A 288,358-nucleotide genomic window follows, 5' to 3' on the forward strand; every position below is an offset into this window, starting at 1 on the left:
CAGCTGTCTAAAGACTTGAGGAGCTTGATTAGCCTGCTGTTGACAGTAAATGCAAGGCAGAGACCAACTGTACACGACCTTATGGGCCACCCATGGCTTCAGAAAGGGGGAAAAACTCTTAAAATGCATTACAACAGGGACACCAGCTATCCAGACCCTAGAATCATGTCAGCCATGGGAAATATAGGGTTTGATATTCAGGAAATAAGAGAATCGTTAAAACACAAAAAGTTCAATGAAACCACAGCGGCATACCACCTACTGAGATGCCAGGCACGCCAGGAGGATGGCAGTAAGCTCCAAACAAAGCCAATGAACCCGTGTGTGGTGCCTTTCCCTTCCCTTGAAGACCCTGCCACTTTCCCTCTGCCCCCCAGGAGAAGGGCCAGTGAACCTTCCCTTCAGCTATTAGCCTCATCCACTGAAAAACACCATCGAAGGCAAAGGGCGGAGGAGATAAATGTCCCTATTCTGTCAGAGAAGATATCCACTCTGGGCAGAGGTCACAAACGGTCTATGACTGCCCCATGTATTTACATACCAAGTAACATTGGGATGGCTGTGGAAGACAGCAGCTTTTCCACTAGATCCCAGTCAGAAAAGGCCTTAAGTGTTCCGGAACGAAGTGGGACTTCAACATCAAGCACCCTGCAGCCCAGGGGCTGGGCAGGATGGAAAAGGAGAATTGGAAAATTCTTCCGGAGGCTCTGCTGCTGCTGTGTGTCACCCCACAAAGAACATACGAGGAAGGTGTGCCCCCAAAACTAAGGGGACACAATGCGATGACAAGAACTACAAGGCATGGTTCAGGTAAGTTTTTAAATTTTCTTGTAGCTGTGCTTTTCCTCCTGTCCTTGTGTATAGACAACTCATAATTAGGTTCTTGGAGTGCAATGAGTTTGGGGAATTGTATCTAGATACTGTGGGATGTGGCTCCCAAATAATCAGAAGCAAGTACAATGCTTTCTCATTCCAAGATTTAGGAACCAGGACACAATCACAGTCAAATAAAATCAAAACCAAAGGCCAGCAGTGTACAACTTGTGGCACAGGCCTCGGATTTTCTGGACTCCACAAGTCTTTGGGCCACTCCTCCTCTGTCCTCCTCTGGTGTCTAGAGTGCACACGTCTTGTCAGACCAGCTGGACTCTTGCCACCCCATCACTGATTTTTCCTTGTCATTTCACACTTCTGGCACCCCCAATATGCTGGATTCTACACTGCAAGGAGGCTACACCTTCAGCAAAGGCCTCTCCTGGCCTCTCACAGTGCCAAGCCTAGGCTGTTCTCCACATCCCCTTTGTCCCTTGAGCTTTCATGCAGCCAAACCCAGTACCACCTGGCAAATTCTCACACATGATCAAGTTCGCCTGCCACCATGATACGAAGGCGTTGCTACCACTAGAGCACAGCTTCTCTGTGAAGGCTCCAAGGAAATGATTTCTAGAAGATTCTGTCTCTGTGATGCCTGTGCCTTCTTAATCACAGCTGATGTCTCAACCAATGCTGTTGCCTCAGCTGTCCCAGGCAAGCAAGGTTTCACTTTAATGTTCTGCTCTCCTGTTCATCAAAGCTGATTCTTCAGCTCTGCTGGCTGAGACCATGGACTCTTAATTCAAAATATAGAATAAATAGCTCTGAGAGGCCTGGCCTGCTTCTCACACTTCACAGTCCAAGCCTCCATGCTATGCATTGCTCCCAGCATTCTTCTCTGCCATGCCCCAAAAATCCAGCCTGTCAAGCTGTGAGAGCAAGTGGTTTCTCAGTACAGGCTTCCAAACATTTCCACAACTCTCCCCAAGCCAAAGGGTTAGGTCTGTCACAGCAACCCCCCACAAGTCTGGAACAAAAATCTGTCTTAATTTCCTTCCTATTGCTGTAATAAAACATTGACCAAGAGCAATAAGGGTGTGGAAGGGGGTTTATTTGGCTTACATGTCCCAATCAGAGTCCATCATAGAGGGAATCCAAGGCAGGCGCTCAAATGCGGAAGTAGCCCAGGGGCAGGAACTGGAGCAGAGACCATGGAAGAGAATATATTTCACCTGGTTGAATCCCACAGTTATGTTCTGCTTCCTGCCTTATACCCTCCAGGACAACCTTGCCCAGTGGTGATACCACCCACCGTGACACTGCCCTCCAATCATTAATAACAAAATGCCCCACAGGCCATCTGGTATAGGCATCTTCTCAGGAGAGTTTTCCCTCTTCCCAGATGATCCTGGCTTATGTCATGCAAACAAACATCTAACCAGACCACCTCTGACATGTAGTGCTCCTAAACTTGAGAACCATGCATATTTGTTTCAAAGCGTCTTAAGGGACTCTGTGTTTGAGCTTGGACTGGTCCCTCAACTCCCAGAAAAGGGAGGAAAAGGGAGAAAAACAGCCCAAGAGTAAAATGATTGTCTCTGAGAACAGAAAGTCTATTTCTATTCCAACAGGCAGGCCTACTGTGTGATTTATACACATAATATAAAAATGCCTGTAGTGAGAACAAGATGCCGGAGTTTCTACCAGAGAAGCTCATTCAAGGGAAAGCTGAGTCGGATCCCAATGTGGCTGCCTCAAAAGTTGTCCGCGCATGACTTTTGCCTTCATGTTTGTGTGCTTCCTGATCTGATCCTGTGTTACATTTTGATTTTTCTCTCAATTGTGCTACCCATGCCATCTGTGGTAGGTGTTCTCAACGCCGAATTCGAGACAGTCCTAATCTATCTATTCCTTCATCTGATATATTTTTAAATCGTTTCTTCCTAGATACTGAAAAGATCTCATCAAAAACCAGAGGCACGATGATAATAGATCATTGTCCAGATTGTACCAAACCATCTTACTTTTTGAGAACCTAAAAAGTTGAATTAGCATTAGAGAGCAGAATGGCGTTTACTACAGAGTTAGGATGGAGGAAGGTAGATGTGAGGAGAGAGGTCCTGAGCATGATGGAGATGGAGTTAGTGGTGGGAGCAATGAAAGACGGTCAGAGGAGGTCACAAAGAACCAAGTTGCAGAGAAACCAGTTTGGGGAGCAACGAAGAGCAGGGCGGTCACAGTCACTACGAGTCCCAGCCTTGTGCCTCTTTCCGTTTAAAGTGGTCAGCCAGGGGACATTGAGATCCACTGTCCTATAGTCAGTGTGCTGTCATCCTTATGTGGACACACAGAGCTGCAGAAGGAAGAGTGTGGGAAATTCTGCCTGTTAGGAGCTTCTCTTTCCTGGCCTAGAATGTTCCTGGTGCTAGGAAGGGGGTGTCAAATAGTGGAGGGCTCTGCATGGGAGTTTCCCTGTCATCTATGGGGTTTCTCAGAGCATTCCAGCTGATGAGAGGAGGGCCAGGAGGCCAACAGCAACTGGAGATAAACAACAGCACCTACAACAAAAGGAACAACCCTCCTGGCTGCCTGACCAGGATGCAGGCAAATCCTCAGCTGCAGTCTGTGTACACAGTCCCCTGCCCCTCCTTCCCAGTGTCCTCTTCCACACAAAAGGGCCAGAGGGGCCAGAACTGTGGCTTTCATTGAAATCACCCCAGCACTCCTGTTTTAGCAGCCTTTGACTTTCTCTTTTCTGGATTTGACAGGCTTTCTCTTGATTGGCCTCTCTTCACCTCAGTGCATGCAGAAGTCCAGCTATGCAGCATACGTAAATCTTCACTTTCCCAGTCTGCCTCTCAATTGCCTCTTGCTTCTGGCTGCTGGCCTAGTATCCAGGCTACCTGACATCAGAGGAAGACCAAAGACTTCAGATTCAGACACATATGCTTGCTCGTCAGGAAGAAAGAGGACGTTACACTCAAGACCTTCCCGAAATGGGCCACCCCAGGCTTGATGCTCCAGCTCAGGCAGGGAGCACACTTCTGCTCCTCCCACTAAGACTCAACATATAGCTGCAGCAGAGGAACAGGCTCCTATGGAGGAAACTTATCTACACTTCTGCCCTCTGAGACCTGCTTCTCAAGGTAGCTGATCTCCACAAAGGACTGCTCTTCGTTGTCTTTGGGGGCCGCTTAGAGCTGACAGCTGTACCTTTCCAGTCTCTCTTGATTGGCACTCCACTGCCAACGAGGCTCTTAGGAATTCTGCTTTCTAGGTTGGTGTTAATATATTTCTTTGTATGAATTGTTGCTCCATGTTGCAAGTAAAACTGTCTTTTTGTCTCACTTCACTGTCTGTCTGCTCCAATCTTAGTAGTAAGTTAACCATCCAAGCTAAGTAGAACTGACTGTCTCACAGTGGGCAGGGAGCCAAGCAGTGGTTTCTCAGCAAGGATCCTAGTCAACAGACTCCAGCCAGTAGGGAACCAGTCATAGGAACTCTAGTCACAGGCAGCTCTGCTCAGCAGGGACTCCTATGACTCCAGCAAGCATGGGTCCTGGTCAGCAGGCATTGTAGTTTGTGGGGTCTTCAGTGAGTTGTCCCTACAGTCAGTGAGTATACCAGTGGAAGAGAACTTCAGTCAGCTGCAAATCCAGCAAGAGTGGCCCATAAGCCTCAGGGTCTCCATTCAGCAGCACTGAGCTGTGTAGAGACCAGAATCAGCAGGAATGCCTGACAGAGTGGACTCCAGAGAGGGTCCCACTATCTGGAACTCTTATCAATAACACTATCTTTTCCAGTACCTCTTTTGTGGATAGGTATTAGAAGGTTCTGGAGATTGTAGCTGTTATGCCTGCCTGGGTTGCACCTAAGTCCTGACATTAGACAAGTGAATTGGGAGGCTTGCTACCCTGTTAATGTTCAGCTGGAGAGAGTAGAGAAGCTAGTTGGCTCTTAGGACTCATAGAACATTAAAAATTAATCCAGATGTATTTGAAAGTCTTCTTGATAAATGTCCTGCCTCCTTCAACTGGATACAGCTGGCAGGATGTGGCCTTTCTTGTCCATAATTGTATTTTCAGCACTGTTATTTCACTAACGCAAATGACGCTTTATTTAACCGAAGCTAAAACTCTGAGTCTTTGTCTCATTTTGCTCTGCACACACAATAGATAAAATACACAGAATTTTTTTTAGAAAAGTAGTGCTGATATTTTTTCATTTGATAAGAGTAAGACATTTGTGAATACCTTTACAGAGATATTCATTAGTGACAGAGTCCCACTGGGCCTGAAAAAAAAAAACACACAAAAAACCACTGAAATCTCAAACAACAAAGCACATACACCCCACATGGTTAATTTATCATGAGAAAGAAGATGTACAGTTTACTTTTTGAAAGATTTCTAAGTGTTTCTTTTCCATTAAATTTCCAAAGTAGCCAAAAAAAAATTTTTATTAGTTGGAATTGTAGTAACTAGGAAGAAATAGATCCCACTTTTGTTTCTTCTGTGTTTATAGTCTAGTTTGGAGGACACCGTTAGAGCAGCAGTTTTCACCCTTTCTCATGCTGTGACCCTTTAATACAGTTCCTCAGGTTATGGTAACTCCACAACCATAAAATCATTTTTTACTGATACTTTATAAGTATAATTTTGCTACTATTATGAGTGGTAATGTAAATAGTTATTATGTGTGATATATGATATGTGACCCCTGGTGGAGGTGCTTCAACTCTCAAGGGAATTGAGACCTATAGGTTAAAAACTGATGATTCAGAGGGACACACATGAAAATAAATAGCCTGAGTTAGGTAGGTAGTTTGAGATTGGGTCTTGCTCTAGAGTCCAGGCTGACTGGAATACCCTATCCAGCCCAGGCTGGTCTCAGACTCTCAGATAATTGTTTCTCACCAACCTAAGTGCTAGAATTATACACTTGTGCCACTCAAGTTACAGAGTGTGTGTGTTTATGTACTTGGCAGTGTTTCAAGTAAGCCCACCACAGACCTTCATGTGAACATTCTTTTATTTATTTAAATTTATTAAAAAAAATTTATTCACTTTACATCCCAATAGTAGCCCTCTCCCTCATCTTCAGGTCCCACCCTCCCTCCCTCTTTCCCCCTATGCCCCTCCTCTAGTCCTCAGAAAAGGGGAGCCCTTTTCCCCTATTGACTGACGCCAGCCTACCAAGTTTCATCAGAACTGCCTGCATCCTCTTCATCTGTAGACTTGTAAGGCATCCTGCCAGGGGGAAGTGATCAAAGAGCAGGCAGCAGAGTTTATGGCAAGAACAGCATCTGCTCCCCTTAATAAGGGACCCACATGGAGACAGAGCTTCCTATCAGCTACTTCTGAGCAAGGGGCCAGGGTCCTCTCAACACATAGTCCTTGTTTGGTATATCAGTCTCCCTGCCCCACCCCCAGCCCAGATGGTTGACTCAGTTGGTCTTCTTCTGGAGCTCCTGTCCCCTCTGAGTCCTTTTATTGTCCCCACCTCTTATATAAGACTTCCTTCCCTCCGCCCTGGCTGTGAGACTAGGCTTCTCTTTGGATCCCCTGCTGGGTGGAGACCTTTCAGATGACCTCTAAGGTAGGCTCTTGTCCTGTTCCCTCTCTTCAACAGCTTCCAGTGTCTATTCTATTTGTTGTTCTGGATGAGAATTAAACATACAACCTAGGATCCTCCTGGTTACTTAGCTTCTTTAGGTCTGTAGACTGTAGTGTGATTATCTTGTATTACGTGGCTAATATCCACTTACAAGTGAGGATATACCATGCTTGTGCTTCTGGGTCTGGGTTACTTCATTCAGGATGATCTTTTCCAGCTCCATCCATTTGTCTGAAAATTTCATGATGTTCTTGCTTTTCATAGCTTTGTGTAGATATGCCACAGTTTTATTCTTCAGTTGAAGGGCATCTGGGTTGTTTCTAGATTCTGGCTATTCCAAATAGCGCCACTATGAACATAGTTAAGCAAATGTCCTTCTTGTATGGTGGAGCATTTTTTGGGTATATTCCCAGGAGTGGTATAGGTGTATCTTGAGGTAGAGCTGTTCCCAATTTTCAGAGAAAGTGCTAGATTGATTTCCAAAGTTGTTGTCCAAGTTTGTACTCCCACCAGCAATGGAGGAGTGTTCCCCTTTCTCTACATCCTCAGCAGCATGCACTGTCACTTGTGGGTTGTTGTTGTTTTTTCCTTAGCCATTCTGATAGGTATAAGATGGAATCTCAGACTTGTTTTGACTTGCATTTACCTGATGACTAAGGACACTGAGCATTTCTTTAAGTGCTTCTTAGTCATTCAATATTCCTTGGTTGAGAATTCTCTATTTAGCTCTGTACCCCATTTTTAAAATTAGATTATTTGGTGTTTCATTTCTTGAGTTCATTATATATTTTGCATAGCCCTTAGATAGATGTAGGGTTGGCTGTCGTTTTGTTCTGTTGACAGCGTCCTTTGCCTTACAGAAGCTTTTCAGTTTCACAAAGTCTCATTTATTAGTTGCTGATCTTAGAGCCTGAGCTGTTGGTGTTCTGTTCAAGTTGTCTCCGGTGCCAATGAGTTCAAGGCTTTTCCCTACTTTCTCTTCTAATAGATTTAATGTTTCTGGTTTTATTTTAAGATCCTTGGTCCACTTAGACTTGAGTTTTGTACAGGGTGATAAATATAGATATATTTGCATTTTTCTACATGTAGACATTCATTTAGACAGACACCATTTGTTAAAGATGCTATCTTTTTTCCATTGTATGGATTTGACTTCTTTGTCAATAATTAAGTGCCATTGGTGTGTTGGCTCCAATTCTTTAATGATTCTACTTTATTAGGGATTTATTAAAGGCATGTACCTCCCTTACAACCTGACTGTCCTAAATAGAAAGGAAAGGAAATTAAGGAGACCAAGAATGAAACCTTCTGGGTATCGGTTCTGCAGGGCAATTCCCTTGGCATAATTCTTAAGAGTCTAGCAGATCATCTATCTGACAGAAGAAGCTGCACCATCCATGAACTGAACCTGGAGGTCTCCACCGAGCTCACCACCACCACTGCCAAATCCTCTAACTCCCCGCGCTGTGAGCCAGAACCTTCCATTTCTCTCTCTGGTTCCCCAGTGTCCTTCTCCTCCCCCTCCTCTGCCCTCTCTCTTCCTCCTCCCAGCTTCCTCCTCCTAATTGCTGATCCTTTTGGCAATACACTATCCTGCCCAGAATCACCAGCCCCCGTCTTTTGTCTTGGGTTGATCCTTCATCTTTTCCTGGAGTCTATCTAAGAACTTTACCAGTTTGTAGAGACAAGTCTCAATAGAGTCAAGTGTCCCAAAACTATTTTCACCTTGGGCCCAGACTAAGACAAGGTTACATTTTCTTCATACTACCTGGAACCCAAACTCAGGTCCTCTTGAGTGTGCAGGAAGCTCTTGACAGCAGTTGCGATTTTGCTGACACCCTGAAACAGCATTTCAATATCCTTGAGATTTGAATCTTCCCTCTTACCATTAGAAATTACAGAACCCGTCGGGCCCCACATTAAGTGCCACTTGTTGGCTCCAATTCCTTAATGATTCTACTTTATTAGGGATTTATTAAAGGCATGTATCTCCCTTACAACCTGACTCCCCTAAATAGAAAGGAAAGGAGATTAAGGAGAACAAGAATGAGACCTTCTGAGTATCAGTTCTTTTTCTCTTGCAGCTCTTAATATTTTTTCTTTGTTCTGTACACTTAGTGTTTTGATTATTATGTTGTGGGAGAATTTTCTGGTCCAATCTACTTGGTGTTCTGTGGGCTCCTTGTATGCTTATAGGCATCTCTTTCTTTAGATTGCACACATTTTCTTCTGATTTTGTTGAAAACATAGTCTGAGCCATGGAGCCAGGAATCTTCTCTTTCTTCTATTCCTATTATTCTTAGGTTTTGTCTTTTTCCTCGTGTCTTTGATTTCTTGCATGTTTGTGTCAGGGATTTAATTTTTTTAAGACTTAACATTTTCTTTGGTGGATGCATCAATTTCTTTAATTGTATCTTCTACACCTGCGATTCTTTCTTCCATCTCTTGTATGCTGTTGATGATGCTTACCTCTGTAGTTCCTATTTTCTTCCTTAAGTTTCCCCTCTCCAGGGTTTCCTCAATTTGTGCTTTCTTTATTGTTTCCATTTCCATCTTCAGAGCTTGAACTTTTTAGTGTTTTCCTCACCTGTTTTTATTTTCCTGTATTTCTTTGAGTGATTTCCTCTTTAAAGCCCCACTCTGTTTGACTGTATCTTCCTGTATTTCTTTAAGGGCTTCTTTGTTAAAAGCCACTATCATTATTATTAGCATGGATTGGATGTCATTTTCTTGTGTTTTAATTGTGTTATAGTATCCAGGGCTTCTTGCCAGTGTAAAACTGGGTTATGGAGATCCCATATTTCTCTGGTTTTTGATGATTGTGTTTTTACATTGGCCTTTAGCCATCTGGCTGTCTCTGGCATTGGCTGGTAGATTTTGGTGGCCACTGGAGTTCTTGGGGGTGTAAGAAGATCTGTGGGCAAGAAGCTGAATGTTCCTGCAGGAGCCCTCTTCAGATTGGTGGGTATGGTCTCTGACTGGTGGGTGGTTCTCAGGGAGTTGCCTGCAGCTCTCCTCTGATTATGATCCTCAGGACTGACTGGGCTCTTCAGCAGCCTGGGGACACTCTTTTCATCAGGGAAAGTCCCAGCATCAGCTGGCCCTCTATTGACTTTCTTGCTCTGAGATGAATGAGCTCCAGCTGCCCAGACACTATGCTCAGACACTGTGCTCCTTGAGCTCAGAGGTCTGGTTATTCTTTTCTAGTAGACAGATTGTACTTTGGAGAAGCAGCTGGGGCTATTTTGGTGAATCCCGGGCATCAGGGGGCCAGAGGTTGGAGCCTCCACCTTGGTGCCCAAAGGTATCCACCCACAGGACAGTGGGAATATTCAGATGGCCAGAGGTTGAGGCTTCACTTAGGCAGAACCTAGGGACTTTCTCCAGGATTATCTGCATGACCTGAGGTTGGACCCACTGTTTCCCTCACCATGAAATTTCTTCTTGCCTGGAAAAAACAGATGCTGGAATTTTGGAGTCTACAGCCACTACCTGTTGGTTGTTCTTCAATCACTGCTGTTCTGTTGAACCAATACCATGTGCAATCTGCACTGCTATCTTGATCTCCCCCCATTTACATGAACATTCTTAAACTGAAAAGAAAGTTTTTGTTGCCATCAGGTGGCTGCATGGTGAACTTGTCCAAATCACAAAGACTTGAACCTTATAGCCCTTTGTCTTACACACACACACACACACACACACACACACACACACACACACTGGTGGTTACACTTTAGTTAGCAAGAATCAGAACTACAAAAGCCAAAAAGCAGGTTAGTACATTAAGAAGCTTTCCTGGAACCCTGGACTAGTTCTTTGATGGATTAGGTCATTGCTCCCATTTTGAAAGGTGTTGGGGAACTACATGCTGGTTTTTAAGGCCTTAATGGTGCCTCTAACGTGGTGTCAGTTGTGCTAAGGTCTTGGGGCCTGTTATAGTGGAGATGTGTTATGAATCAACTGGGAAAATAATTAAGTGTAAGGCAGATGCTAGGGACCGAATGTCTTTGTTGACCCTCTGAAAACAATTTGCATGTTGAAATATAATCCCTAATGGATACATGGTATCCAGGTGGAGCCCTTGGCATTGACTAGGGCATGAAAATAGAGCCCTTATTAGTTGGTTTAGGACTAGTTGGATTTTAAGAGAGAGATATGTGTCCTCCCCACTCTACCTCTTTATCTCCTATGTGAAGAGATAGCCATCTGTACATATATAAGAGTCTACACTGGATTGTCTAGAGGTTTGATTTTGGGATTCTCAGATTTCAAGACTGAGAAACAATTATTTGATTTTCTTTCAAGCTTTCCCAGCTTGTGGTGCATTAACAGAATAGCCCAGGCTGACCTCGAAGGTGTACTCATTTTCTACTGCTATGTAGCAAATCCCCACAAAGTTGACAACTTAAAAAATAACCCTCAGTCTGCAGATCTGTAACCCTGAAGTCAAGGCAGCCTTAGACAGCTACTTGAATTAGTCTCCTTTTAGGCTGACAGTACAGAATTTTCTTAGAATAATGACTTGTCCCAGTAATTAGCAATGCTTATCCAACTTCAAAAGTATGAGATATTAATCAAACGTGTTTATGATTTGAATGTGACATCTGAGCAGGACCGTTCACCCCGTGGCTGGGAAGAGAAACAGAGAAGGAAGCTGAGTCACACAATCATTCCAATAGATCACATCTCATAAAGGCTTCACTAGACACCTCCCGCCCCCACTGTACCCTCTGAAAAGCATATCATTTATTTCCACAGTACCACATGGAGCTTTAACACATGAACCTTATAGTACTCTAAAACCTCATCCTGTCTCTAGTGTGTACGTCAAGCGTCCCCCAATGATTTGCTAAAAAGACTTAGGAAGTTTTTAAGAAGTCTGCTGCACCCACTCTTGTAGTCTATGACAGCAAAGGAACACACATCAAAACCAGCAAAAGGCAAAGGTGCACAGAGGTGCAAGGAGGCCAGGCGCAGGCTCCCTGGTGCCTTTTGCAATACAGTCTCTCTCTCTCTCTCACACACACACACACACACACACACACACACACACACACACACACACACACGCTTCATTCTCAGAGCATTGTGTGACAACACATGCAAACTGTTAACCAAGCTGGACGTTCATCCAAGCCATGGTGCCCAGGGTTTTTGAAGGTCACTCACGTGAGTGTGCAATGCCTGTGAGGCTTTTATCTGCTTGGTCTCCAGTGCCCTCTACAGGTAAAATGTATATATAGCAGGACCCAAAGCCTCAAGCATCAAAATGCTTTCAGGATACTTTCTAAAAGTGGTCAAAGCCAAATCTCCAGAAAATAGTGGATTTGAGCATCGTGAGCCTGTTGGGTTAAGCCTCCATTGTGCAGTCCACAGTCCCATGTGTATTTACTTCTCACTGTCTCTGGCCTTTGAAGATAGTTCTATGAAATCATAAGTCCTTGTTTGGGTCGCCAGTGAACCCAAAAAAATAGTCATTTATTGAATGAGTAAGTAAACGAAACTTTGAATAACATTCAAATAAGCTCTTGTTGTCTCTGCTTCCTATAAGTTTTTTTTTAAAATTATAGGCAAACACCTTTAGAGCTTAGAAGGAATTTATAAAACATAGCATTTTAATAGAGTACATTCTTCAAAAGTTAAATTCTAATTAACATAAAATTTCAAGAATTTCTTTGAGCGGTTTTAAAATTTCATAATTATTTGACTTGGCATGAAAATTCTATCTAAATGTGTCAGAAATTTTGAAGAATAATTTTGGTATCAATATTATTACAAAGGTTGCCTTTCTCAAATTATAATAATAATTCTACTGCAATGTTTCCTGAAACATTGAGTCCCTTTAACTTATATTTATATAGTGTCCTAATCTTTTGAAATTCCTGATATGGAAATATCTTTTTATCTAATATCATAATTTCTTAAATGTATTCTAGCAGGGAGAAGAATCCTTTCATAAATGATATGTCTCAAATTCAGAACAATTTTGCTTTTAGGAGGTTATGGAGATGTTTAGTGATTATATTATCTAATGCTTAACTTGTGCCATCTGCTCTAGCCACCAATTATAAGTGACAGGGGAACAGCTCACAAATACATGGAAGATTAAAATGATTTAAAATTTCTATAATATTCTTTCCTTTAAAATATGGTCCTAGGAAGGCATTATTATTCATGACTCAGACACAAGTTATGAAGTAAACTGTTCCTACACAGCAGAACAATTTGTTTGCTGAGTTAAAGCTGTCATGAGGCTGCTGTGGTGCTAGTTGGGAATGGCTTCCATTGGGAAGCCCGCAGCATCCTCCACATTATAATCCTCTGAGAGGGGATTACTTAATGAATAGCAACTTTGGTCACTGGAAATAGTGTCAAGTGTATTTCCTTTGAGCAGGATTATGTTCTGAGATGAAAGGCACAGAGAGGGTGGGTGATATGTACAAGGTCTGCAGATCTGCATTATCAGAATAAGAACAAACGCCACTGCAGATGAACGAGCCATGCCGTAGACAATGAACTTGAGTACAACTACAGCCACAGTCTCAGCACGTTCATTCAATTCCTACTCAGTGGGGGGCGGGGGGACATCCTATATTTTTGGACAAGTCATTGCTTTGCCCTGGGAAGTCATATACCAATATAGCAGGTTCTGTGCCAACTCTACCCTTTGCTTATCCTTAAAATTCTTAACAAAATCCTTGAGTTCTTACTAAGAGTTTAGGTCTCTGAGCTCCATGCCTCCAGAATTGTTTCTATGGTGTGTGAGGGAACACATAAAATGTATCTTTCAAGTGACAAAATTTATTCAAGATTATGTCTAATTAAAAAAAACTCTAAGTTGGAATTTACTAGATGTAATGCCAAACAGAAATGAAAAACCGTGTATTTATGACCAAACCAATTATAACCATCAAGAATGTGAAAGGAGAGCCAGAGCATGAGAGAAAAATAGTATTAGTTTATACATTTGATGAGTAACATATAATCAGAATATATAAAGAACTCTTTATATATTTTGTATATATTCTTTATATATAAAGATCCCAAAAAAGTAGACAAACACCAAATATTAAAAACTGACAAAGGCTTTGTATAGCCATTTCTTTAAGGAAGATATACAAATGGCTAATAGTCCAGGAAATTCTGGGCAGCTTATTCATTTAGAAAATGCAAACCAAAAGCACAATAAGATGTCATTCTGCCATACTAAGATGGCTGTAATTATGAAAACAGAATGATGACAGCTGGTGCATATGTGGAGAGATTGGATCCCTTCTACAGTAATGAGTAGGATGTGAACTGGTGCAGCTACTTTGGAAAATACCCAAGCACCCCTTTATAGTATTCAACAAGGAGTTATCATTTGATCCAAGCTACATCTAAGTTTATACCCAAGAGAATGGAATACGTATTTGCATAAAAACCAGTATACTAAAGGTTTAAAGTAACATTACCAGAAATAGCCCAAGTTAAAAACAATCCTAAGGTCCATCAACTGATAATGAATTAATAAAGTCTGATATACTCTTGAAATGCTTATTTTACTGTTTTTATAAAAAGGACAAGATGCTCATACATGCTACAGAATAAATAAATCTTGAAAGCATTATACTGAGTGAAAGAAGTCTGTCACAAAAAGCCATATATTTTCTAATTCCTGCACATAGATTTCCTAAAAAGGAAAATCCACAGAATCGAACTAATAAAATGAGGCCGATAGAAATATTATCAAATTAATTTCAGTGATGATTCCAAAATTGTGTTTAGGAACTAAAACTGAAAAATTTTCCAGTTTAAAGGGAATTTCTACTATATAAATCATATCTCAATAAAGTTACTATGAAAAAGGAAACATGAACACATATTTATTTACAAAATTATATCAAACCAGGTATGGTAGTGCATGCCTTTAATTCCAGCACTCTGCTGGCAGAGGCAGCTGATCTCTGAGTTTGAGGCCAGCCTGGTCTACAGAGTGAGTTCCAGGGCAGCCAGGGCTATACAAGAAACCCTATCTTAAAAATAAAAACAAACGCATGAAATTATATCTATAGTTAAAAATACTTATTAAAAGAAAAGAGTGGTTGCAGCCAAGTACTTGGTAGTAGAGCAATGTCAACTTGACACTGCCTTTTCCAGAACAGAGAGAGGAACACTTTTTTTCTTTTCCACTTATTAATTTATTTACTTTACGTTCTATAACAGCTTCCTTTCCTTTGAGAGGAACGCTTCTTAATGCATTTGATAAAGCCACCGCTCCTCTGATACCAATCCAAAGAACACATAATATAAAACTTTAGGTCATTGCCACTTATGTATGGGGACATGAAAGTTCTTAAAATACTATCAATGTGATTACATATTCAAAGGATAGCAAAACATCATATTACACCTAGAGCCTATCTCTAGAGTGAAGAATTAGTTCAACACCTGAAAAAAATCAATCAATGTAATTCCCCATATTGATGCTAACAACAACAACAAAAATCAATCATTTCAATAGCTCCAGGAAGCACATTAGAAAATATACAATGTCTGTCTGTGCAGAGAACATATTAGTAAGAATAGAGGGGAAGTCCCTCGACCTTATGAAGGCCATCTACAAAAGACCCTTTTCACTATCATCATATTTGATGGAAAACAAACAAACAAAGAAAAGAAACCTAAGCCCACTCTTTCTATAATGAAGAGAAAGTCAAAGACATAGGTTCATATTCAACACAGTACTAGGGGTGTCATCTAGTTCAATAATGACTAATAAACACGCGGCATACATCTGGAAAGGAACGAGTAGATTGCAATGGCATAAACATATATATTTCAAAAACCTGGGACTGGTGAGATGGCTCAGTGGTTAAGAGTGCTGGCTGTCCAGAGGACCAGGATTCTATTCCCAATACCCACATGGTGGTTAAGAGACATCTGTAACTCTGGGCCCAGGGTATCTGACACCATCCTCTGGCCTCCTCAGGCACTGCATACATGGGATGAACAGACATGAATGCAAAATACCCACACATAAAATAAAAATTAAGGCAACCTGTAAGAAATACATTAAAACCTCAATGGTTAATAAATGAATGGTGTATATTTGTAGGCTACAAAAACAACCTATAAAATCAAGAGCATTTTTAAAGACTAACAACTTGCAATTGGAAATGAAAGATAATATAAGTGGTCTGGAGAGATAGCTCAGTGGGTCAGGATACTTGCTGTACAAGAGTGGGGAAGTGAGCTTGAATTGCCAGCACCCATGCAAATAGGCAGCTATAGCTATGTGTGCCTGTAACCCCAGTTCTGCGGGGGTAGAGACAGATAAATGCTGGGAGGTCATGGGTTGGCCAGCCTTGTCAAATAATGAGTTTCTGGTGCAATGAGAGATCCTGTCTTAAGGTAGTAAGGTAGAGAATGATAGAAGATACCTAACATCTGTCCTCCTCTGGCCTCTGCATGAGTATGCACAGACATGCACACCCTACACTTATAAGCACACAACACACACACACACACACACACATATATATATATATACACACACACACACACACACAAATATTATTTACAGGAGTATCAAAAAGATGAAGTGCATGCGACTACACTGAGTTATATATAATCCCAGGTACTAAAAATAATCACATTGCTAAGTAAAAAATCCACAGAGAAATATATTATGCTTATAGATCAGGGACTCAATACTGTTAGTGTAATTTTCCAAAACACAAAAATGTCTCTACAAATCCAAAACAACCCCAAATAAAATCCCTGTATGGCTTTTAGCTTCACATTGGCAAACTTACCTGTGCGCAGTGAGAGGTCTACAGTACATATTTGTAACATAAAGACAGAAGGTCCAGCTGTTGACGGTCATTGTAAGTTGTTAGTGTGGTTGAGGCCAGCCTGGGCTATGTGAGACCCTGTCTCAACCTCTCTATTAAACAGACTGTGAAAAAGCAATTCTAAGATATATATGGAAATGTAAATTTATGATAAAAGGACAAGCAGAACAATTTTTACTACCTTGTGGAGTTCAAAAAGTTGTAAAGGTCTACAGTAATCAACAGGTTTAGATAGGGAGTGGGCTCTGTTGTTTGTCAACATGAAGACAAATCTTGGTAATGGATTCATGCTTTATTTTTATTTTTGCCATGACTACCAGGCTGAACAAAGAGTTATAAATTCATGGCGGGGGTGGGGAATTAACAGCATATTCTCACTTTGTTAGGGTACAAGAGCAATTTGCATTAATATTAATATTGATCATACTGTTTGCTCTTTTCCTAGGCACATAACATATAGTACTGTCCTCTCAATGCTGCACCAGAGAAGGCAGATGCAACTCTCAGTGAACCCTATTTACGGGGAAAACAAGTGACATTGCAGTGTCCTATATTACTTTGTGAAGGTGCTTGGCTGGCTAGGTGTAATTAATGCATTTTCACCTTATGATATCTTCAACTTATGACGCATGTATTCAGATGTAACCAACTATATGTGAAGGACTATAAGTATATACTCACTCAAATTTATAACACAAATTTGTTATTTTTATTATATATAAACTTTGCCTCCGTCAAGCTGATTAGATTGTTTTGTTTTCATTTGTGTCAGGCTGTTTTGCCTGCATGTATGTCTGGGCACCACTTATGTGTCAGGTATCTTCAAAGGCCAGAAGTGGGTGTTAGATTCCCTGGAACTGGAGTTCCACATGATTGTGAATGGGGAATTAGACCTGGGTGTTATAAAATTGATAAAGGCCATGCTGCAGCATATCTGTTATAAAGAAGCTAATTTAGTGGGAGGGGAAGAGGGGAGGAATTAGTGCCGGGGGAAGGGGTAGAGGATTGAGCATGTGAACAGGCAGGCAGACAGACAGGGGCAGGGCCATGAGGGTAGAGAAAGAAGGAAATGGGGGGGTGGGGAGAGACAGAGAGAGAGAGAGACAGACAGACAGAGACAGACAGACAGAGACAGAGACAGACAGAGAGAGAGATTGGGAGAGAGCTAGAGAGAGTGGGACAGAGAGGGCGGGCAGGCAGGCGGGTTCTTCTATCCAGTGCACCTGAAATGTACCTGGCAATGGCAGTGGTGATGAAGTCAGAGATTCCTAGGCAACCTAGAAGCAGGCTGTTGGAATAACATTCCTCCCCTTTTGTTTAAAAAAAAAATTTTTTTTAATGAGGAACCAGGAAGGGGTAGAGAGGCAGGAATGAGGATCTTGGATTGCTTCTCATGCAAGGCAAGTTAAAGTGTATAAATGCGGGCTCACTGGACGGAGCTCTTGGCTGCCATGCAAGGGGGGTGGCGGGTGGGGAGAGAGAACAAAAATCAAAAGCCACAAAATGTCCAGATTGTATGAGGAAGCCCCTGCCCTGGAAAGTTCAGGGTAGAGAGGGCAGAGTATGCCAGTCATGCCCTGAAGCAGGTAAGCACTGAGGGATGCTGGGAGCACCTGAAGCTGTTGGTCCCAGGTCTGAGGCACAACATCCCAGCCTTCTCCTGATAATAAAGAATGGGTAAAGAAATCATCTTTGACTACTTCCTGCTGACATTGAGGCTTCCGTGGGGGTGGGGTGGGGAGAAGGTTGGAATATTGGCCAAGTCCAGGAAGAGCAGACTGTCCTGCTTGCTGTCTGTCCAGGATCTGAGAACATCTGTAACTAGGAGGAAAAGTGCAGGTCTAGCTGTCTGCAAGTCTGCAAGGTTAGACTGGAGCATCAGTGCTGTGCTGGATGGAGGAAACACCTGGACCTGACAGGCTAACAAGAGAGAGAGAGAGAGAGAGAGAGAGAGAGAGAGAGAGAGAGAGAGAGAGAGAGAGAGAGAGAGAGAGAGAGGAGAGAGGAGAGAGTCAGAAGGCAAAGTTAAGTAGGTAGGGAGAAAATTCTTTTTTAGGTGTACATTTAAAGTTTTGGACCCATGGTTTTGGTAGTTGGGAGAGGGGAATCGCAAAACCAGGGAAAGGGGGAAGAATCCCACCCTCTGAAATATGCAATGGGTGGGAAACAGGCTGTTGATTGGCAGTTCTTGTCTGGAGTCCATCTGACCTGAGAGGTGGATTCAGGTGGATTTCCCATAGCTTACAAGAATCCCTTTTAAGTTTACAAAGAACATAAGTTTTAAACATGTTAGCATCACCCTTGTTTGTACTCTGCAGTGAAATAGACGTTGTAGAAAAGGCAGTAGACAGACAGCTTTGTGGTATAGTACAGTAGAGGCTTGGGAAATGATTTTGGGTTAACAGCATGAATACTCTTTAAGGTGAGCTCAGGGAAGGCAGAAGCCTCCTGGGAAGCAGAAGGGGAAAAGCTCACTTCACCTTGAATTTCAGTCTGAACACACACCATGAAAGAGGGGCTTCTTCCCTCTGTCCAGAAGACTGGATGTATGTAAGTCTGGCACAATAGAGAAATATTTTAAGTTTATACTTAGAAGACAAACCAAAGAAAATTTAAAATCTTGAGCCTGGAACTATGATAGTAGATAATATTGTGGAATCTTTTTCCAGAGTTAGATTAATAAACCAGAGCTCCACTGGTTCATGTCAAAGTTGTGAACAGTCAATATAACAGTAGCATGGCAACAGGAAGAAACCCGAAGCATCACCTTCCTATAACAATCTAGGCTTTCATTTGTATTTTTTTAACCTTAAAGCACCTTCTTAGACCCTAAAATACTTTCTGTATCCTTAGGTCTTACAATAGCTTTAGGTCTTCCTTCATATCTAAGTAGTTGCCATGAGACACAGGTGAGATTACTGGGAGCAGTCACTGTCCTTTAACTAAAGGAATAGCAAAGTTATATCTGAGACCTGTACTTTTTTTTTTATGACATGAGGTCTGTGAGCAAGGCAAACCTGTTTGTTTTTTAAATAAGAGATCTAGTAGTTAGTAGTTTTGACTATCTAATTTGCTAATAAGCTAACATGGTGGATTCCCTTGGGTTAAGGAGCTAATTACCTGTTCTTTGGCTGTCAAGGTACCATTAGCTTAGCTGTCAATGTGATTAGAGGCCTGAGAAGGATAATTTGTTACCTAAATACATCTATGTATCAACCAAAATGACAGAGATGACTGGTCAGTCCATTGACCACTACCTAGACAGTGGTCCCAAGTTCCTGGGTCTCCATGTCAACATGGGCAGAGACAGTCTGGCCATCAGGTACAGAAAACAGGAGGCTTTTTCTGTGGAGGAAGAATATGGGAGAGATGGCCTCATATCATCAGCAGCAACATGAGACAATAACTCTTCAGGTGTCCAGTTTGTCCATGGTTCAGGCTGATCCCTAGCAGCTAGCGAGGCGTCGGGGGAAGTCTCACGCAGTGGTGTGTGTACCACAATCCAGGGTTCAAGTCATGGCCAAGTTATGGCCAAATCTTCTCAGAGACATTGGGAGTTACTGTTAGCGAGTCTTTGTCCATCATCATAAGCATAAACATATTTAATGCCATATTCAGCAGGCATATGACTAGGACTTTAGGTTTCATCTCTGTTGGGTTGGAGCCTTAAAAATTATAATCATAGTCCATAAAGAGGCTGGGAACTTTTTGACCTTTTTATGGTCAAAAGTGATGACTGAGTCTTCTCTCCAGTCCCCATGAATGATTATTTTTCAAGTGGTATAAATAGAACAGGCTTCAATAACTTCAGACAGATCTCCAAAAGTGAAGGGAATAGCTGGAGGCTTCTAACCCCTGGACCTTTGAGAATTCTGTATGGAAATGGATTTGTGCCCTTCTTGACCCTCCTCCTTCTGACCATGTTTGTGATCTTGCTGTTCGCACCCTGCTTTATTAACTTCTTTTCTACATTCCTCCAACACCAGATACAAAAGATCTCTAATCAAACCAAACCTTTAATCAGTTGCTTTTACAGGGTTATCAGCCCCTGGCTACAGAACCAGATGCTAAAGACAATCAAACTCACCCTGATGGTGAGGACCAGCCACACCAGCGTAGTGAGAGAGACTATGCCCCCCTGATCAGCCGGAAGTAGTGTGATGAGCAAAGCTCCACCCATATTCCCTCTCCTCACCATCATTCCCCTTCTGGTTCTTCTTCTTCTTCTTCTTCTTCTTCTTCTTCTTCTTCTTCTTCTTCTTCTTCTTCTTCTTCTTCTTCTTTTTTTAAATAACCGAAAGCGAGGAATGTTAGTAATTAGGCAATGGTACAGCCATCCCAAAAGCCCCGAAGACCATGGGAAACAGGAAACCTCACAGTTACCCCAAAAATATGTCACCACCAGCTACCAGGATTCAAGTCCCCTAAGTCACTTGCGTACTTTCTGAGCATGCGCCAGGTCGCTTTATATGAAGGACTCACGCCATCCCCTCTCTCTCGTGTCTCCCCAGAGACCATCTCTGTATACCCTTCCCCCCAGTAAAGCCCCCTACGTGAGTCTGCCACATAGTGGGATTTATATGTCTATCACATAGCTGCACCACGAACCCCAACACCACCCACCTGGTGGCTCACAAACACCCATAACTCCAGTACTAGGGTCTTCAACACTTCCTTCTGACCTCATCCAGCACTGAGCACAAGGTGATACACATATATACATGCAGGTGCACACACATACATATAAATAAAACTACAATTTTTTTCCAATAAAATTCTTAAGTAATAGGGAATGGGTATATGTATTTACCAGGTGACAGAAGTACTTTCTGCAAAGGCTATGGTCATTTTGCTGCTTATCTCCAGGAATGAGCTTCCTTGTGACTCTGTAGCTGCTACAATACCAGATATATCTACTTGAGGAAAAATAGGTGCAACAATAGGGTTAAGTAGCTATTTCCTCCAAATTTAAACATTCTTGGCTGGAGAGAGAAAGGAAGCTCTCCAGGCTCTTTCATAAGAATTACTAGCCTCAGTTTCTTTATCCATTCTTCCACTGAGGGACACTACTCAGCTACTAAAAACAAGGAATTCCCGAAATTTGTGGACAAATGGATTGAACTAGAAATGATTGTAGTGAGTTAACCCAGAAGCAGAAAGACTTAAATGGTATATACTCACTTGTAACTGGACACTAGCCCAAGGGACATGTCCCATGAAAGTCTTCACCTACCAGCAAAGTGGGATAGATGTGAGGACATCCTATTGGGACTCTAGGTGAGGAAAATATGGGAGAATGGGGAAATAGAAGGATCCAGAGGGTCCTACAAACCTATAAGAAGAACATTATGATGGTTAGATCTGGGCCCAGGGGTTCTACTCAAGGACTATCCGTGCAGTAAACATGGAACCCCTACTCAGATCTAGCCAATAGACAGGACATTCTCCACAGAAGAGTGAAGAGGGAGGACTGACTTTCACACAAAATCTGGTGCCCCATATTTGACCACATCCCCTTGATGGGGAGACCTGGTGGCACTCAGGGGAAGGATAGCAAGCTACCAAGAAGAGATTTGATACCCTATGATCATATAGAAGAGGAGGAGATCTCCCTCAGTCACAGTCATAGGGGAGGGGAATAGGGTGAAAGAGGGAAGGAGGGAGGAATGGGAGGATACAAGAGACGGGATAACAATTGAGATGTAATATGAATGACTTAATAAATAATTTAAAAAGTGAGAAAAAAAAAAAAAGAATTACTAACCTCACAAGCTCTGTAGAGCTTTAAGTCTCACAGGGCTCCCTTCCCAAGGTCAGAAAAGCAGTAAATAATTCTAAGACAGAGAAGACTTTCTTTGGTGAAGCTGCCTGAAACTTGCATAAAGAGCTATGCCAGCTATGCCAGAATGATCAGCCATACTTTTTTTAAAGTCACATAACTGCCTCCATCTTTTACCTCTTCTACACTGAGTTGTTTGTGTTTTCCTATTTGATTGGGGGAGGGGCCCTTTTAGACATTGGGCAAGAGGCTTTTTTGTCTGTTTATGTATTTCAATACCCTCTCCCAATTAATGGGTTTCTGAATTTCTTGAAAGAGAGAGAGAGAGAGAGAGAGAGAGAGAGAGAGACAGAGACAGAGAGAGACAGAGAGAGACAGAGAGACAGAGAGAGAGAGAGACAGAGAGACAGAGAGAGAGACAGAGAGAGACAGAGAGAGAGAGACAGAGAGAGAGAACACACATGTGTGTGTGCGTGAGTTCAGACATATGTGTGCCGCAACCCACCCATGGAGGTCAATGAACAACTTCCGGGAGTCAGTTCCTAACAACCACTTTATTGAGCTAGGGTCTTTCTTCATTCTGGAACTCTACTGTACATCCCAGCACTGCCAGCCCACACACTTTCTGGTGATTGTCTTGTCTCCCTATAGAAATGCTGGGATTAACATTTGGCTTTTCATGTTTGTTCTGGGGATCTAACTTGAGCTTGCAGACTTGCTCTGCTAGTCCTTTTACCTGCTGAACCATCTCCCTGGTCTTGAATGTTTTAATTTTAAAGAAATAAATTTTCATTATTTTTTCTGACTTTTGTGTCTGGGAAGAAATCCTTCCTCTGAGCTTACAGAAAAATATGCTCCTCTATTTCTGTTGTCTTTTTTTGCCTTCAAATTTAACACTTTAATTTTCAAGGAAATATTATCATTTCTTTTCTCTGACTATTTTTTATTTTTGGCATATACATTTATATTATTACACACATATACAATAAACTACATACAACAAGAAGAACCATGAAATAGTCAGGAATTATATTAATGCTACATTCATAGTGTTTTGCCTATTTGTATTTGGCAACCTTGGAAAAACATCTTTCCTGTCTTGGTGAGTCTAAAATTCTGAGTGTAAATCAATATCTATCATATTTCATCTATAACAACTTAAAACATCTATCTGGACCTAAAAGCATCTTAACCCCTAAACAACTAAGCTTAATTGTAAAACCAAACTATCTGGTCTTCAGCCCTATCAGAGACACGAGGAGGAATAAAATTGATTACCTTAGTATACCGGGAGTGCAGAAGATGCCGAAAGTAAAAGGATCTCCTTATGGAGATGGCTTCAAATGTGGCAAACAAGCCACTGAGGAAAATGTCCTTGTTTCTATCACAGAATTCTGCCTCAAAATGTGCAAGCTCGGATGCAGGCAGAGTTGATGGCCAAACTCTTAAAAGACAGGGTGAACAAGTCCTCAATAGCTCCTGCCTCACAAATCTGTCTGTCAGATATATTGGGCCAGAAGGCTGAAGATGATGCTCCACCATTATAGAGAGTTTCGAGTGACTCTTCAAGTAGCAAACTGTTTCTGTTGTCTTCTCATTTGGAAAGCTACTAACCTGCACTCCTGGTATATTCAGGTAATCACTTCTGTTGTCTTTTACAAAGCTTTACAGTGCTGAGGTTTTGGTTTCATTTTTTATTTCTTAGGTATGACATAGGAATCTATTTTAATATATATTCACATTCATGTTAGCTTTACTGATTAAAGATAAAATAGACTGAATGGAGTTATTAATATAATCCCAGCACTTAGGAGGCAGATGTAGTTTAGAACTAGTCTTGTCCAGGCCATAAGAGTTACATGGTGAGAACTTGCCTTTAAAAAAGGAAAACAGTCAAAAGAAAAGAAAGACTGATTAAGTGTCACCTTTTCCTCCTGGCCCAATGGCAACTTTTTCCTCTATCAGATTTCTACTTATGGTTGGAGTAAGCCTGTAGGTTCTAGATCCACACCCTAGATCTGCTGGCATATCTGATAAACTAGCCAGCCTCTATCTTAGGCTTGAAAGTTATCTTACAGTAAAGACAAACTAGATCCATTCCTGTTTAAGATTAAATCTGCTTTTCAAGGATTGGGCTTTGCTTCATCCATAACCTTAATTATAAATGGCTCTGTATTGCCTGTTCCCAAAAATGGCAACAGTGACTTTGTTTTAAAGATTATTATGACCACCTTGTTGTTATGACCACCTTACAATTATGTCTTCCTGTTCAGGAGGTTATTATGATCAAGTCATTATGCTTTTGTTCTGCTTCTGTAACCCTGCCTGTTTACCTGCCAAATCCCCCATCTGAAAGCCCCTTACACCTGAACTACGAAAACCCTCATCTTACTCACATCCAAAGCTAATCTCTCACACCTGGCCTCTAGAAAGAGACAGCCCATGTTCACAAATTTTAAAAAGCTTGCTTTAATTAATTGTCCATGATTTGTGTCAGTGGTATTTTTCCTCACAGTTGTGGATTAACAGAAACAAGAAGGATGCATTTCTTCAGAAATGGTTAAGCTTTGCTTGGCCTTTTGCAAGTGAATTTTGGTTTGTTTAGATGTTTTTGTGCACATCTCTATGGTTTTGTATTTATTAAAGCATCTAAGCACTCCCCTGTATAACATATAAATGTACTATAGAGAGTGAAAGGATTGATTCCCATAAGGAAAGTATGAATGAAGTTATATGAATTCGGGGATGGAATCCATGCTTTTGTATTATGAGAAACAATCATTTTGAGCTCACATTTTGTAAGTGGCACTTCACTAAAAGCTTGTCACTTAGAATTTATTCTAAGTTTTTTTTTTAAATGTAAGCATTTTTAATTAACTGAATTTGTAGTGACAGAAGAATAACACATTTTCCAAGATGCTAAATATTCTAACAACTATTAGAAAACGCCTTTGAAATGATTGCACGAAGAGAACATTACTAGTGAAGAAATTTTGAATGAATAAAATCAAACATATTAATTTTAAGTCTCAAATTCTAATTATTTCCAACACACACACACACACACACACACACACCAGCTTAAACTTCAATGGATGCTCTTGATAGTGATATTTGTATGAACCACAGCTGTAGAGAAGTTTCAAAAATGGGACAAAAGGGTTTAAAGATACACCACCATGGTTGTGCATGAAACAGTGTCTTTCTGCTCCTAGCCCAGAAAAAGTCAGGACAGGCCCACATGCCAACTGCAATGAATAAAGTAATAGTTAACAGCAACTCTGCCATAGTTAAAAACTTTACCTGGTGTGATAATGTGTTCTTATAATCCCAGCACTCTGGAAACTCAGTCAGGAAGATCATGAGTTCAAGATAAATCTATGCTATATCCTGACTCAAACAAAACCCAAATCAAACCTTTCTGTTTCTCTACTTTAAATTATTTCTACACATGTCTCTGTGCATACTGGATAGCAATGCGAAGAAACTTTTATACTGTGAGCTGTGGATCAAAGATAAAAATACGTATTTTCCTTCACAGTTACCACTGTTGAGAGGGTTGTTCAAACACATGATTCCACCTGTTCTTAAATCACTAGGACAGACACTGCCCACTCTATATTCCTGGGACAGATTTCTCTGTGATCCTATTTAGTTAATCCTCACCTGTGTCCTATTTGTCCTCTCTGTAGCTAATGATGCTACTGTTTGCTATTTTTACAGTCTTGTACCACCCTTTTTTTTTTTTTTTTACAAAAGTTAATGCATTTGATGAAAGGGAAACTTACCCATAAGCCACACTGAAGATTATCATTGCTATATATGTACACATTTTAAATTTTATGTGGATTCTCTATCAAATATATAAAGTATAAATACTTAAGTCAAGAAATATACAGAATTGCATAGTATTTCACAGTTAACTTTTGTTTTGTTTTGTTTTTGTTTTTGTTTTTCAAGACAGGGTTTCTCTTGTAGTCCTTGCTGTCCTGGACTGCTTTGTAGACTAGGCTGGCCTGGAGATGCGCCTGCTGGTACTGAAGGCTTTTGAGACATCTTTGGATTCAGGGTGTGTGGAATCCAATTCTTGTTGGCTTAGAAGTAGCTGAGGCCTGGTGTCCTTGCTTATATATGGGGCCATTAATTTCTAACATACAGGGCAACCCCACAGGTTGACTGCTGGGTTGTTTAAAGATTTTTAAGTTGTCAATTAAATCTTGATTTTTTTTTTTTCCCTTTTCAATTTCTGCTTTAGCTGGTTTGGTAGAAATCTCAATGTAGTCATTTTAATCTTCTTCTAAACCTTTCTATGGTTTAATTCTCACATCCAATTCTCTAATTATTAGAGAACTGTGTTAGAGTCTAATGTATGAGTCTAATACATTATTATGTAAGCTCCCCCAAAGCAGACATATGACACAATCCTTGCTGGATGGCTTCAGCCTGACACGGGGAGGGGACCGGTTGTTTTCTATTTACTGAACATATGACATTTGTGGTTCAAGAAGACTGAGTGTTCTCAGGGTGTGTGGGGATATGGCGGACCCAGAAAGTGAAAGGCACAAGCAGCCAGGCCACTCCCTGCCCTCTGCCCACAGCTCTCAGTGGATTCCTGGGGGGATGCAAGAGCTAAACCTAGTCTGCAACCAGCACTAGATCTCCACCTTTGAACGGAAGCTGGGTCCCCCTCCCAGGTCCTCCTGGGCGATAGGTGGGCAGCTACAGTCTTCCCAGTCCCCGGGTTGGGGAGTGAGTGCACCTGACCCAGCAGGCGTGGCAAACAGGCGTGGCGGCGGGGCTGACGTGGCTTGGAGCAGGCGTGATTCATCAGCGGCAGCGGAGCGAGATGGGGACGAGCACAGCCGCCGCCTAGGCGCGTCCCCCGCGCGATCTCCCGGTCCGTGGCCTGGCTCTCGGAAGGCCAAGATGGAAGAGACCCTGAGGAAGCTGCAGAGGGACGCCTCCGGGAGCAAATACAAAGCCATTAAGGAGAGCTGCACCTGGGCCCTGGGTAAGCAAGGCATATGCGCGGGAACAGAGGGGGGTGGGCACGGACACTTGCTCCTGCATCATAGGCTCGGCGCAGCCCCTGGGCAGGAGGGACTATCGCCGGTTATGGATGCTGTCGCGCACTTGCAATAATTGTCTCGGAAAACTGATGGCTGGAATGGAAATTTTGTCTCGGCGGCGTAGGCATCCAGCGGTCTCCATCTGGTCTCCTTACCTCCTCCCAAACCTCAACGGGAACCATTGCCTTTGGCATAAGGCATCCCCATCCCTGGCCCCCAGCGCCCTAGACATGGGTTCCCCATAGCTGAGTTAGGACTCCAGCTTGTGTGAAATCATGGCCCTGGTTCCCAAGCATATGGAAGGAAAAAGGAAGTTTATTATAGCAACAGCCTTCTTCTCAAACATTGTTGGGTGGAACAAGGAAGGAAGGGTTTTGTTTTGTTTTGTTTTAATTTGATTTTCCTGATAGAGGCCACCTTGCTAAGTATCTACTTTTACAGCTATCGTGCATGGAAAATAACAGGAGGAATTGTGTTATTCCTGCAGTTCTGTTATTGACTTGACAGGTGGGCTTTTAGTTGTGTGAGCTGTGCTAAAATTGAAATAAGTTCCCAGTAGCAAATGAGCATTTCCCATCATACAGGCTGCAGAATGACATATCAATTAGGCAAGACCAAGGCACTGAGGATGCTGAGGACGGAACTGCTGTAGACAGTCGGAGTATATTTCGGGTAACAGAGATGCTTTTTAAAAAGGAAAGACCTAAAGGAAGCAGGACAGCTCTGTAAACCCATTGCCTTACCAGAGCCTGCATATAACCAGTCAATTAAAAAACAGAACCTCTTCCCTTGAAAAAAAAAAAACAAAAACCAAAAAAACCAAGTAGTGCTTTTCATGATTCTGTGCTGTGTGCAATCTGATAAAAATACACAGAAATGCCATTAGTTGGCAGTCCACTAAAGAAATAATTCTGAGTGTTTTAAGTCTGATGGAAGGTCTTGATTCACGCGTGCGTGTGTGTGAGTGTGTGTGTGAGTGTGTGTGTGTGTGTGTGTGTGTGTGTGTGTGTGTGTGTGCAATCATAGCAACACCATCCTTTGTTTAATCTCTACATATCACTAAATTATCTCAATTATTGTCCAGGGAGTTTGTCTTGTAGTTTGGACTAGCACCTGGCCATTTTAGTTTAATGTTAGATGAAACACGGATTAGCTGTTTGAAAAGCAGCAAGGCTCTTAAAGCCAGGCCTTTGTCGTTCAGCAGTGATTCGGAGCTGGGTTCTGAAATGCCTCTCTAATGAAGAAGGGTCCACAGATGGCTGGGTAACATAATCAGGCAGGGCCTGACTGCGATGAAACACACCATTCCTAGTATTCATGATTAGTTTACTGTGAGTGAAACTGGTTGAGATAAAACTGAGGTGGAGAGTAATCCAGTGTTTTTTTTTTCACAAGTTGGGCATTTGATATTCGATATCTTCGGCTTAAACCATAGTGTTGTTGAAGCTGCTAGCAGAGCCAGAGCTGAGGGCAGGTAGCTTGTCTGGGTCAAGCTCAGAATTCACCCTGCCTGTAAGAATAGATGTGATCCCTTCTGTTGTTCAGTGATTCTTCAGTAATTAGCAAAGGAAGAGATAAAGCTGTGACAGTTAAATAACAGCACACGGGGGGGGGGGGGGGGGGGGGGGGGGGGGGCGGGCATTCCTTTGTACACTCAAATAACCAGAGCTGGAAAACAGGTCAAAGGACAGGGTCTGAATATGAGGGGAGGAGAAGAAAGGCAGATCTGGTAGATTTTACTTGAAGAGTCAGTGGATAAGCTTGGAGTTCTTTGTTTTTCTTTTCTTTGTTGTTTTTGTTTTTTGTTTTGTTTTGTTTTTTTGAGCAAACATTTCAGACCTTCCATATAGTGAAGAGTTCTTAAAACTGAAAGAGTTTGTTGAAGGGGAGGACGGTATGCAGTATAATAAATAGTATATAAACAAAGGAACCGGAGGTTGTTTGTTTGTTTGTTTGTTTGTTTGTTTTGCTGTCTTTCAACTTTCCTCCACTTCCCACTACCAAGTCAAGGTTTTGACTGGAAAACATTTGTCACTGCTCAGCCCTCATTTTTTTTTTTAAACAGATATGTACTTTTTTTTTTTTTTTTTATCAGAATGTACTTAAGAATCTAGACCAGTTCACTCTCTTACTGCCCCACCAAGAGTTCTGGGACCTGGTGGCAGTTAGCTGTGCCACTTTCTTGATGACACCCTGCACAGCAGTTATTTTCTTTTCTCCTGATACTTTTCCTGTCAGGGATTTCTTTTCCAGATCTTCCAAGGCCTTGCTTACAAAGGAAGTGTTCACTGCCTGCCTCGGTAGAACCATTTCCTCTGCTGACTTAGCCCTCCCTCCAGAGTCAGTTAGAGCACTTACTACTTTAGAGTTGGTGTGTGCATAGCTATAAGGGAAGAGGAATTGAGGAATATGTCGAGTGCAAAGGCAAGGCAAGTTACAGCTGGCCAGCACCACAATTTACTTGCTCCATCCATTGAATGTTCCTTAGAAGAATAGTGGGGTTTGGTTTGATGTGAAATTACACAGCTTTCAGGACCTTTTCTTTGTGAATTATCTGACGTGCTCTACATGGATCTGGGGTACTCATAAACTCAGACCATCTTGAAAGATTGGGGTCATCCCTCACTTAGACTGTTGTGGGAGATTGGTATCACCCCCTACTTAGGCTGCGTTAGGAGAGGGGAGTAATCGTTACTAAGAGTTTCATGGGGGAGCATGCTGTTGGAATTAGTTTCAGCTGTACCTTTGCCATAAACATAGTCACTTGGGGAGAAGGGGGCCTCAACTGAAAAATTACCTACATCAAACTGGCCTGTGACTATGTTCATGAGGCATTTTCTTAATTGCTAACTGATATGGCATGCTCTGAGCAATGCCATCCTTAGGCAGGTGGCACCTGAGCTGAATAGGAAAGGAAGCTGAGTATGAGCCTGCAATACTCTTCTTCAAACTCATATGAAGGTCTGTAACCTGTAAGTTGAAATAAACCCTTTCTTCTCCAAGCTGCTTCCGGTCATGGTGCTTATCATAGCAACAGAAACTATACTAGAACACACAGTCATCTTCTTTAGAATATGATGTGAAAGCAGTTGTCTCAAAAGAAAAAGGTTATACTAATAAGGTTAGCCAATTAGGTTTTTTTTGGGGGGGAGTGGAGGGAGGGGAAGCAAACTTTCTAGAAGCTGATGCAATCATAGAGCTATGTTACAGCAGGACAGGACATAATGTAACTGCTCAAACAGTAAAAACAAACAAAAACAAAATAAAACAAAACACCCCAGCTGGGACCACTATAGCTAACCCAGACCCTTGCTAACTGTCCTTTGCTTCACTGTAGTGGCACCTCGACTTCATTAGTCTGGCAGAATTGTCTGGTTCAATCTCAAAACTTCAGATAAGGACAGACAGTGGGAGTAAAGCCTATTCTTTGGGAAAGTCAGACCTTTGTCTCCTCATTCATGAATTATCCTTCCTTCATTAAGGCTTACCTATAAGTTCAGCTATCTAAAACTGAGAGATTGTCACTCAGACACCTTTACTCTCTGACTGCATAGAACTTCTTCCCAATTCCTTAGTTTGTGTCATCTCTAAATTCTTTCTCTGATGGTGACAAAGACCTGGAAAAATTAGTTTTTGCTATTTCTGAGACCTCCCCCAATCATCAATGGCAACACCTAGATCCTGTAAGGCACGGTTCTCAAGCTGAGGGCTGCGACCATCAGAAAACACAGATATTTACATTATGACTCCTAACGGTAGCAACATCACTGTTGGGAAGTATCAGTGAGGTAATTTTAAGGCTGTGAGTCACCACAACATGAGGAGCTATAATAAAGGGCTGCAGCATTCGGAAGGTTGAGAACCACTGGTCTCAGGAGAGAAGAGACACAGACCATTTGCATCTCTAGATAAAGGAATCATTCCTCATTAAACCAACTTTAGAAAGACAGGTCACCTCCACATTTAGACCACATGACTCTTCGGTCACATGTGTTGTCATTGGTTTCACAGATTCTCTGTGTCCTGGTGAGACATGTGACTATGCCTGACCCTATGTTCTACCCAAGAAAGGCACAGGGATAACTGGATTAGATTTATACCATGTAGACCATTGAATCCCAGGAGTAAAGAAAGATGCTTTCCTCAGAGCAAAGGTAGAGCGTTGCTGATAAAGTAGGAGAATGGATACTGGCCAATAATGATACTGGCCATCAGGGTAGTGGCCTCTGTGACCACAAGCATAGTGTGTTTGCAGTCTTGGTTTCTGTGCCTACAGTTGGAGGACACAGCTTTCAATGTGTAAATAAACCTTTAATAAGACCTATGGTTTCAAATATTACTCAACCTTAATTTGTAAGAGTCACATGTTAGTTTTAGAATATTGGAAAACATTAAACAGCATGAGGGAAAAAAAAGTAAAAATACTAGTTATCTCACCAACTGGTAACACTATGTTACATTAACCATGGTGGCACACACCTTTAATCCCAGCACTAGGGAGGCAGAGGCAGACGGATCACTGTGAGTTCGAGGCCAGCCTGGTCTACAAAGTGATGGTATTTAATTTCTTGAGTTCTTTATATATTTAGGATATTAGCCCTTTGTCAGATGTAGGGTTGGTGAAGATCTTTTCCCAGTCTGTAGGCTCTCATTTTGTTCTGTTGACAGTGTCCTTCACCTTACAGAAGCTTTTTGGTTTTAAGAGGTCCCATTTATTAATGATTGCCCTTAGGGTCTGAGCTGTTGGTGTTCTGTTCAGGAAGTTGTCTCCTGTGCCAATGAGCTCATGGCTCTTCCCCACTTTTTCTTCTAACAGATTTAGTGTGTCCGGTTTTATGTTGAGGTCTTTAATCCATTTGGAGGGTGATAGATATGGATCTATTTTCATTTTTCTACATGGAGCCATCCAGTTAGACCAACATCATTTGTTGAAGATGCTATTTTTTTTCCATTGTATGGATTTGGCTTCTTTGGCAAAAATCAAGTGTCCATAGGTATGTGGGTTTATTTCTAGGTCTTTGGTTTGATTCCATTGATCAACCAGAATATTTCTATGCCAGTACCATGCTGTTTTTAATTACTGTTGTTCTATAATTCAGCTTGAGATCAGGGATGGAGATTCTTCCTGAAGATCTTTTATTGTACAGAATCATTTTAGCTATTCTGGGGTTTTTGTTTTGTTTTGTTTTTTCATATGAAATTGAGAATTGATCTTTCAAGGTCGGTAAGAACTGTATGGGTATTTTGATGGGAATGCATTGAATCTGTAGATTGCTTTTGGTAAAATGGCCATTTTTACTATGTTGATTCTCCTAATCCACGAGCATGGGAGATCTTTCCATCTTCTGAAATCTTCTTTTTAATTCTTTATTCATCTATTTGAAGTTTTTTTCATACAAAGCTTTCACTTTCTTGCTTAGAGTTACACTAAGATACTTTATACTCTTTGTGTCTATTGTGAATGGTGTAATTTCCCTAACTTCTTTCTAAGCCTGTTTGTCATTTGTATATAGGACGGCTACTGAATTTTTTTTAGTTAATTTTGTATCCAGCCACTTTGCTGAAGGTGTTTATCAGCTGTAGAAGGTCCTTGATAGATTTTTTGGGGGTCACTTATGTATATTATCATATCATCTGCAAATAGTGATATGACTTCTTCTTTTCCTATTTGTATTCTCTTTTTTTAATTTTATTTTATTAATTTATTCATATTACATCTAGATTGTTAGCCCTTCCCCTGTTTCCTCCCATTCTTCCCTCCCTCCCATTTCTCCCCTTCTCCCCTCCCCTATGTCTGTGACTGAGGGAGACCTCCTCCCCCTATATATGCTCTCAGAATATCAAGTCTCTTCTTGGTAACTAGCTATCCTTCCTCTGAGTGCCACCAGGTCTCCCCATCCGGGGGACATGGTCAGAAAAGGGGCACCAGAGTTCGTGTGAGAGTCAGATCTCACTCTCCACTCATCGGAGGAGAGTCTCATGTTCATTGGCTAGGTCTTGGTAGGGGTTCGAAGCTTACTGCCTATATTCTCCTTGGCTGGTGCCTTAGTTTGAGGAGGACCCCAGGATCCAGATCTGCCTGTCATAAAGTTCTTCTTGTAGGTTTCCAGGACCCTGTGGGTCCTACTATTTCCTCTTTCTTCCATGCTACTCTCGCCTAAAGTCTCAATTGGATATCCTCTCCTCTGACCCACTTTCTTGGTAAGTAAAGATTTTCATGGTATGTATCCCTAGGACTAGTGTTTTGATATGAGTGAGTATATACCGTTTGTCTCTTTTTGCTTCTGGGTGAACTCACTCATTATGATAATTTCTAGATCAATCCATTTGTCCACAAATTTTGGGAATTTCTCGTTTTTAATAGCTGAGTAGTATTCCATTGTGTAAATATGCCACAGTTTCTTAGTCCATTCTTCTACTGAGGGACACTTAGGCTGTTTCCATGTTCTGGCTATTATGTATAGAGCAGCTATGAACATGGTTGAGCATATGTCCCTGTTATGTGGTAGGGCATTTTCTGGGTATATTCCAAGGAGTGGGATGGCTGGGTCTTGAGGAAGCCCTATTCCCATTTTTCTGAGAAAGCGCCAGATAGCTTTCCAGAGTGGTTGTACTAGTTTGCATTCCCACCAGCAATGAAGGAGTGTTCCTCTCTCTCCACATCCTCGCCAACATGTGGTGTCATTTGAGTTTTTGATCTTAGCCATTCTGATGGGTGTAAGATGGAATCTCAGTGTCGTTTTGATTTGCATTTCTCTGATGACTAACGAGGACGAGCATTTCTTTAAGTGTTTCTCGGCCATTTGATATTCCTCTGTTGAGAATTCTCTGTTAAGTTCCAAGCCCCATTTCGCAATTGGGTTGTTTGGTTTTGTGGTGTTTAATTTCTTGAGTTCTTTATATATTTTGGATATTAAACCTTTGTCAGATGAAGGGTTGGTGAAGATCTTTTCCCATTCTGTAGGCTGTCGCTTTGTTCTCTTGACAGTGTCTCCTGCCTTACAGAAGCTTCTCAGCCTCATGAGGTCCCATTTATTAATTGTTGACATTAAGGCCTGGGCTGTTGGTGTACTGTTCAGGAAGTTGTTTCCTGTGCCTATGTGTCCCAGGCTCTTCCCCACTTTTTCCTCTAACTGAATTAATGTCTCTGGTTTTAAGTTGAGGTCTTTAATCCACTTGGACTTGAGTTTTGTGCATGGTGACAAATAGGGGTCTAATTGCATTTTTCTACATGTAGACATCCAGTTAGACCAGCACCATTTGTTGAAGATGCTATCCTTTTTCCATTGAATAGATTTGGCTTCTTTGTCAAAAATCAAGTGAGCAAATGTGTGTGGATTCATCTCTGGGTCTTCGATTCGATTCCATTGATCCACCAGTCTATTGCTTTGCCAGTACCATGCTGTTTTAATTACTGTTGCTCTGTAGTACAGCTTGAGATCAGGTATGGAGATTCCTCCAGAGGATCTTTTGTTGTATAGGATTGTTTTTGCTATTCTAGGTTTTTTATTTCTCCATATGAATTTGAAAATTGATCTTTCAATATCTTCAAAGTATTTTGTAGGTATTTTGATAGGAATTGCGTTGAATCTGTAAATTGCTTTTGGTAAGATGGCCATTTTTACTATGTTGATTCTCCCGATCCACGAACAAGGTAAATCCCTCCATCTTCTCATGTCATCTTCAATCTCTTTCTTCAGAGGTTTGAAGTTTTTTTCGAATAAGTCCTTCACTTGCTTGGTAAGAGTTACTCCTAGATATTTTATATTGTTTGTGGCTATCGTGAAGGGAGTAGTTTTCCTAATTTCTTCCTCTGCCTGTTTGTCATTTGTATACAGGAAAGCTACTGACTTTATTGAGTTTGTTTTGTATCCTGCCAATTTGCTGAAGGTGTTTATCAGCTGTAGGAGTTCTCTGGTGGAATTTTGCGGGTCACTTATATACACTATTATATCATCTGCAAATAAGGATAATTTGACTTCTTCCTTTCCCATTTGGATCCCCTTGATCTCCTTTTGCTGTCTTATTGCTCTGGCTAGAACTTCAAGAACTATATTGAAGAGATAAGGGGACAGGGGGCAGCCTTGTCTGGTTCCCGATTTTAGAGGAATTTCCTTGAGTATCTCTCCATTTAATTTAATGTTGGCTGTTGGTTTGCTGTATATGGCCTTTATTATGTTTAGATAAGTGCCTTGTATTCCCGATCTCTCCAGAACTTTGAACATAAATGGGTGTTGGATTTTGTCAAATGCTTTTTCTGCATCTAAAGAGATGATTATGTGGTTTTTCTCTTTCAGTTTGTTTATATGGTGGATTACATTGATCGATTTTCGTATGTTAAACCATCCCTGCATGCCTGGAATGAAGCCTACCTGGTCATGGCGAATGATGTCTTTGATATGCTGTTCTATTCGCTTTGCGAGAATTTTGTTGAGTATTTTTGCATCAATGTTCATAAGAGAAATTGGTCTGAAATTCTCTTTTTTTGTTGGATCTTTGTGAGGTTTAGGAATCAATGTGACTGTGGCCTCATAGAAGGAATTTGGTAATATTCCGTCCATTTCTATCTTTTGGAATAGCTTGAATAGTATCGGTATTAGCTCCTCTTTGAAGGTCTGGTAGAATTCTGCACTAAAACCATCTGGCCCTGGGCTTTTTTTGGTTGGGAGACTATCTATGGTTGCTTCTATTTCTATAGGTGAAATAGGGCTATTTAATTTGTTTATCTGGACTTGGTTCAATTTCGGCAAATGGAATCGGTCGAGAAATTTGTCCATTTCCGTTAAATTTTCGAATTTTGTGGCATAAATGCCTTTAAAGCAGGTTCTTACGATTCTCTGTATTTCTTCGGTGTCTGTTGTTATGTCTCCCTTTTCATTTCTGATTTTGTTAATTTGGATAGTGTTTCTCTGTCTTTTAGTTAGATTGGCTAACGGTTTGTCTATCTTGTTAATTTTCTCAAAGAACCAGCTCTTGGTTTTGTTGATTCTTTGGATTGTTCTCTTTGTTTCTAATTTATTGATTTCAGCCCTGAGTTTGATTATTTCTAGGCAGCTACTCCTCTTGGGTGTTTCTGCTTCTTTTTTTTCTAGAGCTTCCAGATGTGTTGTTAGGTTGTTTATGTGGGATGATTCCTTTTTCTTTTTGAAGGCGCTTAGTGCTATGAATTTTCCTCTTAGCACTGCTTTCAATGTGTCCCACAAATTTGGGTATGTTGTTCCATCATTTTCATTGAATTTCAGGAAGTCTTTTATTTCTTCTCTTATTTATTCCATGACCCATGTGTCATTAAGTAGAAAGTTGTTTAGTTTCCACGTGTTAGTATGCTTTTTGTTTTTTCTGTTGTTGTTGAAGTCCAGCCTCAGACCATGGTGATCTGATAAGATACAGGTATTATTTCAATCTTCTTGTATCTATTGAGGTTTGCTTCATGACCAACTATGTGATCAATTTTAGAGAACGTTCCATGGGGTGCTGAGAAAAAGGTATAATCCTTTGCATTTGGGTGGAAAGTTCTGTAGATATCTGTTAGATCCATTTGATTCATGACATTGGTTAATGAGGTTATTTCCTGGCTTATTTTTTGATTCAAAGACCTATCCTTGAGTGAAAGAGGGGTGTTGAAGTCTCCTACTATTAATGTGTGGGTATCAATGAGTGGGGCAAGCTTTGTTAATAACTCTTTCACAAATGTGGGAGCCCTTGTATTTGGAGCATAGATGTTCAAAATTGTGATGTCTTCTTGGTTGACTTTACCTTTGACGAGTACGAAGTGACCATCCTCATCTCGTTTGATTAATTTTGGTTGAAAGTCTATTTTATTAGATATTAGAATGGCTATCCCAGCTTGCTTCTTGTGACCATTTGCTTGGAATATTTTTCCCCAACCTTTTACTCTGAGGCAATGTCTGTCCTTGTGGTTGAGGTGTGTTTCTTGAATGCAGAAGAATGTTGGGTCATGTTTATGCATCCATTCCGTTAGTCTGTGTCTTTTTATTGGAGAGTTGAGACCATTGACGTTGAGAGATATTAATGACCAGTGATTGGTAAGTCCCTTCATTTTTGGTATTTGTAACAGTTGAGATTTTGTGAGGTTGTGATTTTGCAATGGTATGTTTACCTATTTCCTATGTAGTTTTGGTTGTAGTTTGACCAGTTGGGGTGGAGTTTTCCTTCTAATAGCTTCTGTAAAGCCAGATTTGTGGCTAGGTACTGTTTGAAGTTGTTTTTGTCATGAAATAACTTGTCTTCTCCGTCTATGGTTATTGATAATTTTGCTGGATATAGTAGTCTTGCCTGGTATCTGTGTTCTCTTAGGGTTTGCAGCACCTCTGTCCAGGCCCTTCTGGCTTTCATGGTCTCTGCTGAGAAGTCAGGAGTAATTCTGATAGGTTTGCCTTCGTATGTTACTCGGCCTTTTTCTCTTGCCGCTTTCAATATTTTTTCCTTGTTCTGTATATTTTGTGTTGTTATTATTATGTGGCGGGAAGATTTTCTTTTCAGGTCTATTCTATTTGGTGTTCTGTAGGCTCTTGTATGCTCGTATGCATCTCTTTCTTCAGATTGGGAAAATTCTCCTCCATTATTTGATTAAAGATGTGTTCTGGGCTGTGGGGTCGGCTGTCCAGTTTCTCCTATTATTCACAAGTTTCGTCTTTTCATATGGTCTTTTAGTTCTTGAATGGTCTGTGTTAGGAACTTTTCAGATTTAGCATTTCCCTGAATGGTTGTTTCCAGTTCTGCAATTGTATCTTCAAGTCCTGATATTCGTTCTTCCATTTCTTGCAACCTGTTAGATAAGGCCACCTCTGAGATGCTTGCTTTCCTCTTTGCAGACTCTTGATCACGTTTTTCTTCTGTGTGTTCCTGCATCATAGCTTCCATTTTTATCTTCATGTCTTGGACTGTTTTAATGATTTCCATCATCTGGTTATTTATATTTTTCTGAAATTCTTCAAGTGCCTCTTTATATGACTCTTTTAACTCTTCAGCCCTCTTGTTTGCCTCCTCCTGCATTTGTTTACAGATTTTATTTGTTTCTTCCATTATCATCTTCTTTATTAAGGACTTGAGGTCATTTTCTTGCCTATCCATTGCTGTTAGGTTCTCTAGGTTGTTTTCATTGGGAATGTTGGAATCCGGAGATGCCAAACTGTTTCGGTTTTTGATAGGATTCTTACGCTGTCCTCTTGTCATTTTGATGGCTCTGGTGTTGGAAGGTATTTTGTAGTAACCTTCGCTGGTTGAGAGTGGTTAATTTAATTGATGACTGATTTTAGGTCAGGTGCTCTTGCCTGTGGGGATCAGGGGGTATTTTTGTGGAACAGGTAGGTGATCCGGTTTCACTCCTGGTGATTTTCGTCTGCCCCCTGGGCTCCAGGCTGAGCCAGCCAAAGTAGATACCTGTTTGGACTTTACTGCTGTAATTCAGATCAGCAGTCTTGGGACCTAGAATAAGGTCCGCACACAAACGTTCTGGCTGAGTAGGTTGATCCTAGCTGCCTGTCCTTCCTGTGGATTTGTAGTCAAGACCCCAGGTAGATCAGATCTTCTGGGGGTGTAGCTCTCTTTTAGCTCTGCCTCTATACCCTGTAGCAGTGCCCAACCTCTCCCAGTACTATATGCCTAGAGGGACCAAGGTCGTTCTTGGTCAGCAATTAGGCACTGCAAGCAAGACCCTCTTTTTGTCTCCCAATAAAGTGAGAGTGCCTGCCTTACTCGGGCCAGGATCTCCACTGGACACTCTCATTCAGGGAGCAGGGAGCGCTGTGCCAGGGCCTTGCGGCTGGGCAGTTAGTAAGACTGGCTCTGCAGAGCTCCGGCGGCCGCTCGCGGACCCAAATCTTCCCGCCGGGGTATGTGGGTCCCCTCCCACTCTGGGTCAGCAATTAGACACTGCAAACACGACCCGTCCACGTCTCGTCTCCCGATAATGTGAGAGTGCCTGCCTTGCTCGGGCCAGGATCTCCAGCTGGGCTCTCTCGTTCGGGGAGCGGGGAGCGGAGCGTAGGACCAGTGCCTTGTGGCTGGGTAGGAACAATAGGGTTGCAGAGCTCTGGCGAAAGCCCGCAGAACCAGGTCTTCCCGCAGGGCTAATAAGTTCAGCTATAGCTCTAGGCAAGACCCACGTCTCCCGATGGGTCTGTGGAAGCAGTTCAAGCTGATTTCTCACTGCCGCTGTTTGCAGGCTCAGTCTGCTGTGATTGGTGTTAAGTTTGGCCCCGGATGGCCAGCGAGCTGTAGTCCCACTATAACTGTCTCTGTTGGGTCCCGCTGCCTGTGTTTTCAGTCGGCCTAGGCGGGTGACCTCTGCAGTTTGGGGTGGTGTGGAAGGAGGAATCCTAGGGCAGATTCACCCTCTTCGCTGAGATTCCTCTGGCTGGGGACTCTGGAAAATCCCCTCCCCAAACAGCAAGTCTGTGCTTTATATACAGGCTGCAGTTTGCATGTGGATTCCGTCTCAGAGTTTGGGGAGTGCATTTAGCACCTCCGGGATGTTGCTTGGCCCAGGGGGGTAGGACCCCTGTTTGGTCTGCGGCCTTTGGGGCCCCACTCACCTACAGTTCTCAAAGTCCAGCAATCTGTTGCTCCTCTTATATCTCTGGTCTCCACGGAGTAGATCAGATACGTGGCTTAATGGTCGGCACCATCTTGGAATCCCCCCTATTTGTATTCTCTAGATCTCCTTTAGTTGTCTTATTGCTCTAGCTAAGACTTCGAGTACTATATTGAAGAGATGTGGAGAGAGTGGGCAGCCTTGTCTTGTCCCTGATTTCGGTGGAATTGATTTAAGGTTCTCTCCATTTAGCTTGATGTTGGCTATAGGCTTGCTGTATACTGCCTTTATTATGTTTAGGTATGTCCTTGTATCCCTGCTCTCTCCAGGACTTTTAACATGAATGAGTGTTGAAGTTTGTCAAATGCTTTTTCGGCATCTAAGGAGATGATCCTATGGAGTTTTTCTTTCATTTTGTTGACATGATGAATTACATTGATGGATTTTCATATATTGAACCACCCATGCATGTCTGGGATGAAGCCTACTTGGTCATGGTGAATGATAATTTTGATGTGTTCTTGAACTTAGTTTGCAAGTATTTTATTGATTATTTTAGCCTCAATGTTCATAAGAGTGCAAGGGTGCTTGCAAGGAACTTTCTGTGAATTGGCCCGGGGGCCTGAGGTCAGAAACACCTCTTTTATATGCTGTGGGGTCTTCTATGGTCCAGCAACCCCTGATGCTGGAGTTCCAGCAGTCTACAGCTGTCTCTGGGTCCTAGTGACCAGAAGGTGCACTCTTGTCAGGTAAGCCACGGCCAGTCCCTGGAGCATGGGCACGTGCCAACCCAGGTTTCTATGGCTTAACCTGGTGGCCTGAGGCATAGTCTGTACCTCTCTGACCTTGCACTGTTGTTCTGTATTTCTCAACTCAGTCTTTAGGTTGCTGTACAGTCACTGCTGCCCTGCCGATCAATTAAGGTGTGTGTTCAGCTCTGCCATCTTGGATCCACCTCTTTAATACATTTAACGTTTAGACATTTATTTTATTTATATGGGGTGGGTGCAAAATCATGCATGTGGATGTTAGACCTTCTATTTTGTGTCTTCGGGGAATTGAATTCACATTGTCAGGTTTGCTGGTAAGTGTGTTCACCCACTGAGTGATCTTACTAACTCCTTTGGTACAGTTTTTTTTTTAACTTTAACATTTTATTCTGCTTTGTCATAATACCTCTAAAAATTAATGTAGCAAGGATTAAGTATATACTTCCCCCCTTATTCTATGCATTCTAAATTTTTGTTTGCCAGTGATATGCTCTGAGTAAAACAGCATGAGTTTGTTGAGATGAGCTCAGGAAAGCCTGGGAGAACAGGGTTTTTCTTCATAATTGATAACTCCCAAGGCTGTGAATGGCACAGAAAATGACAAAGAGATGGCTGGGAAGTATATCTGTGAAACACCAAACCCTCATTTTAAAATTACTTTTACTGTTTACAGATAAGAGGGGACTTACGAGGGATGCATTTAGCATATAAAGGGAAAAGGAAATGAAATTAGAGATGGAAACACTAACCTGGCATAAGATCATCATCCTTTAACTTCTTTCCCTTCCAGTGACAGGTTTTCCCACATGTAGCCTTCCACTGTCGGACTCTTCGAGTGTCTATAGGGACTGTGCCCATGTCTTTACCTCCTACCATTCTACCCCAATCTTACTTGACTTCTACCAGAGACACCAGATGCCACTGGATGCTGTCTTTGCCTTGCTGCCACAGTCACTTCCTGTGACACTACGATTCTTGAGCTATATTGTGTCGACAGTCGAACTCATCCATTCCCACATTCCTCGTTCCTCACATCCCAGGCCCAATATAATGAATTATGTCAGTATCTCTTCTTGGGTGCTTAAAGTTAGTAAGACCCAAAGTGGTCCTGTGAATTTCCTGCCTCACCCTCAAATCTAGCTCCCTGCCTTCTGGTGCTTCTAGGTGTTCGGTGAATATTGTCACTTGTCCACTTGCTTAAGCCTGGAACAGAGGGTGGTCATGGATATGTTTCTGTAGTTTGTCATCTAGCCTGCTCTAAGTTCTGCTTCTGTTTACCTCTTAAGCTGTATCTCCAGTATGTCCGTGTCTGTCTACCTTATTGTCCATTCCGGTCACAGGTTCTTTCCAGCTACCCCTGGCCTGCAGCAGCTTCCTGTGTTCTCCCTCTTTGTTGCTTCTGGACTTTTCCAAGCTAACAGTCCAAACAGTTCCACTGGGGAACCCTAATCTGTTTGTTCCATGCCAAGTAAAAGAGCTGCATAGTACCCATTAGGGTGAAATAGAGCCCTCTGTGTGTGCTGTGAAGTCTCATGTGGCATGCCTCTCTGTCCGGCAGCCCTGTCCTGCACCACCATCCCTCTGACACTCTGAACTTCAGCCTTTTCTTTTAGTGACTGACTGACATATGCTAATCCTCCCTGTTATTTCATTGACGAAGCAAATACACATAGTGAGCACGTACAGAGTGTCAGATGCTGTTCTCAGTGCAGTTACTGTAGTGAGCAAAACAGACAAAAGGATGCAGTGCGCTGTTCATGGACTATTGCAGGCATGACAGCCAATGATCCTGGTAAGTAATAATACACATGCTAAGTCAGATAGTGACCAAATGTATTGGAAAACACTAAGTCGTAATTGAGATAGGAGGCCCTTGGAAGACAAATGGAATTGCCATCTCAATGTTGAGGAGAGGCTGTCTTGTAAGGGAGGTTGTAAGGAAGGAGGACGTCTGGTGACTTAGGGAAGTGCAGTCTTGGCTAGCCTATTCATCTGCCATATTGGGAAGAGAACGCAGGGTCGGGGCTGAGCCAGAGGCTGCGACAAAGAGAAGGCTACTGCAGTCACCAGGTATGAGAAGGTGAGAGCTAGGCCAGTGACCTCCAATTGGTGTAGTCTTTTCTTTTTTCAAAAAAATTTATTACATCTTTATTCATTTGTTTTGTCTAGGGTTCTGGGGATCAAATACAGGTTATCAGAGGTAGCAACAAGTACACTCATCTATTGCTGAGCTATCCACCTGGCCTTAATTTAAACCTTCTAAGCCTTCATTGAGTCTATTTGCTGGCATGTTTGCTAGGAGCTAGGAGTTCATTATGCTACCCAGGCTGGTCTCTAACTCTTGAGCCTAAGGGGTTCTGCTGCCTCTGTGTCCCAGGTGTCTGGAACTACAGATGTGTACTATGTTGAACTAAGATTTTATGTCTTTTGAACTCATTACACTCTCTTCTTGGAATACCTTCCTCTTGACTAATTGGCAGTCATGTTTAGTCTTAGTATTTCTCATGGGGAGCCCTGATGCTTGTCCATAGAAGGGCCTCCCGTTACACTCCTTGACAAATGCCCTACATTTCCCTTCCTGGCATTTGCCACAGTTTGAAACTAGAATGTATTTTCTCTGAATTCTCCAATAAACTCTATCTTTACCACTGGGTCTTTGAACCATTACATGGCCTGAAGTTCAGTGAGTCTGTCAAGGAGACAGGGGCTGTCACTGACATCTAAGCCAATATCAGACCTTTGATGACTGTGACTTCATTAGCTCTTCCTAATAATCCCATGGGACAGGTGCCAATGGCTTTCCTTTGCAGATTGGGAAGCTGGGTGTGTCGGTGGTTGAGTAATTACCTAGCTTGTATAAAGACCCTGGCTCAGTTCGGTACCAAAAGGAAAAAAGAAAGAGTGGAATATGGACACGAAAGGATGGAAACTTGGGCCTGTGTGACTTGTTTCATCCCACAAACTAGTATGGAACCAGAGAGACAAGATGGTTCTCTCTGCTGTTTTGTTGGTGTTTCTGTGGTATTCCTCTCTGAAGAGCTACTCAAGCCTATACTACAGAGTAGTACTGGAAAAAGACAGTTGTGCCTATTTCAGGCCTTGGTTTCTTGTCCCTTGAGCCATTATTGGCTTGAATTCTGCCCTGTCCCACTTACCTGGAGCAAGGGTCTCAGCTGATGGCAACTGTGTGACTGACCTTTTCCCTCCCTCTACCTTCTTCTCAAGTGCAGTGCTAAGGATTGAACCCAGAGGTTTCCCAGAGAGTGCTGGGTAAGCACTCCCCCACAGAGCAATTTCCTCTTTGTTCTGGGTCACTCAGCATTTGTAGGGTAGGCAGTGTTCCACCCTCGGCTGGAGGTACACTCGTGTCTCTAAAGAGAACACAGTGCTTGCTTATATGGTGTAAAATTTCTCCTTGACTAGCACCATTGACTTGCCCTCAGTACTCTCCTTGTCACACTAATTGCTGGGCTGCGCTAACCTGTGTGGTTCTTTGAGATAACCCCCAGAGCCTGCATTTCATGGCTTCCTTTTCTTGTCATCCTGTCTCATCCTCAGCTTTGGCCTCAGTCCTTTCCCTTCCTAGCTGAGCTTCATCTCTGAAGCTGCTCAGCTCTGCTATTTTTTGCTCTGTTGGCTACAGTCGTCTCCTGATTCTGTCCTGCTGTGTCCTGTTAGTCCTGAATCTGAGAGATGTATTTAGCTTCTTGTTCTCTCTGAAATCTTAGTGTGGTGGTGGTGGTGGTGGGGTGGGTGTTTGTCTTCTCCCAAGGGAAGCAATTCAAATTAACAAAGCTTGTTGACTCTAAGTGGTAGAGCTCATTGCCTGGAGACAAGTTGGAATGATTGAAGGAGAACAGTTTTGGAGGGGGCATAATAATTAGATTTTTATTGTCTATACAACTAGAGTCAGTACTAATATGCTTCATGCACAAACAGTGGCAAAGTATTGAGCATCAGGCTTAAGAAATGAGGTTCCAGGCTGAGCCTCCTCATCACAGCCCTTACCTGTCATGTGATTAAGCAGATGGTGCATGTGATTAGCATGGGAATCCCTACCAAGAGTCAGTCTGGAGCAGGCATGATAGGAGAAGAAATGGATTTGTTTTAAAGACAGAGACATAATTCAGTATTTCTTATAATATCAAAGGAAAACCCAGACAGGGCCTGGTACTTTAATCATAGGAAAACTGCTAAGTAAATGAACACTTGTCCTGTAAGGTGCCTTGTGAACTTGAAAGTCTTCACAAACTTTTTTTTTTTTTTTAACTGAGATATTAAAGTGCTTCAACCAAACAGCTCTTGTTTCTCTGATTGGGGTAGTGTAAGCATCTGGTTCAGTGGTAGGTACATTGTATTGGCATTCTGGTTTAGGTTAGGGATTTAGCTGTTCATTCATTGTCACTAATGGGAAAATGTGGCCTAGTTTTTAATCCTCTCTTTCCTAATAATGAAGTGAGGTCCATCGTGGGAAAAGAATTTTAAAATAAAGATGACTGAAAAGTGGGTAGTTTCTATTTTCCAAGAAGGAAGAAAGCCCATTAGCCATTGGTGACTTCAGAAAATACAGAGATTTTAATATTTAGATACTACCTTAAATAAATCTTTGAATATTTACTTGTAATTCCATAATCTTTTACAGAAACCCTAAGTGGCCTGGATACTGTTGTGAAGATTCCTCCCCACTTGTTGAGGTAAGAGAAAGCAAATGTAAATGTAGCAGGGGAAAAAAAAAGTCTCCTTCCATGTTTTTGTATCACCTTGTTGGATAACAGCATCTCATATGCTGAATAGTTTTCTTGTGTTGTTGTTTTGTTTGGTGTGGAGGAAATGGCCTATTTCATGAGGGGAGCAAGATGGGGCTTGATCAGCTTCCATCTGTGTGCAGAGTGAGTGAATGAACTCAGTGATCCTAAAATAATCTGTGAGCAGAAGGATGGAAGTGGGCAAGAAATGACCAAAGCTAAGGTGAGAGAGTGGACGTGCAACAAACCTTCCAGCAAGCACAGAAATTAGTGTGTTCTCTGGGAAATGCCGTTAGTCCTACCAGCTGGAGTGGGTTTAAACTCTCTCCCCAGCCTTTGCCGGACAACGTCTTGCTGGTAGCAGTCTGAAGTCACGTGCAACAGCTCTAAGACACAACCCTATTTCTACACTTTCCCCATCTTCCCCTCCTTTGTCCTCATTTTGAGATAAATAATGCATGTCCTATGTAGGAAATGGGAAAGGACAAAGGCATAAAAAAAAAAAAAAGACTATTTTCACAATCACACACCAAGGGATAATGACTAAAGTCAATTTAACAGATTTTCTCAAGTCCTTTTTACACATATATAGAACATACAAATGAATATGGAATTTTCCTTACAACTTAGTTTTTGGGTTGTTTTTTAAACTTAATATAATATGAAACATTTTAAAAATTCCAATGTGTTCTTTAAATTAAAATGCTGTATTTTTAATCACATTGCTATGGCCTAATATATTTAGCAGTTTTTCTATTATTAAAGCACTTGACTATTTCTCGTATTTGTGTGTATGTGTGAGAGAGAGAGAGATTCTGAGAAATGAACCTACAATCACTTGTAGAGTGTGTATATTGTCAGGACACAATGACTTAATAGGAATTTCCATTATGTGGATTGAACAGGAATTATCGTTCTGTCTTTAAAGCAATGTATTATTCCTCCCATCATATCTACTCCAGACGTACATACTATAGGGACTGCTATGGTAATCAAAGTTGTACAAAGTTTGCAACTGAACAGAGTGGCAGCAACACACATGACTAGCAGAGAGCTGTCCCAAAAGGCCATGTAACAACTACAAAAGCATGCTAGTTTGGGGAGCTCATTTCCTGTTTTATAACCCTGTATGTACCATTTCTTGAAACTAATTTTCTCAACACTGACTTTGTCATACCAGCTTTTCCATGTTACCTTTCACTGTCACTCTCCTGCTTAACAAAGGAAAGCAGAGCAGGTACCATCCTAGCCTACTCTGGTGACTTGTCCTAGGATATGAAACCATCATCCCACTACAAAGAACTGAAAGTATCAGTCCATGGGCACAATAAAAGATGAGAACCAAGAAAAACATCTTTGTGCAACTTGGGTAATTTTGTGTTCTTGAATTTTAGCAAACTTGAAGAAGACGTAACCCAGCTATGAGATGATAGATGAAAATCTTTTGATAAGACCCCTTCATTTCCTGTAACCATCTACAGACAGATTTTTATTGCTTACATCTATAAAATAACAATGATATAGATGGGTAATATTTGCCATAGATAAATAGAATAATTGAGGGACTCGATAAGCCCTAGCCACTTCATTAAAAATACATTTGTGAGAATATTGCTTTTTTCACTGTTAACAATATTAACATTCTTATAAATAATTGTTAGTGTTCTTTGGGTCAATCATGTGCATTAATAATGAAAGCTCAAACTGAATGGAAATCGAAAACTATTTAGTCCTATAGTCCCAGGAGATTTTTAAAAATATCATTTTATGTATACTTTGTTACAGGAAGCATAATATATAGACTCATAAAAGCCTTTCAAGCACTAAGTCATATATATATAGAAAAAATTCTGTGGGAGGAGTAGAATGGAAATGTGAGTTCAAGGAGAAAGAGAACAAGGCAGCATTTTTTTTTTTTTTTTTTTATTGTTAAGGACAAGTTTGTTCTCTTATTTTTGGTAGATTAAAGTAGTTTTCAGCTTGCTGTCATGTATAAAATTCATTAGATACATTTAAAAGATGATACATTTTTAAATGAAAATTTAAATAATTCGATTATACAACAAAGATACCCATTGCAATTTAAATTGTCCTGGAAAATTCTCAATTTTAAAATATGTGAAAACAGAATCTTAAATTTTTTCTTAATAACAATATAAGAAAAAAATAAAATAAAATCTTGACCACTGTTTTAAAGCTTTTTCTCAAAGCAAAGTATTATTAATCTGAAAATGAGGCTTACGTGGTTCTGGGTCTGTGGTAGGAGTTCAGCCTTCATGGTGAGAACAGCCAATCACAATAGCCATAGAGTAGAGGTCTAGTCTGCCCTGAAAACAGATAGCTGGGGAGCCCCTGAGATGCCTCGGTATATAAAGACACCTGCCTGAGGGCCTGAGTTGCATCTCCAAGATCCACATGTGGAAGGAGATAGCCAGCTTCACAAAGTTGCCCTCTGACCTCCACCTATCATGCATCAAGGCACATACATGTGCATATACACCACCACCATCAAACAACAAAGAAATTATAAGAAAAGTAATAAAAGGTAACCGCCATTTTTATCATGAGTTGGAGTGGGAGCACATGAGTTGAAAAGACACTATTTTATTGGTGCTAAGGACATTTCTTTGTCCAGTGGTGTTTACTTTCTTTTCTTAGCCAGCCAACCATCTTGCACAGTAGTAGGAGATGGTAACAGAATTTGTGGGAAGGGTTCCAAAGGGTGAATTGTGGATGGATATGTCTACAGAAGTCCTAACGTAAAACTATCGCTATTAGGGATATAATTCAAAGTATTTACCCTGATGACAGAGAGCTGCATCACCATCTTTTCATATAGCAGAATGTCCAATACTGTATTTTATGTGCACAGCAAAGTCCATCAACGTTGTTGTGCAGGACACTGAACCATATGAACATGGCATGTCAAATAGACTTTTTATTCTGTAAGAGGAGAAGAGGACAAACACGGCAACCCTGTTACATAAGATGAGTTTATTACAGACTTTCATACTTGCATAATGAGGCTTCAGGAGACCCGTGAGTCACAGTAGTGGGAGCCTTTCAAATCCTCTTATAGAACACAGGAAGAAACTATGATTACAGCAAAGAGGTGTTATGGAATCAACCACAGTGTGAATAACGATGTTGTATCATTATTGGGGAAGTGATACAATGACCTATAACAGCTGTTCATTAACTGTGGTTCCTTTATTGTGAGTCCATTCTTCTTTAATGTGTAGTTTGATTTATCTGCCAGGCACTGTGATGTTCTTTTTGTTGTTGTTTATTGTTGCTTTTATTGACTGACTCATTGATGACTGATTTTTGGTTTGTTTGTTTGTTTTTTGGTATACATATAATTTTATTGCTTATTTACAATGAATACAAATCTGCATGCTAATGAGTGGTTATGCCTGTTTATTTTTTTTTATTAATTTATTCTTGTTACATCTCAATGGTTATCCCATCCCTTGTATCTCCCATTCTTCCTTCCCTCCCACTTTCCCCTTATTCCCCTCCCCTATGACTGTGATGACTGATTTTTGAGACAGCATCTCTAAATACTTGTTTTGGATAAGGTTATAGGAAATCACTCAAATGACTGCTGGACTTTTTGGTTTTTTGTTGTTGTTGTTGTTGTTTTTGTTTTTCTCAGTTGATTGCTCTCATGTTAAATATATGAGCGTTCTAATAAATAATTACAAATATGGCTTTGATTACTTGTGCGCATCAGTAATGACAGCTTAAATCAGAACCCTTGAGAGGCCTGTGCTGTATTACCCTCCCCACCTGGAGCAATTGCTTTTAAAGACTTCTCATACAAGTCTGAACGCAAATTAATATGCATGATTTAAGTGACTGGTAAATACATAGTGTATTTTAGGGGAGGACCATCCTAGTGGTAATTATGGCATCGTTAGGAGTCACTGCCTATGCAGCAAAGTGCACTGAACTTGTCTGGATTATTTCTCAAATTTGTTAGTAGGTAATTATTTTCTTTTCTCCCTACTTGTTCCCTGGACTTCCAAATTCGTTAGTAGGTAATCACTTCAGTCTGCTTTGCTTTTGACCTTGGAGATGAGCATTCAGGGTCCTTAATTTGCCCCATCCATCCCTCATCTCCTTCTCCCCAGAAAAGGGGAGGCCTCCCATGGACATCAACCAGCCCTGGCATTGTCAAGCTGCAGCAAGATCAGGTGCATTCTACATTTCCCCTTTGTACAGGGCTCTGAAATAGTGGGACATACTAAGGCTGCTCTCTTCATCAAGACCGTCTGCTGTATATTGCCTACAGCCTTTCTTTCTTATTTTGTTGACCTTGAAGACTGCTGAGGTCCTTCTTCGCCCTGACAGGCAGAAATGCCCCCTCTCCTCTGGAGCCTCATTATGCTGTAGGTATAATTCTGCCATGGAGCTTATCTACCACACCAGAAGTTATTTAGGGGTGCAGTGCTCTGGTTCTATACTCAAGAAATCATTTGTGTTTGTGTCCCCCAGTTCACTGCCTAATGAACCTTTTGGGGATGTAAAAAGCCCCTCCAAATTTCTCCTCATTCATTCCAGGGACTGTATGGCTCATCTCCTGGATCCTTAAAAAAAACAAAAAAACAATATTTTGGAGGAAATCTCAAGTAGAATTTAATCTCAGCTCTGCTAATAGACCTTTTAATATCTTACTGACTAAGAATATTTCAAAGAATAGTTTCATGATCAATAGAGTGGGTGGGAGTGATAGTTGCCAAGACTCTGGTCCATATCCCGTGCCAAAGGACGGCAAATTTACTAAGCCTTCAGTTTTTAGTTGGTCTCAAAGATACATTCTTGGCCTCCTGAAGTTTTTTTTTTTTTTTCTTTTTTCTTTTTCTTTTTTTTTTTTTTTTAACATGGATTTTAAACAAAACACTTCTAGACAAATTGTTTTGGCCTCAGCAGCTTTGGTATGTAAAACGCGGGGCATCCATGTTAGGTATATTTTATTTTAATTTATGAGCGGCTGTGGCTGTAGAATGGAAGAGGAGGGCGAGGACCGGAAATAGCCTAACCTAACCCCCAGCATGAATTCCTAACCTAACCCCCAGCATGAATTCCTAACCTAACCCCCAGCATGAATTCCATGTGCAATATTTGTGATTTTTTAAAAAAAGAATAAAGGACTTCGACTCCTATCTTATTGAAATGCAAAAGTGTCTTTTCCTTATTGTCCAATGTACTTATAACATATTAGTCTACCTGATATAAGACTGTTGATAGAATCCTCAGGCTGTCCTGTTGAAAGGCAGCCACTGATAGCAGCCCTCTGGTTGGCATTATGCAGTGCCCCATTGGGAACAGTGCAGCCATTTCTCCAGCAGTAGCTCAGCTGCCATTTTATTTTCTTTCTCCATGATTCTTTGGAGCCAGTGTCACCTTAAGCATTCTCTCTCCTGACAGCTTTATTTCCAAAAAAGACTATAGACTTTCTTCCAATTTGTCATTGTGTTATCTTCCACCCTGCTTCCTCCTGCAGCCTTCTGCTTTAGTGTGCTTGTTAGGTTCAGCCTCGTCTTGCAGCTGATATGCTCACACATACGTTCCTCCTTATCTTGACTTAGGTACCTCTTCTCTTTTTTTATGTAGGTGAAAGAAAGTGTATTTGTTAGCATTTGTGCCTGGAAAGAACCTTATCCATCATAGCTCTCCATTCTTTTACCTTCCTTTGCACTATGTTGACCTACATGATTTTAATTCTATAGATTGAGCCCTGGAGATTGAGCTGCGGTGATGTATGAGAATTTTTGTTTTGTTTTGTTTTCAGTTTTGATTGAGAACACCTATCTGCATCAGCTAGCAAGGACTACATCGTGGACCTCCTGGAGTTGGACTGAAGTCCTTTTTAACTGACTCCACCACTTTCCATAGTGCTCTGGCTCTCCCACAATCAGGAGAGCCCTTGCTCAAAACTCCTGGCTTCTGGGTAGATGGATAGCTGCTTAGCAACCCAGGAGAAGAGCCCCTGTTTTTCTCAGGAATAATCTAGTAATTCTAGCCTGAACCTGGACATTGGGTCCTTCTGTGTTCCTGGGGAGGTAAACACTACCCAGTGTGGTTATTAGAATGGCAGTGAGTGAATGCCCCATGCACTTGAACAGGATTGTTTTCCCAGGTCATTTTGACCATGTTCATGTTCATCACCAGCTGGATTTCTGGTCATTTGGATCCTCCTGGGCTTGCCTTAGCCTTCTGAGAAAGGCCAGAACAGAGAGTGCTTTTGGTGCCTTCCTATAACAGTGATGTAAACTGTGTTGGGTTGCCCTGGTAACCTGAATCTGTGAAGCTGGCCGAGGAAGTGTAGAGTTAATGACTTCTGTGTCCACTTAGGAATTGCTCTCATTGAAATTAGGATACAAAAATGAATAGAAGGCCCATTTGCTTTGTACCTTGAAGAAGACACACCTTTCCTAAAGTAGAGGTGCCGACACAGTAGATTTTATCAGCAGGTGTAGTCAATCAGTAATTATTTTCACACACTTACATCATATGCTTTGATTTGCTCTACCAACTCCCCCCCCCCCACACACACACACACCATTAGTTTCTCAGGAATTGGAATTTATTGACAAATCCCTCTCTCCTCCAAGGAAATGTCTTCACCAGCCTTCAGGATCTGAACCAGCTTTTACTAGTTTTGTGGGTGTCTTTCTGTAAAGATGTAGAGCATTCACTGGTAAGACTGATGCTCACGGGTGTGTTGTGTTGGATCTCCGTGTCTCTGGCAGATCTGAATAGTGAGAATACAGGGATCAGTATAGATTTAACAAGCTCCTTCCTTCCATCCATCCATAACAATGAGGGTCAAAGGCCACCAGTCACATAGTTCCATTTTATTTTTACTTTTTAAATCCTGACTGAGGATTGTCATCAGGAAGCTGTCTCCATCTTCATTTCAGCAGCTGTTGGTCTTTTCTTATTTTACCAATAGAACACTAATTACTGCTGCTTTTTCTTTTTTCCATTGTGGTTTTTTTTCCTAAAATTTCTTTATTTATTGTATATGAGTACTTTATCTGCAGAAGAGGGCATAAGATCACGTTATAGACGGCTGTGAGTCACCATGTGGTTGCTGGGAATTGAACTCAGGACCTCTGGAAGAGCAGGCAGTGCTCTTAGCCACTGAGCCATCTCTCCAGCCCTTCCATTGAATTTTTAAAAATAAAGTATACTGAGGCCTGAGGAGACAGCTCTATTGCTAAAGTGCTTGCCAGACAAGCGTGAGGACCTGAACTCCATCCCTAGTATCTATATAGAAAGCCGGGCATAGAAGTAATTTTAGCACTGGGAGACAGAGAGGGACAGACCTCCGGAGCCTAGCCAGCCTAGCATGTTCATCAGCCTTGAGCCCAGTGACAGACTGTCTCAAAATCTAAGGTGGACGGCTCCTAAGGAATGAGACCTGCATGTGTGTGTGTGTGTGTGTGTGTGTGTGTGTGTGTGTGTGCGCGCGTGCACTCATAATACTTGCACAAGCACATGCGAATACAGAATATTGGCTATATTTGCTTTTCTTCCAACAGATGTCTGATGTAGGCAAAGTCCTGTAGTCATATAACGTTGGGTATCATTCTGAGTAGCATATAGGTGCTCATATAGTGCCCTTGGGATGGTTGTGCCTAAAGCAATCCACATTAAAAAAAAAAAAACCTTCAACTCTAAACACTGAATTTCTAATGAGAACTTCTTGTCTTGAAATCAAATAACAGCTTTTAACAGAGAACAGCAGCTATAACTTCAAAACGTTAAACGGTCTCAGTTTTGTCTTTAAGTTACTTATGAATTAATAGACCACATATATAAATGATACATGTATATATACATATATAAACAGGATACTTATATTAAAAAGTACTGTTGTTGGGGTGTGAACTAAGGATATTCTTGCTTTAGAGAGTGAAAAAATCCTGGAAAGCATAATTGACACCCAGTGTCATGTCACTTGAACTATGGGGAAGGTTTAATATATTCCCCACTGTACAGATGAGACTGGAGTTGGGAGAATAATTTGCCCAATGTTGATAAAATCTAAATACTACCCTTGATTATCAAATGTGAAAGCCACACCCCTTACAAAATAATGACCCTTACTAGCTGCCTTATTTCCTTCTAAGAATATAGAATGAAAACTAGGGTATGTGATTATATAGCCCTTTATAGCTTATATATGTGGAGAACATTTCCTAATGCTGTTAATTTTCTTTAAGAACATTTTAAAGGCCATTAAAATTTCATCAGATTAATGTACCAAAGAAGGGAGAAAGTCATTTAAATACTGGCCTTATCCTAGTTGATGTCTTAATAATTGGTTAAAAACTGGAATAAAATACTAGATAGCCCCTAATCTTTAGAGGGAAAGGTTTGGCTTTGTGAATTTCTGGAGCTGAACAAGGGGAAAACATGGTACAGGGAATATTTTACAAGGAGCCATGTCTAGTGACGTCAGGAAACATTCCCTTCTGATTACGAGAGTGCTGTTATAGTTACTATATAAGAATTGATGCAGAAAGTTTTTAATCAATAGAAAAAAGAAAAAGAAACCCATCTCTCAGTGACAGTGCCCGTTGTCAGCCTGAGCTAAGTAAGCTCTTTCTTAGGCAGAAGCTGAGCCCATACTAGCGCTAGGTCTCCTTTTGTACTCTTGGATCTTTTAATGTACATGTGAACATTTTATAAAAATGGTAGATAATACAACCTTAAATCCTAAGGTAAAAATATGAGCATAAGCATGTTATTTAGGATTTCTGTACTAGATTGAATCATCTAAAGTTGCCAATATTCAATCTTTCTGACTTAAGAGAAATGACAATTTCATGTGCTCAACTTAATAGTTGCAATAGGCTTGCTAAGAAATCTTGCAAGCTCATGGAAGAAAATGGATTTCATGTTGATCCAAGCTATGTCCCTAAGGGCTAACAGTTTCTGACAAGTGAATCTGATCTTTATTTTAAATATAAAAGGGAAGGGTTGACTGATTAAAAAAACAATTTCAATAAAATATAAATGAGAATAGAAATTAAATGGAAATGTTTTACTCGTGCTCTAGAGAAAGTACGTTAAGGAGCCAATTTAGTTCCAACTGGCTTTGTAGAACTGACTTGGATAAAAGCTTTATCAGTGGAAGTTCATCAATGTTAGTATGAGCTGCTTAAAGCATCTGTATTTATAAGCATGAAGACAGCATCATGAGCTTCACAACAGGAGTATGGAAAACCTGTGCTCAAATTAGGAAAAATCATGGCTCCTGGAAATGGTGGTGGCTGTGTCTTAACTCAGTAGGAATGTCCAAAGAATGAGTTGTTTTTCACTTACAAACAACTTATAACTTCTCACAATGCCATAGAGTATAACACACTGTTTTATGAACTCAAAAAAAAAAAAAAAAAAAAAAAAAAGGATAAAGACACAGGCCTGGGCAATGCTTGTCTCCATTTCTGGTGTGGTGGCCATTTGCATTGCCTTTTAAAAAATTGTTTGGGAATTTCAGATATCAGTATATTCTATTATGATCAAATCTACTCCAGCTCTCTTCCTTTTTAATTCCTTCTCCATCTCCACCATTGCTTTTCCCTCCCAACCTCTGGCTCTTACAGCCTTCCGACCTTCTATTCTTTGATGATCTCTAAGCCCCATTTAGAACTAAGCTGTCCATAGTCTCTTGTTCTTTTTGTGCGGTTCAGTCAGAAGTCTCTGTATTACCATCTACGGAGATAAGAAGGATCTCTGATGAAGGTTGAGAGAATCACTGAGTCGGTGGGTGTAGAGATAGGAAGTTAGGATGCAGTTTAATATTGTGTTTGGTTAGCTTAAGAAATAGGAAGCTCTTTCCTGGGATTATGGGTCCTTGGAGCAGTTGGTTTCATTTTCATGTTGTTGTTGTTGTTGTTGTTGACAATTAAATCTTGTCTTAGTCTGTTGTTGTTTTGTATTTCTTTTTTCTTGATATGACAGAATACTTGTAAGGGGCCAATTTATTTAAAAAGATGTTTGTTTAGTCTTATGGATCTGGAGGCTAGGAGGTTCAAAAATCATGAACCTGGCATCTTCTTGGCCTCTAGTGATGATATGCTACTTCCATCTTAGGGGATCATGGACAAATTGGTACCCACAGACAGAACACAAAGTTGTATTTACTTTATCACTACCTATTCTTAACTACAACTCATCTAGTTCCAATAAAGCAAGAACTTAGTCCTGAGAAGGAAAGGATTCATCTCTTTAGGATGGCTCTATCCCTGTGACCTGATACTTCCTACCCAGGCTTGACTCACAACGTTGCTGCTCTCAGGATCGAACTCCAACATGAGTTTTGGTGGCAACAAGCCATATTCAAAGCATAACAAATCTGAACTTTCAAAAGTTGTACTTCAAAAAAGATGAATTTTGTTTTTGTAATTAATTTTTATGTATTGTAGTCAAGGTAAACCTAAGGTTGTATAGCATGGTATATTTTATACAAAAGCCACCAATTTCAATAAGAGATACTGTATGGTCATATAGTGACTTAATATATAGCTTAAATCAGAGTCCTCACATTGTTGAGTGTTAGTCTACCTTGTAAATGTAAAGTGTCTTGTTGATGTGACACAGCACAGCAAAGAAGGATAACCCTAAACTTTGAAAAATATGTGGTTTCACTAGGGATTCTTATTTGTGCTCATGCTAGTAGGTAATTATTAGTAAGCTGTAATGTTCTCCCATTCTTTTAAAATTCCCCTTTGTCCTCTGTTGTCTTCCAGCCCAATAAAGCTGGTCTGTGATCTGTGACAGTTAAGGAGACCGGTTCAGTCTCCTTGACAGAATCAGACATTGTGTCACAGGACAATGTCTTTGGCATGAGAATGGCATACTGCTAATTGTTTTTCAAGAACTAATGGCATGGCAGGACATGAAACTGGAGTCTGCTGCCTTCGTTTAATTGGGCGAGAATGAATTTGCACATGCCTGTGCATAAAAAGTGGCCACTAAATGTGAATGAATGTTGGTTTCCCTACGCTTTTATCCCAGTGAGACAACATCTAGAAAGATCAAAAGATGATTTATCTGTGTTCTGAAAGTGCGAGGGGACTGAGTGTGTGCCACATTGCATCTTCATTATAAATTTCATCCTCAGCTGCAATTTACAGGCCTGTCATGCACTCTCATTAGTCACTTTACAAAAGGAAGGCAGGAGGGTTTTAGCGATAACATGGGCTAAGGGAGGAAATCAAATGTGCCCATGAGTTCTGTTGATTCCTGCATGTCTTCATTTCCAACTAAAGCCAGGATCTGAGACAGAGACTATGCTGGAGCTGTAGAATAAGAGGGGCTGGGGGTTGGGGGGTACGTGTAAGGGCAGTCAGCCATTCTGCTGAATCCTGTGTCCAGGGATCAGTTTAGAGTCTTGTTAGAGGCTATCTAGCTTAATCCTACACCCAGCCAAGTGAGCAAAGAAGTCTTGGCTCAGCACAGATCCTTAAGCTTCTACCATATTGATCAGAGTTCGTTCCCCTAAGTGCAGTGACTTGGGATCCCTGTGAGAGGGTAGAGCCAATGAGTCTCCTGGAAAATAATACACTCCTTCCTGTTGTGGTTTGCATGAGGTATCCCTATATTGCCAGGTATTTGAATACTTGGTCTCCAGTTACTGGTGCTGTTTGTGGGACCTTAGTAGGTATGCTGGGAACGGGTCATGGAGGGTGGCCTTAACGTCTAAAAATCTCCCACCGTCCCTAGTCCACATCTGCTGCCTTCCGCTTTCAGCTCCAGTTGCCATGGCTACCTGTAGCCATATTTTCCTGCACTGGTGGTGATGTACTCTCATTCCTATAGAACTATAAGCCCTAGGTAAACCCTTCCTTCTATAAGTTGCCTTGGTCATGGTACTTTATCACAGCAATTGAAAAGCAACTAATACAGCTTGTCTGGAAGAAAGCGTTTTCCCAGATTCACTTATTTACTTGTTAATTTTTAAATAAAGTATGTGTATGGTGGGTCTCTATATGTGTTTACATACATGTAGCCACATATGTGTAGGTGCTTGTGTGCATGTTCCTATAAAAGCCCCAAGTTGATGTTGAGGGTCTTCCTCAGTTGTTCTCCAATACATTTACTGAATTGGGGTCTCTGGTTAAATTCAGAGCTTGCCAATCTCAGTATCTAAGTGAGTTTTGACTGTCAGCGGACACAGCCTCGAGTTACCTGAGAAGGGATTCTCAATTAGGGAATGCTCAGAACAGATTGGTCTCTGGACATGTCTGTGGGGATTATCTTGATTGGTAATTGACACAGTTAAGAATTTTTACTGCTGCGATAAGCAACTTGGGGAGGCAAGGGTTTATTTCACTTATATTTCCACATCAAATCCATCATCAAAAGAAGCCAGGGTAGGAAATCAAGGCGGGAGCCTGGAGGCAGGAACTGATAGAGAGGCCATGGAAGAAGGCTGCCTGTTTCCTTATACCTCCAGCGTTACCATCCCTGGGGTAACACTACCCATAGTGAGCTGGGCTCTCCCATATCAATCAAGCAAATAAGCCACAGGTATGCCCAAGGGCCAACCCGGTGAAAGCGTTTACTCAATTGGAATCTCTCTCTTCCTAAAGGAAAGCTGGCTTGTGTCATGTTGACATAAAGCTAGCCAGTACAGGCCTTAGCCCCCTGTGTACCATTCCGTGGTTGAGAGGTCCTGGCTATATTTTTTTTAAAAGCTAGTGAAAGGACTAAAGAGCTTGTTCAGAGTTTGAGAGCATCTGATGCTCTTTTGAGGACCTAGAAGTTCATTTCCAGCACCCACATCAGGCAACTCGCAGTCGTCGATAACCCCAGTTTCATGAGATCCAACACCCTCTTCTGGCCTCTGCAAGCTGAAGCGTTCACAGGTGTACGTAAGAGTAAATAAATCTCTGGTGGCTGGAGGGGAGGGCACAGGAGCACTAGCTTTCCTTCATGGTGTCTGCTTCTAGTTCTTGCCTCAGCCCTGTCCCTGACTTCTCTCAATGATGAAGTGTAATCTGTAAGCTGAAGCCAACCCCTGAGTTTCCTCTGGTCAGAGTGCTTTACCACAGAAGCAGAAGGAAAGTAGAACACTCAGTTGCTTTAGCTAGTCAGTTCTTCCCGGGATCTTCTGTTTCTGTATTCCAAGGGCTTGCATTATGGATGGTTGCCATAGCTGCCCAGCTTTTACATGGCTTCTGAACTCTGGCCTCATGTTTGTGTGGCGAGCACTTTCTCCACTAAGCCATGTACCCCCTGCACCTAGCCACAAGTACCGTTTTTAATTGGCCTGTTTCATTGTACATGCTCCTGGATTTCACGAGGACATTTCCATCCATGTGTTTAATGGACTTTGAGCATACAGTTCCCCTGTGCCCTCCCCTTTTGTCCTGAGTTTTTTCATATCTGTGATCTAAAAGAGGTATTACCCTTTTAAATAGCTGTTGTAGATTTACTCTTTTAATACCAAGGGATCTTTGAACGAATTTGGTTTAAGGTGTCAGATAGAGTTGGATTTGAGTTGTCTCCAGTACATTTGAGTTGAGGGGCTTGGGCAGGTTGCAAGACTTCTCTGAACCCAAACTTTCTTTAATGTGACCCAAGGATAGGTAGGCTTATTTTAAAGTTACAAATAAAGCTAAGTATGGAAACAGTACATGCTGAGAACAATTATCTTCTTCTAGTTCATTCTGAATGTGAATAAACAAAGGCACCGACCCTCTCTGTCCTGTTCCTTGTTGGCTCATGCCCAGATCTGTATATGGTGTCTGGCCCGTTGTAGGCACCAAATGTTGGTTCAGTGGATGAACAGTTGACCTTGGTTTAGTGCCCCATGAGGTCTTTGCCTACGGTTATATTTCTTCAAAGCACTTATTTTTACATAGAGATTTTGACACTGTTTTTGGTTTTGGTAATGCCCTTCCAAGGCAGTTAGTCCCATGTCCTGTGAAAACCTGGGAACGGGTGAAGGCTCGATCTGCTTAGCCCTGTTCTAAGGCATGATCTGTGTCAGGGCTAGGCAGATTAGCATGTTGGTCAGATCTGGACCCTTGCCTGTTGTTTTGTTTTGTTTTGTTTTAATAGAGGTTTGTTGGAACCTGGCCATGCTCATTGATTTACTTACTATCTGTGGCCGCTTTTATATCTAGCAGAGTCAAGCACTTCTAATGGAGGCCATGTGAAACACACAGCTCTCATTGCCTGCCTGTGTTTTGAAAAATTCTGCTGCCCCCTTCTTTATAGTCTATACACACATACTTCAACTCCTTATGTTTGGCTTTTATTCTATCTTATTTTAGATAAGAGTCTCACTTACTTCAAAATCTGACCTGGCCTGGAACTCACTGTGTAGACCAGGGTGCCTTCTAACTTGCAGTGACACCATTGCCTCAACCTCCCAAGTTCTGGGGTTACAGGTATAAACCCTTGTGCCCAGATCAGTATTGGCCCTAAGATTAGCCTTTTTTTTTTTTTAATGGATGGGAGGCTAAGACCTAACATAATTACTATTTGGTTCAAGTATAAATGATTCCATAGCCCACAGCCTTCACACTAACCTTTTAACTCAACACAAACTTAGTTGGAACAATCTCACTCGGCCAGGCCTGCTTGACAACACGAGCAGACTAGTAAAGTGCTTCAGTCATGGTGCAGCCTGGTACTGCTGGCATTTGTCAGCCACCTAGTTCAAGTCAGTCACAGGGTAGGGTAAGGAATTTAGCGGTTACTTATGCAGAGAGTGGGTGGTGGGGATGTTTCAGTTGTGTATGAACATAGCATTGCTTCCCAAGGGGCATTTACAAAAGAATGCCTGCTGTTGCTGGATGCTCACACTGCCTTGATCTGTAATATGCAATGCATGTGCAATGCCAGCCTGCAACGACCTCATAGATTTTCTTCTGTCCCAGGCTATTCAGCTGCGAGGCATTAGGATGTCCTGGGTTGCTTCTTGGTGTTGTGCCCTCACTGTCAGATCTGACTCCAAATTGGAGAGGAAAGTTATTTCATAGTAAATTAATCCTGAGGATATTTGATTGTTTCAGGGTGCGCAGGTACAGTCCAGGGCTGCTTCTGCAGTTACCACATCAGTTCCTGATCCCTGCACCCCCATTTTCACCGTGCTAATTATTTTTACAAGCTTATGAACTGGTTATGACCTAACAAAAGAAACAAAATTGGAAGCCTCTTCTCATCTATAATCAACTGCTCAACAGTGCTTTTGCCTTGCCAGTCACTGGGAAGGGCTGATAATACTGATAACGATGACAAAGTTACAACCAGCCATCTGGAAGGAACATATTTGAGCAATTCATCTGTCTGCCCAAAGATGTCCCTACTATAAACTGGCAGCACTGTTCATCAGTTGTCCTGTAAAGTGGACATTGGATCATTGGGTTGGCAAGGGGAAAGGTGAAAAGGGTTGGGCACCGAGTCTTCTTCTTGTTGGCTTGATGTCAGCTGCTATCGCGGGGTGGGGGTGGGGTGGGATGGGGGTCAGAGACTCTCAGTCTGTGTGGAGAGCTGCTGGGAAAAGATTCCACAGGGAGGTTGTAGAGCTGTGAAGCAGTGAGGAAGGAATCAAGGCTATGGGCAACTTTCTCTTTCATTGTTTTCTATCGCAATGACCCTTATTCCTCCACAAATGAAAGCTTAGAGTCTAACCCTGTGGCTCAGTCTCTCATCTTTCTGACTTCTGTTGAAAATATAAATAGTTTTAAAAAGTGAGGATGCTTTGGTGTAGTGGAGGTCGGCAGGAAAAATGAAGTGACATTTGTTCTGTTGTACCACTGGAACCCATCGTTTTATTTACATTCTTGACCTATTGTTTAATTATTTAAAGTGAGTGATTCTAATACAAAACATTTTTTGTGTTTCTTGCTCTTTTGACTAATTCCTAACATACTTTAATTCTTTGTTTGTTTGTTTGTTTCTTTTAAGCTTTAGGCAGTATAAATAGCTCTCCATCTATCATGTTTGCTATTGATATGTGGTTATATTTCTTCCATTTCATAGGTAGGAAAAAGGTTCTGAGTGGGACATGAAAAATTGTGTAGATGCTGCTTCCTGGAGCTGTTCATACCTGGTGTATACTGGGTATGAGCAATCCATTCATCTGGGGGAAGGGTTCATAGAGCCACTGGACGGCAATTAGCATACCATATACCCATTAGAGGGAGTAATTTTACTTATTCTTTCTGCAGCCACATTAAGAAGGCAAACTCCTGATGTGTTGTCATTTCTGCACAACTTTGTTGCTCTTTAAGCCATGTGTAATTTCATGATGGTTTCTAGTTTTTTTTAATGTGTGATGGAGGTGGGGTTTGGGGCGGTAGTGATGGGGGCTGGGGTCAGGGGTAAGCATAAGGCTTACAGCACGTGACTGCTAGGTTTGCTGAACTCATATGTTGTACTTGTTTCTGCCAGAGAGAAATGCTTGCTGCCTCTCCAGTTGGCTTTGGAATCAAAGAATGTGAAGCTGGCCCAACATGCTTTGGCAGGGATGCAGGTATGACTTTGTCTGGATCTAGTCATGTGATAGAAGCTGATAGACTACTTCGGCACTGAAAGAGCAAATCACTAGCATTTTAAATGCTGGCTCTCTAAAAATTTTATTGAATTAAGATAACAGCCACAGAAGGGACAAGATCTGCTTATAGGCTCTACAATTTCTCTGGATGCAGTACTTGGTTGAGCCAATGTCGTCAAGCATTGATACATAGGGACCCAGCTAAGCCCACATTGGGATGAAATTTTTGTGGAGTCCAACTATGAAAGTTAGGGGTCCCAAGAAAAAAAGACTTCAAGAAGTTCATATCAATTTAAACCTCACCTGCACTTCACATCTGTGTTTTGGTGTAATCAGGGTTGATAGTAAACTGAAATGGTTTTATATGATTTTTCCACCAATTTCTCATTAAATTTTCATATAATTATATGTTATACATTGGGCAGACTGTCCGTATCCCCTGGCCTCCTGTTTCTCCCCTTCCCCACTCCCATTAGGCCTCTTTGTTTCCCTAGATTGAACCCTTCTATTTTCATGCCATGTATCCATACAGGATTTTCTTTTTGTATCTACATGACCCCTGCTAGCCACAAATGAGAGAAAACATACTTGCTTTTCTGAGACTGCCTGAATATGATAATCTCCATTGTATCAATTTTCCTATACATGACATGGCATTTTGATTGGCATATATTTATCATGCTTGGTAATGAGGTTTCATCAAAATATTTCATGCAAGCTATATAATATACTTTGATAGTATTCACCTTGCTCTCCCCCTCTCCTTTCCCCAGCCCTTCTATTTCCCTGCCTTTAGCCCCTCTGTTTCATTCTTTCTTCTAGACATCTTCCTTCTACTGACATATATGATTTTTATGTATCTCTGAAAAATAATAGCTCCAGGAATAAGAGAAATACATCATATTTGTCTTTCTGAATCTGACTTGTTTTGCTTTTTTACTTTACAATTAGGTTGGTGAATGAATTAATATATTTTGTTTCTAGAACAAAACTGGCAAGAAAAAAAATCCTTTGGTTTAATCCTAAAAGACCACTTGAAAGTTGGCATTTTATGCCAAACATAATGGCTTTGATCCCAACTGCAAAAAGATGATGGTTGTATAAGCACATTGATTTTATAAGGCATTTGACCTCTAAGACACATATTAAAGTTTAAGTCTACGGTGACATTTGTCCTTGTGCCTACATGCTAGCATGGGAAATTTCCCAGGTGTTTAGGCTCAGAGAGACCCTACTGCCTTCTAAGAGTGAAGCTATATGAAAAAGTCAGAAATCAACTCCCATTAGCCTCAATGTACTGGAAGTAGAAAAAATGTATTTTAACATTCAAAGGCTTGCTTTTGATTTCTGGAATTGGGCCACCTTGAGAAATAAATATGGGTTTGTTTTGACCTGCTGCACTTTCCCATTTTCTCTAGTATCATATAGATGGTGTTTTTCTTTTCCCAATTTGATTTTCTTTTCCAACTTTGTAACATTCAAAGTTGCTGTGCCATGTTTTCAAAGACTTGCTTAATTGTATTCATGTTAATGGTTAAAGGCCTAGTCTTCCTTTTATGAGTTTGTCCCTTGCTCCCTATGGTGTGGCAACTTTAGGCTCAAATGCAGAGAGCTTCCTAGCCTTCCTCACTGTAAAACAGCTTCTATATAAACTTCAATTCTGGACTTCTCTGGGGGATACTCTTGGTTTTAAAGAGATTCCTGCTGCAGCTAAATTACAATGGAAAAGAACAAATTAGGCCAAGAATAAAAATAAAGTTCAATACTGAATCTCAGTGGGGGAAAAAATACCCATTGAACCAATTCAGAATTGGGGAGAACAACTTAATTACTATCCTTGTGAGTGAGAACTGGGTGTTTCAGAGTGACACAGCATAGAATGTACCAAGACGGCCATCTAATTTCTTCTGACTTGAGAATGTGACTCAAGCTGTGTAGCACTCTGTAGTGTCAGGCCAGGCCAAAAGCCCCTTTTCTCATTCCCACAGAAAATTCTTCATGTGCTTTGGATACTTCATCTATGTGGCTCTAGAGAAGCTTGAGGGAGTAGACTTATAGGCTCATAAGCATAGAAGAATTTTTGGACAAATAAGCATTGTCCTGGGTAGCAAAAGGCTAACCCACCAGCTCCCCTGATGCCTTCATAGGAGTGAATGCCTTCGTCTTCTAGTGGGATACCTGTTAAGGTTTTTGACTTCAGCAATAATTTCTGAATAAATGATGACCCACCTTAGGTAATAAAAACATACATATCTGGAAAATTAGCTTATGCTCTCAAAACATTTTCCTTTCATGTTCAGAAAGGGTGTGCCTAGGGGGTGACTATTTTGTGGGGTTGGGTTCCTCTTAGCACACTCATCCTTTATTTCCTCTTCCTGAATAACCTAGGTGGCCAGCACATAGCATTTTACTGGCCGAAATATAGAGTGAATTACATAGTATTAGAAAGATATTTTTTCTAAAACCCATTTTCTAAAGGTTTTTTTTTTCCTTTAAATGGTATGTAGCATGAGTGCCTGGTGACCTCCAGCTAGATACTCCTGAGTAAGAAAAATGAGCATCATATGTAATAAGATACAATGGGAAAAGGCTGCAATCAGTGCCTTGTACCTCTTTACAGAAGCTCCTGTCAGAAGAGAGGTTTGTATCCATGGAGACAGACTCTGATGAGAAGCAGCTGCTCAATCAAATCCTGAATGCCGTGAAAGTGACGCCTTCACTCAATGAAGACCTGCAGGTGGAAGTGATGAAGGTTGGTTTGGCATGGAAACAATTGTGCATCATTGGGGAAAGGAGTACATTGTGATCCCAGCACTTACAATCTCAAAGCTGCCTTTCTGGCGTGACTACACCGTTGTGGTACAGTCATCTTATCTGGAATAGATGTCTATTATCCTTATTGTGGTCTTCCAGAAATCACCTTGACTGTGACAGGGTACAGTTTCAATAAGTAAGGCCTCTGCCCTGATCTGGTAGATCAAGTGTGTGTGGATTCATGTTGGGATCAACTTGATCATTCTGGGTATTATGTCTGCCCGTATATACTACACCAGAGCGAAGACCTAAGCATGTTTGCCACAGACTGAGATTTAACATGGCCAACTCGGCAGGAGGAAGGCTGCCCTTCTGAAGCATATTGGAATTATGATTTATTTTATTCTTCAGGTTATCTCAGCCAGACGTGAGGTGATAGCTCAGTAAGGAGAGTACTTGCTGGGCAAGTATTAGAACCCAGGCTCTATCCCTAATACCCTAATAGGTAAGATAGCATTCATCTATAACTCAGACACCAGTGATAGGGCAGAGACAGGTGAATTCCCCCTGGGCTTCCTGGACAATCAGTCCTAGGCAAAATGATGAGTTTCTGGGTTTAGCGAAAGAACCAAATATAGGTTGAAATAAATAGAGGTCAATTTCTGACTTCCATATACATATGTAGAGCAGAGCACACTCATGCCCCTGCCTCCCACAAGTGTGCAGATATGTACAACACACGTACACACTCACACACACACACACCCATGCATGCGCCTACGCAATACACATTATAGCACTCATATCGCCTTCTTGTCTGTTATCGCCTCCCTCTAGTGATGCTGCCTCTCCTGCCCATTCCTTACTCTGAAAAAAAAAAATCACCAAAATCAAGAATCCCTCATACTGATTGGTATGTGTCGTGATCCACAACTAAATGTTGGGTAGGAAAAGGTGGACTTTGCCCAAGAACACCACTGTGGCCACAGAAGCGCAGCATGAACTAACAGGATGGGTTTTAATACAGTCTGCTTTTTTTTTTTTTTTTTTTTCCCTGCCTAAGGGAACATTTTTAGAGTAATATTTAAGAACATTTGGTTCAAGCAGTGGTTGATTTTTTTTTTTCCTAAGCATGCACTGTAAGGATTTGTGTTAGACAAAGCATTTCAGCTTCCTCCACTAGAAGAGACTGACTTCAGTGCTGCTCCAGCTTGACCTAGCTGTGTTGGTGGGTAGTTGAGGTACTGACCAAAAGCACAGACTCTGAGTTCCACCTGTCTGGCTTGATCCTCCTCCTTCCATTCATAACAGAACATCCGGTGACAGAGCTCTGAACTGTTCCTTGTCTTGTCTTTCTCTCCTTTGATTTTGTTTGTTTTGTTCTGTTTGTTTGTTTGTTTCTGGGTTACAGAGTTTCGCTGTGTAGCCTTGACTATGCTGGGACTTGCTCTGTGAAGCAAGCTGGCCTTGAACTCGGGGACTTACTCTACTGACCCAGTAAAATTATTCTGAGTATAAAGCAAGGCAATGTTTACAAAAGACATGACACACTATTGGCCACAGAGCAAGTTCTATGAAAAGTTCTGTGTTCTCCATGCGCTGCTGCTGCCGCGCCGCTGCTTCCTGCTGCTTCTGAACGGGCCCCTCAGTGCTGGGTGTAGGATGTGCATTTTTTTTCCTAGGGTTCCAAATGAATCTTAGAAACAGCAGACACTGAGAAGGGCTGGCTAGTTTTTAAGGTCTTGTTTTTTGTTTAACCCTCTTTGCTTCTGCAACATGCAGTTTTGCCGTATTCTTTGATATATCCTGGCAGCTATGTGCTGGTTTTGCCAATGTTGCTATAGCATCAAAAGTCCTTTACTCACCTATTCTCCCAAAAGTTATCCTGAAAAGAAAATAGAGAGATTTAGTTGGGCTCAAGGAGAAAAGACTAGATTCCCATTACATCAGAAGAATGTATTTGGGTTTTTTTTGGTGTTTTTTTTTTTTAACATAATTCATTCTTTTTTTCAATTTTTTGGGTTTTTTACATGTTTAATTCTTTATTTCATTTTATTATTTTCTTTTTAACATATACATTTATATTATTACACATGAATAAAATAAACTACATACCACAGGAAGAACCATGAGACAATCATGAGTTATATGAATGTTACATTCATAGTGATTTGGCTATTTGTATTTGTCAAACGTGAAGTAAACATCTTTCCTATCTTGTTGGTTCTAAATTTCTGAATGAAAATCAACATCTATCATATCTCATCTCTGCTAACTTAATTCATCTATCTTGATCTAAAAAGATCTTATCCCCTAACCAATTAAACTTGATTGTAAGACTAAACTATCTGGTCTTCAACCCCCATCAGAGACTTGAGAAGGAATAAAATTTAAATGCCTGGGTGAACCGGTAGTGCATAATCCATTCTTATAAGAAATTATTTAAACAAGATATTTATATGAATGTTTTATAGGCACAGAACTGACTTGTTTTGAGGCAGGATTCCACTTTAGCTTTGGCTGATGTGGAACTCACTATGTAGCCTAGGTTTGCCAGAGAGCCTTTTAAATGAGACATGTTAAACGTTTTAAAATGTTGGTCTAGGCTTACTGTTCAAGAGAGATGCTTTTCTATTATGTCTGTCCACAATACACTTCTATAAAACATGCTAGGGATACACACTAAACATGAGTCCCCTTTTGTGTTCTGAGTCTCGTTAGTGAAGAAGTGGACTAAGAAAGAGGTCACAGTTCCATTTCATTAGAGTTTGAGATGAGAAGACGGCAGGTAAGCTGTGACTCTCAGCAGCTGTGGGGAGGGGGAAGGTGTAGTAGAGAAAGCAAATAGAAGACTATGTCTTTCAGAGTCATGGTCCAAGAAAGCCAGCATGTTCAGTGATGGAGGTTGACTAGCAGCTGTGTGGCCAAAAGGGAGGAAGCTTCAGAGAAAGAATTAAAGCCAAGAGTCTCAGGAAAAGCAGGCTTAGGCTTTGGCCAGTATCCAAAAGAAAAAGAAATAAAAAAATATGGAAAAGGGAAATCTATACTTTTTTTTTTTTTTTAGTTAAAACACTGAAAAAATAGGCAGGAGCAACAGTGTAAGGTGGCTCTGTAAGCAGCTGCAGTTGGGGACTTCTGAGGACTATAAGCACAGCATCTCATTAAGAGGATGATTATTCCTCCTATCTCTTTAGCACATCTTCCAGTGAGCCAGACTCCCTTTGGACAGTCTCCTGATCAGGTGATTAACAGGCCAAATCAGATTAATTCTTAAGGGAAAAATAGTAGCATTCTTATCTTTGTGGGAGATCAGAATGTCATGTCTGTACTTAGGGCCAGAGGTAGAATTCAGATTCCATTCTTTTATTCAGGAACAAGTAGCTTTCCCTTAATGGGCCTTGAGAAATCCTCCATAGCTCCACTATTTTATATTGCATTTTAAATTCTAAGGAGAGGCAGTTATGATGTTTACTTTTCTCACCTAAATTAGGGGCTGGGCTTTAATAGCCTGTACGTCTGCTAACTTTCTATGATGCTTTTTCTAAAAGTTTCTATCATGGGTTTTATTTACATACTTGGTGTTAGTGTTTATAAGCATGAAAAACTGAACCAAGTCACATTCCTAAGAATGTGTAACCAGAATGTTTCATTCCTGGAGAGAGAAATAACACAGTTTTTCTTTTAGAGATTTAAAAAAGATCAGACAGAAATTAGCTGATAATGAAAGCAAGGACTGCAGAGATAGCTGCTCATCTCATTTAGAAAGAATAGTCTAGACTTTCAGTCAAAGGATTAAAACAAATCAATGATGTGAGGTGCTAACAAATTAAATAGAAATGTAAAATGTAAATGTAAGCTCTCAGTGTTTACTGTGAATGTTCTAGAATCCTGAGTTCCTGGGAGATTGGAAGGACACTTAAATTATGCTAATCCGTTATTCAATAAATATTTTAGTAGTTTACGTATGTGCATGTAGTGTGTGTGTGTGCGTGCGCACGCGCACATGTGTGCACCAGGCATTGTACTGGACACAGGTGAATCTATAGCATGAAGAAAATGAAACCAAAGCCATGTAATGTTTTGAGGTTAAAGATTAAGGCAGAAGTCAATAAGATAGAAAACCCCTACATAAACCAAACTAAACACAATGACAAAATAGCCCAGGGATTAGAAGAACATTGTAAAAGGACCTGAAGGAGAGTATGAGCCAGAGCCAGGTAAGCAGGACAACTACACCTGAAGGGAAGCAGAAGACTGAAGTGCTAAGGTTCACGTCAGTCAAAACAAGAGAGAAGTTTACTTTTCTTTCCCTTAAATTTAGGCCAGTATTGGTTGAACAACTTCTGTTAGAAACCCTCATTTCTTGCTATTGTTTCTCTGTTTTCTACCACACCATGGCTCTCTAGCCCTAGCCAATATATCCAGTGTAGTGGTGAAGAAGATAGAGGAAGGGGAAGAAAACATTTCTGCTGGTCACAGGCCAATAGGCAGTTGTTGAGAATGCTGGGGAATGTAGCCCACCAAAATAAACAACAGATGGGACAAACCAACTTGTAATTACATGTGAGAATATGGGTTCAAAAATGAGAATATTTTATATTTGTAGTTTAGAATTGAAATAGCCTATCTTATCAGATCATTTCTGTAATTAAACTGGAATAATTCATTTCACTGCTGGCTTTAAACAGTCACTGGAGATGAAGGAACTCCTTTAGCCTTTTAGATTTCCTGGAAATGCTCTGTTGCTGGGCTGGGAGTTAACCTGGTCTTAAATGTATCATGTGTGAAAGGCAGAAAAGTCAACCAACCTTCCAAGTATTCAAACTAACTGCAGATCCAACAGTAGTTTAAATGATGAAACATAATGAAGAAATAGAAATCTCTCCCAATAGGGGAAGAATGTGCACACACACATATACATGCACACAAAAAAAATCATAAAAAAATAAATAAGAGAAATGTTTGGCTCAGGACATTTGATAGCTTTCATTTTTTGTTCTAGTTATTAGATAAGATTATATGAGGCATAATCAGAACATATATTCTTATAAACTCAAAATATGGAGCAGAGCATTGGAAATATTGTGCCTCATGAGTTTCTTCTGAATTTCTCTTTTTCATCTTGTAGCACTCAGGGATATATATATATATCTCCTCATATATATTTCTGATTCCTAAAGTACAAATTGTATTTACTGAATTATAGCTGCCTCACTTAAAAACAATAGTTTTGTAGATTGTTATGTACCAATTGCTCCATTAGGTCCAGTTGCACGGGCTGCAGAATCACTCCTTACCTAAATCACTGGGCTTTTCCCCCCTCCTAGATGGAATTTGGGCATTTTAGAATAGTTTTGCAATTATTAACCAGTTTGGCTCCAGCCCTTTGATAGCTATCCTGAGAAGCTTGCATGGAACATATTCAAATAAATCCTGAGATTATCAAAAGCCCCGAGTTCATAGAGGCAGAGATTATCTGAGGTAGTAGCCTCATCGTGAGGAGGGTCTCAAGAGGAAGGGGAAAGGGGAGGAGTTAAGTGTGTCAGTGCAGTTTGATTTCTTAAAATCCAGTGGAGAGATTAAGCCACAACAAGCTTATAGAACTAATATGTGTGTGTGTGAGTGTGTGTGTGTATCTTAAGGGACTTCTAAAATTCAATCTTTTTTCAACTTGTACTATTTTGCTCAGTGTATCAGTCAGCTTTCTTTCACAGTAACAAACTAGTTGAAAAAGTCAACCTTAGGAGGACCATGGTTGTCTGGTTCTGATGCTTTTTAGCCTCTTGCAAAGCAGAACATTGTAGTGGGCAACACATGGGGAAGCAAAGCTGATTACCCTGGTGTTCAGAAAAATAGAAGGGGAGAGGAATCGGGGGGGGGTGCCATTTAAGCACATTCCCCCAGTGGCCTAAGGTCCTCCATTCCTCTCTACCTCCTAAAAGCCTCACTATAGTCTCACAATGGGCACTGTAGGCTGGTTACCACAGCTTGAATACATTAACCTTTGGGAGACAATTGAACTCCCAGTCATGTTCAGCCTTGCACATTATAACACAGAGTTAGCATCTATAAACTTCATGCTTAGGAGTCATACAACTGAGTTACAAATCATCATCATCATCATCATCATCATCATCATCATCATCATCATCATCCAAAACCTTATAAAGTTTTAAGTAAGCTTTCTATTTTGCATTGGGCTGGATTCATAGCTATCATGACCTACATGTGGCATAACATAGAACTCAACAAGTAATATTGCTTTACCAACATGTATCAACTATGTGGAGTTAAAAGCAAAGTATTCAAAGCCTTGCCATGTAGTAAAAAAAAAAAAAGAGAGAGAGAGAGATAAATAGACACACAATTATCGTTATTCAACTTTTGTGGTTCAACCAGTGGGGTTGGAAATCCAACCAGAGGTTTGGAACCAAATATGCCTACATTCTTGTCCTTATTTCCTAAACAATATAGTATAACTATTTATATATTGTTTATGTTGAATCAGACATTGCATATAATCTAGAACTGATTTGAAAATTTAGCGGACGTTGGTAGATTATGTATAAACAATTTGAGCATTCACAGACTTTACCATCTGTGTGAAGCTCTGGAATTAGTATACCTTGGATACTGTGGGACAACTTTGTTCATTTCTGATGCTTTGAAAGTGAAATTAAGAGTTAAAACTTACACAGAGCTAAACAGAGAAGTCTCTGAGAATAACTAAGAAGCACTTAAAGAAATGCTTAATGTCCTTAGTCATCAGAGAAATGCAAATCAAAACAACTCTGTGATTCCATGTTACACCCATCAGAAAGGCCATGATCAAAACCTCAAGTGACAGCACATGCTGGTGAGGATGTGGAGAAAGGGGAACTCTCCTCCATTACTGATAAGAGCACAAATTTGTACAACCAACTTTGGAAATCAGTCTGTCACTTTCTCAGAAAATTGAGACTAGCTCTACCTCAAGGCCCAGCTATACTACTCCTGAGCATGTACCCAAAAGATGCTCCACCACACAACAAAGACACTTGCTTAACTATGTTCATAGCAGCTTTATTTGTAATAGCCAGAATCTGGAAACAACCCTGATGTCCCTCAGCTGAAGAATGGATAAACTGTAGTACATTTACATAATGGAATACTACTCAGTTATTAAATACAAAGAAAAAAAAAACAAAGAAATCTTGAAATTTTCCAGCATATTGATGGAACGAGAAAAAATCACCCTGGGTGAGGTGACCCAGACCCAGAAAGATACACATGGTATGTGCTCACTTACAAGTGGGTTTTATCCATATAGTACAGGATAAACATACTACAATGCACAGACCCAAAGAAGCTAAGTAACAAGGAGGACCCAAGGGAGGAAGCTTAAACCTCACTCAGAAGGGGAAACAGAATAGACAGAGGTAGAGGTGAAGAGAGAGAACAAGGTAGGAGAAGAAACACGGAGAGATATGTGGGTGGAGATCAGACCTGGGGAGAGTGGGGGCTGGAGAACAAAAGACCTGCAGAGAAAAGAGAAACTGTGGGTAGGGACATCTCTGTGACAAACTGGAGACCTAAGTCAGGGTAAGCTCCTGGGAGGATATGAGAGGGACTCTAGCAGAGACTCCTAGTAGCAGGGACCATAGAGACTGAAGAAGTCACCCTCTAACTACGCAAGTCTCCTAGTAGAGGGAGGGGAACACCAACCCACCCACAAAAACTTCGAATCAAAATTCACCCTGCCTACAAGATGTGCAGGGATAAAGATAGAGCAAAGGCTGAGGGAATGTCCAACCAAGGCCTGGCCCAACCCACGACCCACCCTGTGGGAGAGAACCAACCCCTGACACTATTAATGATATTCCGCTATGCTTACAGACAGGAGATATCCTCTGAGAGACTCCACCCAGCAGATGCTGAGACCCACAGCCAAACATTGAGCAAAGATTAGGAAGTCTAGTGGAAAAGTGGGGAGAAGGAAAAAGGGGCTTGGAGGTGAGAGGAGCTTCACAAGAAAACCAACAGAGCCAACTGACCAGGGCCCAAAGGAGCCTCCTGAAACTGGGGCACCAACCAAGGACCTTGCATGGACTGGACCTAGGCCCCCTACAAAAATGTATCAGATGGGTAGCTCAGGCTTCATGTGGGTCTTCTATTGAGGGAAGCGGGGGCTCTCTTGACAATTTTTTGATTACTTTAACCTGGCAGGGCTGCCTTACCAGAGTGCAGAGGAAGATGACATGTTCAGTCCTGATGCACAACTTGATGAGTTGGGGCCGACAGTTAGGGGGACTCCCATTTTCTGAGTTATAAGGGAGGATGAATTGGGGAGAGAGAGGGAGAGTAAAACTGAGAGGAGAGATGGGGCTACCACCAGGATGTAACGGAAAGAAGGAAAGAAAAGAAAGAAAGAAAGAATGAATGAATTAATTAAAATTTAGAGAAATGTAGTGTCTGAAAATAGATTTGTAAGCCTACTTGTTAGAAGTGGTAGTAATGGGGCATTTAGAAAGGGGAGGAAAACAGGAATGGATGCAAGTGGTTTAGTTGATTAAGTGAATCAGTAGCCTTATTATAATTAATATTTATATACTTTTCAAGAACATCACTAGCATAATATTTCCTAGAAGTAGGTAATTAGGGCCTGTGTAATGAATTATAAATATCTTATTACAAGTACAACAAATAAAGGCCACATATAACCTGGAACATAACCATAAACTAATTAAGTACTCTGAAATAAATTGCAAGTTGGATATTTAAGCACTCTATGACAATCTTGTATTGGCTCAAAACAACTCTAAACATCTCAGAATAGCCATGTCGTAGAACTAGGGCAAGCTGACCCAGGAAGAGAGTGTCCAATCACCTGCCATGCCAGCTTAATATTGGCAAATTTTTAGTATCATGAGATGAAATGGCATGATTGGGGTTATAGCCCAGCTCCCCATTTCTGTCTGCTACTCAGGGTCTGAACTGGTGAAGAATAAGTATCCCAAATATCCCTCTAGTCCTAATTCTAGATCTGCAAAGACAAAAATTTAGAGATATATTCACAAGATGTGGATGCAAATAGGTCAAAATAAGTGGCTTCCCTCTGGAGCAGTTTTGTCCATGTCTGGGAGACATTTTGGTTACTACATGTGGTGAGGAAGGAGGAACCACTGCCATTCATTGGATGGATACGTATAAAGCTACAAATTACCCATAGTGCACAGGATCCTTCCTCCAAAGAATTACTTAACCCACATTTTACATAGTGCTGAGATTGACCAAACCCTAACCCTGATAGATATAGGTAAGCATAGCTATCTTTGGCATCTACATTTTAAACTTTAAAAAAAAAAAATGTCCTCTGAAATTCTATATGCTTTTTTTTTTTTTCTTTTCGAGATTCCTTCTTTCTAAAAGCAGACAAGTTTACCAATTCAGTGCCTCCAGACAAGGAAGGCTGCTTTGCTTTTTATGCATGGGCCATGTGGGAAACACTGTCTCCAGCAGGGCTAAAGGAACATCACTGAATTTTCTATTCTTAAGAGGAAGAATTTTGCAATTTTTTTAAATTGTGAAAATTCAGGCCAGTGTACATGAGATGGCAAAATGTACAGCCAGGGTGAGGTTCTGAGATCTGCTGGGCATTCTGGCTTTCTCCACAGGGAGGGAGAGATGAGTGAGTGGCCTTCCCTGGACTGCATTCACTTTCTTAGTAACTCACTTAGTTTCTTATCTTTGTATTTTGAAAAATGAGACCATTGTTCCTTCAAGAAACACTCGTGCAAAAAATTTATTTTTAATAATTACAGAAAGAGAAAGATATTGCTGTATCCTTTATGTTTCCCCATGTCCCCCAGGAGCCTAGGGATCATACCCTTTATGCCTTCCTTGAATTTAACTAATCAATTATGTATGTTACCAGAGTTAAAATTAGAGTCAGAGCTTTACAACTTGGGCATTATGCAGTAAACCTGGATACCCTTTATTCACAGCGTTTCCCCAGGCAAGTGCTCTTCATAGCTTATTGTGATCATTTATTTTGTGAGCATCTTCATGTCAGACATTAGGTCTGGGGGATGGGGGAATCATGGCGTTTTGTTCACAGGTATGTGCCCAGCACCGAATCATGAACCTGACCTCTAGTCCACCTCAGTCAGTATTTTTTGCATGAATGAGTATATGAATGAATGAGAACCGAAATAATGCTGCCTACAAGTAGGTGTCAAGTGGAAATCGGTTGGTGCCCTGTAACTTCAGTGGTCACTTCTTCACTTCTGGGTGTCCTGGAAATGGTGTGGTTTCGTTTCATTCCAAATAGATTCATTTGGAACCCTTTAGAGAAGGTTTCCTTGGCTCAAACTTTAAAACAAGTCACCGTATATGTGAGTCACCATATAGGACAGTCTCAGAAGAGCAATATAGGAAGAGCTGGGTGGAGGGGTATTCCATGAGGGGTGTCCTTGGCTATAGTGATCCCCCCTCTCTTTTTTTAAAAAGCAAAGTGAGGTATTTCTTGCCAGGGTACTGAGCATCCTTAGTAGGGGCTTACCAAATCTTAATTGCCCAACTAGGCCACAGTATTGCAGTATTGCACAATAAAGACCACTTAATCCAAAATGCTTGGAACCAAAAGTGTTTCAAGCTCTCTGAATTTCTTAGGTTTGGGGAATATTTGTATAGACTTCACCAGTTGAAAATCTGTACCCCCAAGGCATCCTATTGGGACTCTAAATGAGAGACGCATGGGAGAATAGCAAAATAAAAGGATACAGAGGGTCCTAGAAATCTACAAGTAGAACAATATGATAGGCAGATTTGGGCCCAGGGGTCCCGCTCAAACTAAGGCACCAGCGAAGGACAATACAGGAGGTAAACTTTAAACCCCTTCCCAGATCTAGCCAATGGTCAGAATATTCTCCACAGTTGAGTGGAGAGTGTGATATGACTTTCTCATGTACTATGGTGCCTCACATTTGACCATGTCCCCTGGAGGGGGAGACCTTGTGGCACTCAGAGGAAGGACAGCAGGTGGCCAAGAAGAGACTTGATACCCTATGAGAATATACAGGGGGAGGTAATCCCCCTCAGGAACAGTCATAGGGGAGGGGAATAATGGGAAAATGGCGGGGGGGGAGGAATGGGAGGATACAAGGGATGGGATAAACATTGAGATGTAACAAGAATAAATTAATAAAAAAAAAGTAAAAAAAAAAAGAAAATCTGTACCCCCAAAATACAAACTCTGAAATATGCTAAAATCTAAAAACATTTATATTTGTGTGTATGTGTGTGTGTCTGTCTGTCTGTCTGTGTGTGCATGATTTAGAATCCATATATATCATATAAATGCATGTACACTCACACACATATGGACATACACACACATATGCATGGAGGTTAAAAAAATCTCTAGCCAATCACAGTGAGATTTTCAGAACAGTTCTTTATGTGCCCTTAGGCCTCCTAACTATCCTGTCCACCAACATTATAAGAACATAAACGCAAAGCCCCACTGAGCCTCTGTGAGGCTGATCACTCATACATGTAACACAGTGAAGATACTGGGCATGGACCAGGACCCACAGCAATTCCCAACAAGTACTGTAGCCAAGATGGGCACCAGAAAGGGAGATTTTACTACTGAGAAGCTTCTCAGTCAAGGGAAAGGGTACTGAAAGGGGTCACTGATAAAAAGCAGTATATGTAAACTGCCTGAAGAAAGTCGGTGAACTCAGATTTTTTTACTTCTTTCTGGGATCATGATAGCTATTGCAGTAAGGTTTTGTTATGCATTTTAAGAAACTTACCTATGCTCTACAAAGTATGTTACATTATCGCTCTCTAACAGAGTACTTAGAAAATATATGGAAATGTGGAATTGAGGGATTTCAGCTGGACTGACTAGAACAGTAAAGATGGAGTGGGCATGGCAATGGAAATAATGGGCATCCACTAGGAGTTTCCTCATCTCTTCCTCAAATGGATTTGAGCCAGTCCATCACTACTAGAGAGATTGGAATCTGTCTGCAGCTCTATCCTTCCTCTATTACTTTCCATCGTTGCTTTCTGTTTCAGTTTGTTGCTTTTACTTTTTCCAGGTAGCGCAGAGAATCTGTGAATACTGCTAGCTACACACTGGTGTGCAAAGCCCGCCTTCCCCACTGAGTGAACTGGGATTCTCTGGTGCCATGATTTCCTGACACATGAAGAAATAAGTTTCTTATATTTCCTGGGATGTTTTCTTTGAATACCTCCAATTTATAGTCCTCATTGCCTGGATCCCCACCCCAACCCCACCTCCAGATGCCTGATTCTCAGGCACGCTGTCTAAATGAAGCTATTGCTTCTGAAAACTGGGTCAAATATAAAGTTCTTTCCAAATCTACTTTTTGACACCTTGGGTGAATGCACAGGAAACTGGAAATCAGAAAACTGATTGGTGGCCCTTCAAGTAATGCTAATAGTTAACCAGTTCAGAAAGAAATGCCTTCAGCATCTTATAAAGTTACCCATTGCCAGACTTTATTGCCAATACTCTCAAACCCACTAGTCCAACTGGAACAAGAAACCAAAGAACATGACTGCCACCTCTACCCATTGTCTTCTTAACTTTCCTTCCCCCAGCCAGACACATGGTATAAAGAGAAGTAAAGGAGGCTTGGACTGTGGCAAAATATTAAAGTAAGAAAGCACCAGATGAATGTGTCCTAAGTACCCAGTGAGCGATAAAGACAAAGGGAAGAGTGTACACACAAGAATAAGCCAGTAACGTATGAGATGGGTATGTGTTCAGGATGTGACAGAGACCATGTGAAGGAGGGTATTGGTGGGAAGGGGGAGTCCAAGGTGGTGACACTTGAGTTATAGGCTGGAAGATGAGACCCAGAAGCAGCCCATGAAAGGAGCCTTAGAAGAGCAATAAAGGACAAGCCAATGACAGAGATTTAGGCAACACACTAGGCGTGTGTATTGTGGATACACAAAAGATGGAAACACCCTCTAAACACATACTGAGATGACCCCCTTGTCATCACCCTCTCCTGCCTACCAAACCCAGGCTCAAAATTGAAAATTATAAGACATTCATAGTCCATGGGGTCAAAGGACATATTCTTTTTTTCCTATCCATTATGACACAGAACCACCTTTTATCTGGAATCAACTATATGGATTAAAAAAAAAAAACTAGAGAGAAAACACACAAGTAACTTATGTAATTTGGTGATAGAACTTGGCAAAAAACAAAAACAAAACCCACTTTTTTTCCTTAGTTATACACAGCTTGCTCTCTGAAGAAGAGGCTGACCCTCACCCCCACCTCAGGGCTGGTTTAGCCAGCAGCTCAAACTGAGAAAGAGTTGTTTCTACACCAGGCAGTTGTGTCATTGGTTTTTGGTGTGGTGGTTAAGTACATTTCCTGTATGTATATATATTTGTGCTTCTGTGTTCCTTCATGAAATGAACCAGATGAGAAAGGCCCCAGAAGGTTGTCTCTGGCAGGCCACACTGCAAGCGGGCACAGCTGTTGGGTGTAGGGTCAGCAGGCTCCAGCACTTTCCTAAATGTTTTTCTCCAGCAAGAAGTCAAAATCCAAGGAGAGGTGAAAGTCTGGATTTCTATCAATAAAAGATAAAAGTGATTCTCAAGTGCCAGGGCTCTTAGTGCTTGGTTCCCTAATAGCTCCATTAGTAGAAAGAAGAGTATTTAATGAGTCTTAAAGGTCTTGTGAACGTCATCAACCATTTATCTATATATCTTAGGGAAGAAAGTGAATCCAGAGCCAGAAAGTAAAAAAATTCCATGCACCATCCTGGGGACAGTTACAAGAGAGGCAAAAGTAGCATAAAAGAATGTCTAATCCCATGTGGCTTGGGGAAGGGGTAAGAACAGATAGTCACAGTGACATTTCAGTCTAGCTACAGAAGATGAAGAAAGTACAGGCAATGTTGCACAGTGGGTCAGCATATGGGGTCACATTACTTAAATTCAAATCTCATCTCATTTATCCATGGCATCATAAGCATCCTATGTTATAGTTCTGAGGCTCATCTTTCTTATCAGTAAGACAGGCGCAATCCTTATAATATATGTCTAAAGTTAGCTGAAATCATTCATGAGGCATGACCTAGCATTTCCTGGACTGGTCATTTTTTCCTGATCTTTAGTATCCGTGTTGACTAGCATAATTGTTAGGCAGACCTCTTGAGGCTGTGGGGCGATGCTGTTTCTTGCCAGTCTTGTGCTGGTTCTTCCTTTGGCTGTGGTCCTCCTGTTCTGGGTGTAGCAGGAAACACTGCACAGACAGCCTATGACAACTGTGTTAGTTGGTATCCTGTTACTGTGAAGAGACACTATGACCAAGGGAAGTTTTGTAAAGCCTTTCATTGGAAGCTTGTTTACAGTTCAGAAGGTTAGTCCATGATCATCCTGGCAGGAAGCAGATAAGCATGGTGCTGGAGAACTAGCGGAGAGCTTTACCTCCTGATCCATAAACAGCAATGAGATGGGTGGGGGAAGGAAGGGAGGAAGGGAAGGAGAGAGGGAAAACGAGAGAGCTTAGTGCTAGGGCCTGGGCATGGGCTTTCGAAACCTCAAAGCTGACCCTCAGTGACCCTCCTCCTCCAACAGGGACACACCTCCTCCAACAGGGACACACCTCCAACAGGGACAGACATGTCCTAACCCTTTGAAACAGTTCATCAACTGGGAACTAAGCATGCAAATATATGACCCAATAGAGGCCATTCTCATACAAACCACGATATAAACCTATTTCTCTATTTTTAACCCTGTCTCTCCCTTCTTTCTTCACTTCCTGCTGGGTCTAGGTTTTACTGTGCATCACCTATACCCCAACATTTGACATGAATGGGAGCGCTGTGCTGAAGATCGCAGAAGTGAGTACCACCTGTCTGTGTACCCTGCTCACTGGTGATTTCCCTTTGACTGAGAGGAGTGCTCAACTAGATCTGAGCGCCATCAGATAGACTCTCCGACCACTTCTCTGCTGACTGTGGGGAGTCTCTGCTGGTGTGCCTTGTGGGAAACATGCTGTGTGGCTAGCCTTACTCCTAATGTCATGGATCTTAGGGCTCTTCATGCTTTGTTTTGCTTTGTTTGAGGCTTTACATATGAAAACAAAAGTACCAGGCTCCCACTCCATTGCACTCAGGAATATTCTTTCTCATTCTGTTTTTTTTTTTCTAATAATTGCAAAGCATTTTCTGTTTAAATTTACTTTCAAGAAACATTCTGAGGTCTAGAAACATGTTTACTGATCCAGCTCTATCCATCTCACAAGCCCTGAGAAATGCATCTTGTAACTTATCACATGCTCTTTCCAGCACATTTCAAAATGTGTCCAGAAAAAAACAAAAAACTTGCCTCCTTGAATGTCTAGCTTGTGTCTCAGCTTCTGGAAACATCGTCTTTGCAGATCTGAACTTTATTTTGCCTGGAAGTTTTCCTTTCACTCCTTGAAAAGAATATTTTTAATATTTGCTTGTTCTGATAGGAGTACATGTTCATACCACAAAGTGGCAATGCTTTTCTGTGTTCTGAAATCATGGAGAAGCATTCTCCCACTGAGCTACATTTCCAGTTCGGACCATGTGGAAAATGTTTACAGCCGTCAGAAGAAAAGCAGCAGTGAAATAGTTGGCCTTCAGTGTGCCATGAAGTAGTTTTCAATCATGGACTTACAGCGTTACGCAAACACTTTTCTTTGGGACCTGTATGTGTCTCAGTGTATATAAGCAATGCAATAGCATTGTTATCAGAATTATTTTCAACTGAATTTTAAGAGACATGGTGAGTGGTCTCATTATTTGGGTGTTCACTTGTCCATTTGTCATAAAATAGTAAAATTTCTAAAGTTAGCAAGAAGATGGATTAGTATTCAGGAGGTTGTTAGCCTTTTGTCATCTGAAGGAAGACAGAGAAGTGACCCTTGTCAATGGACGCCAGGAAGGGAGCAACAAGGAGAGGAGACTTCTCTCACTCCTCAGGGGTAGCTTTATGAGGCCACCTCACTCATCCTCATAGAAATCAGGTATTTATTGAGAGTTTCTGAAAGTCAGAAAAAGACCCAGCAGACATGTCCAGATAGAGTGATTCATTAAACACAGAGGGGTCCCTGACGAAATCAGAAACAACCAGAAGGAAAAAAGTGTAGACTAAAGGTGAAGGCCCTTGAGCTTAGCGGTAAGTGAATATTCTCAGGAGTCTCCATGTTTGGTGTGGGTCCTACCTGTCCCACCCAAGAGGGTTCCCTAAGCATCTCACTCTCCAGCCCCTGTGCACCACAATTACCCCCATTTCATAGCATGGACATTCCAGTAAGATTCAGTACCCAATTCCACACAAAGGGCTGTGGTAGGTCCAGTCCCACAGTGTACAGTATTTGCTATTGTCTTTAAAAGATGTTAGGAAAGCAGCTTAGGAAAAATAAGACAAGCTCAAGTCACATAAAACTCCTCTGGGGATGGTGGGAAAAAATCCAGCTGATCTTTCCCCTCCCATTGTGGTACACACTGATGATCATTCCTGATGGCGCCGACTCTGAAACCTGTTCGTCAGGAAATGAGATGTGTACGTAAGTATGAAAGATGAGATTATTTCCTGGAAGTACTGTTGAAACCATGAAAGGACCATTAAGCTTTCCAAATATAAATGTGAAGGCAACATTAGTTTGTGTCTAACACAAATTTGCTTAATTAACCTCTAGTCGGAAAAGTCTTCCGCAAGCATACTTTCTGTGTTATGAGAGGAATTAAAAACAAATCACCGTATTTGTTAAATGAGTGATTACAAACTAAGCAAACATTATTATTAGCTATGCAGTTTCAAGAACTGTCATTACTAGACCTCCACACGGGTACAGTCCTGAAGGGTCAGGGTTCAGCAATAGACTTCTCTTAGCATTATGCATAGTTTAGAAGACATGCTGAGTTTTCCAAAGATAGTCACTCCCTTAATATAAAGGAAAGCTGAGGGCATGGAAATTGACAAGGTCTTTTATAGCTGGACTTTCTTGATCCACCAGCAGATGAATAAAGACATGGGGACTTATTATTTATAAAAGCCTAGGTACTATATAGCTTGGCAGACTCTCTGGTATATAGTTTTATGTTTAACCCCAACTATCCTAGCCATGACCCTCCACGTGGCTGGTTACCTCTCTCTCACTCAGTCCCAGAAATTTTCTTCCCGTGTCATGCTTGGCAAATCCTTGCATCTGATTCTTTTCCTGAGCCTCTCTCTCAGCCTGGCAACCCCGCCTTTCCTCTCCTGCCTAGATACTGCCCAGAAGCTCTTTATTGAGCCAATCAGTGAGTGAAGAAGGTGTATGTTTACAAAATACTGAGGCAGGTGATATATCATAAGAATAACAGTACTGGGCTGGAGAGATGGCTCAGCGGTTAAGAGCACTGACTGCTCTTCCAGAGGTCCTGAGTTCAATTCCCAGCAACCACATGGTGGCTCACAACCATCTATAATGTGATCTGATACATACTGTATACATAATAAATAAATTAAAAAAAAAAAAAAGAATAACACTACTGTTGTGCTTGGTGCGGAAGCCGAGAAAACTCACTTCAGACACAGAAGATTTTTTGTTTTTTGTTTTTTGTTTGTTTGTTTGTTTGTTTTTTTCTGATCTTAGGGAGACAGCCAGTTCGGGATCTGAACTGCATCCCCAGGGGGAAGTTGTATTGCATATGTAAAGGATGAAAACCACAATTAGCTCATATGGGGGCTGGATAGTGGAACAGGGCGGTCAGCTCTGACTCAAGTTATTTTGCTAACAAGCAGTTCTAGCTAACCTTGAAAGTGTGCCTGGCAATGTTTAGGGTATCCAAAGTAAATCATAGATAGTAAGGCTGCAAATAGAGTGTTGTCTAATATAAGGTCAACTTGACCCTCTGGCAAGGAATTTTCCCAGGGTTGGTGGTCTTTGAGATGGAGTTAGGCTGTTTCTAATAAAATGGAATCTGACAGCTTTACATGATCTCTGCATTCCCCCCATTCTTATGTACCTGAGTCAAATCTTTGATACCATAGCTCCATCCTTTATATAAGGGTTGATATCATGTCATAAGTTTGACTATATTAATATGGTCTTAATATGAATATAATGTAAAATAATGTTTGCCATGCAGGGGGCAAAAAGCATAACCATGAGGAGCAGGGACTAAGAGCCCATTTGGGGTGTGTCAATTGGCATTATAGGAACCCATTTGTCCCCTATGCCAGGGAATTCCTTTTGACATAGCATTTCAGCCTGTAAGGTGGGACAGTGGGTGACATACTCTGGAACTACTTCCAACTGACATTAGGATGTTGTTATCAGAGGCCCAGGAAGGTTGAAATGTTAGTCAAAGGGCATTTATCAGAAGCATCTGATTAGTTGATCAGTTGAAAGAGAGGGCGCAATCACATCAGCTGGACTGGTTAGCATCGGCTTTCAGCACGTCCAGATCTCAGCAGCTTGCAGTCCACAGGTGATCCCTGGACAGAGTCTGTCAGCACAGTGAAAATCTGCTGAGGCAAATACAGTCCAGGGACAGAATTAAATCTTCCTAGTAATTGGGGAAGGCAAAGAATCCCAAGACCAGGGAAAAGTCCCGTTTTCAGGAACAGGTAGGTATATGTATCTGGAGTTTATTTGATCTGTGGCAGGTGGATCCAGTTCTTATGTCTTTCTTATTCCCTGAAGCTTATATGAACTTTAGTTTACAAAAGGAAGTATATTAATATTACCATTGTATTGAGATCTATATTTTAGAAAAAGCAGTTAACAGGAGACACGGGCACTTGTTTTCTGGGAGCAGTCATTTCAATGAAGGAATAGTAAAAAGTTACATTGAAATCTGTTTATCTTTTAATATGAATCCTGTGAGCAAGGCAAACCTATTGCCTTTTAAATAAGAGACCTAGTACCTAGTAGTTTTAACTAGCTAATGAATTGACTAATGAACTAACAGTGGATCCAATTGTCCTCTAGCTGTCAAGCTGCCATTAGCTTAGCTTTCAATGTGACCAGAGACCTGTGAAGGATTACCTAGATAAATTTTTATGTCAGTTAAAATGACAAAGATGACTAGTCAGTCCACCACCCAGACAGTTGTCTCATCCAGGCTCCTGTGCTTTTCATAGCACCATGGGCAGAGGCAGTCTGGGCATCAGGCACAGAAGAGGCTATTTCTGTGGAAAATGAACATGAGAGAGACTGACCTCACCTGTTTTGAGAGTTTGCTTTGCATCGTTAATCATCTCTGCTTTTCTTCTCATTGTGACTAGTATTTTATAAAGCTGGATGTTCACGTATGCTGGAATAATCCAAATGTGTTATGGCTCTCTTCACTGCCCTGCGTCTTCATGCCCTCCCTGGTGATCAGGGGCTTGTGGCTTTTCATAGGGTATTTTGCTTCTGCCCAGGGTACAGGCTCTAGGCTTTTCCAGCTTTAAGTAAGAGATGCAAAGGGAACGCTGAAGTGGCATGATGTTGGGAAAAGGAAGAAACCGACCTGGCTTTGGTTTGCTTAGGTTTTTTTTTTTTTTTTTTTTTTTTGACTTGGCATTCTCTTTACTAGTTTCCTCCCGCCCCCCCATGTACTCATTTTAGTACTGCCTTGTAGCAAAAAAGTTAAGCATTTGTGCACTTAAAAAAAAAAAAAAAACAAAAAAAAAAAACCTCTGCCCTCGGTCTTAGACCTAGGGGAGGGGAATAGGGTAAAAGCGGGAGGGAGGGAGGAACAGGAGGATACAAGTGATGGGATAACAATTGAGATGTAATCTGAATAAATTGATTAAACAAAAAAAAATAAAAATAAACAAAAAAAACTGTTGAATACAGTTTAAAATATAAACCTTAGTACCATTGGCTAACTAGTTTAACAGCTAAACACCATAGAAAGCCTAAGAAGCTATTTCTTTTTTAATTTTTGGCCATGTCATACATAAATACAATCCACTGTGGTTATAGTCACCATCATCCATACATTACCCTCTCAGAATAGCTGATAAAATAGTTCATTCTGAGCACCTAAAAATAGAGATGCCAGAGAAAAGTAATATTGTCTGTATTTAACAATACATCCATTTGTTATATTTGGTATTATATTCCAAAATTTGACAGGATAAGCTTCTTAGGTTAACACTTTTTTCCCACTAAGTGTGCCCACCGTTTTTCCTAGTGATATGTCTCTTGTGATAACTTATGGCCAATGCTAACCCTATACTATTAACAACTAAAAACAGGGCATAGCATTCACACTAAAAAAAAAAAAAATACATTTGGCATTTGCAAAGTTCTTTTCTATTTATAACATGGTACTATATAAAGTTTGGTTTTTCGTGGATGCTTTCTCTCACAGCTTCCAAGGGGTTGATATAATGTTTTAAGGAAGGTTGGCTAACGAGTATGGCTCAGAGTTCAGGAGAATTTAAGTGTATTGTTGAGCTTTGAAAAATGGCTGCTCTTTCAAGTGTGGTGCTTTTATGGATTAAGAGTCCTCTTTGAATATGTGTGAAGTCTTATTTTAAACATTAAAAGTTACAAAGATTTTCTGAAGATATAATATATGAAGAAAACCATTAAATTATGAAAGACACGTGGCATCACACACTTGATTAGACCACAGATACATTGGCTTTATCAAAGTGCAGCAATTAGAAGTACTTTACCAAGAAGAGACTTGATATTCTGAGAGCATGTATAGGGGGAGGAGGTCTCCCTAGGTCACGGACATAGGGGAGGGGAGAAGGGGAGAAATGGGAGGGAGGGAAGAATGGGAGGCAACAGGGGAAGGGCTAACAATTGAGATGTAATATGAATAAATTAATAAAAAAATCTAAAAAAAAAAAAAAAAAGAAGTACTTTCAGAGTTGTAAAGTTATTCCCTCACACCCCAGTGCATAAGCACTGGAGATTAGAACACCATCCTAAAAACATGTAAATTACTTTGTCTTTAAACACATTATATAATGTATAATGATTTGAGAAAATGGGCACACACCTTTAATACCAGCACCCGAGAGGCAAAGCTTTTTGAGTTTAAGGCCATCCTGGTCTACATTGTGAGTTCTAGACCCCTCAAAGCGATATAATGAGACCTGTCTCAAAAAACAAACAAACAGACAAAAAACAAATATACCAAATTTGTTTTTATTTTTTAATGGAAATCCTATCTAGAAGGAATCCATCTAGACCAACATCCAAATACGTATTAAGTTTCAAATGTCCCTTATGAAATATTAAACATTCTGTAGGGTATGAATTAAGCTTTAAAAATATTTATTTTGTAGAACTAGGGATTGTGGTAAATGTTAGAGCTCTGCTTGCCCAGCACATATAGAGCCTGAGTTCCATCCCAATACTGAAAAAATAATAATGAAAAGAAAACATTTGCATTTGGTTAATTTTATTAAATGATTATTATAGTGTGGCTTACCAAGCTCTCACACCCTGAGTACTAGCAACAACTTTCTCCCCCTCCTCTCTCCCTCCCTCCCCCTCCCTCCCTCCATACCTCTCTCACCCTCTCTTGCTCTCATCTCAGGTATCAGTCAACAAATTAAATTTTCCATTTAGGTGTGAACCTCTATTTTTAATAGAGCCTTTCAGGGGCTGTTCCTAAGGACAGATGGCTTATGGAGAGAAAAAAACGTAGGCAAATTTTAAGCATTGCTATGCCCATCCTTGCTTAGAGGCCACAAACCCACAAAAGCTATGACATGACATTCAGAGTAATTATAAAATAATAGATTCCCCACCCCCAACCCCTCCTCCAAATCTGGGATTTCTCCATAAGTAGCCACAAAACCTTTTTAAAGATCAACTACACATTCAGACTCGCAGATATAAATAAGGAGGGCTCGACTGGCATGTTCCTCATCAGAATATCAGACAGAAAACAGGCAGGATGGTGACACTGTGTGTCTTTCCTTCACAGCAGTCCAGGTGGCTCTGTGGCTCTCAGCTGGCAGTGTGGCACATGAGGCTGTTACCTCATAAGCACAGGGTCACCCTTGCTTCAGAGCTCCACATCCCCAGCAGAAGCCACTGTTTGTGAAAGAACTCTGTGTGTAAGGCTTGCTTCCTGAGAGGAGGACACATCCCGTGACAGGGTTTTCTGCATGCAGGGAAGCCCAAGCCTGTGTTTTCACACCTGATATTCTGAATTGAATCACAGTACGTCAGAGACAGGTGCACACTCCCCCCCCCGGCCCCGCCCCCACATGTCATTTTGCCTTTGTCCTTGTTCAGTGAATACAGCAACAGTTAACACATTTAAACTGGTTATAGCTCTGAGATTTCCCAAGTCCTGTGCTGAAACAAATGGCGTTGTCTCCAGCCACTTGAGTTTCTCTTAGAATTGTTTGTGTCACACAAACCTCACAGATGTGAAGTTCAGAAATATGTGATTATGAGAGTGGTACAATGAGGACAAGATTTCCATTAATGTTTAAAAGCAAATTTCCAGAGGTTTAAGATATGGCTAGTTACTTTTTTTTTTAAAATAATAAATAGTTCAAAGTCCAGAAGGATTTGGAAGCCAGAGCAACATGACCCCGAGTTCAAGGCCAACCACAGTTAAAAGAAAGCAAGAGCTTGTTTAAAAATATAAAAATAAGTTGGTATCCTCTCAGGCTAATGCCAAGGACTGTCTGTGATAAACAGATGTCTAGAGTGTGTACACTGCTCTTGTTTTCTTACCAGGTGTGCATCGAAACCTACACAGGCAGCTGTCACCAGCGCAGCATCAACACTGCCGTGCGTGCAACTCTCAGTCAGATGTTGAGTGACCTGACTTTACAGTTACGGCAGAGGCAGGAGAACACGGTGAGATTATTGTGCTGCATGTCTGGCAGTGGTTTGATGATGACACGTGTGTGTCACTGCATGCCATATGTCCCAGGCCCTGAGCCCCTTCTACCATGGCTACTTCTTATTGGAAACACTGGGAAATACTTTTGAATTTGAATGTTCATTTATGTAAGTTTAAATATATAGAAATGTGCCTACTTTACACCAAAGTATAGAACACCCATAGGGCTTTTGTAATAAAATTTGATCACTTAAAAAATTTTTACTTTTCTTTCTTAAACTCAGTTTTTGAAACTTTTTTCATTGGATTTTTTTGTTAAAAAATACTATGTATATGGGACTAGAGAGATGTCTTAACAGTTAGAAGCACTGGCTGCTTTTCTAGAGGACCTGGGTTCAATTTGCAGCAACCACATGACAGTTCACAGCTATCTATAACTCCAGTTCTGGGAGATCCAGTGACTTCTAGCCTCTTCAAGTACTAGGCACACATTTGCTGCAAAAATATGCAGACAAAACACCCATCATAAAATAATTTTTTAAAGTTTAAAACATATTATGGTAGCAGCTCACTATATGCTTTGAGTTTGGGTATGATTTCTTGTATTAACAAAAGTGATAGCAAATGTCCCCCCATCTGCTAGGGCCTGCAAGGTAAAACTGAGTATCTTCTGACCTCAAAGCCCACCAGAGCTTTCTGCTCTAAACTTGCACAGATTGCCTAACATGAACATACAGAGGACAGCTTTTTTGTATGTGTTTTCCTTCAGGAGTGTGAATAAGAGATGAGTCTGCAAAAGTAGTGTTTTGCTTTGCCTTTAAAAATCAGCCTCTATAATAGTAACTCATTAAAATGCCCATAAAAATCCAACAAGGTTCCCTCTGGGATTACTCATTATTTTTTTAAGATAGGAAATCTCAGTTGGACTTGAAAATAATACTGCAAACATTCATTTTGCAGAGATGGAATTTCAGCTGTTTGATTTCAAATATTTCACATTTTTTTACTTCAGTAGTTTTCTAATTTTTAAGAAAACCATGGACTTGAAGGGAACTTTAGAGATAGTCAAGTCAATTTTTTGCATTCCTTATTTTATGGAGGAGATGATACAGATGAACTATAAAGTTAATGAGCTATCCATGAAGGAAACAAAGTTAAGCCATGGGCTCTGGCTCACAGACCACATTCTCCATCCACCTGTGCTCTGGAAGCCAGTGTAGGCAAGCAGCAATAATTTGAAAAAAAAAAAAAAACAAATTGTTTTTTTTTTCCCTTTTGTATTTGCTATATCTAAAGCCCAAGTTTCTGATAAAAATTGTTACTCTGAGATATCACTGTTACTTTAGCTAACTCCTTGTTGAAAATGTTCTCATTTACTGTGACTTTGGATATGATGGATGTAAGAATGTTGGCTCGAAAGAATCTATAAGGATAAAACATATTAGGAAAAAAGAAGAAAATTAAGGTGTTAAAAATTCTAAAACATTGTTAGTTTTTTCACCTAAAACTTGGATTTTTTTTTTTCAAAAGCTACAAAAGAGGAGTGTCTATTAGAGTGATGAAGTTTGCTCTAAGGAAGCTGTGGGGTCTCCTGGGGGACACTCGGGATTACCTGGGAAGAATGTGTATATTCTGTAGCGTGGCTCATTACTGCAAAGACTTCCTAGACCAACGCAGAATTAGGAAGCCCTGGGTGCAGCAGAAAGACATGAAATAACATGGACTGCAAAGACATTAGCATAAAGAATGCCTTCCACACAATGTCTGCAGTATCCACTCCTTGCCCAGAGCAGGTCACAGTTCTAATTTTGTATCTTTGAAAACCCTGAGTTATCATCTCACTTTATTATTGAATTATTTAGATGACCAAATCATTGCTGAATTGTAAGATGCTGGTGGCTGGACTCTTTAACTATAATTCTGATAACTTCTCTTAGCTATTGTTTTGGAGACACTGAAGTAACATCTCACAAAGTTTGCTGTGGAAGTAGCTGAATTTGCAAATTTTGAGTACAAAACAGTATGTTTATGCACCTGTAATGAGTCTTAAAAATGCACCAGAGTGGGATTATTCACGTCTCTGGTAGCTAATTGGCATGACAGTGCCCCCATATCAAACAAATCCTGCTACAGAGAGGCAGGGAACCTGAGTCACCTCTTTTCCATTCTCAGCTCTAATCCCTGGGCTATGCCTGCCATGAAAAGATAAGATATCTTATGTACAAGCCTCCTTCACTTCCTGTTTTTCCTAGGTGACATCTCTGCTCTCACAGCCCTGTATCTACCTAGCAACTGCCAAAAGAAGCTGTTTGAGAGTCTCACGTTAATATGCTCTCCCATTAAACTGGAAGGTGGTGCTTTGAGCTATGTTCGTCTTTGAACCTGCAGTCCCAAGTCCCACAAGGATGATTCTTCTTACAGCTGAGTCCTAGATCTGTTAGGGCCAAGCATAGTGTACCTTGTCACCTTGAGATGAATTACTGTCTGTGCAAAGAAGATTAAGTCATTTCTTCAGGTAGACACGGCCCCAAGTTACAGCCCGGCAAAGAAAGTACACCATGGTGCTTAAAATTCCAAGAAATGTTTGAACTCTCGGATAGTTTATTTTTGGAGACAGACTCAGTCATAGTCTTTCTCATTAAGGTCATAAGGAGTGAAATGCTTCCAGCGTGCTTTGGTAAGACATCTGACCTCAGAGTATTCCTCGTGCCATTTTGTTTCCTAGAACTCTGCATTGTCCAAGAATTAGGACTTTTCTTGCCTAATTTTCCTAATTGTTTCTGTGTGTGTCTTTCTCACTAGATAATTGAAAACCCAGAAGCCCCACAGGAATTCAGGAGTCAAGGTATTAGGTTTAGTTTTTACTAGGGCCTTTTAAAATGGGTGGGGTGTAAGAACACCTACTTGGTGCACAGAATTAAAGGCATAAAGATGGCCCAAGCTTTGCTTGGCTTTGCCTGGCTTAGTATTACCTACCCAGCCGCTGTCTTCTTTCTGTTCCTATACCCTCCTGTGCCAAGTGTGTGAGGGAGATTATTACTTTACATCCCTTCCACTTGGAGGCCTTTTATTCTCTTTCCCCTCCCTTTTTTCTTTTTCTTTCTTCCTTCATTTCTTTCTTTCTTTTTCTTTCTTTCTCCCATTCTTCATAGCCTCAGGTTTAATTGCTAAAATGAGAATTCATCAGAGAGTAGCATGTAATATGTTCTTCTAGAATTATGTTATTAAATGCAACCTTATCATCTGGCTTTGCATTAACTGTGGAAGAACTTTATTTATGATGAGAAACAATCTTTTCTCCCTGGGCTATATTTTCTGTGTTTTGTATTAAAAAGGAGTGGCTCCGTTCCATTTTCCTCCTTCCTATGATTGTTCTGGTGGCCTCAAAGAGGCCTCGCCTCTAAAATTCATCAAAACCTATTTAAAGCACAGGCTGGGAAGGATATTGAGGGAAACTCCAAATGCCCCACCAGTATCTAATACTTATCAATGCCTCTGTTTTGAAGGCTCAACAGTAGAGGCCCTTTGTGATGACGTTGTCTCTGTCCTTGCTGTCCTGTGTGAGAAGCTACAAGCCTCCATAAAGTAAGTCCCCTTCCGTGCTTGCTGTTATCCAACAGTGGTTCATTTTGAAACAAGTCTGTCTATAGTGTCATTGACTGTACCACATATCTATCTGGACAGTGTTCCCTCCCACTGACAGTTCCCTGGCATTCCTGAGAAATATAAACAGACATCTCTGGCAATCCCAAGGTATCAGATGCCACTACCAGAGTGAATCATTGTCTGAAGTAAAACTGGGGGAACGATACTTAAAAAGAAGAGCAAGGCCCTTGAGCCCAGAGCTGAGTGGAGAGTTGGGCACTCAGACTTGGTAGATGTGAGAGTGGGTACTGTCACTGGCCTTTCTCGTGGGACCTGGCTGGACTTTTGTCCTCTGTTAATAACAAGGCTATATTACGTAGACGTTTTTCTTCTGGCATTCCCTATTATGGCCCTTAGCTTTTGACTATTGGGAAAGAATACAAGCATGCTAAGATTATGCTTTCTAGACAATAATTAATATATTGTTATTTATTATATCAGGTAAAATATTATATGCCATAGAAAATATTTCAATGTTATAGATATCTACAGAATATTTCACCCAAACACAAAAGAATATACATTCTTCTCAGCACCTCACAGGACCTTCTCCAAAATTGACCCTATACTTGGTCACAAAGCAATCCCCAACAGATACAAGAAAATTGAAATAACCCATTGTATCTTATCAGACCTCCACGGATTAAAGCTAGATGGGAAACTAGCATGGCTATTCTCTCAGAGGCTCCACCCAGCAACGGATTGAAACAGATACTGAGACTCACAGCCAGACATTGAGTGGAGCACAGGAAGCCTTGTGGAAGAGTAGGGAAAGTATATAAGGACCTAAAGGGAACAGGAACTCCACAAGAAGACCAACAGAACCAACTAAGCTGGGCCCAGGGGCTTATGGAGATTGAGTCACCAACCAAGGACCATGCACAGACTAAACCTAGGCCCCCTACACATATGTATCTGCTGGGCAGCTTGGTCTTCATATGTATCACCCTAGTAAGGCAAGCAGGGGATGTCTCTGGACTGGACTCTGTGCATGCTTTTTGATCACTTCCCCCTGGCAGGGCTGCCTTGCAAGACCACTGTAGAAGAAGATGAAGTCAGTCCTGATACAATTTATTGTGCTGGGGTTCATTAATAAGGGAAGGGCTCCCCTTTTCTCAGGGGTAGGGGACTGGGAAAGTGAGAAGAGGGAAGGAAAGTGGGATGTGAAAGAGAAGAGGGAAGAAGCTACAACTGGGTTGTAAAGAGAATAAATAAGATTTTTAAAAGACAATTTATTCCCACCCTCTAAGATTACCAGGAACACCCCCAGCTAACAAAATTAGACTTATTAACTTGTTATAGCGAGAAAGCATGCACTCCCTGGAAAACTAAGAGATACCCAGTAAAACTGGATTAGGAAAGACCATAATACAATTTTAGTTTGCCTTAAGTGATTTTACAGTAATGTAAAGTTATGTTCAAGGATTGAGTCTTGTCATGATGTATGGTGTCCTAATTTCTCTGTTGGTGGTTGAGTTGTCACTAGAGAAGTAAGCACTTCTCACAGGGGACAGGCATCTGGCCACTTTCCTCTATGCTCCCCCTCTGTTTCCCTTAACCATAGTTCAAGTGTGGTTGTCCATGGTTTCCAGCTTGCTTAATCACAGTCATGCAGAGGTCTTGTCTGCTCTTAACATTTGGTAATAAGATTGATATTCATCAGAAAGGTTCATCTGGCTAGTAACAACGAGGGAGCTGCCAGTATCAATGATGCATTATTCCCACTTACCCTCTCTAGGCCTTAGCACTGAAAAAATAAAACAAAGGACACTAAAACTTTGAAAAAATAGAAAGATTGTGATCATTACTGCAAAGAAATAAATGAAACTTTTAAACAGCTTTATAAGGGAAAACCCTCAAGTTATTACATTGTATAGAAGTAGAAGTCTCTTGTTTATAATCATGGTGATTTATAATTAAAATATTGCCATCAAGATAAGTCAGAATGGACCTAAATGTCTATATATGGTAGGCTTAAAGTGAATACTTTTCACTGATAGAAAAAGATCTTCAATTGGGTCCTATAAGTGTCTGGCACCAAGTTTATGATTCTTTGTATGTTGGTGGCTCCAACATAAGCCACATATTGATTGGTTATTAATATTTAATATTGATATATTGTTTTAATAAATCAATGGTTATGCCTTAGCCAGATTTATACTCAAGTAATCACACAGAGAGACTTGGATCTATATAATCAGCCTAGAGCACAATGCTGCACAATAATTACTCCATCCTAAACCTCCAAGCTAAAATAGTTTCCTCCCATTCAGATTTCCCACATTATACTTGTTTTTACGCATATCTTAGGTTCAGCTCATTCCTCCTCGTGTTTTCCAGCCCTCTCCACATTTATCCTTCCTGTTCTCCCTTCTCTTTCTTCACCCCTTACTGGACAGGGATGTCCCACCCTATTCTCTGTATTGCTCAGCATTGGCCAGTTGGCTTTTATTGACAATACAGAGAACAAATGGTGACATGTTTACACAAACTTGAGACAGGAGATACTTAAACATCACAATATAAAGTTGGATTGGAACCAGGTATTGGGGTAGAGAAATCAGCATTTGAGTGAACATGGGTAAACTGTACACAGCCCACAAGAACATTATGTCAACAGCCACAAAGGCCTGGAAGGTGATCATATAACTTGGCTTATCCAGGTCATGCAGGGTTTTTCTTCATATATAAGTATTACAGGCACTTAGTTTTGATAACTTTAAGGAAGTACTATTATGTGTGGAGTCTTTTAAACTGTGTGGTGATTGGTGAGTAGTAAATATTTGCTGTTTGGTTGTAAAACTAGTTTGTGTGCTTTGAGAATTGTTGACACTAACTTTACTTTACGATGCAGTTGGACATTGAAAATTTTAATGACAAAAATTTGCCTGTAATTTTTATGAAAGTGCCAAGCACAGGCCTACATTGCAAATATACACAGACACACACACACGCACACACACATGCACACACACACACACACACACACACACAAAAGAGGGGCAGAAGTTCTCATTAGTCACTGAAGATATTTCTTACCTCTGTGATCTGAGAATAGGCTTTAAGTAGGAAAGCAATTACTGTAGCCTATAATACATTTTTTCATTGAGTCAGAGTTGATTTTAGGCATACTGGTCATTCTTGGTTTTGATAGGATGTGCTTGGCCTTGGGTTTTTGATGGAATTCCCCTGGCCATAGTCCTACCTCTGCAGTTTGTTTCCATGAGGTCTCTGCCAATAATTTCAGTACCTTAAGGTGAAGGAGATGGAGTTGCTAAAGATGTTGGAGCGCTGTATGCTTAGAGTAGCTCAGACACCCTGTTTGCCGCTATTGGCTCTCTAGTGTCCATACATTCCTTCTTAAGAGGTGCTCGTGTGTGTGTGTGTGTGTGTGTGTGTGTGTGTGTGTGTGTGTGTGTGTGTTTTCTCTGATTCATCTTCTTTTCTATTAGCTAAACCAGGCACTTTCTCTGTCTTTTAAGTAGCTTTTTTTCTCTGAAATTCCAATGGACGGTATTTCTCTTTTCAATCATTTTCAAAATCAGCCCCCATGTACCTCCCAGGGATTAGACACGTGTTTGTGATTTACTCAGTCTCTCTGGGATATTCTTGAAATATATTGAGGTATTCAGTACAACTCACCCACAGGCCTTGGAGATGAGCTATTAATAGAGTTCTATATTAGACAAGCTGAGTTGCATAGTCTCTTTTCAGCTTAAGAGTTTTTCAGAAAGTAATTGGGCACAGAGTGATATGTGTGTGATTCATTCTCAGTCGGCCATCTCTCATTCTGTCCCAGTCTTCCTCTCCAAAGACGGTCAGACAGCAGTCTGAACCAGAGAAGGCTTGGACTCAGTAAGGTCAGCCAGAGTGGCCATATCAAGTCATCTCATTCTATATATGATTGCTTGCTTCCTTCTCTTATTTTTCTTTTTTTTTAATTTTATTAATTTATTCATATTACATCTCGATTGTTAGCCCTTCTCCTGTTTCCTCCCATTCTTCCCTCCCTCCCATTTCTCCCTTCTCCCCTCCCCTATGTCTGTGACTGAGGGAGACCTCCTCCCCCCATATATGCTCTTAGAATATCAAGTCTCTTCTTGGTAACTTGCTATCCTTCCTCTGAGTGCCACCAGGTCTCCCCATCCAGGGGACATGGTCAGAAAAGGGGCACCAGAGTTCGTGTGAGAGTCAAATCTCACTCTCTACTCAACGGTGGAGAATATCGTGTTCGTCAGCTAGGTCTTGGTAGGGGTTCGAAGCTTACTGCCTATATTCTCCTTGGCTGGTGCCTTAGTTTGAGGAGGACCCCAGGATCCAGATCTGCCTGTCATAAAGTTCTTCTTGTAGGTTTCCAGGACCCCGTGGGTCCTACTATTTCCCCTTTCTTCCATGCTACTCTTGCCTAAAGTCTCAATTGGATATCCTCTCCTCTAATTAAATTAAAATCTGAACCAAATGGTAGCAAACATTTAGAGAGAAAAATTTAAAACCCAACACTGCGAGAATTAGAGATCTTGAAAATCCTGTTAATTATCTTCCCAGGAGGTAACCTTCCTGGCTGGGTGGCTACTCAGCCTGTAATGGTTCCACTATCCACTGCCGAGAACTATACCTGAAAAGAACTCAGCAATGAGACAACCAGCAGATAATCTGCCAACTATGAAATGCTCTAACAAAAGACCAGGAAGAGTGGTTCTCAGCCCTACTAAGTAGGCCGCTCCCTCTCCATGTATTTTGGAAAAGTTAGCTAGGTGTTCTAGGCTCTTCCCCAACTCCATGCATCCAAGTGTTTGCCTGTCTGCAAGCTTGCATACGCTGCACACGTCCAGAGGTGTATAAGTGTGGAGCGTGTGCGGAATATCCTTGGATTTTCAATGGCTTCATTTAATAGCATGACTCAAACAAGACCATAAACACCCAACTTGCAGACTACTGCAGCCCACATTTAAGCTATCCTACTATCTCCAAGGAGACTCTAGAGCCAGTGTACTCAGCATTTCATTCTTGTCAACAAGGCGGATGCCCAGGGCCTGCAGTGTCCCCGGCAGGCTTTGCAGGTGTTCATCACAGCCCTGACTGCTCATCATTTCTCTACTAGACTATTTCTCATGACTTCAGATGCTGAGAATCTTTATGTTCCGTTTACTTTAGTTTTATGATGCTAGACTAATGGTTTGAGAAAGATGTTTTTGCACTGGGATGTTGAATCTTCTTAAAAACAAGCCAAGTTCATTGTCAGAAAGATTAACCTAAGACACGATAAAGGTGATCTTTCCAGAATTGACTTTTCAGTGAAGCTTGTAAGTGACAGTGTGGCTCTGCTGTCTAGCCCTCTCCAGTCTATTCAAGCAAAATCACTGCTCAGACAGGTAGAATAATCTATAGGACCCATCCTTTTCTGGAATCTCCATCTCTCTAATTCACACTACTTTATTTTTTGAAAAAGGATTTCATGTAGGCCCGACTGACCCTAAACCTTATATACATCTGAAATGACCTTGAACTCCTGATCCACCTGCTTCAACTCCCCAAGTGCTGGGATTACAGACATGCACCACTGTGTCTGGCTTCCAGCTCCAATCTTGAAGACACAATTGTCACGTCGTGTGCTTCACCTGAAAACCTCCCAGTCCAAACGGCTTTCTCCTCTGCCCTGCATTTGCCCACACCCTCTCCACAGCTCCACAGTGTCGGACAGCTGCTTGGAATTCAGGACTCTGCAAAGGCAGCATTTCCTATCACATTCCTCCTGGGCCTTTGGGAAGGGATGCATCTTTTTTTTTTAATGTATTCATATTACATCTCAATGGTTATCCCCTCCCTTGTATCCTTCCAATCCTCCCTCCCTCCCATTTTCCCCTTACTCCCCTCCCCTTATGACTGTGACTGACGGGGACCTCCTCCCCCTGTATATGTTCATAGGGTATCAAGTCTCTTCTTGGTAGCCTGCATCTCTTACACAGTATCATGGAAACTTACATTCCGTGATTCATTTACAGCACTTGACATCAGCACTTGATCTATGTGCTTCTCTCAGCCTCATCCCACAATGTGGAGCATGCTGTTTTCAGAGCGGTACAGAGACAGAGGAAGCTTGGAGGATGGAGAAACTAGAAGTGTACAGTCTTTACGTGGTGACAAAGGGGTGAATATGTCTTGCCCTTTTCATTTTTTACAAAGTAATACAAAAATAGTCATCACTGCCTTCTTTTTGCCACAGGGTCAGCGTGGCAGGAGGATGGACTTCTCGCCTCTAGAACAGATGGGTGTCTTCCTTTTCCCTCTTCCTGGCTTCTTACCTTCCAGTAATTTTCTTTCACAGCCTGGCCTTTCCCTCCTTCCTCCTGTGTTAGGGAGTTATTTAACTGTTGGAAACAATAGGCTTATTTTCTGGCATTTATTTTAAAATAGGAAAAAGCAGGAGTAACCGAATACTATGTTTATTGATAGATATTTATGGATAGTCTACAGTATAAGAGACTCTTGCTTTATTTCTCTTTAGAATGTTCGTACTTCAAGTAAATGTGTCTTTGAAAGTTAGGTTTTCTCCATTCTCATGGGTCTCACCACAAATTGGAATTTTAGTACCTTTTGGTGACATTGACAGGAAACATAAGAATGTAAGAATGTGTTTCCTATAGAGTTGTCTATTTCATTATTAGATTATCAAGACATCCTCCTGTATATATTTGAGGCTGGAGAGATGGCTTAGCAGTTAAGAGCTCAAACTGCTCATCCAAAGGACCCAGGTTTAATTCTCAGCACCCACATGATGGCTAACAACTGTCTGTAACTTCAGTTCCAGGGGATCCAATGTTGTCCTCTGGCCTCTAAGGGCACCAAGTACACATGTTATATGCAAACAAAATACACATACATATAAATTAAAATAAGAATAAATAAATTAGAGCTGTGAAGGTGGAGGTGTTAAAGTGCTTGCTTAGCATGTGTGAGACCCTGGGTTTAAGCCCCAGTACAAAGAAGAAAGAAAGAAATGGTGTGGGGAGAGATAGGAAAAGAAAATGATATAATTGGTTTCTTGGAAAGTTAACTCTCCAGTGATATCAGCATTTCTGGCATATATAGGGGTTGGCTAACTTGTCGCCATTTGTACACTAATTGCAGAAAATGTTCTATTCTGATATAAGATGTGGATACAATTGACTGTGTGGGGGCTGGAGAGATAGCTCAGAGGCTAAAAGCACCAGTTGCTCTTTGAGAGGTCCTGAGTTCAATTCCTATCAACCACATGATGGCTCCTAATCATCTTCAATGAAATCTGGTGCCCTCTTCTGGCATGCAAGCAAACATGCAGGCAGAATACTGTATACATAATAAACAAATCAAAAAAAGAGAAAAAAATCGACTGTGTGTGTGGGCAACAAGAGATGGTCATTCTGTTTCACACTCAGTTGTTTTATAATTACTTAGAGATATTTCTCCAAAGTAAACTTCATTAGTTTCCCAAATCAGCCTAAGTCTGTCACTTTGTTAGGGCTTGCTATAATGGGAATCCATGGGCTGAGTGCCTTGAACAGGGGGGTTGTTATCTCCTAACTGTTCTGGGGGCTGACATGTCAAGATCAGGGTGGTTACCCGCTGTGCGCTGTCAGAGGACCTGGCCCACACCTTCGCCCTTCCCTCCCCACTTGCCTAGTGGAGAGCCTTCTCTTCATAGTCTTCCCTCTATCCATGTTTTGGTGGCTACAGTTTTTTCTTCTGAGGACACGAGTTATATTGCATTAGGGCCCACACTACTGCAGTCATTTTAACCTTGCGCTAGAGAAGACTTCCTGTTCAGCTGGACTTAGGCCTGAGACAAAGCTCTGTCATTCCCACTCCACTCACCCTCCCTTGACATGTTATCACCTGCAATCAGACCCATTGCCTGAAAGAAAAAACAAGGGAGAATAGCTGGGAGTGAGGAGACCTCAGACAGCTGTGAGCACAAAGAAAACAGATTCTGGGAAGGCAGGCTTCACTGAGCAACTCATATAACTGGTGCAGGGAACAAAGGCTATTTAAACCCCTAGGGAGTAGGTTGAGGCTTTGGGGATGAGTGTACATCATTGCCTGGGGCCAAGGTGCTAGGAATGCCTTATTTGCATGAAGAGGAATTCCAGGTGCTACTGGACATCACCTTATAAGGAAAGAGGGATTTTAACCTGTAACCTGGCTGCTAGGCTGTGACTACATCAATGGTAGCAGAGGTGGAGGTTCGTAAGGCTACACGTGCTAGGATATGCAGGCCTGGAACAGGGAGAGAACTGTCCTGATCCTACCCGTCTCAAGACAAGATTTTGGGGGAGTTTGGACATGTCTTGACTTCATTCTTGCTCCAGGCTGGATCCCCCAGTCACACAGCTCCACAGCCCCACAAAGCTCTACCTGCAACACTGACCACAGAGCTCCTTGGATGTTTTTTTAGGTTCTGGCCCAATGCTGCCTCTCTCATTTTTGTCTTGTGTTTTGCACACCTTTGTGTGTCCCTTCTGTGCCCCCACAGTGACAGCCAGCAACTGCAGCTTCTGTACCTGGAATGCATTCTCTCCGTGCTCAGCAGCTCTTCCTCCTCCATGTACCTGCACAGGGGCTTCACCGATCTCATCTGGTAAGTACGAACTTACCTGCTGCCCCCACACCAGTGAAGGGCTCCAGTCCCGTTCTACAGCCCCTATGAACTACCAATAGCTTCATCTATGCACGTATGTCCTCCAGGTAGGAAAATTGCTTTGTTTATATATATCAGCCCAAATTCTACAGAGAAACTAATAGTTATTATAACAAATACACTCCCAGCAACCCTCTTATGCCATTTACTTCAATGCAATCACAACTGACCAGAACCCAGTGACTTATGGGCTCTCAGTTTGTCTAAAAATATATAAACATATCAGGAATATACATGGGGCAAGAAATTCTAACCCTGATGAGTGCTAATTGCCTATTTGTATCCAGAGATTCCAGGAAGTGACAGGCCCAGCAGGTGGCCAATTGGTAAGCCATAGGTCCTGTTTCACTGACAGGGAAGATGCTGACTGATAGATGTTGGTATGGGCCTTGAAATTAACACGTTAGATGAGAAATAATTCTGTTAGTCATCATAAAATAAAATTGATGAGGATAACTTTTAGTATTCTGAGCTCTATTTGTTCACAGAGAGAGAGAGAGAGAGAGTTGAGGGAGAGGGATAAATGGTCCTTGAATGCTTCTTTAAAAAAAAAAAAAAAGATCCTAATTCTATTTTTAGTCCCATCCCTCCACTCCTCTCAGTGACACTTTCTCTCCCACTCCTCCATCCCCCTCCCCTAGTCCTCAGAAAAGGGGAGCCCTCCCCTTTCCCACCCACCCCAGCTCATTAAGTCGCATCAGGACTGTGCATGTCCTCTTCCCCTGTTGCCTGGCAAGGCATTCCCATCACAGGGAAGTGATCAAAAAGCTGTCAACAAAGTCCACATCAGAATCAGGCCCTGATCCCGGTATTAGAGGACCCACATGAAGTCTGAGCTGCCCATGGGCTACGTCTGTGTTAGGGGCCTAGGTCCTTTCAATGTATGGATCTTGATTGGTGCTTCAGGCTCAGCAAGTCCCTCTGGGTCCTGGATAGCTGGCTCTATTGGTATCTTGCGGAGCTCCTGTCACCTCTAGTACCTTTTCTCCTTCCCCCAACTTTTCCGCAAGACTCTCTCTGTATTGCCCAATTTTTTTTTTTCTGTGAGTCTCAGCATATGTTTCAAAGCACTGCTGGGTGGAGCCTCTCAGAGGACAACCCTGCTAGGCTCCTGTCTACAAGCATAGTAGAGAATTATTAATAGTGTAAGGGGCGGGCTCCCTCCCGTGCAGTGTGTCTTGGGGTGGGTCCATACAATACAGGATTAACTACAATGTACAGACCCAAAGAAGGCAAGTAACAAGGAGGATCCAAGGGAGGACACTTAAATCTCACTCAGGAGGAAAAATAGGATAGACAGAAGTAGTGGTTGAAGACAGGGAACAAGATAGGAGAGGGTATACAGAGAGAGGTGAGGGTGGAGATCAAGCCTTGGAAGAACAAGGATGGCAAGACAGAAGGCCTGTAGAGAAAAGAAACATTTTGGGCAGGGGCATCTCTGTGACAAGCTGGAGACCTAAGTCATGGTAGGCTCCTGGAAGGATATAAGGGGGAATGCTAGCAGAGACTCCTACTAGCAGGGGCCATAGAAACCGAAGAGGACTTGCCCCAACTAGATAATATCCCTAGTAGGAGGAGGGGAACACCAACCCACCACAAAAACTTCGTCTCAAAGTTTACCCTGTCTACGCGGTGTGCAGGGATAAAGATAGAGCAGAGATAGAGGGAATGTCCAACCAGTGCTGAATGCTTTTCTCGATGCTTTATTTAGTTAACATTAGTGTGAGAAATGAGGAAGCCTGTGTATATTGGGTGTTACATAGGCAGAAGAAGGAACAGTAGGGACCCTTGCTCTTCCTGCATATTTCTGCTGTATCTATTTTCCTTCCTGGCAGCATTCCCATTTTATCACTTGGCTTATTTTTCCCCTCATGCCTCTTCCCAGGAAAAGCCTCTGCCCTGCTCTTGTTGTGATCCTGGGGAACCCCATTCATGACAAAACCATCACCTCTGCTCACAGCACCAGCACCAGCACCAGCACCAGCACCAATGTGGAGACAGATTCTGCCTCTCTCACTGTGTCTGACCATGGCCGAGGCTCAGGCTGCTCCTGCACTGCACCCACCCTCAGTGGGCCTGTGGCCCGTACCATCTATTATCTTGCAGCTGAGCTTGTTCGCTTAGTGGGGTCAGTGGACTCCATGAAGCCAGTGCTCCAGTCCCTCTATCACCGAGTGCTCCTGTATCCCCCACCCCAGCACCGAGTGGAAGCCATCAAGATCATGAAAGAGGTAAGGAGATATGAAAGAATGCCTTGGGTTTGCCCACAGAAATCTCTATGTAGTATCCTACATGGAGAAGCATCTAAGCCGTTATCACTTGCTGGGGCATCAGTGCTACCACACTGAGTCCAGTAACAAGTAATTCTGAAGTTGGTGGTCATTTATATTGGGAGTTGTAGTTAAACAAAATGTTAGAGGCAGTCACCGGCCCTATACTCTTTGGTAATGTGTTTGTTAAAACTCTGTCATATGCTGGATAGATGTTTTCAGTTGATAATAATGAGATATAATAGATATTGATTCACATCAGAATTTTAAACACACCAAGATAGGAAAGATGTTTTCCTCAAGGCTGCCAAATACAAATAGCTGGTCAAGAAAATACGTGAGCAGACAAAACCAATCGTTATGTTTTGCTACTTTATGCCAGGCATGTCATGGTCATTATAGCTTCAACAGGTTGCATGTCAACTTTAGTGCCACAAATAAGGATTATGGCTTCTTTTCCCTTCCATCGTGTCAAGGGAAAGCCCAAATCTGATCACTGCTTTGTTGGTGAGGACTGTGTAGCTTTGAAAGGAAGACTAGTCTGCTTGAAAACCATCTAAGCAATGTGACCTCACCACCAGCACCGTCTTCAGACAGGCCACTATCCTGTTAAGCCAGAAGCTTGGAAAAGGTGGAATGGCCTTCCTCTGTGTAGGTGGGTCCTCAGGGTATGAAGGAAGAGAAGAAAGAGAAAAAAAAAGGGTTGGCCAAGCAGGCTCAGTTCTCTTAACTCCATCCCATCCCTCTGCAAATGATGCTCTGCCACATCATGTTGATTGCTTCCCAGTAGGATGTTGAAGAAGTCCTTGTGCCCTCCCATGTATTTTGTATGAACATTGTACAGAGGCAATGCTAAAATTAGATGCCTTCTTTTGAGAAGTATGAGAAACCAGTGCCACCCCGGGAAGCCAAGCAGATGAATTCAGAACCAGGTTGTTCTGAAAAATAGTGCCTCTGCTTCATAGGGCAAAACTTGCTATTTGGAAAAGGTGGTTGGTTACCTAGATACCAAAATGCTCAAGGGCCTTGCACTCAAAGAAAGCCAGTCAGTACCCAGGATGCTTGCTTGCTTTTCTGTGTTATTATTCTCTGTGGATCTGTGTCATATGCACCACATGCCTATTTGTCAAAGACATACAAAACATTGTGTTTCTTACTGTACATTCTCTTACTAGCTCTACTTCCTGCTCAATAATAAATATTTTAAAAGATAAAGGTTCTTCCTTTGGTTGACCCGGTGGCTGTATTTTAGAAGTTCATAGTGGTCAAACCTAGAATACTAAACCACAAATGCTGTGTACCTCAAATACCCATCTTTTGATGAGATTTTAAAAGCTGAGAGTGTGGCTCAGTGGTACAGTACTTGATTAGCAAATGCAAGTCCCTGTATATTCAGTCCCTGGCCCTGGGCAATGGAGGGTGGGAGATGTGAGGGGATGTCTAGGATTGTACCTCAGTGGTGGGGTCGTTGCCTAGGATGCACAAGGCTCTGAGGTTTGGTTCCTAATACCACAAGAAGATACAAAGGTATTATCTTTCTTTGAGCTTATTGGAGGGTCTTTCAGAATCCTGTCCCTAGGGCTATTGGGGTTGCTGAGTGTTACAGAGCCATGGTGAGTGTGCATGAGGCCCCATCTCCAACACAAAGAAAAACAAAATCCCCATCCCTCAGAGATTCACTTGACCTTTCAAAAAATGCGGAAGAGGGAGGGAGATCCCCTTAAACTGTACTATTTCTGAGTAATATTCCTGTTCATACTTAGGTGTATACTTCACTTTGAAAATAAAGGGTCACAAGGAATTCCAGAAATGTGTTGACAAATAGATTGAACTAGAAATGATCAGAATGACTAAGTTAACCCAGAAGCAGAAAGACTTAAATGCTATTTACTCACTTATAACTGGACACTAGTCCATGGGGCATGTCCCATGAAAGTCTTCACTTACCAGCAAAGTGGGACAGAGGGGAGGACATCCTATTGGGACTCTAGGTGAGAGAAGCATGGGAGAATGGGGAAATAGAAGGATCCAGAAGGTCCTAGAAACCTACAAGAAGAACATTATGATGAGCAGATCTGGGCCCAGGGGTCCTGCTCAAACTATGGCACCAGCCAAGGACAATACGTGCAGTAAACTTCGAACCCCTACTTAGATCTAGCCAATGGGCAGGACATTCTCCACAGTTGAGTGGAGAGTGGGGTCTGACTTTCACACGGACCCTGGTGTCCCATATTTGACCATGTCCCCTGGATGAGGAGGCCTGGTGGCACTCAGAGGAAGGATAGCAGGCTACCAAGAAGAGACTTGATACCCTATGAGCACATACAGGGGGAGGAGGTGCCCCTCAGTCATAGTCATAGAGGAGGGGAGTAAGGGGAAAATGGGAGGGAGGGAGGGAGGGAGGGAGGGAGGGAGGAATTGGAGGATACAAGGGATGAGATAACAATTGAGATGTAATATGAATAAATTAATAAAATATATTTAAAAGGGTCATAACAATGGGACTTGTGTTCTGCACAATGTAATTCTTTAATTTAACATCTAAACAACTTTTTCTGTAAAAGTGTGTAGCATATGGAAATATAAATTGGCTGCAACTGAACATTTACAAGAATATTCTATATGAAAGCGTGTGGGAAGGCAGCCCTTGCAGAGCACCATCTTGTTAAGCTTCAACCGCTGTATTAAAGTAGTAACCTAAAATAAACAGCCCAAATCTCCAACCTTCATAGTTGAACGGCACAACAGAATAAATTTGAAGTAGCCACAAGGAGAGCAAGTAAAAGCAGGAAGTGGAGTGAGACCTCTCCTTATAACTCAGACTCATCACGTGCCAAGAGGTAATAGGAGGGTTGACCCTGCCCCTGCAGAGGAGGTGGTGACATCCAAGTTATAACCACAGCACAAGACTTTATAACAATGGGCTGGGAGAACAGGCAATGGGACTGGTGCTCTAGAAGACTCCGTGACTGCTTTGCATTTCTGAGTCTTTCAGTGGCTGTTGAACATGGAGAGTTCAGTAAAGAGGAAGAGAAACTTTGGTAGTTGATGATGGCCTTGGTGACAAATGAAAAGGACTTGAATTTTCCTACCATGGAAAGGACAGGATAGATCTAATATTTACAGCTGGAGAGATAGATGGCTGCACAGTTAAGAGCCCACACTGTTCCGGCAGAGGTCAGTTCCCAGCACTTAGGTTAAGCATCTCACAGTTTGCCTGTAACTCCAGCTCTAGCCCAGTATGAGTGTGATTCCTAGATATGGCTCAGTGGGCACTTGCTTTCACGTGTGTGTGTGTGTGTGTGTGTGTGTGTGTGTGTGTGTGTGTGTGTGTGTATGTACACACACACACACACACAGAGAGAGAGAGAGAGAGAGAGAGAGAGAGAGAGAGAGAGAGTTAAACAAAATAAAATCTTTAAAGCTTACAACTAACATAGGCCCTTGTAACATTCCCAAATGCTGGAAATCCATCTTTTCTCAGCCAGGTCTCTTAGGTAAAAAACACAATTTCAGACCATGTTCAAATTATGTGTTGGAACTTTAACTCTTGAACATAGATTATATATGACAGCTTTAAACAGATATCAGCACTTATGAACAGGGAATGGGCCACAGATTCCATAAGTGTAGAAAAAGAACCAGAAAAAGACTTTTTGTTATTTCTGGACCTTGGCTTTCTTCCCACACTCAGAGCCTTTGAACCTACGTGAATGTGTCAAAAGTATAAGAGCATCCTGCAAAACCCATCCTCCTGGGAGTTAATCATGGCTGTCTTCGGGATACCCAAGAAAAATTGTATGAATTGATGCACCAACTCCATAATCCTCAAATAACTTTCTCATTCAAACCACCACCAGTCTCACCCAAAAAGTACCTCATTGCATAGGTACAAATAAGTCAAAATCTGAAAAATAAGATCTCAAATCAGAAATTACTCTAATTCTAAGCATTTCCAAGAAATATCCCCTCCTAGTAATCATTTCTCCTATGTTAATCATCTTTCCTATGTTATATCATTCACTAAAGAAAAGAACATTGTTTATTTAATCTTGTGATTTTAAAACTTGGTATATTTTTGGCTTTGTTTTTGTGATATTCGCATTTCTATTACTTTTCTCCTTTTTTTCTAAAGGTACTTGGGAGCCCACAGCGTCTGTATGACTTGGCAGGACCAAGCTCGACTGAGTCAGAACCAAGGAAAAGATCTATTTCCAAAAGAAAGTCTCACTTGGATCTTCTCAAACTGTACGTCCCATTTTCCTTTTGAATACGTGTTGGTTGACCAACACTGCTTCTATAATACTTTTTATCATAACCACAAATTCACGAAATTTTGATGAGTCGATATTAAACAATTTGTGCATATTTAATTATTTACTCCAAGCCATATAAAACATCTCAATGTATTCACTTTATAACTTTCCAGATTTCCCTATTGGTTTTAAAACTGAATCTACACATGAAACATCCAAAAACAATCCCTTAGATATTAAATGGGGGGGGGGGACTTTTTATTTACAGTCTGAGCTTAGGGTTCTCTTGCAGGAGCCTCCATAGAAAACTCGGTATCCTACATCTGATAAGAACGTGTCTACACTGAAATGTCTTCATGCCTCTTAGCCACAGTGGCTGTTTCTATTTTAAGGTCTGAACATAACACCAAGATGAAATTTGTAGTGTCCGTTCTTGAATACAATGACACATTTCATCCTGGAACTTTTTTTTTCCTGTACCGAGAAAAGCTAGACAAACCAAGAGGGCATGTAGTTTTAGGTGGAGAACTCTACCTGGAGTTTTTTTTCCCAGCCTGGGCTTGTTTGTGTCATTGTATTGTCTAGACCCCTTGATGTTATGCAAGTTGGACTATATCTTTTGAATACAGTGCAGTTGGCCAAGCTAAAAACTCTTGTATATTCTGGGGGGCATTGCTTGATCTTTCATGCCTGAGTGCCGTTTTCTGCCTTGAACACTGTTTAGCATCATGGATGGCATGACAGAAGCATGCGTTAAAGGTGGCATTGAAGCCTGCTATGCGGCTGTGTCCTGCGTCTGCACCTTGCTTGGGGCCCTGGATGAACTCAGCCAGGGGAAAGGCTTGAGTGACAGTCAAGTACAGCTGCTGCTTCTGCGCATTGAAGAGCTGCGGGATGGGGCTGAGTCAAGCCGGGACTCCATGGAAATTAATGAGGCTGACTTCCGCTGGCAGCGGAGAGTGCTGTCTTCAGAGCACACGCCGTGGGAGTCAGGCAATGAGAGGAGCCCTGACATCAGCATCAGTGTCACCACAGACACAGGCCAGACTACCTTGGAGGGAGAATTAGGTCAGACAACACCAGAGGACCACAGGAATGGGCTCAAATCACCAGCCATTCAGGAAGGCAAGGAGACCGTGAGCAAAGTGTCAGACTCTGATGCCGTAGACCAGCCTGATGTGGTTCAGAGAAGCCACACAGTCCCTTACCCTGACATCACTAACTTCCTGTCGGTGGACTGCCGGACAAGGTCCTATGGATCTAGGTATAGTGAAAGCAACTTCAGTGTAGATGACCAAGACCTATCGAGGACAGAGTTTGACTCTTGCGATCAGTATTCCATAGCAGCAGAAAAGGACTCAGGTAGGTCTGATGTGTCAGACATTGGGTCAGACAACTGTTCGCTGGCTGATGAAGAGCAGACTCCTCGGGACTACATGGGCCATCGGTCCCTGCGAACTGCAGCTCTGTCTCTCAAACTGCTCAAGAACCAGGAGGCAGACCAGCATAGTGCACGACTGTTTGTCCAGTCCCTTGAGGGCCTCCTTCCCCGGCTCCTGGCCCTACCCAGTGTGGAAGAGGTGGACTCTGCCCTTCAGAACTTTGCCTCCACTTTCTGCTCAGGTCTGTAGACACTCTCTCGCAACAAGAACATTTAGAGCTGTGCGCCTTCATAGGTGATAATCTTCATAGGCTTAAAGCAGTGGTTCTCCACCTTCCTAATGCCACAGCCCTTTAATATAGTTCCTCATGCTGGCATGATCTCTGACCATAAAATTATTTTTTGTTGCTACCTCATAACTGTAATTTTGCTACTGTTATGAATTGTAATATAAATATCTGATATGCAGGATGTCCGATATGTGACCCCTATGAAAAGGTCCTTTGACCCCTCTATGGGATCATAACCCAAAGGCTGAGAACCATTGGCTTAACGCATGTTAGAAAAGCCTAGGTTTTCTTCTGATAAAGAAAGTAAATGACTAGAAGAATTATGGGTTAGGTTTAAGATGCAGAGACAAGCTCCACAGCCTGGACTGCACTGACCAGCTGTTGTTGGTACCAAGGCAGATAGTCCATCAGGTATTGGTGGTGTAGAACATCTGTGCTTCAGGACTCATCACTGCTGGTTGTGGTTATGATTGACTCTCTGAACAATGGTGAAGTTATATATGCAGTCTTCTGTTAGACAATGGGATGGGGAGATGTCTCAGTAAAGACAACCTGAGTCATGAGCCAAATATATAACTTTATAATGTTTTATTATCATATATTAATTATATGCATCACTGGTTTCATTATAATGTGACATTCTTTTTTGTTTGTTTTTGGTTTTGTTTTGTTTTTGAAGACAGGGTTTCTCTGTATGGCCTTTGCTGTCCTGGACTCACTTTATAGACTAGGCTGGCCTTGAACTCACAGAGATCTGCCTGGCTCTGCCTCCCTGAGTGCTGGGATTACTGGTATACACTACCATGCCTGGCTATGATGTAGCATTTTTCATACATGTATATAATGTATTTTTATTATATCCACCCCTCTTACCCTATCTTGTTTCCACACACACACATACACACACTAATCTCATTTACCCATGATCCCTTCCTACTTTCTTTTTTTCTTTCTATCTTTCTTTCTTTCCTCCTTTATTTCTTCTTGTTAGTGGGAGTGGGCCTGAGGGTGTGAGTCAGGATAAGGGGTGGCGGTAGTAACCCAGTGAAATTTTTTAGGGTTGTGTGTAGAAGAATGGGAGAGGCTTTGTTCATAGGATTATGGGCATCTTACCAATAACTACACCACTTGAAGATTACTCTCTTCCCTGCCACTGACCATCATATAAACCTTCAGGGTGGGGGGAGGTAGGAAGATCAAGTATGACACCATCCTGATCAACATAATGAGACCTGTCTCAAGAAAGGGGTGAAGATGCTACTCAACAGTTAGATGCCTTACCTGGTTTGTGTGGGACTCTGGCTTCAATCCCTAGCATGTACATACACACACACACACACACACACACACACACACACACAGTGCACACACACGCATGTGTTTATACCTGTGTAAACTATCTATTAATATAATGTTAGGTAGAATAAATGGCATTAAAGCAACAAGTGCAGGGAGAGGAAGCAGTTAGTGTGGCCTGGAAGAAGGTTATGGAATTGAAAGGGAAGGTCTCTGAAAAGCTGATTTGAGACCTGAAAGAATCAAAAGAGCAACTCATCAAAAGTCTCAGAGACCATTCTAGGGAATGGCAAATGTAACACGCAGGCAGGGTTAGGGAGAAGTGGGAAGAAATAGCAAGCAGGGTGAAAACTGGAGGAGAGGGGTTGAGTGATTCTATGTAGTCTTGGAAAGCAGCTGAAAAATTTGAGGCATAAGAAAGTTGTAGACGGGGCTGGAGAGATGGCTCAGAGGTTAAGAGCACTGGCTGTTCTTCCAACGGTGCTGAGTTCAATTCCCAGCAACCACATTGGTGGCTCATAAATATCTATAATGAGATCTGGTGCCCTCTTCTGGTGTGCAGGCACATATACATGCAGGCAAAATAGTGCATAAATAATAAATATTTATTTAAAAGAAAGAAAGAAAGTTGTAGAGGGCTCAAAGGTCTGTCTGTACCCAAGTCATTGCTGCTAATTAACAGCTCAAGATCCAGTTGTAGCAGGTCAACTCCAGAACATGGCCTTCCTGTTATACTGTCATATGCTGTGAGCATCCTGGCTGGTAGTCAGCACTTTGTAGAAGCGTTCTGCACAGTGGAGTTTCTGTTGCTGGAATCTATTTCTGGCCCTCCAAATGCAGGTTCCGTCATACTGCGTCAGCCCCAGAGATGCCTCCATTCCTTCCCATAGGTATGATGCACTCTCCTGGCTTTGACGGAGGCAGCAGCCTAAGCTTCCAGATGCTGATGAATGCAGACAGCCTGTATTCAGCGGCACACTGTGCCCTGCTGCTCAACCTGAAGCTCTCCCATGGTGACTACTACCGGAAGCGACCAACCCTGGCACCGGGCATGATGGTGAGCATGAGCCCTGGCGTGGGTTTCCCCGCTGATAAGCTCTGATCGTAGCCATCACTGTGCAGCCAAGTGCCCGGTATCTAGGGGGGAACTGGCTAGTGTGCTCTGTGTCCCTACTGTTCTGCAGTACCCATGCCTGTACAGGTCTGCAGGGTGGAGAGAACGGATGTGAAGTGGCTTTAATAAAAAGCCTTTTATAAAGTGTGCAGTGAGAACAAACAGTATTAGCTATCCTGTGGTTGGCTGCTTTGGCTGAGCAAGCCACTTCCTTACTTCCTTGATGTCAGTCTGTGAGTCTAAATCATGAATCTGCAGAAAGGAATCCGTGATCGCTTCTTTCTTGAATAAGATACAACCTCTCAAGGTTAACTGATGACATTGTAAGAGTGTAAGTCAAGTCTCTCCTGGGTACAAATAGTCCTTCCAGAGCTTATTCTGAACCTGCAACTACTGGAACAGCAAGAGGAAACTCTAGAAGGTAGCCATGCAGGTAGTCACCTTCCCACCAACCAAGAATAAGAACATGAAATGCAGCATCCTGGTATTTTGTGGGCTATCTGTCAGAATGTATCGGAAATAAAATGACAGTGTGAAGCCTGGGGTCCCGCATCCCAGATTTTCACCCCTTTCGTCTTAACTCCCAACAAAAAGCTCTGGTTCGGTTAGGACGAGGGAGGAGGAGCAGTGTAGGAACCTGTTTGTTGACAAGGGTGTGTAATTTGTCCCCTTCCCATGGCCTCTCTGCAGAAAGAGTTCATGAAGCAGGTACAGACCAGTGGTGTACTGATGGTCTTCTCCCAGGCCTGGATCGAGGAGCTGTACCATCAGGTGCTTGACAGAAACATGCTGGGAGAAGCTGGTTACTGGGGCAGCCCTGAAGACAACAGCCTTCCCCTCATCACCATGCTTACCGGTCAGTGGCTTATGCCAAGAACATGGGGTACTCAGTCATGGGGGACGTTCACGGGCTGGGGCCTTTTAGATGTGCCACAGTACTTGAATAGGCTTTGAGTAACAGTTCCAGGCAGGCACCATGAAAACACCTCACAAGCACCTGCTCTTGTTTTGTCATGGCAGCCTGTTGTGCTCACTGTTGCCGCTGGATAGGGCTAACTTAGCACCCCTCGGCTGTTGGAATAATGCTGTAGCCTGAGCGATGGCCTTGTATTTTTTGGACATAGGCCCAGAGTTATTCCGAGAAGCTCTCACATGCTAATAGAGATCCCGCATTCTTCAGTGCTCCTGAGACTTGGCCATTGGTAATATGAAGCTATTGATTTTATAACTGGCCTTCTCCTTCCCATTCCCTGTCAGTATTCCTTTCCCATGGGTACCAGAATTTAAAATGATGCCGAATACTGGCTTTCTCTGCATCCTTGTCTATAGTGTCAAAAATTTAATGACCTCTTTAACTACTAGAAATTTAAAGTGTACGTATAAGAGAGAAATATGTATTATCTCAGGGCGGAGGTGGTTTTTTGTTGTTGTTGTTGTTTTGTTTTTGTTTTTGTTTTTGTTTTTTTAGCAAAAAGCAGGCCTTTCTGGTTCTTTCATGGCTTACCAAGAATGTTCACAACTTTGATATGTTCATCAAAGAAGTTAAACCTTCAAGACTATTTTTTTTTAACTTGTTCGGAGTTCCCAGATTGACTTTCAATCAAATTTTCCTCTCATGGCACTAGCTCAAGGTGCATCTGGGACATGTCTGTATACTAGATGCCTTATGTAATGTCTCCGACATCTCAAAGCTTATCACCTGTTTACTACTCATGGGTCAGGGTGGGAATAAAGTTGCACAGTGTAGCTGAGAAGTTCAATCTGTTGGTTAAAAGTATGTCATGTTATCTATGGTTGACACCAAGGCTCTTATAAAGGTGATAGAGTAAGCAACCGGCAGGTGGAAACCAACAATCAGTAATTTTGAGGCAAGGTGCTAACTAAGAACCAAGTATGGAGATAACAACAAGGTCTCTCCTTGGAGAGCAGAGTCCTGGCACTTTCTGGAATCTGGAATCTTTCTTCTAGAATCATGGTGGAACTGGTTAAAAAAAAAAAAAAAAAAAAAAAGTCTAGGTTCTACATCTTGAGGGTCAGGATCATGAGACAAGTGGCCAGTTTGTACTTTACTCATCATGGTTCTATTTATACCACTTGAAAATAACCATTCGTGGGAACTGGAGAGAAGACTCAGTTACCTTGAGGACCTGTGTTTGATCTCTAGCACCTACATAAAACTCAGGCATAGTGAAGAGGTGGATCCAGAGGCTACCTGGCGTTTGCTGGAAGCCAATCTAGCTGAACCTGAGGGAGACCCTGTCTTTAAAAAGGAGATGAAAATGAACTGAGGAATATAGCTGACATCAATTTATGCACTCCACATGTATGTGCATACACACATGCACACACATGAACATGTACACAGACAAAAACACTGTAAACAATTATTCATATATGTGAGAGACATATATGAGTTTAATCAATATATGGTTTCCATTTGTTTTCACAAACTGTCTTCATTAGGGTAGAGAGTACTGCCTAGAATATATAAGTGTTGGAATTCATATGAGGATCTTAAATACCAGGTTTCTGCCAAATAAGATCTCTGAGTCTCTTACTCAAAACTTAATAAAAAATAGGCATTCAATAGATGTGAAAAGATAGCAGACTATCCACAGTAGCTGTACTCATTCATCATTACTGCTAATCAGCTATAACGTCAAATAAGGTCAACTGTTCTGTCCATGGGAAAGTTGTTTAATTCCAGATCAATGATAGCAATGTGTAGTCTTTTCAAAGTAATTCAACAAAAATAAGGTTCTGTGAGGCCTGGAGTGATAGCTCAACAGTTAAGAGCACTTACTGTTCTTGCAGAGGACCCAGGTTGTTCCCAGCACCCACATGGCAGCTCACAGTCATCTCTAATTTCAGTTGCAGGTGATCCAATGCCTTCTTGTGATCCCAGGGGATTAAGCATGGCACGCACTTGGTCCATATCTATACATGCAGGCAAAATACTGATACAAATAAAAATAAATGAATAATAGTCCATGAAACTGTATAGCAAATTCTAGATGTGAACCAACAAGTGAGGGTGTGTGAACTATCTGATCCTCCCATTGTGTACCAGGAGAGGCACTGCCCACAGTCTGACCAATAGCCAACTAGCCACTTCTTGTAATATGGCAAGCTGTTTATAGAAATGGAAAACTTTATACTTAAATACATTTCACATTGCTTGAGTGCATTAGCCTTGTACCCAGTACAGAGGAACTATTATAACCTGGATAAAATAATCATTTCTGGTAAATATCACTAGGCCATTGATTAAAAGCTAAATTGATTCCAGAAAAAAATGGCCTATTTTTATAGTAGCAGTCATATAGGTTTCCACCTTTTATGTCCTTCTGATGTGTTGCCCAGAAGGCTTCCAATAGAAAATGAAAATTTTGACACTAAGAATTGGCATCATCTCCTTCTCAAGCAAAGGTGACATTCCTAATTAAGAAGAAAATTATTCTATCCCCCATCCTAAACTTTCCCCTGTGCTGCACCTAAGAGCATCATTTACATTCAAATTCATATGTTCTATCGCATAATCAGCTCATTTAGTAATGAGGAGCCTGGTGCCCAGAGAGTGGAGCATCTGGCTCAGGCCTATAGTCCTTCGGGTCTTTATTCAGAGATAAGCAGAAATCCAGACCTTTCAACTCTGGACGAGTTCCCTCCTGCCAGAATATGAAGGAGTTTTTTTTTCTTTGAGCTGTTTTTGTAGGTGGGAATTCACTCTTGCAAATTGAAGGACATAGTTAAGAAGCCATGTTGAACTGGCCTGGATGCCAATTTGAAAACATGAATACTAAATCCAATTCTGTCCTTTGCCAGTCATGCAGACTCAGGCAGTTTGCCTACTTTACACTTGGATCTTAGCCCAAATACCCAGAAATGATATTTTTTTAATACTTCAAATACTGAATTTCCTCCATGTAAAAAAGGAAAAATAAGATACTTCCTTCCTGGTTTGAGTAGTTGGAGACAGTCAAATGGAAAAACAAGAAACTAACTGAAACAGTTTGAAAATTGTTTAGAATGGAACTTATCTGACCAAAAATGTTTATTCTCGTTAGTTCTGGTGAAACAGCTCTGAAGAAAAAGACTGCCCTGGCACTGCTGCACGTTCATTTTAGTCTAGAACTTGAGAAGCGCATGCAGGGTGACAGCAAGCCTGACACTAGACTGTTCTACACAGTGAGAGCTCTTTAAAATGTGTGTGTGTGTGTGTGTGTGTGTGTGTGTGTGTGTGAGAGGGGGGGGGGGAGGGAGGGGGGAGGGGGAGGGGAGGGAAAGGGAGGAGAGAGAGAGGGGGAGGAGGGAGGGAGGGAGGGAGAAAGAAGGAAGGAGAGAGGGAGGGGAGGGAGAGGGGGGAAGAGGGAGGGGGAGAGACGGAGGGGGAGAGAGGGAGAGAGAGAGAAAGCATGCTAGTATACTCTATGCATATGGTTAGTGATAATGCTATGATTTTGAATGAAAATAGGATCCAAAGGTGAAAGCATCTTAAGTGAGTAGACTTTATGTCAATAGCAGAGGCAGAGTTTATAGCCTTATTTATTTTTTTTTTTCAAATATAAAGCATACAACAGCATACAAAAGAATGCTTCGGCAATGAAATAAAACAGACTAATGAAATAAAGCAAAATTTCATCTATATTCTCTATAGTTCATATATAACAAATACAATGGATTTTTGTTGAAAAGACATTAATACAGTGGGGGCCGCTGTTTATTTTTGATTGACCTACCAAAAGGAAAGACTTAGGGATGACTTTACTCTTTTATTAATTAATTAGTTTTTTTTCACTTTGCATCCCAACTGTAGCCCCTCTCTTGCCAGTTCCACCCTCCCTCCCTCTTTCCCCTATCCCTCCCTCCTACCCCTCAGAAAAGGGAGCCCCCCTCTTTACCAGCCCATCCCAGTACATCTAATGACACCAGGACTGAGCATATCCTCTTCTATGGTGGCCTGGCAAGGCAGCCTCACCAGGGCAAAGTGATTGAAAAGCTTGCAAGAGAATCCAAGTCAGAGACAGCCCCCACACCCCTTACTAAGGAACCCACATGAAGACCAAGCTGCCTATCGGGTACATATGTGTAGGGGGCCTAGGTTCAGTCTATGCATGGTCCTTGGTTGGTGATTCATTCTCTGCAAGTGCCCCTAGGCCCAGGTTACTTGCCTCTGTTGGTGTTCTTGTGGAACTTCTGTCCACCCCAAGTCCTTCTGTCCTTCCCCCCACTCTTCCACAAGGCTCCTTGCACTCCATTCAATGTTTGACTATGAGTCTCAGCATCTGACTTTACTCTTTTAATTGGCAGATATTGATGGCTTAGAAAGCAGTGCAATTGGTGGCCAGTTGATGGCATCAGCTTCAATGGAGTCACCTTTCACCCAGAGTAGGAGAATTGATGACTCCATGGTAGCAGGTAAAGACCTTCACCCTTGAGTTTAAAAATGTACATGTTACCAGCAATCAAATTCTTAATGGTAGCTTAAATAAATTATGACTTTGTCTTGAAGTGAAAGTAGCTAATGAAAAATGTCCATCTGAGATGGTGATGTCACATTTGTTATATTTAATCACTGTGTGAAACCTGACCCAACTCAATCTAATACATTGTCTTTCCTGTTGTAAAATTACATGTAACTCAGAATTGTTTATCTGAGGCCTTGAGAACCCCAGACCCTTCTGTCACTCTTTTTGTTTCTGGAAAGTAGCCAACCCCCCTCCTCCTCCTCCTCCTCCTCCTCCCTCCTCCTCCTCCTCCTCCTCCTCCTCCTCTTCTTCTTCTTCTTCTTCTTCTTCTTCTTCTTCTTCTTCTTCTTCTTCTTCTTCTTCTTTCTCTTGTAGGTGTTGCATTTGCCCGTTATATTTTGGTCGGCTGCTGGAAGAACCTGATTGATACTCTGTCAACCCCCTTGACGGGTCGAATGGCAGGAAGCTCTAAAGGGCTAGCCTTCATCCTAGGAGCTGAGGGCATAAAAGAGCAGAACCAGAAAGAGCGAGATGCTATCTGCATGAGCCTTGATGGGCTTCGGAAAGCTGCGCGGCTGAGCTGTGCATTAGGTACTTTTGGGGATTCCTCACCCTTTGCCCGAGGGAGGGTCTCTTCAGAACTCACTGGGGTTCTTCTGGCATGTGTCTGGAGAGCCCACTCAGTTTAAGGGGTAGCTGTTTGTCTCCTCTGAAGGGGTTGCTGCTAACTGCGCCTCAGCTCTTGCCCAAATGGCGGCTGCTTCCTGTGTCCAAGAGGAAAAAGAAGAAAGGGAAGCCCAGGAGCACAGTGATGCCATTGCACAAGGTAACAGCTGCAGGCCAGAATCGACCTGGTGCGTTCATTGTGCTGTGCACACGTCCACATATACCATTTGAAACTGGTCCCCATTCTGCGTGATGAACAGTAGGTAATTGCCACTAGTCAGGAACCTCTCTGGGCCACAGTCTTGAGGTCTGTTTTAGATGAGGGAACCTAACCAGTGCTTATAGTATCTCCTTCTCGATTAAAAAAAAAAAAAAGTCTTACTGACTGCTAGTGACAATTGGCTGCTGACAAGCATGCCAGGGTCCACTTGGCTGAGCCACCACCTGGGTCATCATCAGGCAACTCGTGCATATTAGAGACTCCCCAGGTTACAGTAGGGATGGTAAATTGGCTAGTGTTCTGAGGGTAGAAATCAAATAGAATCCATAAAGGGGGGGGGGCAGAAAACCTTCACTCAGGAAAACCTGAGCTTTATAGACACAGGGTCTACAAAGGGTCAGTGGAGCTGATGATCTTTTGGACACTAATAGCAATGGAAGATACAAGCAGGCCACAGGCTGAAGGAGAATTGCAAGCATGAGATAAATTATGCTGGTGCTATCCATGGATTTGTAAAATAGCTAGTCACAGAAAATGTGTATTTTTAACAGAGACAAGCAGTGTAGGTCAGTGTTCCACAAACCTGAGTAATATTTAGAAACCTGTTAACAAGCAAAGTAGTTCTTATAGATCTGAGGAAGAGGGGCAAAAAAAGAAACCAACATTTACTTAATATATATGTCAACTACACATAAGTCTTCACATTTAGCTTCCTGGAGTAGTGTACATTTTATGCTAGAACTTAAGAGTTTGATATGAGAGGATCAAACATTTGAGGTCAATTTGAGTCACACAGCAAGAACTTATCTCAGAAAATATAAATTCTAGGGTCTAGAGAGATGGCTAGGCTGTTAAGAGAGCTTCCTGCTCAATCACAAGAAGTTGAATTCTCAGCTCCTAGCTCCCACATTACAAGCCAGGTACAATACAAAAGCCTTCCACCTTAGTTCTCAGAGGTACATCACCCTCACTCAGGCCTCTGTACATGCACAGGTATTCATGCTTACACACATGTGTGCATTCACTCACAGGAACACACACACACACACACACACACACACACACACACACAAATAAATAAGCAAACAAACAAACAAATAAGAAAATAAAATGAATCTTTAAAAGAATTCTTGTAGCTGTGGAGAGATGGCTCAGCTGTTAAAAGTACTAGCTGCTTTTCCAAGGACCCAAGTTATTATTTCAGCACCTGCATGATGGCTCACACCCATCTTTGTGGTTCTGACACCCCCTTCTGACCTCTGAGGGAACCAGCCTGCACATGTGCACATACATACATCCAGGCAAAACACTCATACACATAAAATAAATATTTTTAAATGATTAATTCTTATAATTAAGTCCCTAAAACACAACACTTTACAAAGCTTAAAAATACAAAATAAATACAAATATAAAATTGGTCTTATATTCATGAGACAAATAGTGTTTTCCTAAAAATAACCTTCTCCTTATAACATGAAAATGGCTGAGTTCCTTAAAGATAGTTTTCCCTATTTCTTAGTTCTGAATTATCACACACCAGATCCTCTGACTACAAAGCTTCCTTTAAGGATGGTTCTGCCGTTTGACCTCGTCTTGGCATTTAGCATAACTGACTGCTAAATCAATTCTTGTATCCTTCCTCAGTTATTGCCACTCTATTTTATTTTAATAAATCATTATTTATAACTCACAGATATAGGTGTGAACTCAGAGGATGAAATGACATCGTGATTTTCACTTGAAAAGAAGTCATCCTGGTGCTCCCAATGCATCCACGTAGATTTTGAGATGACCATCATAAGATAGGCATAAACAATACGAAACAATCTCAGAGAGACTTGCATACTGCCAAGAACTTCCTGATATTTATAAATTTAGATACACCGAGGAAGATGAAGAGTCTGGAAATATGTGGTTGTGCTGGAGTTAGCACATGAAGCCACCCACACTGCTGTGTCTCACCCAGACCCATGGGTGGGATAGAAGGAACTCTAGCTAGCTCAGGGTCCATCTCACTTTAGAGCCACAGGGCGGGAGTCACCAGCGAATGGGAATTTGTCTGACCAGTTCTTTGCATGTGAACCATGGAGACCGTTGGCTCTTGCATGACAACACACTCTCTCATTTCCGTCCTGTCTCTCTCCCTTTCTGTCTCCCTTAATCAGACTACTATTTTAATAAATGTCTTTCTGGCACAGTGAAACTAAAAGTGGAGCAGAAACTGGAGCAGATGGGGAAGGTGCAGGGTGTGTGGCTGCACACAGCCCACGTCTTGTGCATGGATGCCATCCTCAGCGTAGGCCTGGAGATGGGAAGCCACAACCCGGACTGCTGGCCACACGTGTTCAGGTGCATGATGGTAACCCCACCCCTGATGGCACAGACCCTGCCTTGGAAAGCCTGGGGTGGTAAAGAGGGTATAGATGTCAGCGTCTGCCAGCATCCCAGTATTTTATGAGCATTCACTATTCGGATACAGTCTTAGTGAGACACAGAAAAGAGGACAAAAGATAAGGACCCACTGAGTGTATGCTTTAGAGAAGAGAATGGCAGAACATGATTCAGGGAATTTTGATTTATCTGTTGGCATTGCTATGGGAGACAAATGTAGTATACCAAGAAAGAAAACTCTGGTTTCTTAAGTAGTGGATGAAAGACAATCATGCAGCTTAAATGAATATACAAGTCTAAAGTGTGCTCGGGAGTCAATAATCCAACTGCTGTATTCTTGTTAATGTCCTTTTTCTGTGTTAAAAAAAAAAAACAAAACAACAACAAAAAAACCCCTGGATAACACATATCATTATATACAGTACCTCATTAAAAACATCTGGTTTAATTAGACAGAACACAATAGTACATTTGTGCAAAAGACCACTAAAATTTTTTTGACCATACATTTTGTAGTAGGAAATGAGACTCTTAGTCAACACCTGTAAAATAAAAACAAAATGACAACTCTATAGTCCAAGACAAGAATCATATCTCCTAAGCATCAGCATTAGAGGGAAAAAAAAAAGGAAGAAGCCTCGCTCAGAAGGGTGCTCAGCTGTGACTTACCCCAGCTGAAGCATCACATCAAAATGCCTAGCAAGCAGATCAGCCATGGAAGGAGAGCAATTGGATGATGATAGCCCAGTAAGATCTGAGTTCAATTTAACTTCACTAAAACAAATATAGACCCAAGTGCTAGCTGAGTTCCTAAGAGTAAAGTATGCAGAGAATCCAAGGGTTCTAAAACCAACCAACTTGAGAAGAGCGTGTGAAAGGACCAGGATGGAGCATCCTGAAATAAAATGGGGTGTGACTGGAAGCTAATGACCAGATATTTTGCACTGGTCTTACAAGGAAACAAAGAGAAAAGACTCAGGTGGCACCCAAGCAATATATGGGAATTCAGCAAGCTCTCTGATTATAGATCATCAGAGTACTTTATCACGATGCCCTTTGACAACAACTAAGTTATTGGGGTAAAAGGTGTCTTAGAAAGCATCTTAATCTCTAATCCAATTAGGAGCAAACCCTTCGGAAGTCGGCAGTCGCATGTGTCTATTCTCTTTATGCCATGCTAGGGGATATCCCCTCAGCCCCATTTCCTACTTGGGCATAGGTATATGGAACTACCAGCATCAGACACAGCAGAGCTGGGTAGATCCCTACTGTGTCAACAGAGCCTGTCCACTATGGGTGTGTTCATTTGGGGATCCTCCCATAAGGAAGTGCTTCTCAGCATCTAATCAGAGGCATAGGAGAGAGAGGGCATTCTCAAATAAGCAGTGTAGTAAAGCAATGATCCAGGCAACGCAGAAGTGGTGAGCGGTGTTCTGTTGCCTATCTTTCTCTCAACAGATTGATAGGTGAGAGGATCTGAGGAATCCCTCACCCATGCCAAGCCTAGCACAACTCAAAACAAATTCTCCGACTCTTACATAAAGAGGAAATGGCAGTGCCAAATATGGTAAAAAGGAAAGGAGAAAAAGTGGGGCAAATTCCCGGGTTAGCTGGATTTCCTTTTATCTCACTGTGGGATGGATAGAGTTGGCAGCGCTGGGCTGTAGTTTTCACTTCCTGTTTGACCCTTCGTAGGGTATGTGAGTATGTGGGCACACTGGAGCACACCCACTTCAGCGACGGTGCCACCCAGCCTCCCCTGACCATCCACCAGCCACAGAAGAAGACAGCTGGGAGCTCTGGCCTTCTTGGGAACCTTGAATATGAGAACTCATCCCAGGAGCAGAGCCTGGAGCAAGGGCCGTCCCTGAACACAGCCCCGATTGTCCAGGCACACTCTATCCAGGAGCTTGTTCGGGAATGTAGCCGAGGCCGGACATCAGACTTCCGGGGAGGCTGTCTGAGTGGCAACAGTGCTGCCAAAGTTGTGCTCTGCCTTTCCACCCAGGCTGACAGGTATGCAAGGCCAGCTCACCCTGAAGATGCTTAAGCAAGGATTGCCTGTCGGCCGTGCTTGTATTCATTTGGTCTCAAAATCAACCTGGGGACAACTTGATGCATTAACCAGTTACTAAAAATGTTTCCCATCATATATGTGCATGTGTCCGTGTGTGTGTGTGTGTGTGTGTGTGTGTGTGTGTGTGTAAGACAACCTTGCCTGTCCTTCAGGCAGTAGCCACCCTTTTTGTTTGTTTTTTTTTTTTGAGACAGGTCTCTTATGGCCCCTAGAGCTCATCAAGTAGGCTAGGCTGGCTGACCAGCAAGTTCCAGATACATACTTGTGTCTGCCTCCCCCACAGTGGTATTATTTACAAGAGCGTGCCACTGTATTCCACCTTTTGATGTGAGCTCTAGGGGGTTGAACTCAGCTCCTTGGGCTGAATTCCCACTACCATTTTGAATGAACCATGTTCTAATGCCCGAGTTCCAGATCTGAAGTGGACTGCCTGAAATTAGGTCTCTGGTTTTACTATCATATCTGGCAATTCACTGGATCCTGGCTTCCTTACTGGTAAAATAAGGTTCTTTTTTTAAGGAAATTTTCATGGGGGTAGTTATGAGGTTGAATTAAGTAATACATTTTAAAGCACCTAGAACCAGGCTTGGAAAATAGTAAAGACTTAATTCTGGTGACTCTTGCTACAAAGACCCATACCGCGGGTTGCGGAGATGGCTTAGTGGACAAAGTATTTATTGCATAAGGATGAGAATCAGAATTGAGATTCCCATGACTCACATAAGAAATCAGGGTGACAAGGATAGGATCCCTAAGTCAAGCCATCTACCTAGGCTAGCAGAAATTGACAAGCCTTGGCTTCTATAAGAGAAGCTGCAGGAAGAGATGAGTGGAATGGGAAAGATGAAGGATGACACCCATTGTCAACTTTAGGTTACACACACACATGCACACATGTGCATATACAACACACACACATGCACACGCATACATGCATGTGCACACGCGCGCGCACACACACACACACACACACACACACACACACACACACACACACACACACACACAACTCTGCATCTCCCAGAAGGCCCAGATGCTGCCGGTGGGAAGCACATACTTCTCTGCAGGAAGGGCTCCAGGCAGAAAAGGATGAAGCACAGGAGGTGCTAGAGAAAAGGATTCCTCTGCAGTGAAAGTGTTATGGCTCACTTAGTTAAACAGCCGCTATGGCGGCAGACAGTGTAGGTGAACAGGTTCTGGAGCTGAGCCAAGTGAAGGTGAGCACTCAGGGCTCCAAGATGGAGCCCTGTCAGGCAGTAACAGAATAGGTGAATAGAACAGCTGCTTCCAGAACAGCTGACAGCTCACAGGTGGGCAGTATGGCATGCAGATGCTAACTCTCTGCTGAACAGAGCAGGGAGAGCTTCAGTGGTGACCTGTTGGCATTTCGCTGCAACTGCCAAGTCCAGGGGTCCAGTGATGAATTCTTCAGGGAGAAAGGAGGCCCTTCCCCCCCCCCCCACACAAATGTTATAGCTCATAATAAACATCCAGTCTCTTGGATGAAATAGATGGTGTTCACCACTTTATTCCATGTGAAACAGGAACAGGAACGTATAAACCTTGGGCGGAGGGGAGGGGCCTTGAGGATAAATATGTCTCAGTGGCTGGGACTAGAATGCTGGCAATGCTCTATCTGCATGGAGAGAGATAGCAGGTGACGAGCTCATGTGACTGGCCACCTCTAACCCTTGGGGTTGTGTCATGTGTTCCTCAGGCAAGCACAGAAACAAGGAGGGAGCTTTGCCCCACACTTCCCGTTCCTAGGGTGAGATTTTAAATCTTAAGTTTGAGATTTCTGGAGTTTGAACAAGCTCCATCCCACTAGTCTCATGCCATTTCTCCTGGAGTCATGCTCCATGAGCCATGCACATGCACGCGCGCGCGCGCGCACACACACACACACACACACACACACACACACACACACACGCAAGAAAAAGAAAAATTTCCCACCCAGAAGTATGGTAGTTAATGATGTCTAAAAGCTACATTAAGGTAAAGTAGGGGAACAAGAAGAACATTATGAAGGGTGGATCTGGGCCCGGGGGTCCTGCTCAAGCTATGGCACCAGCCAAGGACAATAGGTGCAGTAAACTTTGAACCCCTACCCAGATCTAGCCAATGCACAGGACATTCTCCACCATTGAGTGGAGAGTGGGGACTGACTTTCACACGAGCTCTGGTGCCCCATATTTGACCATGTCCCCTTGATGGGGAGGCCTGCTGGCACTCAGAGGAAGGATAGCAGGCTACCAAGAAGAGACTTGATACCCTATGAGCATATACAGGGGGAGGAAGTCCCCCTCAGTCACAGTCATAGGGGAGGGAAGTAGGGGGAAAGCAGGAGGGAGGGAGGAATGGGAGGATACAAGGGATGGGATAACAATTTAGATATAATATGAATAAATTAATAAAATATATTTTTAAAAGGTAAAGTAGGGAAATCAACTATTGCCTCAACTGTTTGGCAACAAGTCTTGATTCTGGAAGTACTTGTGAGCCCCACTCACATGATATCACCTTATCTATCCCTTCAACGTATAGTCATTATACCCCGGCTTTCTACAAAGAGGACAGACAGGAAGTGGCTAGGTCAGTAGGCTAAACATTAACTGGCTGAGCTCAGATAGCCTGACTTCATGTTCTGACTTTGACATTGACTAGCCTGATAATTTCTATAGAAACAGTTAAACTGACACTCAGCTTCCCACTGACACAATCAATTTGCACATGCTGTAACTGGTAGAATTATTACTTGTTCCAAGTTATCCAGTAAATTGACTGTTAAAGTATTAGTGTCCATCTGTGGCTCTGGGAAGGTCCAGGGTAGGGTCTCTGGGTCCGGATGTGGATTCCACTCCAGTTCGCTTTGCCTCTGGGGTTGCCCAGCTGATGGCTCAGGCAACTGATCAGGATTGAAAGAAGAAAGAGGAAAGAGAACCCAGGGTTTCTTCTCTTGAGACTGCCTGTACTGAAGCCAAGGAGGAAAACTTAAACTGACCACAATTTTCCTACAGCCTGGGCTGTAAAAGTGGTTTCTAGCCAGAAACTGTAGGGGGATCTTAAAAAGAGCCCTAGAAGACTGATGGTAAAGCCCTGAGCCTGCTAACTTATTTGCAAATCTACAGGGAAATAAGAAATGAGAGAGATAGAAAATAAGCCACTCACGCACACATACATTCAGTAGAAAAGTGGATGAAATTAGGCACCTTAACTTCAACTGGATGAAGCTAAGTTTCCTAATTTCAATGCTATTTATTGTTGGTTACTGAACTTATACTTCTGAGAAAAGGGAATTAATTACCTAATAGTCAAAAAAGGGCAATTAACACAAAAACAGAATGAATTCTAAAATACAACAGATTACATGTTTTCAAACTAAACATTTCTTATCTATGTATCCATTACATAAGTCCATAGTGAGTTCAGAGTGACAAAGGTTGACAAGGTCAAAAGGTTAACAGGGCCTAAAACTTACAAAAATATATGACTTTTCAATTAGGGCTGATCTAACTATACATTATCCAGCTATCTCTTAGTTCATAATTTTATCTGTTTTTCATTCTAAGAAACAGTAAATTTAAAATGACAACAAATGATACCACAAAGTGGCAAGGTATAAGGAATTATAACAGAACAGTTTGTATATTTAGACATTAAGGCTCATGCTTAATTTAGACATTTCTAGGCATCCCCATTATATCTTTGGTTCATGGAAAGTTTAAACCAACTTGCCTATATTTGTGATGTATACCAGGATTCATGGTGCCATCTGGAGTGAAGGCTTATCTGAGGCCACAAATCTGCTTCAAGGCTATCCCCTAGTAAGGCATCTGGAGGTCCACAAGAGTATTTATTGCAGCTATAAACTCTCAAAAATGGTCTTAGAATATCTTAAACTGTTTTGAGCTATTTTAATCAAACCAGGAATTCCATAATCAGGGATTAATTCAGCTGAACAACAGTATATCTTCAACAAGATCCTGTAGGAAGTTTGCTCAATCAAAGCTGATCAATACCCAGAAAGTGACAGTTCATAACAATGCCAGCTGTATTTTTTTTTCTTTTTGGTTTTTTGAGACAGGGTTCCTCTGTGTAACCTTGGATGTCCTGGACTCACTTTGTAGACTAGGCTGGCCTTAGACTTACAGTGATCCACCCGCCAAGTCATCTGTACACCCTCGTAACAAGATGTCCTTATGCATAGCTAGGTATGGGGCACACCCGATACCCCACCACTCAGGAAGCTGAAGCAGGAGAATCATGTATTCCAGGCAAGTGTTGGAAACATAGGGAATCTCACAAACTACTCCAGCATTGTGACTCTGACTGCTTTTCCAAAGCATAATAGCATGCTCGCTACTTGAATACAAAATCATCCTGTTACCATGTCCAGGCACAGTGATATGGACCTAAAAAAATCAAGTATGTAGGATGTCTATTATCTTGGCCTTTCCACTAACCATGTGCATTTAGTTAATAACTGAAAATATTAAAAGAAAACTTCAGTATAGCCTGACTTAGTGCTGGTAGAGAACAGAATAACTGTTGGAATTATATGAAGCTTGTGCACATGATATAATAAATGTTTTCTCAGAAGTCCTGAAACACTTAATAGATATACCAAACTATGTGTATGTTTGTGGTGAGTGTTTGCATGTGTGTGTTTGAGGTGTGTTGTGTGTGTGCCATGCTGTTTGTGTGTTGTGTATATGTTGGTATATATGTGTGCTCTGTGTGTGTGTGCATTAGTATGTGTTTGCTTGACTACTAGTGTGTTCTGCATGTATACACTGTGTGTGTATGGGCAGGTGGATGTGGACTATGATGGTGTGCTGTGTATGCTATGTGCATGTGCTGTGTGTGTGTGTGTGCTAGATTTTTCATCAGATGTCTCCTGCCAATATAAAAAAAAACAACTGAATTGCAAACATAATTATCTTTGAAGTAGGCACAAAAGATTTTGCTGCTATATTAATAGCATTTTAAATATCTATGAATACTGGCCAGAAAAATAAATTTTAAATAAAAGAGAAAATGTCTAATATAACTGCATTTTTTTAAAACTTTGTTGAATTTATTTATGTAAAACATGGTGGTGAGCCAGGCCTGGTGGCACATGCCTTTAATCCCAGCACTCAGGGGGCAGAGACAGGCGGAGTGCTGTGAGTTCAAGGCCAGCCTGGTCTACAAAGAGAGTTCCAGGACAGCCAGGGTGATACACAAAGAAAGCCTGTCTTGAAAAGCCAAACCAACCAAACAAACAAAAACACAAAAATAAATCTTTGTCTTGGATGACCCCTTTACATCAACATCTGTGTGTGCATGTGTGTGCACGTGTACATGTGTGTTCTGTCTTTCTGTCTGTCTCGCTTTCTGTCTGGGAGTGGTCAGCTTACTCAAAGGAAATCCTCTAGACACCTTCATGGGATGATTAAAGATGGTTCCCATGTTTCTTTAAGTTGAAACAAGGATGGGTCTATAACTAGGCTAAGTTCCTGAGTCCCTGTGCTTTCTCTGCTTGAGATCATCTTTGCTGAGATTCAGATCTCTCATCTCTCCAAGCCTCCAGTGAATAGGCCATAATAATGCAATGATAACATAATAGGAATTAACACTATTAGTGCTGATGCTGTTAAGCACTTTCCTAGACACTTCACGCAGAGCAGACAATACTCCAGGTACCCCAACCATGAGAACTATTAACTTTATTTCTTAAAGGAGGAAATACAGGTCAGTGGAGTTAACTAATTTGTTTTAAGTCATTCCACTTTATAATGATGGAGTCAGAAAATGCTTCTAAGTCCATCTCTCTGCAGAGATTCTTGCTACTTGTAGACATAATCCAAGAGCAGAATAAAAGTACAGGTTTTCAGTTTCTTCTCTTTCTTTTTATTTTTGTTTTGTTTTGTTTTTGTGCTTGTGTGAGATAGAGTCTCAGGTAGCTTAGGCTGATCCCATGTTTGCTATGTAGCCAAGGATTCTTTTGAACTTACTCTTTAGCTTTTACCTTTTAATTTCTGGGATTATGGACGTGTGACACCACACTCAGTTTATGAGGTGCTAGTGATGGGCGCCGAGGCTTCGAGCATGCTATGCAAACACTCTTCCAAGTGAGGAGCGTCCTCAGCCATGGAAAGGGCAGAATTAATTTTTAACCATTTTTCGTGTATGTTGATGTTTTGCCCATGTGCATGCCTATGTAGCATACATGCAGGCAGGTAGCAGAAGAGTGTCCCGCATCCCCTGGAACTGTCATTACAGAACTGGGTATGAGCAGCCATGTGCTGAGAGTTGAACTTGGCGCCTCTGAAAAATCAGCCAGTGCTCTTTTCTACTGGACCACCTATCCAGCCCTAAAATTGCATAGTTTTAATTATGCGTGACACTCTGATTCCCAGGTGAATAGCACTTTGATAAAATGCTCCAATACTCACTACATATGAAATTGTTTCATGCACTAAAATTACCAGAAAGCCTACTTAAGATCTTCAAAAACCTGCAGTATTCCTCTTGTTGTCAATAATTAATTCGTGGTTTTGATTTGCACTTATGTACAGACTGTGTTCATTTTTTTCCTGTGTGCTTTCTAGTGTATCATATTTGAATGACTGTCTTTTCAAGCCCTTTGTTCATTTCAAACTAAGTCTTTGACTTTTGCTGTTAAATTTCAAATGTGCTTGGTTTTTTCAACACTGGATTTGTGGAATATGTAACATCTTTTAATGCCTCCTATTTTAGACTGGTTTCTGTCTTAAAACTTAGTATGTCTTATTTTAATCCTTTAGAATGGCTCAAGATTCAATTTCTGTCCATGACAATGTCCCTTTAGCAGCACATGACATCCCACACCACAGACATCACCGCAGGCTTGACTGGTAGACTATTGGTGCCTCATTCTTCACAGTAGCTATAAGACCCTAATGTCTGATCTTTACATCTTCTCCCCATAGGCCTGGAATCTCTCGATGGCAATACTTTGTCATCTTTTACATTCTTCCCAGACAATTTAGGAGTGCTTACCACCACTGGCTAGTCTTGGAAGCTGCAAAGATTATTCTTTTCAAGTATGCTTCGTGATATTCTTTGTATCAAAATCTCATGGTTACTGCAGACTTACACACATTAATAATACCACCCACTTGTCTGCATTGATTTCATAGCGGTTTTTGTTAATTATATAAACCAAATTACCATAAATATTCTGTCATATGCCCTTGATGAATTGTTCCCACGTAACACGTATGTTTATTTGCACCCAGGCTTTTTGATGATGCCACAGATAAGTTGAACCTAACAGCCTTAGGAGGGTTCCTCTACCAGCTAAAGAAAGCATCCCAGGCTCAGCTTTTCCATTCCGTGACAGACACAGCCGATTACTCTTTGGCAATGCCAGGTAATTTTCCTTGAAGAAACTGTTGGTAAGTAAGGAGGGAATAGCCTTAGTCTTTGATGCCAACAGAGATGTGCGTGAAAGATGCCAGTAGCAATCATAACTATTAGAGTTTAAAGCACTCATCTGTGTGTGTAGGTCATCACATGCATTTACATGGGAGCTTTAAGGGTTTTATACATGAGATACTGTGGATAAGAGGGAAATCCTTAGCCCGTTCCAATCCCACTACTAAACAGGTCTAACTCCCCAGCCTATGGCTTAAAGCACTGCTTTATGGCTACTTCTCTGTGAACACAGTATTGAGTCGGGGAGAGGTTTTGGTCCTACTGAGTGAGCCACCTTCCTGATTTTGAATGGAAAGCTCTCTCCTTCCTCGATGAGCTTTCTGAAACTGTCTTGTTATCCACGAACACTGCCTTGATTTTTTTTTTTTTTAAACTTCTCTTTGTGCTGGTGTCCGTCGAACTGCACCTAAGTTTGGGCTTTCCCATCTTACCTTCCTGTAGGAGAAGTTAAGTCGACCCAGGATCGCAAAACCGCTCTGCACCTGTTCCGCCTGGGGGACGCCATGCTGAGGATTGTGAGGAGCAAAGCACGGCCCCTGCTCCACGTGATGCGCTGTTGGAGCCTCGTGGCTCCGCACCTCGTGGAGGTGATACTGGCAGTTGGGAAGGGCTTGTAAACGTAAGCTCAGGGAGTTCTGCTACCCACTCAGCATCGCGGCTGTATTTACAGCCCAGTGAGAACTGTAACCTAGTCGCATGCATCATTGTTCCGATTGTATATCAAGGCATCTGAAGGCTCACTTTGAAAGGCACTGACACCACGGTGTCACTAACACCACAGGAGTATATCTTTCCAAGTATATGGCTTAACTAGTTTCCCTGTAAAGCTACCTCTTTAGTGTCTTATGTTCTGCTCTCAACTTGAGTCTGGAGCTAAAAGGTAGGATCTCGGATTAATTCTTTACTTTAGGCAACATCTTTGGTTCTTGTCTCTCTTCTCTGATAATTCAGTCACTAAGGACATGTTATTTTAGAAGGGGAACCATGTATCCTGGTTTTCCTAACACAATGACTACTAACACCCTCCCACTCTCTAAAGGAAAGTCGTTTATAGGATCGGGTTTATGGTAGCCCACATTTAATCATCTCAGCACAGAATGACTGGCTCTGTTGGTTACTTTGCTGTTACTGTTATAAAACACTGTGACTGAGGCAAGTTATAGGAGGAAGAATTTATTTGGGCTTAAAATTCCAGAAGGAAAGCCGACAATGTCAGGGAAGTACAGATGGAGTGGGAAGCTGAGAGGACCACACCTTCTGATGTAAATGCAAAGCAGAGCGAGCAACCTGGTGGCAGGGCTAGGCTATGAAATCTGAGAGCCCAACCATAATATCACTTCTTCCAGCAAGGCTGCATCGCCTCCCCAAACAGTGTGCCAGCTGGGTATCAAGTGTTAAAATAAATACCTGAGCCTAATAGATCATTTCTCATTGAAACACCCCTCCACTAGCTAAGTAACAGGAAATATCATTGCTGTGTTTGCAGTGGTAACTGCTCATAAATGCCCTGTATGCTTACCTAGTAAAAATATACAAGAAAATATTTCATGAAAGTTAATTTATTAACATGAGGATAGAGTACTAAGAAAGAAAGGTAGAAAATATCAATTTAGTCAAGGCCAAAGAGCAAATCAGCTAGATAGTATGCTATAATTAGACATGCTGAGAGCCTAGGAGCTTCAAACAGTAACCATTTATTAACTCACGATCCTCTGTATCATAAATTTGAAGAAAATGCTGCAGTAATTCTGGTGTGGAATAGTGCGCTGGCTAGTTTGAGTCCAACTTGACCAAGCTCGAGTCATTTGGAAAGAAAAAACCTCAACTAAGAAAATGCCCCCACCAGGTTGGCCTGTGGGCGAGCCTATGGTGCATTTTCTTGCTTGACAATTGATGTGGGAGAACCAAAGTTGCTGTGGGTGGCCACTTCTGAATTGATGCTCCTGGGTGCGATAAGAAAATAGCACTCACTCTTTCATGGCCCCTGCGTCAGTTCTTGCCTCCAGGGTTCTGCCCTGCTCGAGGTCCTGCCCTGACTTCCCATAATGATAAGCTGCTCCCCAGAAGTGTAGGGGGTGTCTTAGCATAGAAATAGAAATCCTGAGTAAGACAGCTAGCTTGGCTGATCCCAGATGGTTTTCCTCCTGTGGCTGCAGTCAACTGATACAAAGACTGGAACAAACTAGTTCTCGGTAGCTTTAACTGAGAAGGCTGGGCAGCATTTTCTCTCTGCATGGTCTGTAATATGGGCTGCCTTCGGCAGACAGTCCCCACACATTCACATGTCCTTCTTAGGGTTTCCCCAAACAATGAAAGTGCAAACTCCATTTCACAGCTTTTTTTTTTTTTTTTTTTTTTTACTTATGGAATGATTTCTGTTGTGTCACCAGCCAAAGCAAGTCCCTGTCAAAGTTGAAAGCCCGTGTGAAACAGAAGCAGTAAAGAACATTAGATCCAGGCTGTGTGAACCAATCCGAGTGCTTGTTGTAACTTGTCTATCTCACTAGGGGACAAATGATGCTCTTGATCTTACTGTGTTAGGGGGATGACTAAGGATGAACCATAATCAGTTTCCAGGCTAGGTTGTGGTGAAGATGGTCTGTACTGCTGAAGAAAATTGCCATGCTGCAGAAAAGGAAAACAGTAGAAACCTTACTATTCCAGAAACCTCAAGATATATTGAAGTTGTATCTGAAGTTGGTTAAATTTTCAGGTGGAATTTGGTATACAGATTATGTATACACTAAAATTCCTTAAAGTTTGTGTATAAATTGAGTTGCTCTTTCTGCCTTCACATAATGAGGTAGGCTGGGGGACACCTTCAGAAGTCACATTCTCCTTGCCTGACTTCCTGCTGGCGTCCGGTCCTCTCTTGTCTTGTGCAGGCCGCCTGTCATAAAGAACGCCACGTGTCTCAGAAGGCTGTTTCCTTCATCCATGATATCCTGACCGAGGTTCTCACTGACTGGAGCGAGCCGCCTCACTTTCACTTTAATGAAGCACTCTTCCGGCCCTTTGAGCGTATTATGCAGCTAGAACTGTGTGATGAAGATGTTCAAGACCAGGTCAGTGCCACGTGGGCCTCTGCATCCTCTACCCAGAGCTAGCATTTGGTGAGGGCGGAGACAGACGCTGTTTTGCATACTGTTTTTCTAGGTTGGTGACAAACAGAGGTTAAATAATTTGGCCAGGATCACCTAGTGATTGGTGGAACTGCAACACAGACCCAGAGACCCTGGCTGGATTGATCCGTATCTTATCTAGACCATGCAATGCACTACGGTCATTCTGTCTAATGGGAGAGAGGAGGAAAGAAGCAAACTCGGTGACCTCATCTGTGACAGTGGTGGGCTAAAGCTCAGCAGACCCTGTCTCTGAAACTGACTCAGATGTTGAATGGCTTACTCATTTTCTTTAAATGCAATGACGTCCTGGCAAGATGATGAACACTACTAAAATGCCCTCAAAGTGACAACCAGAGAGGGGTAGTCACACACACACACACACACACACACGCACATGCACGTGCATGCACACCCACACACTCACATGCATGCACACACACATGCACACATACATGCACCCTGTCCCCTGGCTGGATTTGCTATAGTGGGGTATACCATTAGGGGAAGCCAGAACTTGTCATCACATTCTCGAGGTACAGGAACCAATGACAGTACTATAGAGCTTACATATCTTGGCTTCACTTGGACTAAGCTTAAATATAAAAGTAAGTAACATCAGAAAAAAAGAGAGAGAGGAAATGGGGATATATAGAAGCAAAATTCTACTTCTCCCCAAATAAATTCAGTATTAACTAGAAGTATGTGATAACTTGAAGGTACATATTATAATCTCTTCAGTAAAAATGAAAGTAACACATACAGTAAAGAGAAGTTTTAAAATCAAATAGGGATGTTAAAATGACATGTGTTTAACATAAAAGAATGTGGTAAAAAGAAGAATAGAAAATCTAAGGGCAAGGGAAGTGTGCAAAACAGCAAAATGCTGGATGTAAATAAAGCCACACACACGAGTGCATTGAGTGGGGTACTCAGCCTCATTAGAGAAATGTAAATTGAACCCACAGTGAACACTGCTTCACTTACTACGGTGGCTAAGACCAAAGGAGAGGTAATAACCACAGGTGAGGTGGAGAGGAAGTTAACATCAAACACTGGAGTAAGAAAGCAAATTCTTTACTTGGTTCCGAACACAGCCTGGCAGTGTCCCTCCAGCAGTGTGTGCCCAAGAGAAATGAAAACACATCCATTGAAGTCTTCCTCACACGTGTTTGTGACAACAGCCACAGTGTTAAATGGAATCAAAGGACAGCTGTGGTGATCTGTGCCCCCTATTTCAGGGCTTAGGAGGCTGAGGCAGGAGAGTCACAAGAGTGAAGCCAGCATAGGCTACATAGAAAGTTCTAAGCCACTGTGAGCTTCTCTCTTGGTGTGGGAGGAGGAAAAGGCGCTGAGACAAGCAGACAGTCAAGAACTAGAGCTTTGCAGATTCTAACCCTGCAGGATCTGGCAGCACTGTATGAGTGTCATGTCAAAAACAAAAGACAGTGGTTAAGAGCACTGGCTGTCCTTCCAAAGGTCCTGAGTTCAATTCCCAGCAACCACATGGTGGCTCAGAACCATCTCCAATGGGATACGATGCCCTCTTCTGTCACGCAGGCACACATGGGGGCAGTATACTGTATAAATAACAAATAAATTTTTTTTTAAAAAATACAATGACAAGTATCATTATTACTAGAAATAGGCATACGAACATACATACAGGCAAAACAATCACACACATAAAATCTTTTTTGAAAGAAAAGATCAAGATTGTAAAATTATTTACAAAGCATAAAAGTAGGAAGGCTCTGAATCTTCAGTGCCTGGCAATAAAGAGGTACACACCCAAATACAAAAAAAAAACCCCACAAAAACAAAAAACCAGCAAACTAGCAGAAGGCTAATCCTCTGAGTTTTTACTTGGCATCATTAGTTACTAGGGAAGTAAGTGAATCTATTTCCATTTTGCTTTTTCTCTTTCACTAAAATTAACTAAGAAATAGGAGGAAGAGAAGCAAATGACATTTCCTTCAAGTTCTACTTTTGTTGATTAATCACTTCCTCCTTCACTTGTGCAGGTGGTCACCTCCATTGGGGAGCTGGTTGAAGTGTGCTCCACACAGATCCAGTCGGGATGGAGACCTCTGTTCAGTGCTCTGGAAACAGTGCACAGTGGCAACAAGTCAGAGGTGAAGGAGTACCTGGTTGGGGACTACTCCATGGGTGAGAACGACTGAGTGACTCCTGCTATGGCACAAATCTGTTGTTGTTGTTGTTGCTATTGTTGTTGTTATTGTTGTTGTTGTTGCTGCTGTTTTTTGTTTTTGTTTTTGTTTTTGTTTTTTTGAGACAAGGTTTCTCTGTGTAGCCTTGCCTGTCCTGGACTCACTTTGTAGACCAGGCTGGCCTTGAACTCATAGAGATCCACCTGCCTCTGCCTCCCGAGTGCTGGGATTAAAGACGTCCACCACCACACCCAGCTAAAGGAAGAATCTTTATGTGCAAGTCTCAGGTTATCAAAAGAACAAGAGGAAAGGCATTCTTTCAGCCATGTTTTGTCAACAGGAAATAACATGTACCCAGAATTTGGGGTTGGATTACTGCCAGCTGGTCCAGAGAGCTGAGCTCATGATGCCCTGCTCTTGCTGAGATACTGTTGGTCACTCTGTATCGCTCTGCAGAGTTTCTTTCTGGAACCAAAGAGGAAAATGTCACAAGTTGAGCATCCATGCTCCAAAGTTAAAAAAAAAAAAAGTTGTAATTCCATAGTACTCAGATTTCAGATTCTCGGTAAATTCTAAGCAAATAGTTCAAACTCTGAAAAACTCCAAATTCTGAAACAATCTGGTCCCCGGGATTTAGAAGGTACACTTAAGCCTGCATCTCTATTTTCAAGTAAGAAAACAGGAATGTATAATACCAGGGAATCAGAATTAGCAAGAATGGACCTAGCTAGAAATAGATTGCCATGCCTAGAGTCCAGGGGTATTGTTTCAGTGACCAAGACCACCCTGACATTCATGAAGCCAGCAGAAGGACTCATGGGACATAGCACACAGTTCTGACAGGAATTGTGGTATGCTTTGAGTTTATTCCATGACTCATGACTAAGATTCACTATGGTGGTGTGATATGGGCACATCCTTGTCATAAGGTAAAAAGACAGAATCTGGAAGGAGGCTACAGGTTCCCTTACGTTCTTGCCTTCCCGTGGAACATCACGCAGAGCACTCTTCATGCAGCCGTGGAAGTGTCAGCAACGTGAAGCCACTCAAAGACCCAGTTGGAAACTGGTCACATAGACACATTGCACCTGACATATGTCAAATACTGGATGCTCAGTATGAACCAAAGTCCTTGTATAGTCTAGAATAGTAAGCCGCCTTATAAGATAACTTGCCCAGAAACATTCTGTGAATCAAGTTCCTGAATGCTAGTCTAGAGCCACTTGACTGACAACCTTGCAAGCAGGATTCCTAAGGCAAGCAGACTTATGTCTATGACTTCTGCATAGGAATGAATAAATAAATGTATTTTATCAGAGGCTTATCTAAATGGTCCTTCCCCTGGTCTATAGATAATCTACAATTTTTTGTACTGCAGTATTCCAGAAGCCCGTGTTTACTGTACTGTAGACCTACACATTACTCCAGGCTTTTGTTCCTATAGCTCTACCCCATTATCTACCCAACCTTCTTCCTAGCCTTCCTCCACTTCTCGTGTCGGTGAAACAGCAAGCATGCTAGCTAGTCAGACAAAATTTCTGGAATTGTTTTTCTAATGAAAAAGCACCCTGAAGAGTTAAAAAAAAAACAAACAAACCTCCCTTTGTTAAGATTCCATCATCTTCCTCTCCCAGGAAAAGGCCAGGCTCCCGTGTTCGATGTGTTTGAAGCTTTTCTCAACACCGACAACATCCAGGTCTTCGCTAATGCAGCCACAAGTTACATCATGTGCCTTATGAAATTTGTCAAAGGACTGGGTAAGTAGAACCCTCCTATAATAACTCACAGTCATTGTAAACCCTTCCCACAATGGCTTTCTAGGGACATCTCTGAAGTCAGGGCCCTAAAAGAGCAAATATCCTGTAATAGGAACATTATGGCATACTGCACTTGGGTTTGTCTGAAGTTGATTTTTTTCATTGTATCTACATAATATTTATAATATTATGTATATATAGTATTCTATATAATATGTTCTAAGACTATACACTATTTTATGCTAACTTCCTTTTCAATCTTAGAATATTCAATATAATCTTCAGTATTTGACCTTGCTTAGGAAACCATTCCCTTCAATGTCACAGCAGTTGGAAAGTAAAACCGAGAATACCTCCTTTAGCCTTCGTAGTTGTAACGTGTGTTTTGGATGAGTCAGCATCCTCCTTGCCGTCCTGGTGTATTTTAGGAAGCATATAGGTAGTGCTATGCTTAATTTAGGAATACTTAGTAGTGTGAAGTCTTGTATAGAGCATGACCTACTGAAGCTGGCTTTTACAGAGCATGGATTCATCTGGGTGGGATGGAGAAAAAGGGCAGGGGGGTTAACCACAAGTTTAAAAGATATTTACACATCTTAGCGGTTTACACAGAGAGCTCCTAGATGTGGAGTCTGAGAACCTTGGACATAAGAAAACAGAAGGTTGGAACTGTTCTTTTACCTTCCTAATAGACAATTGATACATTGGTCATTCTTTTGTGAAAGAAAATTGGGCACCAAGAAGTTGTTAAACTTGTGTCATACTTGTAGTAAGGAAAAAAAATGAAAGTGTCAGGACTTACTTGCTATTAGCTGAGCTGTAGACAATCCTTACCCTGTTCTGTTACAACATATAGTTGCCATCTTTACCTACAGAGATATGTTCTACGACCACCAGTAGATTCTTAAAACCACTAATAGTACCAAACCTGTGTATTCTCTATTTTTCCTATACACACATACGAATAATTAATTTATGAAGTAGATATTATATTAGACTGACAAAAACTAATGATAAGGACTGGAGAGATGGCTTAGCAGTTAAGAGTAGTGTCACCCTTATTCTTGGAGTTAGAATTGCTCTTCCAGAGGACCTGGGTTCAATTCCCACCACCCACATGTCAGCTCACAGTCATCTGTAACTCCAGTCCTCGGGGATATAATGCCCTCTCCTGGCTTCCTCAAGCACCAGGCCTGCAAGAGGTCCACAGATATGCATGCAGGAAAACACTCACACATAAAATTAAAATTTAATAAATCATAAAAATTTAAAAAGAACCCAATGATAGCAGTACCCTGGTATCCCATCGGGCAGTCTGGTAAGCCATGTGGCTACAGAGTGACAGCAGGTACATATCATATCCAGCCTGGATTCAGAGCACAAAGAGATTTGGCATATTTTCGATGAGATGGAGCAGGAGTGACATTCCAACGTGTGCTTTAAAACTTAGGAGTTTCTTATTTCTGAAATGTTCTACTCCTGTGTCCATGTCATGTGGCACGAGTACTTAGACCATAGCAAAGGAGAAAGGATAATGAATCTTCCTTATACAGTCACTTAGACATACCAAGTGTCTGTGAAATATCCAGGTAAATGTACCTGACAGCATGTTGGAAATTTAAGACTTTATTTTAGAGAAGAGCTATGGACTGGAGGTGGAGATGCCAAATTATTAATGTGCACACAGAAGATAGTTTTGAAAAGATAGGTTCTATTTTATTCTGTGATTTATGAAGTCAGGGTCAAGGTATATGTCTTGGGGTTCAGCGAAAAATACAGAACTCTCCGTACGTCCATGCTTCATATGTAGTACTTGGTTCCTGAAAGCTTATTTATATAGACAATACAGCATAAAAAGGTAGCACCTGCTATAATTAAGAGACGAGGAAATGACACTATTGTTAATTCCCACCGGCTTTTTTCAGCATGCATTCATCCTGGCCTCTGTTTTCAGTTGTAAGGTATATTAATGTAAACCAAAGACTGGCAAACTTACAGTTCAAATCTAACTCACTTAACAAATTTTCTTTAAAGCAATTTTATTCGGCTTTGTGCTTCAGCAACAGAAGTGAAGTTACAACCCAGACAGGATGACCTACAAAGCCTTTATTATTTGCTCTCTGGCCCTTTACAAAAACTGTACCAACCCTAATCTAATATGTGAATTTGTCTATTTCTTTTATGTAGAAACATGCCTCATTGCTTCTGAATTTTAACTAATGCCTAGTAATTATGTATATTTACCCGTAGGGAAGTGTGCTTGCTGCTACAATTGTAGACAATTAGCTATAATTACAGTGCTATGGGATGATTTTATTAGAAGCATAGAAATAGATGCATTACATTGAAAATAAAAATTATAATTCTCACTTATCTACACAGTCTTTTTCTCATTTATTTACCTATATTATTCTGATTTACTTACCTATAGAAAAATCTCTACAGCTTTATGAAAATAAACTAATTTAAGTCTAATGAGGTAGCCTATGTCTCCAAACCCCGTATGTTTATTCTTTCTGGCCTCTTCGTTTAGTGGCATCATTAGTGGCTCATCCTGGGAGCAGCCACAGTCCAAAGAGGAAAGCCAAGTGCCTCATTTCGGCCTTGTAAGGCCTGCCTCTGGGACAGTTCTCTGTCACCAGGCCTCAGAACACACAGCAGACAGCAGAGAAGGGAACTGGTGTGCTGGTTTCAGAAATACCCACTCAGCCACCAGAAGAACTGGACCAGAACAGACCAAACATCCTCACGGGGAGAAAATTCACAGACGGGAATTTTATCAGGATTAGTCTGAGTTGCTGTAACTTTCTCTTCTCTTCCTTCTGTGTGTATTTGGGTAAAAAGTGAGTGAGCGGGTCTTATACTATCATTGGAGAGCAGGGATAATTTTGTCTTTGTCCCCATGCTGCTCTAGGGGAGGTAGAATGTAAAGAGATTGGAGACTGTGTCCCAGGAGCTGGAGCCACATCCACAGACCTGTGCTTGCCTGCATTGGATTACCTTAAACGTTGTTCTCAGGTACTGGTGAGACCCACACACAGATCCAAACTCCACGTATACCTCCTCAGAGGCTCTTCATAAAACACCAGCAGATGTCCTTACCTGCGCCTAGGAGAGACACCTTTATCTCTTTGACCTCAGATCTTTCCATCTCCCAGGCTATCCTTGTCCTTCTGTTTCCTTGGAGGTAGGACATGGGAAGAGGAAGCCAGAGTCTGGTGCCCATTTTCCTATGGACTCTTCTCTAGGGTCCACCACGGACAAAAAATGTTTGACATATTCACAGTTACCTTAGTGGGTTTATACTGTATAAAGCTCAGATGATGAAAAGTAGCCACTGCTTTGTTGCCAATGAGCATTATTGCATCTGCTTCCTGACAGAAATGCTCTCGTCCGCTTCCTCTTAAATGCAGATCATAATAACTTATTTTTTAGGAGCTCTTCTAGCTTTGAGCCCCCTTTCATTATGGTTCATAATCTTACTGTTCAGTAACATTGATAATTTCCCAATATATAAATGCACTGTTTGGTGTGATTTTCTTATTTAGCTATTGGCCAAGATCTACAAAATGCCCTTAAAGCCAATATTCCTTAGTGGGCGACTTGCCAGCTTGCCACGAAGACTTCAGGAACAGTCAGCAAGCAGTGAAGATGGAATTGAATCCATACTGTCAGATTTTGATGATGACACTGGTAAGTTAGTTGATTTGACTAGGATTATTTTTTATGTTCTTAATCTCAGAATTTTAGGCCATAACTTAAGTTAATTTATAGATCATAAGAATAGTCATCCATGTCTATGTTTTTAATAATTTTTATTAGGATAAGTTTAACCAGAATTCCCAAGGACTCCCTAAAATCAACACTAACTTGTTCTTACATGGATGCTTCTGTGTAAAGTAAACATAGTTATACAGATGCACCAAATAAGTTTCAAACTCTAATTTCTCTTGAATTTAGCAAAGTTGGACAAAACTTCACTGCTGTTTAAATAGGTGGTTGCCTTGACTTGCTTCAAGGAAGCAGAATTACCTCCCCTAAGACTATTTGGTTAGAGTCAGAGGAAATTAAACCATTACTGAAGAGAGGCTATTTGTGATGAGTGGAGCTGAAAAGCTTGGGAAAAGAATACTTTTAAAGAATTTGTTTCAAATTAGGTTACATGCAATCTCCTGTGAGCCAGACTCCTCTCTGGTAACTCTAAGTGATTTTCCAGTGAGTTGATTCTAGTTTTCCCATGCTGTCGATCATCCCAGGAGACTTTGTCCAGTCTACATCTAGCAAATCACACTCCTAAATCAGCCTACTTTCCAAGCACAGGTTGTTTCAAACACTCTAGGAGGGTGTTTTTATTTTTGTCTTTCAGTTATAAGAGTGGTTAGAATTTACAGTGTTTTATAGGTATCTTGAATGGTAAAACCTCATTAAAGCAGATAGAGAAAACATTATAGGGAGGAACAGATATCTAATGTAACAAATAATTTAAATTATTGGAAAGTATAATTTTGATTTCACATTTGAAACCTTCAACCAATGTAATTATGAGCAGAATCTGATACTGTTGCCTATAATAATGTTTTGAGTTTTGTCTTGGACTAAAGGGAGAGAGAAAGAAGGAAAAATATACATGCCTAGCTGGCTATAAAGTGAGAGATTGCAACTAGCATCCTCCAACTCCTTTATACAAATTAGTAATCAATTTTATTCTAGAAGGCCTATCTTACAGACGGATAAAGCTCAGAGAAATAGCTACCTAAAGTTCCTCACAACGGTTATTAATGATCAGTCATCAATTTGTCAAGGACTTAAAAATTATAATTTTGAAGTAAATAAATTAATGAAAAAAATGTGACCCAAGGAATTAAAAGAAAAATTGTAATTATGTATACAACTTAGTAAACCAGAAAAGCCTAAAAGTAAAAACTTTGAGTTAATGTTAAAATGTAAGCAAGGTTGGAGTGATGGCCAAGTGGGTAAAATGCTTGCTGTGTTGCCAGAGATCAGATCCAAGCAACTAAGTAAAAGATGTATGCATCTACAGCCATAGCAGAGACCAGGGATGCAGAGACAGGGAAGTCCCAGGGGCTCACTAGCCAACCAATCTACCCAAAATGGTGAGCTACAGGTTCAGTGAAAGACATTTTCTCATAAGATTGAGATTGATAAAAGACTGGTAACCTCTAGCCTCCACATGTGCATGCATGGCTATATGCATGTGTACACATATGTACACCTAATCACTTGTCAGAATGCTATATTCTCAGATATCACTATAAAGAGTAGATTATGGAATCTACTAGCCTCTAATAATTTACATTGGTATTTAAATATTTCACATTGGTATTTTAGATTGATGGAAATTTAAGATTTTTTTCTTTTTTCTACTTTTGCTTTATGTATTGTATATGTTGTGTTAATGGAAACTTAAATTGTATATTGCATGTTGGTAGAAACTTAAGATCAATTTGTTTAAAAAAAAAAGATCAATTTGTTTGACATTTATTTAATGTATTATACATGTACAACTTATTTGAAAAGGTGAAAATAACTGTTATAACTTGTTCAGGATGGTTGGAGATAGAAATTGGTAGTTAGTCATTTATAAATCTTACTAGATACTAAATTACTTAATTATGGAATAAGCTTTATTTAGTTTTTGTGTATGTTTTCAAAGGAATAGACAGATGAGGTATAGGATAGATAGATGGTCTTCAAATACTTCAGAGATCCACAGAAAATGGTATTTTATAATAAAGGGCTCTTATGACAGAGAGACACGTCCACTCCTGGCAGCACCTCCCGTCTAATTATGCGGACATCAAGAAACAATAGTAGCAGATAGCCACTGGTCTGAGGAACTTGGCTTATCTCTACTGTTGACAGAATGACCGTCCTCTATGATCAAGCCTGATACTGAGAAATTGGCTGCCCAGCCTTGCAGATATTAGGTGGGCCAGTCCTTCAGGGTTCATGCTTCAGAGCAGTCTGTGAGATGCTTTGAGCTGGCTGGCTGAAGGCAGGATGCACCTACGATGGAGAGAAACTTGTGATAGCCCAGAAGCAGTCTGTCAGATGCCTGCTGCCTGAAGACTGGATGCCCCAACAATGGAGAGGAACTTTTGACTGTCCAGACAGTCGGCTCTATGTCCTATCAATACTTTTGGAAGTTGCTTGCCTGCACTTCCTTCATATTAGATAGGTTTTTTTTTTTTCCTTCTTGGGTCTCTGATGAAGTTGAAGACTAGATAGCTACAGTATTAATATAAGTTTACTTTTTAAAAAATATAAAAAAACTTTAGACATTAGGATAAGAATCAGTTGCATAGGATAGATAATGGAATAATTTCTTAAAAATTGTTAACTACAAATGGACTGGTCCTTGTAAATGTGACTTAATGGATAATTCTTATCTTGTTGTATATAGCTTATTTTACTTAATAGAAAGGGGGAGATGAATGAGAGAAAAATGTGTTTTTTGTTTAGACCACAAGTGGGGGATGAGAAAAAGACTCGTGAGAGAGCAAGTGATGTTTATCCCCTTAGAAGTCCAACCACGGTGTGGGGGAGATTGGTTGTTAACCAGCTGAAAAATATCCTTGAACAAATTCTGAGAGGAGATATAAATGTGAGCCAAAAACAGGAGACAGGGCCTTTGGCGACTTGGGATAGTTCTGTTTCTTCATCGCTCCACTTCGAGACGCTCCTAGAGAGAAGCACTCGAGGGAAAGCTTTGGGGCTCCTGGCTCTGGCTGAGATTCCAGGTTCTGGTTGCTCCAGGTTCCCGCAGAAGAAATGCTACTGATTATGTCAGAAGAATCGGAACTGACATCCTTACAGTTTCATTATTGTATTCCCTAATCTTCTTTTCCTATTGTTTAGGTTAGTCAGGTCATATGTGAGGTACTCTCAGTTAATAAGTTAGTAATAAAATATATTTGCTAAGAAAATTGAGCCTACGTATCTCCATGGATTTTCAAGGCACATATTACTTTCCTCACCCAATAGAAAATGTCAACATTTATAAACTTAGGTAAAATATATAAAAACATGCCATATATACAGAGTTAGACACATGGTGTCTCCTTCTAGCCAATGTATAGCTAATTGGTCATGTGTATTTTTCTTCTTTCTCTCCTCATATTTGTCCAAGCCAAATCCCCAAACACTGCATTATATCTGCAAATGTTTCAGTAAGTGTCTTCTAAAGTTAAGGTGTAGAGAGGCTCCACCTACTTTTCCTTTGTCCTCAATGGGCTCTTTGACCAGATCCAGAGAGCCTGCAAAGAGTTATATGGCAGAGGGAGTATAGAAACTGGCAGAAGCTGAGGATTACTAAACATAACTATTTTTCATGCTCCTTGCAGCCCAAGTTACAAGACTCTAGTGATCAAGGCTGTTTCCCAGCCTTATACATAACAATGTCCCTTTTCAAATAACCTTTATGGCTTGTTGCCCATAGGAAGACGGGCCTCGTGGTCCCCTCTGAAGTCACACTTTCTCCAATGATTTGAGCTGGAAGTAGCAAACTACCAAACTGGCAAATACAGAGATAGATCTCCTTAATGCAACCACAGTAAACTAAGCGTTTTGGCAGACACTAGGCGATGATAACTGGGGCTAAAGTTAGGGGACAATGGAAAACTAGTGCTCGCACTTAAAGTGTGCGTGGTAGTCGTGTGAGACGACCAAAAAAAAAAAAAAAATTGAAAATGGCACTAATGGTTACACTGCATGATGCATGTAATTAATGCCACAAAAGTTATGAAGAACATAGTGGAAGTACCTAATTTTGTTATTTTAAAAGAATGGGCAGGAAAGCTAGGGGTGTGGCGTATTCAGTAGACTGCTTACCTCACATGCAGGATGCCCAGGGTTTAATCTCCGGCACTGCGGCATAAATAGTACAATATGTAACAAGTGCCTAAAATCCCAGAGCTTGGGAGGTGACGGACTATAAATTAATAATGGCATCTTTCTTGTCAAATAGTATGTCTAGCTTTATATAGTCTATGTTTGCTTATGAGATATATATATATATATATATATATATATATATATATATATATATATATATAGTCTAGTTTTGTAAATGTTTGCATTTTGCACTGGGCAGGATAATTATTTACAATGGAAATCTATGATAATATCTGAGAATATATCACTTCTGAGAATTGCTTAGGTATTTGTGTATTAGGTAAATGTATGCAGCTGGGCATGGTGACGCATGCCTTTAATCCCAACAATCAGAGACAGAGGCAGGTGGATCGCTGCAAGTTCGAGGTCAGCCTGGTCTATAAAGCGAGTCCAGGACTGCCAATGCGACTCAGAGAAACCCTGTCTCGAAAACAAACAAACAAACAAACAAAATCATTCGACAGGTACATGTATGCTACGTGGAAATTTCCAATCAGAAGTTCAATGACATCACGGCCTAAATAATAAGTTTGAGGCTAGCATGGGCTACATGACATCCTGTCCCACAAGAAAAACAACCAAAAGGATAGACAGAAAATAAAACTAATGGAAAAGTTTCTATTTTTATTATTATTATATGATTAGGTCCCAAGAAGTCGACAATCACTTCAGCATAGAATTTACATACATTATTGCCATTTTTAAACAGTGAGTTTAGGCTGGGCATGGTGGTGCAGGCCTTTAATCCCAGCACTCAGGAGGCAGAGGCAGGTGCATCTCTGTGAGTTCAAAACCAGCCTGGTCTACATAATGAGTCCAGGACAGCCAAGGCTACACAGAGAAACCCTGTCTTGAAAAAAGCCAAAGGGCGGAAAAAAAAGGTGAATTTAGGAAAGAATTGGAGTCTTGTGTTTCCTTTGACTTTGTCAAACTGTATAAATTAATCTTTGCCTGCTCATAGGCACTGATGCTAACACTCTGATTAATGACTAATGTCCAAATGATTCTTGCCACTCATGCGTAGTATTTGCTTGGGTCTTTCAAGGATTCTTCCTGATGGACAGTTGGATTTCAGAGAGGTCTTTTTGTTTTCCAGGTCTGATAGAAGTTTGGATCATCCTGTTGGAACAGCTAACAGCAGCTGTGTCCAACTGTCCACGACAGCACCAACCACCAACCTTAGATTTACTCTTTGAGCTGTTGAGAGATGTTACCAAAACACCTGGTAAATGTCTTTGTCTGTTTTTATTGGAGGGGTTGTTAGACATGTAACTATTTTCAAGAAGGTATCTCTTTGGATATTTGCCTGTTTTTCACTATTTTACATTTAAGGCAAGTTTCATGTACAGTATTATGCTCAGAAAATATGTGTTGAATGGCAGTGAAGTTATGGGTAAGGTATATTCCTGAAATTTTTACCAAAGATATGTGCTTTGGTGCTGTCCCACATCAATCCATCTGTACCATCAGTGTCTCCATAAGTCAGCAGAGCTTGCCATTTTCCATGATTGCAGCCTTCTTCCTTGGTCATATCTTACAGTCTATGCAGCCCAAGGGCTGTCAAGAGAGCCCAACAGATGCAACACTCATGAGCACAGGCTATACTGAGCCTAGCCTCTTGTCTTGATGATTATCATCAGAAAAAGATACCTGCTACCTAGGACAGTCCCCTGCATAGAAGAGACCTTAGTGATGCATCTCTTCTGAGTTTTAAGAACTTAGAATATATTTTAATTCCAGTTTCCTTAGTCAAAGAGACTATTTATAGAAATGTAAGATGTTTTTATTGTTATTTTGTGTGTGCTTTGCCTGCATAAATGGTTGTGTACCGTGTGCATGCAGTACCTAGAGAAGCCAGAAGAGGGCATCAGACACCCTGAAACTGGAGTTAAAGACAATTACAAACTGCCCAGTGGGTGCTGGGAATTGAACTCTGATTCTGTGGACAAGGGTTCAATTAAGAGCAGCCAGCGTGGTGACGCACTCCTTTAATCCCAGCACTTGGTAAGCAGAGGCAGGTGGATCGCTGTGAGTTCGAGACCAGCCTGGTCTACAAAGCAAGTCTAGGACAGCCAAGACTACACAGAGAAACCCTGTCTCGAAAAACAAACAAACAAACAAAAAAACAAAAAGAGCAGCCAGTGCTCTTAATGGCTGAGTCATCTCTCCAACCCTGAAATTTCAGTTTTCACTAACAGATTTAGAACCTTAATGAAGCTTCTAGTTAATCCCACAGTGAGATAGCTTCTTTGTTTTTCTGATTGGGTCTTAATGTGTAGCTCGCATTGGCCTGAAATTGGTAATCTAGCTCTTTTGAGCACCTAAGTGCTAGGATCATAGGCTTGTGACAGCCTACCTTACTTGAACCTTGCTTTTAAAGTCATTTTTTAAATGTACTAATGTTTCTTTAAGGAAGCACCAAGATTGTCTTTATAGCATTGCCTACAGAAAAGAAAAAATCACATCTTAAATGTTCATCAGCACTGAAATTGGTAAATAAATTACATGTGTGTAATGGAAATAGTATATCAGTGACAATAAGAACTGTTTAAATTTTTGATAATATAAACTGTGTTTTTCACATTTATTAAAAATTGTCTTTAAAGCTCTAAGTGAGTGTGGTGGGAAATGCTTGCAGTCATAGAGCTATTCAGGTAGTTCTGCCAGGAAAACACAAGTTCAATATTTCAAGGCCTGTCTTGGCAACACAATGAAACTCAGACTATCATGAATAAAACTGTATTCTTTAGTGTTCTAGATGATAGATAGATAGATATAGATGATAGATATTCTTTCTTAAATGCACATGTGTATTTATATGTTTGAATCTGAGGTTTAAGAGATCAAGTGACATTTCGATTTTGTGATGTTTGAATTTTTATGTATATTCATATACCTACAGAGCTAAAATCATACAAAGAAGGAAAAATGCCCCTGTTATTGACCCCAGTGCATTGTCTGTTCTGCACACACTTTTTCAGAGAATGGGGGGATCTTTTGAAAGAGATCTTTTATACCAGCCAGAAAAACAAAAACAAAAACCCACTCCCCTTGAAATCACAATTCTGACCCTTCTCTTTCCTTTCCAGGTCCAGGGTTTGGAATATATGCAGTTGTTCATCTTCTCCTTCCTGTGATGTCTCTTTGGCTCCGTCGTAGCCATAAGGACCATTCCTACTGGGATGTGGCATCTGCTAACTTCAAGCATGCCATTGGTCTGTCCTGTGAGCTGGTGGTGGAGCACATTCAAAGTTTTCTACATTCAGGTAGCTACAGCACCCGAGCAGCCCTTCTTCTGCAGGTGGCATCATTATCTCAAAGTGTTTAGTGAATGCCTCACGCAAATGCCTCTGTTGGAGATACAACACCTAACAGCAGGTCTAGGTTAGCTATGCATAATAAAAGGGAAGGAATATTCAAGTACGCAGCTTTTAAAATTCCCCATATTAAGAGTCTGCAGAGGTGAGATGCCTTGTTATTTATGCTTTTTCATCTAAAGAGGGCAAATAAAAGAAATAAAATTTAGAAAAGACTTCAGTTGCCAGCAAGAAGTTACTTATCTGGACAGGGATGAAGGGAAGTTTCTTAATGCCTTTGGCCCTTTGAAAAAATATATGCCAGTGAAAAATTATGTTGAATGTGGCAGATGGAAAAGTATAGACAGGACAGCAGCTTGGGGACCTGAGCAGGAACCTCTGTGAAAGTGGGATTCTTCCTCATGAGCTGCTTTGGGAGGTTTGGGAGGAAGAAGAAACAACTTCTAAGCAGAAAGGACAAACACAGGGTTAAGTGCAAAGAGTCCTCCTTGCTAGAAAAGACAAAAAAGACCAGCGTATTGGCCCCAGTGAGCCTAAGGAAGAATAAAAAGTTGTGTCTGTACTAAATTCAGTGAGGACAATTTGTCCTGCAAAATAAAAATGCTGGTGGGAGAGGGTTTTTCACCGGTGGGTAATGAGTATGTCTCAAGGGGTTGATGTTGTTGAGCAGGCTGCTGCTTTGCAGTGAGTGGAAGATATTACTGAAAATTGCGTCTGTGGCATCACAAGGACCCTAGGAAAAATATGCAGATGCATTCCTTGAGTTGGCAAATAGATAAGCCTGGGAATTTCTTTTTCCTTTGGTCTGCAAATAACGTGCAGATGGAAGCCAGATTGAAAAGATTCAGAAATTACTGAACTGAGATGAGATTGTTTTGTTTTCTAAGAGCATTTAAAAGCAATTCAGTTTTTATCTCCAAGTAAAGTATGTTTGAATTTTCCTTTTTAGAAGCATTGTTTTCAGCAACTCATTTTCTTTGTTTAAATTTATTTATTTTTATTTTATGTGGATTGGTGTTTTGCCTGCATGTTTGCCTGTGTGAGAGTGGCAGCGCTCAGAGTTGTAACTCTAAGACAGTTGAAAACTGCCATGTGGGTGCTGAGAGTTGAACCTGGGTCCTCTGGAAAAGCAGTCAGTGCTCTTAACCGCTGAGCCATCTCTCCAGCCCTAGCAACTCATTTTCATGCCATGATTTTATTATATTTTGTCTTGTGTGAATATATTAATAATATGCTGGAATTTGAACAATATACACACATACAAAGGTGAGCCACATATTTCATCTTACTGTATCTACAAAGGATACAAGACACATCAAAATTGGGTAAAAGGACTCCAAGAAAAACATTGCTTTGCTGTATTTTGTTGATCTGTTTTAAGGGTGTGTAAGGGAAGGTAGGTGCTCCCACGGGCCAGCTTCAGGATCAGAGAAAGAAGAGAAAGCAGTGGGGAACAGCTGCTTAAGGGAAAGCATCTGTTGGTTGAACAATTATAGGTAACTCATTGTTGAGAAGAGATTGAAGAATGGAGGATAAAAAAAAAAAATACTGAGACCCATTCTTAAATTGTGGTGCAAACTGAAAGGTCTTCTAGCCCAGGAGAACTTTATTTTTCTACTGTTGCTTTTTTTTCTCCTCGGGCTAACCCCAGTATTTTATTTAAAGTGAAATTCAGTTTATTTCATTACATCATGATTTTCTCATCTGTTACAATCAATATAGCATTTAAAAATCAACAGAGCAAGAAAACAATCTAACAAAGAAATACAAATAGTTCTGTATAACCTACAATAAGTCATATAGCAAAAATCAATCAATATCCAAGCAATGGTCAGCATGACCTGATTATTATTTCTTAAGCAATACCCGGCATAGTTGAATCATAAATTTCCCAAGGCTAAAACCATTGTGTTTACATGATTGTCATAGAAACATAGCTTGAAACTAAATGTTCTTTAACACAGAAAAAACTTGACTTCCTTCCAGTCCCAAACCAACAGGTGTGCTCTCCAAGCCTAGGCTAACTGCCAAGGGGTCCTCTATTGTAAAATATCTGTGAAGCATGATGTTCCAAGCCCACCTTCTATTACTTTCAAAGCAGATTCTAAAGAAACACACTTTGCTTTTCTACAGATAACAATATACTGTTACATCAAAGTCCTAACTTTTTTTTTTTTTAAGCAGTTTCTGCCTGGCTGATCAAAATAGTCAGAGCCAAGACTCTCGCATGGTCTCCAGCCTTTGGGCAGATGTCTTATTTCAACATTCTCTGTGGGAAAATTTTTCCAGTGTGAATTTTATTAGGACTCATAGTCAAAGGGAGAAATAGAGAGAAAAATAGTTTAGGAGAAAAATCAGATTTCAAAGTAGTTTTAGGCAAAATTACACCTGGACCATACATAATACTTAAGGGCAGTGGGGATCAGCTGGAGTTCCTTGGGACTTTGTTAAACAAAGCCTCAACAGCTGCTCTGGATGTCTAAAGATCATGCTGGACAATTGGAGGTCTTTGGAATATTGTCAAGCAAAGCCTCATCCTCATATCTGTGACATGTGCCATTCTTTTTTGCTTTTTTTTTTTTCTTTTTCCAAAATGTTTATCTTTTTATATCTCAGACTTTCCTCTTTTGCTAGAGATGGCTATTTCTTCCTCTCTCTCCTTAAGCAAGCATTCTAAGAATCTTATTACTTTTTCTCGTAGACATCAGGTATGAGAGTATGATCAACACCATGCTAAAGGACCTCTTTGAGCTGCTGGTGGTATGTGTGGCCAAGCCCACAGAAACTATCTCTAGAGTGGGCTGTTCCTGCATTCGGTGAGAAAGGGGTCCCTTAGGTCTCTACAGGGGCGGGGCTTTATTATATAATAAAAAGGAATTGTGTTTTATGGTAGTGACTCACTTTTTGGATTGCTTTTCAAAAATAATTTATAATTAATAGCCCCCCCCCCTTTTGTGTTCAGTCAGCAAGTGCTTAGGGCCGAAGAAGATAAATAAAATGAAGTGATACAGAGAAAGTGATGGTTTCCTTGGAGGCAGAGGAGGAGGGTGGGAAGTGATGGTGGGTGGGATCTGAGATTTAGTGCCCACTGCCGGCTCCACATAGGCACAGGGAGATAAGAACAAGTGATAATAAGAGTTTTAGTGTTGTTTTACATAGTTATGATTTGTAGAAGAGTGCTAATAAATTGGCCAGAATGGAAAAATGAATGAAGGATATAGGCCCTTGCATATGAGCCTAAGGTGGTCTGTTTGCAGTGGAAATCCACTGATGCTCCTAATTTAGGATGGTTTAGATATTAGTGTCTAGACAGTGAGTACCACAGGGATGGGAGGCAGGAGTGAGAAGAGGCAGGAAGGCTTGCAAAGCAACTGCAGGACAAGCATGTGCACAATTCAGCTTTAAAGACAACAGGTAGTTTGTTTCGTTCTGTTCCTAGGTTCCATGGGCCCTTTTGAGTGATTCTTTTAAGTCTTAGGATCTTGCTCTCATACTCCACTCCTAGCAAGTTCCATTTTGGAGTCCAGAATACTGTACCCGTGCATAATGAGGACATATAATTCTTCTTGTAAAAATGTTACTAGATACCTGTACCCTCCCATCTCTTTAGTGTAAGGATCCTGAGAGTGGTGACATAACTGCCAGGTATATCTCTGTAATCCTAGAGCTCAGGAGGTAGAGCAAAGAGAGTTTGAGTTCCAACTCGCCCTAGGCTACACAGCAAGGCCATGTCTCAAAGAAAAGTAATAAGAGAAAGAGAAAGAGAGAAAGAACTGATAACATTTACACCTATAGAGGAGTTAATTATAAATACCCAGAAAGGAAAAGAAGTGTGGGAACCAGAATGGTAATAAAGGTGACACTTGGTTCCTACTCCAAAGTGACTTTTTTCATTATTTTTCTCTTGCTACAATAAAAACGCCTTTTAGAAGTTGATCAAGGCTACTTATAAAAGGAAGCAATTAACTGGGCTCATAGTTCCAAATGGTTAGTATCTATGATGGTAGAGCAAGGGCATGTCAGTAGAAACAGCTGAGAGCCCACATGTCAAACTGCAAGCAGAAAGCAGAGAGTACACAGCACTGAGGATGGTAAAAAGCTTTTGAAATATTCAAGTCCATCCCTCCAGTGACACAGCTCCTTCAATAAGGTCACATACCTTAGTCCTTCTCAAATAACCACTAACTGGGGGCTGTGTATTCAAAGCCAGAGACTTTCCTGGGACATCTCATTTAAACCATCACAGTATGCCTTCACTAGGTGATAACATTCCAGCCGGGAGAACAAGATAACAGATACAAGGAGTTAAGAATAAGTGACAGAAGCCGGGCTTGGTGGCGCATGCCTTTAATCCCAGCACTCAGGAGGCAGAGGCAGGTGGATCGCTGTGAGTTTGAGGCCAGCCTGGTCTACAAAGTGAGTCCAAGACAGCCAAGGCTACATAGAGAAACCCTGTCTCGAAAAACCAAAAAAAATAAAATAAGTGACAGTAAGAATAAGTGGCAGTCCCTGCTCTCCCCATAAGCATGGAGAGTGAGCTGTCCATTGGCTATATCTTAACAGGTTTACTGCATGCATTGTCTTTTGGTGGTGCAATAGTTTGTGAAGGCCCCCCTGGGTCCAGATCCACCAGCCTTGATGGTCTCCTTGTGAGACTCCTGAACCTTCTGGGCCCTTTCATTCCCCCATTCTTCCCCCACTCTAAGCACTCCACTTGGAGTACAGCAGCAAGTCCCAACATCTATTCCAATTTCCCACTGGGTAGAGGACATCTATGTTGCACACAGAGGAAGGGGAAGCAGGCTATCTGGATGAGATCTGATAGGTTGTGGTCATATGGTGGAGGAGGAGGTCCCCTCCTGTCAGAGGTCTAGGGGAAGGGAATAGGGCAGAAGAGGGAGGGAGAGTAGGAGCAGGAAGATATAAGTGAGGGGATTATAGTCAGGATGTAATCTGAATAAATTATAATAAATTATTTTAAAAGGAAAAGGGAAAAAAGAATAAGTGGCACTAAGAGTTTGGGTCTTGTTTTACATAGTTATGATTTATAGAGGAATGCGAATAAATTGGCCAGAATGGAAAAATTAATGAAGGATATAGCCCCTTGCATATGAGCCTAAGGTGATCGGTTTGCAGTGGGAATCTGCTGGTGTTTCTAAATTAAAGTGGCTTAGATATTAGTATCCTGACAGTGGAATACCACAGGGATAGAAGGCAGGAGTGAGAAGAGACAGGTGGCTTGCAAAGCAACTGCAGGACAAACGTGTGCACAATTCAACTTTAACGGCAACGGAATTTCTAGACTGAGGACATGCCTTTTGGCAGGTACGTCCTCGTGACAGCAGGTCCTGTGTTCACGGAGGAAATGTGGCGACTTGCATGTTGTGCTCTTCAGGATGCCTTCTCAGCCACACTCAAGCCAGTGAAGGTAAGATGCCACAATGAGGGACACAAAATTATTTTCTACTTGCTTAGCCCCCAGATGCTTGGTCAGGCTGAGTACCTGAGTTCCGCTTGCCTCCTCATATGAGGTACTTGCACAGTAGCAGACATGAAAAAAAAAAAAACTGGGTTGGTTATTTTATCGGTGTCAGATTTGAGATTGGACCTGGTGCTCTGAACCAAGACAACCCCTACAAACACCTGCTTTTCCTCCCTAGGACCTACTAGGCTGCTTCCACAGTGGCACAGAGGGCTTCAGTGGGGAAGGCTGCCAGGTGAGGGTGGCAGCACCATCCTCTTCCCCAAGTGCGGAAGCAGAGTACTGGCGCATCCGGGCCATGGCCCAGCAGGTAAGAGTTGCACTGTGGGTCTTGGGGACTCCAGAAGCTTGAGATACATCACCCTGAGTATCCTGCATCACCAGGCTACCTCTCACTCTCTTAAAGGCATACACATCAAGGCCCTACGCTCTTGCCAGTATCATTTTCCCACTGAATGGCCTTAGCTCATTCTTCCACTACCCCTTGCTGGCTGCATCCTTTAGTATTCAGAACAGAGCTTATCCTGAAGCCTGGATTTCATTTACGCGTTGCTTAGGCTACTTAGCAAGGTTTTCTAAATACTACTGCTGCTAAATATGGATGGCTAAAGATGGTTCGTATATTACATTTTATCTATCACTCATACAGAACACAGCCCTTGATAGTTCTAAGTGACTGAACACGTTTGAGTAAGCCAATCATTAGAAATATCTTCACGCAGCCTGCGTTTGGTTCTTAGCACCCACGTCAGGTGGCTCACACGCACTTGTAACACCAGTTCCAGGGAATCTGTTCAGAAGTTTCCTGTTCAGGTTGCCTCTGAAGGGCTCCCCCAGCAGTGCTTAGCAAAGGAGTCATGAAAGAGCCTTCCACATTCAGAATCTCACCTCATCCGCTGAGCACATTCGTAACATGCTGGGATGTGATGGTTCTGAGGGGAGGAAGCATGTCCATAGGAAGCAAAGGAAGAGATAGAAGAAAAGTAAGGCTGCAATGAAGACCCTCTTCAATAGGATGGCAACTGTGGCCAGCTATAACAATAAGTTGGGCTTAGAGTAAAGCTAAGGTGACCTCTCTAAACAGGAAGCTGTGATACAAAGCTCAATATTTGCACATATACACTATAGTGTTATCACCTATGTACAAGCATACAGTAAGAATATAAGAATGATAGCTGGGCCTAATATTTACAGTTCAGCACTAAGGAGGTAGAAGCAGAGGGACCCTGAGCTCAGGTTAACTTATGCTATAGAGTGGGTTCCAAGCCAGTTTTGTGATCCTGTTTCAAACTCAAAAACCAATGGAACCATCAGTAGAGAACCATTTCCTGAAGTCAATAGTTACTGGAGAAGAACAGAGTTGTTTCCCTTCTTAGTATTTTTCTCTTTCTTCAGTCTCAAACCTTCTTCCTATCTTTACAGAAAGAAAAAAAAAAAAACTAGTTAGTTCCATTACAAATTAGTCTCATTACAATATGGGAAAGAATGGCCTTTTTTCCCATTAATTTGTTTGTTTATTTAATCACTAACTCCCATGGGTACCAACCCACTCTGACAAATCAAGTCACAGCAGGACTAAGAGGTTGGCTCTCTCCCATGAGGTGGATCACAAGTTGGGCCAGTCACTGGTTGGCCATTCCCTCACTCTCTGCTCTATCTTTATCCCTGTACTTCTTATAGACAAGACAAATTTTGGGTCAAAGGTTTTATGTATGGGTTGGTGTCCCCCCTCCCTCTACTGGAAGTCCCACCTGACTACAGGAGGTAGCAACTTCTGGCTCCATATCCCTCATTGCTAGGAGTCTCAGCTAGGGTCACCCCCAAAGAAATCAACATTTAGAACATTTGTAATAGAGATCTGTTAGGTATTTGGTCACTTCTGCCTAATCTATACCAATAGTCTTGGTAGAACGGTTTAGAAAGGAGCTGATAGTTTGAGCTTCATTCATTTGTTTGTTTGAGACACGGTCCTGGCTGTCCTGGAACTCATAGGGATCTGCCTGCCTCTGTTTCCTAAGTGATGGAATTAAAAGCATGCATTACCATGCTTGACTGAGTCTTAGTTTCTTATTCCTACCTTGGATATAAAAATCAGAGATAAGGGCATATGGCAAAGTGGTAGAGTACTTGCCTATCATGTGCAAGATTCTCAATAACTGAAACATACATACATACATACACATACATACATACATACATACATACATACATACATACACATGCATATATACATATATATTTATCATATATAACATATAAGATTTTACAGCATAGCTCCTGTCTATTGATTGATGTCAGTCATTGGTCCCACAGAAGAGAGAGAAGCTTGCCAAGATGCTAAGCCTTCATTTTACAAAAGAGCAACAGGATTCAGCCTTCTTAGAAAAGACTGACACCCAGCTAGCTCATTCCAGTTACTTTATTCAAACATTTTATAAGGTTAACTCTGGCTGGGAAAGGTTCCAACTACCAAAGTTATCTTGTCCTTGCAACCCATAAGAGCAGACAAGCCACACAAGTCTGTCTCTTTTGACCATGTCCCTAACTGAAAGTAAGAACTACAGGTTTGCCAGGAGCACCTTATGACCGTGGTTGGTGAAGCTATAAGTTCTCACATAGTATCAAGTGCAGATTCTCTAGAAAGACAACATTTCTTTGAAGTTCAAACAGTCTCACAACAATTTCTCAGCCTCTACTGATTGACCCAAACATAGCAAAGGACTTGTTAAAACATTTCATTCAAAGCCAGACACAAAGGCTGTACTATACAGTTTTGCTACATCTGTATTGTTAGATTTTTGTCACCTTGACACATCTAGGGTCATCTGGGAAGGTGAAACCTCAATTAAAACAGGTCTCCATCTGATTGGATTAATCTGATGATTAATGTACAGCCATCCTTGGGCTGGCATTGTTGGGTGTATAAGAAAGCAGACTGAGCAAGCCATGGGACAAAGCCAGTAAGCAGCAATCTTCCTTGGTCTCTGCTTCAGTTCTTGCCTCCATGTTCCTGCTAGAGTTCTAGTCATAACTTTTCTCCATGATGGACTATGAGCTGAAAGTTGTAAGCTGAAGTTAATTAACCCTTTCCTCAGCAAGTTTCTTTTGGTCATAGTGCATACTATAGCAATAGAAAGCAAACTAGCTCATTGTCCTCTGCCCCAAGGAGGCTTGCAGGGCCACTAGAGCAGCTCCCTTCTCAGGTATCTTTCTGCCTGCTCCCCAGCTGCCCAGCTCACCTGTGTCATAAACAGTGAGCCAATAGAGACATTAAACTCCATGGAGGTGAGTACGGTACAGGACCAAAGCCTCATTGTCTGTACCTACTCCCAAATTCTCTGACCATCAGAGACTACCAAACCTATGAATACCAGAGACATCATAGTGAGTAGAGTTCAGTGCAAGAACACAAGCAACAATTCCCAGGGCCATTTGACATCACCAGAAACCAGCAGTCCTATGACAGCAAGCCCTGGAGATACTCTCACACCAATGCACAAAAGAAAGATTTCAAATCTGAGGTGATGAAAAAGTAATAGAGACCTTAAAGGAGGAAAATAAATCCCTCAAACCAGAACAGGAATATACAAAGAAAGAGGTAAAAGAATTGAACAAATGCTTAAGGAAATTAGTGAAAGACAGGAAACCACAAACAGGAAATGAATAAAAGGATTCAAGACCTAAAACTGGAGATAGAAGCAATGAAGAAAACTCAATCTGAGACAATCCTGAAAATCGAAAACCTAGGGACGAGGACAGGAACCACAGACACAAGCATCCCCAACAGAATACAAGAGATGAAAGAGAAAATCTCAGACGTAGAAGATATGACTGAAGAAATATATACAATAGTCAAAGACAATGTTAAATCTAAAAAGCTCTTGACACAGAACATCCAAGAAATATGGGACACTATGAAAAGACCAAACGTAAGAATAATAGAAATAGAAGAAAAAGAAGACTCCCAGCTCCAATGCCCAGAAAATATTTTCAACAAAATCATAGATGAAATCTTCCTTAACCCAAAGAAAGAAATGCCCATAAATATACAAGAAGCCTACAGAACTCTAAATAGATTGAACCAGAAAAGAAATCTTCCCACCACATAATAATCAAAACATTTAATATACCGAACAAAGAAAGAATAATAAAACCTGCAAGAGAAAAACGCCAAGTAACATATGAAGGCAAACCTATCAGAATCTCAACAGAGACTATGAAAGCCTGGATGGATGTTGTGCAGACATTAAGAGACCACAGATGCCAATGCAGACTACTATACAAAACAAAACTTTCAATCACCATAGATGGAGAAAACAAGATATTCCATGGCAAAAGCAAATTTAAACAGTAATCAAGCCACATGTCTAGCCCTACTGAAGATACTAAAAGGAACACTCCAATTCAAGGAGGTTAACTTTACCCAGGAAAACAAAATAAATAACCCCACATCCACAAAACCAAAAGAAAGTAAACAACACACACAAACACACACACACACACACACACACACACACACTGCCGCCACCAACATTTAAAAAAAAAAAAAAAAACAGGAATTAACAACCGCTAGTCATTAGTTTTTCTCAAAATCAATGGCCTCAACTCCCCAGTAAAAACACACAGGATAACAAGATGGATGCAAAAACAGGACTCATCATTCTGCTTCATACAAGAAACATGCCTCAGCAATAAAGATAGACAGTACCTCAGAGTAAAGGGATGGAAAAGGTTATTCCAAGCAAACGGACCCAAGAAACAATCTGGAATAGACATTCTAGTATCTAATAAAATAAACTTTAAACAAAACTAATCAAAAGATATGGGAAAGGATACTTCATACTCATCAAAGGGAAAAATACACCAAGATGATGCCTCAATCCTGAATACCTATGTCCCAAATGCAGGAACACACACATTCGTAAAAGAAACATTGCTAAAGCTTAAATCACACATTGAACCTCAATATCCCACTCTCTCCAATAGACAGATTGAGACAGAAACTAAATGGACAAATAATGAAACTAGACATCATGAATCAAATGGACTGAACAGATATCTACAGAACATTTTACCCAAACACAAAAGAATATAGCTTTCCTCAGCACCTTACGGAACCTTCTCCAAAATTTACCATATACTTAGTCACAAACAAACCTCAACAGATACAAGAAGATCTAAATAACCTCTTGCATCTTTTCATGCCACCATAGATTAAAGCCAGAACTCAACAACAACAGAAATCCTGCAAATTCATGGAAACCAGACTACTCATTACCTCTGGGTAAGGGGCAAAATAAAAAAAGAAATTAAAGACTTCCTAGGATTCAATGAAAATGAGGCTCAACACACCTAAACTTATGGGACATAATGAAAGCAATACTAAGAGGAAAGTTAACAGCACTAAGTGCCTTCATAAAGAAATTGGAGGAATTCCATACTAGCAAATTAACAGCACACCTGACAGCTCTAGGCCAAAAAGAAGCAGATACATCCATGAGGAGTAGATGGCTGGAAATAATCAAACTCAGGGCTGAAAGCAATAAATTAGAAACAAAGACAATAATTCAAAGAATCAATGAAACAAAGAGCTAGTTCTTTTTAGAAAATCAACAAGATAGACAAACCCTTAGCCAAACTAACAAAAAGGCAGAGGGAGAATATTTAAATCAACAAAATCAGAAATGAAAAAAGAGACATGACAACAGACACAAGGAAATTCAAAGAATCATTAGGTCTTACTTCAGAAGCCTATATGCCACAAAATTTGAAAATCTAAATGAAATGGACAATTTCCTTGATAGCTACAAATTACCAAAATTGAATCAAGATCAGGTAAACTAATTCAATAGTCTTATATTACCTAATGAAATAGAAGCAGTCATCAAAAGTCTCCCAACCAAAAAACAAAAACAAAAACAAAACAAACAAAAAACCCAGGGCCAGATGGATTCAGCACAGAATTCTACCAGACCTTCAAAGAAGAGCTAATAGGAATTCTCTTCAAACTATTCCACAGAATAAAAACAGAAGGAACATTACCCAACTCGTTCTATGAGGTCACAGTCACCTTGATACCAAAACTACACAAAGACTCAACAAAGAAAGAGAATTTCAGACCAATTTCCCTTATGAACATTGATTCAAAAATATTCAATAAAATACTTGTAAATTGAATAGAAGAAAATGTCAAAAATATCATTCACCATGACCAAGTAGGCTTCATCCCAGGCATACAGGAGTGGTTAAATACATGGAAATCCATCCATGTAATCCATCATATAAACAAACTAAAAGAAAAAACTACATGATCATCTCTTTGATTGCAAAAAAATCATTTGACAAAATCCAACACCTCTTCATGTTAAAAGTGTTGGAGAGACTGGGGATACAAGGCACATACCTACACATAGTGAAGGCAATATACAGCAAGCCTATACCCAGCATCAAACTAAATGGAGAGAAACTTAAATCAATTTTCCACTGATCAGAGGAAAGACAAAGCTGTTCACTCTCTCTGTATTGCTTCGATATAGTACCTGAAGTTCTAGCAAGAGCAATAAGACAAGTAAAGGAGATCAAGGAAATACAAATGCGAAATGAATAAGTCAAAGGATCACTATTCATGGATGACATGATAGTACACATAAATGACCCCAAAAATTCTACCAAGGAACTCCTATAACTGATAAACACCTTCAGCAAAGTGGCTGGATACAAAATCAACTCAAAACAATCAGTAGCCCTACGGCAAACAGGCTGAGAAGGAAATTAGGGAAACTACACCACTCACAGTAGCTACAAATAATATAGAGTATTTTGGTGTAACTCTAACCAAGCAAGTGAGGGACTTGTATGAAAAAACTTCGAGTCTTTGAAGAAAGAAATTGAAGAAGCTATCAGAAATTGAAAGATCTCCCATGCACATGGATCAGGAGATTCAACATAGTAAAACTGGCCATCTTACCAAAAGCAATCTACAGTTTCAATGAAATCCCCATCAAAATACCTACACAATTCATTACAGACCTTGAAAGATCAACTCTCAGCTTCATATGGAAAAAAAACAAAAACAAAAAAACAGAATAGCTAAAACAATCCTGTACAGTAAAAGGTCTTCAGGAGGAATATCCATCCCTGATCTCAAGCTGAATTATAGAACAACAGTAATAAAAACTGCATGGTACTGGCATAGAAATAGGCTGGTTGATCAATGGAATCAAATTAAAGACCCAGAAATAAACCCACACACCTATGGACACTTGATTTTTGACAAAGAAGCTAAAGCCATGAAATGGAAAAAAGATAGCATCTTCAACAAATAATGCTGGTCTAAATGGGTGTCTACATGTATAAAATGCAAATGGATCCATATTTATCACACTGCACAAAACTAAAGTCCAAGTGTATTAAAGACCTCAACATAAAACCAGACATACTAAATCTATTAGAAGAAAAAATGAAGAGCCTCGAACTCATTGGCGCAGAAGACAGTTTCCTAAACAGAATATCAACAGCTCAGGCTCTAAGGTCAACAATTAATAATGGGACCTCATGAAACTGAAAAGCTTCTGTAAGGCAAAGGATACTGTCAACAGAATAAAATGACAGCCTACAGACTAGGAAAAGATCAACAACCCTATAACTGACAAAGGACTAATATCCAAAATATATAAAGAACACAAGAAATTAAACACGACCAAACCAAATAACTCAATTAAAAAATGGGATTCAGAACTAAACAGAGAATTCTCAACAGAGGAATATCAAGTGCCTGAGAAATACTTAAAGAAATGATCAACATCCTTAGTCATCAAGGAAATGCAAATCAAAATAACTCTGAAATTCCATCTGACACGCATCAGAATGGCTAAGACCAAAAACTCAAGTGACAGCACATGCTGATGAGGATGTGGAGAAAGGGGGACATTCCTCTATTGCTGGTGGAAGTGCAAACCTGTACAAACACTTTGGAAATCAACTGGGCTTCCCTCCCCCAAAAAAATTAGGAATATTGTTACCTTAAGACCCAGCTATACCTCTCCTGGGCATATACCTGAAAGAAGCTCCATCATACAACAAAGAGATTTGCTCAACTGTGTTCATAGTGGCTTTATTCGTAATAGCCAGAACCTGGAAGCAACCTGGAAGTCCCTCAACCGAAGAATGGATAAAAAAAAAAAAAAAAAAAATTGTGGTACATTTACACAATGGCATACTATTCAGCTATCAAAAACAAGGAAATCTTGAAATTTGTAGGCAAATGGATGGAATAAGAAAAGATCATCCTGAGTGAGATAACCCAGACCCAGAAAGACACACATGGTATATACTCACTTATAAGTGGATATTTGCCCAACATAGATGTCCTCTGAGAGACTCCACCCAGCAGGGGATTGGGATAGATACGGGACTCAAAGCCAGACTTTGGGTGTAGTGCTGAGAGATGTATGAAAAAGTTGGAGAATGGAAGGACCTAGAGGGGTCAGGAGCTCCACAAGGAGACCATCAAGTCCTGCGTATCTGAACCCAGGGGGACCTACACAAACTGATGCACCAACCAAGGACATTGCAGGCAGAGAACCTAGACCCCCTGTTCAGATGTAACCAATGGACTGCACATTCTCCATATTGAGGGGCATGTAGAGAGATGGGGGTACCCGTGAATTGATCACTGTCTCTTGGCGGGCACACAAAAGAAGGGCATGCGGGCTATCCTGATGAGACCTGATAGGCTGAGGTCAGATGGTGGGGAGGAGGGACCCTCTGTCAGAGGTCTAGGGGAAGGGAATAAGGCAGAAGAGGGATGGAGGGTGGGAACAGGAAGATAAGAGGGAGAGGATAACAATGCAAATAAATTATAATAAATTAAAAAAATTTTAAATAAAGCAAATTAGTACCAAGCCCCTTGTGTTTGTTATTAATACATAGTGTCAGTACTTGGAGTATAATGAACTGACATGTCATAGAAGCAACAGTGTTGTTAGTGTTGATAGCCAGGGTTTATTATTTGTTTTGTTATAATTTTCTACGTGGAAATCATTGCCATCACATTTTATAGGTAAAGACACAGGTAGACATATAGTGGGGGAGGAGGTCCCCCTCAGTCACAGACATAGAGGAGGAGACTAGGGTGAAAGTGGGAGGGAGGGAGGAACGGGAAGATACAAGTGATGGGATGACAATTGAGTTGTAATCTGAATAAATTAATAAAGTTAAAAATTTTAAAAAGGCACGGGTAGAGAATAACTTATTTACCCAGGGCTACTAGCAAACTGTCAGCGGAGTTGGTAGATGTGGTCTTCTGAATTGTCCCTTTGTATACTCCTGCAGGTGTTTATGCTGGACACCCAGTGCTCACCAAAGACTCCAAACAACTTTGATCATGCTCAGTCCTGTCAGCTCATCATTGAACTGCCTCCTGATGAGAAACCAAATGGGCATGCCAAGAAAAGGTATGCTGCTGTAAACACAGAGAAAGCTCACAAATAAGAAAGCTCATCCACCTCCACTTCTTACCCTTTTTATTTCAAGATTTAGCTAGGGACACTAACAGCATTATGGAGTCATTAGCAAAAGTTTTCATAAAAATGGTAAGACTGTGCTCGCTTCGGCAGCACAGATACTAAAACTGGAATGATACAGAGAAGATTAGCATGGCCCCTACCAAGGATGACACGTAAATTCATGAAGCGTTCCATATTAAAAAAAAATGGTAAGACTTTTAACCAAATGTCATATGTGCCATGTATATTATTTAATCTACCTTAAGGAACTACCACAGGCTACGTGACTGACAGTATAGATGTGTTCTCTCAAGGTTTCGAAGGCTGAAAGTCAGAGGTCAAAGTTTAAGCTTGATTTGGGTTTTTTGGCTTGTACATGGTTGTCTAAGACCTCACATGGTGACTTCCCCTGTTTTTATATATAGTTCCTCTAATTGGGTGGATTAGGAGTTTAATATAAGCTTTAGACAGGATACAATCCAGTTCATAAAATCATATGAGTAACAATCTTTTATTTAAAGGTTATCAAATTTTTAAGCAAAAGTCAAGACAATCAATTGTGCCCAGAATTCAAGGCCAACCAGGCATCATAGTAAGACTGTTTAAAATATAGTAACTACCATATTTCAGATTGGTACATCAGATCATTTCAATGAATAATGCATACAACTCTGATGTCAAGAGACAAAAAGATCCCTGGCTTACTAGAAGAAGAAAAAAAAAAGTTTCTCTTTTTAAACACTATCACCCTTCCTGAAAATCCTTGTTCTTTAAGTGGGAATCAAAGCTCCCTTGCTTTGCTGCAGCACATTAATAGTAACAATTTCTTATTTAACACTATATGAAAGCACACCAGATAAAATTCCACTTGCATTTTAACCCATAAGGACAAGAGAAGCAATGTTACGTATCCAAGAATACACAGTCACCAACTGGGAAAGCAAGAAACAAAAAGAAGGTCTGTCAGAGCACTAGACCTCTAAGGGAGCAAGGTGGTGCAATGCACTGTGGATTGCATTCCTCCCATTAAAACTTTTGTTTCAATGCTAACTTCCAAGGTTATGTTTAAGAGATGGGGCCTTTGGTAAGTCCTGAGGGTTGAGCCCTTCAGGAATGGGATTAATGCCACTGAGAGAAGCAGTAGCACTCTCCTATGATTATGTTACGAACACAGCCAAAAGTCAGCTATCTACAGCTACCAGAAAGCCCTTACCAGAGTCCAGCCATACTGGTACTCTATTCTCAGACTTCCTACCTCCAAAAGAGTGTGAAATCAACCTCTTTGATTATAGCAACCTGGACAAAGACAGTTGTTGCCATTGCATAGGCTCTGGGTGATTTGGGTAACAGCCTGCCAATATAGTCATTTGAATACTATAACCAATTAGGTCAAATTTCCAGGGACTATTTTAGCTAAGCATTTGGTGTACACAAAATGCATGGACTATAAATTCAAGTTATGAGATATGAATAAAAATTAAAATTTTGGGAGTCTGTCACACAAAAGAGAACTTTAACAGTATCCCATTAGTCTTCCCCAATTCTAGTTCCCGCCTCCTCAAGGTCAGTTTTAAAGTTGTCTACTTATATATTAAAGATAATAAAAAAGATAAGATACTGTCATGCCTTTTAAGGATATCACTGTGAAATAAAGATGATAGAAAAGTGAGTAGATCTGCGAAGGATATCCCTTCTTAATTTGGGTCCTAAAATTGAAGAATTGAAGTACTTAGACCAAATTGGTAGTGTTCTAGTTTCCTTCCTGTTTCTGTGATAACATTCAGGCCAAAAGTAACTAGAGGAAGAAAGGATTTATTTGGCTTACACTTCCAGATAGATCGTAATCCATCACTGAAGGAAGCCAGGGCAGAAACGGGAATCACAAACCATAAATTTAGTGGATTTCTCACAGGTTCATGTTTAACTAACTTTCTTATACCTAAGACTACCTGCATAGGAAATGGTGCTGCCTACAGCAAGCTGGAGTCTCTTATAACAACAAAGATAATCAATGTAATCCCTCACAGACATGTCCACAGACCAATCTGATAAAGACAGATACTCAAAGGAAGCTTTTTATCAAGTGATTCTAGACTTTTGTCAAGTTGACCCCTAATACTAATTAGGACAGGTAGCTTCTAGAACCTTCTGCAAAGGAATGGATATTCATGTTTCATAATACTGAGTAACTTATCAAAAATTATCTAAATATGAGCCAGGAGGAGGGAAGGAGGGCGAGTTCCTGTTTAATGTAGAGTTTGTACCTGCGATGATGAAAAGGTTCTGCAGAGGCAGTGATGTGCATACCAACATGGAAGTCATTTCAGCTATCTCTCAGGGTTACTGATTTGGGATGGCAGCCCCTTATTAGTCATTTCATCCTTATTGACAGTCATAGTTTTCCCTCAGCGACACCACATGATGTGAAAAGTCAGCACTTAGACTAATGAAAGATTTTTGTTCTTTTCTGCCAGCTCAAAAGATAACCTTTGTTAAATATTAAATATTTTGTTAAATATAATCTACCTCAAGGCCCAGCTATGCCACTCCTGAGCATATACCCAGAAGATGCTTGTAGTGGAAGTTTTAGTTTCCTTAAAAACTCAGTGATGTTGTGTAAATTTGTTTTTGCTTTAATCCCAAGTATGAGGTATGGAGCTGCTTTTAGTTTGTCCACAACTAATAACAGTCTCGGAGAGGGGCTCAGAGAGGGGTGTGGTCTTTGCCAGCTGCAGTTAGTTTAATTCTGAGGACTTTGAGAGGGTATAAGTACCAGGCCCAGGGAGAGGAAAGAGAGCTCTGACAGAGAGGAAGATACTTCAAGAATACTTCAAGGAGTAGGAAGAAGACTGCTTGTTCATCTTGCTACTGCATTTGCTGGCTTGCTGGTTGCCTTGACTGTTGGATACACTGACAACTGAAATTAGTATTGCCCCCAAAGAACCCCATTGATCTTAAACAGCCAAGAGAAGTAAAGAGAATTCTGCTCCCTCTCCCCAGTACCCTTCTTTTTCTCCTACCTAGTGTTGGGGGATTGGTAGAAAGGAGATAGAGGTAGAAAATACACCAACTACAAGATATAATAAAAAGATAGATGCTCCACCATACCACAAGGATACCTCCTCAACTATGTTCATAGCAGCTTTATTCGTAATAGCCAGAAACTAGAAACAACCCAGATGACTCTCAACCAGAGAATGGATAAAGAAAGCATGGTACATTTACACAAAGGGATACCACTCAGCTATTTAAACAGGGACATCTTGAATTTTGCAGGAAAATGGATAGAACTAGAAAATATCATGCTGAGTGAGATGACCCAAACCCAAAAAGACATGCATGGTATGTACTCGCTTATAAGTAGATATTGTCCATAAAGTACAGGATACCCATGTACTTTAAATCTACAGACCCAAAGAAGCTAAGTTACAAGGAGGGCCCAAAGGGGGGCTGAAGAGATGGCTCAGTGGTTAAGAGCACTCACTGTCTGTTCTTCCAGAGGTCCTGAGTTTAATTCCCAGGATCCATATGGTGGCTCACAACTATCTATACTGTGATCTGATGCCCTCTTCTGGCATGCAGATGTATAAATTTGTCCTGCCTACAATATGTACAGGAAGAAAGATGGAGCAAATATTGAGGGAATGACCAACCGAAGACTGATCCTACTTGAGACCCATCCCATGGAAGAGAACCAATCCTTGACCCTATTAATGTTACTCTGCTATGCTTATAGGTAGGAACTTAGCATAACTCCTATGAGAGGCTTTACCCAGCAGCTGATGAAAACAGATGCAGAGACCCACAGCTAAACATTAGACAGAGCTTGGGGAATCCTATGGAAGGATTGAGGTAATAATTGAGGGAGCCCAAGGGGTCAAGGACTCCACAAGAAGACCTACAGAGTCAACTAACTGGGCCTATGAAGGCTCAAAGAGACTGAACCACCAACCAAAGAACATGCATGGACTGGTCCTAGGTCCCCTGCACATATGTAGCAGATGCTCGGCTTGGTCTTCATGTAGGTCCCCCAACAATTGGAGCAGGGAGCCCTCTCTGACTCTAATGCTTCACTTTGCATCCCATTCCTCTAACTGGGTTGCCTTGTCTTACCTCAGTAATCCTAGTCCTAGTCCTACAGTAACTTAATGTGCCCAGGCAAGACCTCCTCCTTCTCTGAGGAGAAGAAGGGAAAATGGGGGAGGGAGGAATGTGTGATAGAGGGACTTGGAGGAGAAGAGAGGGGCTGCAATTGGGATATAAAGTAAATAAATAAATAAACTATATATATATTAAATTATATATATACAATAAATAAATAAATAAACTATATATGTTAAATTATATATATACAATTACTTTAAAGAAAGTATTTCAATAAAGATTCAAATAAACACATAGCACAAATTATGTTTTATATAGATCAACAAAATAGTAAGTAGTTGGCAAATAATAAAAGAAGAACTTTAAAATTCAAGTTCATAGGGAGGCAGACTGAAGCAAGAAAATACTGGCAAGATGGCTGGTTCTACGTCTGACTGAGTGGTTCACATCTATAATCTCATCATTTAGGAGTTAGAAGCAGAAGATAAGAGTTAAGGTCATCCTCGTCTACATAGCAAGTTTGAAGATAGCCTGGGCTACATCAGACCCTGCCTTAAAAAAATGAACCTTAAATCATTTTCAGGAATTTGTTGACAATGTAATTGTAGAATCTATTTTCACAAAATTCTAGGAACAATGAAAGGAACATGAAACCACAAAGCATACTGTTTTCTAGGCGTGATATGCCGTCTCTTGCCTCTCAGTCCCACATAGGTAGGCTGAAAGTCATCTCAGAACAAACAAATGACCAGTCAAGGTTTGTGCCACAGTCCTAATGGCCAAATTGGCAGATAGAGAATTAGAGTGAATACTAATTTTCTAGGCTTGTTGTAGAAGGCTCTGAGTTACATCATAATGTACTTCTTCATTCTGTAATTGTAGCCTCATAATAACAGTATCACAATTATTTTCCAGCACCTAAAGCATTAACATTTGATCCTTGAAAACTGTCTTAGTGACAAAAACAAACCAGTAAGACTTCAATGTGTGTGTGTGTGTGTGTGTGTGTGTGTGTGTGTGTGTGTGTGTGTAAGAAAACAGGGTAGGAGGTTAGAAACATTAGGGTATCCTGTCTTATAGTTATACATATTTTTATTAAAGTGTTGCTTTTATTTCCTGTAGCTTGAGAATGCAGTATCTTGACTTACAGTCTACAGCTCCTGGATTTAAAAAACCAGGAATTCTATTAGCCATGATTGCTATGGGAAGCCATGATGGCTCAGGGAAGAGGTCCCCCTCAGTCACAGTCATAGGGGAAGGGAGTAAGGGGAAAATGGGAGGGAGGGAGGGAGGAATGGGAGGATACAAGGGATGGGATAAACATTGAGATGTAATATGAATAAATTAATAAAATTAAATTTAAAAAATAAACATTAAAGATTGTGGAGGGGGAAAAAAATGATGGCTCAGTAGGCAAAGTTGATTACAGCCAGGTTTGATGACTTAAGTTAGATTCCCCTGTACACTCATGGTTGTGGACATAGAGAACTGAATCCCACCATTTGTCCTCTGACCTCAACATATGCAGCATGCACACACGTATAAGCAATTAAAATCCATATGTTCTGAAATGGACGGTGCCTGCCTTGCTGTGAAAGAAAGAAAAGAGGCAGAAACCCCACTAACCAGCATCTTTGCGTTTGAAGCGTTTCTTTCAGGGAGATTGTGGTAAGCTTGCTCTCTCACCAAGTACTGCTCCAGAACCTGTATGACGTCCTCCTAGAAGAGTTTGTCAAAGGCCCCTCTCCAGGAGAGGAGAAGACGGTCCAAGTGCCAGATACCAAGTTGGCCGGTTTCCTCAGATACATCTCCATGCAGAACCTGGCTGTGATATTTGACCTGCTGCTGGACTCCTACAGGACTGCTCGGGAATTTGACACGAGTCCGGGGCTGAAGTGCTTGCTGAAGAAAGTGTCTGGCATAGGAGGGGCAGCCAACCTCTACCGCCAGTCGGCTATGAGCTTTAACATTTACTTTCATGCCCTGGTTTGCGCGGTTCTCACCAACCAAGAAGCTATCACAGCCGAGCAAGTTAAGAAGGTCCTATTTGACGAGGAAGAGAGAAGCTCAGATTCCTCCCAGCAGTGCTCATCGGAAGATGAAGACATCTTTGAGGAGACCGCTCAGGTGAGCCCCCCAAGAGGCAAGGAGAAAAGGCAATGGAGGGCCCGCCTGCCTTCACTCAGCGTGCAGCCAGTGAGCAACGCAGACTGGGTGTGGCTGGTCAAGAGGCTGCACAAACTATGCATGGAGCTCTGTAACCATTACATCCAGATGCACCTGGACCTAGAGAGCAGCTTGGAGGAGCCACCTGCCTTCAAGGGTGACTTGTTCTTCATCATCCCCTCCTTCCAGTCTGAATCCTCCACCCCATCAACAGGTGGCTTTTCCGGGAAAAACACACCCTCCGAAGATGACCGCAGGGAGCATCTCAGTGAGCCTCTGAGCCTGAGGGTGGGCAGCGGGGACATGCTGATACTGCCACCGAGCCCCAAGACAGAGAAGAAGGATCCTAGCCGCAAGAAAGAGTGGTGGGAGAGCGCAGGGAACAAGATTTGCACCATGGCTGCTGACAAGACCATTTCAAAGCTGATGACTGAGTACAAGAAGAGGAGGCAACCACACAACCTGCCTCCCTTCCCCAAGGAGGTCAAAGTGGATAAGAAAGGGGAGGCCCTGGGGCCCCGGGGTCCTGACTCCCCACTGCTTCAGCGGCCACAGCATCTCATAGACCAAGGGCAGATGCGCCATTCCTTCAGTGCAGGCCCAGAGCTGCTGCGGCAGGAAAGGAGACCCCGCTCAGGCTCCACCGGAAGCTCCCTGAGCGTCTCTGTGCGAGATGCGGAGGCACAGATCCAGGTGAGTTCCTGCTATCCGTTTTCTAGGTTACAGTTACCAGAAAGTGTTCCCCTTGCAGAGTCTGCATTCCCAAAGATGTGATGGGTACCAACAAGGAAAGCTAAAGATCCAGTTCACGTGGCTGAGTGCTTGCCACTGCACTCAATGCAGGAAGCCCTTAGCAACTCTCCAAACTAGTTATTGCCAGTCCTGCAATTCCAGCACACAGGAAGTAGAGATTATAAGTGCAAGGTTATCCTTGGCTACCTTTGAGCTACATGCTGTGGACAGCTCAGACTATATCAGACAGATCGACTGACAGAGGATAGAGATCCGGCACATAGGAGATGATATAAACCATACCTCCAAGTCAGAAGAATGACTGGACCTAGACTGTGATAGCTACCTGGGAAACAAATTCTTTCTCTTCCCAACTCACTTTAGAAACCTTTTTTCTGTTGTTGTTGTTGTTCTTGTTATTGTTTGTTGTTTTGGGATTTTTTTTTTTTTTTTTTTTTTTGAGACAGGGTTTCTCTGTGTAGACTTGGCTGTCCTGGAACTCACTCTATAGACCAGGCTGGTCTCGAACTCAGAGGTCCATGCCTCTGCCTTCTGAGTGCTGGGATTATAGGCATGCACCACCATGCCCATTTTTCTATGTTGTGTCATACTGTTAATGGCTTTGTAGGAAGCCATTTATATAAATAAGATGCTAAAGCTTATAAAAATCAATGGGCTTTAGCTGGCATTGAGTCCTCTTTTTGTCATTTGAATATGGTAATGAGGATATTCTATAGTTCTGAAGCAGCGTATAAGGGGGGGAAAAAAATCCAGAGTAAATGACACTGTATTAAAACAATGAATTATCTTTAGCCACGCTGAGCACACATAGCCTGTCAAAATGAGTTTGAGGGGAAACAGCATTGACAGTGTTTATCTGGTATAAGGAAAGATGGAAACAAACAACTAGGAAGACTCTAGATAATGTCCTTTACTGCAGAGTCTTGCTACAGCTGCAGTACATCAGAAGATGGAGGACCTTAGGTCCCTAGGAACTCTGCAGTTACATACATTTGAAGTTAGCATGACTACTGGAAGATACCCCTCCCCCCTTTTTTTGAAACATCTTCAACATATAAGTAAACTTGATAAGACAGAATCTGCAGAAGTTGTGCTAGACTGGTTTCTTCAGTACTAGGGATTAAACCCAAGGCCCCATGCATTGCAAGGCAACACCTCTATTGCTGAGTGGCATCCCTGGTTTGGATTAAAAGAAATTTTAAGTGTCCAGTAACCATGAGATAGATATTTATTCTTTAGCAGATAAGTTTCTTGGTGAATCCTGAATCTTAATTACTTTTTCATCAGTTGGAGTTTTAATGGTTTTAAATCTTCTACATTATCTCAAGTGATCCAGGTGTCAGGAGATGCTGATTGAACTGTCAAATGCTCCATGGGCATTTGCTTATGTTAGTGGATTTTCTGCCCATCCTCTATTATGTGAAGTTAAAAAAAAAAAAAAAAAAAAATCCACTTACTATTAAAGGTCTTTAATGTTTTTAGAGCTGAATCCTGAGCAACCCATTTACAGACTTCCAGAGCTTTACAGCACTGCCATGCAAAGCCATGAAGTAACGAGGAATTTTCTTATGTCCTTTCTCACAGGCATGGACCAACATGGTGCTGACAGTGCTCAACCAGATTCAGATCCTTCCAGACCAGACCTTCACTGCTCTGCAGCCAGCAGTGTTCCCATGCATCAGCCAGCTGACCTGTCATGTGACTGACATCAGAGTCCGTCAAGCTGTGAGGGAATGGCTGGGAAGAGTGGGCCGTGTCTATGACATCATCATTTAGAGGACTCAGATCCTAAGGAGATACCTATGCTCAGAGTCTGCCTGTCCATCCAGCTGATTGCATTTTCCCTTACCATCATCCCAGCCAACTAGGTCTCTGAGGAACTAGTTTTCTGAAAACTAGTAACAAAGCTTTTCCAAGTTCTCCCTAATTAATCAGCCTTGGGTTAGTCTGTATGCCAAAGTAGTACCCAAGTGACACAGTGATCTCTGGCCTTGCATATTATTACAGAGGAGTCCTCATTTCTTGATACATTTCTAAATCTAATTTCCAATGGCATTGGCTTGCAATGTTATACCCAAATGTGTTGTTTTCAACAATCCTCTTTTGGAAGCCCTAGGCTGATTGATCCATTTGATCCATCATTTTCGAAATCAATATAAGTGCTAATACATTTGTTGATAAGTCAAGCTGATATACATTCCTATATCTAGCACCAGACATAATTAATCAGAAAATTTTTCATATTCTGATTATAGTTTGGTTGGGAAGGAGACTGTAAAAATTGTTTTTTTTTCAATGTTCTAATCAAGAAAGATATGACTTCTAAAATACATTCGGGAACATTTCAACATTATTTTTAAGCTTTTTAGATTTTCATGTTAATATTCACAAATTCCCAAGATAAGGTACTGTTGTGCCTTTATGTCGCTGTTTTTAAAGGAAGGAAATTTTTTTTCCTAGCATGATTTTAAGTCTGTGGCCTAGCAGCACTTAACACAAAGCACCCTGTGGTGCACACTGTCACAAAACTTGATGCTATGTGTTCCACGAGTCTTTGCTTCTGTTCCCAAGGCAGATAAAGAAAAGAAAAAAATTGTGCCTTAGTCTTTGTTGCACAGATATTTCTATGCCCCACAATTATCTGAACAATAAGGTATGACACCCAGTTTTAAGGAAGATTAAGATTCATTTTATATCAGTATCCTTTGGAGGAAAGGAACTCAGAGTTCTCCATCTGGTGAGCATACCTCTCAGGGGAGGGGCAAGAAGTGTGGGGTGGGGAGACAGCTGGAAGGGGTGGGCTAGGGGACTGTGGTAGAATCATTGTAAATCTTCAACTGTGATACAATTGTGAAATGTTGATGTCAGTTGTACACACTTTAGACTGAGTGGGAAGAGACACAAAGAATTTAGAAAACTATTTTTTTCCCTATATAAAACACTTCTCTCTAGCAGATTTACTCTCTTTTAACTCATGTTATTCAGACCAATATTTTAACTGGAAATTTCTTTTTCTATTATTAAAAAAAATGAATTTGAAATATAGAACCATATCTATTGGGGATTAGGAGTTGAGCCTGGGGCTTACACATACTTAGGAACCACTAAGCTTCCCTGGAGCCTTTACCACAGTATATTTTATATTTCTTACTTATAAAAATGACAAAGACTTTTCAGACACGCCCACTTACACTCTATGGTGTAGGACTAGCTACTGAGGCACATGTGGCATTTAAACAGCGCCTAAAAATGCATTCATGCACCATCCTCTAAAAATGAAGCCTCTATTCTTCAGTATTGAAGGGTTAATCAGGTTGAACTTTATCCAGTGATAAGTGTTGACCTCCATGAGAGCTGCATAGATTATCTGCAGGGCCAAAGCAAGGTTCTTTGACTTGTTTGGGAGGTCAAAGAAAATCCCCATTATTCAGCATACCACTTAAACAGATCACAGAATCTAGAGGGCATTTTCCTAGTCCTGTAAAGCAATCGTGGTCTTCAGAGACGGTGACTCAACTTGGGTAATAATTCAAATTTAAAAACTGATCTACACATGTTTTGGGTTCTCTGTTTTATTGTGGCCCATGTAAGCCACAACGATGTTCTCTATTACTGAGCTATAGCCCCGTCTCTTAACTGTTTGAATACACAATGAATTAATTTACCTGCAACTTTAGATTGCATACACCTTGTAGGGGTAGTTGAGAGTTAAAGATTTTGCTTTGTTTTGCTTTACTCAACAAAAGCAGTATACCCTAGTTGTTGTCTTTTGTGGATTCTTTAGGGGATCTGTTCTTGGTCATCTATTAAGTACCTTAGTCTACTGGAAAGAGAGCTTCTTTGGTGAACCAGATTACAGAACTGCAGCATGTCACAAAAACGTGACCTTTCGTGAAGTATCAAAGCCGGTTTCTTTGTACGAATGTCCCAGAAGTATACTGTTTACTTGTTCTGAAATAAGGCCCCATTCTTCCACAGCCTGGCTACAAAAGCACACAAGGCTGGCTTGTGAAGGTGTTCTCCAGCATCCTGATTGTGCGGCTTGAGATGAAAAGAGAAGATGTACCTAACTCCTTCACCTGCAATGTGTAAATATTGGCATAGCTTCCTATCAACCCTTTGTGAATTCATTGCAAGTTCTACATTGTTCTTGGACCACCTCCAAAGCCTTCTGTACTGCAGGAAAGACCCCTACATCCTTCAGGGTCCAACCAGGGGAAGGCATTTGTAGTTTCAAAGGGAATATTATCAATACAAAGTAATGGCCAGTGAGCAGGACTTCAGTTCAATTGTCCTGCAGGTAAGAGGAAAGACAGGTGATGGGAACCTTGGATGAACAAAGGCCCGTCCTCTCACTACCAGTCAGTCCCTTTCAGTGTCTAGTCTCTGTCTTTAGCCTTCTCTTCCTTTACTCCTTCCATAGTCTCTGAAGGGACCCAGCGTTTTTTCCTTAGTCACTTAGGGTGAAAATCAAGGTGAATGAAAGTGGGCTTTTGAACTCTGAAACAGTTGTTAGCATTGTGTGTAGAGGTAAGCAGAACATGGTTTTACATGTTGCTTGTATCTGCCACCAAAAGTGTATTAGTTGAGGTTGAGATTTTTTTTTTCCTTCTTTTCTTAGAAAAGAGTGCATCATGGAACAAGCAGCCTAGCACCTCATAGACTAGGCATGGTGATGCATATGGACCATCCCAGCATGGTGCACACCCATTATCTCAGTACTCAGGAGGTGGAAGCAGGAAGCTAGACACTCAAAGGCATCCTCAGCCACACAGGGAATTTGAAGCCAGTCTAGGTTACATGAAAGCCTGTAGAGCAAGGTTTAATAGTAGAAAGCTCATGAATTGTTCACAGAGCCTCAGCTAGCTCCTGCAGCTCTCAGTCACCTTTTAAAGATATTTAAGGCTGTCTCTACACACTCGGTTTTCTTTTTCCCTTTATTATAGTCTCATAATTCTCTGTAAATGCAAAATTAGAACACATTTTACCATTTTAGGTTATTTAATAACTAGCCATAAGGACCCAGGAAGATGTTAACAGACATTATAGCTCAGATTAAAATATTTTAAATCAAGCCAGATGTGTGCCTATAATCCCAGCACTGGAGAGAATAAGAAAACAAGAGGATTATACTGAAGTTAAGGCCAACTTGAGTGAGTTTCAGAACAGCCTGGACTACAGTGTAAAACTCTGTCTCAAAAACACAAATGTTAATGTCCAAGGTACTTTTAACTTAAGTTTCCTGGTATGATAATCAACACGGCTTTTTTTTTTTGCTAAAAAACAAAAAACAAACAAGCAAAACAACAAAAACCTTCTACAGTCAATGGAGAGAGTCCAACCAATAGCCTTAACTACAGAAAGGTAACAATACTTCAGTAGAGACTCATAGTTTCCCCCAAATAAAGAACAGAACTGCTTAGATAGAATGGCTTCTTTTTTAAATAGAAAATCTATGTCTGGAGAGATGGCTCAGGGGTTAAGGGTTAAGGCTCAGGGTGTTCTTACAGAAGACCCAGCTATGGTTTTAGTACTCACATGGTGGCTCATAACTCTCTCTAACTCTAGCGTCAGGGAATGTGATACCTTCTTCTTATCTCTGAGGGTACCAGGCACACACATGATACGCAGACAAATACTCATAAACATAAAACAAAAATAATTGCCGAAAAAACTAAAATCTGTTACCAGTCCTACCAACTAAACACAATGAAGACCTGGTGTGTAGAGCTGGTAACATCAGGAAAGAGGTGGCACTGGGTGCTACTGAGCAGGAGCCCTTCTCACAGTGACTTTATACAACCATCTTCGCTTTGTCTAGTTAAGTGCACAGACCTACATAGGTCAAGATAACAAATGAAAGGTAAAGTTGTTTGCAGAGAAATATCCCTGAGTTGAATGCTTTCTCAGATGCTGAACTGCCATTGCTGAGCAAGCTTTGCAGCATGAGAGATTGGGAAACTTTCAAGGCCTTCTTTAGATGGGTCAAATGAAAATATTTGCCTAATAGTCTATCTGGAATATTATGTGGATTTTTAAGACGAGACTTAAAAGTAATGTGTTTCTTAATGGGAACCTAAAAGATATCAATATCTAAGCCTTAATCCTAAAGAAAACATTTAGTATTATATTAAAAATGTAATAATATTAGAGAGAAACAATGGGGTATTGTCATGCCTGGCTGACTGTAAAAGTATAGAAATATGGCAGCCTGCATGTGTAATTTCTGAACATTTCCACATATTGTTTAATCAACGAAGTGCCATGCAGCCAATGGAGCCCCTTTGCCAGCTTCTCTGGCAAATATCAAACCTACAGGTCACCATCAAAGCTTGGAGATATGCAGAATAAGCATTCTCCAAAGTGTACAAATCCTCTGAAATTTGTAGAAGATGGACCTAAGTTACAGTAGGACAGTATCTGTAGGACCATGTGTCACATCACAACCTGTTTCTATAGAGACTTCAGAGACCTGCAGTGACATAAGGACACAATGTGTTTGGGAACCACTTAGTGGGAGCTCAGGAAGCTTTAGCATGGCCTTAGAATAGTAAAAGAACATTTTCGAGCATTTTTAATTGAAAATATGAACTTGATATTGGGAATGATTTATAAAATATTTAGTATGATTGTTATTGGGAATGATTTAGTAAAGAGCTTCATTTATAATTATGCCCTTTTGGAAAAACGGCCCCCCTTATTCATAGAGCAATCGAGAAAATGTTGTTTTTAAGAAACTTCCTTGCTCTGGCTATCTTGTAGTGTTTGCAGTTGATATAAAGGTAATAAAAATTCATTAACATGTTGTACTAGAAACACTATTTACATGTTTAAAATATAAAACATTACTTTAGGACAAACAGACAAAAAAATTAAAAAGAATAATACATACCCAAGATTTTTCAGGAGAAACTAAGTTGAGAACAATGCTTGGTTTCTTTATAAACATGATGCTACTTATTAATAAAAGAAAAAAAAGAAAAAACACTGACACCAGTAGCACCTACAAAACCTTTCATTCTATCTTTGCATCATGCAGAGAGGAAGGGGTGGGCTTGCCTCAACAGTCTAGGTCCCATCCAGCCGAGGTCCTTTGAGTCTAGGGAACTGTGAGTTCCTGTCCTGGTGGTTGAGCCAGTGGTGTTTAGTTTCTTTTGTCTGAAGACCAGTGGTTCTCAAATGTCAGCGCGCATCTGGATTCACCTAAGGGTTTTAAACCACAGATGCCCAGTTTCTGATTCTCTGCATTTGGCACTTTGCATTTCTAGCAAGCTCCCAGATGAAGCCACCGTGGCTGCTCTGGAAACCAAAGGCTAGAAATCATTCACGCTCAGCTCTATCAAGCACTACCCTGAGCTGACTCTTGGGCAGACAGCTTGGGTTTAGATTACTTACAACATTCCAGCTCGCCCTTCCCAGTTTTATTATACCAACAGTTGGTTTTTACACACTAGAAGATAATGAATGTATACGTTCTATGGGATGGTGAAATTAATCTAAGCTTCTCATCTTTGTATTTATAAATATTAATTCTGTAAATGATTGTGTCCTGTTGACCCTTTGACTTGTACTGAAGGTGATTTTAAATTCATGTGGCATTTGCATTCCTTTTATATAATTTGAATGAGACATTTCCATTATGGCTCCATTACAGTCTGGCTCCTGGCTTACAGCAGTTTTTGAGTAGTTGCTTGCTTGCCAGTTACTTTAGATCTTGGATTAACATAGCAGCATTTCAAAATGCTATGACACTTCTTGTGATGCCCTCATTTTTCTCCTAACTGTGTGGTGTACATTAGTATTTTAGTTCTATGTTTATCTGTAAAGTATGTACTAAATGGCTTTGTGGAATTTTTCAAAATGAAACAATTTCTTTTGAGCAGTATGCCTGTCTTTATTTTTCAGTAAATATTGTATTTATAAATACATCTGCACAATGTAAACTAACTCTTGATGCACATGATGGGACATATAGGAAAGTCAACCTATGTGCTTTGAGAATCTAGTGAAATTAACCCAAATACAGATGGGGCCTTAGTTTATATTTTAACTCTTTACTGAGTTAATTAGCCTTAGAAATTCATTTTTGATTGAAACATAAGGATCAGATAATAGGAAGAGGAAGAACTGATAACCTTTGTTTTTATTAAATTCAACACCCAAATAAAATAAAATTCTATTCATGTAATTTCAGCTACTCAGGAGGCTGACGCAGAAGGATCATAAGCTAAGAGTCTTGCCTGGATGACATAGTAAGACTCTGTCTCAAAAATAAGTAAATAAATAAACATGAATGAAAAAAGTAGGGCTGGTAAGATGGGTCAGAGGTTAAGGACACTGACTGTTCTTCTAGAGGTCCTGAGTTCAATTCCCAGAAACCACATGGCGGCTCACAGCCACTTATAATGTGATCTGATATCCTCTTCTGGCCTGCAGCTGTACATGCAGGCAGAGCACTGTCTATATAATAATAAATCTTTAAAAAGTAAAAATGAGATTAAATTTAAGAAAGAAAAAGTGCATACAAGGAATGATTTAAGATAAAAATAAGTAAGTATTCTAAATATCCACTTACTAACAATATTAATTCATATAAGTCTTACTGACCCTTATAAAGTATATCTAAATACTTTTGTTTAATAAATATTTTAACATAGTTTAGACTATTGTTTGAATAAAAGGCAATCATTCTAGGTACTTGAACTAGTGAAAGCATTATCAACAGAGTGTTAATGGTGTTAATGATTAAAGTCTTTGACTTTGTGGTTGAAAATAATTGAGAATATTTCCCTTTTGTTTCTCAACAATTTAAAATGTATGCACGTAGTTCCTTTAATTCTGATTTCAATTGCATTTTAAAACTCAATCTTCACAAATAATTTATTTCCAAACTGTTTCATCAACTGTTACCAAGAAGGAAGAGGGAGGGCCTGAGAGCTAATCGTGGTTTTGTCTTAGACCTAAGGACACTTGAGCCCTTGATACCCCCAGCTACCAGTGACCGCCCACACTCACCTCAGGTCTGTGCTCATCCTCTGCCACTGTTTCCTGTGCAGTTCTTTCCTCTGGTCCATTTTGAAATCACTATGACAAAAATCAGGTTCTTTTTAGTCTACTTTATTCAGAGATGAATGATTTGGGTATTTGGGTTTCTCTTCCATTGAGACCCTGTGATTAGAATGTTCAGTGTGGCCTGATAGGGTAGGAGGAGGCACCCATAAGGAAAGCTTAATTTTTCACTGTTGAGTTTTTGTTCTGGTGTGTGTGTGTGTGTGTGTGTGTGTGTGTGTGTGTGTCTGTGTGTGTGTCTGTGTGTGTGTGTGTATTGGGGTACAATGGAGAGCTAAAACTCAATGTTTAATTCCCTTAACCATGCCAAAATACTTATATTTTGCAATGATTTCCTAAGAGGAATAAACAAACAAATTAAGTTTTAGACAGTTCCCCTACTCTCATCTCCATTTGATATAAAGCAAATAGGTAGGATTCCTTTTATCCATTCTTGTATTATACCAAAGAACGAATTTATTTTCATTAAAAAATATAAATAGATGAAGCTAAGTATAGCCATATGATTGAGTAGATTTACCATTTCACCTATAAGATGGAAGATGCATCCTTGTAACCAGTTCACCAGGAGCCTTGAATTATTTTGTTTACTCCAAAAGCCTTGTCAAGGAAGTATCATTTTTGTTTTTACTTATTATTTAGTCATATTTACAAAGTCCTGAAAACCATTCTCCTTCAAGTGTTGATATAACTGTTTGATATAATCTGTCAATTCACCATATTCTGGGTCTCTGTAAGCAAGCTTGCAAGTGTATTTTGTGTATATTTTATCTGAAGTGAAAAATGAATTCTAAAGAGAAAATATTTTAAAAGATACTGTATTTATGTCACTTGTGTTGTAGAATAAAGATTCAAATGCATCCAAAATCTGATGTAGGAAGCAATTTTCTTCACTTAATATATTTATTTGTATAAATACCCTTCTGAAAGAACTAGGCCCCTTTTCTATGACATTTTATGACTCTGGAAAGGTATCTTTTACATTCAGTCTTACTAGATAGGCATAATCCTCACTAACCATTCTACCTAGAAAAGACATTTCCAGAAATATATACCACTATTTCTATAGGGATCAGAGGAAAGTTGGAGTTAATTTCAGAATGTCAACAGCACACATTTATTTTTATCATAATAGATATCAAATTCATATTTCATAAGTCATAAGAATAGGATATCAAATTCCCATAGATAGTATAGTTTATTGACTTTAAAAGACTGTTATCATCTTTACTTCTTTAAACACAACACTCATTAATTATTATTATCATCATCATTATTATTAAACATTAAAAAGAAAAATGTAGCCACTTCTCATTACCTTAAACCAAACTCTGTCTAAGGACAGAGGACACGATAAAAGAAGAAGCCTAGGAATCACCAGGTTCTCACCATAGAAAACACTTAGGAAAAAGAAAAAGACATACAAAATGCTACAAAAATGGAGCCTGTATATATGTAACCTTCTGTTGTTCAAGTACACTCTGTGCATCACAATAGCCTCTCTCATCAAAGACAAAATGCAATTAAATACTCATATTTTTGCCTAAGCAACGATAACAAAGAAGTTTCTACTGTGAAGAGTAGAAATAGTCTGGGCCTCTCGCTAGCAGAATTCACCACCCAAGTTTGGTCCCTCGCTGGTAATGGGAGACCTGGACAACACTTGCCTACTTCAAGCACAAGTGGCCTATCTTCCCTACCTCAAAAGGTGTTTTTAAGATAAAATGAAAACTTAATGGCAGTGGCCTGCACATGCTAGTGCCTAGTAAACACTGTCTGCTTACTGTAGAACAATGCCTAGTTTATAAGTTAGCATTACTGTCCTGTGGGTTGTTCTCCATCTGAAATGAATGCACGTATCATGTCCTTGGCAATCATACCTGTCATAGTTAATCTGCATTGTCAAAGTGATTGGAGTTAGCATCAGCATGGGAAAACATTAGTTTATGTGTCTGTATGGGTGGCTGTTTCGAGAACAATTTAACTTAGAAGTGTTTATTTTGTCTCATAGTTTGAGGAGACATCACCCATTGTGGCAGGAGAAGAATCTCAGTAAGAGGAGAGGGGTGGTCACATTGCATCCACACATTGTTTGGAAGTATTATCATTTTCATTTACAATAGAACTTATTATTCAAATCATCCCGTTTTCTCTATTTGTGTGTGACAATATGTTTACAATCTGAAAAAAGACATTATTTTACTGATGTAATGTTTCAACTAATCCTATCTGAGCATCAGGGAGATGTCTCAGTGGGAAATATCTGATGTAAAAGCTTGCAACCTGACCTTGGTCATCATATAAAGGTGGCCAAAGTGAAACCCACAAAGTTGTCTTCCAGTCTCCATATATCTGTTATGGCCTAAAAACCCATAATCATATTACACACACACATGCACACACACACACATGCACACACACACACATGCACACACACGCACACACACACACACGCACACACACCAGAAACGTCTTTTTCTTAAATAAATCTCATTGCTGTTACATTATCTAGCATCTCCAGATAATTCACATAGAAGGCATACTGTAAGATGAAATGCCAGATGGTAACTAAGGGGAGCACGAAGAAGCATGGACCATCAAATGATATGTACTGTCCATAGCACACCTGTGCTGTGAGATATATAGTTGATTGTTGATTATCCTAGTTCATTATATCTCTACCAGACAGATGAACATGCTGCTTTGAATACACATGTGAGGTATTTAACGTTTCCTATATTCTCTTCTATTTAAGGATTTAACATTAACATTGTTAAAATGTATTGACAGAACAGGACACACTGGGGATACATCTTCTATCCTTGGACTTGTACTCAGAAGGGTGACATATCAGAATCAGGGGTTTAAATGTAGCCTTGACTGATTTCTGACATCCAAGCTAGGCTAGATAACAAACAACATCTCAAGGGAATTGTGAAAATATGAAAACCAACACCAGGAACAGCCACCCACCACTGTTCACAGACACCTCTACTTGAAAAGTGTGATCACACTCTGCCTGATACATAAATAACGGCCCACATAGAAGATGTGGATCCCATCCTATAAATTGAAGCAGAAAAATACCTATCACCAACTGAAAGTGCAATAGAAGAGGAACAGAAGCCACCGAGAGAAAATAAAAATTGCCTAATTAACTTTTTTTACCCATGTTTTTCTTGTGTAAGCACTCACTTCTGTAACTCAGGTGTTGAGGCGTCAGGAAGATTACCTACAAAGCTCTTCTCTATCATGAATTGGCTTGTGTGACAGAAAGCAGGCTTGAAGTAAAAAAAAAAAAAATCAATCGTTCTCAGTTGGTACCATCATCTGGGAAGATTTAGAAAGTGCCCTGCTGGAGGAAATACGTCACTTGCAGTGGACTTGAGAGTTTAACATCCACACAGCATTTCTAGTTCCCACTCTCTGCCTCGCGCTGCAGGTTGAGGATGCGAGCACTGAGCTCCCTGCTCTCGCTGATACGTGTGACACCTTTACATAGCCACTTTCATGGTGACCGCCTGTCCCCCAAACTATTAGTCAAATTAAACTCTTTTGGAAGTTGCCTTAGACAACTTCCTTGAACTCGCAACAATCATAAAGTTTTCTCATCTGGATAAGTTATTTCACATAATTGAAGAGAATTGTGAAATCTAAAATGGTTACCTTATCGTTTAAATTCATAGCGCTTTTGTCCATGTGAATGTGCAAGTGGAAACAAAATAAGCATAATGTTTGAATAGATTGTCATATATTCAACACAATAAATAATCTTGTGTAACTCAATGTAAGTGTGTGGGCTAAAGGTCTTACCAAATCTTCAGTATGATTCCCGCCCCCCGCCCCACCCCCGAGATAGGGTTTCTTTGTGTAACAGCCCTGGCTGTCTTAGACTTGCTTTGTAGACCAGGCTGGCTGCAAATTCAGACATCTTCCTGCCTCTACCTCCCAGGTGCACCACCACTCCCAACTCAGTGTGATTTCTTTCAGGTCTTCAAAGACTAACTACTATGATATGCAAAGACTTTCACAAATTGATTACACAGCAAAGGTTTTACTTTTATATAAAGGTACCATGAAGTACAAAACTACCACACCGACTGCATTCATGGGGCTTCTCTGAAGTGACTTTTTCTCATGAATTTGAAGACTACTGCTATAAACACAGACCACATTGCTTATTATAGGCACACATCTCCAGTATGCGCTCATTTATGTATTCCTAGGTAACTGTGTTGTGAAAGGGCTTTATCACATTGATTACATTTGTAGGGTTTCTGTCCAATATATGTTCTTTTATGTACTCAAAGATGACTGTGATATGGGAACAAAAAAACAAACAAACAAACAAACAAAAACCTTGTCTTAAGTAGTGCCTTTTTGTTAACCACCTGTCTTAGTTAGGGTTTCTATTACTTTGACGAAACACCATGACCAAAAAACAAGTTTGGAGGAAAGGGTTTATTCAGCTTACTCTTCCAAATCATAGTCCATCTGGAAGGCAGGACAGGAACTCAAGCAGGGCTGGAACCTGGGAGCAGGAGCTCATTCAGAAGCTATGGAAGGGTCCTGCTTACAAGATTGTTTCACTTGGCTTGCTCAGCCTGCCTTCCTGTAGAACCTAGGACCACCAGCTCAGAGATTGCACCACTCACAATGGGCTGGGCCCTCCTCCCTTGACTACTAATTGAGAAAATGCCTTTCAGCTGGATCTCATGGAAGCATTTTCTCAACTGAGGTTCTTCCTCTCTGAAGGTTCTAGCCTGCGTCAAGTTGTCACACAAACCAACTCATACAGCCACCATTTAATCATAGGTTGAAACTGAGTTCAAGGTGCCAGGTCCTAGGGGAACTGGACACTTCCCAATAGCTGGCCTTTGTCCTCCAGACATAACGACTGCTCCTAATCACAGCTTCTGTTCCCCAAACATAATGACTCTTCTTTACCACAGCTTCTCTTATCTTTTGTTCCCCAAAACATAGTGGCTGTCCCTAACCACAAAGAACAATGAGATATGATTGGTTAGATTGTAAAGCCTACATTCTGTATCAGTATCAGTTGACACAATGAAAGCCCCATCCCTAAATCCTGGATTGGTAGGAAAATGTAGGCAGAACTTGGCACAGATGTTTATGGGTTTCTCAAGCTTAAAAGCTCTATAACATTCTGGCTCAGGGGTTGGGGTATGTATACTGCAGTTCAGTTCCCAAGTATGTTCTGTGACCCTGACCAATCAATAGTGGCTTGATTACAATAAACTCTTATCATTTTCATTGGCCTAGTGTTTGAGCTGCACTGGATTTCAGTAGTTCCATAACACAAAGGCCTTACCAAATTCCTTACATTCATAGAATTTCTCTCCAGTACAAATTCTTTTTATTTATTTATTTATTTATTATGTATACAGTGCTCTACCTGCACATACACCTGCAGAACAGAAGAGGGCATTAGATCTCATTATAGATGGTTGTGAGCCACCATGTGGTTGCTGGGAATTGAACTCAGGACCTCTGGAAGAACAGTCAGTGCTCTTAACCTGTGAGCCATCTCTCCAACCACCATACAAATTCTTTAATTATAACGAAGACTATAAAAATATGCAAACTCTTCGCATTCAGAAGGTTTCTCTGCAGTATGAATTCTTTCATGCCTTTGAAGATGAGTGTGACATGCAATGGCCCCAGGCTGCTCCTGGCTCTGCCAAGCATGCTCCTGGGTTCGAGGAGCTACTTCATTTGCCATGTGTTTTTCCTTTTTAGAGCTGTCAGCTGGTGTATGTAGTCTTACCCATGTGGCAGAACTATGCTTTCTTTTTCTTTTTTTTTTTCCAAGAAAACTGGACCTTTATGGCACACCAGGCCTTAATGTTGGTTGCAACCCTGTAATGCCCCCTTGAGCAGCTTGTTAGAGACCTGTTCTTTGATGTGAGCATGGGCCCAGGGGCTGGCTGTCAGAGTTGTCCTGTTTGTTATGGTTTGGAGCCAAATGTCTGGACAATCCTGGTGAGCCAACATGTGTATCCTAGCATCCTAATCGCTAACAGGCCTGGCTACCATACTAATTATATGTGGGGGGTTTTAGAAACAGTCTCCCTCAGTTAAATTCTACTTTGGGGGTCCAAAGCATTGGTAAATCTTTTTACATCATCAATTCTACTCTTCCTACCTCACAGTTTAATATTGGGGTGCTACCCAACACGTGAGGTGCATTTTACAACCTCCTCATAACGCCGAATGGATCTTACACCTAATTGTTAAATGCTAAGGGCAGAACAATTAGAGAAATTAGGGCTCTCCGAGTTTGGAATCCTGCCTCACCTGGCCCTCCCTTCCAGGAACTGTAGAAATAAAAATAGTTCTGAGAAAAGCCTCAGCTGGACCCCTGCCACCTACATTGCTGAAAAAAATCCCCACCCTGAGGCAAACAACCCTACCTCACCCAATCTGAACCCACCAATGAGTTGTTTTAGACTGCTGTTACCAAAATCTGGCCAGCCTAAGAATATAAAAACCCTAAGATTCTTCTGTTTGGGGGGCCGCGTTTGTGGACCCCAGCGCGCCGGAACAATAAACTGTCTCTTGCTTTTTTTGTTGTTTTTGTTTTTCGAGACAAAGTTTCTATGTGTAGCCTTGACTATCCTGGACTAGCTTTGTAGACCAGGCTGGCCTCGAACTCACAGCGATCCGTCTGCCTCTGCCTCTGCCTCTGCCTCCCGAGTACTGGGATTAAAGGCGTGCGCCACCACGCCCGGCTTAAACTGCCTCTTGCTTTTTTGCACCGAGCCCCAGTCTCTGTGTCTCTCATTTGGAGTCTCCCGAAGTAGGGCCTCTCTCTCTACGAGTCTTACATTTCTACACACAAGCCCCTGTCCCAAATGCTTTGTGCACATGCACATGCACATGCAGCCACCGCCGGCTCCAGGGCATGACTAGATGCAGGTGCCTGCATCTGGCCACTGCTTACCACCCAGACCTACAGACGACCCACCACACCAGCTCCCGCTACTCAGCTGCTTGCTCCTCCCCGCTGTGAGATGGGACCCTGTGCTTACCTTGTCGCGTCTTCTGCGTCTTCCTGAGCTTCTCTTACAGCACCCAACAGCATATCAAACTGAACCACTCAAACCTCCTCAGCTACACAGCAGAACCTGCGGCTTTGCACACGAGGAAAACCCTCTTCCTCTTCCGAGGGGGCTGGTCCCCCTGAAGCCCTGATTGGCCAGTGGGCCTTGAGTGACAGGAGCACCTCCATTAGGGTTAGAGTATGCCGAAGTGGTTCCTGGGACAGGCTTCCAACCTTGAGGGCCTCCGAAGTCAGAAAGTGGTCAGCTCCCCTTAGCTCCTCCCACAAAGGGGAGGAGCCAGCAGCTGAGCCACAGGAGCTGGAGTAGTGGGTCCTGGGGGGGGGGGGGGGGGGTTAGGTGGGAAGTTCTACTGAAATACAAATCTTGTCTTCTGGCACCTCCAACTCAAGACCCTGTCACTAGCATCTTGTGTGGGGCCTATATTTGTAGATAGACATTGTTTAAATTTTACTTTGTCATGGAGTATCTTATTTTCTCTATTTATGAATCCTAAAGATATTTTAAGCAAAGGAAGTTAGTCACACAGAGTATGAATTACTATGGTTCTATAGGAAATGTCTGAGAGTTAGGTGTGGACTCGGTGAATCAGGGAGACTCTTACACTACCCTGCTTCTTCGACAATTTCTAGAAATGACCCAAACATAGATTCACCCTCCAGGATAGGAGGTGCAGGGTGGGTGGGTGGGCCCTCTGCTTTATTTTGTCTTGTTGTTTAGAATGTTTGGTTTCCAATCAAGCCACAAAGATAAGTACAACTTACTAGTTTCTTAGAGTATGGCTCTAGGAGTTGTGGGTGTCCAACAGAAACTTGGTTTTCTATTGCTGTGATGAAAACACCATCCAAAAGTGACTCGGGGAGGAAAAGATTTAGTTGGCCTGCATTTCCGTACCACAGTCCCTCACTGAGCGAAGTCAGCAACCTGGGAGCAGGAACCGAAGCAGAAACCATGGAAGAATGCTGCCTTATTCCAGGGCTCACCCTCAGATACCTTTCTCTCTCTCTCTCTCTTTTTTTTTTTTTTTTTTTTTTTTTGCTTTTCTTTCAAGACAGGTTCTCTCTACACAGCCGCGGCTGTCTTGGAGCTCATTATGAAACCCAGGCTGGCCTCAGACTCAGAGATCTGTCTAACCATCTCCCCAGTGGAGTACTGAGATTGATGGCATGTATGCCACCACTCCCAGCCCCAGCTACCTCTTATACTTTCCAGAACTATTTGCCCAAGGATGTCGCCACCCACAGTAGACTGAGCCCTCCCATACTAATCATTAATCAGAGAAAATGCCCCCACAGACTTGCCTACAGACTAATTTGATGGAGGAGTTTTTCTCAATTGAAGTTTCCTCTTCAATATAAGCCTAGTTTAATGCCAAATTGACAAAAATAAACAAACAAACAACAACAAACTAGCACAGGAGCTTATAAAGGCTAAAGGCTGAGGTAGGGGAGTTAATATAAAAATGTCCTAGCATTGTAATGATTGCATAGGTCCATAAATATACTTAAAAACCATTACGTAGTACACTTTAATATTATTATTGATTTTCTGTTTTTGAGGCATCATCATATAGCTAAAAGGGGAGACGGTGGGGGCAAGTGGTTTCAAAATTGGTATGCAACGGCCAATTAGAATTTCTGAGCTTCTGGTTTCCAACCCCATAGCTCTAGGATTGCAGGGATGCACCATCGTGCCTGGTTTATTAAATAGTAGAGGTAAATTAATACACATACATGTCATTAAATATAAAACTTTAAAAAACCAACCCAAAATGGGGGAGGGTTACCTACGGTGTCCTTACTCCTAACTGAGCGCCATTGTCAGTGACTAGCTGCTGGGACATGGAGACTCACTTCTTTTCAGGAGTGGGGGCGTTGGTAGGTTCCCAGTGCCACAGAGGATGCCTCCAGCCTAAGTGCATGCAAATAGCATTGGTTGAATTCAGTGAGCTGAAAACTAACAAAAGGATTTGAAGTTGGGAGGAAGGTGTGATGGAGGGATCTTTTCAGGAGTTGAATGGCAGAGGGATGGATATGATCAAGATATATTGTATATAGGTATACAATTTTCAAAGATTAAAAAAAGATGAGTTATATAAATTTATTTCAATAAATCTTTTGGAAAAAGCAAGAAACCTAGTCAAAATCTCTTTAAAAAAAAAAAAAAAAAGCATTGATGTATGCTCTAGGCCACCCCCCAGTGCTGATGGGATGACTCAGAGGGCCTCAGGTCCCTTCTGGAAAAGGTCAAGGAACCAGATAGTCCAAGGTCTCCCCGCCTCCCCTCCCGCCTCCACCCACCCCCACCCCCGCACCCCCACCACCAAAGACGCTGGGTCTCCATTGACTTTCCACATTGAGCCATGCTGAAAATTGTTTGTGGGCCCTGGCTGCCCTCCAGGTATAAGTGGGTCTGCTGATCCCAAGTTGGACTCTAAAGTCTAACCTGCCACAGGGTCAGGGTCACTAGTGCTAGCTCCTAGTAATCTCTGAACCCCGCTGGGAAGCCCCGGTGCAGGAGGTTCTCTGCTGTGTCAGGGAAAAAACTGGTTTTGCGGAGATGCTAGCATTTGCAGCCTAGGGAGAGGCGCCCAGACCGGTTCCACAGAAACCTTGCTCTAGCAGCTGCTCTGGCCTCCACCTACAACCCAGGTCTGCAAAAAAGAAGAGCTGAGCGGAAGAGACTCTGCGTGCGCACCGAGGGGGGGGGGGTGGAGAACGGGGTGGGAGGGCAGGGGGTGTCAGGTGACCCAAGGGCTAGGTGGCCTATCCTAGCCCAACTCCCTCCCTTTCCTAGCAGATGGGTGAGGCCTGGGCTGGGGAAAGCTCAGGGTCAGGACTATGCTACCTAGGATCAGATTGCCACCTTGCGGCTCAGACGGGAAATGTCCTATGGATCCGCAGTAAGGACTGCAGGGCTGTGCCTGGGCCCGGGAGGCGGAGACTCAGAACGAGGCGGCTGGCGGACGTAGACAGAGAGCGCCCCTCACAAGCTGCCCTTACCCATGGCCGAAGGGTCAGAGCCAGACCTCGGGGTGACCGATGGCGCTGCGGAGCAGGCCATTGAGATGCCAAGTTGGAAGGCTCCGGAGAACACAGACCCCCAGGTAGGCGTCTTCCAGGGCCTTCAAGGACGCATCTGGGCTGCTTTGTTGTGAGATTGAAAAGTCTCATAGAGTTAAGTAAAAAGTACTATTTTAGATCCTGCACAAACCAGGAAATGTGTTGTTTAGCTGACCCACCGGGTGAGAGCCATGCCTCCACCTCCTGTCTGTGTGGGGAACATAAAGAGGAACTGGTTGCTACGCAGACTCAGTATATATATATATATACACATACATACACTTGTAACCCCGCTTTAGGGCAGTGTAAGCTCTCCCATCCCATAGGAAAACCTTAGGAGAGGCTATGCTTATCCGAAAGAAATGGAACCTCAGGCTAGACCATGGGCCCCAGCAGCCCCTTCGCTCCTGGTTGACCAGAACTCAAGGGTACCTGTATTGCTGACTCTTCACCTCCTAACGTTGAGAAGTTCCTTCTTGTAAGTTTTCTCTCTTCCGTTTTAGCCAGGAAGCTATGAGATCCGACACTATGGACCAGCCAAGTGGGTCAGCACTTGCGTGGAGTCTATGGACTGGGATTCAGCCATCCAGACCGGCTTCACAAAACTGAACGGCTACATTCAAGGCAAAAATGAGAAAGGTAAAAAAGGAAAAAAAAGGGGGGGGGGAGTAGCCTCTGAGACCCTTGGATAATTTAGTTTTAGCTTACTTAAGAAATCTGTTTTGCAACAGATAAATAACCAGATCTCAGAAACCCTAAGGGTTTTATACATGATTGGCCTCAAGAACCTTAGCGTAGCTACAGGAAAGTGCTGCTGGATTCTGCTTTTCAACTTCTATTCGTCCCTCGTTATTTTGCTGGACCAAGTATAGCTACAAAACTAGGGAGAAGTCTTCTCCTGTGCCAAATGCCTCTAATAATTAGTGACTGATAATTAGTGATATCAGGGGACAGGAAGGTGTGCAAGAACATGAGCTTCAAGCCGTGTGTGTGTGTGTGTGTGTGTGTGTGTGTGTGTGTGTAATTTTGTAGGTCTCTTATAAGGCCTCAACTTCTGAGTTGTAAAGAAAAATAATTAACTGGCCCATATTTTTTCTGTAATTTCTCCTTTATATTTAAATATATAAAATTTATTAACCCCAGAATACAACACTACAGAAAATGCTTTATGTAGATTAAGAATGATTGTCATTCTACCTTTTTTATGTTTTTAGAGATGAGACATTATCACAAGCGTATATATTTATGTTGGTACTGTGAAGTAAATCAAGAAAATCACATAATATAGATTTAAAATTTTTATATTAGCCATGAACACACTAAAGTTGCTTTCATTTTTCATGACGCAGAGATGAAAATAAAGCTGACAGCTCCAGTGACTAGTTACGTGGAGCCTGGCTCAAGTCCTTTTAGTGAGTCTACCATTACCATTTCCCTGTACATCCCCTCTGAGCAGCAATTTGATCCACCAAGGCCTTCAGAGTCAGATGTCTTCATTGAAGACAGAGCTGAAATGACTGTATTTGTGCGGTGAGTAGTAGATAAGCCCTGCTGACTGCTCGTTTTCCCCGTGTGCATTTACGATTTAGCTCCTATGCAGTTTTAGCAGGCTTTTCACTCTTCCATAAGAACAGTCTAATACACTTCATGGTGTTTTCCTACTGTCTTGGTTTTTAAATGTCAGTGAAGCCTATTGCAAGATATAATCTACTTATTGAAGTGTCTATTGTGTACCTTCCACATATAAAACACAGCACAAATTATATCACCCAGAGTGTAGGCTTCCTACAAAATAGATAGACCTGAACAATAATGCCTTTAGAAACAGCATATGATGTCTATATTAGTCTGTTCAGGCTGCCACAACAAATACTATAGACTCTGTAGCTTATAACAAACAGTAATTTGCTTTTTCTAGTTTTTTCTAAAAGCTGGGTTCAAGTTCAAGGCACTGACATTTTAGTGACTGGCTAAGGACCATTTCTTGGTTCATATAAGCACCTTTGACCCTCTTTTGTAAGCATGAGAATCCCTTTTAGGAGGGCTCAATTCTAACCACCCTCTAGAGGCTCTTAAAACTATCACATTTGTGACTAGGAGTTCAACATGAATTTAAGAGACACATAGACACTCAGTCCATAGCATTCTATCCCTAACTACAGACACTTTATGTCTTTCTTACATACAAAATTCATTCCATCCCATTTTACTAGCCCCAGAATCTTAGCTCTTTTCAGTGTTGACTTTTGACTCATTTAATTGTCATACAAGTAAAACCTGGCTGAGACTCAAGGTATGAATCACCCTGAAGCAAGTTCCCCACAGCTGTGGGCCTGTGGCGTCAAACAAGCTATGGGCATCCAAAGTACAACAATGTGACATGCATGGGGCACACATCCCCCTTTCAAATGAGAAAATACAGAATAAACAGTAATGGGTCTCAATCAAAACCAAATCTCAAGACTTCAGCTATCTTTCTTGACCCAAGTTTCTGCCCACCAGGGTTCATTGGACTGGAGGCTGGACCTCCAAAGCATTGCTGGGTAGGAATTATGCCCTTGCATACCACATAGCTGAATCCCATGACTTTGGATGCCCCGAGCTCAGCAAAGTTGTCATTTCCCTGAAGATTCTACCAGGCAGCAATTACATACCAGTCACCTTTCTAATCTGGCATGGCCTCTCCAACAGTCCCATTAGAGGTGGCTATGGCAGGGCCTGTCTATGGAGCCACCACCCTTGACAATGTGCCTCTAGGTATAGGGAGACATTGTTGACTAGAAGAAACATGGGCTTTTGTTCTTCTTTGAAGGATCTTGTCTAAGGCAGCCAGACTTTTTTTTTTTCTGCATTGCTATATTTATAATAAAACGTACCAATGAAACATACTAAAAATACTTTTTATTTCTCATTCTTAACCTTCTAAGTAGAAATCACTGTACCTGCACATCCTGTACAGTGTGCTATTGTGACTTCATCTCAGGGCTTTTATTCTCTTTCCTTTCCCATCCTTGTAGCAGCTCCATCCCTCTAATCTGTTCTATCTCTTGGCCTAAGTTCATATCCACATGTGATATGTGATATCCAGGTTCCTTTCTCAGCATCTTGTAGGTCATAAGCTAATACGCAGCATTCTTGCTTCTGGCTTCAGCTCTCCTTTGGGGCTTCATTTTATACTTCACTGTGACTCTGCTTTGTACTTTGTCATTTCCATTTTTCTTATCCGCCCCCCCCCCCATTTCTTTGCTCAGGAAAATCATCCTTTATTCCAAGACCAATTCTGAAAACACCATTAGCTTGGAGTGAGACACATCCTTAGTATTCTGGCCTTTGATCCTGTCTCTGTAAAAGTGCTTCTCAAGATGTTTAGATAGTGCTGTCAAAATGCTGATCTCCTGAAGGAGAGAAACTTGTGACAGTGCAGAAACAGTCTGTCAGATGCCTTGGGCCAGCTGGCTGAAGGCTGGATGCCCCGACAATGGAGAGGAACTTGCAACTGTACAGACAGTCAGCTCTCTGTCCTGTTAATACTTTTGGTAGTGGCTTGCCTGCACTTCCTTCTTAGTAGTTTTTCCTTCTGAGGGCTCTGATGGGGTTAAAGACTAGATAGCCACAGTATTAATATAAGTCTAGTTAAAAAAAAAAAAAAAACTTTAGACATAGGATAAGAATCAGTAGCATAGGATAGTGAAATAATTTCTTAAAAATCGTTAAGTACAAATGGACTGGTCCTTACAAATGTTGACTTAATGGATAGTTCTTATTTTGTTGTATATAGCTTATTTTATTAAATAGGAAGGGGGAGATGAAGGAGAGATAAACCTGTTTTTGTTATGATCCCAAAGGTGGGATCAGAACAGTTTTGTGAGAACAGGTGAGGCTAATCCACTAAAAGACAAACCACCTCATGCGGGAGCTTGATTGTTGCCAGCTGAAAAGATCCCATGAACAGACTCTGGGAGGAGATATATAAATGAGCCCAGAACTGGAGGTCGGGCTTTTTGGAGACTTGGGATAGTTTTGTTTGTTCATCGCTCCACTTCAAGATGTTCCTAGAAAGAACCACTCAAGGGAAGGCTTTGGGGCTTCGGGCTCCTGCTGAGGTTCCAGGTTCTGGTTACTCCAGGTTACAGCAGAAGAAATCCTGCTGGCAACACCAGGAGAATCGTTCCTCAGAACTGATATCTTTACAGTTTTGTTATTCTTTAATCCTCTTTTCCTGTCTATGGTTAGTCGGGTTATAAGTGACATACACTTGGTCGATAAGTACATAATAAAATATATTGGTTAAGAAAACTAAACCTACAACCTCCTCCATTGGACTATGAATGTATAGACATCCAAACTATTGTATTCATCTATAACCCATTGTATACTCTTATTCCCAAAAGAGGGAAAAGGGGGGAAGAAGCATTTAATTGAGTATCTGGCTTGGATCTGTTGATACACTCTTGTAGTTTCAGGTACTTGGAGAAGCAGAGAAAGAAGTTAACTTAAGTCTGTTCTGAGACAGCCTAAGGAACTAAGACTACATCTCAAAAGTATGCGGCAACAATAACAGAACAAAAGAAACACAACACGAAGTCACGCTTGACTACACACTTTTGTAATACTATCACTGGGATGGCTGAGTTCAGAGGATCATTTGTTTGAGGCTCACGCCAGCTACATGGTGCTTCTAAAGGTTGCCTGAGCTATATAACGAGACTTTCTCCTATGTAGTGACTTTTAGGACAGCCTAAATTGTATATAAGAGAGAAAAAAAGGAAGAGGGAGAATGGGGTGGGGGTCGGGGACAGGGGACTTGGGAGCATGGAAGGAGTGAGCATCTGAGGGGCCTTCTGAATGGTTCTCTAAATTAAAGCAGCAGTATGTTTCTGGGAAGTTCCTAGTAATGCCTATGAGCCATATCCTCAATGTACATGTTCATAAGGTTCTATGGTGACTTTTGCACATCTAGTCCACACGAGATGTGAGTTCCAGACCTGTCGATGGGTGGGACTTGATTGTGCTTCTGAGTCTGTCCTAGGTGAGCTTCACAAGCCCAGGTATGAAGTTCAGTGGCTGCCTGGAAGCTACGTCATCCAGCTTTCAGGGCCCCAGACTCTGCTCTTCATCTGAGGTTAGCACTGATATTTGTAGTAAAATGACTCATGCACAATCACTTTCTCTGCAGGTCTTTTGACGGGTTCTCCAGTGGCCAAAAGAATCAAGAACAACTTTTGACATTAGCAAGCACATTGCGGGAAGAAGGGAAAGCCTTCAATGAAAAGGTCTTTTATACTGCAGGCTACAGCAGCCCTTTCCAATTACTTGATAGAAATAACGAAGTGTGGCTGATTCAGAAAAATGATCCCTCCAAAGAAAATGAGTAAGAAAGTGAATATCACCAACAGGGGCAGACTTCTGTTGAATGCAGACAGCAGTAGCACCCATAGGTGACGTATATAGTGTCTTTTGCTTGAGATACCACCCTGCATCATGATTATGCCCAGTGTGCCTTTGTAAGATGCTTTATTTAGATACAGGGTATCAAGATAAATCTGTGGCCTCTATTTCTGTGATGATCCAGGACAATGCCATGCCATTCCCCGTCATGTTGCCTTCTTCTGCTTGGACTTAGGACATTTGGATGTTCTCCCTTCCATATAATAGTAATGGAAACATTAAAGATTTGGCCTGTGTAGAAGTAAAATTATGTTGGATACAAAAATAGTCTTACTGCCGCCACTGTTGTGTTTTTCTGTTGAATCCTTGTCCTCGTCCAGGTACTGTTCCCTACACACACACACACACACACACACACACACACACACACACACACACACACACACACACACACACACACACAGAAAGTTCTTACTTTAAAGTGTTGAAAATTTTTGGAGGCAGAAAATAAATTTATGAGATGATAAGACTTCAGTGCTACTTTACAGTTGTGGTTTTTGAAGAAATATACAGGGATGCCTAATTTTTAACATGCACTTGGATTTCATTTATTTATTTATTTATTTGTTTAGGCTTTCAAGACAGGGTTTCTCTGTGTAACCTTGGCTGTCTTGGACTCATTCTGTAGACCAGGCTGGCCTCAAATTCACAGTGACCCACCTCCCTCTGTCTCCCGAGCGCTGGGATTAAAGGTGTGCACCACCACCACGCCTGGCTTCACTTGGATTTTTAAAGTACTGCATTATAGTCTGTGTAGAGGTTGTATGGAAATTGTTACGATTTCCAGGTGTTGGTTGCTGCAAAATCAAGGCTGTTACAAAGCCCTGCTTCCTTGTGCTGTTAAAATCTTATTCATGAGAAGATCAGGCCACATTCAGATCCCCAGCAGCTGTCATAGGAAGGGCTCTCACTCTACTGTGGGCTCCTGGGGTGATTGTGGGAGAAGGTCCAGCTGTGTTTTCAAACCCTGATTTCAGGGCCTTGAAATCTGGTTACCGCTCTGCCATGGGCATTGTTGTAAACGATGAACTATCTCCTGTAACCATGTGATGATAAGGCATGCTCCCCGATTATCTCTAATTAGCTAAAGAAAGATGCTGAAGCCTAGGACTGGGCAGAAGAAAGACAGAGGCAGAGTTTGAGGTGCCTGGGGCTTAGGTTCAAGAGAAGAAAGGAAAAGGAGAAAGAGGAGCGGGAAAAGATGTAACAGGAGGATAGGAAGCCAGAGAGAGAGAGAGAGAGAGAGAGAGAGGAGGAGGAGGGAGAGGAGGAGAGAGAGAGAGAGAGAGAGAGAGAGAGAGAGAGAGAGAGAGAGAGAGAGAGAGAGAGAGAGGTGTCACCATGAGGCAAGATGGTGGTGAGCATATGGCTGTAGGGAGAGACTGATGGAGCAGAAGCTGTCCCTGGAGTCATTGGATTGACAAGTGATTGGCTTTTATGTGGGTTTTAAAGGTACTAGGATTAGAGTAGCTCATTATCTACCCACCATATTGTCTAGTCTCTCTGTGTCAATCATTGGGGAACTATCTGGTTAAAGAAAACTGCTGCCATACTAATTCCATGTATTAATTAATATAGAAAGAATCATTCTACAGATGATGGCGTAGATCTTGGGAACTTCCCGGTAATTAAAGCTGCTCACAGGTAACATGGCTTCCACTTCTCATTGACTGTGTATGCAGACATCACAAAGCCAGTTCTTGAGAAATGATCATAGACGAGGCTAAGGGATTCAGTAGATTAGATGGGGCTAAATGATGCATGCAATCCTCCAACTGTAATGTTATAAGGTGTATTTGGAAAAATAACTTCTCTAGACCAGAGGCTCTCACCATTCGCAATGCTGCAACCTCTAATACAGTTCTCATGTTGTGGTGACCCCCAATTGTTCTCCTTGCTGCTTCATATCTGTGCTCTGCTACTGTTTTAATTTGTAATGTAAATATCTGTGCTTTCCGATGGTCCTAGGCAACCCCTGTGAAAGGATCATTTGGCCACCAGAGGGATCACAACCCTCAGGTTGAGACCCATCGCTCTAGGAACATCTGTTCCCATAGTTATGTTATGCCCAGATTGCTAGAACCCCAAAGACCATGAGTTTTTGTTTGTTTGTTTGTTTTTGTTTTGTTTTTGCAGCAGCAGCAAATTGGTTAGTTTTGTGGCAGATACTGATTGTGATACCGTTTCCTTTTGGGTCTTTCCTCCTATCTATGTGAGACATGTTTACACTTGCTTTTCTAAATTGAGACTTCCACTTTGCTGCTGGTCTCATTTTGCTCCATGTCTTCTCTGCAAATTCAATACCTCCAATTGTTTTGCCCAGAACTGACGCCAATGTTGGAAATCTGATTTGCCCATTTAAAAAAGTCCCCGTTGTTGTTTTGGTTTTGGTTTTCTTTTCTTTTTTTTCCCCTTGACTCTCTCATAGCACAGTTCCCATCTTGCTTCCTTGCTCACATGCTATCCAATTTAGCAAATTTGATTCCCCCAGCATAAATCTGTTTGTTTGTTTTTTTGATTCTCATATAGAATAATTCCGAGCTTGCTTGCTTGCTCACATCCCATCGCTGCCCCCTTGCCTTTTAATCTAGTTGTGCTGAAAAGAGTTGATCAAGGGCTTCATTGGAGCTCTGGACTATAAGACCATATCTCAGGGACCATAACAGGAGTTAAGGTGGCCAGTCCCATGTACCCTATGCTTTTCACAGATTCATCTGTGTGTTCACAGGTGGGACAAGGATTTTTCAGAAGATAAGTTGAAAATGAAGGCCAAAAAGAATTCACTGCAATTCACAGCATTCACTCATCCCTTTACAGTCACCACTTAGCTTCTTAAAAATCTCAAATTCACACACACACACACACACACACACACACACACACACAGAGGCTGTTCCCAGACATGGTGTTTTTCTTCATTGTTCAAGTTCAAGTCATTATGGAGTCCCTATTGTGTTTCTGGCACTATCCTTATGGTCCCTCATCAGTGACTTGCTATTCACCAACTGCAGCAACATGGGTTATTTATCTACTGAGTCAAGCTGCCTGCTGAAAATGTAGTAGTGTTCATGACAGGCAGGGACCCTGTCTGTATGGACTTTGCATTTTAGACAGTAAGAAAGTTCAACTAAAATAATAAGACTTGAAATTATGGCAAGTGCTATCAAGAAATCAGAGGATTTCTGAGGAGATAGTTCCATCAGTTAAAATGTCTGCCATACAGACATGAGGACCTGCATACAACGCCCAGAACCCACATTAAAATGAAAACAAAACAAAAAACTAGACAGATGACACTGCTCAGTGCTAGAGAATTAGAGACAAGCAGGTCCCTGGTGCTGTCTGGCCAGCCTGTAGCCTATTTGGTGATAGACAAAGTTTCAAAACAAAATAAAACCAGAGTGAACATCCCCTGATGAAAAGACAGCCAAGGTTGTACTCCGGCCTCCAAATGTACACACACATTCATGAATGCTCCTGCACACATATGTGCCTATACACATATGAACATACACACAGAGAATTGAAATGAGACTGTGAGACAGAGGCATAGAAGGTTGGCTGTCAGACAGCATGGTCAGGGCAAGTCTTTCTGGAGGAGATGATAACGATGAAAGCTGGGGGCGGGGCAGAGGGTATATCTTGGGTAGATATGACCGTGGAAAAGGAAGAGGCTGTGTTCAGTGCTCACACTAAAATGTTTTACATACTGCTTGCTGAGTGGGACAGCTGAGTGGGGCTTCTAGGGCACTAGCTCTTTGGATAAAGAAAGTTGCTGATCTTACATAGGGCTTTAGGAAACCTAGCGTCCAGGGATTAAAGGATTTTCTAAAGCATTTAGGGATTGAGTTATAGCTGAAGAGGTACAATTACCACACTGAGATACTGATGTGTAGCCTGGTTTAGAAGTAGGGTTACTGATGTGATGTTGGCATTGATCATACATGACGCTTGTTACGGTGACCAGAGAACGGCCACTTCTTTTTCTGAGATTTAGAATTGTGCCAGAGACTCACCTTCAGTTGGGCCAGACCAATCTTCAAGAAAGTACTAGCTACTCAGGTGTGAAGGGTGTGATTGGCAGGTGGTCTCCAGCTTTTACCTCCTCTAGGAACCACGTCAGGTATCAAAATTTGCACACAGTTTGGGGAGTATGTATCCCATCACTGGGTAAGGCATGGGTAGGTAACAGCACACGTTTCTTGTCAGCTTCCAACCAATGACTAAGCAAGGTTGTGATGCAAAACCTATCCACTTCTGCCCAACTCGGGATTCCTCTGATAAGAAGTCTTTGCTCTGGAACTCCCTAGTAGCATGGCAGAGAAACTGTTAAACCTGGATAGCAGTCAAAGAGCTCTCTTCTAAATCTTGTTTCCCCCTTGTCTTTTTGAGGTGTGACATCACCACACATTTTTTTTTTTTTTTTTTTTTTTTTGTCCAAACTTGTGTAACTGGTATGAACAGTTCAAGAACCTAGATGGAAAGATGACAGTTGGAGAGGTGAGGAAGACAGTCTCTGGCACAAACAGCTGTCCAATTAGTAAATTAATAAAGTAGTATCTTGGTGCAGGGAAATGGAATGACTGATCGATGATTCTTTTGTTGATGATAGGAGAGAAGGGGTGGATAACAAATACAAGACTAGTATACTACAAAAAAAAAAAAAAAAAAAAAAAGAATAAGCAGGCTACGAAGATGAGACTATATAGGAGAAGAGGTCCCCCTCGGACATAGACCTAGGGGAGGAGAATAGGGTGAAAGTAGGAGGGAGGGAGGGAGGAATGGGAGGATACAAGTGATGGGATAACAATTGATATGTAATCTGAATAAATTAATAAAAAAAGAGTAGTAGACTAGAATGGTTGTTACTGGGTTACTTTGATGTCTTACAGGTAAAGTCATTAACAAACAAGGGCTCAACCATACAACGTTGCTTATGGCCTCTCGGGGGCTATGATAAACACATGGCCAAAAGCAACTTGGAGAAAACTGGGTTTATTTCAGCTTACATTTTCACATCACAATCCATCACTGAGGGAAACCAAGGGAGAGACTCAAAGTAGGAACATGAAGAAGCAGAAACCATGGAGGAACATGGCTTGGCGCTTTGCTGCCAGTTCTGGATGGTTCATCTACCATTCTTGTACAACCCAGGCTCACCTGCTCAGGCCTGGCATTTCTCACAGTGGCCTGGGACTTTCCCAATCTTTAGCAATCAGGAAAAGGGCCTCAAAGGTACGCCTACAAATCAGTCTTTCCATTAAGCTTCCCTCTTCCCAGGTGCGTTGTTGACAACCAAGTTTAGCCATCACACTCACTATATACAAGAGCCTCAGTCTTATCCCTAGCACCTCAAGAAAACTAACAGCTTAAAATCACAAGGACCGGAGGTCACTTTGAAGAACCACTTTTAAAATGCCAGGTGCTGTGGTTCACACAAGAAGAGGTGAACTCAGGCAGATGGCTGGGGCTTGGTCAGCCAGCTTAGCCTACTTCATGAGCTTCAGGCCAATTGGAGCCGTTGTCTCAAAAGTTAAGGTGACAGTCCTTGAGAAATAACACCTGACGTGGTCTCCTGGCTTCCACATGCATATATGCACATGCATCTGCACACATTAATACGTGGATGCACACACAAAATCAACTATTACAAGTCCTCAACCCATATAGCCAAGCAGAAAAATCTGAAGGTCAACTGTGGGCTCTGATGGTAAAACTAACTAACTACCAGCACATTTCCAACCAGGCCAGGTCTATGATACCTAGACAGAATCAAACGTGGGAGCCTAAAACATAATGAGGACAGGCTAATAGATATCTCCTCCTCCTCCTCCTCCTCCTCCTCCTCCTCCTCCTCCTCTTCTTCTTCTTCTTCTTCTTCTTCTTCTCCAGATCTCTAATCCAGACTGGTCTTGAACTCTTTGTCCTGTGATAAAGCACAATGACCAAAAGCAACTTGCAAAAGAAAGGAGTTCATTTGGGCTTCCCTTTCCAGAAGAATAAGAGTCCGAGCATGGCAGCAAGAGGCAGGCATGGAGAAGGAGCAGGAATCTGAGAGTTCAGATAGTCTAAAGAGCAGGAAGCAGAGTGACTTGCAAGTAGCACAGGGCTTTAACTGCTCAAAGCCTGCCTCCAGTGATATGCTTCATTCACCAAGGCTCCTAAACCTCCCCAAACACCACCACTAGCTAGGGACCAACTGTTCAGCTCTTTGAGATTATGGGAGGGCATTCTTACTTAAACCAGTACACTGAGAAAGAGCTTGAATTCATGATCCTCTTGCCCCCACCTCCCAAGCATTGATATTACAGGCCTGCACCACTGTACAGAGCTATCATCTGAGATGAGCGGCTGCCATCTTCAAGAGTCCAACCAGGACTGTTTAGCAGGTTATCATTATAACTGGGCTTGCTGACTGTTAATGTTCCCTCTCAGAAGGAAGGGATAGAGGGGTCAGACCCTCCCCCTGACTAGCCAGCCCTCCCAACCAGTTGTATCCAATTCTTCCCTAATTGCTTGTGACCTCAGAGTCTCTGGGAGGGGCTAGAATATGAAGGTGGGGAAACATAAGGGGAGGGGCTCCATAGAGAAGGGAAGTCATCATCCCAGCTGGGTATAGACTTTCCAGGGTAGTTAGTTTAAGGTCGCCCATACTTCTGACTATAAATAAGCCTCATAAACTCACTGGCTCTACTGGGTAAACTTTGGTGAAATCATACCCCAGTTTGTTGCTGGGACCTCAAAGAAGGAGTAGACATTGTTTGCCTCCCCCCAAGGGAAGGAATCTCAGTAACAACTAACATGCTTAATTTATGAGATTCTAGGGCTCAAATCCATACCCTTGTGCTTGGTAGGCAAGGATTTCAGCAGCTGACCTACATCCCTAGCCCCATTCACACAATTTTGATGCCCTAGAAGACTGACCATTTTGAACCTGCAGAAGAGGACCAGTTCCCATCACTAAACTACAGAACTGCCCAAGCCTACTTCCTTTGCTCTAACAGGAAAAGCAGCATGAAGTTCTTTCCTCTCTAGAGTAATAGGCACCCTTCAAGAACTGAACCCATCCCTTCTCCTGGCTTCTAGGTTTATAAGTAGAGTTCCACTACAGCCTGCTGAGGTTGGGCTGGGTCTAATTAAGAAATAGATAGCTATGTGCCGAAGATGCTGCAAAGCCTGGTCACCATGTCCTGGAAGGGATCTGCCTGTAGAATCCTGGGAACTGATTCTAAGAACACTTAATCAAAGGCATTAGGTTTGTAACACTAAATAAAGGGGAGCTTCTTAGGATATTTTTCAGGAAACATGACTTAACACCATGAGAAACCCTACAATTTTTTTTTTCCAAACTCACAGCCTAAGGTAGCTCCTAAAAGCTTAGAAAGTGTAACAGAAATATTGAAATGCCAAGATTTGTTGGATAGACAGTAGAGGAAGGAATGAAAGTCACCAGGGAAGAAAACATGTTAAAATGGAGATGCTGAGCTGGATGCTCTATCAGAAGATTATGTTTGAGAACAGGACTTCATTATGTACCAGGACCATTTGGAAAACACTGTGAAGAAAGACATAGGTGCATCTTGGCTGTTAGAAAAATGTGCATGATATTGAGATCATGAGTCAGGTAAGAACATTAACTGCCGAATCTATATAGGTTGATCATGTGACAGTGACCTCAAAATGATGGTCAAGGGGGCCTGGGCTGTAAAGCCTTATGGAGATTCTTATTAGACAAAATAAGAACCTAGTATCAAAAGCAGTCATTTTATACACATCAAATGAGTTAGGAATGGATGAGAAACAAGGCAAGCTAGATCATACCATTCATCAGGCCGTTTCCAACGTGAAATCAACTTTCTGATCACAAGCTCATAATTGAAGGAATGATTGGATTCTAGGAAAAGGGTCATTGCAATACGCCAGCAAGACTTGTTTGCAAAAAGAACCCACAATGGACAAAGAGGCATACCTGGGCACATGCACACACATAAATGAGCATTTAACCCAGAAATCCCAATATCATTACAGTTCTTTGTCCCCATGAAACTGGGAGGAACATATGGACTTTAGAAAATAAAGGTGATTCTAAACAAAGTTTGGCCCACAATAGCTTCATTTGGGTCTATGGACTCACCACTGCTCCTTCTCCTAGTCTTTCTTTTTTTCTTTTTCTTCCTATTTTCATGTGAGCATGGGTGCATATAGAGACCCAAGGTTGGTATTAGGAACCATCCTGGACCACTCTTCTTCCTTATTGAGGCAGAGCCTCTCAGTCAAGCATAAAGCTTATTGATATGCCTAATCTTGCTCGCCAGCTTGCCCTGGGGATCCTGTCTCTGCCTTCCAGCGCTGGAATTACAGGTGGTCTGTGACACCCACTAAGCATCTGCATAGTTTCTGGGGCTCTGAAGTCTGGTAAGCATGCTTTTATAGCAAGCATTTTAACCACTGAGCAAACTCCCTGGCCTTCTAGTCTTTGTTACAATTAACTCAGCTTTTTCATCTTGGGAAAATTGTAATACTCTAAACCTCCTTTACCCCAACCAGGGTAGTAAATAGCAAACCAGTGGGGTCTTGAGTGGTAGTACCTTTTAGTTGTCTTGTGAGGAACATCTGCTTCTGGCCATGATGGTAAAAAAAACAAACTCAAGTTACCAATTTATATATATATTACCATTACATATTAAAACAAAAATCTGGACAAAAAAATGTAAAGCAATGGCATCTAGCCATTGGAGCTGACAGTGTATAGGATGTGATCTCTCAGAGAGAAGAAATGACATGAGTCCAGGGAGGCACTGCCCATGCTAATGTCTTGGAGGCATTTTCTAGGCAGCAAAGCAGAAATGGGGAGCCAGAGACCATCCAAGGTAGTGAATAGAGAGACAGAAATCAGTGTCATGGAGACCAATGTTAGTGGAGTTTGTTGGGCACAGTAAATACAATGAAAGAAGGCAAAGCAAGTGGGGAAAGAGGGAGGAAACAAAGTGAAAACAAGCAAAATCAAGGGAGAAAACTCTTCAGTGGTTCTTCTTAGGGTTTGCACTTGACTGTGGAAAGAGTGAAAAGAAGTTACCCAGACTGAAGAACTAGAAAGCCGCTCAGTAAATAATTTACACATCCTGGAGCTGGAAGGAGTTTGTGTTCCCACTTAGCCAGAATGTGAGTAAGGTATGCTTGAGGCATCAGGTAGAGTCCCGAAGTGAACGTTGACACAGTAGAGAGGTTACATTGTCCTTAGTTGAAAGGCTTCTTTGGAAGTGAGAGGAGTAAAGGAATTAGCCACATGGACCATATGGTTTGCTAGATCCTGTGGTACTGGAGTTATCTTTGGTAAAGGAAACAACAAACCACAGACTATGTTTGTGAATGGTAAAGTCAGATGGGAGGGAGATGGCTCTGCTGGTAAAGTGCTTACTACACAGGCACGAGCACCTGAATTCAGAGCCCTGGCACCATGTGAGAAGACTGTGTGCCTACGATCGCAGTACTGGGACCATAGAGACAAGCAGATCTCTGGTGTTCACTGCCCAGATAGCCTTGCCCCATGAAGCTCCACATTCAATGAGACCCTTTTCTCAAAAATAAGATGGAGAGTGACTAACATTCAATATCAAACATGCATATCATTCTCTCTCTCTCTCTCTCTCTCTCTCTCTCCCCTCCCTTCCTTTCTCTCCCCTCTCTCTCCCTCTCCCTCTTTCTCATGCAATATGAGAACTACAGTGCAGGTTCAGGTTCCTGGGGTCCTAAAAACATGTTGTACTAACTATAAGACTGAACGAATGCCTTCTGGAATACTGTAAGATACTGGGAGAGGTGGAAACATGGGATTGTGTTATTGTGCCCCAAACTTTTGTTACTTAGATCCCATAAGAACCATCATGTTATAAAATTGGCAAAGCTAACAACATTTCTAAGATGCTAATGATGGATTCTCATCAGTATAAGTGTTTATTCACATGCAAGCCGAGAAAAATATTCATGCACAAACAATGGGGTGTATCTAGTATGCCATCTGACTGCCAGGACACCAGCTATAGACTGGGGTGTGTCACCTGTGAGTGAAGATAATGGAGATGCCGAAATGCCCCCTTTTCTTTCCTTGTCATTGTGATTCCTCAAATGAAATTACAAAATGGTCTAACATGAAAGGCAAACCCACCTCTCCCTTTTTTCACATGCTATGGGATCTATAGTTAGTTGACTTCATAGATACAGAACTTTTGGAATATAGAGGGAAGTATACGTTACAAATGATAAAATAATTATTTATAAATATATTTTTAATATAATTTAATAAATACTCATTCGTGTCCCCACATGAAAGGTGACAGATTTCAATTAAAATTCTTCAGAAATACTCAAAGGACATCAAACCAACCCAAGTTAAGGCTGTTTCCAAATACTCATTTATTTGTCCCTGATTTGGAATTTAGTCCTGGAGCTTCTCCAGTTCTCCAGTTCTTGGGTATGAGGACTGACTGTTTGTTCTCAAGAAGCTTTGAGTATGACCCAGACCACTAGCAGATGTGGTCCTCACACAAGAAACATCCGCAAAGCTGGGCGCACAGCATGCTTCCACCGTGACTCTAGAGTCTTCTGTGTATATTCCCATATTTGCCAAAAGTTTTCCTACCCTCTACACACCACACCAACTAAATGACTGGTCCATCACTCACACTTTAGGATGTTACTTTTGGGTGTTTTTCCTTGTATCTTCAGAGGTAGCAGCCAGTGCCTGTGACACTCTGTCTTCTTTCCCCAGCCCGCAGCCCCTCGTCCCCCACAAGGCACAGTCTGGGTTTTATACTAATGTCCACTTCGTAGCCACTAAAATACTCAACAATAATTCTGTAGTAGTAGAACAGTGCGGTTATTTAAAACTGTGTGTCCATCAAAAATAGACATTAACCTGTCCAGGGGAACCAAGGAAACTAATGGGAGATGGAGAGAAAAGTAAAGAGAGGGGATATGAGGAACAATATAGTTACCATACAATATGTACCTCTATGAAAGTTTTTAAAAAATTAAATGCACATACAAGGAAGTTTCAAATACTGATTTTACAATTGTTTTATTCAAAACAAACTTAAAGCCTAATAAATACCTTTTAAATGGGGGTTTTAAATCATTTTATAATTAGTTCTAATGCTGCTTATCTTACCTTCAAACAAATATTGATATATTAAGTTAAAGATTTCTGATATCCACATACATTCTAATCTTTTCTAGGCATTCAAAAGCCAACATGACCTTTCTAAGATTTACAAGAAATGATATGGGTGCCCCATGCAATTGAAAATTGACCCAAAGGATATTTAAAAAAAAAAAAAAAAAATCCCTGTGGCCACATGTCAAGTTGTCATTTGTGGCTGTGAGAAGTGCTTTGTTTTCTATAGGAAGGAAAGGAGTTCTGTCAAAGTTCTTCCCTCAAAGATGTATCTGAAATGAGTATCGAAGCTTCTGCATAAGAAGCCTTATGATGCTTTGGCTTATGTGGTTTAACGTCCAGATACTGTCACACATTGCCAGTGGCAACCCATAGCAGCTTTAGAAGCTCAGTGTAGCCATTGTGACGCAGAACTGGGAAGGCAGTAAGGGTCACGAGGGCATTATGTTAAAACAAATACTTTGCCCACTTTTATCCCAGTTTGAAAGCATGTCTGGAATTCTGACAGGAGAGACCTAGAAGGGACTCAGCAATTCAACTCACAGACAAATACAAAATCACACAAACCAAACAGTGCAAAAAAAAGTCTTTAATCTAAAAACTCATTTCCCAAGGCTAATTAATAGCCAAGCCCTACCAATTTTTATCAAGTTCTTTCACTAACAAGAGTCAGCATTTTCTTCAAAATGAGATAATATATAATTGATTCTGGTAAACCTTCTAAATTAGAACATGATGCTGCAAGCAGTTCAAGGGAGAAAAATAGCCGTACTTTTTTTTTCTTTGGTATAACCAAAAGGAAATCCAAAAGTTATCAAATGTCAATAGTGCTAGTGACAAACTGTCATGTGAAAGGTTAAACTCTGGTTTTAAAACAAAAACAATTCTTTTTAAAGGAAAAGCTTCACCCACTGTTCTATAGTGCATGTTTTCTGATTTAATTCTGAAAATATTTTATTTGATAAGCAGGAAACAAAGGCAGCAGTATCACTCACCCCCCTGCCCTCCTCTCGGGAGATCCTACTCTTGCCTCATTCTTCTGTGCCATCACCTCAGTTGGCAAAGAAGGGCTTGGCTGCAACTCCAGAAGGGAATTAATGTAAACAAACAAACAACAACAAAGAGTCCTCCCATGCTTCTGACATCGGGCTAGAAATGTGTGCAGTAGGCACAGGACACAGTCTTGCCACTTCCACGTGTGTTATTTTTACAAAAGAAAGTAGAGAAAGAGAAGGAGGAGGAGGAGGAGCAGGAGGAGGAGGAGGAGGCAGCAAACCTCTCCCACCCCCAAAAAGTACCTGAACCAGTGAGTTGCTTAGCCGTTTCTCAGCCTCTTCACGGTTTTCACGTGTGTCTCCAGTTGTAGCAAGTGTACACACAGACATGTTCTGTATTTAGCGCCAACCCACTGCCTCTTAGAAATAACAGCTTAGAGTCTCTTCTTAGTGACCTTACTCATTCCCATACCCATAATGTTTCGAAAGCAGTTACCACCATGGTCTAGAAGACTCCATTACTCTGCTTGAACGCTGACGTTTTCTCCTATTTCTACACATAATGTTAGTGTGTGTGTGTGTGTGTGTGTGTGTGTGTGTGTGTGTGTGTGTGTGTTAGAATGAAGTGTTCAAAATGCATATATTTACACACACCCAGCATTTTGGAGAAATAAAAACAAAAACAAAAATCTTCCCCAGGAAGCACTTTCAGAAGTTGAAGCTTCTACTTGCTTTAAGCCACATGGCGAGTGAGTCCTGAGTGACCCGCAGAGCTAAGACTTCTCCCAACACCAAGGCTGAGTAGGATGCCCGCAAGCCAGGAAACAGCTGCATAGACTTCCTAGAGTAATGCACTGCCCACCTTCCTGCCTCACTCAAGAGAGGCAGGTCTGGCCCTAACTTTTCTGTTCAGTACCCACACACTGCTCCGAGGGACCATTGCCCTCTGCCCTTCCTATCCCATCCACACGGGCGGGCTCCTCGCTACACAGCAGGCTGTCCTGGTCCATCTCCTGCCCCACCAGTCTGTCCAAAGAGCATCCCCTGGCGGCATCCAGAGCCCCGGTGTGCTTTGTTGTCTGCTGGCTCCACAGGTTCTCCCTCTCCCTCGGAGATGACGGTCATGGGGCTGCTCTGGATGCGGTTCCGCAAGCTGTACCTGCTGCTGGCCGCGGAGGGTGGTGTCCGGCTTCGGCTGTACCGAGGGCCCGAAAAGGACAGACTCCGAGGCATCAGGCCTTCATTCTTGGCCCACTCTTCCTGGGCTCTCCTGTTTTTGTTGGGGGAGCAGCTGGACGGGCTGTCCGGGACATCTGACGAAGGCTCTGACCTAGATCTCTGGAATCGAGGGTCCGTGGACTTGAGCATCTCTGCCGCCGACATGCGAGCGCTGGTGTCCGCGCGACTCCCCTTCTTCAGCAGCAGAGCTTTGAAGTTGTCACTGCTGGTAGCGCTCTTCTTAATGCTTCTCTGGATGGACCCTACTTGCTTCGGAGAGGCCAGGCTAGGGGCAGCACCCGTGGGTGTCACTGGCGGGGAGGGAGAATGATTTCGGGTGTGATCATCTTCCGAGTCTTTACGGCCAAGGACTTTCCTTTTAGATCTAAAATAATAAAAACAAAATTTAAATAAAAGTCAACTCTCAGCGATACTCGCTGCAATCCTGTCACTATGTACATTTGCCTCTGAAGACATGGCACCAGACACACACACACACACACACACACCATAGAGTATGGCCTAAAGCATTTTTTGTTCAACAGTTCTGCTCAGTGTTCAACAAGAGTAATGAGTGAAATAATGACAACTTCAAATTATAGAGCTGGAAAACAGTTTAGAAAGAGTCCAGTCGAATTTATATATTAAAAGGGAAACTGAAATGTAGGCAAGGACCCTCCCTCCCCCAGCCCACAGACTCACTTAGCACAGCTCAGTTCATGTTTCTGCAATTTACACTGCTTACCCAGCAGGGCAACTCAGCTCTTCCCAACCTCTCAGGCACTAGCCTGTGGCATGATAATGTTTTGATTTGCTTTTAAATGGTAAGACGATGCTGAGACACAAAAAGCCACAACCATATTGTGGAAATTTGGGGATAAACTAAAAGAGACAGCAAGATTAAAAACAAACAAACAAGCAAATAAAAAATGCTGTTTCTGAGGAGGCAGCTACCTCTTACAAAATGAGCTAAATTTAAACTTCTGATATCTCTGAATGTTCTCTCTCTCTCTCTCTCTCTCTCTCTCTCTCTCTCTCCCCCCCCCATGTGTGTTTCTAATGATGATGGCTATAACAGACATTTAAATAGTTAACAACAGCTTGAAGTCTAATTACTTCAATAAATATAAAAATTTCACACCTCAATTGGTGTTCTACACTTTCCATCTGGCTTTAAATCGGAAGAGAATTAATTTGCATTATTATAAAACTCGAGAGCTATGCTTCAAATTGGATAGTGTTTATTTTACATTATGAATTTAGACACTGAAGGACATGAAAATAAAGTTCTAAATGTCCCAGAATTCAGGTGAACTTTGATTAAACTGCTAGTTGGTATTAATGCCACAACAGATATTAGCATACAGCCAACCTCTCTCTTTACAATGTATTCCTAAGGCTACTTGGCATTTAGTTCTCCCATGAGTACAGAGAATAGTAGAAACTGGATGATTTCTATATCTGTAATAAATGGCACTGTCTCTGTTTCAGAAACGCTGCAGTAATTTGGCTCCGTAACAGTTGAGTTTCCTTGAGACTGAGTAGGTAGTACACACAGTAACTTGGCAACACACATCTCTATGGCTTATGACTATAAATAGAGACGCCTGTATATTTAGAAACTTGGTGCATTCCATACTAAATCAAAGACATTAAGTCTCATAAGACTTTCCTGACAGTTAAGTTCCAATTGGTTTCATTTAATTGAGAAAGTATTTATTGAGTGCTTATTATGTGTCCAACATGGCTACCGTTAGGAACATCTGCGTAAACCTCTACAAATGTCACTTACTTTGCTTTCAAAAGATGCATTTTCACTTTCCTGTTTTAAGAAACAACCAGGTAGCTAGCTCCCTTTTTATTTCTAATGAGATCAAAGAAACCAGTGAGGCAACAGTTATGAGGTTGGTCTTTAAGACCAAAACTACAGCTGAGAGACAAAAACGAAGACAAGACAAAGACCTACATATAATTCTTTGTCAGCTCAACTTGATAATTCATAGTCCAGTTTGTTTTCCCCCACGTTAGACGCTTTGGTACGGCACAGAGTTCAAGTTAAGGATGGAACTTTCTTCTACCACATGCAACAATCTTTTCACTTAAACTCTAAGAACTTGAGAGCTTGCTGGCAGAGGTTATTTATACAGAGAATCAAATCATTTTTATAAGGTACTTGGTCTCATAAGGAAAACAAAGGACTCTGACTCAGGGAGAAATATTCACAGGAATTATTTAGAACCCTGGTAGTAAGGAAACCTCAACAGCACAAAGGTTCCTCTACACTGCATTGGTGCTTTAAGCACTTGTAGGTATCTTAATCTCATTATTTTCTACTATGATGCAGCTGTGGGGAAGGATTTAGTTGTATACAGCCAAGCAACCTAATAAGCAAAGCCACACAATAACAGTTTTCTTTGAAAAACCAACTGTACTTTTCTGAATAGCCAGCAGATGGCGCTAGGGCTATACAGTAAGATTTAAAGAGTCATATATTACCCCCCCCCCCTTTTTTTTCCACTCTTGCCAAAGAAATGTTACTCCTTGAGAGACTTAGGCATGCTCAGTCCTGCACCCTCACCACAAAGCTCTGGGAGAGAAGAAGTGAAGAAACAAATGTGTGGAAAGACTGTTAGAGCCAGAGGTGGTGAACAACTTTAGGAGAATAGCATTTCCGGATGGATGTACAAATGAACTCACACTCTGTAAAAGACCTGAATAAAGGCAAGCTATACAAAACCCCAGCACAGAGGAGGGAGAGTGGGCACAAACTTCCACCCCTCATCAAGAGGCGATTCACAAATGACAGCTATTGGGAGAGGGAAGGTCAGTTTCTTTCAATGGAACCACTGGATATTTCAACCACACTCCAGGGCAGCTCAGTGAGTTGGACAACACAAATTGGACCTCATTTGTTTTAGTGGCTTTTAAATTTTTTTAAGAGAGGAAACACAAAGTTGGATGGGGGTACATATGGGAGGAGTTTGGGGACAAAAAACAAAAAAACAAAAAAGAAACATATACTCTTGATGAAATATTAAGAAGACAAAAAGAAAGCACTATGAAATTATGGGTTTTCTAAAAATAAACACACAAGCAAAAAATAATGATAAATAAACCAACTAAAGCATGCTCAGAAAAGCAGCTCTGTATAGTGAGGCTCTGTACCCTATGTCCACAGAACACACGGCATTCCTCACTCCTGATTGGATCCAAATCTTGTAAACATTTGGTCATATGACTGACACACTAGGGGTCTTGCCAGCTACAGCTGTGTCTACAAGGAGGCATCACACTCACCCCTCAGTGTCAACACAGAAATCAATGGAACAACGTAAAACAGAAATTGGATTTAAAAGGAAATTAAAGTATAAGAAAGACACTTAAAAATGAATAAACTTAAATGAGTCATGGCTAGTTAACAGAGGAAATCTCAAGAAAACGGAGGGGCCCATCTGCAAAGAAGAAATGATAAAGTATATTAAAGTACGACAGAGGAGCTTGGGTTACCTGTGAATGGCTGCAAACAGGTCTTCTGTGGTCCTGGGTCTAGTGGGGGTCATCACCTCATCACTCCCTTCTTCCTGCGACAAGTCCCCAGTGTCTGAGGAGGAAGTAGCTGCGTTGTGTTCCAGCAAACCAGCTAGAAAAAAAAAAAAAAAGGCAGGAAAACACTAGATGCTGTCCTTTGCCTGGCTCTGAAATATGGCCCTTTCCTGCCATTCCTGACAATGTGACAGGCAAGGGGGCCGGGGTGGGGGTGGGGAGCCCGGTGGGTCTGCAGTTTAACACTCACTAGCCTGGCATCCAGAGCGATTTCTTGCTACAGACTTTGGACTAATTTGCTCTTAAATTTCGTTAGAACGTTTCTTTGAGATTAACCCTGCTGCAGAGTTACCCCCACTCCCCACTCCTCACTCTTTCCTACTCTTGGATCCAGAGTTTTGTTTTTTTTTTTTTTTTAATTTTTCACAAAGCAGCTTGGGTAATGAGGTGTAAGAAGCCCACACACTGCCGTCTTTCGCCTAAGTCTAGGCTGCTTCACCTGGTTTCCACGAGTGTTCAGCAGCCCTATTTGGCTCATCTCCAGAGGATCAGAGGAGTAAAACAGAGCAGCCAGGCTTACCTCCGCCGCTCTGTTGAGACAGGCAGCTCTTCGCATTTCTCTCATCATCCACGCTGCTCTTGGCTGACTCTTGTTGTGTGGGGCCCGGTGAGGTACTGGGCTGGACCATGGGGACATTGGCTTCCACAGTACCAGGGGACAAGGACCGTGCAGTTCCTCTTTCCAGAACGGGACTGCCGGGGGTGGGGGCCGTAGCATGAGAGCCAGCTTGGGGTGCTGGGGTGGATTTCTCCTCTTGGCTGTGCACAGTCTCCCCGTCTGCCCTGCTAGGGCTGGGCACGCCTGGGAATGCTTCGCTCCCGTTCTCTGTGGGCTCCGCGGTGAAATCTCTCTGCGGAGGTGGTACCACCAGGAACAGTTTGGGTTTCTTGGAGATGGGGGGTGGCTTCCTGCTGGGTGACGAGTCTGGGGCCAGAGTGGTCTTGAGGCTGGGCCCCAGGCCTGGAACTCCATCGCTGCGGCTGTGAAGGCTGCCACGCTCAGCTGCACTGTCATGGTCACCCTGACTCTGGCTCTTGGCAGGCATCAGAAGCGAGCTCGTCACAGAGGCAGGCTGGCTTTCACTCTCCATTTCATTTATGCTATTTCGGGATTTGAGGAAAGCAGATGGCTTTAAGTGATACTGTGGAGCAGTCGGAGTTCGTTGTTCCTGTACTGACGGTTCAGAAAACAGAGATGCCTCGGCACCTGAGTTCTTTCTCACTGGCCTCAACTGCACCATCTGCAAAGCTTCCGTGGTGATCAGGGGCATGGGGGGTCGGCAGCCCTCCTCCTTGTTGGCAGGCCGCCTGGGGGCCTCTCGAGAGGGTTCAGACTGGCTAGAATTTTTCACAACAGGCCTATTTTCTTTCATGAACTTGGGGTCCAAGGGCGGAGGGGGTGGGGGTTCTGAGGAGGGCAAGAAAGGTGGAGGAGCTGGCAAGGGAGGTGAGGACCTTGGCAGAGGGGGGCTAAGTACTATGGGGGGAGGAGAAAGGCACCTGTCAGTGGGGGAGCAGGAGGGAACAAGGGCTTCTGGTGGTGGAGGGGGGAACACAGGAGAGGGAGGCAGAGGAGAGCCCTCAGAGCAATCCGCCAGAGGAGGAGGTGGTGGAAGATAAGGGGACTTGGGAGAAGGTGGAGGGGGAAGAAGAGGGGGAGGAGCAAGGGGAAAGGCCAGGGCTGAATCCGGTTTCTTCACGGTGTTGCTTCCTTCAGTAGAAGTATTAGAGGAGAGAGAAGTGGATGAGGAGGAGATGGACACTGAGGAGATCAGAGATGACTTCCTTTCTGGAACCTTGGGCTTGGCCTTCCCCTTCCCATTTGCTGGTGAGGCTGATTTTAAAAACACAGGCACAGGGGTGAGTGCTGTGGGTGTATTCGACTGGCTAGAATACCCACTGGATGGAGAAGTGACTCTCTGTGACTTCTCTGGTGAGGTGATCTTTGGTTTAACTGAGTTGCTGGGCACTTGGGGCATTGGGACTCTAGAGCCCTCTTGGGTGTGGCGTACTGGCCCATTTCCAGTTGGTGCCTCATTGCTGGCCGAGCAGCCCCCTGCGGGGTTCCCTGGATCCTCCTGCAAGCTTGTGTAGTCGATATAGTAGCCCCAAGGGTCCGTGTACTCCGACTTGATGCTGCTTGTGTCGCTCTGCGACGGCGTGACACCACACAGAGAATACACATTGGGGGTAGTAGTGGAGGTCATGCTACTACCCTCGCTAACAATGCTCTGGCTCCTTGACCGAGGGAGCCAGGGTTCCTCAAAGTCACTGCAGGGGCTCTGGGAAGGCGAGCTGCTACCCTTGCCAGGGAGGCTTAGCTTCAGCGAGTGCTGGAGCGAGGCGATCAGGCTCTCATTGAGCACCTGTCCATTTGACTGGCTGTTTTTCTTGGGAATCCTTCGCAGTGAGTCTGTCCGAGAGGGTGGCAGGGGTGGTTTTTTTGCTTTCTTTAGAGAGATGTTTCTCGAAAGAGATTTGTCTTGGTGACAGGCCTGATCCTGTTGACTCCCCTGAGTCCTTCCATCAAAAACATTGACCATGCTGTGCCTGCGGTTCCCAAAGCCATCACTGATACTGTACAAGTTCCCAGCCTCTTGTCTAGAATCACTTTGAGTGGCCGGATAGTAACCATCCTGGTCCTCTGAATACAGGGACCTGGCATCCTCCTTGATAGATGTTTGGTCCAAACTGCAGCTACTCATGTTACTGGTAGGGGTGGAGCAACCAGGGGTGGCCAGGTGTGGCTTCAGTGGGGATGCCTGCCCATTGCTGGATGACTTATATTCCCAGGCCTCAGAACTGCCACATCCCCTGTCCCCTGAATAAGTAGACTCACTCTTGCCATCCATGTCCGGAGGGTGGGGAGGAAAGCTCAGGCTGTTTCTACAGTGACAGAGTATGGCTTGGGACCCATTCTCCCTACTTGCTGGGGCATTTAGAGAGACCTCGGAATCACAGAGGGATAACAACGTGGCGGCACTGGAAGCAGGTGAGGCTAAAGCCTTTGAGAGACTGGTACGACCTTCGTTCCAGGGGTCATCTTTCACGGAACATCTGGGTGTGGGGTGGTCTCTGGGTTTTATCTTTGAGTACAAAGATGAGCCAGGTACTCTGCTGTCCAGCTGTCCAGCGCTCTGAGCAGGGTGAATAGCAATAACCTCTGAAGAGGACAGTAGGGTGGCGTTTGGAATGATGCTGGTGGAATAGGCTGCGTGAGGCGAAACCACGCAGGCTGGGCTTGCTATGCTTTCACTCTCTAAGAACTTCAGCTGCTGGGATTTGGGCCTCAAAAGCATCCCAGTCCTTGAGGCACCTCCTAAATGTGCAAAGTTTTCACATTCCTGTGAGTTACTGCCCTGGTAGGAAAAAGTGCCATCCATATCTTCAGCAGAGCCCAGGGCACCCATCCTTGCCTCCAGGGAATAGGTGCCTGCTCTTGCACTAGAACGCGGAAGACTGTGGAAACCAGCATCGCTATTGAGGCGAGACGGGAACACAACACCAGCTGAGTCGCTCAGCACAGACATGTTGCCAGAGGAGCCCGACAGGTGGTTAATCTGGGCGGCAATGCCTAGTCCCTTGTGTGCCCTGATCCTTCTCATTGACGGTGGGATGATTTTCACGTCTTCTGTCTGACAGCTGGAATCCCTGGTTTCCAAGCACTGCCCGGCAGACCGATAGCTATCAAGCCTTCCTAACGTAGAGTAGTGGTCTGGGGTGTACACTGAGTGACCACTACCATCATCATCTTGGCCAGTGACTGATGCTGGAGATAAAGCAGAAAGGCTTGTTAGCTGAAAATAGAAATCCATAGGAGGTTAAGATCACCTGTACTCTCAGTGCCCTCTGACTCTCTTATAATAAAACAAAAACAAAACAAGACACTATCAACAACAAAACCCCGCAACCATTTTCTATTTGACTCGGTACCCAGCTGTACTTAACTATTCCTGGTATCTCCTAAAACCTTTGCTATCAATTTCGTGTACTTTTCTTCTTAACTGGAACTGCAGATCATCCTATAACATGAATAATGAACACGGAATTCTCGGGTGTCCCCTTTGAGGTCATGGTTACTGAGTACTGTGGGAGACTAACTTTTTAAATAAGTGATGTTTGCCGAGTGTGGTGGTTACCCCTATAATCCTAATCCTGAGGAGGAAGGGGCAGACAATCTTGAGTTCTAGGCCAGTCTGAGCTATATAGTGATACCTTGTCCCCACCAACAGCAGAACCCAAGGAGACAGTTCAGTAAAGTGCTTGCCACACAAGCTTGAGGATCGGGCTTCAATCCCTAGAAAGACACAAACCAGGCCAGCATGGTGGGTAGCCAGGTAATCCCAGGGCTCACTGGGCAACTACTCTAGCCTACTTGGGAAACTCCAGACTAATGAAAGACCCCCGTCTCAAAAAGCAAGGTGGGCCAGGTGGTGGTGGCTCATGCCTTTAATTCCAGCACTTGGGAGGCAGAGGCAGGTGGATCCCTGTGAGTTCGAGGCCAGCCTGGCCTACAATATGAGTCCAGGACAGCCAAGGCTACACAGAGAAACCCTGTCTCAAAAACCCCTTCCCCCCCCAAAAAAAAGCAAGGTGGATGAATCCTCTACCCTCCACATGCGTAAAACACCTGTATGAACACTTGCCCACAAACATACCACCCCCCCTCACAGAAACACATGCACATATATACACCCCCAACAGCAACAAAACTCCAAAAAACTACCTACTAGGAAAGACTTAAAGGTAGCCTTCCCCCAACCAAGTTACAGAGCAAAGTACCACATGCATCAAGCATCAAATAAGTGGAGCCGTCAGACAATAGGGCCACAGAGATGCCATCCAAATGATAATGGTCTAAAACCAGTGTTAATTGCATTGATTCTTCTATCAGAAAGAAGCTCTAAGAAAAAGAAAATTGATTTATGAGTCCATCTGTGTTTCAAGGATTTCAGTATTCATCTTAAGCCATTATCATCTGTCTAGTGGTGACATTCAAAAACAATCTGCTGGTTAGGGGAAGTGCTACAGGATCTGATCCAGAACATTCCCTCAAATTAGGGATATTTATTTCTTGGAGCTTACAGCCAACCAAAGAGTAGTATGTTCAAACGAGAAATGAAGAAACACAAGCAGGGATAAAAAAAAAGAAGGAAGTAGGTGATAAAAACTGTAACTGTAAATAAACAGATATCAAGATATACAGAAAATAGCAGAGCTTAAAAAGAAAAAAAAAAAAATCACAAAGCCAGGAACTTATCCAAGACAAACTAAGAAATAAAATCAATCCTTAGTAAAAATCAAATCTTTAAAACTAGTGGCAAAGCCATGGTTCGATGTTTTGTTTTGTTTTTCATTCAGCAAGAAATATGTCTGGGCAGACTAGACAAAATAACCTTATCAGATTGTAAAATATGAAAACCCTTTAACATGACGCTCACATATATTACTGCATCATCCTATGATTAAGGGTTATAGGTCATACGAAGGGGGAAACAGGAAAAGCCAGGGGGAGCGTTAAGTGGGGCAGGAGGACAGACTAAAAACAACGCTAAGGGTGTTTGAAAAAGCCATAGAGGATCATATTTCACATTTACCTAAAACTAGATATGACATGTGTGTTGTGCACATGCGTCTAATGAAGTTAAATAAGTTTACAACACTTGAGGTGGTAATGCTCCCCCAAAGAGCTATAGACTAACAAAAACTTCAGTGCCAGGCATAAGGAACTTCCTTTCAAGTTGTTGGTCAGGTGAGTCCAAGTAACTCCCCAAACAATTATAAGGTATTGCTGTTGCCTTGGGTTGTCTCCCAGAAGCTGAAGGTAAGTGGCAACATCACACACTTTGAGCATAGGGCTTAAAGGAATTAAACTGAAAACCTCCTTTGAGGACTAGCCCTCACAGTGCTGAGATGTGCTACACAAGCTGCCAAGGAAGAAAGCCAATCCATAGTCCTAACCACCTATGATACTTAACAAACTACAACAATAAGCCGCATGGAAAAATATCCCTAAAATCGCAATAGTGGCACTTATATCTTAGTGGTAGCCATCAAGTGTTTAATTGGTCACAGGGCTACTCCACAGGAAGGAGTGGATGGCAGTACTAAACCTAATCAGTTATCTGTGACCAGGGACGGTCATGAGTTTTAAAGAACCCACTACTCCCACTGCCCAAACTAAAATAATTACTAATTACACTCTAAATACTTATCCTTGTACCCACAGGTAAGTGTAGCTCATATCAAAGAAGATAGCAGTTGAATACTATTACAGAAATCCACAGGTGGTCAAAATGCAGAGACCAACTAATTGTGGGTTGCCTAGATCCAGCTGATAGACAGACAACATAACTCATACAACTAAGACTCATATACGTCTGGGAAGAGGGAGTGTGGATGTTATAAGAGGCAGAAGACCAGGAAGTCTGTTTCAAGATTATATCCTGCTTCATCCATCAAATCTCAATAATATGACCAACTAAATAAGACCCAGACAATGACTACATCAGTTGACATGCCAGTGTGGGTGGGGGAAATCTTAAGGGGCCACATCCCTAGATTAAGAACAATTAATGACTACTGTGTGTGGGGGTCATCCCCATGTATGAACACTCTAGGTGATTATCCAATACCAAGTGGTCAGTCCTTAAAACATGAAAGAGCAACACTAAATCACTTAAGGAGGATATTCATAAATGTATATAGACAAACATACACACGCTTGAAAGAAACCATGAATTTGCAATGGGGGTCATGGGAATGGTTAGGAGGGGGAAAACAGCGTGTATATATAGTACACATATAAAATTTTAAAAGATTAATTTAAAAAGAGAGCATAAGGGAAAAGGTGATTTTTTTTTTTCCTACTCAAATGGAAAGCAAAAAGTTATAAGGCACCAGGAATGCTTTGGTAGTAAATACTAGAGGGGTCAAGATGCAGGCTTTTCTGAGCACTACTGGCCACCCCTAGAAGGACAAGGGTTGGGATGGGGTTCCTAAGAATTGTCCCTGCCCGACAAAACATAACTGTTGGCATAACGTTCTTGTGGACTGTGTACAGTTTATACTTGTTCATTCAAATGCTGATTTCTCCACTCCACTGTCTGGATCAATCTGCACATCGCATTGTGATGTTTATTTCAAGTTTGTGTAAACATGCCACCCTTTGTTCTCTGTGTTGCTAATAAAAACCACCTTGCCAATGCTGAGCAATAACAGAGAATGAGGTGGGACATCTGATCCACTGAGGGGAGGAGAGAGAAGGAAGGAGAGGATGGAGCCACAAGGAGAAGACCAGGAAGTAGCAGGAGCAATGAGCCAGACCTAGGAATGGAGTAAAAAGCAAGTATAAAGTGGAATATCAGAATGGGAGGAAACTATACTAGCATGGAGATTTAGGATGGAGTAATTATTGTGCAGCATTGTGCTATAGGCTAATTAAATAGATGTTAGTCTCTCTGTGTGGTTATTTGGGTATAAAGCTGGTTAAGGAATAATCACTGATTTCACTAAAATAATAACTCAATATTAAATATTAATAATCATTCAACACATAACCATCATATGAACATGTCCCCAATTATATGTGCGCGCGTGTGTGTGTGTGTGTGTGTGTGTGTGTGTGTGTGTGTGTGTGTGTGTGTACTCTCATCAGCTTCGGAGATGTCACAGTGCAAGGAAGGTTCCCCAGCAAAAAGCCCTTTCCTTTAGCATGACAATGGAAACTCAATATTGTTATCAAAGATGCTCCTATCACCTTCCTCTACACTCTGGCAGGTATTTACCAAAACAAGAGAGACACACAAACATATACATTAAGACATCTCTCAGAAAGAGGGCAAGTGGAACCAACTCAGCCTCCTCAACATCAGACCCGAGGAACGAGCCTCCTGGCTAAGAGAAATCTTATAATGTTTAGTAAAGAATATGTGGCCCCCACATGCTCAACATGTGATACTTGGTCAATAAAAGGAATTATCCATGAGAATGCCTGGAAAGAAGCTATTTCTCCAAAGACTGATTGACTAATTAGAACTACAGTGATGTGAAGAGGCTAGAATGTGGCAGGTCCACAAGGTAATTATTTTAAGCTTTAGCCCCATAAACAACTATTCCTCGCCTGTCTCTGTCTTGGAACTAACATCTTGTAACTAACAGATAAAAACCTTTTAGAATCTATTAAGTTAGCAGACCACTATCTTCTACCAACCCAAAAGCTAATCATCAAGTTAGCCAATGAGGCATACAGAAAAGCATTCCCTACACTGCGGTAACTAACCTCTCTGCTGCACTCGCCAATATATTCTAAACTTAGCTTGATTTATGAAAGTCTTCTTTATTCTGTAAAAATGTAAAACTTCCTGAAACTGCTTCCATGTTGGAAGATGGAATTTAGGGTAACCTAAATCTGTGTTTCCGGACCATGGTCATTTAAATTTGGATCTAGAATAAACTCTTTCTTATTCCTGGAAGAAAGGAAGGAAGGGATGAAGGAAGGAAAGAAGGAAGGAAGGAAGGAGCCAAGTGGGCAGAAATAGAGGGAAAATATCTACATTAAAGATAGAAAATTATAAGGTATAAGTTTCTAGCACTTGGTGATGTGGAAGGCTGACCTGTTTGGTACCGGATCAATTCCGAATGTTCAAGGATATCTCAATTTCATGTCATAACAGGTCCTTTTCTTTCAATACCATAGAAGTCAGCTATAGATATAGTTTTACTTTGGTGATAGAATTCCCTCATTCCTAGTATGTGAAACCCAGGACTTGATTCCTGTGTGTATTGGGGGGGGGGGCAGAGACTTAAAAAGAGAATATTAAAAAATAGTGCAACTTCCTCCCCATAAATCTGCATAGATTTATGGTAGATTTTTCAACTACCACTATTACACTGTTCAAACACCACAAACAAAAACCTGATGCCTTTGGGTAAAATGAAAGGTGTAAAGCTATTCTAGGCTCCAGAAAAAATGCTAGACAAAATGCTTCACCATCTACAGCTGAGTTATAGCTCTCTTATGAAAATAATAATCTTTTCTTAAAGATGTTATAAAAAATTGGATGAGAAACAACTAATATAAAGCCTATCAGAATGACCACGAAATTTATGCTCCCAAAACAAACTATGAATATTTTCACAGAATAAATTTCAGTTGTCTCAGTAGAGGAATAGATAAATGCTATGTGCTTAAACAAACAAAAACAAAACAAAACCCTAACCACAAAAGAAGAACTAGTAATAAAGGTCTGTCGTTTAGGTGCCAACAGAGGTCATGGAATTTATTTGAATTTAAAATATATATAAAGATATCACTTTCGCTAAAGAGAACCTATCAACTGTTACCTTTCATGATATCCACCAATCCCACTAGCCAATATTTAAAAACAGAATATAATAATGCCATATAGAAACTTACTACTGTAGAAGCTTAGACAAACACAAGGAATGTAAATGCAGCCAATCATAAAACACAGGAGAGAAGCAGACATCACATACTACCCACTAAAATCTCAGTTCCGGAAACTGGTGATATTTTTTTGAGTCACTGGCCAAAAGGGTCCCTCAGACCCTCCTCCCCTGTCAAATATCACAGACTATTGCCAATACTACTGGTTACCTTCTACTATCTAAAGTTAAGCCCCTGCTGTTGAAGACACCACATACTTATGTCATCAAACATGGATGTAGAGGAATGTTAATTCAGAACTTGGTTGTTCTGGCAACTAGCTAAAGACTGTCTAGTTCTATGTGATTTGGCTGGCAAGAGATCATATCCAAAGGTCTTCTAGACCTGTGTGTGATCCGGCTGGAATACAAACATGCCTTTAATCCAGGAGACAGAGGCAAACAGATCTGAGGTCGGATCTGGTATAGAGCAAGTGTCAGGAAAAGAAACGCTTAGATCTAGGCGTGGTGAGAAAGAGCATGAAGTTAGGTGGATAAGGAGCAGAAGAGGTTCTAGGACAAACTGGGGGAGGAGTTAGAATATGATCAAAAGATGTTCTATAAAAAATAAGTACTAAATTAAAAAAAAAAAAAAGAGTTGTTCTCTAATTACTTCTTTTTAAAAGTCTCCTCCCATTGGAGCCCAGACTTGCCCCACACTTTCCATGTTGCTGAGGATGGACCTGAACTTCTGACTGTCCTGCCTTATCTCCTCAATGCTGGGATTACAGGTGTGTGCCATCGCATCTGTTTTAGACAGGGATGGTGATCAAAGCCAGAGCTTCTATGGTCTTAGCTACATCACCAGCCAACTATCCTTTAGTTTGATTGGTTGGCCTTACTTTCCCCCCAATATTGCAGACTGAACCGAGGACCTTTACACATGCTAGGATAGTACCCTAATACTGAGCTACAGTCCCAGATCCTTCACCACATTTTTTTTTTTTTAAACTTTGAGATCATCTCACTCAGCTACCTAAACTGGCTCTGAACTCACCCTGTAACCTCAGCAGACCTTGAACTTGTTACTTTCCTGCCTTGGTCTTCTGAGTAGCAGGATCACAGGCCTGAGCCACCAGCTTTTAGCCATAGTGCCCCACAATATGGGGAAAATGTTTTCTTTCCAGCACTGGTGGTGATCCCATGTCACATGTAAAAAAGAAAGAAGTGCTTCATCAATTAAAAACAATGTTAGGGAGCTGGAGAGATGGCTCAGAGGTTAAGAGCACGGTCTTCTCTTCCAGAGGTTCTGAGTTCAATTCCCAGCAACTACATGGTGGCTCACAACCATCTATAATGAGATCTGGTGACCTCTTCTGGCATGCAGGCACACATATAGGCAGAACACAGTATATGTAATAAATAAATAAATAAGTAAATAAATCTTAAAACAAACAAACAACCCCCGCCCCGCCAAAAAAAAATGTTGGAAGTGCAGAACGTGTGGCTGCCCTTGATGGGCAGATCATTTCAGAAAATCAAATAAGCAACTAAGCTATTGGGTCTTCCTGACTGGCTCAATATTGCAAATGACTAAAGAGTCTAGTTTGTAGGATACAGAGTTGGCTCAGCAGTTAAGAACACCTGTTATTCTTTATTTTATTTTATTTTATTTATTGGTTTTCCAAGACGGGGTTTCTCTATTGAGCCTTGGCTGTCCTGGACTCGTTTTGAAGACCAGGCTGACCTCCAAGTCATAGAAACCCGCCTGCCCGTGCCTCACTGAGTGCTGGGATTAAAGGCGTGCACCACCACGACTGGAGAGTACCTGCTGTTCTTACACATTACCCAGGTTTGATTCCCATCACTGACATGGCAGCTGACAATCATCTAAAAGAACTCTAGTCCCAGGGGATTGGGTACTCTCAGAAGCACCAGGCATATATGTTGTCCACATACATGTGAGCAGGTAAAACATTAATATACACAAAATAATGAAATAAATAACCCCTCCCCAAATCCTAACAATCAGGTTTTAGTTTTCATATAAGAGACGTCAGAGGACAATTCATAAAAAACACTTGTGTAGATGTGCATCTTTATTCTGGCCAAACTATCCTTACTCTCTGCACAAAGTCATAAAGAATGAATGTTTTGGTTGGAAAGGCAACCTTAGTGGTTAACTAAGGGCCCAGCTGCCTGGTTTTATGGTCATTCCTTTGAAGCACATCTTCTGAAAAGGCCACCTCATGAAGAAACGTTACCTGAGCATTATAAGGAATCAGCTCATCAAACAGTTGAGAATACAAATACTGATTATTTCCCCATATGTATGACCTGTAACTTCAAAGGGAGAAAAGGCTTGAAAGGTTGAGATATGACTAAATTTTGAAGAGAGAAAAAAGTGTGCATACGTCACTAGTACGTAGATTTATAGACAGTTCATAGAGGGCTCAGAAAATGCCTGAACAAAGACAGATTTGAGAAATCAGTGCAATTCAGTCTTGTTTTTTCTTCTCTTCCTCCTCCTCCTCTTCCTCCTCCTCCTCCCCCTCCTCCTTCTTCTTCTTCTTCCCCTGCCCCACCCCGAGACAGGGAAAGTACTGTAGTCCATAGGCATTCCACTTAAACCTCCCAAATGCTAGTTCTCACTCTGTAGCCAATGGCATTTCACCTGCTTCAACCTCCCAAGTGCTGGAACTCTAAGTGTGAATCACCGTGCGGGCTCTGCCTTTGTTCTAGTTTGTTTGTTTATGTTGTTCTTTCTTTGTTTTATTTTTAGTGTGTGGGGGTGCACACATGCAGAGGGTACTGCCTCAGACTGCAGGATGGAGGCAGAGCTTTGGGATCCCAGGAATGTGTGGTTCACCCAGTGTTGAGTGGGAGCCAAATTAAGAGATAAGCTTGTTTCACCTAAGTCACTTCTCCAGACCCTGCCTTTGGTTTTAAACCCTTGCGTTGGAACCAGGTCATTGGGACTATGTGGAAAGAGGCAAAGCACTACTATTCTTATCCAAGGGTATCTACAATCCAGAAGGGTATTAACACTCTAGGACTAGATGTTGGTAAAGGGGAAAAAATGCCATTTGAGAAAGAGTAGGTCTGCCCTTCCTCCTACAAGGTATTTAAACTATGACCCTGGAGGAAAATGAATACGTGCACTCTCTGTAGCTTTGGAGGCTAAAATGGGATCCCAAGGTGCTGTAATTAATATCTGTGTTGCTAGGATAAGCTCATTTTGACTAAAAGACCTGTAAGCAATTTCAGAGATAATGATTCTTGTATTTCTCCAGTGTAATCTTCAACCGTAAGTAAAAGTAAATTAAAACATCCATTTGGGGGGGCTGGAGCTTTGGCTCAGTAGTTAAGAGCACTGACTGCTCTTCCAGAGGACTCAGGTTCAATTCCCAGCACCTACATGGCAGCTCACAGCTGTCTGTAACTCCAAGATCACACAAACATACGTGCAGGCAAAACACCAATATACATAAAAATAAAATTAAATAAATTAGAAAAACATTAAGGTAACTATTATGAAAAAAGTCCACAAGCTGACAAAAGAGGAAGAAGTGAATTTCAAGACAGTAACATTATGTCCCCCCAAAATAACAATGGCCTAAAAAATAATAATAATAATAATAACAGTGGCCATTTTCCGTGTACCAGGGACCAGGTACATCCTGTTTATAAACTCATTTGGTCCTCAAACAACCCTATGAGGTAGTAGCCTCTGTGAAGGTCACCATCCCATTTGTAGAATCAAGGCAATTCAGAGAGGTGGAGCAATGTCTAGGGCTCGAACCCCAACAGTCTGGAGCTGGAGCTGTGGTAAGATGGCCTTGCCGGCTCTCCTGCTGGGTCCCATTGATACACAAGGGGAGAAAATGATCACAGGGGGTGCACGAAAGCATTATGATAGCATAGGAAAATAAACATGACCCCTACGGGCAAGCAAACAGTGAGCTAAACGACTCCAACCAGCCTGGTTTGTTTCTAAGTTACACAAGGGAAGCTGCGAAATTGTTTGCTTTAGACGGCGGTGTTATCAAACATACACGAATATATTTTATATCTGTTACATGTATTTATTACATGTAGAAAATTACATGTTTGCATAGGTGCTGGGGCACACATGTGTTGGGCAGAACACAACTTTCTGGAGTTCGTTCTCTCCTTCCACTGATGTGAGTCCCAGGGAGCAAACTCAGGTCATCAGCCTTAGCAGTGGGTGCCCTTACCTGCTGAGCCATTTCAGCAGCCTCACCACCATCTTTTCTATAACATTTACCATTAAACAACTTCAGACTGACACTTCTTAGGACAACATCCCACCAGCATTGCCAGAATATCTAACAAGCGCTTCTCCTAAGGTAGAGGCTTAAAAGAGGTTTCCGTCTGTGAGACCCCAAGATCTAAATAAAAGATCTAAATGAAAAGTAAACTGAATCATAGACATAACCACCAATGCTCAGTGTCCCTGGAGATGATGGCGGAATTCTAGATTTCCATTGGTCTAAGTTTCCATAGAACCTCTTCTCCATCCCTCTTCTCCAAAGCAGCTCCACAGCATAGGGTGCAACATCCACCTAAGACCTCATCTGGAGGCTGACTATCAGAGCATGTGGATCTCACAGCACCATACAAGGTTAGTGTGGTAAATTCGATCAGCAAGGAGGAGGGGGGCAACAGAATGCAACGCTGATGAGCCATACCTAGCTCCTTCTGAATGATGTCAGGGATTCCTGTAATAGTCTTTCTCCTTTTGACTTTCTTCGGTCGTCTTACCAGAGTGTCTGTGTAAATTAGAGACCGCCGAAGGCTGGCCTGACGATCAAAATTCTCCCCTAACGTAGAATAGTAGAACAAGCAAAGCAATGTTATTGTCAAGCAAGCTGACACCATGCATGTCCTTCCAGAAGCTTGTAAAATGATAAAGTATTAATAATGAGGTTAGCCAGTCATATGATGATGGAGGCTGAAGGGCGCAAAAAGAAAAGCACATTATCACCAGAAGGCTGTTCCCAGTGTTAGCTGTGTGTCCTCCAGAGGAAGGCACCTCTGGCTCACTTCCAAAGGAGCTGCAAATGTGTTAATAACACACTGCAAAAATGATTCCTTGCCACTTGAGAATGAATTACCTGGCGTGTGACTGCTTCATAAAGTGGTTGGATCAAAAGACCAATTTTTGTATCAGTGTGTATTAATGGCAATATGTAGACTGAATTCGTCTAGTCATCCCCACAGAGACGAGTATGATGCTCATGTGTAACAACAAATTGAAGTCTGAGCTTATCAAACATCAGACAAGAAAGACTAACAATTTAGATGTGGTGTGGTACTCAACACGTGGGTCATGACCTCTTCGGGGTTAAACAACCCTTTCATAGGGGTTACATATCAGATATTTATACTATAACTAATAACAATAGCAAAATTATAGTTATGAAATAGCGATAAAATAATTTTATGGTTGGGGGTTACCACAACATGAGGAACTGTATTACAGGCTTGCAGCTTGAGGAAGATAGAGAATTACTGCATTATAGTAGGAGAGGCAATTGTAATGGAAACCAAAAAGCCTTATAAGGAGAAAGTGCTAACATCACACTGAGACCCCGCAGCACTGCTGCTGTCAAAGCTGAACTCTTCATCGTTTTCTAAGGTGCTAGGGCTTGAACCCAGGGTTTTACCCAGGCCACTGCTCTATCAATGAGCTGCATCCCCATTTCCTATTGGTGTCTTTTAAAGTTAATTCCATTTCAGACAATAGAACCCACAGCCACAGAGAGTTTTCCCAAAGTTCAAGCAGATTAGCACATTATGGGAAAGTAGAAAATAGTCAGGTCTCTGACAGCATCAGACTGGTCTGTTCTGAACTACTTGGCATCGGTGAGAGGGAGTTTTGTGGTATTGGCCTTTTGGCATAGTAGCTATCTTAAAAATGAGATTTTAATAAATACATATATTCACATAAATCACACCTTCTTTAGTAATATTGTCACATCTTCAAAATGGATACGTGGTAGACAATGCAACTTCGATTTCATAGGAATGAAATATGAACCTGGTCTCAATAAAAGAAGGTAATTTTTAAATACACACCATCCACTGAAGAGGATAAATAAATAAATCCTTGTAAACTTAAAAATCTTTGTAACTTTGCTCTGAACAGAGAAAGCAGAAGCAACCCAGAGCAGAGCCTGAAACATCAGTAGGCACCGTTCAGTGAGGCCACATGGATACAGCAGCTTAGGCAGTGCTGAAGAGCAGAAGTCCTTCTATGCTTTATTAGTTCTTTGCAGCAGAAGAAAAGATACTCCTTCTGTGGAGGTACTAAGAGCGGGCAAAATATTACTAGAAAGTTGTATCTAGTCTCCCAGTATTCCCCCCACCCCAACAGGGTAGGAAAGAAAAAAACACCCCCCAAGTACTAAGAAAATTATGAAGCAACCATATAATGATGAAAATCCATCTACAATATTCACTCTGTGACCTAAAAAGGTTATGTCACAATTCATTAAGTAGAGGGTATGACTCGTGTACCCTGGCATCCTCAACAACACTCCCCTAATGCCCAGCATATGTAGTTAGGAGGTAATTATCTGTTGCACTCAACTGTTCCCTTTCACTGATACACAGCACCAGCTCAGACAGCAGTGCAAAACAGTTTGCAAAATGCTTTCCAAGTGTGTTGACCTGTACACTTGTCACAGATGATCGGATATAGTCACATGTTCTTTTTATTTCAAACATTTCCCCTCCTCAGCCTTTAGAACATACCAAATCTCTACAAGACTGTAACTAAAGGGATTAAATCCACTTGCAGGCCAGTGGCTCACTGTGCTTCTGTTCTGCATTTCTAGGCCTGATAGGCTCCACTCTAGATCTGAAGCCATATATATATATATATTTTTTTTTTTCCCCAAAGCCTTACTAAAAGACCAAGTTAGAGAATCAATAATCATCCAAATTAATAAGCATGTGACCATTTCCTACAAGCAGTGGCATTTCTATCTAAAGTAATCTGTTATTTTAGAAATATATACTTTGAAAAGCAGGAGGCTGAAGAACCTGTGCCAATCCAACCACTCAGAGTGAAAACTTTAAATGGAGAGCTTCTCTGGACCAGACTAAAGAAGTGCATCCTTAAGAAATATGTGTGTCTGTGTGAACACACAGATCCAGAAAAACACATCAATATGTATATACCTGTTAAGTTGACATTGACATTTTGAAAAAAAATGCTAACAACTCAATTAAAAACAGATTGTGTTTTACAGGACTCAGGCTGTCCACTTTTTTATTAGCATTTATTCACCTTGTGTGGGTGGCATTTAAAAGTCTCCTTTTATGTCTGTGTATCGAAATCTACTTAAGCTGCCAAACAGGTAAGGATGAAAGCTCAGAGAAAGAACTCAGTGATCCATCTACGAAGATGTATTTCACCACAAACACTTCTTTGTGCCTGAAAACTCTATTTTCACTGTCCTCATTTCAAGGCAGAACTTCTTATTCCAATTCCTTTAAGGGTTGTCATATCTCATTGCATAATATGCATAAGTTATAATATTACTTTGGTGCTTTTAATCATATATAATTACATTTCTTCTCCATTTCACCCATCAAATGACTCGTTTTATTGTAGAAAATATAAACATACTGATGGCTAACAAAATAGGCAATACGTGCCACACTGTTCTGCACTATTCTTACTTATGAAAATAATACTTTAAAGATGTGAGCTAGGTGGAAGGAAGGTGTGCTCACAGAGATCGACAACGCTTTTCACAAAGAAGATGGATCAAAATGTCATACTGTTTCTTAAAGGGTTAAGTCTGCGAAAATGTGAAAAATGTACATGGAATGGAAAACAACTCATGTGCTGATTTATTAAGTTTCCTTGGAAATCCTAAACATTAATTTCTAAATATACTCTAAGATTTTGGTTTTTTTTTAAATAAATCATATCTAAATGTTATTAGCCTTTGCAAGTTTACTGGTACCACAGCAATACGCCTTCTAAAAGCAATAACCTCAGAAGATAGAAGGAGGCTCAGAAGATAGAAGGGTTTTCAACCTAATTGTTAATGAAAACTTTTTCTTTTTGGTCAGCCACATTTAAGGACATAGGGACCAGGCTTTGTGTGGATTTTGTGTGTGCAACTCTCATCACTTAGTCACTTATTTCTATGTAATATTTCATCATTGTACAGACGGTAGATTGTGTGTGTGTGTGTGTGTGTGTGTGTGTGTGTGTGTGTGTGTGTGTGTGTGTGTGTGTGTGTGTGTGTCCCTCCTGGGGAATAAACTCAGGACCTTGTTCGGCTACCATCAACTCTTTAACATTTTGCATTTTGTGCCCTTCCCACTGCAGAAGGGATAAAGATGGCAAATTTAGGTTCTTTTTTTAACAGCTCTTCCACACTTACGAGGCTCAGCTTGAAGCACTCTGTGTTTCGTTACATCAAAAAAGGTTGATGAATCAACCCAGCAATTAGTAGTCCCAGTATAGCCAATGTGCCAATTCTTAAAAGTTGTTTCCTCAGCAGAAATGAATCTTTGAGGAGTAAAAGTCAAATTGTAGAACGTAAGGCACACCTATATCATCCTACTAAGACTTTTAAAAAGATATGGTCTGGTTATTAACTTATTAGACGCCTTTATCTCAAGAATTTCCTTCTTTTTCTATTTGAACAAACAAAAGGTAAGAAAATGATCAGAAACATAATGAGATAAAATTTCACTTCTAGAAATATTTCCTACGGAAATATACAATTTTTGCTGCTAAAGGCCGTTTTTGCAGGATATTCCTACATAACCAAAATCTCAGTTAAGAGCAGAGCAATTAGAACACTTGTTGTCAGTCTCCTTCTCATAAAAACAACAGGCGTTTTACAAGCACACCCATACAGAGTTCTAGTGTTTTCATCATTAAACAAAGAGCAAGAGGCCAGACTACAGCTCTTTACTTTGATGTATAAAGAAAATGCTAACAGCACACAGAAAACAAAGTCACACTCTCTCAAGGACATCCTGAGCCTTTCTGCCCTGCAAAGCATACCAGTTATATTAATAGGGACCACGTCAGCCTGGACTGTTTGGGCTTGCTGTCTGGTCTTCTCTTCCGGGGTTGGCAGTGGCAGGGATTTGGTCCAGTTCGTCTGAGTATGAAGGTCGGAAAATTCACCTGACGTTGATGTTTTAGGTCTCCTGATGCCAATAAATCTTTCTTCTTCAGACGAAGAGAAAGAACACTGCAGAGAGAGAACGGTGTATAAATAATTAGCAGGAATAGTTATAAAAAAAGTTTATTTTAAAAAAATTACACTAATTTAAGGCAAGTCCAGGAAGGGTTCCCCTTTTAAGAGCAGAGCAATAATCTCCTTTTGCACATGTGATTCACCTTGTCCCTGGTCTAGAAAATGTCAGTACAACAGAACATTTTGCTGACCCGCAGAACCTGTACAACCTTTTGTTTTGTTTTGTTTTTCTCTTAGCTATGCCATGGTTAGAAAGCTTATGGACTTAAGCCTAACATTAGAAGCCCAGAGACCAGTTACCATTTGTATTAAAATTCAGTTTTGCTCAAAGTAGTTTCTAGCTTCAATCTTATTTTCTTTAGTCTCTGACTTCAGGAAACGCTTCAAAACCAGGGAGCTGTTGCTCACCTGTTTGTGCAACTCTAAAGTCATCTATGTGGATTAAAAAATATATATATATCGGAGTGAAATTGTTAAGTTAAAAAAGGCCGATTAAAGCTGTGCTCTGAGCTTTATCAGAATTTCATAATAACATTTCAGCTGTGTCCTCTTTGATACAGCTCAGCATCCTCATTGGAGAGCCTTTCTTCAATGCCCCTTCCCTGCAGCACCCGAAGACATGCAAAGCAAAAAAAAAAAAAAAAAAAAAAAAAAAAAGAAAGAAAGAAAAAAAAAGAAAAAGCTGTGTTGGCAAGCATGTTATGCAAGACTTCACCAGAACTCCTGGGCAGACCGTTCTGTAATACGGATGACCCAAGAACTCAAAATAAATGCACCATGCTTAAGAACAAGAGCGAAAGCAAAAACAACAACAAAAGGGGCAAAACTGGCTTTTGTGAGGAAATAGCCATTTGAGACATACAATAAATATAAAAGGACTAATCAAGCTTATAGAATTGAAGCTGAAGTACCGCTATATAAATAAGGTGTTTAAGAAGAACTCTACTTAAGAATAAAGGGTCATGGAACTTCCTAAAGTAGACAGCGGTGTAAGCAACTCCTGGGACAACTCAACCTCTCTCATACAAGCCCCACAAAGCAAGGGCAACTGCTACTCAGCTTTGTTTCATTTTATTTGATAAACAGACTCATACTGCCAGGCCCCCTCTCATAACTTGTTTGCATTTGTGAAGGTTTACCTAGCTTTAAATGGTGTGTTTAGATGCCTTCTAGAATGTAAGGGCACACAGAAGAAACAGAAATACAAAAAGGCATCACTCCACCATCTCAGACACAAGCCTGCTGCCCCATTTCTGCTCCTCCCCTTGAGGTATCTAGGCTCCTTGCTCTGAACTGGAGGGAGGGAGACTTAGCCAGAGCAGGTGAGTGCATGTAGGAGCTTGATGAGTGTATGATGAGTAAGGGACAGCTTCAGAGAACTGGTTCACTTATTGGTGGGTGGGAAGGGTATTTATACCCTTGGGGGACGGCGGCCAGGGTCTCTGGGGCAGGTTTGTGTGGCCAGGGAGAGGTATTGGAAAATACTTCATCTGCATACTCAGGAACTGGGGGATGGCGGGGGTGAGGGGGGGACGGGGACGACACGACCTTGTAAGGTCAAACAAGGTGTGAAGTCTGATAACCAGCAAGGTAATAAATTCCTTACTAGGGTTGATGGCGCCATGTTGGCAAGCCGGAGGGAGCCAACTCCTGCAATCCTCATCTGAGGTATCTGGGGTTGAAGCTCTCTTTGGCCCTTTCTCCATAATCCTGGGCCATTATGGTCCCACATAAGAGCACTGCCACCAGTTTAGTGCTATGAAAATGAACTTCCTCCAGAATACCCATCCCTTCTACTACTTGAGTGACACAAATCTGAAAGACAGCATAGGCACAAGGCTCAACACTCCAAAATCCTAGCCTCCTCTGAAACTCTGAAGTTCTCCTTTGCTAGGATGAGGGCTGCACTGCCTACCTTCTGCACCTCATAAGTACTGTAAGTCTTAATAAATGTGCATGGTCTTGAATGTTAAATACAGTGACAGTTGGCAGACGCAGAAATATGACTTTAGAAGAGCAAGGCCCATGGATTGACAATTAACCAATTTTTATTTGATTGCAAGAACAACAATGATGAAACAATGTAGATACAAGTGGTGGGATAACAATTTAGCTATGATCTGAATGAATTAATAAAATTAAAAAAAATAAAAACAATGTAGAGATAAAAATACAAATCACATCATTAAAATTCTCAATATCTACTTTTACTGTTGCTAACTTATAAAACATAAAAAAATATCATCATCAAGTTTCTGTTCCATCTCGGGAAAATGTAAGTTAATATTTCTAACTAGATAAATACACTCAATGCGTTGAGCATGTGTCGCTGAAAACTTATCATGGCAACCAACTTGAACATAGTTCTGATGATGAAATCTCACACAGATTCCTACAAAAATTTCCTTATAAGATTCCTAGGGAGATAAGTCAGTGGGTAAAGGCACTTGCCACTAACTCTGACAACCTGAGTTCAATCCCAGAAACCATATGATAAGGCAACCCCAATCTTGCAAGTTGTCCTCTGCCCTCCACATTCACACGGTGGCATGTGCTTGCTCACACATGTACAAAATAAAATATTAAGATTATCAAATGGATTTTTTAGGCATCAGGAGCTAATCCCACTGATGCAAATCCACTAGTTCTAGTCTTTTTGCAGTTTTGACACCTCATTAAGTCTGATTAATAACATATTTCTCCAACGGCAAGGTGCAGAGAGAGACACACACATACACACACACACACACACACACACACACACACACACACACACACACACATTAAAACTGATTTTATTTGAGAATGTCATGGCAATTTGTATAAAAGTCACATGTAGTAGAATTCTGCTTCAGTCTGCCTACCTGTGATGTCATTGCTTACCTGCCACAGGGACATAGCCCTGCCCAGGGCTATGTAAAAGGACAAACCCTCCTCATGGCTCTCTCTCTACTCTCTTACTCCCCCTCACTCTTCCCCTCTCTCCCTCTCTATTTCTTATTCATCCTCTGTCTCTGCCTGTCTGTTTGCCTCCCGCCCCCCACTCTCTGGGGGACCCCTCCCCCCTTTCCTTCTCCCCCTCCATGCTCATTTAATAAACTCTTCTATAACATAATATCTGTTGCCTGGTACCATATTATCTTATTACCTTATTGTTCTTCTCTTTATATTAAACATAAAAACATATTTGATATTGAATCTCAATCGAGTTAGAAGCTTACTCCAGCAGAACAAGTAGCTTGAAACACAGCAAAAATCTGGAAGGTAGTAAGAGGCAATTCCTGGCCAAAAAGCTGTGAACGGAGAGAAAGTGAAGGTGTGGGCTAATGGAAAACAGATGAGCTCCTTTACCACAGGACATCACCAAGGACTGGGGACAAGCACTTCTTCTTTGTATCCTGAAGAGGCTCTGCAGGCCAACTAACCTACTTTTCTCTCACTTGGTTGATGATGTCAGAGTCAACAGCTTTCACTGTGAGGCAGAACTTCCCTGCAGTTTTGGTTGCCATGGGAGGATCCGCAGAACTGGCTACAGTGTGACAACTCACTCACAAAGCAAATCCATTTTACCAACGCTCTCAAAGACCTCTCTTCTCTGGTGAGCAAATTTCCCAGGCAAATGGAACACAAAATCAATATGCAAATGTGGCTGTTTCACAGTACCACCATCTACTGAGGAAAAAGGCCATGGGTGGATGACTTTCAGAAAGATCCAACTCCCAGGCCCAATCTGTGTATAAACACAAGAACCAGGAACACCCTGCTGAGTCTCAGTGACAAGTCTTTCTATGGACTCTATTAAGAAAGATGTGGTTTGGATGATGCCCACCCCATGTGTCAGAGGCCTGCTTCCTAGCTTCATGCTGGCAAACAGTGTTTGATTGTTGGGAGGTGGTTCATAGTGAGGAAGCCCTCAAAAGGGAGAATGGAACTCTGGCTCCTTCCTTTTCTGAAATGTTTGCCTCCTGGCCACACAGGTGAACAGTTTTGCTTGATTTTTCATCCCTGCTATGAAATGCTGCCTCTCTGCAGGCCCCACAGACAAGGACACCAACCAACTGTGAGCTGCGCCCTCCAGTTTTTGAGATTGTAACTTTTTTCTCTTTACAATACGTTATTTAGTATTTATTATGCCATCTGGAAGAAGACTAACAAAATCTTGCTACACACAGGTTACTACTTCTTTGTTCATCCCATTCTTCATCACCCATCTCCAGTTCTCCCTTTCCAGCAATATATTCTCTTCCCACACGGTAAGTCACAAACCAGCACTCCTCTCCCCAAACCCTCCAGAGTTCTTACTATGAACGTCAGACAATCCAAAGATAGAAAGACACCAAAAGGCAGCAGAATAAAAGTAAAGAAATGGGGGAGGGGGACAGTTAGTAACATTACCCTTTTCAAAAGTAACATGATACAATGGAGAAAGAAAAGGAAAAAAAAGGGGGGGGGGGGCATCTGAGAAGCACTTGACCCAACCCCTCCCTGATCCTCTCTAGTTATGTGATTTACATGGAATTATTCCGTCTCTGAGCCCTGGCTTCGAAATCATTAAAACAACAGTAACGAGTATTAAAATGCCTACTTCACGGTATTCTTATGTAAAATGGGAGACTATGTGGAAACAAACTCTGAAGACGGTCTAAAGTGTGTTGCTAGGATTATAAAGTTAGAAACTGCATGACTCCTGGTAGAGCTGTACATACGGATGGCCTGTGAAGCCAGGATAATCAGACTTTTTTTTTTTTCCTTAAGCTGCCAAAAGCACACAAATCCATGGCTTCAGGCAGAAAATTCCATGTGGGTAGAATCAGAGACAGGATGATTGGGAGGGTGGCCAAATTTTCATAAAACAGACATTGTCTATTGTGCCATTTTCTTTGATGCCTGGCTTGGAAAGTTTAATAAAAGTAATCATCATTATCCAGGCACACAATGTGTTGTTCGGGCACTGTACACAGGGCTTTATAGACATTCATATACTTAACCTTTTAACAGTCTCGGAGGTGGGTACAGCCCAGCGATAACGTCTATCTCAAAACTACAATACTTTTTAAAGCAAGCGCAATGCTATTAATAATTACACAGGAGAGCAGCTGTGGACCAGGGTTGTCCCCTGTAAACCACATGTGGTTTCATCTCTTTACAGTTAAAGAAACCAATGCTCATGTAAGGAAGCAAAGGAACCAGCTTGAACAGGTGGGGAGCTGCCTGGACCCTGGGCTCTCTGCGTCATGTTCAAATGAGCAAACGAGCCACAAGTTCACACTTAACAGCAGCGAGGGAGGCTCCTGCTTTTCTTCAAAGTCTTCCTTTGATTTAAGTATTTCCTTTAACGAAGCCTAAAACACGCCTGGGGTGCAGTTCAAAAACTAACAGGAAATCGAAAAGACAACTTCATTTTCTGTTGCTAGCACCAAGGCCAACCGTTTGTTGCCAAAATTCCAATCTAACTCATCACTCTGGGGATGAATTCTATAAGAGAGGTTGAGTAAGTGGCACCTGGTGCCCTTGCTCTGAGACAATGGGGCCTCTGTGCATGTTTCCCAGAATCAATGAACACACCACCAATGGCAGCCTCTCACAGTGGCACCTGGAGAGCCCCCCTGTCTGCTTGCAGGAAGCGTTTTGGCATCTGTAACGGATCACCCTTCAAACCCAACATGCACTGAACACTGAAGGGGGGGGAAGGGAGTCAACATAAGAACAAAGAGCAATGACTTGTTCTGTGATTTCAGTTGAGACACGAAGGCATTTTCTGGAATTTTTAAATCCCCTCTGCCGACAGCACTTTTGCTCATGGCATGTTTGTTTGCTATGCAGATATGTGCACCACAGACAATTGGAAATAATTTAATCATTTCTCTTGCCACGCTACATTACCACTTTTAATATCAAAGACATGTGGCTCTTATTAGCAAATTACCTTTCTTTATCCCTCAAACAGATTGTAGAGCCTTATACTTGGTAAGAGTTCTTCCACAATGATAATTAGAATAATTATTCTAGGACAATTATCCAGAGTAAATAACGAGAATACATGCCCCTCAGGTTCTTTTTCTAGTGGATTAGTCCTCACCCTCCCCTCTATCAACAACTTTCATTTTAGGACAAAGCTCTTACCCACAAGCACTTCTGGAAATTTAATATTTGCTAGATGCAAATCAGATGCTTTTCATTAGACCTTGTGCAGTCTAAGCATTTGTTAACTTGTGAACTTCCTAGATTGTTCACCCTTCCTGCACAATGCTGCCCCAAACCTCCCTAAGAAATAGAAAAGGGGTTTCCCAGTAGAATTTGCCCTTGAGAGTAGCTTCTTTGCAAGCCCTAAAGCTGTCAGCATGGCTTTGAGAATAAAGCCCTGCGTTTTTTGTTGTTGTTGTTGTTGTTTGTTTGTTTGTTTGTTTTAAACATAGAAGTACCACAGGCTGCTGGTGTGGAGAGCCGCCTATGTTTACTGGATCCCATCTGAAGTGAAGCATAGGCTCAGTGATCTACAAAATCCAGTGAAGACTTTGGTCCATTTCTAAACTACATTCTGGTTTTGGTATCTGGTTTTGCTGGTCCACGCACTCAAGGCCCACACTGAAAGATTTCTGTTTGCAAATCTGCACAGGCAGCTTCCCTTCCCCATTGCTCTTAGGTTTTTCCAGGCACCATAGCTACTAATGTTTGGACCCAGCCCCCATCCATGGTCCTCTTCCAATAGCCCCAAGACAGAACAGAGCAAATCTACTTCTTTATCGAGTTGACTTAGTAAATTAACTTTGGAAGAAATGACAGTATCTGTGCACTGAGTCCTCTGGTCTGAGAACGTTTCTTTATGTTTATATCTCTGTTCTTTCACACCACTCTAAAGCTTCCTCGCACAGACTATGCATATTCTTTACTGAATTTACTAAATGCAGTGCCTTACTGAATTTGGTTCCTTTGTCTGCTATAGTAATTTTAAATTTTCATCTCTTTCCTGACCATAAATACGAAAGCTACTGATTTCTTCATATTAACTTGATGCCTTCCAAAATCAGTAAAGTGTACTATTAATAACTATTTAAAATTTATATTTTTCTGAATTTAGCAAGTACACGTATTTAAAATGTGCCAAGAGTAATAACATAACCTTAAACTTTTCAAATTTTGTGCTTCTAATATGGGATACAAATTTTATTTTACTTGTTTGTTTTTAGCACTGGACATTGCACTCTTGATCTCACAGAAGTACCAAGCAAGCACTGGATCACTGAGGGACAAAGACTGCTGGAGATACATTTTTTCTTTTTTTAAAATGTTTTATTAATTTATTCATATTACATCTCAGTTGTTATCCCATCCCTTGTGTCCTCCCATTCCTCCCTCCCTCCCATTTCCTCTTACTCCCCTCCCCTATGACTGTGACTGAGGGGGACTCCTCCCCCTGTATATGCTCATAGGGTATCATGCCAGATGGTGCTTCCCATTCAATGTTAAGCAGTAACAATGGCAGTTACTATCCTTCTCTTATGTCCCATTCTAATGGGACACATACACCACAGCATGAATGTGGAGGCCATTCATTGAGGAAATGAATGTTGAGGAAAACATTCAGGATTGGGTTCTCTCCTTATATCTTGGGTTCAAGGCCTGGAACTCAGGTCATCAGATTTACAGAGTAAGCCTTTTACCCTCTGAGCCTAGCCCCCATCCCGTTGTTGTTGTTGTTTTAATCAGGAATGGCTATTAAACTGTATTAAATATTGTGCCAATATCTACTATTTTAATTACATGATATTCAATGCCAGATTAGTATGTTCAATATTAGTAGTCAATTGCCACCCTTTACCTAAGTGCATACATTGCCATTAAAATAAACTACAGTTGGGGGATGGAGAGATGGCTCAGAGGTTAAGAGCACTGTTGGTTCTTCCAAAGGTCCCGAGTTCAATTCCCAGCAACCATATGGTGGCTCAGAGCCATCTATAATGAGATCTGGTGCCCTCTTCTGGACTGCAGGCACACATGGGGGCAGAGTGCTGTATAAATAATAAATAAAATAAAATAAAATAAAATAATCTTAAAAAAAAAAAAGAATGGTTAAGATGATATATTTAAAAAAAAAAAAAAAACTACAGTTGACTGCAGAGTACTTGTCTTTTAATGAGCTGCTGGACATGTTTCCTAATGAGTTATCATTGGTAAAGCCGATCTTCATCAGCTGCAATAGCCAGTTAATCTGCTTCTTACAGTCTCTGGCAGGTGTCGGCTTAATGTTAAACTAATTCATTAAAAAGAACTGAACTTGGAGCTGGAGAGATGGCTCAGCCATTAAGTGCCCTTACTGACCCTGCAGAAGACCTGGGTTTAGTTCCCAAAACCCACATGGCAGCCCACATTTGGCTGAAAGTCCAGTTCTAGAGAATCCAACACCCTCCTCTGATCTCTCTAAACACACACACACACACACACACACACACACACACACACAATGCACATACACATGTGCAGGCAAAACACTCTCAAACATGGAATAAAAATAAATAAATGTTTAGAAAAGGAATTGAGATTTTCCTTATGCTCTTGAACAGTTTCAAGCACTGGACTTGGCCCTGTCCCTTTTCCATGAGACAGGCCTATAAAACAGTCCCTCTCTTCTGGGGTCACATTTGATATATTACATACATTATAAAATCAGTTTCAAAATTACCTATATCTCTTCTGTCTAAGAAAAGATGACTACTTAAATTATATTTGTAATCACTTTCCCTACTTTAGAAAATACTTAATTGTTGTGCTGGGAATTCAGCTGGGAGGCAGATAGCTTGCTTAGCATGTTAAGGCCCTAGGTTCTAGTTCCACCACTGCTTTAAAAGAAAGAAGGAAGGGGAGGAGGAGGAGGAGGGGGAGGAGGAGGGGGAGGAGGAGGAGGAGGAGGAGGAGGAGAAAGCTGAGTGACTTCCTACTACCTATGCAACAAGTCAAACCCTTTGCCATTCATATTCTCTCTCTCGCCCCCCTTCCCCGTTCTCTCCCCACTACTCCTACTCCCACTATGGGTGGCTGATATTTCTCGTAGTGAGAGGCAAAATAATCAAATGTGCCTTGTGTCTATGGCTGAAACATCTGGTGGAGTGGTGGTGGGCTCACAGAGGAGGAGAAAGCCATGCTGATTGGTGTTCTTTTTGTTGTCTTTTAAAGAGGGCTCTAAGAATGACATAATTGAATCTGGAAAGATCTAGGGTAAGGGAAGATGTGCAGTAAGCAGATAAATGTTTAAGTTCAGGCAAAAATTGCCTAAGAGCTGGGAAAGGAAGCTGCACCTATAATTTCAGTGTTCAACGACTAAAGTGGTAGGATTGCCATGGACTCAAGGACAGTTTGAGAGACATTATGAGATCCAGGTCAATCTGGGCTATAATGTGAGACCCTGTCTAAAAAAGAAATAGAAATTTATGGGGCTGGAGAGATGGCTCAATGGTTAAGAGCACTGATGGCTCTTCCAAAGGATCTGGGTTCAATTCCCAGTACCCACAAGGCAGCTCATAACTGACTATAACTCCAAGATTTGACACCTTCACACAGACATCCATGAAGGCAAAACACTAATGCACTTAAAAATAAAATTAATAAATTGTTTTACAAACTTTTTTAAAAATACAAATTTAGAAAACGTCCATACATGGGATTTATGGGGGGGGGGGGTTCATTGAGATTACTCAAGGCATGAATCTGTTACAGAGAAGAAACATGATTTGAGCCTAATATGTTGATTTAGACATATGGAAGAAAAAAAAAAAGCATCTATGACTAGGGGTTCATGTAAATAACAGAACCAGGAAAGGAATGTGGTGCTATGCAAGCTAAGTAAAGACTCTAAGAAGACTCAGAAATAATGTCAAATGCTGCTGAAAAAAAGAGATGAATTCTGAGAACTAATGGTTTGGTACCATGGAAGTGACCACTAGACACATGGGTAGTTTCAGTAGTGAGCTGATCATGGGGGTTAGGAGGGCTTCAAAGGAAAATAAGAATAGAGGCAGTGGAAACAGTAAGTCTAGACAGTTCTTTGGAGAAATAAAGGGGAACGAAAAATCTGGTGGAATTGGAGGGAGATAAAAGGTCAAAGAAAGATTCCTTCAAGATGAAAGAAAACTCAATGTGTTCATATAATAATGGTTATGGTGCAAGCAAGAAAGAAGCCATTAAGCCAAAGAGGAAAGGATAAATTGCATATCTGATGTTCCCTAGAGATTGGACTTATTTGCTCCACTGGGAAGATGTTGAGTGCCTACTGTATACCAGGGCCTAAACTGCGTACTTGGGATATAATGAGAAAGAAAAGGATTAGGAACTGTTTACCCATTGTAGTGGCAGGAAAGGGTGAGTATAGCCAGGAGTGGGTGCAAGCAATGAAGTCACATAGTTTGTAAAAAGAAAAAAAAAAAAGAAAAGAAAAAAAAAAAAAGCCTTCCGGTTGCTTTGTTTTTCTAGAGGCTGTACCAGACACGGGGGATGCAGGATTTGGAGACATGAGAAGATGCAACATACAACTTGAGAGAGCAGCAAAGTGAGCAAGCAGATAAGTAACCATGCCAGGGTTGGGTTAAGGTCACCCATGAGCACTGTGACTTACATGCCCTGGTGTTTTTCTCTAGCCCTGTTGAGCCAATTAGGCTGCAATGCAAAACAGGAAGAAACCTGGGTCAAACTGGGGGTGAGGTTTTTGCTGATAAAGTGACAGAAGGGACAGTTGAAGGAATGCACGAAGATGGATATGATGCTGAGTCAGAAACTGGAGAAAGAGGAGTACAGACACAGAAGGAATGAGCTATATTCTCTTGTAATAATGAGAAACAAAATGATGAGAATAATTTTGTTTGTTTGTTTTGAGACAGGGTTTCTCTGTGTAGCCTTGACTGTCCTGGACTCGCTTTGTAGACCAGGCTGGCCTCGAACTCACAGCAATCCACCTGCCTCTGCCTCCTGAGTGCTGGGATTAAAGGCGTGCGTGCGTCACTACCGCCCGGCCTGAGAATAATTTTTGTAATGAGCATCTAGAAGGATCAAGATGAAAAATACAGATACATCCTCAACAGTTTTCTTTAACTTCAGCAAATCCTATACGTCACACTTTAGAAATAAACCTAGAGCCTCTCACTGCCACCCCTGTCCCTGTCCCCATGTGCACTGTTTTCCCTGGCTTACTGCAGTAGCCTACTGTCCAGTCTCTTGGCATCAGTCATCAATTTCCTACAAACACATCATCATAAGCTACATTAGTTAGGAATGCACACCACATTGCTTTCCTGCTCTAGACATCTATGGACTTCTAAGGTTCTTGGTTGCCTGTCTCATGGTCCTCACTGCTTCTCTCCTCTTTGCCCGCTACCTACCTGCCCTTCTCTCCAGCTGTTCCCACAGAAACCATACATACTATAGGCTCTGGACTTCTGCCCCTACTATCTACTAGAGATGTCTACCCAGGATATTCAGGGTGAGTGTTCTTATAGTTCATACCAACCTTTGCTCTAACGACACCTTCACTGAGTGCCTGTTGAATGCCTCCATCCAATATGGCAGTCTTGCTGGTCTAGAAGGATCCTAGCCATTGCTTTATTTATCCTCACGATGCTTATCACCACTGGTATTTACTATATTGTGCCAATTGCTCACTACTGTTATTCCTTTCAATGGCAGGGATCTTGTCTGGATCACTTGATGGAACCTTGTGATATGGGTCAATGCTTGGTGTATTGAGTTGCCTTATACATATTTGCTATAAATGAATGAATGAACTGTCTATTCAAAAAGATCAATCTTATTCCACTTCCAGCCTTCTAACCAGGAAACTGAAAGCCTTGCATGGCCTATGAAATATCTATAAAAACAGAGATGAAACCTAAAATTGTTGTCCCAGTGATAAAATTAAAAATAATAATAATCGAACTCTGATTCTTCACCTCTTCAACACTTACTGGATCTTATTCTTCAGTAATCTCTTACTTGATGCAACAGCTCAGGAAAGAAGACTTTTTCTTTCAAATATTACTAAACACCAAACACCTAGGTGTTCAAGGACACCAGACTGGATAGCTAATACTGCAATGAGTGCAAATGAGAGATTTTTTTTTAAGTTTAGTTATTAATAAAAAATTATTAATGAAAAATTTAGTTGTGTTCAAGGGTCTGTGTGCATGCATGTGAGTGTACATATGCGCACGCGCGTGCGCGCGTGTGTGTGTGTGTGTGTGTGTGTGAGTACATGCACAGGACAGAAAACAATGTGTGGGCTCCTCTCTTTCCTCCATATGGGTTCTGGGGATGGCAGGTCATCAAGCTTGGTGACAGGCACCTTCAGTAGATGAACCATCTCATCAGCCCAAAGTGCTTCACAGAATCAAGAAATTTATAAAAGTTAACATGACATAGAATGATTTATCCCTGAAAACAAGGGTGCTGAGGTGAGAAGAAAGAAGGAAAGGAAGCAAAGAAGGAAAGAAGATAGTAAGAAAGCTAAAGGGTGGAATAACGGAAGTAATGGAAGAAAGAAAACCAAACAGGAAATGGCAAAGGATGCTAGGTAAGGAGTTGGAAACTGGAACAAATAGGAATAAAGCACAGTGCCACACATGTATGAAGATGCCAGCACGTAACCCACTACTTTATATCCTAGCCTTAAAAAAAATAGTTTTAAAAAGGTAGAAAGAATAAAAAGCAATAGGTTAGATATGATGGTAGCATGGCTAATTGTAATCAACCTGACCATCTAGATTGACTGGGAAAGGATTCTCAATGAGGGATTGTCTAGATTAGGTTAGCTGGTGGACATGTCTATGAGAGACTGTCTTGATTAGTAGAAGACCTACCCACTGTGGGTGGCGCCATTCCCTGGATGGGGGATTGCATAAAAATGGAGACGTCAAGCTGAACACTAGTACACACGTATTCATTCCTTGCTCTCTGCTCTTGGCTTCAAGTTCTTGCCATCTTGACATCCCCACAATGATGAACGTAACCTGGAGTAAAACCTTCACCCTTGTACTTCTGTTGTCAGCATATTTTTATCACAGCAAAAAAGAAAAGAAACTAAGGTAGAAGGCATGGTTTGTTAGTTGTGACTTAATATGTATCTAACTAATGCTAACACATTTTATAATACAAGACAGCTTGACATCTACTTTAGTCTGAAACCCATTTACTGTGATCCCTCTTTTGGGGGAAGACCTTGGTCATGACTGGCAAGCATTCTACCTCTAAACAATTTCCTCAAACCAAAAGCGAACTTCTTAACAAACTGCCTTGAGATAAAATTTAGACTGAGCAACCAAAAGAAATGTGCTAATTCTTAGTGTATAGTGAAAAACAAGAAAAGAACAATTCCTTTTAAACATCAGCAATGTTGCATCCCAAGGACTTCAAGCTAAGGAACAAGTGTTAACCTGGAATTTTTAAAATCACAAAAGTAACAAAACTTTATGTGAGCAAAGAAGTAAGATTTTAAGATGGCTATGTGTTTTCCTGAGGACGCAAATATAGGAAGGCTGTGGTGCAGACACTGTTCATATCTGTGACTCAGAGAGGGCTGCAACGGTCTTAGAGAACAGGTCTTTTCCACATATGCCAGGGAGTCTCTGATCCACTTGATAAAAAAAGAAAGAACATGTGAGGGGCCTGGCAAGATGGCTCAGTGGATACAAGCACTTGCAATGCCAGCCTGATGTGGAACCTACAGTGGATGGAGTGGAGTCCCTAAAGTTTTCCTCTGTTCTATGTATACATCTATATTCTCTCTCTTTCTCTCTCTCTCTCTCTCACACACACACACACACACCATCACACCATCACACACACACACCATCACACACACACACACACCATCACACACACACACACCATCACACGCACACACCATCACACGCACACACCATCAAACGCACACACATCATCACACGCACACACACCATCACACACACACACACCATCACACACACCATCACACACACACACACCATCACACACACACCATCACACACACACACCATCACACACACACACACACACACCATCACACACACACACATACCATCACACACACATACACACATACACACATACCATCACACACACACCATCACACACACACCATCACACAACAATAAATAAACATTAAATTTTTTAAAAGGAAAGAAAAGAGTATGTATGCTTGAAGAGTTCTGGCTGTGGTCGTACTCTATGGTTCCTGGCCCAGGGGTGGAAGTGCAATCACATCTTGCTTCCTTGTCAGGGTGAGAAAGCAGCCAGTGCAAATGCAGAAACCAGGTCTCCAGTCTACTAAAGATCTCGCAGAGTTGCCAAGATAGAGCCAAGTTGTTGGCAGGGACCCCCTCACACTTGGGTACTCACAGCTTATACAACCAGCCCACTCTCGGACACCACTTCTGGCTTATTCCTAGGCAATACTTCTGGGCCCACCCCTGGCTTTTCCTCCTGTGGGGACCAGTGGACCTAGATACACACACATTTCAATGTACACTTCACTGCTGCTTTCCACTCTCTTTACGTCAATAAAGAGAATAGGAGGTTTTGATATTCATGAATAGATCAATTTTGAAATGGCTTGCCTATTCCATTATATAACAGTAAGCACCCATCTTTTGCCTTAGCAAAAAAGGCTTGTCTAATATGTGGATACACACACACACACACACACACACACACACACAGTGATAAAAATCCAGGTGGGGAAGAAGGCAATGGAAATCTGACACTCTCTTCTGTATCAGATGTATACTTCAAATACATATATAGCGGAAGGATACACTCTGATGTACTTTGTGTGTGCTACAAGAGGTAGCATGAGAAAAAGGAACCCATGGAGTCACTAAGTGAATTGGCCACTGTAATAGAACTAAGTAAAAGCATTACTTACATGCCTGGCCTATATCAAAAGACCACTTTGGACACAGTGGCTTTTACTTTTTTTGCTGGGGGTTTGAATATATGGTTTATGCTCTGTGGCACATATTGGCAAGCTTAGTCCAAAGAGAATGGTTTCAGGGGGATTTTTCCAGCAGTAAGACTATTAGGAGTTTTAGAGATTATTCGGGGTATGCTCTTGAAGGGAACTACGCTACTGCTTGTTGGACCCAGCCAGCTCCTGTCTTGCATCCTGTTATGAGATGTGACCTGTTCTCTGGCACCTTACTCCTGTCATTGCATCCACCATGATGTGATAGTCAAGACAGTCAAGAGGACTCTCACCAGAGCTGCCTGCCATGTCCGTAATCCCTCAAACTGCATCCTACACAGAACTCTCCTACTCGGAAACAGCCCTCTTTGGCATTCCATTATTGCTGAGGTGTAGCTGACTGGAACAGAGCTCTTTGAGAACTGACTGAGCTCCCGTCATATGAAATCCAAAACATTTTGGAAAGACATCTTTAGCTAACCAATAAATATTCAAAATATACAAGTAGACACTGTAAATATAGCTTTGTTGCATTTCTTGGATCCTGAACCCATCTCTCTTTTTTTTTATATACAAATGAGAATAATTTTACATTTGAGGAAAAATGACAGATACAAGCATTGAGAACTTCTGATGGGCTCTTTACCCATTTCCCCATCAGGATGAAATCACACACAGTCAGGGCACTTTTGTCAAAACCAAGAAACGAACTCATGGCAACACTCAACTGAATGAAGGGTCTACTCTGAGTCTGTCAGCTCTCCTCGGCTATAGGGTGCAATACAGGTGCACATGCAGAATTTAGCCTCACCTTTCGATCTGTTTCTGCATCTTCATCTTGATAATCATCGCATGGGCTGGAGCTGGCTGCAAAGGTGGGTCCCTGAGAATAGTATTGAGAACTTCGGCAGCCATCTCGCCTCAGCTTGTCACATTCTGCAAGAGGAGATGGGCAGTGAGGGGAAGAAGTCATCAGAAGCCAGCATGTCTTGAGATCACTTTATTTAATCTTTCCAGTAATCTTTTCCTAAGTAAAATAGGATTTCAAAATAATGATGTAAATGATTAAGGGTTATTAAGGCACCAAGTATCACATTAATGCACTTTAAATGGATCTTCAGAGTGCATCACAACTCTATGTGGTAAACACTTGTCAGCAACTCTCTTCTCAGGAAATTGAAGGCTAGCATAATTAAAACACATGTTCAGTAGGCTAGGCAAGGAAGCAGTGAACTCAGAATTTTACCCCAGGGCCTTAGTTACTGTACTATAATTGGTGCCACAGAACAACTAGTCATATCATAAGGGCTTTTCAAAACACAAAACACAAGTAATGGCCAAGCCTTGCTTATTTCTAGGACTTTGCAAAAGTGACTTGAGGGATGACATAATGACTGTGATCTCTCTCACTCTACAGAGAGACAGAGTGGTGGGGGGGGGGGGAAGGGGGGGGGGGGGAGAAAAAGAGGAGACTAGCACAGGACACGGGAAATGAAACTCACAGCTCTGAAGAAACTAAGCAAGTGCTATATCGCTCAGACTGCATTTTAATTTTGATATCAAATTCACTGTGAGAATTTCATAGGAAGCTGTGCATTAGCTTGAGATATCTGCCAGTCCAGAGTCCAGCAGCCTGGACAGTAACAGGTCCATGTGCCTTGACTGTGTGGAGGCTGGGGCCTCAGACTGTGCCCTCAAAGGGAAGCCCCTGCAGGGAGGACTCTCATCATCTGGGCCTGTGGGTGGGAAAGGCACTGATGGCTTCTCAGAGCAGGAGGAGCTGTTCTCTTGCTACCCAAACCCATCAAAGGAGCAATTCCCAGGCAAGAGGAGCTGTTATGTGGTTCCCTTAAAAAAACAACTTTCTAATGCAGGGGAAAAAAAAAAAAGTCTTTTCCTAAAAGTTTTCTCTTTATAGAGCTTTTTAAAGCCATATACCTAAAAGCAAAGAACCAAGCTACGGCCTCTCCACAGCACCTGTGTAACAGGACCTATGTCCTTCGCTAGAGGAGGACAGTCACTTCAGAGAGAGATAAAAATATGAGGCTTTTGTTGTTGCTGTTTATGAACGGAGAATAGAAGCCATCATTCTTCTTTACTGTAAATCTGAATTTAAAACAAACAAACAGAAACCATATGTCATGACAAGAGTCATGAAGCTCTCTGAAAATGTCAAGGAAACTGGAAAGTGAACATCATGAAACAGCTAAGTAACATGACACGAGTCAGTTATGCGAGGGCAACTATTTAGAACACTCTCTGGAAAGCATTCTTCAACTATCTGAAACTTTCAAGAGTCCAACAATTTTTAAAATTACATTTGCTTATGGATTTTTTTTTATCATGCCCTTGTAAGTGAAAATTCACTCATGCAATCTAGGCCTTTAGGCAGAGAAATATTTTAACAATTCCCCAACAGTTATCAGTGTCTCTAAGATAAACACAGATGAACTATATCCTCATCCTCCTGAGATAGTGTAACAGGAAACACAAAAAATAGTTTTCAAATGGTATTCTCGGCAGATTTCTGGGAATCTTAAATATTTTATTTGATTTTTTAAAAAATACTTTATGGAAAGGCTAAAAGCAATAACACTCAATTCAATAGTTTTACATACCACATTTTAACACAATCCAGAGGGCTTAGTACTTAGTTTCTGCTCACTTTCCTATGGCCCTAGAAATGAGTTGTTCCAACCATCTCTGTAACGCTGAGTCTTTTAAGGCTGGAACAAACCTTACAAGATGAGCCACTATTAACCATTATCACCTACAGCTACTAACTTATGCAATGCAGGCTTTTCAAAAACTTGACAAATAAAGATAGAAGCAAAAAAACCTTTAAACTAAACTCTTGTTCACCGGAACCTTTTCCGGCCACTCTAATTAACTGTGTGGAGAGTCTGAATAGAGGCACACACCTGTAACCCCAGTACTGGGGAGGTGACAGAAAGAACAAAGGTTCAAGGCCAGCCCTGCACTAATCCAGACTATTTTTGCTTTATGTTTATATTTGAAATATAAAATATTTCCTTTGGAAGTGGGGACTCCTGGGCTAGCCTATTTCTAAGGGTGATATTAGTTCTTATACTCGGGAAAAAATGGCTAATAGAATTAAACACAACTAAAAATGATTAGTACAGAACATGTTAAATCTTAAAACCCCAAAAGACTTCCAAATAGCCAGTATTCATTAAAAATCATAGAAGGTTAGCAACTATGAGTTTTGTACTTCCAGAGCGTGGTACCTTTAGCCATCCTGTGTGAAAGATAGTGCATGTTTTTCTATCGTAACATTCGCATCAGAGAAATGTATACACTGAGGTCTAACAAGTACTAGTGGAACAAACACAACCGTATGCTGAGCCTGAGATTAAAGGAGGTAGTGTAAATTTAAGAACCGGCAGATAATCTCCCCTCCCGCCCCCCATTACATCCCCCCCCCCCAATCTTTCTTATCCAATTTCTGAAATGAAGTAAGCTCACAAAATTCCGGTGTCATTTATTCCAACCACTAGGGGATATTTAGGAGGATTTCCTTTATCAGCTTACAATGTTATCTTGGCTTTGTTCATTAAAGCACTGTGGCAGAATGAGACATATGCAGACCAAACCACCACGAATAAACAAAGACTCTTCAAACATAATAACCAGAGTAACTTAACTACAAGCCAGTGCCTAATTTACAACCAGGTTAAATGGCAAGAGAGACACAAGATCCTAAGTGTAAAAAGGAGAACCATGTTTAGCACACACTCTTGAAATAAAAAGGTAGGCTAAAAACTGATCTACTGTTCTTGAAGGACTGCTTGGATTAGGATAACTGTTTGTTGAGGCTTCTGTTTTCCCAACTATAAAATTGCCCTTCCCTCTTTTCATGGAGGAAAAGAAGTTCTCTGGCATAAAGAACAAGCGCAACCATTTCCAGTAAACCAGATGTTTAGGTGCAGAAAGAAAGAGGAAGTTCATAAACAAGGCAGCTGTCTAACCATCCCATGAATATAACTTGAATTTAACATGAATGACAAAAGAATCTACTACAAAAGAGAGGCACAGCCTGAGCTTGAATCCCTAGCATGACCATAAAAAGCTGGGCACAGAACACACACCTGCAATCCCAGTACTGGGGAGGCACACAGAAGGATCCCCAGTCTAGCCTGTCAGCTCCAGTCTCAAAACACAAGGGGTGGAGAGACAGAGTGCAAGGGAGGGGGCTCAATAGAGCATTTCTACACAAGAGAGAAGTCCTGCGTTTGGATTCCTAGAACACACATGAAGGTATGTATGGCCAGGCATACTTAACTCCATGTTCAGTGAGAGATCCTGCCTCGAAGAATTACGTGGATCTTGGTAGAGGAAGACACTGGCATTCTCCTCTGGCCTCCATATGGACATACACAATACACCACACACACACAGACACACACACACACACACACACACACACACACACACACACACACACACACACACACACACACACATTAGGGAATGACTGAAGATACCTGATGTTAATCTCTGCACATACACATATGCACACATACACACCTCACATAAAATTTGAAACATAATCTATTAAAATAGGTTTTCAAGAGCTATTTTCAAAGTTCATTTCTCTCTGATACTCTTACTCAATTTCCTCTTTCTGGTATTACTGCTTATAAACTTCCTCACACAATCACAATGAACTAGAATACACAGTAGCTACAAATAGTCCCAGATTCTGAGTGCCTTAACTTTACAATTTCAAAATCTCAGTGGCAGAAAGTAGCTATACTTCCCTCATACAGCTGAAGCTGGCAGTGGGTCTGGTCCCCGTCCCCACCTAAAGATAAGGCAGACAGAGGCTCACCTCACCTGGTACTTGAAGTGAGAATCTGGCCTTCCTCACACTGGCTCTGATGCCCAGAAGTTACAGGCGCTCCATCCACTCCAATGGTGTTGGGTAAAACAAGCCAGATAGCGAGATCTAACTTCAAGGAAGACAGGAAATACAGCCCTGCCTCTGGCAGGAGGAGGAAAATGATCATACTCCAGAACAATCTAGAAGATCCTACCAAAAGGAAGGATGGCACTGAGTCTAGTTTCCAGATTTTTGTTTCCTCTTCTCTCAGCATATTGTTATTTCCAATCCTTCTAAAAGAGCCTTCTGGCAAGCAACTTCCAACTTCAGCAAAAATCCACCTTTTTGTTTTGTAAAGGGGACTCATTTTTATTAAGAGTATGCATTAGAGCAGTCAAGGAGAGTCGGAATCCAAACTGGAACTTCTCTTTCCAAGAAGCTACAGTGAGATTAATTTAACAAATACTTTCCTGTCCTCTCTCTGCTCTGGTTCATTACTGAAAGTTGGAAAGAAACTACATAGCTAGATTTTCTTGGCTATAAAATTATTAAGATTCTGAGTTTGTTGTTTGCTGTTGTTTTTGTTTTTAGCAAATTTACCTACATTCTCACCAAAACAGCACAAAGCTGTGAGTACTTCTTTCCCTAAGAATGCAAAAACACTCCTAATAATAGGGTTCTCTCATTGTTAATGGCTGGGACCTTTCTAACACACCTTCAGTCCAAAATAGGGCTAAATCATTCAGACTAATTTAACTTCAAGATTTATAAAAAGGATTACACGTCTAATTAATTTTATATGACACAAAGCTTCATGATTAAGAGTGGTTTTACAACCAGGTGCAGTGGTGCACACCTGTAATCCCAGTACTGGGAAGGCACAGGCAGGCAGATCTCTTTGAGTTCAAGGATAGCTTGAACTCCAAAGCGAGTCTAGGACAGTCAAGGCTACATACACAGAGAAACCTCCTGTTGGGGGGGGTGGGGGGGAGTGAGAGGAGGAAGAGTAGTTTTATTCTAGAAGGTGGTTTTACTCTAGAAGAGTTTCAGCCAGGTACTCAGTAATATATTGCAACTTATCAGAGCAAAGAGGTTCTCTGGTCTAAAAGTATGATTTATACATTGAACTATGTCCTCTCAAAAAATACAAAGATGTGTTCAGCCTCTGTGCCTATATCCTTCCTTGGAAATGAAAGCCTTCCAGGTAGAGCCAGGCTAAGATGAGGTTGTTTAGCGTGGGGTCTAGTGAAACATGACTGACGTCCTTATAGGAAGAGATAATAGAGACTTGGGGGGGGGGGCGGCGGGAACAGCCACATGAAGCTCAAGGCTGAGTTTGGAGCTAACAGGGGCCACCAGAGACTGGAAGGGGCAAAGAACCTTCCCAGTGAGGACTGAGGAAGCATGTCTTTGGCACCAGTGTCATTTGAACTTTCCATCCCTAGCCCTATGAGATAAAACATTTCTTTTGTCTTAAACCACCCAGGTTTATAATACATCATTGTGACAACCCCGAAGTATTAGCATAGGAGAAGCTAGGGAATTCTAAGACAAGGAAGAGGTTAACAAAGATCTTTCCAGAAGTCTGTGTTGACAGGAACCTTGGTGTTACCAAATGGAAAAACACTTTGACACAAACTGGGCGTAACAGGCACCCACTTGTCTACTCAATAGCTGTGTAACCCTGGGAAAGTAATATCTGCTTATCTGAGGTATTCACCTGCAGGTCCCGAGGAAAGCGATCCTTCTGATAGGAAAGCGTAGATGTGACAACTCACAGAATCCTAACAGTAACTACTACCATGCATTAGATATACCTACTCTGAGGGGCTTTCTGTGTCACCACTCTAAGATCATTACACATAAAGTCAATTACTCTTCATGACCCTAAGAGACGATGACTGGAACACTCACATTTTACACATGAAAACTTAAGAGACAGAAATATAGCTTGCTGTGCTGCAGGTGGTGGGACCATCATTAGAATCCTAGTGTTCTGGCCTCAGGTCTCATTTTCTCTCTGGGCGTAATAACATACATAACTTCATTGCTTAGGATGGGAGATTACATCATCTTCATCTCTCTCTGGACTTCTGCTAGGGTTTATATTCTCCCATCAAATTCATGCTGTGATCTAACTGCTACTGTGATGATAATGGGACTGGGAACTTTAAGAGATGCATGAATGCTCTAGTCATGAGGACTTTACTCACAGACTAATGCCACTATTCTGCAAAGAGACTGCAGTAGCAGGAACAGGTATTTCCTCTACCCTCTCTCTGCCTTTGGATCACTTACTATAGCAAGATGTCCCTTATCGGAGCTTGGATTTCCCAGACTTCAGAACTAAGAGCAAAGGGTCATCTGCCCCTTTGAGGCTGACCTCAAATCCTCAATTGCACAAAGCATTCCCTCATGACTCCAACCCCCGCCTGCCTCCACACACCTGACATCCCACCGCCCCTGCGCTACGGTGAAGTTGTCAATATTATAGTGGTAATGCTGTACCTTCATGACTTATTTCTCATGACAGTTGCCTTCTACTCACAAGCCACTGTAATCACCTCTATCTTCATTAATATGATTTCTTCCCCTCTCCTTCTAGGTTTTAGGGTCTTTAAAGGAAGAAGCCATATCTCATGCATTTTTAGGTCCTACTGTGCCTCACATGTAACAATGGCTCAACTTATGCCTCTTTTAAAGAAGAAGAAATAGAAGTTTATGGACGCACAAGAGCAGTTATTGCCAAAGAGGCAAAAATCATAGCTGCAGGAAGTCATCAGCTCCCAAGATAGTTTTCTCTCCTCTTAGGTATGATGGCTTCAGGGCATAGCCTCCTGACTCCAAGTAACCTATTAATTCAGCAAAACAGTTCTCACGACCTACCACATGCCAAGCACTGTTAGAAGGAGAGGAAATTTCCACAGAGAACAGAAAAGATTCTAGTCCACAGAGCTTATGTTCTGACATGTGCATAGACAACAAATAAAAATTGTAAATTGTTGTTATCAGGTCCTAAGTAGTAAACAGAAGAGAAGACCGAGAAGGGAAGAGGAGGTGACGGGGTTGATGACCCACTGCAGGACAAGCTTCAGGGAAATGTGGCATCTGAGAACGGAAATTGCTTCTACTTCCTTGAGAAAGAAGTAGACGTGAAGATGGTTAAGACTAAGAGAAGAGCAAAAGGACTAAGATGAGGTTTGGCAGGAAAGAAAGGATAGCCACGAGCAAGGCCTTGTGAGTTACCATCAGAACTTATAACACAAAGCACAGGGGTAGCCTTGGGTAGCTCAGAACAGAAACGTAGCATGACTATACACGCCATGACCATCTTATTGCCACGAATTCCAGACTTAAAACACTGGGATTCAATTTAGACTATGCAGCTATATGAAGTCTGAATAAACCATGGTAGAGTTTTAACGAAAAGAAGTCACCAGTGAGACAAGGATCACCTGGCATTTATCACCAATGTCTATAACTCATAAGTAATTTCTTTCTCATATATTTAATCTGTAAACTAAGGTTCCCAGGGGCAGGGGAAAAACATCCATATACTGTTAAGCATTCTATATTACCTTGGGCTATCTCTGGTGCACTAATTAGCCATATCACCCACCTCTACATGGGACCTAACAGCCTACTGTCACAATTTAGTAAGTTGTTTTGGAATGTACAAAGAGTTCCCCTAACTTCCACCAATCCAGAGGCTAAGAATGCCAGCAGAAAGTACCAGAGTCTAGAAGAGATTTCCCTAATTTCTATCACTCACCTACCAATGTATGTGGGTGTGTGTATGGGAGCCTTGATTTATAACATTCTTTGTTCTGTTACTATAAAATTTTCATGAAGGGCTAGCCAGATGGCTCAGTGGATAAAGGTGCTCACCTCCCAACAGTACAAGTCTGGCAACTGGAGTTCAATCCTCAGACAGCATTTAAAGGTAACAAAAGAGAACAAATTCCATAAAATTGTACTCTGCCCTCTATATGCATGGTGTAACACACATGCTCCTGTCCCTACATCAATAATAATAATTAACTTAATTTTTAAAGCCTTCATGAAACTGCTATCACAATGAAACATGCCATTTGTGGCATTTGTGTCCCAGGCCATAGTCACTTGCATTGGCTATAGAATAAACTATCTTACTCCTTTAAGGTGAGAGCTGAGTTTATCTATTTTGACAAACCCCATGAAAGAAGGTCTGCTATGCATTATAATGTTTCTTAGGGTCTGGAGAGATGGCTCCACAGTTAAGAGTAGTGGCTACTCTCCCAAAGATCCATATTTGATTCCTAGAACCCATATCACAACTCACCACCATCTGTAATTACAGTTCTACGGAAAGGGATGCCCTCAGGCCTCCTCAGGCACCAGGTATACACATGGCACACAAACATACACGCAGAGAAACATCCATAAACATGCACTAAAATAATTTTAAAGTGTTTAAAAAAATTTTAATGTTTCTTGAAGTTCCTACAATGATTTGGAAATCACTGGGTAAATTTGAGGGTAAGATTTTAACTTCAACAGATAGCTCTAATGCCTATGACTTCAGACTGAAGATGCAGCTCAGAGTTAGAGCACTAGCTTTATATTCACAGGGTTCAATCTGTAGCCTGAAATAAAAAAAATAAATTTTTTAAAAATTTCCCTTTAACAAGATGCTGGGTGTTATAGGGAAGAAGAGGAAACAGAAATTGAGTGCATAGTGGGAATAAAATGGGACTGTTTTTCTATTCTCTGAGAAGATAATATAGTCATATAAATGGGGGGGGGCTAAAAGAACACCAAAAGGAAAAAAAAAATGTTTACTGGATTGATAAACCATGTAAGAAAGACAGTTGGATAATCAAAGAAGAATTGGCAATCAAAAATGCCAAAAGGAACGAGTAAGTTTTCTACCTTGTCATTTTCCAGGCCAGTATGAGTGTGTCCTCCGTGGCGAGTTGGGAGACTCTGAGATCAAGAGCGTGATCCCGGATGCCACAGCAGCGTACGGTTCTAGCCATGCCGGGTTTTAACATCTGAATATAGTTTATCTTGGGTAGTATTAAATCTATCCTAATTCTCTTACTAGAATTCAAGGTCATAAGACTGTGGTGGACTCCAGTTCCAGCATTAATTTATAAGAAGACAGCCATAACGTGCTGCTCCAGTGAAGGTGCCCTACCAGGGGCCAGCAGCCAGGACATTCATTGTTTTCAGATCGCTGATTTTCAAAGCCAATATTCCTGACCTTTTTTTTTTAAACAGAAAGTCCTATGCTGTCATTTCTTCATTAGTGTTTAAAATAGCTGTGTGTGCACTAAAGGAAAGTGTGTAGTTGATCTGCCTCCTAGATCAGGACACCCAAGTGCAACATTTCCAATAGTCCAGGTTGTTATATTTCTGTCCTAGTTGCTTTTCATTAGATTAAGAATCACAGGGTCTACGGCCAGCGCTAGTACATCTTCATCTCAGTCCAGCAGAATGAGAATACATGGGCTATAGGGATTTAGGTCTAGAATAAAATCAATTCCAGCCTAACGGTGCACAAGCTATGACACAGCTAAAAGAATTTAGTTTTGCACTTGTAAGGAAGCACATAGGAAAAACTGACTGCACTTAAACATTATGTAAGTATTCAAAAATGTTTCCTTAATGAAAATCAACCCAAAATACAATTTTTGAATTGACCTCTCACTTCATTAATTTATTGGGTTTGACAAGATTGGAAAAGAGAAAGAAATCTAACTGATTCCACATGCTACTTATGGATAATGAATTTGCCAAAAGTACATTTGGGTTTTCCAAAAATTCTTTAAAGCAGTTAATGTCAATTTATTTAAATTGTTTTTAAGCATCAACAAACTTGAAGATAATTAAGAGCCCATAGATGTGCCAGCAATTTTCAAGTGACTCACTCATTCAGTGAATTAAATATAAATCTTGTCCATAGGTATTTTTCTAGATAATATGACAGAAATTTTAAATGCTAAGGATTCAGATAAACATACACCCTTTTGGTTTACTGTTGGACTAATGATCATTCTTTTCCTCACTTTCAACTAGGAGTTGTTATGCAATTATACAAAGATACTTAACTTTGGCATCAACACACATTATTGCATTCCAAGTACTAAAATCAGAGCTATCTTGCGATGCATGTATATTCAATGCAAAGACCAGTTTCTCACTAACCATTACTTCAAGGACACTCAGCATCCAAAGCAACATAAAACACACACACACACACAAAAATCAAAATAAAAAAAGTATAGCTTTCTGGGGAAACTTCCAGCCTAAGCCTTTCCAGGTGTTCTAAAAGTGGGTGTCTGATCCTGGTGCATACAGAGACAATGTCCCAGCTGTCAGAGAAAGATAGGCTTGATTTTGGGTGAAGAGAGTTGACCCAGTCTGAGAGAAGGCTACTCTGCCCCAAGTGTCAAGGGAGGAGAAGACTCCTGGCAGGAGTGAATCTTACATTGTCTAAAGAGGGGAGGGGAAAGTTAACCAGAGTTTTGTTTCAGAAGAAAAATGGGGGAAGGCAAGTCAAACAACCATGGGGACTGTGATTCTGCTGGCAGGCTCTCTGTCTCTGTCTCTCTCTGTGTCTCTCTGTCTGTCTGTCTGTCTGTCTGTCTGTCTGTCTGTCTCTCTCTCTCTCTCTCTCTCTCTCTCTCTCTCTCTCTCTCTGTGTGTGTGTGTGTCTGTCTGTCTGTCTGTCTGTCTCTCTCTGTCTCTCTTTCTGTCTCTATCTGTCTGTCTGTCTGTCTCTCTCTCTCTCTTTCTCGTGTGTGTGTGTATGTGTGTGTGTGTACACTTATGGGTACATGTGCACATGGAGATTGATACTTGGTAAGTGTCTTCCTCAATTACTTCCCCACTTTATAATTTTGAGGTATAAAATCTCCCACTAAATCAATTTGGCCAGACTGGCTAACCAGCATGGCCCAGGATCCTTCTATCCCTGCCTCCCCAGCATTAGGATTATAGACATGCACCCAAATCTGACTTTTTAACCTATGCCTGGGGATCAGAACTCAGGTCATCATTTTTGAATGGTAGGCCATCTCCACCACCCCTTAACCCTTTTCTCAGTAAGCCTCTGAATGTTCTTCTACATCTGGGGCCATGATAACTGAAGGGAAAGCAGTGTAAGTAGGCAGAGACACACGTAAGAGAGACAAAAAGGTCCAGTTTCTCAAGTCACTTCTGCAGGGCAGCAGGTTTTATTCCAAGCTTCAAGGTACTTTAACTAAGTACGTTCACCTGACTTGGACAGTAGTTCTCCAGATTAAGGTGCCTTGGAATCCCCAGGAAAGCTAACTAAGGCGTTGTCAGTTCTGCTCCCAGTGTTCAGTTTGGGTCAGAGCACAAGAACATTCATTTCTTACAAGGCCCCGGGTGATGCTTGTGCTGCTAGCCCATGGGCCATCATATGAGAGTATGGTTCAGAGGCAGCGAACTGTCTACAAAACTAAAAATGGCTGGTGAGATACCACTTAGGTGAGGACAAGAGTAAAAAAAGTCTTCTCTACTTGTAGGAGGCATCAAGCAGGGACCCCCCCCCCAAAGAGGACAATAGAATTTTTATACTTACAGACATCTCACATACTTAAATATAAGAAATTATTTTAAAGGGGAACCGAGTAGCAAGATTACCCATGCCCAAAATATACACACACGCGTGCACGCGCGCACACACGCGCGCACACACACACACACACACACACACACACACACACAAGCTCGCGCATGCATAACATTTTTTAAAGTCCAAAAAGGAAAGGGGGTGAGCTTACTTCATTAAGTCTCAGTAGACAGTATTTTAGCAAGACAGGGTGAAGATGAATTTGGCTAACAAGCTACAGATCAGTGTGGGAAGAGGAACATTGTATATGGCATCTACTTTTATTTCCTGTTTTGTTTCATGAAAAGCTTTAGTTCCGTTACTTATAGAGGTATTTTGCTTATAAAGATGACCTTAAAATGTTCGGTAGTCTTAACTTGTATTTGAATGTCCCAGTTCAACTCCAAACACAGGGGTAGCTTCCTGCAGGCTATTGCCATCTCTTACTTGAAAACTGCTTCTACACTGAAGTTCCCCTAACTACAAACTTTCAACACAGGGCTAAATTGAGCCATTTAACAACAGCGAGTCAGATTATGTGACTCTTGAGTTCCAATTTCTCCAGTGGCTTTCCATATTCTAAATGGAAATACCAAAGACTTCCTAACTAAGCCCTAAGTGAACTCACTGAGTGTAGGTACATGGCAGGTACCCAGCAAGTTCTAAAACAAACGAACAACTCCCCGTATTCACTTGCTAGTGTGCCCTTAAATGGGTAATGAAGGTAGCCACAACAGAGGTGCTAATCCATCACTCATTACACGTTATCCTTGGTCACACTTAGTTTACTCAAGGCATATGGTCTGTCTGTCTAGTTGATAGTCTGTGTGTCATCAGTTTAAGGACACTATACATTTCAGGGGGGTAAGGGCATAGGTTTGGATAAGGAAAAAAACAGAATTTAATAACCTCCCAGTAAATGGGCCCTTTCGAAGCTTATGGCCAGAGAAGAGTAGAGGAAGAACAGGTGCAATGAGGCAATGGCATTCAGTGCTCAGTCAGGGTATCCACGCAAAGAAACTGAATCTCAGCAGTATCTCAAGAAGACTACTACAGTTTGGAAATGAAATATCTCCAGAGGCTTATGTGTTAAAGGATTAGACTCCAGCCAAGGTTCTGAAGTGGGGATCTAGGAAAATGAAAGGATCCCCGGGGCTCTGACTTAACTAATAATCCATTGATGGGTTCATAATTGAATGGACTAATTAAGTGGTAGAAATTGTGAACTATAGGTCCCGGACAGGAGGAAGCAGGTGACTAGAAACGTCCTTTTGAAGGGCAGGGCTTGTTTCCCAGCATCTATCTTTCTCCTCGTTTCCCCCCACTGTGAAGTGGATACCCTGCTCCAAATGCCTGGCATGTCACTAAAATGTTCTGCATTACTACTGGCCTATGGGGGGAAAAAATGAAGTTATCCAGCCAAGAACCGAACCCTCTGAAATGCGGGGCAAAAATAAATCTCTTCTCTCCTAAGTCCTTTACTTCATGCATTTTGTCACAGTGATGAAAAGCCAGCACACCAACTACCCAGATGCTAAAATTAAAACGCTAACTGCATCATGGATAATTCCCAGAAGCTTTCTGGCCAGCTAGAATAGATCGATCTCCAAGGAAAACCAAATTCCCATTAAAAAGTACCAGAGTCAAGTTTTGGGGAAGAATAAGGTAGGAGAAGAGATGATGACAGAATGTCACCAATGAAATAAAAGGCTTTTCTGCTAAAGGAGACAGGCAAAAACATATTTCTACCCAATTGCAAGTAATTTCTCATTACAATTTATACCGTGTGCTCAGCAAAATACAGACTAAGATAGAGAGGTGGAGGTGGCAGAGAGAGAAAATACTGTTTCCTAGTTATCAGTTCCCTAGTCAAATGGAAGAAAATTTGCTGTCTAATATGTTATCCTGTATGTTAGGGCCAATACCACCATCATCGACATTAAGCACCACAGGCATACAAATAATTTTATATACAGATATACTGATGTATGTATGCATACACATATATCCATTTCTAATTTTAAATTCAGATTCCATATACGAGAAAATACATGGCAGTAAAGGAGCTTTTTAAAACCATATTGATTAGTATCTCCCTGTATAGCTAATGAGGCAGCCAAGGGACTTTAGTAAATAAATACCAATACCTAAGACACTGGATTAATCCTCTTAGGCTTTTTAAAAAAACACAAAAAAACAAAAAAACACGCCATGAAGTGTAGTACTATTTGCCATCACAAAAAGCCAATTTTTACAACCTCTTCTCTTCACATCCCAAAATTAATTTAAGAAGGCTTCCAGAATGGGATCTGATTGAAATGAGAGTGAAAGCCTTCTGGGCTGGGGCCCATGAAGAACGTGAGTGTGTGAAAGTTGGGAGTCCTGGCCAAGCATACCCAGAGCAGCCACAGTGGGGGCGATCTCATTTCAGATTAGAATCAGGAACAGCTATCACAGCAGCTGAGGACCATCAGCGAAGTCACTCGATATCAAGTAGCCCACAGAGATGCTCTGCCAACACAGTACCAGAGACTAGGGCTGTTACGGGGAGCCAGGACGGCCTTTATCTCGGACCTTCAGTGTAGCACTTTTGTGCTGCACAGACCGAAGCACAGAAGCCACTCAAGTTACTTTATCAGGAGTGAAAATAGAATTGCTGAGACAGCAGACTGGCTGTGAACACAAAAACAAAACAAAAAGCCTTTGTTTAAACAATGCTTGGTGCTTTGTTAAGGCTCTGATCATCTGAAGGTCTGCACGTACTGGTCTATCTTTTGTATGTTAGTAACCATTAAAAATGGGGGGAAGGGAGTCTCCTCTTTACCTATCTGAAAGAGCATTGAAAGCAATGACGGTTCACTTTTCCAGCACCTGACTTCCCTCCCACAGGTTACAGGAAGGGAAGCGCCCATCAGAGTCCCTGTGTGTGATGTGGCTACCGGGGTCTAACAGAGGACATTAAGCAGTCCACTTTGTCCATAATTTCCATTCTGTTAACCCATATTGTTCCTCTCTTAATATGGGACTTAAGCCGTTGTTTTGAGCCAAGCATTTTCCCCTCTAACAATGAAAATTCCGAGCCGAACACATTAAAAAGAAAGTGTGGCCTCAGTTACATTATCACATCCTTTGAAAAGCCAACCTGGCTAAATTTACAAGCACTGGACACAAGATTATCAATTGAAGACGTCCTTTTCACCAAAGAGCTAACAATACAGTGGACCCACACTTCTACCAAGACTCCAGCACCTCTCGTAAGGGAACCACATGAGTTCTGGCTCCAACTCAAACCAGGGTTCTCCAATTCCCTAAGGAGACACAGGTCACAGGTCACACCTCTGCTGCTGCTATACTCCCAACTTTGCTGCCTTTCAACTGCTCTTTCAAAGGTCACCAATGGCTTCCTAGTGACTGATTCAACAGCCTCAAACCCTTCCTGTCCGTAAACAGCAGGATGGCCACCCTGTCCTAGGGGGGCCCCCTTCTTGGGTTGCTCTCTTGCACCTTCAGGGATTTGGTGAAATCCACAGGCACGCCCCTCTTTGTTCCCACTCTTGTCACTATCACAGTCTCACAGTTGTTTATTGCCTCTGACTCAGCTCAATGAAGTGGTAGATGACTGGGGCTTCCCACAAATGGAGTAGCATTTCTAGTGCCATGTGCAGGACTGTGGGCTGGGAGACACACGACAAAGTCCTGCTACTAAAGGCCCCGCTCTAGGGAATGAAAAATGTGAAAACACAATTACTCCACCATCTTAAAGCTGTTTGCACAGAGAGCTATAAGGTTCTGTGGGGTCATGTGCAAAAGCAGAAAAGGGCTGCTGGGAAGTCCAGAAGAGCTCTGTGGGGATTCAGACACCCATCGGACTATGAAAGAGAGGTAGTAGGAAGTGGCCAGGTGTGAGAGGCCAGGGTTCAGAAGGGCAAAGACTAGATCTGAACATACAGTGGGGGTAGGGGAAGTAAGCCAACATTCTAGCGAAAGTACTGTATCAAACTACTCTGTAAAATTAAAAGGGATAGAACGTATAGGAAAGGTCAGAGGGGCATGAAACAGAACAGGTGATTTGGTACAGGGACATAGATGACAGGGGGTCACTTCACACAGGTTATGGTATTAAAGGTCTGAATAGGAGAATTTCAAACTAAGAAGAGGAAGGATTACGTTTTAAAGCCTACACCCAAGGGGAGGGTGAGTCTCAATAATGCCACCACCATCAACCTCGAACCAGTTATTCAAACAGCCTTATCTCTCTGCCTAGCTTTAAGCTGGTGGAGAAAACAACAGTTACTCATCTTTGGCTCCATTACAATATCCAGCCCAGTGACTCACTTGCAGTATCTGCCTAGGGAAAAAAAAAAAAAATTATGGCAACAGAAACTTGATTTTAGGGAAGTTGATTTGTCAGGACTTAGGCTCAGCAGTTAGTATGTTTCTGTGCCAACAATCTGCACATATGTCACCCTTACAGAGTTGAGGCCAATCAGAATGTTGGAGCTTAGGAAGAAACAGAGAGATAAACCATAAGCTGTTTTTTCAGAAGCCAAGAACAAATACGAGATCAAATTGCCAAGATGGCCCCACTATGTAGCAACAACTCTAAAATCAGAACTCTAGTCTCTCATTCCAGTTTCTTACTAACCACAGAACAAGACTCCAACCCAATGCTGCTGAGGCTGAGGAAAATAAGACAGCTCCATCTTACACCTCTGTCCTGTGGCTTTTTATGACTAATATTCTGTGGCCACCTGTGCCCTAATTTTATGCCTCTTTTTGTTTAAACTAGAAAAATAGGAGCCAGGGCACAGTGTTGTGTGCTTGAAATGCCAGCACTCAGGAAGCTGAGACAGGGGGTCCGCTCTGATTTTGAGTGTAAGTTCAGGGCCCAGACTAGGCTGTAAAGACCCTGTCTCCAAAAAACAAAAACTAGAAAATGATTTTGAACACTATGTAAATAAATGTAATTTAACATTACTTGCTCTTAACATTTTAACATACTTTTTCTTTAGCTAGCAATATTCTGCTTTCTTTGATATATCAGTATTCTTTAGGAAGTCATAAGGTAGACAGTACCAGCTGCAAGTGGTAAGTCATTTATCTCTTATTTGCAAACATTGATTTTTTTCCTTGTGATCTTCATATATTTTAAGTCTATTTAGGCACTAGAGTGTAATATAACTTTAAAAACAACCAACAAATGGCATTGAGATGCACCAGCCACACTTGACATCACACAGTGCTTCTTTGTCTCTCTTGCACTAATCTGAATGCTAACAAAATCTGAGTGAGTGAAGAGAAGATTCCAGAAACAATTGTGAAGCTACCTTGAGCAACAGTGAGCTGGTGGGGATCCCCTAAATGAACTGCCTCAAAAAACCAAATCTGCTTTGGACCATTAAACTCCTAGGGTGAGCATCCTGTCCCTGTGAACTCTGCAGAAGTTGACAGCAGCTATAGAGGCACCAGGACAAGTCTGCTCAGTATGCTCCGGGGACTGAGATCACAACAGGTCTGCAGAATGGACAACATCCCTCACCTTCTTGGGGCTCCAGTTTGTCTGTGTACAGAATGTGAGGGAGGGCTGACCAGGGGATTGACAGGTACATCCCAGATCTCTACTCCAGGAGTCATTCAGAGGCTGCTAGGAACGGGGACAAATGCAGGATATGGATAATATGAACCACAGCATCATGACTACAGTTTTTAGTGTCAACTTACATGGTTTCTTGTTCTATTCCTCTCTCCTTCTTCTCCCACAGTGCATGATAGGAGTAGAAGAGCATTCAGTGATAGTACCAGCTAAAATATGACACCCATTTCAGAAAGGGGCTTGTGTTCTCTTCAGTTGCATCTGAGTGTCACCATACTAAATTAAAATGCATCCATCCTTCCCCAAACACTCCTTCCACAATGAGGAGCAGGTACTTTGAAATTCCTGTCACAGGATATCCAGGACAAGAATCTACTGCCCAAGACACAATGTATATCTATGAGGTCTCAGACACCAACGTGTCCAAACAGATCAACTGTTGCATCAGATCCAGAGAAAAGATTGGATTCAGAAACCTGGCTGAATCTACTTAGAAGCCTGGTCCATAATTTGAAGGAAGCTATCCTACACTGAACATTAAACAGGTTGACATGTGATCACACACACTTATCTCTAATCATCTGAGAAAAGTAGTCTCTGTGTCACATCATAAATCCACAATGCTCCTTTGAAATGTAATGAACGTAACTCTGACTTTAAAGGAACACAGGCCAAACTCAATACCCCTCCCTGTTCTTGCACTTCTGTATCCAGAGCCATGGAGCAAGCTGATCTGCTAAAATGCATTTTTCAGAGCAAGGAACTTTGACTACAAGAACATTCCTGATACCAACAGCAGATGCTCTGTGAACTAATTCAGGCAGCAGTGTACACAGATACAGTGACTAAATTGTCTGTTAAACATGCTGTGAGAAACTGTATTTATATCTCCCAAGTTGAGCTTTTTGGAAACTTAAACATGATGCCTTTATTTCAGTCTTTAATATATTCTTTATTGTCAAATGAAGTCTGCAAGCTGTAGAGAAACAAGCAAGGACCCTCTCTTGGAGCCGATTCCTAGCTTCCAATCCCCTCCTTTCCACTCAACTGGGATTCTTTCTAGAAAGCTAATGGCTGTGGTTATAAAGAGGGTATCTTTCATCAAAGCTCTCTCCAACAAAGTCATTAAGGGTAGAACTTCTGGAAATTCAGTATGGTGCTACGAAAATTCTTCATGGATAATGGTTCCATCTTCAAACCTCTCTAATCTCTGTAAGCCATATGTCTTGTTAAATCAAACAAGGGTCTGGAAAGATGGCTCCATGGTTCTGTTCCCAGCACCGACATAATGACTTTTAATAGTCTATAACTCTAGCTCCAAGGAATTTAACACCCTCTCTTGGCCTCCACCGGCACAAAGCTTGCACACGATACACATACATACATACATACAGGCAAAACAACATTCATACACATAAAAATAAGTAAATCTTAAAAGGGGGGCAGATTTTAAAATCTAGGCAACATATATCTTCAAGGGAAGTAAATCACTAGTAACAAGTCAACAAAACCAACATTTGCTCTAAAAATGTGGCCACTATGTTTTATCAAGCAGTCCAGAGACTGACAACAAATACAAATGATCTTGGCGACATTTTGAGCACAATGAAACTGTACAAGGGATCACCTGCTTCTAGGTACACCACACACCATGTTGGACATCTGGGAAGGCAAGTCTCCCCTGCAGTGGGGGGAATGAGAAACCAACCAGGAGAGTAAAATACAACTGGGGAACAGGATCTCCTGGTACTTTTCCTTTCCTGTGCACCTGCCACACCTCAACTATGCAGCTCTCTGGGTAGTTTAGGACAGCAAACTGAACCCCTAAAGCTAGAGATCAGTGAACTTCCCTCAGTTCACCCTAAAGCTCCTGGCATAAAGATGGCCATGGAGACACAGGCTAATGATTTCAGCACTGGGGAGGGTATGTCAGGAGAAGTCCAGAACAGCCTAGGCAACAGAGCAAGATGCTGTCTACATACATGAGTGAACAGACAAGCAAGCAAATAGGTACAAAACTGACACTCAAATTAGCTATGGCTATTACCTGCCTTTGAGCATGAACGTAAACCTAACTTTTGCATAACACAATTCCCAGTAAGCATCATTTCCTCAGTCACTGGACTGACCACTAAGCATTTCCATGTTACTTTGAGAAGTAGAAGCTTAGTGTTTGTTAATTTATTAGTACTCACAGTACCATTTCTATTTGCACTTTGTAGTCCTTAAAACTAGGCAAGCCTATAAAAAGTTAACAATTCGTAAGAGTACTTGAGTGATAAGCAGACAGCACTTGCCTATTTAGCCAAAAAAAAAAAAAAGTTAGAACATCTATAAAGTTAAAGACTAGGTCACAGTGAGATTAGAAGGAGAACAAAATATATTGTACACTACTGATAAGTATGCTTTTCTATATTTCTGAGTGGGGAGCTGCTCCAACTGATAACTATACAACGTCAAGTTTTAACAGCATGCATACATAGAGATACTCAGGGACATCACTCGTGTTTTCCCCATAGTCTGAATCTTCACTGGCATGGAGGCAACAGACACTCTCCTTTTGTTTCCTCTCAGTTTGCTAAGATGATGTGGAGGAAGTGGGACACGAAGTTCTGTGTGGATCAAAAGTGATCAAAGGTAAATACTCAATAAAAAACAATTGACAGGTTCTTTCTCATTTCATCCTTTCTATCTATCTATCTATCATCCTAAATATCACAAAGTCATACTTAAAACCACAAAAAGGAGTTTTAAAATCCAGACTTTAAAAGTTTTTGAAGAATTTTCCAGAGTTATTAATTTTATGAACAGAACACCTCTTTGATAGAACTGATGCAGGCAATGAAGGAATTACCAACTACCTTGAAATTATCTTTTCAAAATAAAAGTCAAGTTTTGGTGAAACCATTGGTGATGATATCTCCTGTGTAGTCCTAAAAAAACCCATAGACATGTGCTCAGCCTTCTAAGGGAAGGAAAGTCCTGTGGTGGGACTTGAAAATACATGCACTTGAGAGTGAGGCACAGTTTCCTGGAGAGTCATCAAAAAATGGGTGGGCCTGAAAATTCAGACTCAAAACATATTATCACCGACAATCTTTCTACAAGCCAGTCCATGCAGTGCGTGGCTGCTCAAGAGCCGGGCAGAGCAAAGCACTGCCTCAAGGATTTGTCCTGGGAACCATGCCACTTTCTCATTAATTATCTGGCAGAGAAAGGTGAGCTCTATAAGTAGAGATGCTGCCTGTTGAAATTGACTACAGATGAACCACTGAGGACTGACTGGTTCCCGACTACGGTTGGATTTAAGTACACTAAGCAACCAATGTCACGAATGTGGTGAAGCTCAAAGTATAACTCCAAGACCATGAAGACGAGCAAAATTAACGCTGTTCTTCTCACTTCAGTTTGTAGTCATTAAACATATATAAGTCACTCTGGCTTAATTAGAAAGAGAACCTAACAATGCCCTAAGCTTTCGAGTCTAAAACAAGATACTCTAAAATACACAATATAAGCTATGATGGTTCAGCAGGGAAAGGCTCTTGCCACTAAACGTAAGGACCTGAGTTCAATTCCCTAGGACCTATATGGTGAAAGGGAAGAAATGACTTCTGTAAGCTAGCAGGTTGCCCTCAGACCTACACATTTTTGCCATGGCACACATATGTACATAGGTAGGTAGGTAGGTAGACAGATGATAGATAATTGATAGATAGAGAGATAATAGATGATAGATAGATGATAGTCAGATGATATATGATATTGATATAAAAACAATGAAAGAAAAAAATAATTTTATGGCAAATCTACTCCTTATGTCCCTGTCTCTGAGCAAAAATTATCTGATTTTTTTTTCATTCCCAGAGAGCAGTTTTTGGCATATCTCCTGAGTATTTTTTTCATGGTGTGATTTGGACTACAAAGCATAAATTACAGGATAGTCAGCGTTCTGCCTTTATTCCATACCTGCTTCATAGCAATAGATTCCCAACAAGCATCTACCAATGCCAGTTCAACAGAGCAGTGAGTTCCACAGCCTCAGAGGGTCCAAGCTTAAGTTCTGGTCATTACAACTAACTTTGAGGTAACAGATAAGTTTACCTTTGTGAATTATTGCTTCATGTAGATGCGGTGAGAGTTAATGCTAGAATAACTATAAAGATAAAATGAGATGAGAACATTCAGTGGGCTTAGACTAGTTTCTGACACTGTAATAAACCAGGGGATCTCAACCTTGTGCATCGTGAACACCGGAAAACACATATCACATGTGTGGTTGTCTTAGGTTATGAAGTAGCAATGAAAATAAATTTATGGTTCAGTATTCACAAGACCACCGAAAGTATGTGGTCTGATGATCATGACCCACAAGTTGAGAACCACTGTAATAAACTATTGAATCACATGCATTCTACCATTGTGCTGGTACAATAAAGAATAAATCACTTGGTAAAGGGCTGGTCCATAAGTAAATATTCTCATGAGGCCAGGCTCCTCACACTGCTTTCTCCTTCAGTCAGTGACAGAACTGCCCGAGACTCAAGTCTTCCACAACCGGAGAACAGAAACGATGCGCAGTTTCATTAAATTTTCAAGTAAGCCACAAATACTTCTTTGGTTTACTTATATCCCAAATGTTACACGATAAGAGATATCTGATAGGAACAGTACACTGTAGGATGAGACGTTTGGTGTGCTATCTTAATAAAGCCTCTCCATTTTCCAAGTGAATCCTTTCCCTTGGAAGACTCCCCTAGCCTCCCACCTTTGCACAGACCCTCCTCACTACTCATTTGCTGTTTCAACATGGACAATTTGTTAAAGTGAGAGTTTTATACTTCCTGTAGGAATTCACACCTCTTCTACTTCCTAGCAGCCACTACCAACAGAATCTATGGTTGGAAGAGTCCTGCTGAGCACTACCCAACCCTGACACCTGAATTAATTAGCATCACATCAAAGTCTACATACAAGCACCGCGCGCCCCCCCCCCCCCACCTCCACTTCTAACTTTAGCCAAACAGAACAAACCATTCGAAAGCACCAGCTTTAGCAAATTTGCTTTCAGCACCTAAAACAGCTTTAAAAGGCAGTGGTGAAATTCCTGTGTCAGCACAAGTTTATTTGGATTAGATTAATATTGGTGGTTTGAACATGCAGAAGGGATTTCTAAGCGTCACCGAGTTCTTTAAAGGCAGATGTGCAAGTCAGTAAAAAAGATAGGGTCTTCCGAGGACCAGAAGCTTTTAGGCATATGAAAGGTTGTACTAATGGAGACATTCGATGTCCATACCTCTTCTTTTACAGACAGTAAGTAATTCAATTGACGCTGTCAGTTCTTAACAACTAGCAATTTGAGTCCAGCAAGCCCAGAGAGAAGGCTATCTTACCCCTTAGCACTGATTTGAGGTTGAGCTTGGCTTGGCGGTGCAGGTCCTCAACACAGGGGGGTCTCGTGGTAGGAAGGAACACATTCTCCTGCTGATGCCAGGGTGCCGTGTAGTGGACTGTCCACCGGCTCTCCTCATCCAAGTTGGAAACCGCTACAGAGAAAAAGATTCACATGTCAGTCACTGACTCTGAATTCGTTACATTAGGATGAGGTCAGCCACCACGCAAGGCGGCTCATCCCTTTAATCCCAACCATTGGGAGGCTGAGGCAGGAGGACTGATAAAAGTTTGACACCAGCCTGAGATATATACTGGGTTCCAGGGCAGCCTGGAATACACTGAGTGAGACCCTGCCTCAAAAACAAGAGGAAGATAACATTGTGGCATTTAACATATCCACAGGTAAGAACCAGCCAAGAACAAGGGAGCAAATTCTAGTGAGATTCCATCTCAGGATCCAGGGTTTTTTTGCACTGAGCTACATCTGTACGGAAAAAGCACAAACCGTCCATCGACCACACAGTATGGTCATGGATGTCTGCTCAGCTCCCTGCTTCCCAGAATCGTAGCTCCTCCGTTAGAAGAACGGCGGAGAAACTTGACAGAGACTTCCTATTCCCCCTTATCCACACACAACAAACTAAAATTTTCCAACTGTACAATGCCACCGCATCATCAAACAAACCAGAAACAAATTCCTCAGCATGAGGTTGGAGCCAAGTGTGCCCCTTCTATCGAATAACTAGAAGAGTACCATGGTAACAAGCACAAGTAAAAACTTTAAAACTTAGTATATTCCGTTTAAACACCCCTGAAATATAAACTGTTTCTCATGTATGCTTTCATAGTAAGTGTATTTATTTTTTAAACCATATTTATTCACTTTACATCCCGTTTGTTTAGCTGTTTTTTTTTAAACATCAGTTATAATTGACGTTGTCTAACACAAACCAATTCTATTGAATTTTTAAAAAACAAAACAGTCCAAAATCTTGCTAGGAAAAGAACAGCAGGGATACTGAGCCTAAGATGAATTTCTGAGATAATTTTCTTACACTCCTACTAGGGCTTTGTTCTGTATTTCTCAACAACACAACCTATGCTGGATTTTAAGTGGAGCCTAAAATGAAGCCGGCAGCACCCAAACACATCCATCAGCAATGCTTTAACACTTTCTATTTATCTGCCAGATACGTATGCATAGGAGAGACTAAACATATATAAAAGGAAGTCTCTGAACTGGGCAGTTACCCAGGGTAGTAAATCTACCTTGCGTAGAGCCAGGAGATGTCAGGACTGTGAGTCAGAGGTACGTCTACCCTGACTGTGCCCTGCAACAGACAGTTGGCCAGAGTGTATACCTGGGAACTACATGATAAAACACAACCTCAAAGGGACAAGAAAAGAAAAAAAAAAAAAAAAATGAACTAATGACTCTGTTTGAACATATTTAAAATTAACCAAACATATCCCATAATGCAGTAATTAGGACTACTGTAGAGTCCAATTAAACTAAGGTTGCTCATGAAATAACTTGTGTAAAGCAAGGCTGTGGTAGAGACAATGAATTCTAAAGGAGCCCCCAGAACTATTCCCACGGAAGAGCTGTGCCTTCCTTAGCCTGGCTCCCATACACCTGTAACCCACCCTACTAACAATTTTTCCTATAGCTACTACATGCCTATGGAATGGATCTGAAAACACTACAGGAGCTACCTTCACCATAAATTCCTGAATGGTAATAAACATTTAGAACCAGACAGAAAGTTAAAAACAAAGTTTTCTGTCTATAATGTAGCCTCTACTATTTTACATATTGAACAAATGCTCCGTGTGTGGTTCATAAAACCACTAGCCTAACGCATGGCCTTCGCTCTGCTGTATGGTTCAGAGAATCGCACAGCTCCAAAGCAGCCAGAGGTCCCTGAAAGGACACACAAAATTCATTACAATGTTATTTTTTTTTTCTTTTGCGAAAGTCTATTTATTTTCAATTTTAATTGCCTTAGACGGAAAATGGAAACTTTCCCTCTTTGCTGATTACAAACCAAACCCAAGTGATGACATCTGAGCCCCTGTGATTGCACCACACCAGCCCCAGGACACAGACACAAACTGGCTCCTCTGAAAGAGCAGGTAGTTGCCTTGTCCCTGCTGTAGCTGCATCCTGCCAGGGCAGGTTTGTAGCAGTCCATCCAGACGGGCTTTAAGCTAGAGAGATGCAGACCATGAGCCCGCAGTGCTGCTCTTTGTTATGTTTACCAATCCCTGTGAGCAGAGGCCCTCCCCGCACATTTATCCAGGCCTTGTCACTGAACAAAAGGCAACACAAAGCCACACCGAAATAAGCTAATAGAAAAAAAAAATGTCACTGTAAAATTAAAATTTTCAGTGGAATGAAGAAGCACCTAGATTAATGATATTTAAACCGACAGGAAGTACACAATGAAGCCACAACACAAAAGCTCACTGCTTTACGACAGTTACTGATCCGTCTAGACAGTTTGTCCTCAAGTGCTAAAATCCATAACACAGAGTACCAGGGGGCTCTTCAGGATCATCGTCATCAGAACTATGCGATACATTACACATTGGCTCTCACCCCAGCCATTCATCCAGCTGAAGGCTCAGAAACCACACACTGTATATCAAGGCAAAGAGTCAACACAAAGACACTCCCCTTCCTTCAAGGACTTCCTTTGAGAAGTATAAAAGAAATGAAGTCACCTTAAAATGGCAAACATAAATAAATAAGACAGACTAAGGACACATAATATTGTCCAAGGCATTTCAGTGACTTGGTATACAGTGGAGATTAATTCAAGGCTATTATGCTCTTTCACTGTGATGCTAGCACACACAGACACACACACACACACACACACACACACACACTTTCCAGGACTACTTACTTTTCTTCTTAAAAAGTTTAAAGAAAGATTTAATCTTTGCATTAATGAAGACCACCATTTCCTTTCTGCTGCAGGTACATAGGTTTAGAATTCGAAGTCACTTTAAAAGCTGGGTCCAATAGGTCGATGGCAAGCTGTGCTCAATGCTCCAGATTCCAACTTTCGTCCTCGTCCTCGGGTTGCAGTCCTTCGACATCTGTCTGCCTAAGCTGCTGTAACTCTGAGGTCAAGTTTACAGTCAGGTGGTTACAAACTATTAGCAGTCCTTGAACCAGAAAAACTCCCACTGAAACCTAATCTGAAAGGCTGGGAGCAGCCAGTGATAACAGGCGCGGAAAGGGAAAGCCAATCACGTCCTCATTTGCATGAGCACCGCAGCAGGCTCTGCCTCAGCGCCCATTCATTCCGTTTCCTCCTCACACATTCTCCTGCCTCACAAACAGACGGCAGAATTTACATTCTGGAAGTCACATCAGAAGAAACAAATGTGTTCTCACGAGGCCACTGTGTACATCGAGATCCCCATCCCCCACTCCCCAGAGGAGCCAGTACGTCTAAATGTAGTCTCACTCTGGGTGTAAGGGATGTGAACTGATACAGGGGAAATGAGCCAACCTTTGTTTCCCAGCCACGCCCTCAAGCTCTGCCTCCTCGACCAAGGGAACTTTCCTAAGTAGTACAGCTTTAGAATAGAAACGCCAGGGAGCTCTGAGAGATGACTTAGTAGCATTTTTATGCAAATGAGGGTGCCCGGTCTCCTAACCCTTTGCTACTTCTTGCTCTCAGCACCCAGTCTTGGGAAGTGTGATCTCATTTGCAACTAGCTGACACACAACTCTTAAAAAACAAACAAAATCCTTTAGCTTCCTCACTCCAAAGGAGAAATTAGATACATTACTGGAATCACTTTAATCTCTTTTAAATGCGGTAATTACCTAACAGCCTGGTTCTAACAATTCCACCCGAGCTTCACTGGTAGTAGTTTTAAATAAACATTATTTGGATTACTGTTTCGCTCAATGTAACCAGAGGGAAATCAAGGCAACCTACAAAACTACAATCCAAGAAGGAAAAGATTCATGTGGAAACACCGAAGAAAACAGATCAGGAACCAAAGGGGAATGCAGGAAAAGTACCTTGCATCTCACCCCACTTCCATACAGAACAGACTGTGAAGCAATTTAAAGGACCTCTTAATTCATAGCTTGGAGCCAGACTTGTAACTGAATGGAAAAATGTAATAATCCTCTAATTCAAAACATTTACTTTATAACAAAGGCTCTTAGTCAAAGAATAGCAGTTTATATACAGGGCTCCCCCTAGGGAAAGTTTAGTGATGATGGCTCCTCAAACTTTCTGATCCGTTTAACCAACAAAAGCAACCAAACAAAACCCAAAGAAACTAACACATCATCATCACACACAGAGAATTCTGATGTGTGTTTCTTTCTTCTTTTACATGGCTTCACTAAAAAGTCATCTACAGGGCAAATGAGTTACACCCAAGACTACAATTCAAATTATATGGCTGCTTTAAATTGAGAGCAAAGTTCCTCTTCAGAGTTATCAGTGACTATGACCTTGCTCTGTGTGTTACACATTAAAGACATGTAGAGTTCCAGAAAGAAACAAGCCTATTACTAGCTACAAGTTTTTGAAGTTCAATGTCACCCCAACAACTTTCCAAACAAAAGCAGAAACTGTTCAAGAAAGCAAACCTTGAATACACTCAATCCTGTATGAAGCACAGTACACAGTAACTGCAGGCAGCGTGCAAACACAGACACATTCCTTGAATACGAAAGTGCCTACTAAGTGCCACCCTTAGCCTTGTATTATTCAACAAGAAACTCTATAATTGTGTGACAGATCAGAGAGTGGTAAAAATAGTGGGTAAAAGAAAAGTTTGACACAAGTAGACAAAAGAAGGTGGGAAAGGGAGGTTGATGGGTCTTGGTGGATTTTAAACAAGTCAGGGTGGTCCTCATTGAAATAATTGAGTACAGACTTGAAACAGAAAATGGCAATAAAACAGAACTCAACGATAAATTTCACTGGCTCTTATTTTCGAAACAAAGGCTGTTTCTCAGGCTGGGGAACGCATCTCCAATCCCCCAGGACTAGTTCAAGAAGTGCTCTTTGGCTTCTTAGAAAGTAAACTGGAACAAGAGTTAAGCATGGAGCAATTTCCTTCTCTTTCCAGACTGGTGGGTAAGGAGCCACAGTCGGGGAAGAAAAGTCCCTACTTGTTACACAGCAGCCAATGGTAACCTCCGAGACAGGAGGCAGGCTTCCAGGCCCAGGGCCACGGACACTTCATCTTCTATGTATGTGTTCATGATACAACGCCTGAGGCCAAGTCCTAAGGCAACAAACCAGATAAATCATCGTGTTTATTAACTGTCAAACATGGTTATATTTGGAGCTATACATTTTATTAATTATCAAATTGTATTGTTCCGTCTTCCCCAATAATGCTGCCATCTCACATTTTATATTTTATGTATCAGCCTAAGCTAAGACATATGTCTACCATATAATTTGGATGCCTTGCTGCCATGATTTATTTAAGTAAATGTCTAGTATTTTGAAGTTGCTTAGTTTATACATTTCAACAGGAAGTGCATGATTCTATGGTACTTCCTATTCCAGTTTCAGGCAACCCCATTAATGGCAGCAGAAGCAAAACAGACTCTGGAAACTTGACAGAATATCATAATAATAAAGACCCTCAATTCTGCAACCACCAATCTCCTGTCCCAAGACAAGAGCTGCTCACAAGATGAGACATCCATGCCGCACTTCAGTCAGCTGGACAGTGGAAGTAACGATAGCATTTCCATCACAGGGTTATTATCAGAACGTAAGACATCATACTTTTTAAAGATTTATTTAATTGTTTAATGTATATGAGTGCTTTATCTGCACGTACACCTGCATTCGTCTATATACATCTCCATCATATTTCTTTTAAAGATTTTATTTATTATTTATATAGTATTCTGCCTGCAGGCCAGAAGAGGGCACCAGATCTCATTATAGATGGTTGTGAGCCACCATGTGGTTGCTGGGAATTGAACTCAGAACCCCTCAAAGAGGAGGCGGCGCTCTTAACCACTGAGCCATCTCTCCAGCCCCAAGGCTTTATTATTGGTAAATTACATGGAATATTTCTTGGTACAGACCAAGCATTTGTGTTTATTAAACACACAAATAAAATCAGAGAACAGCTAAGCAGCCTTATGCTTAATTAAGAATTATGCTTATTTTTAAATTTTATTTGCGTGTGGGGTGTGTGTGTGTGTGTGTGTGTGTGTGTGTGTAGTGTGTTCATGCATGTGCATATGTGTGCATCTGCATACATGGATGATGGTAACAGGACAACTTGCAGCAGTTTGTTCTCTCATTTTCCACCATAGGTTCCTAAGGATCGAACTCAGATCATCAGGTTTCATGGCAAGCACTTTTACCTGCTGAGCCATCTTGTCTGTCCATGTAGACACAAAAACAAAAATAAGTAGAAGAATTAAACAAAACAAAACAAACCCTGATTCAACACTGGTTGAATAATCCTGATAGAACTGTATTTAAAGCAGTGACCTCCAATAATCCTGGTAGCTTATTCTGATACCAGATTTGGGGATTCTGTTTCTATGACTGTGCTGTGAAATCTGTATTCTTATTCATGACTAAGTCCCAACTTTTCTGTATCTCAGCCACGCAGTGCTGTCATGCATCTTCAATCCCAACACTTGGGAGGCAGAGGCAGAAAGATCTCTGAGAATTTGATACCAGCCTGGTCTACCGAGTGAGTTCCAGGATAGCCAGGACTACACGGAGAACTCCTGTCTTAAAAAAACAAAAATAAATAGATAAATAAAAATAAAGGTTTTTAGATTTTTTTTTTTTTTCTGCTTAGGCATGATATGATGATATATGCCTCTACTTTCGGCTTCTAAAGAGTCAGAAGGCTTGCATGAGCCTATGAATTCAAGTTCAGAACAGCCTCGGCAAAATAATGAGAGTATCTTTATTAACAACAAAATTTCCCTGGGACATCACGTTATCACTTCCACAGGTAAGTATATCCAATATATCAAGTTTTTTTTTTTTTTTAAAACATGTTAACTAAGATCGTGTTTTATGCTCAATCTTTAGTTTTATGCCAAACACTTATTATTTCCCTTGTATGTCCAGGATAAAAGTGCATCATTCAAGGCCACTGAGGTGCACATGCCTATAATCCCAGCACTTACCAGGTGGAAGCAAGAGAATCACTGATTTCAAGGCCATCCTAGGCTACATAGAGGGAAACACTGTCTTAAAAACAAAAATCCACAAATAGAGCTCAGTAGTTAAGTGTGTGCCTGGAATGCCCACGAGGCCCTGGATTTGATTGCCTTGCTTTAAAAAAAAAAAAAAAAAAACAGGGCGACAGGGTGACAGGCCTTCTTAGGAAGTTCACAGTGCGGTGGGGAAAACATACCCATAAGATTAAAAATGGTAATAACAGTAAGACCAGGGAGAGGGAGGGAGGGGAACAGGAAGTTCATGGTGGAAATGATGGTAGGCTCCTAGTTTATTCTGAAGAACAAATATCTGAGACACAATAGAGGAGAGTCTTGGCGAAGAAGTACCATTAGACTCAGGTCCGCACACCACAATGGGACAATGGTGAGCGAAGACCAGAATAGGACAGGACGAGAGTAGACACAAAGCCCTTGCTGACAAGCTCTCTCCTAGGTAGAGAAGCCTAGTGTCTTTCTTAAACCACTGCCTAGCTCCTGCTGACAAGCAAAGGCTTTGAGTCTGCTCTCATCTTGTCCTACTCTGGTCTCCCCTTGGATCTGGGCCCAGCGGTCCATTCAAACTATGGCACTAGCCAAGGTTTCAAGCAGTAAACTTCAAACCCCTACCCAGATCTAGCCAATGGACAGGACATTCTCCACAGTTGAGTGGAGAGTGGGGTCTGACTTTCCCACGAACTCTGGGGCCCCATATTTGACCATGTCCCCTGGATGGGGAGGCCTAGTGGCATTCAGAGGAAGGATACCAGGCTACCAAGAAGAGACTTGATACCCTATGAGCATATACAGGGGGAGGAGGTCCCCCTCAGTCACAGTCATAGGGGAGGGGAGTAAGGGGAAAATGGGAGGGAGGAAGGAATGGGAGGATACAAGGGATGAGATAACAATTGAGATGTAATATGAATAAATTAATAAAATATATATATTTTTAAAAAGACATTAGGTTGCTGGGGCAGTGGTGGCTCACACCTTTAGTCCCAGCACTCGGGAGGCAGAGGCAGGTGGATCCATGTGAGTTCTAGGCCATCCTGGTCTACGAAGGGAGTCCAGGACAGCCAAGGATACACAGAGAAACTGTGTCTCAAGAAGAAAAAAAGAAAGAAAGAACGAAAGAAAGAAAGAAAGAAAGAAAGAAAGAGAGAGAGAGAGACACTATGAAGGCTGATGTGTTGCAGGATATTTAAATGGCATTGTGAACCATGTGCTGCTTACTGGAAAAATCTATTTCTAGTTGTGGTGTGGCCCAGCCCTAGCACACACCTTTAATCCAAGAGCTTTCCACTTGAATTAAATAAAATCAACCATAGATCAAGAGGCAGAGCAAGCAACCAGTTGACAGGGAGTGAGCATAGGAAAAAAACAGAGTAAGAGGAAGTCAGGAGGATGATAGGAAGCACACAGGAAGTAGAAGGGAGGGACACTTAGTTTTCGAGGACATTAGCTGAGGAGGAAGGTCAGCTGGGTGCTTTCTCTGCCTCTCTGAGCTAGCAGGCTTTTACCTCAGTCCTCATTGGTAAAATCAAAGGACTGAGATTTTGTTAAAAAAATAACAGCTATGTGTGTCATAATCTATGCTGAATGGTCAAGAGACCAGGAATTCATTTGGGGCTCAATTTCTTCACAGTGCTTCACCCAGCCTATGTGTACACTCCAAAAGCATCCTTAATCTGAACATTTCAAACATGAAGTCATGCAAAATCTTAAGCTTTCTGAGCTCCGATAACATAGCACCAGTAGAAAATTCCATGCCTGACTTGAGCATGAGATGGGTCACAATCAAAACAGAGGTGCAGCAAAAATACTGTCCAGCGTTTCCTTTAGGTTGTGCACAGGGTGAAAAAAAAATAGCATAAACTAAATTCTGAGTTTAGATATGAGCACCCAGATATCTCACTGTACACACGCACACACACATATTTAGGGTCTGAAACATTTCTGCTCCACAGCATTAAGAACATTACAATATGTTTTAAAAGACATGTAAAGTATGAATTTTAAAAAACAAATAAATGGGTCAGTGTTGTGGTTAATTTAGCGATTGGCCTAATAAAGGTTTATTATTAGCCCTATAATTATTATTATGGTGGTATTTTCTAACGCGCTAGCAATCAACGAAACACAGACATCTGTTATATTGTAAAATAGCTTGAGTTAACCTGGGGCAAGGCAGATATTAATCCCCCAAACTGCATGCCATATTGGGGCAGGTATCCCATACCCTGCTTCTAATAATTTCTGTCGAGCTACCTCCCATCCATAATCCCCAAAACTTGCTAATCATCATCATCTGGGCCAAATCTCCATCCATACCAGTCCTGTGCTTCTTCCTCCACCTAACCCATTCTGTTGGCCTTCCTTCTTCCCGCTCTTCTTCTCCAGTCTCTCCTCCCTTCCAGGTCTCTTCCTCCAAAGCCTGAAAACCTTAGCCATGCCTACCCCATTTGCCCTGCACAGGTGTGTTGGCTATTTATTGGCCAAATATGAGAATAAATTCTTAGGCTTCCTTACATAGCAATCTCGCGGCACAGAGACAGCAAGCAGTAATTAGCATCAAAATACATCAGACCAACCTCCAACAGGTTGGGGGCCATTAAATCAGGGTTGGCTTTTTAGAATAAGCCAAGCCATCTGGGTTCTACCTTAAGCATCACAGTGTATGAGGGAGGGAAACAAGGACCCACAACTACTCGTTTTTGTCCACGTCACCACCCATTCTTTCATCTTTCACACAACCTTATCATTTTGAGGGATAAAAAACAAAACAGAACCTATCTGCTGAAACTAAAAGCTTCTTAACAGCAAACCATGAAAGCTCCTAGAACTCTGCCAGGGCTTCCACCCCTTACCTTCTCATCCCCATTTTCATAAAACGCCAGCCTTCTTGGTACATTAAATACAGTGAAACATTAGAAGTCTTTTCAATCTCTGAACTTTCGTACTGTTAAACAATATTGATTTAAAAAGGACCATTTTTAAACGTTATACACAAGAGTTACATGCAGAAACTGTATTGTATTATATATGTATCATATTATATATAAATATATATCATATTATATATTTAAATATAAATTTAAATAGTAAAAATGTATTTCTAAATTTATAATATTTAATATATATTATATGAATATATATCACATACATCCTGTGTGTTATATATGCAATATATATTTATATATATACACACACACACACACACACACACACACACACACACACACAGACACACTTTGAAATCCTAATCAATTAACAAATAATATATAATTACCAAAGAGTACTGTGTTTTTGGCTAGATTGGAAATAGAAAGAAGGAAAGACTAAGAAAAAGCACAGATAATATATATTTCTAGTTAGAGCTATGTAGTGCAAGCTAAATATAACACATCTCAGGGAACTTCAGCTCCTTAAATAGAAAATTCCTCAGCCCAACCTCATCTACAAGTAGTGGGTTTACTGTTTGCTAACCTTAAAGCTATTTTAAAAAAGAAATTAAAAGTTTTTTTTGTTTTGTTTTGTTATGTTTTTCTACCATCTAAATTAGAAAAATAGAGGACTGGAGAGATAGCTCAGGAGTTAAGAGCATTTGATGCCTATGCAGAGGGCCGGGATTTGACTACAAGCACCCATATGGCAGCCCATAGCAGTCTGTAACTTCCGTTGCAGGGGATCTGCCACAGTCTTCTGGCCTCCTCAAGCACTGCATGTGCATAGTGCTCAGACAGACATACATGTAGGCAAAACACTCAAACATATAAAAATAAAACATTTAAAAAGATAAATTAGAAGAATATAATATGCACAACTACTTTAGATTCGAAATATTCATCCCTTAGGTTTTTGAGGCTCACTGGGCAAACTGAAAAACAGGGTACAGTATAAGCCTACTAGGTCAACTAAATAAAATTAAATTACGTGTGCATGCTTGACAAGAGGTTACAGAAAATACTAAAAGTTAACATAATTTATAGTGCATACACATACATACATATAAAAGGCAATAGCTCGGAGATACTGTTCCCAGAATGAAACCGTGTGACAAAACTTCATGCAAAATTATTTTAGCTGCCTCACTAATGTTATTTCACTAAGCACATTTAAATTCATCAATACTCCAGAACTTCACAGATATAATGATATGTTCTTCTGTTTCCAAATTAATTTTTAATGGTGTGGCCAAGACATATTGCAAAGGATGAATAGAAATCCCCCTTTACCAGTATGAATGGAGGTGGTAAAAGCAGAAAGGGAAACCTTCAGAGATTACATCTGTTCTTTAGAGGGAACTTGATCTGGTATCCATTCTGCCAGTTAATTTTGGTGCGGAGAAACCCCCCTCCACTCTGCATGCAGATCCTGGTTAATAATTTAACCCAATCCCACTGTTCCCATCTGCTCAGTCCATTTCAAAACAGCTGCTATCACCACGGCTAGGTTAGGCAAGCCACAGTATTCATGTGACAAACAATGAGCAAATGAAAGGTGAGACACACAGAAAACATGCCATGAGAAGAGAAAAAGAACTCCTGCCCTCCCCAACCAAAAGTGTAATCTATAAAACATAAAAGCAGCCACGCTGACACTGAGCATTCAAAGTTCAGGTGGCCTGCAAGGGCAGGAGGGTGCAAAGTCTTCTCTGTACAAGGGTACTGCCACCGGGGGCCTATCCTGAGATGATAGACCTGACATGTGGCCCGCAGGAGACAGCTTTGTACAGAGCAAGCCTGGTTAATCGTGTCTAAGGAAAATACTGCATGGGAATCTAAAAGGAAGCGTTCAAAGGCACCTGGAGTGAGAGTGGGAAAGAGCCAGGAAGAATACCAAAATCTCTTTGTATCTGCAATAGGCAGCCCCGTGGTGCAGCAGTGGGCTACTCCTAGCTGAACGGAATACCTTGTCTCTAGTTTGCAGTGTCTGACAGTCTGCCTGTGTTAGAAAGAAGCCATGTGGCCTGGGAATCCACTCTCACTTTTTTCCCTTAATATCCTTGCATAGGCTATTAAATCTCCTTAGATGCCTGATCTCTGCCCTATTCACTGTTCAAGTAATGACCAAATGCTAGCCTTCCTGGAGCACTCCTTGATGTGCCTTCCTGGAGCACTCCTTGATGTACCTTCCGAGCACTCCTTGATGTACCTTTAATAATTTCATTTTTTTATATGTGTCACTTTACTTCAAGGACAGCTTTCTTAAAAGCAAACTGGGGCCAGAGAGCTGGCTCAGTGGTTAAGAGCACTTGCTGTTCTTGTAGAAGACCTGAGTTTGGTTCTCAGCACCCTCATGGTGGCTTATAACTATCCATAAGTCCAGATCCAAGGGATCCAATGCTCTCTTCTGATATTGTACTTCCAGAGAGACCTATGGATATTCATAAACGAAATGTCATCTGTATCCAAGCAGGGTTGAAGAAGCACTTACACACACTATTGTATGCAAAGGAGGTCCATAGGAGGGTCCTCGCGTGTGTGTCTGTGGTGTGTCTCCAAATGTGTCTGAGTGTGTCCGTGTGCTAGTGTGCGTCACTGGACTCTAGCTGCTCCATGAGCTTCTGGAGATTCTCCAGTCCCCACCTCCCATCCCCTCACAGGAGCACTGGGGTTACGGACGCGTTTTATTGCACCCCACTTAAGGCTGGCGCTAGGGATATAAACCCAAGTCCTCTCTTTTGTGCAGCAAGTACTTTAGCCACCTTCCCAGGCCCAACAATGGGATTTTTTTTTCTTTTGGATCTTCAAGGCAGGGTTTCTCTGTATAACCCTAGCAACCCTGAGCTCAATCTGTAGACCAAGCTGGCCAAGATTCTCTTGCATCTGCCTTCAGAGTGCTGGGATTCATGATGTGAGCCAGTATGCCCAGCTTTAAACAATGGAGGTCTTAAGACGAATTTCCATTAAAGATGGTCTAAAACACTGCTCAACAACAGAAAAAAGCAAATAAACTGACCAGTGGAAAATCAGATTTATCACTGCCAGATTTCTTGCCAATCAACAATCAGTAAGCATTAACACTTAAATGACACCTATAATTATATTTTTGGTGGTGCTTAGGATGGGACTCAAGCATGCAAAGTAAGGCCTCTGCCACCCCCCCCCCAACTACTCCCCCAGCCCTTTACAGCTAAGAATGTAGGAAGCAACGGACAGATCAAGAATGAACTTGTGTTCTGGTGAACTGCACAGCCATTGCGGTTTCCTTTGCTCTTTTCCTTGTGATTTCTCATATCCTTGCACATATGGTTCTGCTGAGCGTTGCAATTAATAAACTGGTGTGCTCAACTGCTCTTGTGACGAGGCCTGCTGGTTCACACGCTAAATGATCCTTGGGGGGGTTAAATGAGTTATTCTGGTTTGCTGATGAAGTGACAGGACTTTATAGCAAAAAGTCCCACGGTATTTGACTTCCTAGGAAAGAAAAGGGCTCACCTATATGAAGACAATGTGCATCCTCCAGTCAGCTCAGAGCTTCGTTTTTATTTGTGTTGTCTTAAATTAGGAAAGAGAGCAGGAAAAAAAATCTTCACACAGAAATCATAGGTCCTTACTACATGTAAGGGCTCTGGAGGCTGTGCAAAGCGGCTGGAGGCGAGATACGGGGCAAAGAGCAGCAGCTCAGCAGAAATGGACATTGGGGATTCCTCTGGGCTGCAGAGAGCACTCATGACTCAGCCAGCTAAAGACCTCCCTCCCCACAATCTCAATTCTTAAATACTCTTTCACTCATTTTTCTTTGCAATGTGTATAGTAACCATTTTCAGTAAATAAATAAATAAGTAACAAGAATCAAAAGAATACTCATTGAGTGGAGATGTCTGTGCAGCATCTCTGAGTTTGTGTAAGTTAGTACTACTAAGGCATGACTATATGAGGCAGATTTCTGAGTTGACATGGCAGCTGGACCGCCATGCTTGTCGGCATTCCCTGCTGGTAGAGGCCAATACCATTAGGGCAGAGCTGGAAGGGAAGGGAGATATGTTGACTGCAGAGCCCTAATAATCATGGTGAAAATCAAAATGACAATCAAAAAATAATGCTTATGTTAGGTAACTGTCATGACTGTGAAATGCCATGCTTAGCCCTTCTCCGTCAGCATCATAGCAGCTGAAAATAGGAAGCAGTCAAAAAAAAGCAGTGGGTGGGGGGGGGGAGGATTTCTCTTCACTTAGTAAATAAAGTAATCTTAGGAAAGATTAAGATGAACCGTGTTCTCCATGCACATAATAGTACATTTAACTTATGGTCAAGTCTGAAGTTTGGTTGTAAAAATGTGGCTCGTTCATAATTTGAACCATCGTTCTATTATTGTTTTTCTCATTTTCTTCTTTTGAGAGAACATCTCAATTAGTAGCCTAATTTGTACTGTAACTCAAGATCTTCCTGCTTCAGGCACCCAAGTGACAGAACTAAGTCACTTGCTATCTGTCTTTCATTATTGGGAAAAAAAAAAGTGGGGAATGTGGGGCGGGGGTGCGAATCATCCAAAGAATCTAACCAACAGTGGGCTGGGGAGGTGGCCCAGCTGTGACAGCCACACAAACATGAAGACCTGAGTTTGGGTCCTGGCACCCTTTTAGATAAAAGCTGGGCACGGCTATGCAATCCCATAATCCTAGCCCTAGGAAAGCGGAGACAAAAGACTCCCTGACCTTGCTGACCAGCCAGTGTAGTCAAATCAGTTCAGTGAGAGACCTGTGTCAAAAAAATAATAAAGTGGGCTCTGGATAGATTGGCTCAACAATTAAGAACAATGGATGCTCTTCCAGAAGACTGGGGTTTCATTCCTAGCACCCACATTGCAGCTCACAAACATCTGTAACTCCGGTGTGGCCTACGTGGGCAAAACACCTATATACATAAAATATAATAATTTACAGAATTATCAAGTGCTCTGGCTTACACACATCAAGTTGAAAAAAATTTTTTTTTAAATTTAGCTAACAATTAAGACATGAACAACCAACCCTAGAACCAGAATAAAAAGAAAAATAAGATATATAAAGAACTAGGCATGGTGGTATTCATCAGTATTCACCAGTAATCACAGAACTTGGTAGACCGAAGCTGGAGGTCTGAGCTATACAGCGAGCTCCAGATCAGCTGGGCTAATAGTGAGACTCTGTCTCAAATAAACAACCCAAAGATATTTAGGAAGAAAATAAATAAAACAGGATCCTGTGGTACCAAACAGTTCTCCAAGATCTCTCCAATACCATATAAAGCCTCTTAAAAGTGTCAGATAGGATTAATTTTTAAAAATTATTTTATTATGTTCCTTTTTAACATATGCATTTATATTATTACGCATGAATAAGATAAACTACGTACAGCAGGAAGAACCAAGAGACAATCATGAGTTATATGAATGTTACATTCATAGTGATTTGGCTGTTTGTATTTGTCAAGCTTGAAGTAAGGATGGGCTTAATTTTATCAGCAAGTCCGAGACATTATCTCTTTGAACACAGAAAGCCATAGAAATCACTGTATGATAAAAACACAAAGAAAGCCTTGGGTTTGATCCTCGGCACTAAGTTAAAATGATATATTTACAAAGTTGCTACAGTCAATTACCATTTGCAAAGTCTATTTAATCATATTTCCCAGCTTTCCCACCCTCGCTGGATGTTTATACACAATCACCTCTAATCTGACTGACATTTAATTATTTCAGCTGGAGAGAGACATACTCACCAAGGGCACCCCACTGGATGGCAGAATCAGCCACAGACTCCAGACGATAGGTTACACTCATAATTAGAATAAATTCCAGGGGCTGGATGCAAAGCACACTTCATCACGACACTCCCTGCTAGGATAGCGCAAAAGGCACTTCTTCCCTCGGCAACCCTGTGTCAGCTACAAACGCAACTCCTCAACAAGATACTTCTGCATTGTGAACTTTTAGCTTTACTGAGATTGCATTACACACACACACACACACACACACACACACACACACACCCTCAAAAAGAAAAAAAAAAAAAAAAGCCCCTTCATTTTGCAGCTGCTGAATACTACAAATAGCTTCTTGTATAATTGGACTTAGAATGCACCCCAACCAGACATGTTGAATGGCAACCTGAATGCTTCATTCATAGAGAACTCAAATGTGTAGAATGTGCTAAAAACATCACACTGGTGAAGGGGATCATTAGGAAGTCTTGGGGCAGAAGATTGCTTTTCAGTAGCCCCCCTGCAAATTCTTTTCAGGTCTATGCAAATGATGAGAGAGAGAGAGAGAGAGAGAGAGAGAGAGAGAGAGAGAGAGATTGATTTCAGAAGATTCCCACAGTGATCAAAGAAAGACTAGAAAATTCCCCTCCACCCTGTCTAGCTGGGGGTCTCCCTCACCATGCTTTCCATTCTCTACAACGAATGTGCAGTGCTAATAAAATATGTGCCTGTCCTGAATCCATTCACATTACAACATCATTTATCCATCCCTGACCTCGAGTACTTTTAAAGAGCTTTATTTTATGCCCAAAGCACACTACACAGGGCAGATATCTAGTTTACATTTCCTAAAGGGCCAGAGTCAAACCTGCATCATTCACTTTGCGCAGTGGCAACCTTGGTGCCTGGCCAAATGGACAGAATGTGACAACATGGAACTATAACAGAAATGTGTGGGGTCGGAAGGACCTAAAGAATTTAAAAGGAATATGTGCTATGCCGTGATTTTCTAACTTGTAAAAAGTTGTCCCTTGGGGCTGGAGAGATAGCTCAGTGGTTAAGAGCACCGCCTGCTCTTCCAAAGGTCCAAAGTTCAATTCCCAGCAACCACAGAATGGCTCACAACCATCTATAATGTAATCTGTTGCCCTCTTCCGGCCCACAGGTATACATGCAGACAGAACACTGTATACATAATTTAAAAAAAAAAAAAAAAGTTGTCCCTTAAGAAACAGCTTGCAATAGGGAGAGAGATCATGACTAGATAATAAAAAGCTTAACTTTCAAAAGATGGATGGCATCTTCCTCACTTAAACTGAGATAAAAAACATGGAAGCCTAAAACTGGCCTAGGAAGCTGCCTGACAAATTCAAGACCTGACCAGGGCAAATTTAGCCCAGAACTTGTGGACCTATCAGCTTCCCTGTCTTTCTTTGTTCAAATTGAGCAACCCTAAGTTGGAGCAGGAAGTCTCCCTCCTTCAAAGACCCTTAAAACCTTTGATAAGAGACCAGGCTTCTGATTAAGGAGTCCCCTTTGGAGTCCCCCGTTGTGTTTCCGTGTGCTTGCTGTTTGTGTGTGTGCTGTTTGCTCACCTCTAATAAAATCCTTTCTTTATTGGCAATCACATGAGCGTAAAAGATGGCGAGCTACGGGAAAGAGCTTCATGAGAAAGCACTTTGAGGGCTGCTATGGAAAGATGCAAGTGGAAGAAACTATGGAGAACCTTTTCACAGGCTTTCTTTGCATTATCCTTTGACTCTCAGATTAGTTTATCATTTCTTCAGACAATAAATCTCTCCTTGACCCTTCAGCTCTGTTCAGACCTGTTATTCCCTCTCGGTGACATCTGTATTTCTCTTCCATACAATAACCACTTGTCTTTCTTTAGTGGTCTGTTTAGTGACTAAACCTCCCAGGTACAAATGACCTTCACCATACCTCAGAGGGCAAAGCTCACGGAATCCTCAAGGTCTAGAGGTATGATATACCTAACACATGTAGGCATGCAATTAACATTATTTCATTAAATTAATAAATGCCTACAAGAAAAGAAACAAGGGGTTGGATATATGGCTCAGTAATTAAGAACACTTGCTGCCTTTGCAAGCGGGCCTGGATTTGATTCTCAGCACCACAAGGCAGCTCACACTCTCCTGTGACTGCGGCTCTAGAGAATCCAACACTCTCTTCTAGCGTCCATGGGCACTTTGCATACATGGTGCACTTATATGCATACAAGCCAGACAGTCTTATGCATAAATTAAATCTTTAAAAAGAAAAGAAACAACTTAAACATAACAGCTCTAGAGGGCTCACTCTTATGGCATCAAAAAACAGTAACGTTAAAAAAGTACCCGTTAAAAAAGTACCCGTGGGCTCTCAAGCCAATAAAAAGCTTTTAACCAGAGAAAAGGCCACATGACAAGGAAATCATTCATTTCATTTGCAGCTTTCCAATTAATTAAAGCCTCAACCCACCAAGCTGCCTTAGGCTCTACAGATACTAAGATAAGGACAGCCTCTCAAAAAGCCTTTATATGCCTTCCGGCTCCAGGCCCTCTTCCAGAAAGGAATATCCACTCTTCAACCCCATTATCACTTCTACCTATGCTGTAACGATGCTCTTCTGTCTTAGAACTAGGACAGGAGCTATACCTATACTGGCTTTGGGAAACTCCAGCTAGTTTGCCCGTCAGATGATACAAGGAATGAGTAATCTCTCCCTTAGCCCTCAAGAGTCCTATTGGCTAAAAGAAGACAGATAAACTGAAAGGGCAAAACCAGGCATAAATTAGAGGTTCATGCCTGGAACAGAAGTCACATCAAGGACAACTTGACGTAACAGGTGATCCATGAGCTAGACCCTGATGAGGAAGAGTCTGCAAGAGGGAGCACGCCAAACATTCCAGTTAGGACGAAGGACAGAAGCACAGCGTGAAGAAGACAGAAAAGTGTCCGGTGAGTTGGGAATATGGATATACAATGGTGCACATGCTATCTTCCACAGCCAAGGGCAAGCTGCCTTCTAGAGCACACTGCATTTCCAAGACTCCCTTGCACACAGGTGTCAGAGCCTAGTCTAACATTTGCAAAAAAAAAAAAAGATGGCCATGATGAACCAGGTGGTTTCTTCCCCAAACTCTTGACTGCCGGAGTAACTTATGTCTCTGCGCCTAGGCTCTGCTTTTACGGAGGTAGGAGGATGTGGCACTTATGTGAAGGGCAGGGCATGCAGAAGAAATAGTGTGGTCTTGGGTTCAAAAACGGAACACCAGCTTTGCCAGCAGTAAGGCCCGGCTCCCCGAGTCAGCCTGTTCTGAGAGTCATTCCTGAAAGTTCGGCTTGGACCTGATCCCCCAGCCTCTTCTGTTCATCTTGTAAGTAGCACATACCCAAGTAGTAATGTATCCCTTCTGCTAACACTGTTGCCTGCATCTGAACCTCCTCAGACCACGTGGTGGCCAGAGGGGTGAAAATGTGGGCCTTGCAGGGATGTGCTGAGAAAGACTCGGCTACTAGAGTTGGATCACAAACTAGAGAGAAGGCCAGTCAGCCTTCACTCAGCTTCAAACAGCTGGACGTCAGGGGGTTTGCACAAGATAGAGACCTATGTGCTGAAGAAAGAAATGAGAGGGCTGGGGATACATAGCTCCACTGGCACACGGCTTGTCTAGCATGCATGGACCACGGGGCTAGATCCCCAGAATGGCACGGGCCAAGCGTCACTGAGTGCCTGTGGTCCCAGCCCTTGGGAAATAATGGTAGTCAAGGCCATCCGTGACTACAACACAGTGAGTTCAAGGCCAACGTGGGCTTCATGGTATCCTCTTTCAAAAAGAGGGTAGGAGAGCTAACAAGATGGCTCAGTGGGTAGAGCCACTTGGCTAATCTCATACACCGGTTCAGTCCCCAGAAACCAGGAAAAGGCAAAAAAAAAAAAAAAAAAAAAAAAGAGAGAGAGAGAGAGAGAGAGAGAGAGAGAGAGAGAGAACCAACTCCCCAGAGCTGTTGTTCTCTGGCCTCATGAACACCTCCCTCCCCCTCTCAAAAAAGATTTCAGTGAAGGGTGAAAATAACTTGGAAAACAACAGCAAAAGTGTACATCCACGGTAAACTAATATTGATGAAAAAGAACCAGGGCAAGACTGTGCCCACACTGATGACTCCCCTTTTTGGGTGGGGAGTTTTGCAGAAACTACAATCGCGACCAAAGTAGTTGCCACAAAACATTTCTCTGTGATCATTTTTTAAATGCTGATTTCCCACCAACCTTAATCATATGCAATTCTGAAGTGCTTCAAATTTTTCCAAAACCAAACATACCCAAATCAAAGCAGTATCTTATTCTAGAAAGAAATATCAGATAATTGAACCAATTGAACAGATGTACCTTTTAAAAGCAGATATGAAGGAAATGCCAGAGCACATAGAGGCAAACAATAGAATCTACTCTAGTAATATTGAGAAGAAAAAAAAAATACAACACACACACACACATATACACATCAATTAATAAAGGATATTAATTGTCTTGCCAAATCTTCAGACAGAGAAGAGAATAAATTTATGGCTACCCAGCCAGGGCTGCTACAGCAAAATGCAGCTGCTGCCACCTGCTGGTCAGCACTGGTGGCATGCAAGTCTGAATACCACTCCCAAACTGGCAGGAGCCCAGAGCTGTTCCAATTGATTCAAACAACCTGCTCAGTTACTGCCTAACACTCCTTGGTATGATATCCAAATTCAGAATGTAAGCCTGTTGGCAGAGACTTGGTTGCAAACTTGCATGTGGCTGCCAAGGAAGCCAGGCCAGCCGGGTAAGATGGAAAATGAGTAAAGCTGTGTGACAGCGCCCACTGCAGGCCAGGAGCTGCATTAGGAACTACTGCCATGCTCCGACATCAACTTGGACTAGTACGTGCCCCACTCATCAAGTTTAATCCAAACCCAGTAGAAGTTATTTACACTGGACTTCCTGA

At 41.5% G+C, this 288,358-nt stretch overlaps 4 protein-coding genes and 1 non-coding gene across 5 annotated transcripts in view; 4 read left to right on the plus strand and 1 right to left on the minus strand.

Annotated features, from left to right (window-relative positions):
- The window catches only part of LOC127204976 (sperm motility kinase Z-like), a 1,512-nt gene extending 744 nt beyond the window's left edge, over window positions 1-768 (plus strand). The window contains exon 1 of the mRNA XM_051164089.1: window positions 1-768. This exon is cut by the window's left edge and continues 744 nt beyond it. Within this exon, the coding sequence (XP_051020046.1) occupies window positions 1-768 (768 nt within the window).
- A 25,971-nt stretch (window positions 769-26,739) lies between these two features.
- Window positions 26,740-170,918, plus strand: Arfgef3 (ARFGEF family member 3). The gene is made up of 34 exons (XM_051164643.1): window positions 26,740-27,058; window positions 45,085-45,136; window positions 61,616-61,697; window positions 64,339-64,470; window positions 79,292-79,360; window positions 87,187-87,309; window positions 90,098-90,140; window positions 90,802-90,880; window positions 99,450-99,554; window positions 101,500-101,845; window positions 106,020-106,132; window positions 106,865-107,763; window positions 109,998-110,164; window positions 110,912-111,077; window positions 115,532-115,639; window positions 116,065-116,280; window positions 116,405-116,515; window positions 118,777-118,927; window positions 120,665-120,985; window positions 128,312-128,445; window positions 128,952-129,097; window positions 131,396-131,575; window positions 133,657-133,801; window positions 135,438-135,560; window positions 138,475-138,578; window positions 139,109-139,253; window positions 144,571-144,699; window positions 146,564-146,740; window positions 149,493-149,607; window positions 152,117-152,219; window positions 152,452-152,583; window positions 161,607-161,728; window positions 167,530-168,742; window positions 170,387-170,918. The coding sequence occupies exons 1-34, from the start codon at window positions 26,974-26,976 to the stop codon at window positions 170,576-170,578; spliced, it is 6,528 nt and encodes a 2,175-aa protein (XP_051020600.1). The 5' UTR covers window positions 26,740-26,973; the 3' UTR covers window positions 170,579-170,918.
- Window positions 161,875-161,980, plus strand: LOC127205440 (U6 spliceosomal RNA). The gene has a single exon (XR_007832650.1). It is a non-coding gene; the product is annotated as a U6 spliceosomal RNA (small nuclear RNA).
- Window positions 170,919-187,750: 16,832 nt separating the features above from the next.
- Window positions 187,751-193,760, plus strand: Hebp2 (heme binding protein 2). Its single transcript, XM_051164471.1, has 4 exons — window positions 187,751-188,059; window positions 188,519-188,654; window positions 189,365-189,545; window positions 193,192-193,760. The coding sequence occupies exons 1-4, from the start codon at window positions 187,958-187,960 to the stop codon at window positions 193,388-193,390; spliced, it is 618 nt and encodes a 205-aa protein (XP_051020428.1). The 5' UTR covers window positions 187,751-187,957; the 3' UTR covers window positions 193,391-193,760.
- A 12,113-nt stretch (window positions 193,761-205,873) lies between these two features.
- The window catches only part of Nhsl1 (NHS like 1), a 232,096-nt gene continuing 149,611 nt past the window's right edge, over window positions 205,874-288,358 (minus strand). The window contains 7 exon segments of the mRNA XM_051164464.1: window positions 205,874-206,692; window positions 206,694-207,234; window positions 210,357-210,489; window positions 210,973-214,221; window positions 228,901-229,093; window positions 244,852-244,976; window positions 267,491-267,643. Coding sequence (XP_051020421.1) covers window positions 206,528-206,692; window positions 206,694-207,234; window positions 210,357-210,489; window positions 210,973-214,221; window positions 228,901-229,093; window positions 244,852-244,976; window positions 267,491-267,643 — 4,559 coding nt within the window. The 3' untranslated portion in view covers window positions 205,874-206,527.

This window comes from Acomys russatus, chromosome 21, assembly GCF_903995435.1.
Source record: "Acomys russatus chromosome 21, mAcoRus1.1, whole genome shotgun sequence".
Lineage (NCBI taxonomy): Eukaryota > Metazoa > Chordata > Mammalia > Rodentia > Muridae > Acomys > Acomys russatus.

Coding starts and splice junctions, on each gene's coding strand:
- Arfgef3 (XM_051164643.1), top strand. CDS start 26,974: ATGGAAGAGACCCTGAGGAAGCTGCAGAGGGACGCCTCCGGGAGCAAA. Junction 61,698..64,338: donor ATGCTTTGGCAGGGATGCAG/GTATGACTTTGT, acceptor ACCTCTTTACAG/AAGCTCCTGTCAGAAGAGAG. Junction 120,986..128,311: donor CTTTCCACCCAGGCTGACAG/GTATGCAAGGCC, acceptor ATTTGCACCCAG/GCTTTTTGATGATGCCACAG.
- Hebp2 (XM_051164471.1), top strand. CDS start 187,958: ATGGCCGAAGGGTCAGAGCCAGACCTCGGGGTGACCGATGGCGCTGCG. Junction 188,655..189,364: donor TCAAGGCAAAAATGAGAAAG/GTAAAAAAGGAA, acceptor TTCATGACGCAG/AGATGAAAATAAAGCTGACA. Junction 189,546..193,191: donor GAAATGACTGTATTTGTGCG/GTGAGTAGTAGA, acceptor CTTTCTCTGCAG/GTCTTTTGACGGGTTCTCCA.